This window comes from Coffea arabica, chromosome 8c (assembly GCF_036785885.1).
Source record: "Coffea arabica cultivar ET-39 chromosome 8c, Coffea Arabica ET-39 HiFi, whole genome shotgun sequence".
Classification (NCBI taxonomy): domain Eukaryota; kingdom Viridiplantae; phylum Streptophyta; class Magnoliopsida; order Gentianales; family Rubiaceae; genus Coffea; species Coffea arabica.
In genome coordinates, this window is record NC_092325.1 from 3,086,372 (window position 1) to 3,362,725 (window position 276,354).

The 276,354-nt window shown below is 34.3% G+C and overlaps 23 protein-coding genes across 58 annotated transcripts; 13 read left to right on the forward strand and 10 right to left on the reverse strand.

Annotated features, from left to right (window-relative positions):
• Positions 1 to 8,448: 8,448 nt before the first annotated feature.
• Positions 8,449 to 10,866, forward strand: LOC113706997 (protein RGF1 INDUCIBLE TRANSCRIPTION FACTOR 1-like). Its single transcript, XM_027229139.2, has 4 exons — positions 8,449 to 8,853; positions 8,971 to 9,168; positions 9,595 to 9,810; positions 10,088 to 10,866. Exons 1-4 carry the CDS (start codon positions 8,851 to 8,853, stop codon positions 10,355 to 10,357), a joined length of 687 nt encoding a protein of 228 aa, XP_027084940.1. The 5' UTR covers positions 8,449 to 8,850; the 3' UTR covers positions 10,358 to 10,866.
• Positions 10,867 to 38,023: 27,157 nt separating this feature from the next.
• LOC113706435 (protein TORNADO 2-like) lies at positions 38,024 to 40,534 on the reverse strand. The gene is made up of 2 exons (XM_027228340.2): positions 39,829 to 40,534; positions 38,024 to 38,514 (listed from the first exon to the last, which is right to left on the reverse strand). The coding sequence occupies exons 1-2, from the start codon at positions 40,324 to 40,326 to the stop codon at positions 38,203 to 38,205; spliced, it is 810 nt and encodes a 269-aa protein (XP_027084141.1). The 5' UTR covers positions 40,327 to 40,534; the 3' UTR covers positions 38,024 to 38,202.
• Positions 40,535 to 42,839: 2,305 nt separating this feature from the next.
• LOC113706317 (29 kDa ribonucleoprotein A, chloroplastic) lies at positions 42,840 to 48,216 on the forward strand. Of its 2 annotated transcripts, XM_072063858.1 has the most exons (5): positions 42,840 to 43,304; positions 43,616 to 43,714; positions 45,746 to 46,033; positions 46,165 to 46,257; positions 47,753 to 48,216. In XM_072063858.1, exons 1-4 carry the CDS (start codon positions 42,927 to 42,929, stop codon positions 46,249 to 46,251), a joined length of 852 nt encoding a protein of 283 aa, XP_071919959.1. In that variant the 5' UTR covers positions 42,840 to 42,926; the 3' UTR covers positions 46,252 to 46,257; positions 47,753 to 48,216. The 2 variants fall into 2 exon arrangements, with proteins under 2 accessions (XP_071919959.1, XP_027083995.1); XM_027228194.2 differs by lacking the exon at positions 46,165 to 46,257 and having other exon boundaries at positions 42,841 to 43,304.
• A 2,041-nt stretch (positions 48,217 to 50,257) lies between these two features.
• On the forward strand, positions 50,258 to 59,958 carry LOC113707097 (RING-H2 finger protein ATL52-like). 10 transcript variants are annotated; one of them, XM_072063520.1, is made up of 11 exons: positions 50,291 to 50,923; positions 51,146 to 51,164; positions 53,155 to 53,310; positions 53,626 to 53,893; positions 53,987 to 54,074; positions 54,158 to 54,282; positions 54,375 to 54,453; positions 54,600 to 54,678; positions 54,772 to 54,929; positions 55,016 to 55,136; positions 55,435 to 55,926. In XM_072063520.1, the coding sequence occupies exons 4-11, from the start codon at positions 53,824 to 53,826 to the stop codon at positions 55,504 to 55,506; spliced, it is 792 nt and encodes a 263-aa protein (XP_071919621.1). In that variant the 5' UTR covers positions 50,291 to 50,923; positions 51,146 to 51,164; positions 53,155 to 53,310; positions 53,626 to 53,823; the 3' UTR covers positions 55,507 to 55,926. The 10 variants fall into 10 exon arrangements, with proteins under 10 accessions (XP_071919620.1, XP_071919617.1, XP_071919619.1 ...); XM_027229258.2 differs by having other exon boundaries at positions 50,298 to 50,923; positions 55,232 to 55,926; XM_072063523.1 differs by lacking the exon at positions 53,626 to 53,893 and having other exon boundaries at positions 50,300 to 50,923; positions 55,232 to 55,926.
• A 5,001-nt stretch (positions 59,959 to 64,959) lies between these two features.
• On the forward strand, positions 64,960 to 66,675 carry LOC113706684 (protein TOO MANY MOUTHS-like). The gene has a single exon (XM_027228622.2). It carries the CDS (start codon positions 64,991 to 64,993, stop codon positions 66,476 to 66,478), a length of 1,488 nt encoding a protein of 495 aa, XP_027084423.1. The 5' UTR covers positions 64,960 to 64,990; the 3' UTR covers positions 66,479 to 66,675.
• A 5,874-nt stretch (positions 66,676 to 72,549) lies between these two features.
• LOC113706326 (transcription factor bHLH71) lies at positions 72,550 to 75,405 on the reverse strand. 4 transcript variants are annotated; one of them, XM_027228208.2, is made up of 4 exons: positions 74,638 to 75,405; positions 73,394 to 73,846; positions 73,283 to 73,316; positions 72,550 to 72,795 (listed from the first exon to the last, which is right to left on the reverse strand). In XM_027228208.2, the coding sequence occupies exons 1-4, from the start codon at positions 75,061 to 75,063 to the stop codon at positions 72,761 to 72,763; spliced, it is 948 nt and encodes a 315-aa protein (XP_027084009.1). In that variant the 5' UTR covers positions 75,064 to 75,405; the 3' UTR covers positions 72,550 to 72,760. The 4 variants fall into 4 exon arrangements, with proteins under 4 accessions (XP_027084009.1, XP_027084006.1, XP_027084010.1 ...); XM_027228209.2 differs by lacking the exon at positions 72,550 to 72,795 and adding an exon at positions 72,802 to 73,209; XM_027228205.2 differs by lacking the exon at positions 73,283 to 73,316 and having other exon boundaries at positions 74,638 to 75,403.
• Positions 75,406 to 79,499: 4,094 nt separating this feature from the next.
• LOC113707412 (uncharacterized protein At4g17910-like) lies at positions 79,500 to 88,340 on the reverse strand. Of its 2 annotated transcripts, none has more exons than XM_072063527.1 (16): positions 88,017 to 88,340; positions 87,848 to 87,911; positions 87,697 to 87,742; positions 87,016 to 87,098; positions 86,360 to 86,433; positions 86,112 to 86,187; positions 85,909 to 85,998; positions 85,733 to 85,806; positions 85,151 to 85,238; positions 84,609 to 84,735; positions 84,406 to 84,510; positions 83,308 to 83,437; positions 83,155 to 83,206; positions 82,962 to 83,006; positions 80,687 to 80,785; positions 79,500 to 80,580 (listed from the first exon to the last, which is right to left on the reverse strand). In XM_072063527.1, exons 1-16 carry the CDS (start codon positions 88,064 to 88,066, stop codon positions 80,428 to 80,430), a joined length of 1,356 nt encoding a protein of 451 aa, XP_071919628.1. In that variant the 5' UTR covers positions 88,067 to 88,340; the 3' UTR covers positions 79,500 to 80,427. The 2 variants fall into 2 exon arrangements, with proteins under 2 accessions (XP_071919628.1, XP_027085523.2); XM_027229722.2 differs by having other exon boundaries at positions 86,968 to 87,098.
• A 1,195-nt stretch (positions 88,341 to 89,535) lies between these two features.
• LOC113705675 (RING-H2 finger protein ATL29-like) lies at positions 89,536 to 90,757 on the reverse strand. The gene has a single exon (XM_027227594.2). The coding sequence runs from the start codon at positions 90,511 to 90,513 to the stop codon at positions 89,620 to 89,622; it is 894 nt and encodes a 297-aa protein (XP_027083395.2). The 5' UTR covers positions 90,514 to 90,757; the 3' UTR covers positions 89,536 to 89,619.
• A 2,362-nt stretch (positions 90,758 to 93,119) lies between these two features.
• On the reverse strand, positions 93,120 to 105,973 carry LOC113707411 (zinc finger CCCH domain-containing protein 12-like). Its single transcript, XM_072062970.1, has 3 exons — positions 105,411 to 105,973; positions 104,090 to 105,012; positions 93,120 to 93,677 (listed from the first exon to the last, which is right to left on the reverse strand). The coding sequence occupies exons 2-3, from the start codon at positions 104,871 to 104,873 to the stop codon at positions 93,406 to 93,408; spliced, it is 1,056 nt and encodes a 351-aa protein (XP_071919071.1). The 5' UTR covers positions 104,874 to 105,012; positions 105,411 to 105,973; the 3' UTR covers positions 93,120 to 93,405.
• Positions 105,974 to 113,563: 7,590 nt separating this feature from the next.
• On the forward strand, positions 113,564 to 114,088 carry LOC140013770 (secreted RxLR effector protein 161-like). Its single transcript, XM_072063867.1, has one exon. The coding sequence runs from the start codon at positions 113,564 to 113,566 to the stop codon at positions 114,086 to 114,088; it is 525 nt and encodes a 174-aa protein (XP_071919968.1).
• Positions 114,089 to 115,851: 1,763 nt separating this feature from the next.
• LOC140013771 (uncharacterized) lies at positions 115,852 to 120,016 on the reverse strand. The gene is made up of 5 exons (XM_072063873.1): positions 119,722 to 120,016; positions 118,384 to 118,953; positions 116,734 to 116,855; positions 116,591 to 116,686; positions 115,852 to 116,241 (listed from the first exon to the last, which is right to left on the reverse strand). Exons 1-5 carry the CDS (start codon positions 120,014 to 120,016, stop codon positions 115,852 to 115,854), a joined length of 1,473 nt encoding a protein of 490 aa, XP_071919974.1.
• Positions 120,017 to 121,187: 1,171 nt separating this feature from the next.
• Positions 121,188 to 124,973, reverse strand: LOC113706834 (cinnamoyl-CoA reductase-like SNL6). The gene is made up of 5 exons (XM_027228862.2): positions 124,712 to 124,973; positions 124,379 to 124,536; positions 122,542 to 122,736; positions 121,967 to 122,298; positions 121,188 to 121,715 (listed from the first exon to the last, which is right to left on the reverse strand). The coding sequence occupies exons 1-5, from the start codon at positions 124,821 to 124,823 to the stop codon at positions 121,607 to 121,609; spliced, it is 906 nt and encodes a 301-aa protein (XP_027084663.1). The 5' UTR covers positions 124,824 to 124,973; the 3' UTR covers positions 121,188 to 121,606.
• LOC113707098 (uncharacterized) lies at positions 124,837 to 126,948 on the reverse strand. The gene is made up of 3 exons (XM_072063874.1): positions 126,641 to 126,948; positions 126,050 to 126,382; positions 124,837 to 125,279 (listed from the first exon to the last, which is right to left on the reverse strand). The coding sequence occupies exons 1-2, from the start codon at positions 126,803 to 126,805 to the stop codon at positions 126,092 to 126,094; spliced, it is 456 nt and encodes a 151-aa protein (XP_071919975.1). The 5' UTR covers positions 126,806 to 126,948; the 3' UTR covers positions 124,837 to 125,279; positions 126,050 to 126,091.
• A 1,719-nt stretch (positions 126,949 to 128,667) lies between these two features.
• On the forward strand, positions 128,668 to 138,193 carry LOC113706759 (uncharacterized). Of its 9 annotated transcripts, none has more exons than XM_072063090.1 (9): positions 128,668 to 128,826; positions 129,036 to 129,202; positions 130,946 to 131,075; positions 131,884 to 131,995; positions 132,721 to 133,038; positions 133,148 to 133,286; positions 134,735 to 134,820; positions 134,971 to 135,114; positions 135,212 to 135,749. In XM_072063090.1, exons 5-8 carry the CDS (start codon positions 132,721 to 132,723, stop codon positions 135,097 to 135,099), a joined length of 672 nt encoding a protein of 223 aa, XP_071919191.1. In that variant the 5' UTR covers positions 128,668 to 128,826; positions 129,036 to 129,202; positions 130,946 to 131,075; positions 131,884 to 131,995; the 3' UTR covers positions 135,100 to 135,114; positions 135,212 to 135,749. The 9 variants fall into 9 exon arrangements, with proteins under 9 accessions (XP_071919191.1, XP_071919189.1, XP_071919188.1 ...); XM_072063088.1 differs by having other exon boundaries at positions 131,031 to 131,075; positions 131,879 to 131,995; XM_072063087.1 differs by having other exon boundaries at positions 131,031 to 131,075.
• Positions 138,194 to 140,703: 2,510 nt separating this feature from the next.
• Positions 140,704 to 142,196, forward strand: LOC113706808 (uncharacterized). The gene is made up of 2 exons (XM_027228820.2): positions 140,704 to 141,359; positions 141,465 to 142,196. Exons 1-2 carry the CDS (start codon positions 140,793 to 140,795, stop codon positions 141,756 to 141,758), a joined length of 861 nt encoding a protein of 286 aa, XP_027084621.1. The 5' UTR covers positions 140,704 to 140,792; the 3' UTR covers positions 141,759 to 142,196.
• A 6,571-nt stretch (positions 142,197 to 148,767) lies between these two features.
• On the forward strand, positions 148,768 to 150,046 carry LOC113707099 (putative F-box protein At1g67623). The gene is made up of 3 exons (XM_027229260.1): positions 148,768 to 148,892; positions 148,994 to 149,156; positions 149,639 to 150,046. Exons 1-3 carry the CDS (start codon positions 148,768 to 148,770, stop codon positions 150,044 to 150,046), a joined length of 696 nt encoding a protein of 231 aa, XP_027085061.1.
• Positions 150,047 to 160,158: 10,112 nt separating this feature from the next.
• On the forward strand, positions 160,159 to 170,439 carry LOC113707443 (ABC transporter B family member 10). The gene is made up of 12 exons (XM_027229778.2): positions 160,159 to 160,646; positions 161,070 to 161,124; positions 161,232 to 161,407; positions 163,614 to 163,814; positions 164,277 to 164,536; positions 165,359 to 165,899; positions 166,333 to 166,712; positions 167,303 to 167,742; positions 168,203 to 168,444; positions 168,527 to 168,774; positions 168,993 to 169,405; positions 169,713 to 170,439. The coding sequence occupies exons 1-12, from the start codon at positions 160,368 to 160,370 to the stop codon at positions 170,261 to 170,263; spliced, it is 3,786 nt and encodes a 1,261-aa protein (XP_027085579.1). The 5' UTR covers positions 160,159 to 160,367; the 3' UTR covers positions 170,264 to 170,439.
• A 7,329-nt stretch (positions 170,440 to 177,768) lies between these two features.
• LOC113707100 (transcription factor MYB41-like) lies at positions 177,769 to 178,816 on the forward strand. Its single transcript, XM_027229261.1, has 2 exons — positions 177,769 to 178,034; positions 178,141 to 178,816. Exons 1-2 carry the CDS (start codon positions 177,769 to 177,771, stop codon positions 178,814 to 178,816), a joined length of 942 nt encoding a protein of 313 aa, XP_027085062.1.
• A 703-nt stretch (positions 178,817 to 179,519) lies between these two features.
• Positions 179,520 to 181,565, reverse strand: LOC113705680 (pentatricopeptide repeat-containing protein At5g15300-like). The gene has a single exon (XM_027227596.2). The coding sequence runs from the start codon at positions 181,340 to 181,342 to the stop codon at positions 179,669 to 179,671; it is 1,674 nt and encodes a 557-aa protein (XP_027083397.1). The 5' UTR covers positions 181,343 to 181,565; the 3' UTR covers positions 179,520 to 179,668.
• A 7,998-nt stretch (positions 181,566 to 189,563) lies between these two features.
• Positions 189,564 to 190,692, forward strand: LOC113707101 (transcription factor MYB41-like). The gene is made up of 2 exons (XM_027229262.1): positions 189,564 to 189,817; positions 189,960 to 190,692. Exons 1-2 carry the CDS (start codon positions 189,564 to 189,566, stop codon positions 190,690 to 190,692), a joined length of 987 nt encoding a protein of 328 aa, XP_027085063.1.
• Positions 190,693 to 200,914: 10,222 nt separating this feature from the next.
• LOC113705337 (transcription factor MYB41-like) lies at positions 200,915 to 202,449 on the forward strand. Its single transcript, XM_027227151.2, has 2 exons — positions 200,915 to 201,203; positions 201,336 to 202,449. Exons 1-2 carry the CDS (start codon positions 200,950 to 200,952, stop codon positions 202,063 to 202,065), a joined length of 984 nt encoding a protein of 327 aa, XP_027082952.1. The 5' UTR covers positions 200,915 to 200,949; the 3' UTR covers positions 202,066 to 202,449.
• A 15,644-nt stretch (positions 202,450 to 218,093) lies between these two features.
• LOC113705336 (transcription factor MYB41-like) lies at positions 218,094 to 219,881 on the forward strand. The gene is made up of 2 exons (XM_027227150.2): positions 218,094 to 218,649; positions 218,744 to 219,881. The coding sequence occupies exons 1-2, from the start codon at positions 218,396 to 218,398 to the stop codon at positions 219,474 to 219,476; spliced, it is 987 nt and encodes a 328-aa protein (XP_027082951.1). The 5' UTR covers positions 218,094 to 218,395; the 3' UTR covers positions 219,477 to 219,881.
• Positions 219,882 to 220,141: 260 nt separating this feature from the next.
• LOC113705335 (inositol-tetrakisphosphate 1-kinase 1) lies at positions 220,142 to 229,239 on the reverse strand. Of its 14 annotated transcripts, none has more exons than XM_072063511.1 (7): positions 227,690 to 229,239; positions 225,793 to 225,869; positions 225,564 to 225,706; positions 224,899 to 225,018; positions 223,001 to 223,055; positions 222,098 to 222,219; positions 221,610 to 221,975 (listed from the first exon to the last, which is right to left on the reverse strand). In XM_072063511.1, exon 1 carries the CDS (start codon positions 228,909 to 228,911, stop codon positions 227,802 to 227,804), a length of 1,110 nt encoding a protein of 369 aa, XP_071919612.1. In that variant the 5' UTR covers positions 228,912 to 229,239; the 3' UTR covers positions 221,610 to 221,975; positions 222,098 to 222,219; positions 223,001 to 223,055; positions 224,899 to 225,018; positions 225,564 to 225,706; positions 225,793 to 225,869; positions 227,690 to 227,801. The 14 variants fall into 14 exon arrangements, with proteins under 14 accessions (XP_071919603.1, XP_071919612.1, XP_071919610.1 ...); XM_072063509.1 differs by having other exon boundaries at positions 221,610 to 221,948; positions 222,943 to 223,055; XM_072063502.1 differs by lacking the exon at positions 221,610 to 221,975 and adding an exon at positions 220,142 to 221,360 and having other exon boundaries at positions 222,098 to 223,055.
• Positions 229,240 to 276,354: the final 47,115 nt, after the last annotated feature.

The following is a 276,354-nucleotide window of genomic DNA, read 5'->3' on the forward strand; positions in this document are numbered from 1 at the left end:
AATAATGTCTTTCTTTCAACAGCTGTAAGAAACACACACACACACCCGAATCCAAGGTGATTCCACCAGTTTACCCAAAAGGCAATTGCTGACTTCTGGAAAAACTCAACAATGTCTTTCTTCTCGTTCCATTCTAAAGAAAACCAAAAAGATGTTCAGCAACTGTATGCATTGCTATTTTTTTGAAAATTTTGTAGAAAAATGAACTATAACGATTTGATGTGCGTGAGATAAAAAGATGATTGAAAAATGTGTTCCTGAAAAGCGTAAAATTTTTTCGTTAGAAAATTGCAATCCAAAGAACACTATAAGATTTATAAATTTGTTGATGGCTTGTTTGGATTGCCATTTTCCACCGAAAAATGGCCTTGTTTTCCGTGAACACATTTCCCTATCACCTTTTTACCTCACATACATCAAATCGCTACAGTAATTTTCCAACGAAAAATTCATGAAAAATGCAATCCAAACGCTTGATTTTAGATCTAATAAAAATCTACTCCACCATGTAGAATAACATCATGCGTCCAAACTGGGAACCCATGATTAAAAAAGTAGGAATCATTAAAGTTGATGCTTGGATAACCTTTGAATGTTGTACTTCCTTCCACTCAATTATGTTTGACACATCAAATAAGCCTCCTCAATAATTGAGGTCCGATATTCTTTCGGCAAGAGCCGTATACAACAAAAATCCGCACATCAAAAGATGCTAATAGGTGCATTATTCCTAGAGCTTTATTGATTGCCCTTTAATCACACAAAATTAAAATCTTTTCCTTGGCTACTTTATTTGGCTTAGTTGTTTCTATTATTCTGTTCTTCTTTCAGCCTACATTAATCACATTTTTTAAGCATACCAAAATCTACGTAAGGACGGTTAACAAGAGTACAATAAAGAAAGAAAATGACTCTTTCTTTCTTTCTTCTTTCTTTTTTTTTTTTTTGGCTCCCATTTTTGAACAATAGGAAAGAAAAGGACTTCTTGGTGTAAATATTAGTTTAATTAGAGCAATCTTATCTGTAATTTCCAAATAATTTGTTTTAGAGGGACCATCATCCCAAAACTAGGATCTGCAACCACGCTAACATATATCTTGTGGTTGTATTTTAATTCCTAGGTTTTATCATGATTTATAGCAAGACGCTTGAAGTCTATCGCTTTCTATTGTCTTTAAAGCACTAAAGACCAAAGTTGAATATTTCCATTGGTACTCGTTGGTTGATCTTCCGTTTCATTATTCAAGGTGGAATCTGGAAGCACACCCACTAATACTCTGCAGTTACATTTTTTTTTAATATACGATTTAACAAAAGATTAATATTGATAGAAACGTGTTTGGATTGCTATTTTTATACAAATTTTTTTTAAGTTTTTGAAGGATAATATTTAATACATTTTTTAATCATCTTTTAATCTCGCATGCATTATTTTTTTTTTTTGTATAATTTTTCCGGGCAGGGAGGGAGGTGGAATTCAAGAAGCAAGAAAGAAATAGGGATATTATTATTGTTTTTGCTTTCAAAAACCCTAACAAAAATGCAATCCAAGCGGCCTCACTCTTTGAAGTGACTCTGCGTGGATGCGTACGTATCAATTAACCAATATAGAGGAGTGCTTGAATTTTCTTTTCTCTTTTTTCTGCCCTTATTTCCTTCATGTTTTCTTATTTTTTATGTTTGTTCGAGTTCAATTTTTTTTTTTTTTTTTTTTTTTGCTACCCGGACTTGGGATAAGAAATGCCTCAATTCTTAGAACCTAACACCTTAACCATAACTTTACCTCATGCAATTCAATAATTGAAACACAGCAAACTCCACATTTCTTTGTAGAGTGCAAGGGTTTTAAATCGTAGTATGGTATGAATCAATCAATTATTAAGTGTACTAATCTGGCATGATCATGTGTTTTCATGATAATTAGGTTGAGAACTTATGACTTTCTATACCGGGCAAGGGCGATGTTCCCCATCCGTTTTTGTTTACCCCATATTATCAATTTTTTTTAAAAAAAATTTTTCTAATTATAAGCACTAAATCACCTAATTACCACAGAAGAATGATATTTTGCACTTCCAGCTATTTTAGAATTTAGACGGTCGAAAAACAAAGAAAATTAATGGGGTCAATAAAATAGTTAGAACCTAGCTTAATTAACTCAGACTTCGCATTTTGCTGACATGAATTATGAAAAATCATATTTATGAATTGGTTTATCATTTTGTAGTATCATATAATTAGTCCCCTCCATCAATAGATGCGTGCAGCATTACTCATATTTGTCGTGGCCAAAATTTGCCAATAATATCTAAACAAATTATGCTGGCAAATTTACATGAGTGGCTCTGAAAAATTGGAGCATAATCCAAATTCGAGACTGAATGGTAATTCTTTGAAAGGATGTTGACATCCCCGTCTAATTTGCTCGGCTTCAGAAGATGTTGTAATTTTGCTAATAATGATTGACGGGACATTGTTTTGCTGGAAATTTTTTTGGACCCTTCTAAGTTTGTACAAATATATTTTGCACGAAAACAATAAAATAAAAAGATTTTTTTTAATTTTTTCAGCAAGAAAAAAGTGGGATTTAAAAGGAGGGAATTTGAAAAGAAAAATAAAAGGAGACAGAAACTGAAAGGCTAGTCTTGCTAACAAAGTTAGTACCTCAGGAAAGATTCATATGTCATGACCTTACAATCAACTTACATTTTTCATTGCCTGGAGTCGGTACTCCATGTCTTATGGTCGTAAATTTATCTCTTGGAATACATAAATTAAGCTTTCACTTCAGTATAAAATAGAATCTAAACAAATCGCGTTCAACAATTTTTAATTAATGTATTAATAATATTGACTTCTGTTATATCAAAAACAAAAAATCTAAACATGTCATTGATGAGAATGAAGGTAATTAACATAAGGTTTTGTGGTTTTGGAGAAAATTACAATTAATGAGACTTAATCATGAATAGCTTTTTGGTACACTTTAAGACTTAATCATGAATAAATTAAGCTTTCGCTTCAGTATAAAATAGAATCTAAACAAATTGCATTGAATGATTTTTAATTAATGTATTAATACTATTGAGTTCTGTTTTATCAAAAAAAAAACCACTAAACATGTCATTGATAAGAATGAAAGGTAATTAGCATTTAGCATAACGTTTTGTGGTTTTGGAGAAAATTACAATTAATGAGACTTAATCATGAATAGCTTTTTGGTACACTTTAAGATATTGGACAAGCAAAAAGCTGTTATTGTCTAGCTTGTTAAATCCGCAATTTTCTCCAAATGTTCTATGAAACAACTCACATGTAGTCCAAGAGAGTCCACTCTTTTGGAGGATAATGCAAGAAAAGTGTTAAAAAGTAGTACCACAAATTATGGGGAAAAATACACAAACATTCACTGAATTGAGTACTATAACAGGTGACAACAGTCATAATTCATAATTATGGGTATCTTTGTAAAGAACATTAAATCACTATTTTAGGAAACATTTTGCAACGAAGAAAGACAGTATGTGGGTTTTTTTTTTTTTGGAGGGTTGAAGCTACCTGTGTTTGGCATATGTTGCTTCCACTGCGTGGTTTTTTATGCTAACAAGTTGTATCAGAATCCTATATTCAAGAGTTTGATTTTGGGATATTTGTGGAACCTGGAGGGTGTACAAAATTTTTGATAGAGGAGCTTGTACCATAGAAGGATACAGAGATTGTGATAGAGTACTCGTATATTGAAGAATTGGATCATGAGAATTGGTCTTGGAGTACTCATTCATTGATTGAAATTAGGGAAAAGTGACTCTAATTGAACAGAAGTCCATAAAAAGGAATTCTGTTGAGATTGTTGGTATTGTGCAGTGATCAGGGAAAAAGATCCTGCCAGATTATTGATTGTCACAATAGTGTTTGATCAAGTTTGGAGCCAGGGAAGTCAAGAAATTCAAGTAGGGAAGAAAATTTTTGTGAAAGTACGTAAATTGTTTTGAATTGCCATAGATAGAGAATTTGTCAATGGTAAAAAATATTATCGTAAAAAAGATAATGAAAGGCATGATTTATTAATTGAAAGTTACGTGGATTGTTATTCAAGAAAATATGGTGGTTCTAATTGCGAATAGATCAATATGGATGACTTTTTTGATCTAGAAGAATTAGCAACAAAATTGTATACAATATGCATAAGTATGTAGATGGGTATCAATTACAAGTTGCACTTGAGTCACACTGCTACAAAGACTGCAAAGGTGACTTAAAACTCGTAATGTCATTGGAGATGACAACTACTAGAGCTTGATTTGAGAGAGACATTATTGACATATTGTAAACCAAACAATATTTGCAAATTTAGTAGTTTTAGAATTATATTTTTTATTTGGTAACTATATTAGATTTGATGTCACAATTGATTTAGAAAATAAATTGAGTCATGGTGTTGTATTATAATTAGAATAACATTTGTGATTATGTTTCTCTATTTAAGAACTTGGAGTTCTAAGGTTGTGTTTGGATTGCATTTTCCGTCATTTTTCATGGAAAAATTACTGTAGCGATTTGATATATGTGAGGGAAAAAGGTGATAGGGAAATGTGATCACGGAAAACGACAATATTTTCCGACGGAAACAAGCAATCCAAGTTTGTAGTTGAGAGAAATTAGTGAATTGAAGTAGAATATTTTGTTTCCTCTTGTGCCTTTCTTACTTATAAAATTTTAATATTGCTTCCGCTGTATGATTTTTTGTGCAAACAACCTAGATTTTTTTCTTTAAAGGACCTCCCGTTTCACCGAAATTGGACCAAACGCTCAATGGCTCCTCTTGTTGGCTGCACAACTTGCACTTTATCCTTGGGTCGTGATCCAATTAATAGTCTTTAACTGTTAACAATATGATCAAAACATAGTGCGGAGGAATTATTGGAAACTGACTAAGCAATGAGGCGATACTCTTTTAGCATCACTAATTCTATGCTGCTAGGAGGAGAAAGTAAATATTAGACCAATTATTAGTGTTTATCATATATAAGGGTGCATTTGACAAAATTGAAATCTAAATTTTGGAATTTGAAATATGAATCCGTTAAGTGATTAAATTGTTAAGTATTAAATCTGATACATTTGAGTATATATCACATTAAGTGGTAATTGAATAGCTTATTACTTTTTTTTTTTTTTGGAGTAAATTTTCTCTAGAAAATTTAGTGTTGCTTAATTGATTCAAATGTTCTATTTTTTATTATCAAATATGTCTAAACATTTTAAGATCTGAATCCATTAAATTTAAGTACTGAATTGGGATATCAAACAGGATCTAAGTGAAAAAATAAATAAATAAAACAACTAGAGAAAAAGGAAAATAATTAGGTTCGGTTTAGATTGCAATTTTCTGAAATTTTTGTAGAAAATATATTGTAGCGATTTGATATATGTGAAATAAAAAGATGATTGAAAAATGTGTTTACTGAAAACGTAGAAATTGTTTGATAGAAAGTTGCTTTCCAAACAAGGCCTTAAATTCAAACCATTCATCCACGTGGTAAAAATGGCGAAATTGGATAGATTAATGTGAAGATTTGGCCATTTTGTGGAATATGCTTCTTAGATGTGTCTGGAATCTGGAATGACTTTTCAAAGCAAGTGGCCTAGGCAAGGCAAAAGTGGAATAACAATCATAAACAAACTATTTGGAATACTTGGCCATTTTTTCACAGAATGCTTATAGTGTGTTTGGATAGTGAATTATCTGAAATAATTACTACAGCACTTTTTATGACGTGATGTATGTGAGATAAAAAAATATATTGAGAAAATAAAAAGATGAGTTAAAAAAATGTATTTGTGATGCAAGTAATTTGTAAAAATTTCGTAGTATTACACAAGAAAGCAAGCAATTTGTCAAGCATCAAAAGAGAACACCAAATTGCAACTTATTTGGCTCAAAAGAAAGTGGAAAATGGGAATTAGTCTTGAGCGAAATGGCTATTGAGCTGATTAGCTCCAACATTTACAAAGGAGAATATGATCTGCATAATTTTGAAGTTATACCCTTGTGGTCCTTAACCGCATATTTGGTCATCGGTCGAACAGGAAAAGGAATCACCAGTTGGCGTCCTTGTTAATTCCAGGACAAAACTGGGAATCATAACTTTGCGAGGGAAAATCCATGGAATTTTGATTTTCTTTTTTGCTTAAATGACTAAAACGAGCATAGCTTATTTGCGAGGCCGAGAACTAAAAGTGTTCTAAAATATAATTTTGATTGCTATTATGGATTAGTGGATTTGAAATTGAGGGAATGAATTTCAAATGACCAGATTTGAGTTCCACAGAATTTAAATTACCTTGTTCACTTCATAATAACTTTAGACAATTAACAAAAAAAAAAAAAAAAGACTTGGAGTACAATCAAAATAACTGACAAGTTCTGGGCTTAAATATTAAAATTCCATTTTTTTCCCTCCTTTATCAACATTAGTGTCAAATTGAATTGCTAATTTTAGGAGTTTTGTAGAAAAATATATCATAACAATTTGATATATGTTAAGTAAAAAGTTGATTAAAATGTGTTCGCAAAAGGAGAGAACATGGACTAAATATTTATGAGGATTTATTGCAGGAAGGATTTGAAATTACTAGAGGTTGAGTGAGTAATTGAAATCCCAAGTTTTAAGTGGGTGAAATCCATTACTAATTACCTTGGATTTGAAATCCATTACTAATTACCTTGGACTATGAATTTGAAATCAAATCCACCCATCCAAACACAGTCTTATGGTATTTAAAAGACTACAAAGCTCTACTAAACTAGCAATGGAAGGAGTTCAACTCCCACCTAGGTTTTTTTTTTTTTTTTTTTTTTCCCCTAATGGAATTCTAGATCTTACAAACCAAAAAGGAAAAAAAAAAAAAAGAAACACAGAATAATTGTCAAATTAGAAACCTCACAGTAATACTTCTTACAATATGATGCCCGTGAGATGAAACGATGATTAAGAAATATATTTATAAAAGATGCCAAAAGAATTTATCAAATAATACCAAAAGGATGTGAATCCAAATGGACTTGGTTACTAGCTAAGCTACATTTTGGAGATCCTTCCATCATTTTTGTTTGTAAGAAGCCATTAGAAAATTGTAAGACTTGATTTTGTAAATTAAATCATGGGGACTGAATTGAGATTCTGAAATACAGAAAGGACTGAATTATAATTATTTTTTTTTTTTTTTTTTGGGGAAGGCGTTATTCGAGCTCATTTTGACTTTATCCAAGTTTGTCCTTTTGTCCCAAGCATTTTATTGAGGTGTTGATCCATTGCCGCTATTTCACCTGTCACTGGAAATCCTCACGCCCCATTTACTCCAAAATGGTGCAAATTTCAAGCACTACCAATATTCAGCCCCCACAAATTAAAGTAAAAACATGGACAAAAGAGAAACTGAGACTCTATTGAATCAAATTAAATGGGGAAAAGACTTTCAGACAAACCATAACAATTCAACAAATCAAGATTAGATGGCTCCTTTGTAACTTACTATAACCACCAATAGACACCCTTTCATTCTAGTTATAGACGAAGATGCCACATTTGTAAAAGGGAATAATGCGCCAACTCATTGCCCCAAAAAATCAAATCCTCGTGCCATTAAAATATTGTGATTCTCCAAATAACCCTAACTCCTACCACTAAGAAAAAGTAGCTGTTTGGATTGTTATTTTCTGGAGTTTCTGTAAAATATATATATATATATATATATATATATATATATTATAGCGATTTGATTTGTATAAGGTGAAAAGGTAATTAGAAAATGTATTTATGAAAAATATACAAATTTTTCGGGGGAAAATGTCTTTCCAAAATAAAACTCATTCACGTGTTAATTTGGCTTGTTATTTTTTAAAGAAAAGATTTTTACGTTTTCCGTCAATGCATTTGTCAATCACTTTTTTTTTATATATATATCTTACATGCATCAAATCGTTGTAACACATTCTTTCTTTCTGTGAAGATTTCAAAAAATAGCAATCCAAACGGGTTAAAATCAACGAAAAATAAAAAAAAATGTAAATACAAAATAGTGATAGAACCTAAGAAAGATTAATGAATGTGTGACAGATGAAATTAAGAAAGTAATTATTACTGCATCTAAATCCATTCATCGTATAAACACCAAAACACAAATTAACTAAAATCAATGAAAAATAGTAAAAGACAATAAAAATTATATGATAAGACCTAAGAGTGAATATGTAACACATGAAAATGAAAGGGGGAAAAAATAATCAATAAATAAGTGCAAATAAATACTAGAAAGGAAAGAAGGAGGTCGGTTCCTTGCACCCAACGTATCTCTTGGTTTTGCCTCGGACTTTGGTTCGGAATTTGCTTATGTATATGACTTTGAAAGGATAAGAACAACCCTACCCCCTCTACTACCACCTCCACCCCAGTCCCATACCAGACCCTCTTCCCTCCCTCTTTCTCTACAACTTTCTCTACAAGTACCCTGCCTCCCTCTCTCCGCCTCCACTTTCTTAGCCCCTCTCCTTAACCCAACAGTCTCTCTCTCTCTCTCTCTCTCTCCACGAAATCGCTGAAACACTTACACGCACAACACACACTAGAATAAAATCAGCACTCCTCACCCAAGAGAAGTCCATAAATGCATTCAGTAGAAGAAGAAAATTAGTCCACTCTTCTTTATACATATTGCAAATACTGGTAAGAAGAAGAAAAGAAACGCTTGCTTAGGCATTTGCTACAAATCATCGAGACTTTCAAGCTGGCGATCGAAAATCAAGAATCAACTGTTCCCCGCGAATTCAAGCCCAAAAACAGACGCATCATGGTATTGCCATTTTTCAATACTAACTGAATTTGTACAGCAATCTTGGAGTTTTTTTTGAGAAAATGGGAATTTTTGGTCTGTTTTTGGCTGACTTTTCTGAGTCTTGGTTTCTGGTAGGGAGCTGGAGGGCCTGATGAGGAGGATAACAGATGGCCACCGTGGTTGAAGCCTTTGTTGAGGGAACAGTTCTTTGTCCAATGCAAAATGCATGCTGATTCTCACAAGAGCGAATGCAATATGTATTGCTTGGACTGTATGAATGGGGCTCTCTGTTCTCTCTGTTTGGCCTCTCACAAGGACCATCGCGCCATTCAGGTTTGATTTCAACGATTTTTGGTGGAATTTCTTTGGTTCTTCCTCTTTTTTTACCCAATTTTGGCATCTGGGCTTCTGCCATTTTTGTCAAAGTTGCAGCTTTTTGTATCAGTCCTCCTCTTTTTGCTACTAATAGCATTAGAAAGAAAATTCCCAAATCCTTCAATTTCCACCTTTTTCTAGTATTGTCCAATTTCTTTACAATAATCTCTTAGCTTCATTTCGTCACCCCTTTTCAGTTTTTGAACCGTTGACTTCAGAAATGGCATTTTTGTATTCAATGTGTCGAGTCATTTTTGTTTCACTGCTGATGAGTGTATCGATTTGAATCAGCCTAAAAGGGTTGAATGTGTATTGACGTCCGGTTCTGTTTCTGTGTGTGTGTGTGTGTTTTTTTTTTTTTTTTTTTGGCCTGATGATGAACAGATAAGGAGGTCATCCTACCATGATGTGATCAGGGTGAATGAGATTCAAAAGTATTTGGACATCTCATCGGTTCAAACCTACATTATCAACAGTGCCAAAGTCGTGTTCTTAAATGAGAGGCCTCAGCCTAGGCCTGGCAAAGGCGTCACCAATACTTGTGAAGTCTGTGAGAGAAGCCTTCTTGATTCCTTCAGATTCTGCTCTCTTGGCTGCAAGGTAAATGTCCATCAATTTCCATTGGAACCCAGGATCCTTCCTTTTCCACTATTAATGTCATCCCAAAAGTTGAATTGTTCCAATCAAATTGGGGGTCTCTGAGATCAATGGGCTGTGTTTCTTGTAAATTGTGAAAATGATGAATGAGCATTGGAGGCTGTTTTGGCATTAACGCTAAAGTCAAGATTTTTGGTAATTTGTAAAGACCAAAAAGAATTGAATAGTAGTCATTTGTTTTGATTAATATAACTTGATGGTTGGTTTTGATTTTTTTCAGATTGTGGGGACATCCAAGAATTTCCAGAAGAAGAAGAAGCATTCCCCTGAGAAGAAAAGGGCACTGATGGCGGCAGCTTCTGATTCTGAGGACTCCTATAGCAGCAGCAGCCATGGAGGAAGGCACAAGAGCCCGAGCAGTAGCAATGGGAAGGTTCAGAGCTTTAGTCCATCAACCCCACCTCCAACTGCTGTTAATTACAGAACAGCCAAGAGAAGGAAGGGAATTCCCCACAGAGCCCCAACTGGAGGAATAGTTATTGAATATTAGCCCCTGCTTATATGTCTTAATTAGCTTAATACCCCAACAACTTATACTACACCTTAGATATCAGAATGGGTCTGGTCAGGAGGTCCATTCCAAACAGATATAGTGCTTTTTCACCTCAAAAAGGCCAATGTTTGGAAGGAGTTCAGCTTACTCTTATTGTACATAGAAGCAGCCGCTAATAGAAATATGGTGAAAGTAGATGTGGGGGCTCAAGTGGGGAATAAGAACAATGTGGAGGACCAAAGGGTGAAAACAGAAGTTAGAAGAACTTTTGGACTTAGAAAATAAGCTATTATAGACTATAGTTTGAATATGAAATACAGTGGCTTTAATTTAAGGGAGTGATTATACATAAGCCTTTTTTTTTTCTTTTTTTTTTTTAATATTTCTTAATAGTTATGGTAAAGATGTAAATATGGTTTTGTAGTAGGGTTAGCAATGGGATAACAATGTACCCCTTGAAAATACTTTTATGCTGTTTATATATGGAATGGAATAATATTTTATAATGTATTTTTTTTTTTTGAAGAAAAAAAAGAGTCTTCTTGGTGCCTTTAAATTTCTGAGCATTGCATTGTTGTTATTTTGGGAAAGTCTTTTTGGACGGTCGAGGTAACTCCAGATGAATGGGGCCCACGGCGGCCGCCTCGTGGGATTGGTAGAAAGAAAGGCGGTATCAAGCCCATTACGTGTCATCTTCTGGTTGGTTCGTGGAAAGCCATGTGTCTTGGTTCGCGGAATCATGAATTAGGTCAGCCGCCCTTTGATATAATGCGGTTTCTTGGTGGAGGGGTTTTTCTTATTGCTCCCAAGAGTTTAGTGGGGTGGGATTCGTTGTGGGCCGTCCGATTGGATTCAACGGTGGCGATCTTTCGGGGCTTTATCGTTGAGTGGGGTGGTTTCTTTGAGAGAGAGCTTTTCTTGTTTGTGATTTCGTGGCCTTTTGTTTTGATACTTGAAAGAAATGATTTTGACATATTATTGAAATGGTTGGTCTATTAAGTGGGTTTGGATTGTGGGCATTGGTGCCATTGATGACTAATTGGAATGGTTTTTGATGCCATCTAACATTGTTGTTGTTAAGTCGAATGTCCCTAAAAAATCCTATTTTCTCTTTTTTTGTTTTCTAATTTTTTGGTAGGTTTTAGTTAACCAAAAAAAATGTGGTTTCATCAATTAAGAACCTAAATGAAAATCCCATAAACAATTTGGCAATGCTAGGGTGGAGGATAAGTATGCATTGCCATTGTTTATTCGAGTAGTTGGGGCTTGGAGGCACGTGAAACATGCACCCAACATGAACATTGAGCTCATGGGAAATGCCTTGATGAGACTTAGAAATGTGTGAATTTGAGATGAGATGGGATGGGATTCTTAGGGTAGGATGACTTTTGCTCCTGTGTATGGATGAATCAATTGAGCAATTAGTGTAATGTTTTGTGTTTGGATTGCATTTTTGATGATTTTTCATGGAAAAATTACTGTAGCGATTTGATGCATGTAAGGGAAAAAAGTAATAGGAAAATGTGATCACGGAAAACAACGTAATTTTTCGACGAAAAACTGCAATCCAAACATGATGCCTGAGAAATATTAATCGCGCTCCAATTTTTGTGAATCGTAGTTGTGCTGTTTATTTTACCATATAATTTGATAAATGAAAATTATATAATAAAAATGATAGTGGAAGTACGATTAACAGAAAGAAAAATGAAATTAAACATTTCCCTTTGTTGAATACTGCTAATTGTCATAATGAATAGACAATGATAGAATGCCAATATAGTCATAATTAACTAAAGCGTAGTCAATAAGGAAGCGCACTCCATGCCATTAGTGCTGATCTTTTTAATATCAATGAAATGATTTTTGTTATTTGTAAAAAAAAAAAATGCACTAAAAGTAGTCAATAATGTTTTTCTTCTTCTAGCAAAGTAGCCAATAATGTAACTAATTGATATTGCTTGTCCTAATTGTTGTTAATTGTCCTTGTTGGAATCTTTAAGGGTGAGAAGATAAAGGAGGAAAACTATGATGGCATGTAGAATCTTTTTAAGTATTTGGTTGAATGCAATTTTTGAAAGGAAAATGACAAAAAAGAAGGAAAACTATGATGGCATGAGTAAAAGGACATATCTTGGATCAACTTATTTTCGTTACAAGTATTATCAGTATTGCATAGTTCAATGAACCTGCAGATATTTTAAATCCTACCAGATATTGAATTTAATAGAATACTTTTTTTTTTTTTTTTGACATCAGAAGAAGGTGTTCTTGCACAATGTGTTTGTATAGCAAATTATTTATATAAATTTATCCGTTTGTATCATAAATACATTTTCAAAAATATTTATATTTCATATATATCACATTGAAAAAACATTACATTATTTTTTTCAAAAAAAATATTTCAAATAATCTCCTATCCAGATAAACGTATATTACTAATTTTTTTTTTTTAGTTCACATCCATAATAAGTTGCTCTAATTAAATTGTTTGAGGCATACAAATGTCGTAATTGAGTAGAATCCATGAACTTATTATGTTGTGCAGTACTTTTATTCTTATACAAAACCTAAGAGGATTGGATTTATCCTCATTTGCCACAAAAATTTGTTGAGATTATTTGCCATAAAATCTTTGCCATCCAAATTCAGAGCATCAAATTCACGTTAAATGACACATTCAAGTTGATAAGCATGCGTAGCTCATCAATGCTCCATTATGTTGACTTTTTAATTTCTTTACTACCAAATTTTTGTTGATGCTCCTTCTTCCGTCCTTTCCTCCTTTTCACTTTCTTGAAAGCTAAATTGTCGTTGCAGATTAAAAAGACAAATTTGCCCATTCATTATTGGTGTGCCTAGGCGGTGCAAAGATTCCTTTTTCTTAATTGAAGACCTTTCTATAGCTATGGTCTAACATTCTAAGTGAATAGTACACCATGGTTCAATTAGTAAGAACGTCCACTTCTTCTGTTTAAGCATGTTTAAATCTCATTGTCGACACGAGAACTATAATGACAAGCACCCTTTATAAATGAGCTGTAGATTTGAAAGTATATCCTGATCCTGTAATGGTGCTCGAAGCCAAACCATCCAAACTTTTTTCTAGTGAAACAAGCATTACTAGTGGTTACATGCAACATCCCGTTAGGAAACGGTAAAGGGAAAAAGCACAAGGAAATTAGAACAGCAAATAAATGGGAAATTTGGCAATATTTAATTTACCTTTCTGATAGTCTTTTTTGGGCTTTAGAGAAATAAATGTGATTCTCCTTTTTGGGTATTTGATACAAAAAGTGATAAAGTTCACGTCTTTTCAAGAAAAAAGTTCTCCCCATGTTTAATTAATCTAGTGTTTGGAAACGTAAGATGTGATGAAATTTGGGATTGGGCTGACTATTATTTGTCAAGGGGAGACAATCACCTTTGTCATTGTTTGGATTGCATTTTTCATGGAAAAATTACTGTAGCGATTTGATGTATATGAGGGAAAAAAGTAATAGAAAAATGTGATTACGAAAAATGACGTAATTTTTCGACGGAAAACAGCAATCCAAACAAGGCTATTAATAGCGGTATAAATCAAATTGTGCTGATAATGTTCAACAATCTATTAATAAATTTTGCATTTATTAAAAAAAAAGTTCATCAATTAATCATTATGCAGGAACCCCTGTGCAAAATTCAAGGAGAAGGGAAAACGAAAAAGAAAAAAAAGAAAAGAAAAGAAAAGAAAGGCAAACTACAACGTTATCCTTTATTTATTGTTTCCGATATATGTAACCTATAAATTGCAAAAATATGCACCTCTCGTTTCTACGGATTTTTAAACATTATCCCAAAGGATCCTGTCTTCTGAGTGTTGGATAAAAAGCATCATCCAAAGACATTTTGTCAAATGCTTTTCAATTTTTTTTCCTTTTTTTTTTTCAATTTCTTTGATTTAAACACTGCACTATTTCTTTCTGAATTTAATAAGCACCTATCTCATCTAATAATAATTGCAAATTCACAGAATCGAGATTTATCTACAATCACTGTTGTAAATGTAATCACACTGAAAATTCCAACAAAGGACGAAGCAGATTTCATTAGAAAGCTCCTTTATACCAGTACTACTACTTTTTATCATAGACCCCTCCAACTTTGACTGTGATCTAAAAGTCCTTACAATCAAAAGCGAGGAAAACACATCGAACAAGTGTTGGAACTCACAAAAAGGAAAAGATCCGAAACTGACAAGTGGCTGATGATTCCTTCCTTAACCGTTTTTTCTGGTATTTTGCATTCCTTTCATGACTTCAATATATATATATATATTTATTTATTTATTATTATTATTATTTTTTCTTAGTCGAACTCAACTAGTAGTATTAATTTGTACGAAGGAGATTTGCAGCACGTAACCTGCCTTGTCTCTTTCAGCCCTTTAGTTTTATTTATTTTTTTTTCTTTTCTTGGTAATGAAAAATTACAAATGGTCAAAATTGCGTGAGCAATGAAGGGCCAGGTGGCTCAATGACTACGCGTCAAAGTGTGCCACCGCATCAAGAACGGTGGTGGGTGGTGGGGACTCTTTGAAGTATGTGGTATCGATTCCTTGGCGGAACCGTCCACCTGTGGGAGGAATCTTCCTTCCTTCCTTTTTTTTCTTTCATTATATATATTTTGCCTGTGAGGCCTCTGCCCCCTCTCGAGTCCTTAACTCAGAGTGGAAGATGGCGATAGATTAGCGGCAACACGTACCGCGTTATTATGTGACTCATCACACGTGCACTCATCAACTAGCTCAAATTAATTATCCTTTCTATTTGTACGAAAACAGATGCAGATATCTATAATTTATATCCCAAAAAAAAAAAACTATTATCCCTTTTATTCATTCCTAGGATCTTCAAGTTTCCAATCACTAAATTGTTAGGAAATTGGTTTAATTTCTTTTAAACAAGTTTTTTATTCGGTGTAAAAGTAACTAGTTTTCTAATTGATTTTAGTTGCTTGAAGTAGCAGTCAAGAAATTTTCTATTTGTATGAGTGTAGGAATAGGAGTTATTTCCTACTCTGAACTAGTACAGGAATTAGTATTGGTTTCTAATTGTTATTTGGCTTTTGACTAAATAATATTATTTATAAATAGGTGGGTTGACATACAACACAAGAGATACACAAGGGGCACACAAGAGACGACATGCAACCTTATACATGAGTGGCGAGAGGAGATTCTTGAGAGATGAGAGATGACATACAAGAGTTGGGTTTGAGTTCAAATTGTATTCTTGTATAGGATTTTTCTTTCATAATAAAGAACGGATTTCTCTCTGTGGGCGTAGGCTTAATGGTGGAGTCGAACCAAATTAAATATTGTGTGTCGTTTATATTTCGTGCTTGTGATTTGTTTGTTATTAAATTATTGTGTATTTGATATCTCAATAGTTGTTTATTCCGCGTTTAGATCATAACATAAATAACTATAAATTTACAATCAACGAGTACAATAGTACGCTTAATTTGGTCAGGAGACTGACTTTTCCCCTTTCTCTATCGGATGAAAGTAGCGTAACTTATTGCTGTTAGATGAAAAAGAAAAAAAGATTATGAATTTACTAACCATTAAAAAATGGTTTTTGAGTTTCGGTTTCCTAAGGGCATACAATTAACAAACAAAAGCACGGATGGATTCACTGATAAAAATCTAACATTATTCATTTATAAATATTGTGTATATTGTTGCAGAAAATATTTAATCACTTTGGGAGAGGTAAAAAAAAAAATTTAAATGAGATGCTTGTTATGAATTCTTATGAATTGCGATGGCTTTGAAGCCAATGAAAACGAATTGACAGACAAGCAAAGGCAAAAAGTTAGCATTAAAACAAAACTATAACCATGTGCTTCATGGACTTTTAGGGTATGTACTTATTAGCCCCTTCGTTTTAGTACAAAAATTTGAAAACAGCAAACAAGTACATAATAGTATGAAGACCAATAATTACAAACTTGTGATTTGACTTTGGTAGTTAGGGGAAAAAGTTATATAATATATATATATATATATATATATATATATATATAGCACTACTGCCTGCATTCCTTTTATGATAAATGTAAATATACATTATTATTTTTTTTGCTTTATCAAATTAGTATTCTCATTGGAATATTTCAAAGAATTTAGATTAACAAGTTTTTAAAGTTATTTCTTTTATCTAAGTATTCTATTTAATTTAGCATATATATATATATATATATATATTGGTTTCAACACTTTAGGTTGGGGGACCATAAAGAAGTGATGGTGGCCCTTCCGGGATCGTGTATACATGAATGTTGGTTACTGTGTTGATGAGGTGCTAAAAGTATCTGCACCGTACACCTTTCCTTTGTTCTCTCTCGACTTTTGACCGGAACCAAATGTGTGAAATATGACTATGACTCTTTACATGTAGAAAAAGTCATTGCCATGGTAGGTGCAACACTTAATTATATTTTGGGGAAATGTTTTATTTACACTCTTGTTCGGATTGTATTTTTTTGGATTTTTTTGTAGAAAAATTACTGCAATGATTTGATGTATGTGAGAAAAAAAAATAATAGAGAAATGTAATCAAGAAAAATAACGTAATTTTTTAGCGAAAAATGGCTATCCAAACAGGGCTAATTAAACTGTCACTATTATTTTAATTAGCCCCGTTTAAAATAATGTTGAAGGATAGCTAATGTCTTGCCTGCACTGAAATGTAGGCATCGGTGCTCAAAACATTCGTATTCTGCTTTTACACTCTTTTCTACCCAAAAAAGGAAAAATCAAAAGAATGACTTCGAAATTGTTTGGATTGCAATTTTTCTTCAAAAAACTTTTACGTTTTTTTGTAAATATATTTTTTAATTATCTTTTTATCTTGTATATAGTATCGTTATAGTTTATTTTTTTTATATAAAAATTCTAGAAAATAGCAATCTAAACAGACTTGTTTCAGTGATGATTAAATAGAAAAAGGGAAAAAAAAATCCAAAAGGGCCTGCTGGAGATGAAAAGTATTGAATACATACGTTTCAATCCTGCACTCGTGTTGGCTCTTCGATTCAAGTTTGAGTTCATTAAACCGTTGACTTTGATTAGTAATATTTTTTTTTTAAAATTTCGAAAGAGACTTTAATCTTACAATAATATGGTGTACTTTTCACATACAAGTGGTGTTGAAGTTGCCTGGTTTGTTTCCAGATCAAACTTTTCTTTTATTAGCGTCAAACGTCAACCATTGCGGACTGAAGCTGAATTTTCAATTGGAGACTAAATTCGATCATTCACAAGAATAATTGAGCCTTAAATTATATCTGTCCACAATAATGTCTTCTGGAAAATGTCAAATTGCAAGAATTTAATGTTGCACGGTTTCCAAATTTTTTTTTTTTCCTCTATTGGAATATTGGAATATGCACCCCAAATTAGTGCATGTTCCTTCAATTGCACTCCGATTTTTTATGATGGCAGTTGGAACTGTAAATTCCTTCTAGTAAGAGACCATGTGAAATGATAATAAGGTGTCACTATAAAAAAAGTGGAATCTCATTAACCAACTTGTATAGTATTACTCATATTTTCTTTTTCACCAAATTATCTGGATAGGCACTAAGCTTTTTGAATAGTCGAGTTCTGGCTACACAACTATAAATAATATATTTATATTTACTAAACTATCAAAAGTGTAAACTTTGGGTCATTCTGTCTAATTTTATCGTTAATTCTGTCATATCTAACTATTAATAGTATGTCTCATGAATTGTGTGAACTTTTATATCTGACAGAATGAATTAACGGTGGAATCAAACGGAATGATTCAAAGTTCATACTTTTAATTATTTAGTGAATAAAAATATACTATTAATAGTTGAATGACTAAATTTTAACTATTCAAAAAGTTCAGTGATTACTCAAATAATTTGCTCTTTATTTTTCCCCCCTTCTTTCTCTTTCTACTATCAACTAGAAGTGGAATACCATCATTTGTTGCTTTTTTTTTTTCCTTGTCATGTTTTAAGTGGAAAGGTCAAGAATCCACTAAACTCAACATGGAACATGAGGCAATGAAAAGTGATCTGATGGATTATTGTTATTTTTCTCTCCCCATGTTGTTTTAGACTTTGGCCCTTGAACCCATATATTCAAATTGGCCAAATTCTGGTTTGGACGTTTGTACTATAGGCGCAATTCCAATTTAGTTTTTAAATTTTATTTTTGAATAATTTAGTCCTTAAAGTGTAAAATCTGTCACACGCCCTGTTTGGATTGCCATTTTCTGCCAGAAAATTGTGTCGTTTTCCGCGATCACATTTCCCTATTACATTTTTTCCTAACATACATCAAATCGCTACAGTATTTTTTCCATGAAAAATGACAAAAAATGCAATCGGTTCCATATTTTAAGGGATGAATTGTCTGAAAATAAAATGTTTGCATTGCATTAAAGTGGGTCTATAATTTAAGAGTCTAAAATGAAATTTAGCTTAATTTATTAATTAGTAAAGATCTGGTGAACTGAATTGAAAAGTCATCATAATGATTCAACCTTAGACTTAAGTTCAAAAAACATCAAATTGTTTGTTGCTTGAGGCTATTTTTCACACATTTGCTTCCAAAGGAAGACAACTGATAAGAATTTACAAGCAAAATGACGTAATTGGTGAAATACAAGGAGGACCAAAATTATAATAATTCTTTCCTTAACAAAATGAAAGAAAAGTCAAGAACCCAAAATCAATACCACTCTGCACGTGTACACTGCACAACACCTACCTATGCCAATGTAAGATCAATCACAATTGTATGCATAAAAAGTATTTTTACTTTTTATAAACAATTGATGTCAAAAAAAAAATTTTTTTTTCCTTGAGTTGGTTAAAAATGTCAACAGATATGTGCAAGTTGCCTGACTAGTGACTAGTACCACTTTCCTAATTGCCATTCTGGTCGTACCCAACCCTCTGTTGCTCACCTTCAAGGTCTAAAACTTGCACTTGGAAACTCAAGCATTTTGGTGGAAATTGTAGGACAACTCATAGTCATTTCTGCGAAAGTATGATATCTATACTGTATACAAAGGGAAAGGGAAAGGGAAAGGGAAAGGGAAAGGGAGGGGTTGATGTAAATTTTTTTGTGTCACTCTGCGTTCTTTCTGAACTATTCTCGAGAATGATCTACATCTAACTTTCAATATATCCTTCTTTCAATTAATATATATATTTCTTATTATTTTATTTTTCAACTTATTTAGTAAATCTTAATTTTTATTAGTAACTATCAATTATGGTTATGAATTATTATTAAATAATTATTTGTTTATATATTTTTTATTTTAGTGAATTTTCTACATATTTACTATTACAACACAAAATTAATTTCTTAAAAAATGGCTTTAAATATGCTCAAAAAATTTTGCACTTATTTTTTTAATTAGTTATGCACATATTTGTGTGTGCCCTGAATACTAGGTCAAATAAACATGGTGGGTAGTTCTGGCAAGCAATTTAGCTGTACCAAGAGACAATTGGTGGACTATAATCAATTGAATTGCCAATTCTGATGTAATAGATAATTTATTGCAAAAATACAAGGAATTATGTGGTGAAATGTGGTGCATTTCAATAAGAGAAAAGCATTTAAAACATCCCTCACATCAAATGAATTTTTTTATCTTTTACTTCTAAAATATTCACTTTATGTTCCTTATGAATTCAAGTTCGCAAAATTTAATTCCAACCAGAGTTTTTGACCATTTTTTAGTCTAAAATCACAATGTGGCTCACAAGCAATACTTTTTATACACAAAACGTTAGATCTCACTTTTTTAGTGATAAAAATAAATATAGATTGGGTCAAATCTTACTTTTTTAAGAAAAAATAAATATAGTTCGAATCAAATTCTGTTTCTTTAGGTTCAAAAATGAATGTGGATTGAATCATTTGTTTAATTATAAATGGGAATCATTTGATTATATATTTGTCACATGATGAATTCAGGGTAAAAAGTGGCCAAAAATTTAGAACGGGACCAAATTTTATTAACTTGATTTTGTAATGGATGTAAAGTTACTATTTTTAAAAGTGAAGAGCAAAAAAAAAATTATTTGAAAAATATGAGAGACGTTTTAAACTATTTTCCTTTTCAAGGAACCAGTAAACAATTTAGACTTAAAAGTCAACTGCAAGGAATATATGCATGATCATTTTTTTAATAGAAAAATGTTTAGGTGAATTCCATTTTGGTAATCGTTATAGGTTAGAGCATGCATCCGGAATCATACGTTACTTACAGAAATTCTTGCAGATCATCTATCAACACGATTTTCAGATGGATAGCGCGATTCGAATACATGATCTTTTTGTAAGGAAGTGGCCGTCCTTACTAATTAAATCAACTTGCATTGGCAAATATATGCATGATCATGTATGGAAACCAACATATATTTTCCGATCCGCCATGTTATGTGGTCTACTAGCTTGATGAGCTGCCCTTTAAAAATAGCAAGATAAGAAGGGAATGGATGATAAGGTGATGACTTGTCTGTGTAAAATTAGACTCAGGACAGGTGTCAGATTAGCTTTGAGTTTCAATTAATGGCTTTAACATCAAAATACTTACAGGTGCATCTGTTTCTTTTTGTGTATGATCTGGATAGTATACTTGGAAAAGGCCCCTTTCAAAGGCATGCAAAAGCAAAAGAGGGGCAGCTGATGGATGACGATAGCTATGGTGCTTGGCTTTTTATAGTTGATCTTTTTTGGTGGCTACAAGATAGCTCAAGAAAACAAGATGATGTTTTTGTTGATGACACCTTCTAATATTTTAATTTTTATCAAGGGTTTTGATGTGTATCAGTTTGTGCTTTAGCCACCTTACAAATAGATATATATACACACATTAAATTAGGACTAAACTATTGACTTCAATGACTTGCGCTTATGAATGAGCAAGACGTTGATGGAAACAGACAAGGTGTAACGAGAAATTCCTATTGAATGAGGCCAAAATATCCTCAAATGAGGGTAAGCAACCACCACCAAACACAGCGTGGAAACTTGCGAGAAACCTGCGCACAGCAACAAGCACTATGAGTAGGATTGTATTTGTAGGTCACCACATAATAAGCTGAGATTTGTGTCAAATAAAAGTAGTAATCCTTGTTAAGACAAACGACTATGGTACCCAGATTATCCTTTCTTGAAATAGTTAAAGACCGGTTCGTAATAGGACAACTAATGGATCAAGATTATCCTCAAAATCTTCGTGGTTCTACTTTTATATTCAGTCTCACTTTTTTATTATCAGCTTATTAAGGGTCTAACAAATTGTAATAATAATTTTTTTTCCTAAGGGTTTTTAAATAATTATTTTTTGTCCTTATAGGTAATCTACCTGCCAATCTAGAAAGAACCTTGTGATTACAAAATTACCATTAAATATTCGAGGTTGTACGTGGATTCAATGTCATTTCCTCCGGCTTGAGTGAACAGACAAAAGAATAGAACAAAATGCTATTTCTTGTTTGCCTTTCAAAAAGCAGTATACAATACATTACTCAATGTTAAATGTATATTTGAGTGAGGTTTTCATGCGACTTAAATCTCACACCATGCGATGTTACTACGTGCAAACAAAATAATAAAAAAAAAAAAGAGGTGGATTTGAGGTTCCTTTTGTTCGTCTAGTGGCGGCCACATAGGAGCACAAAAGGCTCAAAAAGATAGAAGTGGAATCCGTGTGGATCTCACACTTCTCTTTCTAATGGGCTAGGTTGCGTCTGACTAGCTACTTTTTCTGTGCTATATTTGCCATCCCTTCTTTCTTTTGTTCTTTACACAAATATTATGTTTGGCTTGTCAATTATGAATCATGTTCCACATCAATCCACACCACCCTATTTCATGCAGTCTTGGCTAAGCTCTTTCACTTTAAAAAACCATAAGAATTAAATCAAGTTGCCTAAGCCCTGATGTCATTTAGTTTACTAAGCCTTGTGGGATGATATATAAAGTTGAGAAGCCTATTTCATTGCCCACAATATGCTGATGTCTCCATTTCTTTATCTCCCTAATGGGACCTTCATTGAATCCGTTGGTTAGGATTGATGCGTTAGTCCATTGTCAGTTCACCAATCTTACCTGCTTTGGCATGTCAAAAATGGTATTGCCCCATGACTCTTCTAAAGCTATGTCCTCATTCCCTGTTTTCCTTGACCAACTGTGTTGTATCTTTGGGCACGATTTTATGATGTTCATTCATTATGTTCGACCCACATTATAACACCTTTTTTTTTTTTTTTTTTTTGTGTTTGCATCACCCATTAATTTCATTATAGAAGCTTTTCAATCTTAACTTAAAAGTCATCTCTCGCTTGGATTGCTATTTTCTGAAGTTCTTGTAGAAAAATATACTGTGACAACATATATAAGAGCATTTTGGAATCAAAAGCCTTGCGTACAGATTAGAATTGTGTTCTAAATTTCCTTCACTTGCACGAGGGTTTTAAATTGTGGAGTTGATTTTGTGGGCACAAATTAAGTTAGAAATTTGGAAGTCAATAGCTTCCTCATCGGATTTAACATTTCAAGAAACAAGTGTCAAGTGACACAAGTTTTCTATTGTGTTAAATACATATTTAAGTATTATAATTTAGTATAGAATTTAGATAAATATTTGATTTGGTATAAAGCCATTTAGTGATCTGCTGAGATTTACATCTTGTTGAGTGGCAAACAATCTAAAATAACAACACATTAATCAACAAACCAGGAAATAGAGAGATGAAGGAGAAATCCTATGGTGGATATGTAGTACTTGTAAGGCTTGTGCATGATAGTTGTATGGAATGATAAAAAGGCTAAATCAACAACTAGTTAGTTAACATAGGTGGTGATATAAAATTGTGAGGAGATAAATGCAATTTTAGAAACTATAAGGGGGTCCTTGTAGAAGATGATTTAGATGGATGATTAATGTAAGCCTTTGCATTCATCTTATTTAGTTAGGTCTTGGTGTGGGTGGTTATCAAAATCATTCATGTTTAAACTCTAAAATTTATTATTTGCATAATTAACTTTCATCATTACTTACATATGTTATTTAAAGAAATGTAGATTCTCATAATATCATTGCACACTAAGTAATTGGAAAATCAAGTTGCAATGCTTTTAGGATCATAATCATGTCCTTGTTTGTGAATTGTGATAATACAATATGCCGTACATCACAATAATTTGGACATCAAAAAAGTCGCAAAAGAATTTTTTGGGCAGACAATAATGACGATAATCAGGCCAGCCCAATTTATTGGGCCTTGAGAGACCAACCCAAGACTAGTATCCAAGTCAAACTTTGATTGGCAAAAAATGGAATGATGATGAAGCAGCTTTCTTGGTGGGACCAAATGCCAAGACCAAGAGACAAACCCTTCGCAAGTGGTAAGAGATAAGAGTGAGGGGGTTATAATACATTTTTAGCAGAAATAATGTGAGACCGGTCACTTTACAAAATGCCAATCAATTAAATATAGTGATGCAACTGCATCTCTAATTTCATATCATACAATGCACATCCCAAACTCTTCCACCGCCCCTTGCTTCAAGTTGAAAGGTGGGGATCACATAGCTTTCAACAAATGGGGAGAAAGTACAAGTCATGAAACACAAGTTGCATTAGACACTCCTAGAAAGCAAACTTGTCTTTATTTCAACCAATAATTTCATAGATAGTAGATACATATGCTGTGAGAACTCCACCACTGACAGTTGCGTTGATAGGCGATCTGTAAATATCCCTGTAAGTGATCTATAATTCTAGAGATATGCCTTAATTTATGATGATGATGATTGAAACTGAATCCAATCAAACTTTTCGTACCAAAATAAAAATACATATATTCTCTTCCAACAAGAGTTCGTTATTATTGGACAATTTTTTTGATTGTTTTTTAATATCGATGTTGTTTTTTTTTGTCATTTTACCTTTCGATTGAGACCTACATTGGATAAGAACTAAGACTTTCGTCTAATTTGTTCACCCTTATTCTCCACAATTGAGGAATAATGGTGATTTGGATCTCCAACTCGTGAATTTTTAATTGAAGTTAAGAGCTGAGAAAAGTATCAGCACTTTCCATGCTACAATTCTTTGTTTTTTTTTTTTTAGGAGCAAACCCATTAATTTTTTCAATGTATCAGAAAAGTTTATACAAAGACATGGAGTCTAAAGTGGACTATAACAAGAGAAAACACATATAAATAGAGGCCTAAGACTAGCACCATAGACAGTTACTCTTATCTATCTTCCCTGAAATTTAATCTCTCAGTTTTGTCTGCTAAATTTTAGTGTCTTGTAGTATCAAGAATAAGATTATGAAATCTAAGGAATTATGTATGATTTACTCAAGTATAACATTCCTCCCATTATATGTCGATTATCATTCCCCCCAACTTGTGCAGGATAATAATGTGGAGGCCAATTGTGGACTTGTCCACCTCGGCACCGTTTTGGAGTTAAGGGTGAGCCCTTGAAACCCTGATAGCGCTTTTGGAGGGGCCTTCCCAAGATTCGAAATAGCTCAAGTACCTTTAAAGTCTTTGGGTTGGAATGCCTGGTATCACTTGAGCTACTTCGAATCCTGGGGAGGCCCCTCCAAAAGCGCTATTAGGATTTCCAGGGCTCACCCTTAATCTCAAGACGGTGCCGAGGTGGATAAATCCACAATTGGCCTCCACAAATAACAATGCTGATTATATGGTTCCTCAGATGTTATCACCCTGTTTGTATGAACCCTAATTAAATGTAATCTCGTAATTTTATTAACACAAAGTGTAAAGTACACGTGCATTTTATGGATGACACTAAGTGAAATTAGGTATCAATTACACTCAATGAGATAAGATGCTGAAATCCGAGTTGGTTCTAATCAATAATATGTAACATTGCCGGAATCAGTCTCATATCTTGGTTTGATCTTATGTCGGATACTTGTCTGAATCTTATGATTTCGACATATATCGAACTCGTTCATATGTCAATCCAACACCTAATGCTATTATGCCATTCCTCTTTCTGCAGAAAGTAGGTGTCTGTACCCGATTTTGGGCCTTAGAGTATCAGGTTTAATAAACGATCAAGTGATGAAAATAGGGTTAGATTGAATCGGGTACCTTACCAAATCTTGTTCTTGTCTCGTGTAAAGGATTTAGAACATGATATTATATGTATTACAGATAAATGATAAAACCTTGGAAAGGCAATGGGATTGAGATGTGTATCAGAATAAAAAAGCTAGAAAAAAGTTGTCCTAGTCGAACAAATTGGTGGGAACACATCTACACTTGTGGGTTCAATGAATCTCTCATAATGTTCTCGACCAAAATAGAGAAGCATGAACATGTGCCATGGGTATCTCATTCTCTTCCTCAACACAAGGGGAAAAAAAAGGCAACTGAAAGTATCTCTTGGCTCTATGTGATATATAGTATATGATAATCATAAGGGAAGATAAAGGGAAGAGATAAGTTGGATAGTTCGGAAGAAAAAGAGTATGAGTAAAAATCTCGAATTTAAGACGTTTCACTTATGCTAGTGTTAAAAAAATGATAATCAGGTGTCAATTTGAACTTGGTAGAACGGCCAAAGATTCAGTCCAATTTGAAGGCGACTGATTGCAATATAGGAAGTCACGGGCAGAGGAAAAACGCCATTCTAGACCCCCATTTTGTGGGAGCAAAACTTGGCTCACGAAAATCCCTTTTTTTTTTTTTTTTTAAAGTCTGTGCCCAGCAGTATTTCAATAAATCCTCATTTTAAATAGTAGCAAAGCAATATATGCGATTACAAAATGCTAATCAGTGTGTCATTTTTAGTGTAAAAGGTAGAATTTTGTTGGGAACGATTTGAACTAAATTGTAAAGTAGGAGGAATTGTAATTAGAAGGTTATAGACCCAAAATCTTCCATTTATCAAAAGAAAAAAAAGGCGGAATTTTGACTCTAACCATCAGATTTGGTAAGCCAACTGTAATAGTGAACATTTATAGGACCACAATAATCCAAATTAAGTTGTCGAATTTTCCACGAAAGGATTGTCAGAAGGCTCAAAACCAACGCAGGTCCACGTACGTCTTGACACTATATATATTTCTCATGCCTAGACTTTAATCATTAAAGCGGGATTGAAAACTGAAAAGTTACGTTACCTCGCAATTCCACCACAACCCCATAATTCATCAAAAGGGTAAATGACAAAACAATCAACAGACAGAAAATGAGCCATTGACGAGACTAATTAAAGTTGGAGAAAAATTGGGGTTGAAGCATATAGAAAAAGGAATTTGAATTCTTCAAGTCATCTTGTGTCGGCCCTGAGATTGTTCTAACATTTTGTTATGAGCTGGCAAGATGGAGTGAAGGTCAGAAAGATTTTACCAGTTCAACTGGCACCGGACCTTCGGTCCAGCAATCCCTATTGGACCATGTCCAAAAGTCAACTAGTTTCACTCACTCGAAGGAAGTGAGTGAATAATTGTTAACAAGCAACTCCAACCTAATCCACATTTGACTTAAAAGTTTCATAAATGCAAGTCCATTACTGCACAGTACATTCACGATTCTTATGTCCAATTGCTTATTGTTAGAGAGAGAGAGAGATCAAGATGGTGGAATCCTTATCCATTTGTATCTAACAAGTTCAAATTAATGCACCAGGACCTAAGAAATAGAATTGCTAACACAAGTCAGTTCAATTGATAAGAACAAATCATTTCTTTATAAAAAAGATTGTGTGTTCAAATTTCACTCTTGATGTGAAAATTGTGTTCGTAAACGATCTGTAAGAACCTCTTTAAATGACCTATAGTTTTAGAAACTTGCTCTGATCCGTGGTGGTGATTGGAGTCGAACCCAACCAAACTTTTTTCGTACAAAAAAAAAACTAAGAGATAGGATTGTACGTTTGGTGTCAGACCATTTTCTGCTCATTTTCCGGTGTTCAAAATGAAAAACATGTTGGCCGACATTGGCCTGAAATCCTATACCACATCGAAAGATCGTGGAGTCTTTACTCTGGGTTTAACGTCCACAGGAACCCTGTTCAGTTACCAATTGACTGAATAGTGATTCTTTGTGGGTCCCCTTTAGATTGCTTTCGGGCCGTTTTTCGATTAACTCCTGCGTTTGTTTAAATTAGGTGGGTGTGTGTGGGTTATTTATCGGTTTCGATAAAAAAAAAAAAAAGACATTGGCCTGAAAAGCATTTTGGTGCCCAACAATAGATCAAGATTGATTCCTCTAGAGATATTCCAATTAGCTTTACTACTTAGGGCTATAAAATAAGATGAGACGCTTATAAGATGGCTAGCGTTGGCCTGAAAGGCATCTTAAAGCTTTTGAAAAAGAATGCTAGCCATTTGTCTATAGAGTGGCCCGGCATTGGCCTGAAAGGCATCTTAAAGCAGTTGAAAAAGGATGCTAGCCATTTGTTTTTGGTAGACTCGTGGATTTGTGCCCACAAATTTTTCGATCCTTTGGCTGCAAATTTTGTATATTTTACTCTTTTTTTTTCAATAAACAAATTTTGAATATTTTACTACTTAAGAGCTATTGCAACACAATTGAAAATCTGAACAATGACGAATTGCAAGTGCAGCTGCAGTGAATGCACACCCCTGACTTGAGGCTGCTTACCTAGTTTCCAAGTCAAAATTGGGGAAGTCAGTTTTGACTGAATTACTAGAAGTCAACACAACCTTTTAACAAAAGTCAAAGTCCTAATTCCTAACTAGCCTTAAGAGAAGGGAAGTCTTGAGTCGAAGGTTGATCATCTCTTATCTTAGCACCAGTTTTCCTTTGCCATTAGCTGAAGGTTCATCTTATAAATTAGCTTTCTAGCAGCAAAAAGGGGGAAAAAAAATAAGGGTAATGGACAAAAAGATACAGAGAACAAATGAAAATGATGGCCTCGTTTCGCAAGTGAGTTTTTTAGATATTTGTCTAAAACTAAACTATAACTTACTGTAGAAGTTTTTTAAAAATTTTTTGAATATTTTGAAATGTATAGTTTAAAAATTTTGAGAAATTTTTTGAAGTTATTAAAAACTTGTAGCAGATAAACTTGGCCAAAAACTTGTCTGCCAATCAAGGCCGATAACTCACAGTTTATGATCATTCAAGTTTTTGATCTACTCTTGATCTTAAATTGAGGACAGAAAGTCAGCAATTTTTGGACAATCAAGCAAACCAATGACAAGTATCTTGATTCTGCCTTTGGGAAAACCCTAAATTATTTTGTTTAATTTAGAAATGTGCTTCTAAATATAGGCCACAAGAGGGTGTAACACTTTTTGGGACAGATAAGAAGGCTAAAAGGCTCACCTCATTTGGTCGGATACTATTGTTTTTGGACTTAAAAGTTAAAGATAGATTTTCAGCACTTTGCTGGTAATTGTACTTCAAAAACCAACTTGATCTTGTTTGTTTTGTGACTTAGGAATGTTAGGAAAGTTAAGTGACATATAATGCCAAACTGTGATTCAAATCAAATTGGTGCTCCAAAATTCAGCTCCTGTCTGAATTCAAGTTTTCTTGGGATTCCTTCTTGGCTGTTCTTTTCTTGGATTATCTTGACGATTTCTGTCTTAATTACCACATCCGTGTCTAGTATTTTTCAAACAAAGTACAAATGGTTTTAACATTAATCAAGTAAAATTTTCTCCTCAAAACAAAGCCAAAAAAAAAAAAAAAATTTCCTGTTGCTACTTTGCAATAAATTCCCTTGGATAAGAGAGATTCAAGAACTGCATTCTTTTCTAGTTGGCATATTTATGTGAACATTTTTGTACCGTCATTCTGTAATTCTATCAGCATCCAGATCAGGAGGCAATTAACTATTCAAAAAGTACTCACAAATTACTACAATCTTGCTCATTATACATCAGATTTGTCTTCCTAGCCAGCAGATATCAACTCTACAAGGCCATAAACTTTGATTGGGCCATTAACAGAAAAACTAGTCCAGTGCCTAAGCATTTATGAGATTCACTTCGTCCAGCCCACAACAAAATCAATCATGCGTGGGCTGTTCGGGCTGCTTTAGTCTTGGTCAACAACCTTACAAAACCTTTGGAAAATTCAATTCTTGCTTCCTACATTTTTTTTTTTTTGAGAAATATCCTTTAATGTCAAAGCATCAATCTGCTGCGTGTGTTTAGGGCGGTAAACGAATGAAATCGAACTTTGCATAGCTTAAGTTTGATTCAAAATTTTGGACTTGATTTTGAATTCAAACTTGAATTCTATATGAGCTTAAAATCTAAACTCGAACGCAATTTGATCTAATATTCGATGGGTTCGATCTTGATTCGAGAGCCCAAAATTTTATTAATTCTTCAATTTTACTATTAAACGAACACTAATTCATTTATAGTATATGTATAATAAAATAATAAACATATAATTTTATATAAAATATTAACAAGTAATTTAAACAAAAAAAATTAAAAGTTTTTCAAATCAAATTGAGCCTTAACAAGATGAATATTTACAAGTTCGAACTCGATTCAATACTATAAATGAATCATAATTCCTATTCGAATCTGAACTCGAGTTCGTTAAAAATCAAACTAATCTGAACTCGAGTTCGTTAAAAATCAAGTTTGATTTTTAACGAATCCAGTTCGAATTGTTCGTTAAAGTTTGGATTCGTTTACAGCTCTACTGCTGTATTCATTACGTTACCGTTTTAAGTGTCCTTATTTCCATCAGTAAATTCATAGGTAGGTACATATTCTATCCCAAAAGAGTTCATTGTTATTAGCCAAACCTCGTCGTTATTATCAATGTTGTTTTTTTGTCATTTTACCATTTAGGTATAATAATGATTTGGATTTCCAACTTGATTTCCTTCTGTTCCGAGTATTTCTAATTGAAAAATGAAAACCAGATCTTGGATTATTGGATATAAAAGCTAGACATAACATGTCTGCGTTGTTTCGGGAGATACTACGGTCCCTTTAGTATACTATGCTTCAGTTGAAATTCAGCGTTGATTGATAAAATAAGAGTTTTTGATCTCTGAATTAAAAAAAAAAAAGATTTCAATCATTTAGAACGTAAATCACCACCATTGCTGAATGATGTGGCAATCAGTCATTGGATATAAATTGAGAGAACTATTCCCTGAAAAAATTTTAGAAATTTTCCATTCTATCAAGTTCAAATACAATTATGAAGGGAGAATCTGAATTTACATCCTTCCCGTGACTATAATTTCAACGCCTTTCATGCATTAATTCCTTATATATACACACACATATATATATATATTGGAGCAAACTTATTCATTTTATCAACAACATCAAAAAAGTGTATACAAAGAGAGTATCTCAAGCAGGCCATAACAAGAGAAAGCACATGTAGGAAGTGGCCTAATCCTTACGCACCATAGAGAGTTACTCTTACCTACATTCCATGCAATTTTGATCTCTCATTTTTGTCTGCTTATTTTTAGTGTCTTGTGGTGACAAGAATAAGATCTTAGAACCTGTGGAATCATATTGGATCCCTCTCAATGAAATAATTAGATGTCGAAACCAGAAATGGTTCTCTTTAATCATCTAAAAAGTTCTACAACAACTAGTAAATACAACAATTTTATGATTTGGGCAGCTTGAAATTGTCTGTTCCGACTGTCCCGTTCCTATTTAACTGCCACATGCGTTGATTAATAACTCTTATGATTCTATTGTGGATAAATCCAGTAATAAATAACTCTTAGAATTCTATTGATAATAAATCCAATAGTACAATAGCATTTAACAAAGATGGGACAGAAACAAAATTCAAAACAGATGATTTGAAACGGATTTGGACCTATATTGAGCTCTTTCATCAGTCAAAGGAACACCTAATGCTATAATAGCATACTCCTCTTTTTGCAGAAAGAACTTTCTGTAATGGTGTGTGTCTCCGATTCTAGGCCTTAGGTATCCGGTTTAAAATAGACGATCTAGTGATCGAAATGGCTGTAGATTGAATAGGGTACCTTACCAAATCTTATCTCGTGTAAAGGATTTAGAATATGATGATATAGTACATAATATGTATCACTTGTAAAAGCTCGGAAAGGCAATGGGATTGAGATGTTTATCAGAATAAAATCTTGAAAGAAGTTGTCCTAGTGGAACAACTTGGTGGGAACATATCTACTTTTATGGGTAACGGGCTCAATGAATCTCCCATATTGTTCTAAACCAAAATAGAAGAACATGAGAATCTCATTCTCCCTCTCAATACAATACAAGGAAAAAGTAGTTAGAAATTAAATATCTATTGGCCCTGTGTGAAATAGTATATAAAACTGCCAAAGACTCAGTCCAATCTAAAGGCGACTGATACAATGCAATATAGGAAGCTATGGGCAGAGAAGAAAACATCCTAGAGAAGAACCCTTAATGTGGGAGCAGAACTTTGGTCATCACATCCTGTTTTTTGTATGTACCCTGAAGCATTTCAGGTCAGCAAAATTTTAAGAGGGTGACAAAGCAAAATATATGCTATTGCACTGCTAATTAATGCGACAGTTTTAGTGCAGGAGGTAGGAGGTGAGACGGAGGATCGGATTGAGTGGTAAGATAGAATGGATTATAGGTACTGAATTCTACATTTCCCACTTACCAAAGAAAAAAAAAAGTAAAAGTTTTAGTGACTCAAACATTAGTTTGTTAAAATTATTTTTACAATGGAGAGATTATGCATATGATACCTTAAAAAATTGATTTACACCTGGATATCTTTTTATTTTGGGGCCATTAATTAAAAGAGTAATTACCAACTAATCAGGTTTGGGAAGGCAAAACATTAGCATCCATAGGACCATGACAATCTATTAAGTGGTCGAATTTTCCACAAAAAGTATTGTCAATACCTACGCAGGTCCAGTCTTTTCTTGACTTTGACTGTTTCTCCTACGTAGACTTTGCTCGGTCAAGTGGGATTGAAAACTTAACATTCCCCAGCTCCCTTCCACCACAGCCCCATATATGCATTAATCAAAAAGCCAAGTGGCAAAACAACCAACAGACAAAAATGAGCCATTAAAGAGACTAAATTAAAGCTGGAGAAAAAATGGGGTTGAAGCACACAGAAATGGGAGTTGAATTCTTCAAGTCGTTGTTTGTTAGTTATCCTTATTGGACCACGTCCAGAAGTCAACTATTTCCACTTCCTTCACTTCAAGGGAGTGAATGAATAATTGTTAATAAGCAACTCCCAACCTAATCAACATTATTGCATACTTTTTTATATCTAATTATGTATTGTTCTCAAACAAAACAAAGATCAACCATGGAATCCATATCCATTTCTACCTGTCAAGTTCAAACAATGCACAAGAGATTGGATTGTAACTGTTAGAAGTCAACACAACTTTTTAACAAAAGATGTCATAGTCCTAAGCCCTAACCAGCCTTAAAAGCAGGGAAGTCTTGAGTCAAAAGTTGATCATCTTTCTCACTATCACTTTGTGTTTGCCATTAGCTGAATGAAGGAGGGGAGGGTTCATCTTATAAAGTAGCTTTCTAGCAGTTAAAAGAAAAAAATAGAGGTAATTAATGGGCAAGACATACAGAGAACAAACTGACTAAAAATGCTCAGATGGGAGGTAGTCTTGGAAACTACCTTAATTTTGGCCTTTCTGGAGAACCCTGAATTATTTCGATCAGTTTTAGCTTAATTCAGAAAGTACTTTAGAATGTAGGCCACAAATGGGTACAATACTTTTTGGGACAATTAAGGACACCGAAAGCTCATCTCTTTTGGTCGGATATTCTTTGTATTTATAGATGGGATATTGTCATACAGGCTTGTTCTCGATTGATTATTTTAATTGATTATGAATTTTGATTTTCGGATAATAGTTTTGTGATGCTCTCGATTACTTTTGTATTTTGATTATAGATTTCTTAATGATAAAAAAAGTTAAAATCTATAATCATTTGAAGAGTACCTTTTACTGATTCTAATTATTCTTTATAATCAGATCTTAGTAAAATCTAAAGCAACCGAGAATTAGGCCATAGTTTTCCAACAATTTACAGGCATTTCTACTTCAAAACCAACTTGATCTTGTCTGTTTTATATGTGACTTAGGTAACTAATTAGTAAACTTAGGTGGCTTTGACCGGCTATAGTAGTACTTGTCTTTGCATATAATGCCAAGCATTCTCATCCAAAAAATTATTCAATTCAATTGGTGCCCCAAAATTCAGCTCTTCTCTGAATTCTAGTGTTTTGTGGGTTTCTTCTTGGCTTGTTCTCTCTTGGATTATGTTGGCCATTTCTGTCTCAACTCTTAATTATCACATCCGTGTCTAATATTGTGAGCAAAATACAAATGGTTTAGTATTAACCAAGTCACATTTTCTCCTAAAAAAAGCCCAAAAAAAAAAAATCTCAGTTGCTATTTTGCAAAATTTCCATGGACAATAGGGATTTGAGATGTAACCACTTTTTTTTTTTTGGCACACAGAGGATATCCCAGCATTTTTGCCGAACTAATCTCTTTAGGCTATACAGAACCCGCCCAAGAACTGGTGACTTACGGGATACTACCGCATGTAGTCACCAACTGAGCTCGTGCTGGGGCAGAGGGGTAACCACTTGGATCCTTTTCTAGTTTTATGTGAACATTTTTATACTCTTGGCATTCTGAAATGCTATCAGAGTATCCAGACTACAAGGCGATTCACAATTGACAAATTGCTCACACCTATCTTGCTACTTGGACCTCGTATTTGTCTTCCTCGGCCTGCAGATCTTGACTCTCCAGGTTATTAATTTTGACTGGGCCTTACCCTGAAAACAGTCCCCCGTTGCTTAACCCTTTTGGGAGATTCATTTTCCCTGGATGGTGTGTGGGCTGCATCATTCTGGTCAATAACGCTACACTAGGGTCGCAATGGGCCAAGTGCCAAACCATTCAGTATTTTTTTTTTAAGAGAAATATGCTTTGGTCGAGGTAAAGGGAAAAAAAAAAATCAATTCCATGTACCCACTAAGGATTTGTTCTTGGTTAATTATTTTAATTGGCTATAAATTATAACTTTTAATAATAAAATTTTTTGTTCTCATTTGGTATTATTTATGGATTATAGATTTTTTAACAATAAAAAAAATAAAATTCACAATCTACTAAAAAGTAACTTTTATTAATATTAATTATTCTATTTGCTTACTTATCAGATTTTATAAAATCTAAAATAATCGACAACAAGGCCACAGTTAACTAGTGTGGGGAAGATGTATTCAGAATTCAGAGGAAGATACTTAACAATTCAGATGGTGTGTGGGCTGCATCATTCTGGTCAATAACGCTACACTAGGGTCGCAATGGGCCAAGTGCCAAACCATTCAGTATTTTTTTTTTAAGAGAAATATGCTTTGGTCGAGGTAAAGGGAAAAAAAAAAATCAATTCCATGTACCCACTAAGGATTTGTTCTTGGTTAATTATTTTAATTGGCTATAAATTATAACTTTTAATAATAAAATTTTTTGTTCTCATTTGGTATTATTTATGGATTATAGATTTTTTAACAATAAAAAAAATAAAATTCACAATCTACTAAAAAGTAACTTTTATTAATATTAATTATTCTATTTGCTTACTTATCAGATTTTATAAAATCTAAAATAATCGACAACAAGGCCACAGTTAACTAGTGTGGGGAAGATGTATTCAGAATTCAGAGGAAGATACTTAACAATTTTTTTTTTTTTTTGATAGAGTAGATGGCCAAAAAGGTCACTAAATATTAAGTATGACACAGATTAGCTACGAATTTTTTTTTTTGCGGCCACAAAGATCACAGCAAAAACGGGCAGCGAAATCATTTTGTCAAATTCTACCACTAAAACTATTGGTTGCCGAATATAATTTGACAAAAAAAATCGTTAAATTTCAATAATTTACCAACCGTCTTATCGACAGAATTTGACAAAATGATTTCGGTGGCCCCTTTTTGCCAATTTAATGACGTTTGTGGTAAAAAAATAGTTTAGTGACATTTTCCACCTTTCCCTCTTTTTGTTACAAAGCTAAGTGCAGATTTTGTTACTGTTGACATTTTCCCAGAGGTCCATGCATACTGAGTTACGAGATCCCAAGCAGTTTGAGGTACACAATTCGAGGTAGTTATGACTGCTTAGTAGCAAAACTTTGAATCATTACCTAGCAGGAGAAATAAACCATCAGCCCATCCTTTACGGTAATCAAGAAACTAATTCATCTCTTCATTGAACCCATCTCATCTTTTACACTAATCAAGAAACTTAATTCATCTCTGCATTACCCTCCCAACAATTTCAAGGGTTTACCAATTTATTTCTATATAAACAAACTGCCCTTGCAGCTCGAGAATATGAGACAGAAAGTTCAAGGGTAGCAAAACAAAAATGAGAGGATCAGAGATCATCAAGTCAGTTGCTTCTGCAGCAGGTTTAGGTCTAGTTGCATGGGGCATTTCTCAACTTTTGGAAATCTGGGGCGTTACAAAAATTTTTGGATTCGCATTACCATGGATAAGCAGGAAACTGATGAAAGCACCAGGAGGCAACAACTACATCTTCAGGGATGTCTTCGAGCGTGACCCTGCTGGCTATTTCAGCGGCCTTCGCAATTTGAAAAATTAGTTATATCTGTCTTCAGGAAAACTGATGAATATTACTGGTTTCTTAGCGGCTAATGATTGATATATCTGTCTTTGCGGGTAATTGGTTGAATCTCCTACTGAAGTTGTAATGCATTAGTAAAATTCCCTTATCCCTGATCTGATATACATAAAATATAGATGGATTAATTGGGATGCTAATGGCATGAATATGTCCAATGTTGAATAAAATTCTCCATGTAGTGGCATCGATCATATACTTGTAGCCAAGAGGAAAAACCAAAACAAGAAGCAGCTTGCATTCGAAGAATGTAGTGGCCTTTACAAGTGCCTAAAGGAAATAGGAATTGCTAATTCATACAAGCGACTGATTTTATTACATAACCATAAATTATTCAACAACAAATGATAAGGCTTGATGGGCATCACCACGCCTAGAATTATCTCACTGTAATGGCCTCTAAGCCCTCCAAGAAAGAGGTACCCACTAATAATAGTGTCTGGATTTTTACCTTTGGAGGGACCCTAAATCATTGCCGGCTTAGAAAAGTACTTTTGAATACACGAAATGGGGTACTTTTTTTTGGGGGGGATAAAGTGAATTTCATCAATTTGCAAGAAGTTATACTACAAAAGTAAAGAAACCAACTTGATCTTGTTTCTATTGTGATTTAGGAAAGTTAAATGGGCTATCAATTGATATAGTGGTACATGTAGGTTACAAGAGCTCGGGTATGGGAAACATTCTCATCCAAAATATGACTCAAATGTATTGCTGCTCCAAACTTTAGGTCTTGTCTCAATCCAAGAGTTTTGGTGCCTGCTCTTTCTTGGATTATCTTCATGATTTGAGTCTCAATTATCACATCCTTGGGTAAGGCACCAAAATGAAGTAATTATACTGTTTCAATTAGTGAATTTATGGGAATATCATCCAACATTTCCATTGGCAGTTGGTGAGTATTCGTATTAGGCGCTGTGCAATTGCAATTATTGCACCTGTCTCCAGGTTACAAGGCAATTATCAAAAATTACAAATAGTAAATTTTAACTCTCAAGGTGATAAAGGATGGACGAATTGGCTTCGCATTAATAATTTTTTTTTTTAAAAAAAAACTCTCAAAGTGACTAACTGATTCGGTCATAGACAAACCAAATTCCTCCAATACTTGACCCTTTGTTTGTGACGATTCAAGTTTTGTTTCCTAAACCAAGAACATGCAGAGTATTTATATTTTTTTATATTTAGTTTTTGTTTTTATCATGAGCCCGTTCGACCAGTTCAAAAACAGTTGCATTTTCTACCCCATTATTGAATGAGTTTGATCTTGTGTTCAAACTAGATTTATTTGTTATAGAATCGAGCATTTTCAAATTCGAATAAGCCAAATATGAACATATAAGCTAATTGCAGGGATCACCAAATGCACTAATAATACAAGTACTACAAAAAGGAATTTTTAAATTTTGCAAAATAAATTGTGTTATTCATCCAGACTCACAACAAGTGTAAAAAGATTATACAGTGACAACATGTGCTTTGAGCAATTCTAAACGCTTTATGTTGGAAAGCTAAAGATAGATTTTTTTCCCCCAATAGTTCGTTACATTTTCCAAGATAGAGTTTCATGCTCACTAGACCCTTATTATTCAGCAAATACACAATTCAAGGTATGTATTATGACTGTTCAGGATTCTCATCTCATCTGTTACGCTGATCAAGAAACTAATTCATCTGTTCATAACCCTCTGATCAGTTTTCCAGGGAATGTATTACCATCTATATAAACAAACCGCTTTTGCAGCTTCTGAATATGAGCTAGAAAGTTCAAGAGCAGCAAAACAAGAATGATGGTCAGGGCAATTGCATCTGCAGCAGTTCTGCAAAATCTATCACTGTTAAATGAGATAAAATATTTCGAAAATTGGAAGAAAAAAAAAAAAAAACTTTCGGCGCCCCTGCACAAATCACGTTAGTCTTCTTGGATTTGACCATACCATTCATTACTTTTTGACATTACCTCAATACATCAATCCCAAAGTTCTTCTCGAAGACACAAATCCATGATTCATCAGCAAAAGATAAAAGCCAAATAGTACTGCTAGAAATTAGGAACAAATACCCCACTAAACCCTATCGCAAATCTCACTTTTATGTATAACCTTGCTTGTATTTGCGAAACAGGTCCTCAGTCTTGGCATTCCTAAAAGCACAACATCCAATTAAATAAACCCAAATCAAGCCCACAAGTGTGATTAATAATATAATGTCTGCTCTTCTCCATTCTTTCTTCAGATTAGCCAATAATCCTGCTTTGCATGAATCGCATGAGTAGCAAAGTTGTGTTTGCTCATTGCTCCATTGAAGGCAATCCATGTCTGCTGCTGTGTCTATTGGACTAATCCAGTATGTTGGGTTCACAAATGTGTAGCCGCATTGTGTTGGAGGTTTACAGCAGCCTGACTGTAAATGGAATATCAAGAAAAAATTAAAGGTGAATCATTCCTAGCGGGTACATATATATATAAACCCATTTTCACACATGATTAATTGGGGGCTTCATGATTGACAGGAAAAAATATAAAAGATAAAAATTCAACTTAAAACCCTTGTGTATAAACACGTAGGAAATTTTTTTTTTTCAAGTTTTTTTTTTAGCCTCCCATCCTTCCCCATAGGTCCACTCTCTTCTCACTCCTAACTATTGAGATTTGAATCTTAAATTTGATGGTAGAAAAAACAATAAAAATCCTCCCTTGACCACTAAACGGATCCTAATGGTTAACATGTAAAATTTTTTCTCACTCATGTTTCTTATGTAAATGTAACATTTTGTAACTTAAGAATTTAGATTCATGCAATTGCAAAAATAAAATTTGCAGAAACAAAAACTCAAATTTTTACACAATGTGTCTTATTCTTTTGTTTTAAAAGTAGTGTAGTAACAAAACCTAATCTTGATTTAGGCTTTGTTTTTTATTAATCTTTCTATTCAACTGTTAGCAGCTATTTGTGGCTTTAACTATTGAGGTCCTAAATTGTTGTGTGGAAGAATCTTCACTATTCTAAGCTTTATGATGCTATTAATTCTTTTCTGTACCGACAAAGTAAAAACCTTGTTTGACATAGAAAGCACTCTAAGAATACTTTAGATGCTAAAGCATACGTGTGAAATCAAAAAGAAATGATCCCTACTAATCACTTTTCTTTCATGATAAGTTTTTATATTAGGTTTGAGTCATTGATCCTTTTAACATTTTTAGTGGAAGAAGGTATCAGCAGCTTTAATATTTGAAGAATGTAAAAAGAGCAAATCTGGAAGATGGTGTAACAGAAATCCACTACTATTCTAATCTTGACTACCTCACCTTTCAAACAAAAATGCTGAAGTAAGCAGGTAAATTCAAAATCCCAAAACAAAAAAGGGAAAATAAAAGCAAAAATAAAGATCAAATCCTTGTTAATCCTCTCTTTTTTTTTTTTTTTTTTTTTGGAAATAAGCAAGTATGCAATGCTTAAAAACCAAAAAGAAAAGGAAAATAAAGACCAAAAAAATTCAAAACTTTGTTGATCCTCCTCTTCTTCTTCTTCTTCTTCTTTTTTTTTTTTAATTGCAAAGAAAAATGGACCATATGTTACTTGAGTACACACATTTGGTAGTTAAACTTTTGAACAATATTATCAGTTTTAATGTCCAACCATGCAACATTTCGCCATAGAACGAAAAAATGATCAGAAGTAAATTTTTAAGCAAGAAAATGAAGTTTTTGAAATTACCTGTAAGGGACTAAGATGTGCATTGAAGAAATCTTGAGGCATACGATAACTTTGGTTCAACTCAGCACACATGCTAGAAGAGCTAAGGCAACTTCTTATTCTGTCCCATTTATAAGAGCTTTGAACTCTTCTTCGAAGCCATCCAGAGAAGTCATCAAGATGATATTCCAAATAAGCTCGGTTTGTTGCAGGCCGGCCAGAGCCTCTGATGGTAACCATATAGATAAAAACCACCAAACAAGCAAGCAAAACTATGAGAACAAGCATAGCAATGAGGTACAAAATAAGAAGCCATGGAATCCTCCAAAACCCTCCAATAAAACCCGCAAGAGCCACAATCAAAATCAGAACTCCCAAGATAATCACTGGCCATTGAAGAAGTTTTACACAGGAATTGTCTGGTTCTGTTGCTAGCCAGATTCCAGCACCGATGATGGGGATTGAAAGAAGCATTGCAACAAAGTTTATGCAACCAATAACATTATTGCTTAGTGCCATTTCTTTGAAGAAGGAAGAAATGCTAAGTCCTTTTTTTTTTTTTTTTTTTTTTTGGGGGGTTGGCTGAGAAGAGTAAGGATGGAGGAAGAACAGGAAACTAGGTAGACAAGATAGAGATTTTGATTTGCAAGTCACTAGTACTAGTTTTTGTTCTTTTCCTTGGAAGGATGAAAGCTACTAAAGCAAATGAATCATAGATGTAAATAGGGTTATGAGCTCTTGGACCAAACGTTCAATCACTTTAGTTTAACTTTTTAAAAGGGAATTGTTGTAAAGAAAACAAAAGTAAAAGAAAGAAGAAATTCCTCTCTCATGAGTAGAAATAGAAACTTGTGCTCTGTCATCATGTTGGGTACAACGAAGACTTTGTGCTTCAGATGCCTCGGGCTCCATACACACTATGGCATCTTTTCCCTGAATTAGATCTACAATTGCTTGGGGTAAAAAAGTTAATTATGCTAAAGAAAAGAATGAAGAACTAAAATCACCTGGCTCATATGTCTCTATCTTTGTATCCTACAAAAATATTTAAACGTAGTGCACTTCGATTGGTAAAATCCTTTACCTATAATTAAGAGGTGGAGGGAATAGGAGGAATAGGAAAAGCAAGGAAATGAAAAGATGTTTTGATTGAGTTTTTAGGACGAAAAGAAAAGAATAGGGAAAGAAAGGAAGGGATTAAGTCTAATTATTTGTTATGAGCCTGTATTTCATTTAAAAGTAGACAGACATTGAGGGAAAAGAAGACATTAAACCAAGATCAATGAAAATGTTAAATTTTTTTTGAAATATCCTTGTATTTTTTTTCATATTTATCATTAATGTAATTTATCTTTATTACAATCTCCACACTACCTTATAATCTAAACTTACTTTTTTAAATTATATCTGAAACCTTTAAATATTAGATATTTTATTAATATTTACTATCATTTAAAAGATTTGCTTTTTGTATTCTCGAGTTCTAATTTCTTCTCCTAAAAAACTTCAAAATAAAAAATATTCGATTCATTTTGAAATACTATTATCTTGGAGATTTTCGTGAACATAAAAGGATGAATACAAATAAATCAAACTAAAAAGGACAAAATAAACTAAAAGGAGGGTAAATTAGATTTTGTTAAATTATGGGCAAATTCAAAAGAGAAAACGTTAAAAACATTGCTCATATTTTGCTAAATGAATTTTTTTGTCTTTCACTTTTAAAATATTAACTTTACGTTCTTTACAAATTCAAATTAGCAATATTTGGTCCCAACCTAAGTTTCGAACCACTTTTAAATCTGAAATCACCACGTGACTTATATGCAGCCATTTTTTATGTACAAAAAGGTCATATTCCACTTGTTTAGTAGCAAAAACGAATATAGATTGGATCAGGTCCCATTTTTTGATGAAAATAAATATGATTCAGATTAAATCCTACTTTTTTACAAGTAAAAATAAATATGGATTGGATCATTTGTTTGACTACAAATTGGATCTAACCTTTTTGCTCCTACAAAAATGACCATATATGAGTTATGTGATGGATTCAGGGTAAAAGGTAATTGAAAACTTAGGTTAGAATTAAATTTTATCGATTTGATTTTATAAAGGATATAAAATTACTATTTTAGAAATGAAGGACAAAACAATTTATTAAAATGCGAGGAATGTTTTAAACAATATTCCAATTCGTAACAAACACAGTGATTCCTACCCTGATCCAATCAATATCTTTAGTGTTTTTTTTTGGATTAATTTTTTATACACTGACAGTGTATATACATTTACCATTATATGCATGACATGTAATTCGAATTTGAATTTGAAATTCAAATTTTACATATGTGTTTTATATCTAGCCATAATAGTGTATATACCGTCATCGTATATAAAATTTACTATTTCTTTTTTCCTTCCATATCCGATCTAAAAAAGACAGTTAGAATCCGCTTGCTCTTCTCATTCTTTTTCACTAGAGTCCCTTCCTTCCTTTTTCTGCCCTTTCTTTTCTTGCAAGGCCACTACTATTTGCTTTTCGTAAAAGAATTCTTCATAAATATGTAACTGTACCCTTAAAATAGAGGAATTTAACAAAAAACATATCATTTAACTAATTTGTTGCACAAATAAAAAAAATATTAAAATAGAAGAGGCATGCAATGAATGTCCTTAACTTGTAGGGTTTTCAAACTGTCCTTAATTTTTGTCCTATCCTTAATTTTTGAACTTCAAAAATTTTATACACGTGACATGCATTCTACATGTATATTTACCTTTAGTGTAAGAATGATTAATTCATATATATACATACATACATATATATATATATATATATATCTTTTTTTTTTGGCATGAACTACATCAACAAGAACATCAAACATGTACTTTCTTTTTTCTAAAAAGAATTAACAAAGGATATATTTGTAGAAGGATTGGGCCTGAGCTGAAATATAGTTACAAGCCCATCAGTTTGGCAGCCTGGTCTCTTGTCAGCCCAAGCCAAATTAATTTGCATGATCTGCTTTGGGAATTGAGAGGTAATCTTTCAACAGAAAAATCTCTGGAAACCATCTTCTCCGACGGTTCCTTCATTCAGTCAGCACTCAGCAGCAATGGCTGCAATTGAAGCAGCAGCATTCTCCATACTTTCTTCTTCCTCTTCCCTCCCGTCAACTTCCCCTAAATGCTCTTTGCACTTCCTTAAACTTCCCATTTCCACCTGTGCCCTTCCTTTTTCCTCGAAACGCCCACTATATCCCCTCCCTCCACTGCACTCCTCAAGAAAACCAAGGTTCCAAATATGCTCAACCTCCACAGTTGAAGAAGTTGTTACAGTAGAAGAAAAAACAGAGCCAACCGAAGAGAAAGCAGAGTCAGCCCCACAAACCAATCAGAAAAGAAAGCTTTTTGTGCTAAATTTGCCATGGTCCTTCACCGTTGCTGATATTAAGAACCTCTTTGCTGAATGTGGCACTGTTACTGATGTTGAGGTACTTCCATGAGTGGGATATTTCTGTTAAAGAACTTACTTTGGATGAATTTGTTGAAGTTGAAGAAGTGATTTTAGTTGGTGGTTCTTTTTTCTTTTGGGTCTGAATTTGTTATTGAAGTGAGATTAAATCGTGGGTTTTGTTTGTCCTGCATAATTTGTTAATGAAGTTATTTTTGAATGGTGGGTCCTGTTTATCTCGATGAATTTGTTAAAGGAGTCATTTTGAATCGTGTTTTCTGTTTTTTCTTGGATGCATTTGTTGAAGAAGTGATTTTGAGTAGTGGTTTTTGTTTTTCTTGGATGTGGCAGATTATAAAGCAGAAAGATGGTAAAAACAGGGGCTTTGCATTTGTGACAATGGCTTCTGGGGAAGAGGCTCAGGCTGCTATTAAGAAATTTGACTCTCATGTGAGTTGTTTTGGAAACTAAATTTTCTGATTATTGTCTATTATCAGTGTCCTTTAATGGTTTACTAGATGTATAGCACAATGTGTTTGTTATCAGAGCCGAAAGGATAAGGAAATAATTGTGATTGAGTGGTGGAATGAGTGTGTATTTGCGCAAAGTGATGGGTAAGAGTATTGGAGCAATTTTGTTGATATTTACATATCTGACTTCCAATAATGTGAGAAAATGGTAGTTTTGCTTCGTTAGTCAATGATATTTGAATCTTTAAGGTGTAATTCGAGCTGCATATAAGATACTCATCTATAGCTGGATTTGATGAGTTGTGCCTTCATCTTAAGTTCTAAAATTGTATTTGTGATGCATGTTATAATATAAGCAAAATGAAAAGTCTAATAAGAGGAAAAGAAAGATGAGAAAGGAAAACTTTTGTTGGATACTGTTGGGGCAGAAAATAGGACAGAACACAATAACAGATCATGGATACACATCTTTAACCTCGCACCCCCCCTCCCCCAAAAAAACACCAGAGAAAGTTATTTCCTTGTCACCCCCTTGCAAAATACTTGAAGAATGTTGATAAATATTTTCCCTTGATATCCCTTCTTTTCTCCACAAGTTTTCCATCCAAATGATATTAATATTCTCATCTCCGGAGACTTGTGAATACTGATATAATTTTCCTGGTTCAAGTGAGAGACTGGTAATGTTTGTCAAAAATTACGTAATGTAAGATATATCTTCAAATCTGCAGAGGCTGTAAACCATCAACATTTGCTTTTGTGCTGGCTATCTTAAGGAAACATGCTGATTATTTTTAATCGATAATGGTTTTCTTATTGACTGTCAACTATGAATTTAAATTGTTCTTTCACTTTTCACTGGAGCAATGACCTTCTAAGCTCTAAAGAAATGAATTCTTATTTACGTCTTTCTGGTTAAAGTCCAATATCATCTATATTTCAAATGGTTATGCAAAATTTTTTTAGGAAAAATCGCATTGAAAACATCCAACCTAATTCATAACAACTATTATTTTTGATAATTTTCCTTTAGTACTCGATGTCTTTAGTCATTTTGCCAGGGTATACCATGGGATACACCAATTACAACTTTTTACAAGTTTGAATTCTTTGCTTGTGACTTTATGTCAATGAAAAAAGGGTGTATAAAGGGCTATCTTTAAGTGATCTAGTAGCATAATGTACAGTGAGGAAATATAAATGTGGGGGAGTCCTTGGAAATCCTTTGCTGTCTTAATTTTCTTGAGGAAGATGTACCAGTTGGCACTGGCCTGGGGTTTTTCTGCCTGGCAAGTTCTGCAAGTACTCTGGTTGCTAAAGGTGATTCTTCCGTGCTTCAGCAATAAGTCCCCTTTTTCATCTGTCCTTCCATTTGAACATGGTAATAAGCATGACTAAACCTTCAGGAAGTAGATTGTAAGAAACTACAAAGGAGGGTATAGATTTGTAGCAAAAATAGAAGAAGTGATCAATACTATAAGGGTAGGGAATGACAAAGAATATGCGTGCATGCCCATGCATCTTCTGCTAACTGAATTGTGGCATTCTAAGAGGGTATGATAAAGGCTTTTATTGTGCCTTTGACAAAGTGTCAATCACTTCAAGGCTGCAGCTTATGATTGGTGGTAAGCCGCGTTGATGATTTCATCAAAGACCTTCTTCAGAATAGAAAGCAAATTCCTGAGGATTCAAGGTGGCCATCATTGTGCTTGGTTTCTTTTAGTTGTAATATTTTTTAGCAGCGGCTTTGAAGAAAGTAGTATTTTAGGGGTCAAAAGATTTCTGTGTAATTATTTTGTCTTCGTTAATGTTATAAATGACACCAAGTAAGCTTCAAAAGAAGATATATTTGCTCATTGACCTTGAGAAAGACTGAAGGCAAATATACGCCTTTCCCCATTTCCTTTGGTGTTTCTGTTTGAATATATATGTGTTCATGAGTTCAAACAGAAGAAAGATCTCTAACAACATCTGTCCCAGTATTTTATTTATGTTATGTTTTGTGGCACAGGAATTGTCTGGTAGGATTATCAGGGTAGAGCTTGCAAAGAGATTCAAGAAACCCTCACGTTCACCTCCTGAGGTTCCTTCCCGTGGTGAGACCTGCCATAAGTTGTATGCATCCAATCTTGCCTGGAAGGTGAGGTCTAGCCACCTGAAAGAATTCTTCTCTGCCTACAGTCCAGTTTCGGCTAGGGTTGTCTTCGATAGTCCTTCAGGACGATCTGCTGGGTATGGTTTTATCTCATTTGCCACAAAGGAGGAAGCAGAAGCTGCAATCTCTTCTTTGGAGGGCAAGGTATTAACAATAAACTATTTCTGCTTCTATTTGGTTGACTTTCTTTCAACTGACTTGACAACGGGGTTCACAGAATTGTTTGGTGTGGAAACAATTATTTTTTTGTGACATTATTTTATGCATGTCTACAGCCTTCAAAGAACTCCATCTTCTCCAAACTTCATATCAGTTTGTCTTGGTACAATCCTCTAGGAGAGAGTGGGCATGTATATCGGTAGCTCATGGTAAGTTAGAAAGATGTTAGAATCAATATCAGGAACACAAGTAATTTGATTATTTGAGACGTTGATTGGGATATCCAAATATTGGAAACTAAAGATCTAAACTAGAGTTTTAAGTATGCATGTGCCGGATTTGAAATGGAGAGTATGATGTACTTAACTAAAGGGATTACTGATGTAGTTAAGAGTTAGTAGTTTCATTGGTGGATGGTAGGAGTGTATAAGGTGATCATGTCTTCAAGGAAGGAATAACAAGTGATATTAGCTTTTAACATGACGAGTTGGATGATGTTCAAGATACCCAAACTTGGTTTTATCGTCAAGTATTATTGCACCCTTTTGTGCATCTCACTGTTACAGATTTTGTAGATACCCAACAATATACACTTGAATAACAAGTGGTACTTACTTTCAACATGACAAGTTGGATAATGATCAAGACATTCAAACTTGGTTTCATCTTCAAGTATTATTGCACTCTTTTGTACTCGCTGCTAGAGACTTTTTACATATCCAACAGTCTACAGAAATTCCATGAGCCAATGCCTATTGAGCCTACTAAGCCTAGCACCTTCTCTAAATTTTGTACAAGGCTGTCGAAGTAACCCTAGTATGTGTATTACATAATTTATATATTTCAATATAGAGTGTACCTGAAGGACGTTGGGTTCTTCAGTAAATAGCCAATTAACCATCACAAACAGATTGTCAGATTGAACAACTAAGTAATGGATATTAGGAGCATGGACACTCCTTTTGGGCCTGTGTATGTTGAGAAGCATCAAGTGGAATTAGCATTTTGAAAGATGATGTCAAAAGGAAGAAGAAACTGATTTTGGATGTATTTCTGGTCGTTTTAGTGCATTAAGTGGGGCCAGGAGTAAAAAGAGAAATAAACTAGTGTATATGCTTAGCATTTTATTAGAAGGTTTTGCTAAGTCCTGAAGTTGATGAGAATACACGTTTTCTATATTCTAATTGTGCACAATCTGCACATCTCATGGCAGAAATCTTTGGGTACATAAACTTTTATGCACTGCAAATTGTAGAAATATGGACTTTGGGGATATGCTTTTGGTCCCTGCTTGTCTGATAATAACCCTTACTGAGAGTTCTGCTTACTGGAGATTCTTCATAGAGAAACTCACTAGCTTTCAACATTCCCAATGATTTGTATTAAGGGTTACACCTGTAATTGTTTATGAAATGGTATCTTACTGGCAAATTAGTTTTATTCACCCCTATGCTTTCATTTCATTTCCTTGGTAATTTTATAGTGCTCAGATTACAGTTTTATTGCTGCTAATCTTCACTTCCCTCCAATGTATATACATCTGCAACACTGGCAGGGTGATCAACAATTGTCTCTCCGTGTGAAACATGAATTCTTTAATTCTATGTCATACATTAATTTATGGTGTTAATTCTCTATGCTCTTACATAATTTTTTGGCAAGAGTTCATTACATTATTTGTCATCTTCGATTTGCATTTTGTAGGAGCTGTTGGGCAGACCTATAAAATTGAAGTTCAGTCAAAAGAATGATGACAAATCTGAAAATGAAGTGGAAGAAACGACCAAGGAACAACCTGCGGATCAATAGCTTCACACTGATTCTGGCTTTGATGATGGTGCTTGCAGACAGAAGAGGAAAATTACAAGTTAAGTTGATGTTCTTCCTCTTATCCTGTATATGAGCAGCCAGGAGCACCATCATCTACGTTTTTGCATTTCCTTAGATTATACTCTGTAAGTACTCAAGCTAGCAGTCTGTAACGGCCTTCGTCTGTTGTATGATATTCTCCCTGCAGATTTTACACTATACGGTCTTAGCAACGTAGAAATTGTACAATCATGAATCTTGTGGCAGCTCAATACTAGGCACATAGTTTGTGTACACAAATATGATTGTGAAATCTCCATAGCAATTACTTACAAATAAATGAGACTTTTCTTACTTTAGCCTTGGTGAATCCTAGAAGTTCCATTGATATGCTATTGTGAGGCAATGAAAAGATTACCAGTGAGTTGACCTATTTTTCCCCAAAAAAAAAAAAAAACACAAATACAAGTTGTAAGGACTTCAAATCAATTGAAGAAACCAATAATTTCAAAATTCGACCTCCGAATGGGGTGGGAAGTTGAATGATGCCTACGATCTTTTTTTCCATTCGATATGCAAAAGACCGAGGCATCAAACATCGAGTCATGCTAAATTCAAAACCAATCAAATTTAATTCATTTTTTTCTTTCAAGGACTTAATAAAGCAAAGTGAAAAGTAGTGGAAATGGATATAGAGAAAATGAACGGTTTCATCCTTCACATTTCACAAAAATATTCTTTTCGTCCTTCACTTTTAAAATGAAGTAATTTCGTCCTTGACATTTAAAAACTAAAATTATTATATCCCTGAATCCAAATTTCAATCTGAATCAAATCACCAATCAACCTGATTACAAATTTTGGAGGTATAATTGGTAGATCACTTGGTTAACTCAACTTGATATTCATGTAAAATTTAATGAACCTAAAAAGAAAAAATTATAATATAAAAAAGAAAGATTAATCATTTCTACATTATCATTGTATATACTGACGGTTTTATGTACCACCATATCATTTTAATTTAAATTTAAACACCAAATTTTATATTTATGATACACATCTAGATTCGCAAGCGGATATACTAACGGTGCATGAAAAGATTTATCAAAAAAAAAAACTCTATTATTCCAAGACAAAGAATGGCCTTTTATGTTATAATTTTTATTTTTTTGGTTTAATAAATGCCATGTGAATATGATGAAGTTGACCGAATGATCTATCAATTCTATTTTCAAAATTTATTACTGAGTTATTGGATGGTTTGATTCATATTGAAAATTAAGTTCAGGGATGTAATAGCTTTAATTTTTAAATGTCAGAGACGAATTTGCTTCATTTTAAAAGTGAGGGACGAAAGGAATATTTTTGCGACATGTAAGGGATGAAACAGGTCATTTTCCAATGGATATAATACAAGATCTAAGTACAAAATTTTGGTTTGTTTAATAAAGATCTATAGAGTTATAAACACAAGAAATGTTCCCCTAGATATTTTTTGCAAATGTGACCCAAGTATAGGTGTGCGAACGAGTCGAGTCAAGTCAAGTTTTAACCTAATCAAACTGGGTCTCAACTTAACTTTAAGAAACTCAAATTCGACGAGGTCAAAATGTCAAGTTCGATCTTAAATTTAAAAAAACATAATTATTTTTATTTTTAAAAAATAAATAAAATAATAAATTTTCTTAACAAATAATAATATATTAGAGATATATATGTAAATTTACTATTAAAATAAATAAATATATATATATATATAATCGAGCTCGTGAACTAATGGGTTTAATATTTTTGAACTCGAGTTCGACTTAATCGACTCGATCTCGACTCAAGCTTGGACTCGAGCGGCTCCGGAGCGGTTCAATTCGTTTGCAACCTACCTGAGAGTAGGCGTGTATCCTTGTAGGGTAGTTGTGGAATCATATATATATATATATATCTACCAACTAGATAAGAGAACAACTCAAGTTCTCCATTGATGGCAAGTGTCAAGGTCTCATTTGAGGAAACAAATTTAATTTCTTTATTTTGGACATTAATGAGAGAGAAATGTCTATTTGAGCCTTGGTATTGAAGTTCAAAGGGCTAATAGTTCCTCACTATTTAGGGGCTAATTGGTAAAAATAGTTGAAATATTTTCATTTGATTCTTTTGTTTGGTTTTTAATTGGTGAGAAAGGTCAATTAAATCCTTTTATGAAAAATAGCTTTTTAAATAGTTGCTAACTATTTAGGGTTATTTTTGTCCATTTAAATTATTCCTTTTATATTTCTTTGGTCAAATATAAATAGTTGTAAACTATTTGGGTGTCCTTTTATCACATGGGGTCCTAATTAAATATTCCAAATATAAAAGCCGTTAGACAGCCAAAGTCTTCCAAAGAAAGATTACTTCTCCACGTCTTTGTTCCCTGCATTATAGAGCTATGACGAAGCACGTGACTTCAGTCTTTTCTCGTTCCAAACTGTGGGCCATTTTTGTACTCAAAAACAGTGAGGAAAGGAAAAGGTTTCGGCCCCTTTCTTTGGTTTGACAGGAACCAACGAAGTCAAATAAATGGTCTTATTAGTCACTGAAGTTTTTCTTCATTTAGGCAGAGTTTCCTTCCTCTTTCTTTGCGTCGCATAGCCTCTTCCTTTTCGCCGATTAGTAGCCAGCTATATGCGCCTGCATAATGTTCAATTTTCAGCCAATTCCTTCAACAACTTTGTCCTTCCTTTTGATTGCAACCCACAAATTCCTCCGCACGCACGTGAATTTTTGTTTTCCCCCAAAAATTAGGTCACTGAAATTTCTTTCCCCAAAATCTGCGAGCCTGCAAAATTTTCAGTTTTCTGCCAATTGTTCCAGCAACTAATTGTACTTCCTTTCGATTCACTTCCAAAAAATCCTCCTCATCCACGTGAATTCTTCTTTTCCCCAAAAAACAGCTCATTTTAGGTATGGCTACTGTACCGAGTTATCATCCATGGTACAGCTTTCAGAACTTTTTATTTCCAGCCTTATATATACATTTGTTTCCCACTTTTGCCGGTATTCAGAAGAGAAGCAAACAAAATCTAGGTATGTTTCTATTTTCTCTCTTCTTATTTTTGAGTTGCAATTTTTTTACTTTGAATGTTCTTCCCTCCTGTTTATCATTGGCTTCCGTTAATTAGACACTGTCATGTGTTTCATATTATGCATAAAAGAATGATTATGATGTAATTTATCGATTAACTTATGCTTATTTTTTTCTCTGTTTTTATTGATTTCAAATGTTGTTCGACTTTTGCCAACATTTAGCCGAGCAAAGAAAATATAGGTATGTTTCTATTTTCTCTCCTTCCATTTTGAACTGCAATTTTTTTGTTTCATTGTTGTTGCATCTGTCTATTGCCTTCCGTTAATTAACGACCTCTATGTGTTTCATGTTATGCTATGATGGTTATTTTTCGGATTAGCTTATGTTTATTTTTGCCTCTTTTTTAATTTCAAATGCTGCATGATGTTGTTACCTGTTTATGTATTGAAAAATTACATAATTTAGTGTTATTGTAGTTTGGGTTATTAAGGTAGTCATTCTATATATATTAGTTAGTTTTAGTTATTCTAGGATGCTTTGATTTTGTCATTGTTATGTGCTTTTCGCTTAGTATCTTACTTCCTTTATAGTATTTATAGTAAAATTAGATTTTGATCTTTTGTGTTTCATAATGAAGAAAAAAAGAAAATTTAGTTCGAGTTTTAGACTGATAGATGAGATATTTGATGATGCTTTTGATCTAAGCATGTTAGAAAGAAGCAAAAAGAAAAACTTAAATATGCTGACTGAGCATATGAAGTTTACTGTCGATTCTTCTATTTCTCAGCCATATTCTCCTTTTGTAATCAACAATGAGAATGACATTTGTGAAAATCACTTTGTTGAAACATGTGTTTCACAAAATCACATCGATAGGAATCTAATTCTGCCAACTGATTGCAGAGGTAAAAATGTTTGCTTCCCTCCATAAAATGCTGGAGGAATTCATCATACCTCTGATTCTACTGACAAACATTGTTTGTTTGCAATGAATTCATCTTTAATCAATCTGTCTGATGTTCAGCCTGTTGGTTCATCACAAGTCAACTGCAATGAGCAATCATTTGTTATAGGAAGTCAGTTTCAGAGTGAGCAAGTCACAAATGTTAAAGGGAGAAATGGTTATTCTGAAATACCAAATCTAGACATGCAACTAACTAATTATACTCCTCCCCTCTTTGTGAATAAGCATATACCTATAATAGGTAGTACTCCAATTATATCTTATAATAACAGGCCTCTTGAATATTTTGACATATATGCTGGAGAGGTGATAAATAAGAAAGAATATAGAAGACAGGCCTACTTTAGATGGAAAAAGAAAAGATTCAGAGCAAAGTCTAGATCAATTGCTTCTACAAATATAATTGAAAAGCAAACAAGCACCACAATTGTTAATCATCGTTCCTCAGTTGTTGATGTTCAGCATAGTTCTCAATGTCGTTCGAAGCATCGCAGATCATCTCTGAAAAAAACTCAGCCAGGTCTAGAGTTAATACTTTTTAAGTTTTCTAACATGTTTTTCTCCACTGCCATTAAAATCAATTGAATGGTTTGATTACTAAATGCTGTAAAATAATTGTATTTTAGGAAGAGGGTGCAAAACAGGAAGAGCTTTGTTGGATATAATTCCTAACAAAGCTGATATCCTACCAACCCAACTAGATTGTCCTCATTGTGGAGCGAAGAAGTTTTTTTCTGAGACAACATATTTTTGTTGTCAAGATGGTGAAGTTGTTTTAGCTCAAAACAAAATTCCAGATATCTTTAAAGAGCTATTGACTTCATCTTCACAAGAGGCACAATCTTTTAGAACTCTTATTAGAACGTATAATAATCATTTTGGATTTCCATGCAGCCACCAAGTGATGAACAATATCCAGTTCCATATAAGAGAACACAATTTCCAATTCGTTTGTGCTTTGCAATGACAATTAATAAAGCACAAGGCCAAACTTTAGATTTTGTTGGTATATATTTGAAAGAACCTGTGTTTTCACATGACCAATTATATGTTGCACTTTCAAGAGTCAAAACAGCTTCGGCTGTAAAAGTCCTTATCAGGCCAACTTATTTTGATGAATCATGCACTGATCATACTAAAAATATAGTATATAAAGAAATTCTTAAAGCTTCCCAGATTACATTATCTGGTTTTAACATTCATGGCCTTTTTTGTTTAGAAATTTATTATTTTGTTTAATTGACTCTGATTTCTCTACCAATATAGGTCATCATGCCTAGACATATATCTTCAGTGCTAGACATTCAGAAAGGAGCAGAAAAGTGGACTGTTCTCGCACAAGTTGTTCACAGAAGGCACAATCAACTAACTCGTGAAGTTCCACCGAGGCGAATTATGCGCTTTCTGCTCACAGATACTGAGGTATGCAAATGATTTTCTATTTCTCAGCTCATTAAATTCATCTATGAGAATATTTTAGATTTTGTATAAGTACATTTCATGATTTGTCTGTTCATTACATTTGCTTAAGGAAAAATCCATAGTATTCATGTAACTGTATACATACTACAATATTAGAACTATAGTTTCATTGCAACTGAATACTCACCTAACTATTAAAGTATTCATATCTATAATTTTAATTTCTGTGTGATAAATATGATATTAACCATTAACATGACAGTTATGTTTTAACTCATAATATATATAAAACTAACTTTTTCTAATCCTAATCAGGGAACAAAAGTTTCTGTTGTGACTTATGAACAACACATCAAGATCTTCAGCAAATTTCTGCAGCCTTATCAAAGATATTATGTTTCTAATGCAATTGTGGTTCCTGCTGACCCAACATACAGAGTTGGGAGTTATGAATGCTCCTGAATTTTGAACTACAAGACTTTGATTGAAAATTATGCTGAACCTGTGCCACCTATGTTGCTTTGCATATTTGAGCTGACAAACTTCTCTGATCTGCACAAATATGCTGATTCAGATAACCTTTGTAATAATTTTTCTTACATTATTTTTTAATTTACTTGACAGTCATTTGACATTTTATTGATTTCTTACATTCATATCAACACTTTTGTTTCAGATATTAGAGGCTTTGTCGTTCACGCATTCCCAGTAAAACAGGCAGATCCAGATTGTGCTTCTAGAGACATTATAATAGTGAATGAAGAGTAATCAAACCTGAATACTATCATTTTATTAAGTCGTTTTAGATTAATAGCAGTAGTTACAATTTGTTTGTTATACCTGACAGGAAGAAACTCATGCTTATGACTCTCTGGAATGAATTTGAACATGATGAAGGGAGCAAAATAGCAGACATGATTAGCACTGCCCCTCTAATCATAGTTCTCCGTGTTAAAGTGACCACATTCAATAGTAAAATTTTCACTATGCATTATGATTTCTCTATTGTTTGGCTTCTTAGTACTTTATGTTATAATTACTAAACCATTTCACCATTTTTACAGTTTTGTCATTCACTACAAGGTATTCATCTGGAATTCTGATTAGTCCTCCACTCCCAGATGACCTCTTTTTCAAGCAATAGTAAGTCTACTTTTTTTAAAAATTTTTACCTTAAATTATCAATTAAATTTACTGGTACATTTTTAATTTGTGTTCTAAACATAATCATTCAGGTTTACTTTGAACAAGGAAGAAATCTAAAATTTGCTTAATGCTAAAACATACAGTGATGCTAACTGTTTACTTTCTCCTCCAAATGAAGAGGATATCAAAGCAATCAGCACTTTTCAAGCATCATTTTCAATTGTAAGAGCTATTTGATATTTTCAAATTCTGCTTAAATATAACTTTTTTGTCTCTAATTGACATTCAAATACCATTCTTGGTTGCTTGACTCAGCAAAAGGCAGCTTGGGTGCAAGGAACTGTCAAACTTGCATATGGATTCACCAAATATTGGACTACTACTTGTGTGAATTGTCACAAAATTGTGAATGCTAACATTGACTGGATCATTCATTGTCCTTCATGCAAACAGCAAAGTGAAGTTGAACTGAGGTTAGACCATAAACTTATGCTTCTAAATTAAACATTCTTCGCATTTATTACCATATATTAATCTTAATTCCTTCACTTGACTAAAGGGCTCGCATTCAAATTATAATAACTGATCCTTCGAGGTCAATACATTGCATTATATCTGGAGAAGATGCTGAAAAAATGATTGAGTTCACTCCACTACAACTTAAGCAAGCACAGGAAGATGTAAGTACAAATTTCATGTCTTATATTCAGCCATAAATACAAATATACATAGACAAGAATTCACAGAACCTAACTTAAAAATTTTTTTGCTGTAGGGCTTTGGAATAGATATTGAACTTAATGATGCCTTGAAAAAATACACAGTTGTTTGTTTTCTGAAATCATATAAGACTCCCTTCCAAGGTCAACTGCAGAGAAAGAATACTGTCATCAAGGCTTACATTGCAACTGAACTATCGCACCATCCCCTTCCACTGGCACTTCCAGAAAACACTCAAGTTTCTTCTGCACTTGGCAGTTCATCAGCAAGGCATCCAGAAAAATCATAAAAGGATCAGATGTTCACCCCAACGACAAAGTTGGTACTTGAAGAAATTGCTGGAGCCAGTTCTTACAAAGAAGGGCAGACGTCTACAACCAGTGGAGCAAAAAAAAGTCTTGACTTTCCAGAATATTTACCAGCAGACACACTTCCTGAACATGCAACAAAGATTGCTGAACAGTTTGCCAAAGAACCTGCAAAATCATATAGCCCTCCTGGCAATATGAAGGATAGTCCAGCAAAGAAAGCTAAAGCAAAGGAAGACTGATATGGTCTAATTCTATACTTTTGTTATCTTTTGTTCATTGCCTTGATGACTGTCTTGATTGCTTAGACAATATCTTTTGAATTATATTATGATCCATTATTCTTTTGACTTAAAAAGTAATGTATCCTAATATATCTATGAATGGTTTAACCATCAATGTTGTAATTCAATAGGCAATGAAGCTTATTTAAACCCCCTAATATGTAACTGTGGCTTGAATTGAAGTGTGTGTTCTGCTAAGACATGAATGATTGAGTTTATGTAATCTATGGTTGTGATTTGCATATTCATTATTTACCTATTCATTTTTCAGTTGGTCATATAGATATATGGTCTCGATTGCCCAGCTGTGATTGAGTTGTTGTGATAAATATGATATTAGTTGATCATATTAGTGGGTATATATATATCTATACTCACACACACATGGAGGGAATTAACACTTGCAAGTTGATGGATGTAATTATTTGGCCTGTCGCAAGCGTGAAGGACAACAAATTCAGAAAACTGTACGAAGATAAGCGTTGCCCTTGTGGGTTCTGCTTATATTGTTTGTTTATGGATAAACATATGTTGTAGCAAATCTTGGTGGGATATACATTGTCTCAGAGAAACTGAAAAGAGAAAACTTTCTTGGAGTTTATATTATATATATACACATTTTGGAACACAAATAAGCATATGAGCTACCAAAAGAACAAGGGTTGGTCAAGATAAACAGTCACCCTTTCTCCCCACCCTTTCTTTTACTTTTTAAAGTTACTGGGATGTGTTTCTGCATAGGAGTGAATAAATTCTTGATTTTAACGCCAATCATATTCTTGACTGATTTTGATTCGAGTCTCGAGTTACCAAGAAAGATACCTGATTGACAGGAATACTCCAGCCCATCATATTCTTTATATATATATATATATAGTTGCTGATTAGTGCTTTAACGAAAAAGAAAAAAAAAATCAGTCACCATGATTCATCTCAACAAAAGCTAGTTAGCTATAGGAAGAGACAGAGTGCAGTTTGACATTCTTAATATTCCATTCAAATCAAAGCTTTATTCTTGATCACTCCTGTTTGGATATCAATTGATGAATTGAGTTTGTAAAGCTTGAGATGACTTGGTGTTATTTGCGCATAGCCTACTCCTTAATATTCATTATTAAAAAAAAAATGAGAGTTCCACATCTTAAAAGTGAAGGGACAAAATCATGAATTTTACAAAGAATGAATATATGCCATATTTTAACCAACTCGTCTTAGGTGCATTCGTCACCATTCAAAGCATGAGATGCAGGTCTGACTGCTGCAGGCTGCGCATAGAGTAAAATTTAAAGGGTGTGTAGTAATGCATTCTTTCATTTAGAAATGGAAATCATTCATTATAACCCTCGTTATCTAGTTAGGTCATTTTTTAGATAAGTAAGGAGTAAAAGTACTGTAGAAGTGATTGATTGGTCAAAAAAAAAAAAAAGAATATATGCCCTATGTTAAGTGGCGTTTACTCTTCTTCCCATTTATAGGATTCCCGGACCTATAGGACTATGATGCCCCTTGGAAAACGAAGGTGACGAATCATTTGACATATTTAGGCCTAGTTTGGATTGCGATTTTTCATCGGAAAATTACGTCATTTTTTGTGATCATATTTTCCTATTAATTTTTTCCCTCACATACATCAAATTGCTATAATAATTTTTCCATGCAAAATGCAATCCAAACACAACCTTAGATTTTTCTATCATGCTATATCCTACGTTACCTAGATCCTCATCTTTTCCAGATACACTGCACGGGTAGCATATAGCCATAGAGTACCAAAATTGTTGTTTTTTCTAGGGAAAATCAACTAGTTTGTCTCCAATTTTCAATCGTGCTGAATAGAACATTCCCCTTTAAATCATTCTCCCTCCTCTCTTTTCTTTCTTCTTTTTTCTTTTAAAAATTTGTTCTGTATTTTTGATCAGCTAGCTTCTATTTGTCTATTTATTCATTTATGGACACATTTGGTCATCTAGCTTTGAATGATACTCTTTTTTTTTTGGAAAGATAGCTTTGAATGACACCGATACCCTACTGATCTTTTATCTAGTTCTGCAAAGTTGGGCAGGTTCAAGTCTTGCAGCTGAATATGATTTCAATCACTGGTTCAGGTAGATCTAACTTGATGGATGGCTGCAATTCAAATCAGATTTCGATGTCTCACATCAATACAGTTTCTGTTGTTTCAACTTTCTATTTGTCGGTGAAGATATGGTAAATTGTGTCAATTTCACATCTTTATCTTTATGAAAAAGGGCAACTGTCTCGCTCTGAATACACATGCAATGTGATATTCATTCAGCTACTTCACTTTGGCTAGTGGCCTCTTGAACAATGATATAAAAGCATTGATTACTTTGATGAATTCCCAACCAACATGACCACCTTAGCTCTTTGTCAACAAACCATTATCTGAAAAAAAGTTAAACAAAGGAATTGATAAAGAAAAGAAAAGAAAAGAAAGAGGAAAAGAAAATGGACTATAACCAATCAAAGAACAGTCTTCCTCGGCTTTCTATCCAAGCTGCTTTTTTCTGCTTTTCCACCTTCAGCCTTCAGCTCATATTTTCAACAAATGTCCCATCAGAGCACTCTCTCTTATTCTTCATACTTGATACTCGCTCTTCAATCCTCTCAAACTTTCCTCAATTTTCATCTCAAATCATGTTATATAATTAAATGTGCTCCCTCCCTCCCTCCAAAAACAGTTCTTATCACTGCATAGATAAGCAAACGTTTACTTTCGTACTTTGCTTATGTTTTTGTGCTGTGATAAACCAGGCATTAGTTACTATTACTCTAATCTTTCTTTCTGTCTTCTGTTCAAGATGGGTTCTATGGCCAGCCCAGAACCTTGGGTTGCTTACACAAACACCAAAGATTGTTCTCAGGGTTTTTGTAGTGTTTACTGCCAACAATGGTGCTATAAGGAATTCCCTCCTCCACCTCCCTTTGAATTCCCTCATGCAAGTGCTGGAATTTGCTTTCCACCTTTTGTTATTGCCATTATAGGCATTTTGGGAAGTGCTTTGCTTCTTGTGAGTTACTATGCAATAGTTTCCAGGTATTGTAAGAAGAGAGATTCCTCCAGAAGGAGAGAAACTCACTTCCCAATTGTAGAATCAGTGGAGAATCAACATCCTTCAAACCATGAGCCCTGGATTGTTTCTTCTGGCAATGGCTTAGATGAGGCTCTGATCAAGTCAATTACACTGCTCAAGTACAAGAAAGGAGATGGCCTAATTGAAGGGACAGATTGCTCGGTTTGTCTAAGTGAATTTCAAGATGATGAAAGCTTGAGGCTTTTACCAAATTGCAGCCATGCTTTTCATGTAATGTGCATTGATACTTGGTTCAAATCTCACTCGAATTGTCCATTATGTCGTGCAAACATTGCTTTTGCCAATGCTTCTTCTCCTTCTCAATTGCCTCCTGTGATGGAATCTCCACCAGGCAATGAGTCCACATTGCATAGCAATCACGAGATTGAGAATGTAGCTTCTGAAGAAGACTTGGAGATGGGAATCAGAGAAGCAGAATCACAGAATGACATCGCGAGAATTCCCACCAGACAGGCTACCAATTTGGGCACTTCAGGTGATCACAGCAGACTAAGTAGCGCTACAATTGAAGAATGCGAAAAAATAACAAGATCAGTGTCTATGGATTGCACAAGTCAGAGGCGATTATCGTTAGCTGATGTTTTGCAGATTGATCGGGACGAAGAAGATCAATCAATGGAAAAGATCACGCTTAGAGATGATGTTGGGACATCAAAACAACCACATGTAGATATGATCAGGTCTAGCAATAGGAATATAGTGTTGCATTGTGTCTCAAGCCCAGCTATTCTGAAGAAACCATTTTCGAGTGCTAGATTTCTTTTCACAAACGCTGGAAGGGAAGGCATGAACTAATTCCCCTGTGAAATTTTGGAAAATACATTATCAAAACGAAAAGAAGAAATGTCATAGAGCAATCAAAGCTCCTATTTTATTATTTTTGTTTTGCTTGTCCTTAAATTTTTGTTTCCTTCACCGGAGAATAATGTTTTTGCCTTGAATTTTTGAGGTCCAAAAAGCAACTAAAGTGAAGAAGTTTGCATGGACAGCACTTGCATGTTTCTCCTTTCTTCTTTACAATTCCACTCTTAGTTTCAATCTATTACTTGGCCATTCTTGACATTTATTCATCCAGATGAAGAAACCAGCTCTCGTTCAGTGTTTTGTTTTTCGTTCTTATTGGCACATGCAACACCTTACCCTTTATTTATGTTCTTCATCACAAGTGCCATAAATTAATGGTAGGCAATCTGCATTTGCAACTGAAATTTGGACTCTTGAATGTTTCTATTGCTCGTGTTTATAAATCCACCAGTTCTTCTGATATTAGTGTTTGAAGATTAGATTTGGACTGCTTGAACAAAATGAAATACTCAATAGTTTTTAATAATTTCTGATTAGAAGACTAAACCAAAAGTTACTAGTAAATAAATGTTTAATTGCCTTGAGAAAGATTGCTTTGTCCAGCCAAGTAACTTTCTGTGTGTGGGATGTTTTGATGAATATTTGGTAATTATAACAATCTAAAAAGAATATTTAATATATTGGACAAGTAAGCATGGCCTCCTCAAAATCATTATAGCAAGCCAACAAATGGCCCAAAAAGACATTCTTGACGTTTGAGCTAAGTTACATAATCATATCCTCAAAAGAAGAAGAAAGAGAGAAGACCAGAAAAAAAAGAAAGAAAGAAACCGAGAATCATGCCCAACATAAATTCCAGGTTGGGACAAGTTTATGTACTATATTATTCAAACTTCTTCTTTTCGTGCAGTATCATGGATTATGACAAATGAAAAGGAAAGGATAATAGTGTCCTTCAGATTTGGCCTTGCTGCAAAATTGTGCTTAAAACTAGGGTTGCAAACGAATCGAGTCGCTCGCGAGCGGCTCGAGTCAAGCTCGATATTAATCGAGCTCGAGCCGACTCGAATCAAACTCGAGTTAAGAATATTAAGCTCGTTAGCTCGCGAGTCGGGTCGCGAACTTGAGTATATATATATAATTTTTATTTAATAATAAAATTACGTATATTATATATATTTTTTTATTTTTTATTTTTATAGTAAAATTACGTATATATCCTTAATATTTTATTATTTATTCAGAAAAAAAATATTATTTTATTTATTTTTTAAAAAATAAATTTTTTATTTTTTATTTTTTTTCGAGCTCGAGCTCGAGCTCGGCTCGACTTGATTCGAGTCGAGCTCGAACTCGAAAATTGCCGACTTGTCGAGCTCGAGCTTGATAAAATTTAGTTGAGACTCAACTCGATTAGCTCAAAACTCGACTCGGCTCGACTCGTTTGCAGCCCTACTTAAATCATTAACCCGTTAAACAAAATTCTGCCCTTCTGTTAGTGCCCTTTTGTTCATTACACATATACTACTACATATTCTGGCTGATGATCCCATGGCGAATGGTTGCCAAACCACGCCTTCATTTACGCACTTGCTGCTTAAAAAAGTTGTTGAGCTTGCTTGCATGAACTCTTGGCGGGGTGCAAGGAGGGTTTTCGGATTCCCCTTCTTACAAATGTTCAATCAAGTTGTTGGTTAAGCCAAAAAAAAAAAAAAAAATCCTAACGTGTACTTAAATTACATCTAACCTACTATGTGAATACGTAAAATCATAATTATTGCACTCGTGCATTTAGGCCTTGTTTCATAACCCAATTCAGCACTTAAATTTAATGGATTTATTTGATAACCAAAATTGAACATTTAAATTAATTAAGTGGCACTGAATTTTCTAGGCAAAACTTACTCCCAAAATTAAGTGATAAGCTATTCACTTGTTACTGAATGTGATGTGCACTCAAATGTATTAGATTTAATACTTAAAAATTTAATAATTTAATAGATTCAAAATTCAGATTTTAAATTTCAAATTTCAGTTTTCAAACTTTACTTTTATCAAACACACCTTTAAATATTTTTTCAGATTAACTGCTAACTAGCATCTAAAACCCCTTTTAACGAACACCCTTAAGCCCCCCCCCCCCCCCCCCTCCTCAAAAAAAAAAAAAAAGGTTACCTTGTCAGATTAGTGGATTTGTTGGCCTATGCCACCAGTATTCACACCTAGATTTTGTCATTTTGTCATCCAAATATTATGGTGTGTGAGAAATCCACATATAAAACAAAGGGTATAAATATTTTAAACAACTTTTGGGGAGTCAGAATTGTTCGGAAAATTGCGTTTCAAGTGGAGGAAAAAAAAAGTGGGGCCTAAACTCTGCTAACTGATTCCTGAACAAAGTGCCGGGAAGGGTGGGCACTGAAGAGTGAAGGCGAAAGGAAACATGACATCAAAGAGGTAAACTAGAGTTAGTACAAATTTTTACAAAAAACAGTAGTCCCAGATCGAAGTCTGTTTACCAAGAACACCTCTATAGATGCTACTGTCCAGCACCGGCAAAACTCGCCAACCAGGAGACTCTTCGAATGGGGTGCAAGGAGGGCTTCCCATGACCGCCTTCTTAGGCTTTTGGCCCGTGGAACTAGTAATTGTTTATATGGGCTAAAGAAGTGGGCTTTGACAAAGTTCCACTTGTAGTTGTCTTCGCAATGCTTTAAAACTCAATTCGAACCAGCTGGTTGAACCAATTGAACCATCAACTAGAATCCTTTTTGGTCTGAATTTGCTTAAAAAACCTATTAGTATCAATTTATATTTAAACCAGTTAAATCGTCTGATTCAACCACTGAATCATTGACTCAAAACGGTTTTGTGAGAACCGATCGGTTCAATATCAAGCCTTGATTAAGCCAACAATTTAAAATTTGGTTAACTAATCTTATTAATGATATTCCAAATTTAATATTTTACCAATTATTCATGCATAATTATCTCCAATTAATTAGACAATAATAAATATTTCCTTATTCGACTCATTTATCTCTCTCCTTCATAATTGCATATTAACTCTTGTTTAACATATATAACATTTAATTGACTATATTAGTTTTTTCTCGAGATAACTCCAATGCCTATGCTAGACCATAGGGAGTTCAGGAGTTGAAGGCAAGTATATAAGTTGACAAGTGGATGATTTTTTGGGGTGTTTGGAAGAGAGATATTTATACCCGCAAGCAAACCGTAGTATGAATCTCGAAAAATGAAAAATGATGTGATAGTAATAAGGGTATCATAGCTCAAACCCTAAATGTGTAATATCTGTAAGATATCAGATTAGGTGTCAGATGCGAGTGTCAGCCACGTGTCAGCGAGAGACAGCTAAGCAAATCCAAGATTGTGTGAGGCTTCGATAGCTGCTTCAAGAGGCGAAGAAGGTAACCAAGTGGTCCCACAATATTATTTCTAAACAATTCAACATTCTCCAAAAAAAAATTATATTTAAAAGAGAAGAAGGTATTGTTTCTAAGAGTTTTAACTGAACTTCTCAAGTTCACCACAGTAAATTAGAGGGAAGAGTTCCATTTAGTAACTTATGCATGGAGCCCAAAATTTGTTTGTTTTTTTTTTTTTTTATAAAGGCTACCTTGTTTGGATTATGATTTTTCACAAAAAAAATTTTACATTTTCTTTTAATACATCTCCTAATCACATTTTTATCTCCCATATATTCGTTTTTCTATAAAAAAAAAATTTCCAATAGTAGCAATCGTTAAATTCATGACAACCAATTTGAATTTCAAATTCTGCATATATGTTATGCACCTTATTGTGATACTATATACACTGTAAGTAAATGTAAGATCAATTCAAAAAATAAGTACTTTATTTTTAAGATTATTTTTTTTTTGCACATTGACGGTGCATAAAGTAACGGGTGTTGATGGCTTGAAGAATATCATATATGTAAAGAAATTAAAATTAAAATTTAATTTATAATTAAGTGATAGACATTCAAACCTGTCAGTGTATATCCTCACTATATACAAGATTTACCTTTGTCTTTATATCAAATAGTTTAGCTCATAACATAAAAGGCAATAATTTTGAAGATAATGCCAGCATCAAAATAATGCCAGTTTCAGTGGTTTTGGTTCTGACTTCTTGTTTCCAATGCAGATTGATCATCTGGTTTTTCTACTGTACCGGTTCCATGCTCTAACAACATAATAAGGCTTAATTTTAAATCTCTGTTTCCACAACTAAACTTATACAAACTGGTTGAGACATTCATCAACTGTGGTACATTTCGTATCAGCAAAAAACTCCCATCCTTGGACCGCAGAGCCAGTCATATTTGTCATTTTCCTTTTCCCTTTTTTTATCATCTGGTTAATATCTTTTGAGTAAAGTACAAAAAAGTCCCCTGTGTTAAACCTAATATATAGAAAAGCCCCTTATAGTTTCAAAATATACAACACGACACTCCATACTTTGAATTAAATTGTAAAGGTGACGGAATCCGTTAAACTTAACGGAAATGATTTATTGGAATCTAAAAAAAAAATTTTATACCTAGTTTTTAACAAATATACTTATTCTACCCCTTAACCCTCAATTCTCTCTATCTTGAAAATAAAATAAATGATTTTTTTAACCTGTCTTTTGCTTAATTATACCAAGGCATTCTAGTCATTTCATCCATTTCCGTAAGTTTAACGGATTCCGTCATATTTACAATTTAATTCAAAGTACGGGGTGTCGTGTTATATATTTTGAAACTACGGGGGACTTTTCTGTATACTAGGTTTATCACAGGAGTTTTTTTTTATTTTTTACCCATATCTTTTTCACCAACTGAGTTGGGTTTGGGAACACAAATTTCTTCCATTATAGGAGATTTTTGTTTGGCATGTAGAGGTGGTGGATTCATCTGGACACTAGCTTTCTGAAATGGCCTAATTTGGTGCTGAGCCAATGAGCTCAAACTAGACGTTATAGACTTAGAGTCTAGGTCCCCCCAAGATTCTTGTTGGATAAACTTTAAATTGTAGAAAGGAAAACCCCGTGAAGGCCATTAATGCCAAAAAATTTGCATTCATTCCACTATGTTTCATTCCCCGTGATCCCATAAATTAGCTTTCTTCAATAATCCACCAACCCATCTTTGATTCTGCCATCATATTCAGTATTCACCAACTTCATTTCGTGCATCATAAATATGATATCCCAGTGTTACAAAAAGCCCACATTTTCTCCCAAGCAAATGATCAAGTCCTCCGGAAAATCTGTCCATCTATGCAACATGGATAAACTTTCCTCGCTCATGGAAACTCATCTGCTGCTCATCTTAGTATGCATTCCTCTGGGCAGGTCCTTGACGGTGACCGTGCCCGATTCCAGCTCGCCATCAGCCCTAGTCGACGGCCCACAAACTGCATTCACCGTGAACAACAATGGTGCTCGAACAGATATCCGCGAACAAGAAGCAGTTTACGACATCATGCGAGCCACCGGGAATGATTGGGCCACCGATATACCGGACATTTGTCGCGGCCGGTGGCACGGGATCGAGTGCATGCCGGACAAAGACAATGTGTATCATGTAGTGTCCCTTTCCTTCGGTGCGTTGTCTGATGATACTGCATTTCCAACTTGTGACATAGCCAAATCCTCCATTTCACCTTCCATCACAAAACTCCCACGCCTGAGGACTTTGTTCTTCTATCGCTGTCTTACTAACAATCCTCAGCCCATCCCATCATTTTTGGGCCGGTTGGGAAAAAGCCTACAGACTCTGGTCCTAAGGGAGAATGGCCTTGTTGGGCCCATCCCAAATGAGTTGGGAAATCTCACCCGTTTGAAAGTGCTTGATCTTCACAAGAATGAGTTAAACGGTTCGATACCCGGTTCACTTGGCCGGATCACCAGTCTAAGGTCGTTGGATTTGAGTGGAAACCAACTCAGCGGTCTGATTCCTGACCTAAGCTTCCCTCAATTGAATGTGCTAGACCTCAACCAAAATCATCTTGTCGGTTCAATTCCCACCACTCTCATGAATTGTCCTTCGCTGATAAAATTGGACATGAGCCGTAATTGCCTATCCGGTCCAATCCCTGAGTCAATCAGCGGTCTAGAGAACCTAATTCTCTTAGACTTGGGCTACAATAGTCTCGCCGGTCCACTTCCAGCGTCTCTGAAAGAATTGAATTCCCTTCAAGCTTTGTTGCTCAACGGCAACCCGACCATGTCCACCACAATCCCAAGCTCCATATTTGATGGTCTGAAGGACTTAGTGGTTCTAATATTATCCGAAAACAATCTGCAGGGAATAATACCCGAGTCACTCGGCCGGTTGAGAAAGATTCGAGTTATCCATCTTGATGGGAATAAGTTGAATGGTTCAATTCCAGCCAGTTTTGGGGACCTGAATGACCTCAGTGAGCTAAGGCTAGACAATAATTTGTTAATGGGACCTGTCCCATTTAATAGAGACATGGTTTGGAGGATGAGAAGAAAATTGAGGCTCAACAATAACTCTGGTCTATGTTATGATACGAAAAGTGGGCTTGGAGATGATCTTGCTACATCATCTGATTCGGTCATTGGAATTTGTGAGACATCCAAATATGGAATGGCAACAAAAGCCGTCCGACATATTTCTACTATTGATGGAACAGAGTTGGGGCCGTTAGGTACCAAATCAGCTGGTAGAGTTCAGAAGCCTGCAGTCGCTTGTTTCATGCTGCTACAACTTGCGAATTTTCTTCTGTTTGCTGTTTATGTAATGTGACACTTCGGAGGGGAAAGCTAGGGAGGTGTATAAAGTTAATACCAGCGTTATGAATCTAAATGGTAAGTGTATATCTAAATGTTTCTAGAAAATAGGTTTCCACACATTGTAGATTCCAAATTTGATCCCATAAATATATTGTGATCTTGCATGTAAGCAATTTTCCTCGAGGACTTATATTTGAACAGTGCGAACTGGGAATTTGAAGCCAACAACGCCCTAACGTTTCATATCAGTTTAACAGGGAAAAGAATTATTCTGGACATAGACTAATATTGCTAACTTTACTCTCTACAATATTTGTTTTACCACCGGATTATGGTCTCTTTCCTGATACCTTAGGACTGTTGAAAGGTTTTGCAACGACCCAGAGCCAAATTTTGGCGAAAAGGCAGCAAAAAAGTATAATCCCACAAGTTCAATTAAGGGGGGAAGAGGTTAAGTAAGCTAGCAATTCACTTTCACTTTGATGAGGAGATTCTAGACCCTATGTATTTTAGTACACTTTTGTAAAGTCCAAATTGAGCCCTTGCTCATATATTGTACTATCCTTTTATTAGCAATGAAATCTCTATCGTTTTCGGAAAAAAAAAATTAAGGGGGGAAGAGAGCTATAATTGCGGTGTTTATTTTTTCAGCATCTGTATTAATCAAAGTACCGTATATTTGCACTTTCAAGATACTCTAAATAGTATATGTTTTCACTTTTATCCTACCCACACTCTTCGTACCTCTAACTATCAGGTTTAAGATTTGAATTCTGAACCTGAGTTTGGAGAGAACCTCAAAAGTTACAAATCACTAGACCGACTCTAATAATTCTCTTTGTATATTTCGTCATTTCAAAAGTTACATATAATGTAAAACACGAGCTTAGCTGTCTACTATAATAAACTATCTTCTTCAGACCGTGTCAGGCACTCATTCTAGAAGGCCTAAACGATGAACTGTTAATAATCGATTAGCACAAATCTGTGATTACCTTTTCCTTTCGCATGGAAGCTGCCATGAATTTTATGGTCATATCATTTACGCTTTACTCTTTTAGGGTGATTTCCTAAAAAGATGTAGCTCAAGAACAAAATCTTTCAAAGGGCTCCGGAGTTACATTGGGCCGGATTGGATCTCGTCACTCCCAGACCCGCTTGCCCACCATGGACTGGGTAAGCACTTTCAACCTAGGTTGGATGGCGTGTCGGGGCGAAAATGGTATGGACTCCGGATCTTGGATTGCTCCTGGATCTTGATGGGCTGACGGTTCTTAACCATCCAATGTTTCACAGGTGCTCCATCCATCAAAGTATCAAACAACTACTTTTTAGACTTTTCCCCCATTTGATTGAAGATTTTTTACTTTTATTACTGTACAGTAGAGGTGTGATTCGGACGGATTTGAACGGATTATAACTGGATATTGGATATAATCAAATCAACTCATTTATGCCTATTGGGTCAAAATGATTATACTCATTTAAGAAATGGGTATGGATATATCTAATGACGCATTTATGACTCACTTAAAATTTTACTTATTTTTTCAAATTTTTTTCACATGTTGTTTGAGAAAAAATGATGACATTTCATTGTTATTACATTGATAAGAAATTCAAATTTATGTGCTGAACACCCAATAAAAGTTGCTAATTTTTATATAACTTACTATTTCAGACGAAAAACTTAGCAACGAATTTTTAGTCATTATCCTATATAGGTGGATGAATCCAACAAATAATTAAAGTGGTCACTAAAAATGTGATGACCTATAATATCGGGTAAAAATCGTCTCGTTACTCTGACGATCCTTACCGAAGCATTTTCCCCTAGCTGTCGTCTAGTTAACATCAAAATAGATCATTTATCCAAATTTAGATTGAGATGAATTTGTTTATATACGTACATCAATTTGTATGAACTTTGTTGAAAATAACATCCAAATCATATTTCTTCATGTTATTAAATTAATTGTACTTTCCGTAAGGTTATTACATTTCAAGGGTTTCTGTTCTATTTTATCCCTCTCAAAATATTTGAACCACGAGGATCAGTAAATCTGGTGAGTTTTGTTCGGCAAGTCCTGTTAAGGTATGCACCACATTTGTACCAAGTGCAAGTAGTTATTTTAATTACCACACAAAGTTAAAAGACAAACCATTGCAACAACAAGAAGAAGAACCTCATCTTGAATCGTGTGAAGGAGAAATGTTCACCTAGTCATCCACTTCGACTGGTTGTGCCAATAGGAACTTACTAACTAGTTACACAATGGATCATGCAGAGTTGCACAAACATGCGATGTGTAGGCTGTAGCCAGCTACATCCAAATGATACTTCATTAACTAAGAAACTTGTAGTTGTACTGCATGGTATATAATTAATGTAGTAATTTAATTAGTGGGATTTGATCAGTTTCTTCGTCCCTCTCTCTCCCTTTCCTTCTGCAATCCTTTGCATGCAAAGGGGTCCATCAACGTCTCTTTCTGCTTCCACAAGATGACATGAACCTTAATGAGGTTACAGAATAATCCCACACTAACCAACAAAACTGAAAGCTAGAGAATCAACGCATTTGCCACTCTCATCGATCCCATAAATTTCTCCGTACCATTTTGCTCTTGCCCTCCATTTTCTCTTTTGTTTTATTTTGAATGAGAGCCGCACCCGGCGCCACCACCGGATGCCGTAACATAACATGCATGGCCGGTGATTGAAACATGTCACAATTTACTTGAACAGAGACAGCGAAATATCACCATTGACAGAAACATGGACAGATGCTGATCTATTATGGTCACGAAAAATTGAATAGATTTACACGAATTAACTTAAGGTGTACAAACAATAGAGAGCTATATATATATATGCTATTCTCTCTTCTTCTTCTTCTTCTTCTTCTTCTTTTTATAATAAAGAGGATTAACAGTAAAACTCTACCTACCTTCTGGTGATTTGAACCCAGAATTGGTTATCAACAAAGTTACACTATTGTAGTCACATATACTATATGCTATATGTTCATGTTACCTGTAGATCACTATGTAAATAGAATAGGTACATTTTTTGCGTAATTTATCAAAAGATTCTGAGAAAATGTGATGCACACGTAAAATGAAATAAGTGTACAATGGGCAGTATAGAGGTTTACTAGATTGTGCTTAGGCCGTCAAACAAGCTTCTGAGGCTGCATAAGCAAACGCATCCACAATGGCGGGCGCAGCTCACAAACAAAAAGCAGACTGAAGAGAGAGAGAGAGAGATGGTTACCGGCCGCAATGGCTAAATCTAGTTCCGATGACTAGAGAAATGGACCACACAAACTCATACTCACATATATAGTAGTATATATACCATCAGCGGCTGTAGATTTATCATCTTTTTGCTGTAATGATACAGGCTAGACACCTTTTAGGCTGGTGTCTCTTGGCCTTTGTTTGCAATAATTCACGAAAATAGTTGCTGAGAAATTTTTTTGGTTGAAACTGAATTTGACCTATCATATATGTATATATATGCATGTTAGCTACTCCCTAGGCACACTGGCTAGCTAGATGGAATCATGTGTTTTTTGGTGAAAATCTTGGGCAAAAGCTGTTAGTTAACATGGACTTCACAATCCCTATACTTGGTAATTTTGCAGTGGAAATTCTCTCTTTTCCATATATGTGTGTGTGTGTGTGTGTGTGTTTGTGTAGGGGCGCATTTTAGGCTAAAGCTTTGTGTTACGAGTAGGGATGTATTCGAGCCGAGTCAAGATTGAGTATTGCTATACTCAAGCTCGACTCAGCCTATAATATAATTATACTCGACCTCGATTGAATCGGAGAATCTCAACTCGAGCTTGACTCGAGTAAATCTTTAAAAACTTGAGACTCGACTTGATAAGGCTCGACTTTGAGTCAAGCTTATCGAGTTGAGTAAACTGATCAATCGAGCTTTTTGATCAATCTTGTAAATTCAGTATAAATTATATCCATTACGGTCATTTTACAATTATAATACATATATATTATTTAAATTATATCTATATTGTTTAAATTATACTACTCAACGAGTAGCTCGTCAAGTCATGAACTGTAAAAATCAAAGCACCCGAACTCGACTTGAATGTATACTCGAGTAAATCGAGACTCAGCTCGAACTCAGTTAAACCGAGTTCGAGCCAAGTCATTGACTGAATTGCAAGCGAGCCGAGCTAGTTACAAGATAACATGGCGCTTCAGAAGTTCTTTTACTTGGATTCATGCACAATATAAGTATTTTTTTTTTCTGATTTAGATGACAAGGGAAGGATGCATTGAGGATAAAATGTTACATTTAGACGCAATGATAAAAGGATGCAAATGATAGCTTAACCAATTATTCGAGTTCTAGAGATAAAATCTTGTTCAAATTACTTAAAAAGAAAAGAAAAGATTTTTCTAAAATTAGTTGTTAAATCAAGACACTATAAAATTTAGTACATGTTACCTTTTTAGTCTCACTCAATCTTACAGTGATAAGTACAAAATAAGCATCAACCTACTCAAATTTGGCTTAATAATGTTCATCTTAAAGCCTTTGCATCTAACTAAGCCACAAACTTAAACATTCATTTCGAAATTATTTAAAATTAGAACTAAACTTCAACATAAATAGGATTTTTTCCCTAATGGTAGCAATATTAGCGCATCACTTTTGTCACTGACGCCCCACAATTTTTTACATGTTAAAAAATGGTCAAGAATGACCCTTTAATCTTATATGTCATCATTTGAGAACTGACTCATACATATTTTCTTAAAATTAAAGGAATTTGAAAAATATAATAATGTATGTATCACTAGGATTATTCCATTTGGTGTTGCAGTACTTTTGCCGAAAAGATGGCGGTCATTATTTGTTAGATTTAGGAGTAGAATTTTTTATCTTTAAAGCACTTCTAACATAAATTCAAAATTAGTGCTTTTAGAATACATTTTATATTTTTGCAAATAAAAATAACTTTCAACCATTTTATCATAACTTTGAATTGAATAAAGAGATAAGAATATTTCAAACACTTAAAACTAAACATTGTGAAACACAAACTACACTTATGTAAGTATGTATCCAAAATATAATTAAGCTAATGATACCTAATTAATCAAATGCTACAAACAAGTGAATCTAACGTCCCCGAAATAACAATAGCTGAATCTTGTTCCATGAATTCTTTTGGGTTGAAAAGTAAAAGAAAAACAAATTGCCTACAAATTCTTATCTCTCAAAGATTTTGAGGGTTATTATAAACATATTGTATCGTCTGGCATATGCAAAAAAAAAAAAAAAAAATCAACAAATTAAGAAGCCATGAATTAAAAATTACAAGTCTTTTGATGTATGATCAGATACATACAAGAAATAAATATTTCGATGAAATTTTCTTTTTAAAGTGAATTAGCATTGTGTAGTTGCAAATTTTTTACTGCAGTGGCATGTCAACTTCTCATTACAAAAGATGAAAGGCCTACGGACAGCCCTTTTTGCCTATTGTGAACTGAGGCTACAACAAGGACACCAAAAGTTTTTAGAAAGAACGGAACCTTTTAAGTTTTGGTGATCGGTCAGGGAAAATTTTTAAATTTTTTTTTTTTTGCCAGAACACAGAATGTAAATATTAAGCCAAATTAATTTCTTCCTCACAAAAGTATATTTTGGCTTAATTTCGCTGTTAAATCAAGACAAAGCAAAACGCCCTTAGCCTAATTCACTAAATAACTATTCTATGCCGTGGTCTTTTTTTTTTTTTTTTTTTCATATCTATCTCATAGTCATAGTCTTGCCAAATCTGTATTTTGGTAAATCAGAACGAAAAAGAATACAACAAAATTATCTTGGTGGAGATAATAATCTGTATATCCTTTGGGATCTTGCTGAAATTTCTGCTTACTAGAACCCGGTTGAAAATCGAAAAGACCAAAATAAAAAAAAAAAAAAATTTTTTGGTCATGGAAACCTAGAATGACAAAGGACGAAAAAGAAATGAAAGAAGAAAAGAATTTAGTTCACTTATTGCAGTTGAGAAACCAAACCAAACCAAAAAAAGAAAAAGAAAAGAAAAGAAAACCCACTATTGAATTGTACTAACGGTAGCCATAGCAAAATTATAAGCTTTGATACATACAAAGGCCATAGAAAACTATGCACTAAAATATTCATGATTCAGCTACAACTAAAAGATGTACCGATTCCCCTAGCTAGGCTTGACAACACAGTGCAGCTTCCTCCTCAATAATTCTAAGTATGTGGTGAACTGCACCAGCTATGTCATCTGCTGAATTTAGTAAACAGCCTTCTTCCACCTGTAACATGACAAATCCCAAAATTTAGCCCCCCAAAAAAACCCTCTCATTATTTTGCCTAAATTGTAAAAATACAAAAGTAAGTCACTCAGAAGTGTAAAAATTTGAGGATACCATTTCTTATGATCATCAATGACCCCTAACATATCCCTTCTAAATAGGCTAGAGTAAGAGTAGGGGCAGGTGCAGATGCAGAGTAGACAAATGTCAATCGACCCATAAAAAAAAAAAAAAGAAAAAAGACCACAGCCTAACATATACCGTTGGATAAAAGACCACTGGAATGCCCAATATACCCATTGCACTAAGTTTAACCTGTCTATTCTATAGAACCCAATGGTCCATGATTTCTTCGAATAGTAACTGCAGCATGTGTAAACTTTAAAGTGGCAGCTAGCATTCTCTAGTCATTTTCTGCAAGAAATGTTTGTCAATATCCATCAATGTAACATATCTGAAATAGATGCAATTTTATTTCAGGACTCACTCTTCAGAATTAGGTAAGGGTCGATAACGGTGTCCTGGACAGCAACACTAGCACGTTACCAACCATTGCCTCAAATGCATAAGAATAGACAAGTACTAGATGTTAAGGTACCTTAGCACTGATGGAGTATAGGACCAAAGGGTCCAAAGTTGTGATATTTAGGTGAAGGATGGTGAGGTACAGCGTCTGTAGGCCGGTAACCATTTTGGAGAGCTGTCTAACTCTTCTTCTTGAAAGGATTCTAACGTTTGCATGAGTTTCAATCAAAGTGACTTCAATATCTGCAATTGCTGCCTTGCTCTTGGATGTGTACTTGTTTGGCAATTGGGCTGAGCATGTGTATTGAGGGTAAGCGAAAAATTGAGCAAATGGGGTTGGAGCTGGAGGAAAACACTTGTTCCCGGTGGCCGTGGCAATGGCTGCGGCCATGGTGGTGGTGGTCTTGTCATTTGCTCCTCCATGTTGCTGTAATAGCAAGAACCTTTGTGCTTCAAGGGATTGCAAGTGATGCTCAAGCTCCTTCACAAATTCTATAGCACCACCAACTATAGAGGCCTGGTCACCCTGCAAAAACCAATCTTTTCTTATATTTAATCTCGTGATTATTAAAGTGAATAAATTGAATCTTTTAAAGTAGCATGAACAGCCATAAAAAAAAAAAAAAAAAAAAAAAGGTGGCATGCACAAAACAGTGAAAATTCTTATTTCGAGATTTGAAAGAAGCTTACATCCATCATTTTTATTGTGTACCATCTTAACTTTTACCTGGACAAGAAAAGTACATACAAGAATGGACAAAATTTAAAAAAAAAAAAAAAATCTAATGACAACCAAACGACCATAGCTGCCAGGATTGCCATTTTCAAATCATTGAAAATCAGCCACAAAATTTGGCTTCTTCAAGTATCAGAGACACCTGCTTAAGAACCTGTCTTATTCTACATTGCAAATACATGAATGTTGAACCCCGTGCTGGAACGGGAATCTTCACAGACACAAAAACAAGAACGAGAAAGAATATTTTGTTTTGTAGCAATCATGCTGGTAATGAGAACGGGCTAGTACTCAGAAGGTCAACAGAAAAAAGCATAACCTGTCAAGAAACAATAAATGCATGCCTCAATTAGAAATTGCAAATTAAAATTAAACCTCACCAATTAATTGACTACTATTCAAATGGCAAAACAAAACCAAAAAAAAAAAAACGGACTAAGGGAATCTCATCTCATCTTAAATTTGATTAATAAAATCAATTGCCTCGTCAAAAGAGATTCCAATTCCCAATTTATAAACCTTACAAACCCTAAAAAAAAAATTTATTTAGAGAAGAACGAAGAAGAAAAAAAAATTTATACCCTTTGAACATAGGATTCTGGCATGAGAGCACGCAAGACAGCAAGATGTTCATTCATTTGTTTACGACGGTTTCTTTCAACAGCAATGTGAGTCATCCTTTGGGTCTCAGCTTCCTCTTTATTCTTGCAAACTCTTTGCCTTCTCCTCCTCTTCTTCCTGCCTTGCACCGCCAAACTATTCTGCTGCCTTTGCGACTGCACGGGAGGCGGCGGAGGCGGCATGCAAGAACAATTTTCTAAACCCCCACCAGCTTCGGCACCCCCACAATTATCAGTTTTCAGCCCTCCATTGTCCAGCAAGAAGTTGGTAGAATTCTCATGACAAGAATTATTGCTGTCATTGCTGCTGAAAGGGGTGGCGGAAATGGTGTCATAGATGATGAAATTCAGGAGTTCATTGGAGGAAAGAGCTTCTAGAGCCATCATCCCTCTTCTGCACTCGACCCAACTGTTGCTTTTGTGGGCAGATGATGAAAAGATTACTCGAACCCTCGAGTCTCCCAATACTTCTCCTACTGTTAATACTACTATTTTGACTACTGGAGTTGTTGTTATTATTAAAAAGACATCATATCATTCCATTTTATAGCAAAAGCAAAAACCCTCTATTATGTTACTATGACTTATGACTTGTACTGTTGAGAGTTGAGAGAGAGATTCAGAGGAGACTTCCTTTTTCCTTTACACTAACTTTTTCGGAGGCAGAGAAAAGCTCAAAAAGCACACACAAGACTTGAGCAGTAACCTCTCACGTGCATGTATGAGACTATTTGTAAAGGATGAATCCTTCTTTGCTTTATCATTCTACTCTTTTTTTTTTTTTTTTTTCCTTTGGTTACTGTTTATTTACTTGGTTTTTGTTTTATAACTCTAGAAGGATAGATAGAAAAGTTAGGAGTCAAACACAATTAGACACGTATATAATACGATCATATGTCACTTATAAATTTAATCGTATACATTCCTCACTGACACAGTTGTTACATCGATAGCAGAATTTAGAAATACACTTCAAACTTTTTTATTTGTCGAAAAAAACAAATTACACAATAGTCAAGGAAAATGGTTTTTTGTTTTGGTTTCCAATTTTTTCATGGATGCTGTCAAAACATACTGCCAAGGTGTCCGCAAGTGAGGAGTGTGAGTGTGGGGGACCCAAATCTCTGTAGAAATATGCATAAAACCAAGAGAACAAGCTGTGCAAAAGCTACCCTTCACCTTCAACATTTTTTATTTCGGTTTGGGTTGGGATTTGCAAGAAACGACTGGTGCACCGCTCGCGCCACATTCAGACACTCTAGAAAATTGAGTATTGTGTGATTCCGTCTGTGAAGAACTGGCTAATTGCAGTTCTAGTCCACTCTCCTTTTGTTTTGTGTTTCAGCCTAGTCCCATTTTTATTTGGTATTATTGGATTTAGTCCCCTATTTCTTTTTTGTTTGTTTTAATAAATGAATCCTAGCATGAGCAGTTGAAAAGTGGTTAACCAAAGAGTGTTGATATCTATTAGGTTGATATTAAATGAAACTCTGCTGGAAAGAAATTCAGATTAACAATGAGATACTAGCATTTTACCTACATTTTGTGTATGGGCATAGTAGCTTTAACACGTAAGGTAAAGACTCAATATCACTAGCAACTAGAGAGAAGGAAAAGTGGTAGGATATATTACATTATTAAAGCATTGATCAGTCAAGAACAACATTTGCCCAAAAAAAATGGATTGACTCTGATGTCCAATCATTAAGAGCTTTTTTGAGTTTAAAAAAAAAAAAGTTAAGTTGAAATCTTAACGGTTACAGCAGTAAAAACTATAATTTACATTTTTTTGATGTATAATAGAAATTCATAAGTACACGCTTTAAACAAAGAATAATTGTATCGAGCACTATCACGAGTCAAGTCAGTTATTCCAAGCAATTGCCACTTAATATACACTTGTTTGTTCCTCAAATATAAAGAGCTAGATTACCACTTGTGCCTCAACTTTAGCTAAAATTGTGGAGGATTAAATGTATAAGACCAAATACTCAGGGACTCAAGTGAGATTGAGTGCAAATATAATGATTAAAGATGTAATTTTCCGGATACTACAAAAAGTACTGCAAAGTATGTGTCTAAAAAAATGTTTGGGCAGCTTACATTCACCACCGATCGATAGTCAACAAAGTAATGCTTAAACAATTCAACCTTATCATGGAGAGCCATTTCTATGCTTCATATATATTATCAGATTCAGATGGTGAATGTTATCTACTTGAAGAAGAGGGGATTGCAACATAACGGATAACACACAAAGCCTATCACTCCATCAATATCCCTTTTGGAGGAAGGTGCCCCTCCACACCCATTTCCACCGTTTTGTTCTTTTGGGAGGTTCTTGGAAAGGGCTTTAGCTCTTGACTCGAAACGTGGACATCAACACAGGAAGGGCAATGTTACGTCCATTCTTTGACCTGTTACTAACAAACATGGGAAAGGAACAAGTGGAAGTACTGCAATATAGAAAACTTCAACGATTATAGGGAAGTTAGTTTTTTTTTTTTTTTTTCTTTTTATCTTTTTGGTTGCCTATAATTTGTTGATAGAGGATATGAAAACAAAATTTAACCCACTGGGTAATAAAGTGAAGAAGATCATTAATGACATTAAGAACTACACCGGGCACACATTCGATTTTACCATCATTTCTGCCAAGAATCTTCCAGTCTGCACCATACAACAAACTTCCAAACTATGCATGATTACTGATTTGAAGTTTCGTGCTTGATGATTGATGTACAAGGAGAGGCATTTATGGTCGATTCTGTGCGCCTTATCTTCAATAACATCGCCTCAAAAAGAAATTCCTGAAGGCTTGTTTCAATTACAAAGAAACAAAAGTCATAATTTAGGAGCATAAAATTAGCTACAAACAGATGATACGTGAAGTACTACAACTTCGAAGCGGATTCTAAAGGGTTAAATTCTTGCAAAAAGTTGAAGGGTCAAATTTTATAACTGAACGTGTTCTCTAGAGAGACGAGAAACACTGCCATTGTTTTGGTTCCCTCTAACAAGATGCTTTCGTCGACCTATGGAGATGTGCAGTCCTCAGTTTGGTCCCAAACATGCAAATTGACGAGCCTACATACGTATATATTTATTTTGTTGGAGAGAAATTTCAAACCCTACAAGAGCAAAAGGAAAAGATGGAATTTTGAAATCGAAACATAAACCTCACGGTCACCTGACTAATGTGTCAATCAACGGAACTGGAACTGGATCTTGAGATAACTGCGATTTATTTGCATGAATATCATGTGGGTTATGGTGCCAAGTACTTTGCTAGGGTAATACTAAAGCGACCAGCATACTTTGCACATAGCATTAAACGATTAACCATTAACCTGATGTCCAGATCCTAGAACGCAATCATAGGTTCTTAGCTATTGATACTTGCGGACTATTGTATCTACTCAATCATTTGAGAATGCTCAAGAAAATGTTGGGTTTTGGGTACCCAACCATCTTAACCAGCTTGGTTCAAGCTGCTGAGCTTTCTCTTTTACGTTTAATTTTCTTTTTCGGACCAATCACGAAGCATGACACACTGGAAGTCAGCTGTTTTGGTTGCCCAGTTTGGGTTGCATTTTCTGTAGAAAGAAGGACACTATAACTTCTTTTTTTTTTTTTTTTTTGGGAGATGTGATGTATATTAGGTAAAAAAATGATTGAGAATTATGTTGGAAAAAAATATTTCCAAAAAACTCCGTCAAAGATTATTTTTTTTCTTTCACAAAACATGCAGTCCAATCTTTTGTGGATGAAGAAGGTAATTGTCCATCCAAATGCAGCAGTATTTTTCCCGAGTCTGGTTAAACCGTCATGTGTTTTATTAAGGATGATATAATTTTAACCCATCAAAGCAACCCCAACAGGGTTCTCAAATCCAAATTCGAAAAGTAGGCCTTTGAATTTATCTATTTTAGTTAGTTGCCTTTTAACAGTCAGATCCCAATCTCAGTGGCGTTTACCTTTCACTTCTTATTTTAATCAATCCATATGTTTTCCTACAGACAATTTGTAGATCTCATTTTGCATAATTTGAGAGATAAAAGGTATTCCCGAAATTCTCATACAAGTTTCTTTAGGGATCATTTTGTTAAGCAAACTCAAAAAAACAGGTGGGAAATGTACATTTTAATTAAAAGAGATCTGCAATCAAAATCAGTTTATATGCATTTTGACAACGTGGCTTCTGCATCTTTCAAATTTGATAACTTTGTAACCAACTACTCCTAGACCCTTTGGCCACCAATGAAGTCTACTTGAATGTAGGTTAAGGGATGCATTCTAAATCCAAAATTTTCTGAAAAAATTTCGCCAACAAATGGATACACTTTGGACCGATAATGACTTAGTTCTCCCAAGTTCCTCCCTCGACCCCTTTGAATCCCCTCTCTCCCTAGTATAGAGTAGTGGTAGGTATAAATCCAAGATTTACTAGAAAATTTTCACTAGCAAATGTGCAAGCACCCGTCTGGATTGATGGTGATTCAATCCTTTTAGCTTTTCCCTTGATCTCTTTGGATCCCCACACCCCCCAGTATAGAGTAGAAGTAGATATAGATTAGAATTTATCGTATCCGGCAAAACAAAAAAAAACAAAGTTGATTACTTCATAGTTCCAAATAAAATGGATCTAATGTATGCCCATAAACGTTCACGCAAAGGATAAAAAAAGTAATTAGACAGCTCCAAGTCAGGACTAGATCTCCACATGCAAGAAAGATTTTTATAATTCCGGTGAAATCACATCATATTACCAAATTAAGTAGAATCCCAACCAGTGAATTGTACAAGAAACGAACACAAGAACATAAAGCAAATTTGCAGCAATCAACCCAAAAAGTTCTTAGTTACATCTCATCAGACCTGATCAAAAAGTTAATCAAAGCCGAAGTTGCCCAAATGGACTCAACCGGACAGAGCAAATAAACAATGTTGTCAGTATGGGAAGGGAAACAAAGCAGAAACACTGGGAACTATAGCCTTATCTGGAGATGAGGACTGATGAGTGATGAGAGAGAGAGAGAGGTTTGCGAGGACCACGGTCCAACCTGTCAGAGGCTCTGCAGGGGAATCCATGTGACGACCAGCCACCTCTTGGAGAGTACATATTTACCAATCATCCACAAATATATATTCACATTGAAGTTAAAACTCTCTTTAAAATTTGCTTTTGACCCAAGAATGGAAGGGAAGGAACACATATTGGCCAATGCCTTTTTAGGCTTCAGCTCGGCCTTTAGTGTCCTTTTACTTTTTACTCTACTACTGTCTAGTAGTAGTACGCTGTAGTACTGCTTAATGGCTTTGTGGGTACGGATAAAATGCAATCTAGCATCGTAGCCATGCACAAACAATAATGTTAGGAGAGAAAAGAACGTTCAACCCAAACTCTATGAGTTGTACGTGTACACAAACCCCTTTTAGGCAAATGATACTTGAGCTTATGCAATAGGCAATTCAACAAGCAGAGATGCATGTGAACTTCATTGTGTGGGCAACTTCGTTGATGGGCTGGACACAATTGTCTCAACCAGGTACTGAAACCCCCAATGATTTGAAGTCCATTCAAGTCAAAGGGAACTCCTTGAGAAGCAAATTTTTGTAGAACAATTGTGACTGCCTCATGGATATGAAAGTGACATGGTAGAGATAAAATAAGCAAACTACAAGTTTAAAAGTTCAATTGTGGCCTAAAAAGCAGTTAGGATTCGATTGGCAAAGCAGAAGCAAGGTCCGCTACCAAAATTTCAACTTGACGCCAAAGAAGTATGCACATCCAACGAAAGCACATAAAGTAAATTGATAAAGAAGCAGGATGGCAAGGGCAGTGGCTGGTGAAACAAAGAGCGTGTCAATGGATAGGTTCACTAACCCCGTCAGCACATTAGCCTGCACCATAAAGGCAAATTTCATTCCCTTGCGTCCAGTGGAACTATAGAAACGCACCAGATGTCTATTATCAAAAGAAAATTGAAATTAGGAAGCTTTTGCTCACCAGAAGAAAAGATGCCAATAGGTTCCGGTTAAATGCTTCTTCCAGAATGGAAATTCTATTTCCAGGTATATAATCAGAAAGTGTTAATATGGCTAGTACCTGAAAGTTTGTAACAAACATCATTAAAATATATCTTGTTCAAGGAGAGATGCAATAAGGAGCCTTTAAGATGCCAAACAAGATATAAAAATTTGAAAGCAGAAGTACAGCAACAGACATATCTGTACACGTGTACGGGCACGCACACACACACACACAAAACGTGGAAAATGTTTACAACAAACAAGTGATTCTAACCATTTCCAATTCCCTTCCACCACCCCCACACTTCTTCCGTCCTACACTTCTAAGAACAAAAAATGCTCATGCAGTCCTCAAAAATAACAAAAATTGCTATCTAAAGAACGTTATGGCCAAATAAAAACAACCTGCAGGAGCAAGCTCTACAGAAATCAATAGCATGTCATTCTAACGTGATTCATTATAAGGAAAAATCGATTGTCCGGATTATGTAAGTATAGTGAATTCAGAGTTGAGGTGGTCCAAATCAAAGGATTCCAACATGTATACAAGAAAAAGAAGCTACTCCACATCGAGCAATTGCCCATCAATTGGCTTAATTAATCTAATGAGATTATCAAATAATGATGAAACAAAACCTAATTTGACTTGAAGGTCAATAACACAGTTTCCAGTTTGACAACCTCGACTTGTCATGACTCAACAGAAATATATATTCCAGGCCCTCATTTGCTCACTACAAGTATCCCTCCAGCCCGCCATACTGTAACTTACTAAGCAAAATACTATTCAAATAGTCAACCAATATCTCCAAACCTAATTCAGTCACAGCATTGATTGTTCTTATATATCAAATAGCCATGAGAACACTACAATTAACTTATTTTAATATTTTATTACATGTTTAGCTGAAAGTACCTTGCCTATTATTTTTGCTGCAGTACATATCCAATCTGAACACAATTTAATGTTGTTTATTACTAAGGGCAAATGGATATACATCCAATGTCTAGGTGATCCAACTCAAGCATCACATAGTCAATGTTTGAGGTTGCAAGCATATCATCAGTGGCGGAGCTAGAAATTGCAATTAGAGGGGGCGAGTCTCTGTTATTTGGACCAAGTCCAAATAACTTTTATACATTATTGTTTGGGTCCTTGAGAGGGGGCAAAGTGAAATTTTTTATCAATATTTTGGGGGGGGCAAAACAATATAATAAAAATTTTTTTACTTAGAAAATTTTTTTATAACAATTGGAGGGGGGGCAAAGTGAAATTTTTTATCAATATTTGGGGGGGCAAAACAATATAATAAAAATTTTTTTACTTAGAAAATTTTTTTTTTTAGCAATTGGAGGGGGGGCGGTTGCCCCCCCTGGCCCCCCCCTTCCCTTCGGCCGCTGCATATCATGGTTTGACAGACCAAAATGGCAAGCGCAGAGCAGGAACATGGTATTGGAGGAAGTGGAGCCTCTTTAAAGGATCACAGGAAGCGATAGGTTTTTGAAAAGTTCAGGATGTCGGATTTGACTAATAGCACAGGCAAACTTGAGGAGCTCAAATAAAAGAAAATGAGTACCTTCAACAATTATCTCAAAGCACCTTCCACACTCTCATGATTTCGCATATAAAACTTCTATGTTCCATTTGCAACTCATATATGTACCCTATTATCTCCAGAACAATCTCACATTTGCAAAGCAAGGGCATCTCACTCCTGTATCCTCACACAACACAATCATGATTTCCTCTCTCCATACAGTCTTCACCCTTTCCTTACCCTTGCCAACTCTTTACAACACCCAGGAATGCAACAGATGAAAGCATTACTTACCACTGGTAGGAACATTCACTCCAGGTTTGCTGTGGTTCTTCTCATAAATTTTTCTTTTACAGTTTAGAGTTTTACAGCATAATCCACGTAGAATTTATAAGTAATTAACAATGGTAAAGTCCCTAAGCCTTTTCCAGAGCCACTAACATATTCTGAAACTTTACATTTTATAACCTTGAGGCTACCTGTATGATCTTTTGTATCAAAGATAAAAACTATGCTGTGAATTACCATAAACTTATATTGACCAAAAACTTTGGGCACATGACAAATATCAGCAATTCAACTGGCTGAAACAGCAGACCCTATGGTTGATCATGCATATGACAGGCCAATAAAAATTGGTCATCTAAGTATTTAAACAAACTGGCTACTCATGACTCATCTATCATCTGAAAAGATCATGAAAATGAAATTTACCTGTAGATTTAGAGCCAATACCAAAGTGACATATGCCAGGTTGCACTGCAGAAAATTCTCTCATCATTTTCTTAAAAATGAATGCACAAAGGAAGTTCCATTTTCAAAAATTACTGAATATAAATCAACTTAAATTGATATTAGTTAAAGAGCTCTTAAAATCTTAGATAATAACAGCAGCAAGATGTCTTACCATTCTGCGAGATACTCTCTCCACATTCCAATCTAGATATAAAGTCAACAACCTACAATTTCAAGAGGGATAGAAACTGCCTAGTTATCGAAACAACCATAGCATGGGTTGATGGATTCTATGAGACAACTAGGTTCAGAAATCGAAGTATACCAGAAGAAAATACAAAGCACCCAAACTCTAATGCTTCCCCCCTTATTGGCACTTCTCATAACCTCGCCATGATTCCCAAATAAAAGAAGGCTGCCCAATTGTACACCAACAAGATATATGCCCCAATATCCTGACAGGCAAACCAATCAATTCAGTAAAATATGAATATGCATGAGTGCATGTTGCGAGTACTAGTGCTCATTAAAAAGTAATGATAATAGACTTCATATAGCCATTGAACTTGCTCTATGCAATTGAATGATTACTTCAAATCATGTTATATAATTTATTGTCTTCTTGAATCAAACTATTCAGCAACAAAGCATTATTGGCTGCAGATAAAAAGATTGACATCAAAGTTTCCAGTCAATAATGTAGATAAATTCCCGTTGCTGCCTCAAGTGGCACAAAGTCATTGTTTAATTTATTTTAATCTGCATCAAATATTGCCACCTTCCTAATTTATCATCCACTCACTGTTTCAAAATTATCACATCAATTTACCTTTCATAGCTTGGTATCTTATCCATAAATGTTCTTCAAGAAGTGAATGTTACATGCAAACTATATTTATCAGTCCTCATTTAGTTGCAATAAATTCTGTAATTTGCCATTAGATGCAACGACATTCTTCACGATGCTGCTTAAGAACTTGCTGCCATGCATCAAATATTGATGATAACAGATTTGATTGTTATATTTAACATATCAGGATCAACTACAAAATATGCATAGGAATGGTACTATATTTGCCTGGAAGAATGCATTATCCATTCAGTTTAGAACTGGGGATATAGAACATGTATAAACATGTCATTTCTTCCTCCATCATACTTTTTGCCACATATTCGAAGAGAAAACTCTGCATAAAAGCAATTTGAGAATGATTCTCCTCACTCCCAGTTTGTATTCCGACGATTTACAAATGTCAGTACTTTAGGTATTCCTTCTTTATTTCTTACGGTGATTGTGCAATCAATGTAATAAACAGAAGTTAAGAAACATGGCAAGCCCAATGGTCAAAAACAGAGATAATAAGGAATAACACACATAAAGATGGTAGAAAATATATACAGCATAAGTTTCACAGTTTCTCACCAATCATGCTGAATATCCCTTCCTTGTTTTGACTAATAATGTCTGCCCCTCTTTTATCAGAGAGCAAGTAATCGTTTAGCCCATGTGACAGAAAGAATTGATATCCTACATAACATAATAATTCAGCTCAATGTCAACAAAAAAGCCAATAATCTTCTTGAGTAAAATGTAAAAGAACTGCAAGTGAGAAATATGAATCTTACCCACTAAAACAAAGAAACCCAGAAGCCCACAGTATCTTGAAGGAACATTTATCACCGATGTCAGGATTGACACACCAGCAAGCGTAAAAAAGAAATTCCAGTGCACACCATATTCCCCGACATGAACCTGCAAGGAGAAAGATAAAAATGTTCTTCTACATCATCTATATTAGATATCAATCATGGATAGAAAACCTCAGAATACAAGGATAAAGTAGAGCTAATAATATGACAATGAGCAACTATAACTATCCCACTCACAGTAAAAAGGGGATGTCAAATACAAGCTGACAATGAGCACTCTCTAACCCACTTCCAGACCCCCCTATCCCAGTTGCCACAGCAATTAGACATTCAAAAATAACTACACAACCAAAACCAGCTAAAGGCCACAAGGTTACATCAGAGCTCAGAAGCCACCAAAAATTTTCAGTTCTTTGATTACTAATTTGCTGCTTTTGTGGGTAACATACCCTGAAATACAGTTAGACAAGCATTTAAATGTACCATAGAGGATAGATTTAAAGAACAAAGCATTCAACCTGATAATCAACGCCAGAGGTAAAAAACAGTCGGGCAAATCCAAGAAGAATTAGAGGACTACATGAGCGGATTGTACTTCTGAGCGTCCTGAAATCAAATATCAGCTCTAATTAACAGCACAAAACAAAAGGGAAAACATGGATTTTTTTCTCTGAAACAAAAAAATAAAATAAAATGTCAACCGCATTTGAGCTGAAAGAAGCATGATTTTCAGTGTGTTGAAACAGTAATTACAAACATTTGACAGCAAGCTGTAAGTTGCACAAACACGACAGAACAACAACAGCAAATAGAGAACACAATTAATCATGGACTGAAATAAGCTTGCAGAATTCATGCATATGCATGATTCAATTCTGTTCCATACTAAGCATGCAAGGTATGACACTATCATACAGCCATTTCAAAAAAATAGCTAAAGTGAGCATATATTACTGGTCAATTTTGAAACCCTTGCCATGCAAAACCAAAGAACATAGTATTTCAAATGTATTGTAAGTAGATTGTCCAAAATCAATGGCTAGTCTCCGTCTAAAAGAAAATTAAGCATTTAGACAATGAAAGCACAAACAACCACTTACACTATTGAATTGCCTCGTGCCTGTTGTGAAACCAGGGAATTGACTAAAACAAATGAGCCCACCCCAAGATCCATCTAATAGACAGGAAAAAGAAAAGAAAAGAGGAATTTTAGTCAGGCACTTATCTTTAAAGATATCTATCAAAGAGAAGAGTGTAGGCAGCTCAAGAATCTTACCAAACCAGTGCCATAGGTCTCTGTTTTAGCATATTTTCTAGGAAATATTTTGAAGTCAACAGCCAAAATACACAAGCACGTGGCAAGCATCTGCAGCAATTACCCTTGTAGCCAAAATTGGAAATTTCAAGGAAAAATAATGCAACCTTAACAGACAAAAGGAAAAAACCACAATGTATTTAATCATAAGACAAGGTGCATACCATAGCAACTCGGTAAGATGAGATGTTTGTCCTAAAAGAAAAGACACCACTTTCCTGAAAAGAAGAAGATCTAAATCTGTATGGAGGATTAATACGTTTCTAATGTAATAATTTGCATAGACTAAATTATTCCAAATGAACTGTAAAGTACATGTATCCAGATATTTTGGTGTTATGCAGGTAAAAAATGCATAACCAAATTCACAAACGTAGATAAAACACAAAAAATTCTATGGATATGCATTCACCTTCTAGCTGAAAAAGAGATAAGCAGCAACAAGATCAGCGAAGTTGCAATCAAATATATCCATTCAGACAAAACCTATAACAAAAAGATGTCAGCAACAATTACAATAACTTTGTGTGCAAAAGCCATGGAAAGAAAGATAAAGGATCTACATATGCTGGAAAAGAAATTTGAAGTCCAGGCAATTAAGCTGCCTATTTAATACTAGTTGACAACCAACCATCCATCAGTCAACAACCTCATTGAGTAAACCATTTTCAAAAATATCTCAAGACAAAACCTTCACTCAAGTACCTGAGGACCTCAAACTTGTTGCAACTCTAAAAGAATTAACAAAGAATGAACCCATCTTTCCAAAGGATTGACATGTATAGTGTGGCATTTAAGGCCCCTACCCAAAATGCTGCCCCGCGAAAGCAGCACATAAGGACGTGTATTCCTTATGTGTATGTGGAGAAGAAAGTGAGGGTTTCAATACAGCTAGTTGTTCCTAATGAATCCCCTGGTTCCACATCCACCATTATTTGCAAATACATTACATTCAAACAAAATGGCTGAAAAATAAACTAGAGTTAACATATTTCCATATAGCCAGGACAAAGCACTTACAGTAAGAAATAAAGTAAATGGGGCAAGGATGAAGAAGAAATCTACAACCATCACAGCAACAAAAGCCCTCAGGCTCTTATATCCAACAACTTCTTCATTTTTCTTCATAGAGGCTTCTGTGGCATTATGACCTAAATAAACAAGAGATCCTGATCAATAAACAGATAGCATGCTAATAATAGCGCCTTGCATCCCTGAGATCATCAAGCAAAAATTCCATTCTATATGCATAAAATTAATATGCAACAAAACAAACACACAACACGAATGAGAAACTAAAATTATTAATTACTATTTGACATAATGCATCCCGATCCCATAGCCAAATAACCCATTAAACATGCTTCTTTTAAAATTCATAATCAATCAAAGCAAAAAATTTATAAACTAAGGCCTCAAGAATTGTTCTTCCCTCCAAATCATAAGATGCAATGCATGTAGACTTCTCAAAGGATTTGGAAGCTGTAATCCACTTTAATTTTAAACACCCAACCAAATGGAACCTGCCAACCCTAGTTTCTTCTCCAACTACACTTAAAACATCATCTAAAGCAGAATGACAAATAAACTCTGCGCACCAGCACGTAATCAATTTTTGTTCAGACATACAGACAATTGCTGCAATAATTTCACTTCATGAAATCAAGGCAATGGAACTAACCGAACAAACTGCTGCAAAAGTTCGGATTTTATTTTTTTTACAAATTCAACAATGCGTATAATACTTACCAACCATGATATCACAGCCAAAGGTTCGTCTTAGAAGTACCAAACACTGAAATCACAAACACAAAATTTTTTTTAAAACAAGGGAAAGAGCCGAAATTTACAGCTTTGAAAAAGAAAAATTCAAAATGAAGAGAAGAATAGGGTTTCTTACGGAGAATGTTGTAATAACAACGAAGAGCTCGAGCATAGACGAGCCGGTCAAATTGCTCACAAATCTGTCCACATTTTTTTTTTCAATTAGTCTCGAATAATTGGTAATCATTTACAAATTTTTAACCCCAATTCAAAGAGAAAATATAGTGAAGGAGGGAGAAAACTACTGTTCTTTGAGCTGCTTGTTGGGGTTGAAGGATCTGAGATTGGAATCCATTTTTCTGACAATCCACGAATCAAATGCCGTAAGCTTTTTAATTAGGATTATTTGCAAATTACCCAATGAAACGATCTGTTGTTTGGAGAGAAGGTAGGAACCAAGTCCTTGTCATTTGTCCCATTTCCAAGGCGTGGTTAGAGAATGACGCCTTTATATGCAATCTCATTTCGAAGCTGCCTCGCTGAGCCCGGTCGCGTGGGGTCCTAGTCCTAGCCAAGCGGGGCACTCTCAGGACGCGGTGCACGGGAGGGTTTCCCGGGTTCGCCCTCCTAACTCCTCTGCTCCTGCCCCACTGTGGGCTTTTTGCCCGTATTTATTGTTTGGATTGTGATTTTTCGCAGAAAAATTATTACTTTTTTGTAAATATATTTTTTAATTATTTTTTATGTTATATAGATTAAATTGTTATAGTATATCTTTTCTATAAAAATTTTGAACAATAACAATTCGAACCTAAGTTTTTTGGCAAGTTTGTCTGCTATAAGTTTTTTAAAAACTCTAACTACAGTAATCTTAAAAAACTTTTCAAAGTTTTTAAACTAATATACACTTTAAAATATTCAAAAATTTACACTTTGAATATTTGGTTCTTACTTTGAATAACAGATTTAGAGGTTGTTTGAGTTACACTTTTGGAAGAGTTTTTGAAGAAAAATTAAACTTTTTAACATGTCATCTATGTGCAGTAAAAAAAAGTAAATGAAAAATGAGTAAAAAATAATATTCATAAAAAAATGTAAAATTTTTCTCCGAATATTAGCTATCCTTCTTTAGTTACTTATTTTTTGGAATTCTTATTTCAAGCATTAATTATATGTTAACCTTATAATAGTTGGCACATACTTAAATTGAAGCACAAAGTGAAATGTTTGGTATAGCCAATTTTGTGCTATAGAAGTGTTCATGTGGATTGTTAAAGCGTTTAAGAAATACTAACCATGATACCTTTGGGGGCACATTCGAAGTTGTGGCAGAGTGTAACTATTCCCAAAACTCATGGGAGCAATGTGTGATTAACCCTTTAGTTTTTCTAAAATCAAGTAATTTGATAAAGAGTCCTTGTACTCTTTCTAAAATCAAGTAATGAAAAATTGTCAAGATTTTCTTCAGAGAAGAGATGAAGAATACCAATTTCTGTGGCTTGTCATACTTCTTTAAGATGTCATCCAAAAAACAAAATGCAGGTTCAAAGTTCAAACTCATTACCAGTTATCCATATGACCGAAGATCATATATCAAAATGTCTTCCGATGGAAAGAACATGAAGAATTATTGGACAACGCTGCCATATTTTGTTCTTCACTTATTCTCCCTATATAAATATTCAAGAAATTGCAATATTAGCTTTCAAGAATTTCTATAGAGCAGAATTTGCAATCAACGAAATATATATTTATATATATATATATATATATATATATATACTACTCTCTGTATGAATCTTTAAGCATCTCAATGATGGACGCGTATTCGATAAAACCAAAATTAAAAAATAGAAGGGAGGGAGGAAAAGAGATTAGCTCAAGAGAAGGAGGACAAAAACAATCCAGTCAATCTTTGTTGAAGTCTGCACCAGATAGCCCTGAAACTTCACCAAAACCACCATTTCCTGTGGTTTCTTGGCTTCTATATTCTCCAAAAACAGTGCAACTTCTGCTTGTATTATGTCCCTTAATAATTTTTTCTTGAACTTGCTCTGGCAATCTCAAAGTAAACCTATCCTGATCTTCTGATCCTTTAGTCCTAACTATTGAATGTCCTGTTGAATGTGATCTTGAAAATCTCTCCAGCTCAGTATTATTGTTCCGCCTTTCAACTAGAACGTGATCAGCAGCCGTAGCAGAAGTCCTCCTTTCGCCGCGATCGCTACCTCCTCTTTCATCTTCAGTTTCATCCTTTACTGTGATGGAAACACTTTCAGGCAATGACTCACTTCCGTTTATGAGACGCATGGTATTCGTGAATGATATCGGGGACTTCTCGGGCGATTCATCGAGCCTTCTTCGACATACGGGACAAGTTTTGTGTTTCTCAAGCCATAGATCAATGCATTCTTGATGAAAAACGTGACAACATGTTGTCAAAAGTCGAAGAAGATCATCATCTCCAAACTCAACTAAACAGATGGCACATTCTAGCCCATATTTTTCCTTCCTATAATCTTTAACAATGGAATAGGTGAATGCAGGGAAAGATTGTATGATTTTGGGATCAATCCCAGGGTTGTCTTGTGGATGTGTTGGAACGATAGGCGTGGCTGCAGGACTATGACGAAGGTGCCAAGAGAGGATTAGATTCTGCATGAAACATCTACAAAAGTATAATGCGAAAAATCCCACAAAGAAAAACACAAGAAGAATGATTGTTATGACTATGGTAATTGGTGGAGTGCTGTATGATTCTGGTGTTGGAACTGATTGCCGGAGAGAGCCATCATTCGACATTGCCTGAAAAAAAAAAAAGAAAGAAAAAAGAGGGCAAGGCAAGTTGTAGAAAAGCTTAATGCTTTTTTTGGGGGGGTGTTGGCCGGATATTGACTATTCCGGCCTTGGCGGCCTTTTTTCTTGCTCTGTACGGACGAAAGAAAACCCCAAGAAAATGAAGTGACTCAATCACCCGTGAGAGAGACAGATCCAAGGAGATTAGTTTGATTACACTGTGAATTTGGTGCGGTAGATTTTTCATGTTTGGTGAGTTGCATGATTTGCTTGAGAAGGAGAGAATGAAGGAGGGGCATGCATTTGTTTCATTTGCAAAGAACATCAGACATTTGAGTTTCAATATGGTTCAGCAACGTGGCAAGTTGGTTTTTCATCTTTGGTCAGAATCAGAGGAATTGAGCGAGTCGTCTGAGGATGGATGATGAGGAGTGTTGTCTTTGCTCTTAATATTGTTGTCTTGCAACCACCAATAGGGACATATCTTGAGTTTTTTGCCAAAATAACACACTCTTACTAAAAAATGGAGAAAATGACTTGTTTCATCTCTCACATTTTATAAAAATATTCTTTTCATCACTCACATTTAAAACAAAGCAAATTGGTCCTTCACATTTAAAAACCCAAGCTTTTACATCCTAGAAATAAATTCTCAGTTGTGAATCAAACCATCTAATAACTCAATTACACATTTTAGGGATAGAATTGATAGATCACTTGCAAAAACATATTTCCAATAAATAAATTAAAACAATTAAAAAATCTTAATTAAAACCCATTTGCTTTTTCAAAAGAACGAAATAGTGCTAAAGCTCTCAAGCACTAAACCCTTAGACATCTTCCTCAGTTTTGTTGCACTAAGGGTTTAGTCCTTGAGAGCCTTAGCACTGTTTCGTTCTTTTGAAGAAACAAATGGGTTTTAATTAAGATTTTTTAATTGTTTTAATTTATTTGTTGGAAATATGTTTTTGCAAGTGATCTATCAATTTTATCCCCAAAATTTGTAACCGGGCTGTTAGATGGTTTGATTCACTACTGTGAGTTTATTTCTAGGATGTAAAAACTTGGATTTTTAAATGTGAAGGACCAATTTGCTTCGTTTTAAATGTGATGGACGAAAAAAATATTTTTACGAAATGTGAAGGATGAAACATGTCATTTTCCCTAAAAAATATTCCCAATGTGATTCACTTTCAAATTTTATTACCATAATGATATTATTGTTCCCATCCAGTTATCCTAATTGCCATGTAGGATAACAAGAAAGGAAAGTTCTAATCCAGTTTATAGTTTACAACATTAACTAAAATTTTAATTTTTTTTATTATAGAGGCACAAGAAGATTGCATAACTTTTATAATTTCCTTATAATTATCTAAAATAAATTTTACCATTATTGACCTTACTATTATTGGTCTCCGAATTTTTTTAAATGTATCAAACCTATTGCATATATATTTTTTCAAAAAATAATTTTAAAAATACAAAAATTGCACCAAAAATTGTAACGAAAATTGTAATCAATTACAAAAATTTCAAGGTTATCATATTTGTTTATGTTATCTTTCCTACTCTTTGAAAAGACGAAAATAATTTTCATCTACCTTAAGATTATCGACTTGCGAAACATATTTGTTAGATGCTGTTAATATAAAGATTGGCTTTTTAGATTATGTTTGACAAGGGAAAGATAACAAAATAAAAAAATGTGAGAAGCTTTATAGAGAAAATTGAAAAAAAATATTAGATGAGAAAGAGAAATGGAGGGCGTCTTTATCTCTATCCTGACACATATGCAACCTAAGTGGCAAAAAATGATCACAAAGGTAATAAGTTTTAAAATTAAGTTACTTTGAGTATATATTCTAGAAGAAGAGTTATTTTGGTAATAAACTCGACATATCTTCACATTGCCAATTTACTTCTAGAAGAATTAAAGATATTTGCCATCAAGGGAGAGAGGATTTCATAGGAAAGACAGCAATGTTGCATCAAAACTTCTTTCAAGGATGCAACGGTAAAACTGAACTCAACTTCTCCCTTCTGGCAAGAGTTGTTTACGCGAAACTTGAGCGTTTAAAATCTAAGAATGGCAGCATAGAGTTGACTTCATTGATTGCTTTCACCAATGCGAGACAAGAATTGTAACATGCTAAATCAAAATTAACAGCTTCCCTTTACACGTTGTGAATCAACCTTTTTTTTCGAGCAACGATAATAATTGTATAACCTATTCTATTCTAGTCTACAGAGAAGGGGAACCTAAAGAGATTTGTGTTAGTCCTAAAGAGATTTGTGTTAGAGACTAACAGGTATACAAAACTGACTAGATCAAAAGGGTGATTTGGCACCACCCTTGAATTTTTTTTCACTGCAGGTGAAATTTGAACCTCCACCTATAGCTCAAGGAGGGATTTAGCCACTGAGCTTGCATGTTGTGAATCAACTAGGGATGGTATGTTGGAAGGCATGCTAAAGAGATGGTTTCCATACGTGATAAACTCAAAAATCACGGATTCTGATTGGTTCATGGTTCTAGCATTTTGCGCTTTCTTGGGCGGAGGGTGGGGAGAGGCAAGCAGTTTTTGATTTGTTATGGAGACAGCAAAGCAGAAAAGCAAAAGGAACACATTTGACAAACAAGCGTGCTTTCAACTAAAGTTACAGCTACTGCATGCTAGAATACATGCTCAACCAAAAAGCTTATAAGCTGACCAAAGGAACAAACCAAAACGCAGCTTATTCATAACTGAAGCCACAACACAAGAACTTTCAGGAAAAAGCTTGGCTTGCGGTACCCTACAACCATCACACAATGGCTCAAGTTCAAGCTTCCAGCACAAACCTAACGCTCAAGGTATATCCAGCCTCTCCAGGGCATTTGACAAAATCTACCAGCTACTCGAGATCATCAATCCAGTCGCCATATATTTTACTGATTTTGTCTGGACCCTTCCACTTTAGATGGGGTTTCTGCCCAGTCTTCTGTATCACATTAGACAACTTTTGAGCTGGAACTCCAACATGATAACTATCTGAATGAGGTACAGGAGTTACAGATCCAACAACAGCATCAGCCACAACTTTTGAAGGCACTGCTACTTGCTTTGTGTCCGAGGGTGTTGTAGGCACTTCTGATTCTACAGGCCCCCCACCAAACTGATGCAGCTCTGTCAAAGGATATTAAAATTCAAGTTACGGTGTACAAAACAAATGTCATTTCTTCCCAGGTAGAAATCACCAAGTCATTTTACAAGCAGAGGGAGATGTGCAACCTGCATACCTAAAGGGACCAACTACATGTGGAAACTAAATAAGACACACACATATATATATCTATATATATATATAAGACACATCTATATATATATAAATGTAGGGCAACCAGTCAATGCAAGAAGGACAAAAAATACCTTCTCTAACCACTATACATTCAACAGGAGATGTCATTTAACATATCACGTATTGATCAGGCTTGCGCCAGATACAAACTAAACAAGCTCAGTTCTTAAAACCAATAACAGCGGACGGGAAAACTATGAACAGGATGACATTTTGACCAAGTAATGACTATAGGAAATTTTAGTAATAGAAAGCAATCGCATGGTTTGCAATCATTTCAAGATCACAGCTGTCCGCATTCGCCCCTGACAATTTTCAATCAACAGCTTGAATGCTCAACCAACACTACCCCAGCACTTCATGAAAGGGTGGAGGGCCAAATTAGCATATAGAGCTCACAGAAATCCACGAAAAAGGTCATCTCTCTCAAGTTGCATTAATACCATCAAGACACTTCATATAATGTTTGAAGTTTCTCAAATCTTGATTCCATAACAAATTCTTGTCCTTGTTCCACTCCTCTCCAAATAATGTAAAGCCAGCACCATGAGATGCAATAATTGTTCATTTGCTATAATTTCTCAACTGGATCTTCCTTGCCTCCAATGCTAACTCAGTATCAGTTGCATATATAAATTAGCTCATTCGTACTCTTACATCTTTTTCTTTACCTTAGGCTGTCATAACCTTTAAATTCAAACACTGTAGTTCAAAATGAGTGCATTTAAGCACAACATGCAAGCGCTCTGGTTATTCACATGCAATGCACCATATATTACGTAAAGCGCACCAAAAGCAGCACTCAATCAAGAAGGATAAAAGCAAAAGTAAACAAAAACATACAAGGACATCTTGAAATTTTGAACACTTTGTGCTCTCTTAGTTTATCAAGCATTGAATACCACTTGCTTTCTTGATCCTCCTCCTTGCTCATAAAGTCATACCATTTGCCCAGTCACAGATGATTTTTTGTCATTTATACTCAAAAGAAATCTACCAGATTTCTTTTGATGGGAAAACAACCATTGACCATAAGATCTCAATGGCATGCTGACAATAGAAATCTAGAAGAAAACAAACAAAACTAAATTATATACAGGAGAGCTAGAGACCAAGCCTCAGAACTTGAGATTAAGACAATAGAATGCATAGATAATCTATAAGAAAAAGCACTGGTATCTATTGATGGGTAAACAACCATCGACCATAAGATCTCAATTTTATCAGATTCCTGCCCTTGAGGTTGCTTGTTTCTCTACCTAATCAAATGCGAGAACCAGGCAAGACCAAAATCTGTTCATTCTCCAAAACAGCTTCATCTGCAATTACATTCCCAAAATACATATTAATTTGTTTCTTGTCTAGTGTGTTTTATTTCTTGTGGTATTTAGTGAAGTTCTAATTCTAAAATACTTTTTTCCTTTGCTTAAAGAATCTGTAAGTGCTATTTAAACCAACATAAAACTAGGATGGGAAATATTTATTCTAAGCAGAAGTCATTTGGGGCCACTCTACCAGATCTTTGTAAAGCAAGCCTCTTCCATGAACCATGCCTTGGTACTGTAGTATAAGGGTCTGAAGGCAATGCCTAAGACGCGAGGTATCACACTTATACGGAAATACCAAGTCAGTTAACCTTAACATTACACCAGTGTAATGTTTAAATTCTTACAAGAATAGACAACAAAAACCAGTTCTACAATACCCTAAGCCAGCCAACAAGACAACCTGTTTGATGCTTTACACATCTCCAATGGAAAAGAAATGGATCATTTTTTACATATTAAGACTTTCCAAGCCTCCTTTTCTGTAGTCCAGGGAATAGCTGTTGGTTCCTTAGCGCCATCAATTCCAAATTCTTCATGGTGTTGAATTACAGAATCTTGCAATTCTCTTCCTGCTACGACTCCAGTATGCTAAATGCATGATGGCTCAGATGTCAGGATACATAAGATGCACGACTCTGAAGCACAAAATGCAGTCTTATGTTTTTCTCAGATGTGAAGTGCAATTGCATTTAATAAAGCAGACTTCCTACTTAAAGAAAGAAGCAAAAAAAGCAGAAAGCCCTTTGGTCAATAAAACATCACATTGGGTATCAGTAGTCATTTTCCACCTGCAACCACGTACCTCATGATTGCCAATTACATTTGTTAGTTCTCCAAAACAAGCCTTTATCAGCCTTCTTTTTCTCAAAATATTTTCAGTTCTAGCACAATATAATTAGCTTTTGATATTTTCTTATATCTTTTTCTTTCTCCTGGTGTTTAGGAAAGTTTCAAAATCAAAAACTCTACTTTTGTCATTCATTAAAGATTCTCTAGATGCAAATTCTTGAAAACAAAAATAAGACAAGAAATATCATAACTAAGCCGACTTTATCCATGGCTTCTGTACCAAATCTTCTTTATAAAGCAAGTGCCTCTTCCTTGAAACACGTACCTTGGTACTCATATAAGGTTCTGAAGGTAATGCCTAAGACACTAAGCATCATACTTACTCAGAAATGCCAAGTCAGTTAACTTTATGTAGCATAATGTTGGTATTACTTACAAAATAGACACCAAACACCTGTTCCACAATATCCAAAGGGACCCAAGCAGACAACATGTTATTGAAGCTTTCCACATCTGCAGTGAATCAGGACGCAATAATTTCTCAAATGTTATTAAGATTCCCCAAAGAATCCTATATGCTATTCCTCAGAACAGCAGCTTTCATTTCCTTGGTTCCATCAATTGCCAGTTGATAGAACTACAGGTTGTTCTATTGCAATTCCCTTCTTAATAAAGCTAAGCACAAATACACAGGATGGACTAAGCAGCGTACTTAAAACTGCACGACGTGCATGCAGAAGCACAAAATGCAAGTACTGTACTTTTCTCATGTGTGAAGTGCAATGCATGTGAGTAAAGTGCAGCAAATTCCTCACTTAGAAGGAAGAAGAGAAAGAGCAGAAAACTAGTTTTGTTCTTCTTATTGGACCTTTGATTGAATAGGATTTTTTGAACCAGTGAATTGGTATGAATGCAGGATACAGTAGCATGTCTAAAAGTCAGATCCATTAGTATTCCAAAATCATGACACAGGGACACAGCCAATGAGTTGGTTACGGGTAATGGCAGTATTATATGAATTCTCCTTTCAGCACTAGCGCACCTGTGTCGACGCTACATGACAAAACTGTGGTGTGAGTGCAGGATACGTGCCTGAGACAAATAAGAAAATTTGGGTGCATTGACTATGCTAGAGATGTGGCGGCATCTACAACTGAAATTCATTCACACTGTTGTTGACGGTGGAGGAGAAGAACTTAATCTACAAGTGGTTCTTTAGATTGGAAGAGGATAGGGGAAGGTTCAAACACAAATGCATTGCCAATAGGAAAATGGCAACAGTGGTGAATCTGGTTATGCAAATTGGTTGCATCAATGCACAAGCACCACTAGGGGATTTTGGAGGATTCAATTGATGAGAGGTGATGAAATGCTACAGTGAGAGATGGAGAATTTTGAGGGACAAGATGGAGAGGATTATTTTAAATTTAGGGAGATGAAGAGATGAGCCTCACAGTAACAGTTGGATGGAGCAAATGATGGAGAAAAGCAGAAGTTTGTGTAAAGTAACCTATTGGTGGTCCTTTAGTTGTTACAGATGCATTCATTAGATAAATTAATATACCCATAGTTTTGTTCCAGTTGCAATTGCATGGTTACCAGATACCAATCAGTTATGGGTGATTTTAACACTTTACAATACTCCAGCTCATCTAAAGAACTAATTACTGTATACCACTAACAACCAATCCCAATTTCAAAACTTTAATCATTCTAACCCAACCTGTAGATTTGATTGTCCTTAAGCATGCTTCCAAGCGTTGAAGACACATGACATGAAATAATCCGTAAAATAACTCTTTTTTTACTTAGCTATTTACTCTGCTAAATGACCATCGCTAACTAAATCTCAATGAGCCTTAAAAAGATTTTTAATAAAAACACAAGGTCTGTCGTTGATGAAAGCAAAACTTAATCCATGTTACACTTTATATCCTTTTTCTTTGATCTTGTTGACTACCAAATGCCACAATTGCTCAATACTCATAAATTGACTATATTGAGTGCTGCATCCGCATACTGGTGTCCAAGTCTTTAACAGAGTCATGTATCCTGGTTTTTAGAGTTAAACCAATTTAACACCAAGAGACGTACCCATACCTATACCCTACACCCGTAACCAAGTCTGTGTACCTTAGCGGGATGGGGATATGCTACTTAATATGATTAATTAGCCCTGTTTGCTATATTAAGAACATAGACTCTCGCAGATAAATCATCAAATGATTAACAAGCATGTAGTGTTCAAAAACAGAAAAGTTAACTACAATAATGCTTTGTCCGGAGGACTTTAGCTAGTATAAGACAAAATTAAGTTGACCAGGAGCTATCCATTTTGTATGACAGGCAACCAACTAACAGAACTAAAAGTTGTATAGTTTTTAAAACCACTAATGTTTGCGATGCTTAAAACATCAGCAACAGGTAATCTAACTGAATTTCATGAACTTCATGGACTCAAGTACGAGTATCAGGTATGGTTGAGCTTTTGATACTTCCATGAAATTTCATTCAGCTTCAATACCCACTTAGCAAGGTCCAGAACTGACATAACAAAAACCCACTTTCTCATCTTCTCTCTCCTTTCGTCTCACCATCAACACCCGTTGGGTTATACAAGTTTACTTGGAGCACTTACTCAAAGTGCCCATTTTAATTTGACCAGATCTGGAACATGGCCCACACCCGCACCTGTGTCCTATGGTGTCAACATGGGTGATCTTGGTCAAATGCGAGTCCATGTAACATAAGACCACCTTCCTAATTCCCCCCCATTTCCACCAAAATAGAATGTATTTCTTTATTCTCTGTATTTCATCACTCCCAACCCCAAACCAGAAAAAGTATTTCTCCACTTCTCTTTCCTATTTTTCTCTTTTTTATTAAGAAAAAACTGCTTCTTTGTGCATGTCGTGCACTTTTAAATATTCTAAAAATTATCTGGAATGTTTACCAAGAAAGGAGTTTCTATGAAGGGAAACCGGTAGTGCCGCAGACAGATTTAGTTGAGTCAGGTATCTCTTGTTTAGACTCGGCTTGTTCAAGTAGTCTAACCAGGCCTGAGTTTGTTCAACAAATCAGTCAGCTAATCCTTTTGTTTGAGATTGACTATCAAACTTGACCAGTTAACATCGACGACTTGATACTGAATTCAAGTGTAAGCTTGAACACAGTTTGTTGGACTATTACATATACAAAGAATTTCTTCTAGTGCAACTACTTCACAAGTATAGAAAAGTTGAACCATCCAAGAACAAGCCAAAAATAACAATAACAATGCAAGCAAAAAATAACAATAACAATGCAAGCAGCATGAATTGTGGACATGCTAACTACCTCCAGAAGATATTCACATACCTGAAAACATATTTCAATAGGAAGAGCATACATATTCTAAGCAAGGATCCAGAATTTTATCCTATTACATCTAGTTACACAAGAACAAATTAATCAAACTAGAAGGGAAGTCACTACTAATTTCACGGTGATTCATGTAAACCATAAAAGAAACCAAACACTCATCATTAAAGAAGTTCCGATCCAGATCCAAGTTAAAATCAGAAACCCAAGCATATACATGTGACCACTAAAATTATCACGCTAATAGCAACTAAAAACAACATGGAAAACGAAGCCTGTAGAAACTCATTCAGATAATTTTGTATCCATAACATGAAAATAATGACTGAAAACAACCGAGATCCAATCCATGTCAACTTTATTTCCAAATAATGGTGGAGGGAAGAAGAGAAAGTGAGCTTGACTTGCTTTCACTGATCCAACCCAAAACGAAGCTAATGGATGTTGACTGCTCATGTGCCAGGCAAAGGAGGTAAAAGGGCAGAAACCAGTGTTGAATGAAAGTGGCTCTTACAAGAGACGTGAGAACTGCATGGGAGTTGGAAGGACATCTCTCTGAGGTGAATGGAGACAATTTTGGGAATGCCATACTCAAATGGCAGGACTAGTAACTTTATGAGCATTTTCCTAGTAGTTTAGCTATGATGTGGATTTATTATCAAAAGCATCCAAAACAATCATTCACATCTCATCTAAAGGGAGAATCAGCACCAAAGCTTCATAAACTCTACATGTCATCTGAAAGTTTTTTCAAAGGTTGGCTTCCTAACAGACTCTTCTCATAATGTTCAGTCACCACCAACACAACTAAAGCCAAAAACTTGAAATACAAATTGTTTCATTCTCCAAACACATATGCATACCATTTTTCTCACTTACATAAACATATTATCAATATTTCTTGGATGGCCAAGTGTTTAAGTGCTCTTTTCTAGTTTATCTATAGTTTTCTTTTCTATATTGTGCAGTGAAGTTTTCCTTCCAAACACTCTAAGCAGACCAAGTGAGTTGTACATTTTCACACATGCCTCAAAAGGAAAAGGAAATTAGTTGGAAGTGCAAGGAAAGAATATTTGTTATTTTTTGAGCACGTGGCTCTGTCTTGCTTTTTAAACCTAAGGAAATCTATGGCTTTTTCCCCTTCAAACTCTTCATGCTCATCCCTAGAAGTGGCAAAATGGATTCATATCCACCAATCCATCCATATAAACCAACCTTAAATGGATTTGGATGATCCATATAAATTCAATGGTTTTAAATGGATAACCATTTAAATCCAATTATATTGGTGGATTTAAATGGATTATCCATCTTATCCATATACATCCATTTAACTTAAAAAATAGAAAACACATTTATAAAAATGTGAGATAAAATCTTGTGGGACCATCTATTCTTTTCTTCATAACTTTCTCATATGTCAAATTAATTTTGTGAGACCACCTATTCTTTCCTTCATAACTTCCTCACATGCCAAGTTGCCAATAACATTAATTGCATTTTATTTGCTTCTAGTTCCTAGACTTCTTCCATCCTTTTCAAAATTATATTTTAGTCTCTACTCTTGTTTTTTTAATTAAACTCTCATGTAGTAATGATTGCAAACATTTATATTCTTAAGTAAAGAAAAAACGAGAATGCATCATGCAGTGTCAAAATTTTTTTATTTTTAATTCTTTTATTTATAAAAAGAATTTTTCTAACGAATGTCCCCGCAACATTGGTTAAGATATGTAAATGACACCTTTTTTTTTTTTTTCCCAAATCCTCATACTTGCAATCCCTTTCCCCTTATCACCCAACCCAACTATTCAAAAAAAAAGACACCTAATTTACTAAGTAATATAAGGTAGCTTGTATATCAATGGTATAATAAGGAGTTTCATACATTTTTAGGTACTACGTGCACATGCGATGAAAATATTTTACTTGTCAAATAACATAAGATTTCTTATTAGAATTTCACTTTTATTCAAGACATCACTCTTGAACTGGAGTGCAAAAAATTAGAAACGTAAACTTCTTTTCACTGTAAAGCCGTATTCAATTTATTCAAAAGTTATAAAAATGTAGCCAAGTTCTTAATTGTTCATTACTTTACAAATGATACTTAAAGCAATGACGAATGGTTAAATTGACCACAGCAGTTAAATTTTCTTGGAACTAAACTAATTTTATGAAGAACTGAAATAGAGTAGTAGTACAAGCATTTGTTATTACCAAAAGATTTTAGGTGATTTAAGGATAGAACTTTGGGGATCTATATTTTTTGGAAAAAAACATTTGGATCTTAAATTTAGGATTTGGGAGAGTAAATGGATAAATGGATGGATCATGGTTTACACTATCCATTTAAATGTCATCCATTTAGATCCATTTATTAAATGGTTTTAATTGGATTTGATCAATTTAATCCACTATCCATTTAACTAAAACCATTTATCAACCATTTATCCATTTTGCCACTTCTACTCATCCCCATTCCCATATGAAATCAGAATTCCCTTTCCCACTTGATACCACCATGTTCACAAGAAAAAAGAAACTTTCTAACACTCTAGCTTGTGCATCATTAATGCACACTCTTGACTTACCATAAAAAATGGTATAACTAAACAAAAATGGCTGCCCCCACAAGGTCATTCCACCACTTTTTTTGAGGGTTTGATCGTATACAATAAGACAAATCATTTGTACTGTGCACAAAGGACACAGATGCCTGAGACATAAGATCACCCTTCCCCAGAAATATCAAGTCAGCAGCTAAACTATACTTTGTGCCAGGGCAATGCTTGAACTTATCCAAAACAGATGACAAACACCAGTTTGGCAATATCAAAGGCACCCAACCAGACAACACATTTAAAGATTTCAATTTTTGTAGTAAAATAGGGTTGGATAATTTATCATATATTATTAAGACTTTCAACTTCGCACTGCTCCTGGGAGTTCCGTTCTTTAGCACCATCAATTCCAAATAAATAGTACTTCAGGCTCTTGGATTTGGGAAACTTGCAATTCCCTTCTGGATACAGCTCAGTACATAAACACATAATGGACATAAGAGAGTACTTGATAGTGCACAATGTGTGCACGGAAACACAAAATGGAAGTACTACACTTTTCTCACATCTGTAAGCGCAATGCATTCTGTAAAGCACAGCAAAGTCTGCACTTTAAAGAACAAAAAGAAAAAAAAAAAAACTAGCTTTGTCATTTTTTGGACCTTTAGTTCAATATTATGTGTTGAACGAATGGAATGGATATTGATCTGCATTTTCTTCCAGACCCTACCTATGCCATGTACACTCTGGTACACGTGTTGGATATAGGCATGTCTCCCAGCATTAGATTCATTAATTTTCCAAATAGGAAGACGTCCAAAGAGTCAGATGAAATATGCAGCTCTGAGTTTCTTCATGATATATGGCTCACAAAAGCAGTCATCAAAGATAATAAAGATTTTATTGTTTGAAATTCATTTAAAATAAAAGTTTTGTGCAGGAGAACTATTTAGCTTTTATTACCAAACGTTTAAGTTGACCAAGTGCAATTCATTTTGTTCAACAAGCAAGATGATAGAACTAAAAATCTTGTATAGCATTTGAAATAACAATTGTCTTTAACGCTTTAAACATCACCAACAGGTGATCTAACCAGATTGCACACATCATTCTTATCTCTACCCAATCACATCCTTATCCAACAGTCAGTTCTTTCTAACATCTTTCTGCTTCCCAAAACTGTGTGTTTTTACTTTTCTTTCTCATTGTTTGCTAGGACACAACCTTTCTTGTCTCTTTTTTAGTTCTCCATTTTCTTCATCGGGAACACCATCCGGACAGTCAGTTGAGACCGCTGGATGAACTTAACTCTTCACCAGCTGGCTGATCCTTTGATCCTTCATGAAATCTCATCCACTTTTAAAACCCGAGTAGCAAGGACCACAACCCACCTAACAAAAACCCATGTTCCCATCATTCTCTCATTCTCGACACCAACATCGATTGGGTAAACAAAAACCCAGTTAGCATCCATTGGAACTCTTTCCAAAGACAAAGTACCCATCTTATTTTGACCACAATTGTTATGTATCCGGCACCGACACCTGCATCATGTCATATTGTGCAATATGGGTGCCCCGTGGTCAATTGACAGTCCATGTAACATAAGATCCACCATCATAATTCCTTTCCCAATTCAACCAAAATAAATTTATTACTCTCTCCTGCATACTTCACCACTCCCAGACCCGAAACATCTCTTTCCTCCATTTCATGGTCAAAGAAATGAATGCTACCGTGCACATATCTTGGACCACTAAATACTATCTGGAAAGTTTCCTATCAAAGGAACCTTGAAGTGCTGTAGAAAGATTAACTGAAGTCAAGCATCAAACTTGGCTTGTTAAGTTTTCTAACTGCCCTCAAATCTGTTACAAAATTAGTGAGCCAACACTTTTGCTTGAGTTTGACTACTTTAAAATAGTTAAAAGTTGGACCTTGAACTCCTAGTGGACAAATTGGTTTACTTAGTGCATCACACATGCACCATTTTAGTTGACCCCGAAAGTGACACATAGCTTACCAATTATTGCTTCAGCATTTTATAAAAGCATTATTTAACACAAATCCAAAACCTATAGGGAATATATGGACATAAGAGAAGGACAAAGAATAACTGCATCGCAACCATGAATAATTCATTACTGAGATTAACCCAAATTGGTAAACATAGATTACGGAAATGAATATAGACCATACCTTCGGCTCCATGAGCAAAATGACACTTGCTTCCAAAAGGACAATACCCAGTCAATTCCCACTTGTTGCAAATCCTTGTTTTCCAATTTGAAGGCTTCAAATTTGTCCCAGTTGGATTACCAGCATACCCACCTCCCATACCTGGACCCAAACTTATTGCCTCACTTTCTCGAGCTTTCGACTGCTCATCATGAAGAAATGTGCAATTATCACCATATGGACAGCCCTCTTCAGTATAAAACTTCTTGCAGTGTCGCCCTTTGTAAGACCTCTGAGACTCTGCACCACCTACAAGTGATGGTATCTGAAATTCTTCCCTCGGCTCCATTGATGCTGCCCTTTCTTCCTCATGAGCAGCCACAATTTCTTGCCAATTTGGAGGTGGTTTCCTAAGTTCTTCAATACTGTGTGCAAAGTTACAATTGGTCACGTACGGACAAGTCCCAGCTCGAAATTTGCAGCATAATTTAGTTTTATAGAACATCTTCCCTATAGCCTTTGATCGACTCGAAGCCGTCAAATCCTCCATTTGGGAACTTCTGGATTTTTTATTTGGGGGTTCACCTCCGGAAAATGATTGGGATTGCCGTCCATCATAATTTGAATTTGAGTTTATCTCAACTGATGTTTCCCGATTCCACACCCTATAATCATCTTCTGTGGCCCAAGCAGCCTGATCAACTGACCCTCGACCCCAGTTCCCAGCAACCCCATTTCCAGAACTTCCAGAGAGTACTTGCACAACATTTCCACTAGAAAATCCACTATCTCTATGGTAATCCATGAGAAATTAAATGCTACTAACAGCAATTTATTTCCCAAAACCAAGTTATTTAAACCCCAAAGTACAGCAACCTAACTTTAACAGCTCATCAAGGCAAAATCCTCAAAACCACCATCAACACTATACCTTTCACGGGGTACTTGAAACAAAACGATGGCAGATTATCAAAATACTATCAGCGCCCACGAAACTAATATGAAAAAGCTAGAGATTGAACAATATTTAGACCAGTAAAACTCCAAGAACTGATTTTATTTTGCTAATTACAAAAGGGTACAGGCTACTGATCAAAATGAGAGCTTTTTATTGCACTTTTTCTGAATTTCTGCCACATTTGTCACCCCCCCCCCTCCCCCAAAAAAAACCCACAACAGCCAAAAATACTAACTAATATCCCCAAACAATTAAAAAACCCAAATACTAATGATAGGATTAAATAAAGAAGGCAAAATCAAAGGGAAAACTATCACACTACTCAGTAATTGAAGAACAAAGAATTAGTTCTTATGAAACAATAACTAAACTGATTTCTTTTACCTAATAAGCCTTGATTTATATGATAGTAGAAATCCTGACTTTACTGGTGACGGACTCAGTGGTGATGGAGAATGAGGTGGCTGCGGGAAGAGGAATTTGGGGTCTGAGCCAAAAGAATCGAAGAGGCAAACATTCTGTATCTGAGCTAACTGCTAAGAAGCAAGAAGGCCTCTTCTTTTCGTATCTGTTTTCTCGTTGTTGGGGATAATTACTTTTCTCTCTTTTTACGTAGACAGTTGCAATATAGAACCGATAATTTACAAGCTAGCCCCTTTGAATTATTACATTTTAATATTTATATGATGATCATGATCACTTCAACATTTTCTTTTTCCGCTAGCAAGATAAGAATAGAATTTAAGAAGCAGAGAAAAGAAATGAGGATTGAAAGTTCACATCTAAATTTCGAATCCTCAAACTCAACTTATCCAATTTAATCAGCCAAATATTTGAATGAGAGCACAAAAATATCTTCTAAAAATGCTTTTTTACATTGATAGTATAAGAAGTGTTTTTGAGCGAGTATATCAATGTTTATTAGCGATAGACACGAAACGGACACCCAGCTACAAGGCATTTAACCAACTTACTAGGAAATCCACTTTCTTATCCTTACTTGCCTCACTTGGAGAAGGTCAGATCATCACTTATATAACCCCACTCCTCTTATAAAAATTTTTTTTTTAAAATCAAGGAATGATTTATACCAATTTCATCTTGTGTTTAATCTAAAAATGACACAAATTTTATCCAAAACAATCTCATCATCAGAAACAAGCATACATAATAATAATAATAATAAGGCATCCAAAACCAATAAAATTTGACACAGAGAAAATTCTCTTCCAAAATAAATAAGGTCATGACCTTTGCAACTTAATTTTGTAAACAAAGCCTTCCATAATTGGGTTGTAATTGCATTGAGCAAATTGCAAATTGCAATATTCATAAATTTAAAAAAAAATGTGGGAAGGTTAGGTACTCATGGGTTGTCAAACATCTTACTGTAATATGATGGTATCCAACCCTCTTTTCTTCGGTCGAAAAATATGAATTAGATATCCTAATTTTCAAAGTAAATCAGGATGATTTATCAATGAGTCAAAAAAAAATTTTTTTGCCCACCCCGATTATTCGTGACATGTAATTTTTACAACATCAAAATCTCTTTTATATGAACAAATTTTTCAATGTCAAAGTATGAAATATTTATTCTAGTCATTATATAATTTGTAAGGGCAACTACTACACTTTTTGTAAGTCAAGTGAATTGCATTAAAAAAAAAAGGTAATATATTTATTGCATTTCACAGTTTTCAATCCAGATAGGTCATGTACTTCATGTATTGTCGTTTAGGTCTAAATTAGCAAATTTACATGATGATGTAACTTGAACGTAACTATGTATTTAAAGAAGGCTTAATTACATTTATCTCCCACGAGGTTGGGCCAAATTATCAATCGAACCATGAGGTTTGACCAAATAACAGTCTAACCCTTTGAATGAGCAAAGGTTCAACAAAAGCCCCCCTCTAATGGCGTTAGTGATATTGTTGATGTCGGCACAAAACTTACGGGACAACTCAAAATTGCCCTCATACAACCAACATACGGTCATATGCATATTTTCGCTTAATGCACCAACTCGAAAAGAAAAACGTATATTCTTGCTTCCATAATTGATTTTCTCATAAAAATATGTATAAAATATTCAACTACCAATGGTATTTTCTTTTTAAAAAATTTTAAAATTGAAACTAGCACCATCAGATTAGTTAGAGTGAACGCAAATCAGCAAGAAATATTAGTAACAGCTAAAATCAGGAAAAGATATGAAAAAAAAAAACTGCTAATAACTGCAAATAATATGGAAAAGAAAACTGAGGAAAACATTTTGTTTCCAAGAAAAAAAGAAATGAAAAATAATAACCCGAAGATGATTCATTTAAACATTGACAAGGTACTGGGACAGAAAAAAAAAAGAGAACACGAAGATTGAAACGTACAAAGAAACATAGACTTAATACCAAGAACAAAGCTAAGGATTTAATAATAATCTAACTAACAATATTAAGGATTTACGAATCCAAGATTTATGAACGAGGTTTTGAAGTTTTGGATCTTTTGCCTTAATTTGTGATTTTTTGATAGTTTCTTGTTGATTTATTAGTTTCTTTTTATACCACGCATCATGAGGATAATTTTGTCGCAAGTTTTGTGGGTTTTTGGTTTCGATTTATGTGGCCACAGATTTATGCTCTATGGCCACTTTTTGCCAAACTTATGACTGGAATTGTAATCTGCATGAAAAATCGATTTCGGAATCTTCCATCTCTATAAATGCAGTGACTTCCAATTGGGAGTTCAGTTAGAAGAAAAACTCATTTCATCTTGGACACGTATATGATCCATCTCACACATGTATCATTGATCTTTCTGCTAAAAATGCACTTTCCTAAGCACAAACCCTCGGGGCCTCTATTGGATGTTTAATTTGAAGGCAGATGAAAGAAGACGCAGGGATTCATCTTCCAATTAAGCATTGATTTACTTGACTCTTTTTTAGTTTTTGGGGTAAATTTCGAGGTAATCACTTGTAAAATAAACGTGTGTCTTTTAACACATTGATTTATCAAGAACATCACTTTCATTGATATACTTAAAAAAGGAACTTTTTCATTTAATCACTCCTAAAAGAATTGATGTGCAATTTTTAAAATAATTTTCCAGCTTGACGAATTTAGGGTGCATTTGATAAAACTAAAGTTTAAAATCTAAAATCTGAACCTATTAAAGTATTGAATTGTTAAATATTGAAATTTTAACATTCGAGAGTATTTGTGATAAATGAACTACTTATCACTGCCACTTACTGTTTTAAGTAACTTTTGTCTAACTAATTCAGAGCTGTTTAGTTAACAAAGACGTTCTATCTTTTGTTATCAAATGCATTTGAAGACATCAAGATTTGAACTCATTAAATATAAGTGTTAAATTGAGCTATCAAATAGAACCTTAATATGTATCACATGTGACAACTGTCATACGTCTATCTAAGATCATGATGTTTAAAATAGAATTAATTCTTCCTACGCTGATAATTTATACAATATCAGCGTTGGATGAATGACAAATATGTAAAATTTGAATTTAAAATTTAATTTTTACACATATGCCATTCATTCAACACTGACAGTGTATATAATTTAAAGCATTTGTAGTTTTTAGTTTTAAAAAAGAAGACAAAGAATAAAGTATTAGGTTCGGAAATCAAATTACTTTGTTGCGACAAAAGTGCAAACGGAATTCCCAGGCTACGCCTGGCTTTCTCCTTACTCCCAAACCCGCGGCCCACGATGGACTGCTTTGCACGAACAAATCTTTGAAATACAGTTTAAGTCAGAGCTACACGGGAGGGCTCAAGATCATTCCGATGGCCCGTTAAGGAGGCTTCCACCAAACAAGGCTCCTTTTCGCTTTTGTTCTAGTGTTCAACGAGGTAATCTCTTTGCTTTTTAACATGGAGTTTTTTTCTTATTCCATGATAATACTTTTGATTTTCCTTGCATAGCATTGGAGTTAATCTATTTTTTGATCGGAATTGTCAATGGGTTGGATTAGTCTGAACTCGACTGTAGAAAAAGCTGGATGAATCTAATCTTTATTGAGCTAGGCTGAGTTTGGACTTAAATATAAGACTCAAATTAAATATGAGTCGAGTTTGGTTCTTAGTAGACTCAAATTCGATATACCTCCGATCCTTTAATTTGCACACACACGCACGCGTATAAAATATTCATTTTTGATATATATATATATATATATATGTATAAACACTAATACTTTATAATATATATATATATATAACACTAATACTTTATATTTATGAGTTATGTGTCAAAATATATTAATATATATATATATATATATATATATATATGAATCATTAAATATAAAAAATTATGTCAAAAGATTCAAAATAACAAATCTTTGCATGAGCAAAATGAGTTTTTTTTTTTAAATGTATTGACTGTTGATCATGTTTTATTTTCCATATACTTTGAACTAATAGGATATATTATTATTGAAAAATTCTTGGTTTATATACTTTTTAATGAACTATTATTGATTCATGTATACTTTTTAATGTTATGGCCTCGTGGATGTTAAATTAGTTTTAAAGCCTAATATTTTATAGTAATTATATTAAGGAAATTAATGAGTAATAAGTAAATTTGGGCTAAACCCCAATTAGCCTTACATTCCGAATATTTTGTGAATCAAATATAAGTTTCACATTTATCAATTTGAAACTCGCAACAAAAAGTCCGAAAATGATACTAACTATATGTGTCAACTCTGAATTTGTTAAAACCCGACTCAGATAGGATTAATGGGCCTATTTCTAACATATAGCTTGACTTGATTTTATCTTTTGCCTTTCATCTTTAGATTTTTAGTTATTGTAGAGCTCACAAATTACAATTTAGTTCATAATTGTTTCTTGTGTATTTAACACGTTAATTAGAAAGAAAAACTTTATTGACTCGAAAAAATTGAAAACTATTTAGTGCATGATTTGTATAGATTGAAACTTAAGAGAGCACTTTAGTATAGTGTTCGAACTTCGGGTCTAAAAGTGTAATTCTCTCTAAATCTTTTGCCTCAAGGAGTAAACTATATAAACCCTTTCGTAAGCCCATGCTTTCTACTGATTTGCTTCCTCCCCTCCGACCGCCAAGACTTCTCACACAGTTCACACAGTGCTGCAATCTCTCTTCCCCTCAGCCGGCGGCAGCTCTTTCATCTGATTCCTGCGGCAGTGAAGCGGCTATTCATACTCATAAATTTGGGATGCCCTTCATCAGATATATTCCAAGGTTAATGATGCAGCTCTTATCTATAACATCAAGACAAAGACAACTGGAGCAAAACAAGGGACAAAAACAGTGACGGAGTATGCCAATTTTCTGCAAAATCAGTGGCAAGAATTGGATTATTACATGACACTTGATTTAAATTGTAGCAAATGTGCAGTGTTTATCAAAATGTTCATAGAAAGGGACCGAGTTTATGATTTTTTGGCTAGCCTAAACTCTGAATTCGATCTTGTACGAATTCAAATTCTGGGCAGGCCAGAATTTCCCTTTCTAACCGAAGCAATATCCCAGGTACATACAGAAGAAAGTTGCAGGAGTATTATGTTAGAGTTACTTTCAATAGAAAATTCAGCTCTTTTAAGTTCCAAACCTCAGCGGTTGATACTGAACAAGGTTGCTGCGGACAAGGCCAATCAAACAAGTGGGCAAAAGAATCACGAGGAGTTGTGGTGCACATACCGCACGAAACCACAACGCACCATAGAACAATGCTGGAAACTACATGGGAAACCACCCACTCGTGAATGGGGGCAGAAAGGTGGCCAGCAAAAGCAGGATCATGTGTCGGTTTAAGATCCAACTCAAGCGTTTGGAGGATTTAGTATGGAGGAAATTGATAAGCTTAAAAGTATGTTAGAGATAGTTGACAAACCAGCAACTAACAATTCTCAACCAAGGAATTAGAGTATGTGTTCATTGCCACTTTCAGGTAAGGTTCTAGTCTCTTTTGCATTTAGTGTTTTAGGCAATGAGCTTAAGAATGTCTGGATTCTTGACTTGTGTGATATGGACCATATGACTCATATTTCAAATAAATTCAAAACCTATAACCCCTGTCTTAGGAATAGAAAGATTGTTATTGCAGATGGCACTACAACCACAGTGGCAGGAATTGGAAATGTCCAAGTTACTCCAGAATTGATTCTTAAAAATGTTCTTCATGTTCCTCAATTATCTACAAATCTGGTTTCTGTAAAAAAACTTACCAAAGATCTAGCTGGCTCTATTATATTTGATGAATCCTGTTGTGACATCCAGGACCAAGGCTCGGAGAAAAGGATTGGACTAGCTAAGGAACATGATGGACTCTATTACTTGGACTCATCAAGTCAACCAGAATTTAGTAAATCTGCCCTGTCCACATTGTCTTCACCATCCAATAAGGATGTCATCTGGTTACATCATAGACGTCTAGGTCATGTGTCTTTTTCTACACTAAATATAATGTTTCCCCCCTTGTTCAAGGGATTTGATGTTCAGTTTTTTCATTGTGATATTTATGAATATTATAAACACACTTGTGTACCATTTCCTATCAGTAATAAACAATCGTCTTCTCATTTCTTTTTAATCCATAGTGACATTTGAGGGCCATCAACTATTCCAACCATCTCAGGGTCTAAGTGGTTTGTCACATTTATCGATGATTGCACAAGAGTCTCTTGGATATATTTACTCAAAAATAAGTTTGATTTGAGTCATATTTTTCCTATTCTTCATGCAATGATTCAAAATCAATTTGACACCAAGATAAAACACTTTCGTTCAAATAATGCTCGTGATTATTTCAATCAAACCTTGAGTCCATTTTTTCAAAAAAAAAAAAGAATCATACATGAATCATCCTGTATCACCACTCCACAACAAAATGGAGTGGCAGAACGGAAAATCGATATCTTCTTGAGTACACTAGAGCCTTACTGTTTGAACAAAATATGCCAAAAGTATATTGGGGAGAAGCTGTACTCACATCAACTTATGTCATAAATAGGATTTTTTCCAGGGTCTTGGGGTTTCAAAGTCCACCAGAGAACCTATCCAAATTTTATCCCGATATTCGATCTTCCTTTAATCTCACTCTTCGGATTTTTGGATGTACTTCTTTTGTTTATGTCCATAGCTATAACTGTGGGAAGTTAGATCCTTGTGCTCTTAAGTATGTCTTCGTGGGGTACTCATCTACTCAAAAGGGTTACAAATGTTATCATCCACTTGCTAGAAAACTCTATGTCTTGGCAGATGTTACATTTGTTGAAAATAAGCCCTATTTCATCACTCCTTATCTTCAGGAGGAGTTAGATACACTTGAAGATAAGGAGTTAAAATTCCCCCTTTAGAGTTGTCCAAATCCGAATTCCGAGAGTCAATTTTTCAATCTGATGTGGTAGAAGGAAAAAAGGAAGAAAATCATAAAGTCTATGATGGTTTCGATTTGACTAAGTGTATACAAGGAAAGGAGATTCCATCGTAGTTGCAAGACAAGAACAATCTTCTGAACCAAGTTTCGGGAATAAGGTAACAATGAGTGAATCAAATCTGAATTCTACACCACCGACTGACCATTCTTCCAGTTCTAAATCACCTTGTCATGAGTCTCTTAGTCTTGACTAGGACCTACATCTATCTATTGCTGTAAGGAAAAAAATTCGAGAATGCACCAAAAGACCCCTATACCCATTGTTTCACTTTGTGTCATTTGAGAAGTTTTTTTCAAGCCATCAAAGCTTCCTTTCCACCTTAAACACAGTCTCTATTCCTAACTCATTGTCTAAAGCATTATCAAAGAAAGAATGGAGACTTACTATGAAAGTAGAAATGGATACATTAGAGAAGAATGGGACCTGAAAATTAGTTAAGTTACCAAAGTACAAGAAAGTAATGGGCTGTATGTAGTAAAATTTAAGGCAAATAGGTCCTTAGAACGCTACAAAGCGAGGTTAGTCGTGAAAGGATACACAGACATATGGAGTAGATTATCGGAAAACGTTTGCTCTGGTAGCAAAGATGAATACAGTAAGAATTCTACTGTCCTTGGCTATTAATTTTGATTAGGAATTGTAGCAGTACGATGTGAATAATGCTTTTCTTCATGAAAAATTAGAAGAGGAGATTTATATGAGCATTCCACCGGAATTCAGTGGGGTTGACAAGAACAAGGTTTGTCGGTTAAAAAAGGCACTATATAGGCTGAAACAATCCCCACGTGCTTGGTTTGGATGATTTGCCAAAGTAATGATAGCTAATGGTTACAAGCAAAATCAAAGAGATCATAGCCTATTCATCAAGCATTCAGCCTTTGGGGGAGTTACTGTTTTAATTGTATACGTGGATGACATTATAGTGACATGAAACGATGAAATAGAGAAGGAAACTTTGAAGTGGTACCTAACCAAGGAATTTGAAATAAAGGATTTAGGAAAATTGAAATATTTTCTGGAAATTGAAGTGGCTCAATCAAGGCAAGAAATTTTTATTATTCAACAAAAGTATGTTATGGACCTGCTCAAGGAAACAGGCATGACAGCGAGCAAACTAGTTAGAGCTCCTATTGAACAGAATCACAAATTAGGTGAGATTCATAGAGATAAAGCAGTAGACAGAGAGATGTACCAAAGACTTGTTGGGAAACTCATTTATCTCGCACATACTAGGTCAGATATAGTTTACTCAGTCAGTGTTATTAGTCAGTTTATGTATGATCCTAGAGGAGTTCATCTACAAGTAGTTTATCGAGTGCTTCATTACTTAAAGGCATATTCAGTGAAAGGAATTTTATTCAAAAAGGGTCCTGAGATTGATCTAGCAGTTTACACAGATGCAGACTTTGCAGGGTCTCCAGTCGATAGGCGATCAATTTCTAGATATTGTACATTTCTTAAAGGAAACTTAATATGTTGGAAAAGCAAGAAACAAAGTGTGGTAGCAAGATCAAGTGCTGAAGCAGAGTTTAAAGCTATGACAACAGGGGCATGTGAATTATTGTGGGTTAAAATTATCCTAGAAGACTTGAGAATTTAATGGAACAAATCGATGAGGCTATACTGTGATAACAAATATGCTATAAGTATAGCTCACAACCCAGTGCAACATGATCGGACGAAACACATAAAGATAGACAGGCACTTTATTAAAGAGAAGCTAGAAAGTGGATTGATTTGTACTCCGTATGTTCTGACAGGACTTCAACTTACAGATGTGATGACAAAAGGACTGTGTAGCAACATGTTTCATAAGAGTGTTGTCAAGCTGAGAATGAAAGATTTGTATTCACTAGCTTGAGGGGGAGTATAGGAATCTTGAATGAGTAATCTTAGGAGATATTTTAGGTAAATTAGTGGAGAAAATCATGGTGAATAAGCTGTTTCTAAAATTAAGGGAATTAGATGTAGACTTTCCTTGTTTAATGTACCAGAAAATTGTATATATAGATTAGAATGAATTGTCGAAAAATACAAAATTAATAAAATCTCTTTGATTCTTTTACAACAATATCTAGTTAACTCGTGCTTCTGCCACTAATCCAGTATCCGCCCTTCTACTGTTTTTCTACAGTTTATCCTTGTATAACAAACTGACTAATGAAAGCTCAACAAGAAGCTATTTGACACTAAATCTCTATAACATGAACATTAATTTGATCATTGAATGAGTAAGCTGTACTACTTGTGTGACCAAATATTCTACCTCAGAGATATTTCAAACAAGTCCCCAAGCATGCTGTTAGTTCAGATAAATCATTGACCAGTAGCAAGACAACAATACACAAACAGACATCAAGCAGAACTGTTTCTTGAAGCACAAAGTAAACTAACTTAAGGAGAAGAGCAAATATATACCTTTTTTGGTTTGAAAAACTTGTCTGGAACTCCTCAGTGAGGACATGATATAGGTACTTGTAGAATCTTGTCATAACTTTGCGAAACAAAGACAATACTTGCTGCCTTTCTATGTTCATTTTACCTTGTTACGAAAGAAAGATTCATAAAAAAGCTGGGTCTATGGCTAAAACATGTATGTAGTCAATTAAAAGAAATCTTACTGGACTCATTTTCTAGACCAATTAACTTGAACCAAAATGCTGTACCAAATCTATGTAAAGTACTTGAAGAAAATAATTCCAATTGAGCTTCAATTTCATATTTCTTGACCTCAATATAAGTTACATCATAGAGCTACAAGCTTATACAAAGTGTTGTAAAAGAATCAAAGAGATTTTATTAATTCTGTATATTTCCTACAATTCATTCTAATCTATATATACAATTTTTTGGTACACTAAATAAGAAAAGTCTACACCTAATTCCCTTAATTTTAGAGACAGTTTATTCACCCTAATTTCCTCCACTAATTTACCTAAAATATCTCCTAAGATTACTCATTCAAAATTCCTACACTCCCCCTCAAGCTGGTGAATATAGATCTTCCATTCCCAGCTTGACAACACTCTCATGAAACATGTTGCTACATAGTCCCTTTGTCATCACATCTGCAAGTTGAAATCCTGTCGGGACATACGGAGTACAAATTAATCCACTTTCTAGCTTCTCTTTAATAAAGTGTTTGTCTATCTCTATGTGTTTTGTCCGATCATGTTGCACTGGGTTGTGAGCTATACTTATAGCAGATTTGTTATCACAGTATAGCTTTATCGGTTTACTCCATTGAATCCTCAAGTCTTCTAGAATAATTGTAACCCACAATAATTCACATGCCCCTGCTGTCATAGCTTTGAACTCTGCTTCAGCATTTGACCTTGCTACCATACTTTGTTTCTTGCTTTTCTAACATATTAAGTTTCCTCCAAGAAATGTACAATATCTAGAAATTGATCGCCTGTCGACTGGAGACCCTGCAAAGTCTGCATCTATGTAAACTGTCAAATCAATCTCAGGACCCTTTTTGAATAAAATTCCCTTCACTTGATGTACCTTTAAGTAATGAAGCACTCGATAAACTGCTTGTAGATGAACTTCTTTAGGATCATGCATAAACTGACTAATAACATTGACTGAGTAAACTATATCTGGCTTAGAATGTGCGAGATAAATGAGTTTCCCAATAAGTCTTTGGTACATCTCTCTATCTACTACTTTATCTTCATGAGCCTTACCTAATTTGTGATTCTGTTCAATAGGAGTTCCAACTGGTTTGCTTGCTGTCATGCCTGTTTCCTTGAGCAGGTCCATAACATACTTCAATTGAGAAATAAAATTCCCTGTCTTGATCGAGCCACTTCAATTTTCAGAAAATACTTCAATTTTCCTAAATCATTTATTTCAAATTTCTTGGTTAGGCACCGCTTCAAAGTTTCCTTCTCTATTTCATCGTTTCTTGTCACTATAATGTCATCTACGTATATAATCAAACAGTAACTTTCCCAAAGGCTGAATGCTTGATGAACAGGGCGTGATGTCCTTGACTTTGCTTGTAACCATTACCTATCATTACCTTGGCAAATCGTCCAAACCAAGTACGTAGGGATTGTTTCAGCACATATAATGCCTTTTTTAACCGACAAACCTTGTTCTTGTCAACCCCACTAAATTCCGATGGAATGCTCATATAAATTTCCTCTTCTAATTTTTCATGAAAAAAAGCATTTTTTACATTGTACTGCTGCAATTCCCAATCAAATTAACAGCAAAGGACAGCAGAATTCTTACTGTATTCATCTTTGCTACTGGAGCAAATGTTTCCCGATAATCTACTCCATATGTCCATGTGTATCCTTTCGCGACTAACCTCGCCTTGTAGCGTTCTAGGGATCCATCTGCCTTAAACTTTACTGCATACACCCACTTACAGTCCACTACTTTCTTGTTCTTTGGTAACTCAACTAATTTTCAGGTCTCATTCTTCTCTAATGCATCCATTTCGACTTTCATAGCAAGTCTCCATTCTTTCTTTGATAATGCTTCAGACAATGAATTAGGAATAGAGACTGTGTTTAAGGTGGAAAGGAAGCTTTGATGGCTTGGGAAAAACTTCTCAAATGACACAAAGTGAGACAATGGGTATAGAGGTCTTTTGGTGCATTCTCGAAATTTTTTCATTACAGCAATAGGTAGATGTAGGTCCTGGTCAAGACTAAGAGGCTCATGACAAGGTGATTTAGAGCTAGAAGAATGGTCGGCGGTGGTGTAGAATTCATATTTGATTCACTCATTGTTACCTCATTCTCGAAACTTGGTTCAGAGGATTGTTCTTGTCTTGTAACTACGATAGGATCTCCTTTCCTTGTATACACTTGGTCAAACCAGGACCAGTAATAGATTTTACAATCTTCTTCCTTTTTTCCTTCTACCACATCAGATTGAGGAATTGACTCTCGAAATTCAGATTTGGATGACTCAGATTTGGATAATTCTGAAAGAAAAAATTTTAACTCCTTATCTTCAAATGTATCTAACTCCCCCTGAAGATAAGGAGCGATGAAATAGGGCTTATTTTCAATAAATATAGGCTCCGTTTGGATTAGCTGTTTTTTGATTTGTTTTTCAAAAACACCACTGTAGCATTTTGAATCTGAAAAACAAGTCCGTTTGGATTAGTTGTTTTTGGGGTTGTTTTAATATTTGCTGAGACATAGAGTTTTCTAGTAAGTGGATGATAACATTTGTAACCCTTTTGAATAGATGAGTACCCCATGAAGACACACTTAAGAGCACGAGGATCTAATTTTCCACGGTTATAACTATGGACATGAACAAAGAAAGTACATCCAAAAATCCGAGGAGTGAGATTAAAGGAAGATCAAATATCGGGATAGAATTTGGATAGGTTCTCTAGTGGATTTTGAAACCCCAAGACCCTAGAAGGAATCCTATTTATGACATAAGTTGATGTGAATACAGTTTCTCCCCAATATGCTTTTGGCATATTTTGTTCAAACAGTAAGACTCTAGTGCACTCAAGAAGATATCAATTTTTCCGTTCTGCCACTCCATTTTGTTATGGAGTGGTGACACAGGATGATTCATGTATGATTCCTTTTTTTTGAAAAAACGGACTCAAGGTTTGATTGAAATAATCACGATCATTATCTGAACGAAAGTGTTTTATCTTGGTGCCAAATTGATCTTCAATGATTGCATGAAAAACAGGAAAAATATGACTCAAATCAGACTTATTTTTGAGTAAATGGATCAAAGAGACTCTTGTGCAATCATCGATAAATGTGACAAATCACTTAGATCCTGAGATGGTTGGAATAGTTGATTGCCTCCAAATGTCACTATGAACTTAAAAGAAAGGAAAAGACGATAATTTATTACTGATAGGAAATGGTACACGAGTGTGTTTAGTATACTCACAAATATCACAATGAAGAGACTGAACATCAAATCCCTTGAACAAGGAGGGAAACATTATTTTTAGTGTAGAAAAAGACACATGACCTAGACGTCTATGATGTAACCAGATGACATCCTTATTGAAGAGGGAAGACAATGTGGACATGGCAGATTTACTAAATTCTGGTTGACTTGATGTATCCAAATAATAGAGTCCATCATGCTCCTTTGCTAGTCCAATCCTCTTCCCCGAGCCCCGGTCCTGGAAGTCACAACAGGATTCATCAAATATAATAGAGTCAGCTAGATCTTTGGCAAGTTTTTTTACAGAAATCAAATTTGTGGATGATTGAGGAACATGAAGAACATTTTTAAGAACTAATTTTGGGGTAACTTGGACATCTCCGATTCCTGTCACTATGGTTGTAGTGTCATCCGCAACAACAATCTTTCTATTGCTCGGACAGGGGCTATATGTTTTGAATTTATTTGAAATATGAGTCATATGGTCTGTAGCACCAGAGTCAAGAATCCAAACATTCCTAAGCTCATTGCCTAAAACACTAAACGCAAAAGAGACTAGAGCCTTACCTGAAAATGTCAATGAACACATACCCTAATTCCTTGGTTGAGAATTGTTAATTGCTGGTTTGTCAACTGTCTCTAACATACTTTTAAGCTTCTCAATTTCCTCCATACTAAACCCTCCAAACACTTGAGTTGGATCTTGAACCGAAACATTAGCCTGTTTTTGCTGGCCACCTTTTTGTCCCCATTCACGAGTGGGTGGTTTCCCATGTAGTTTTCAGCATTGTTCTATGGTGTGTCGTGGTTTCTTGCAGTATGTGCACCACAATTCCTCGCGATTTTTTTGCCCACTTGTTTGATTGGTCTTGTCCACAGCAACCTTGTTCAGTACCAACCACTGAGGTTTGGAACTTAAAAGAGCTGAATTTTTTATTGAAGGTAACTCTAACATAATACCCCTGCGACTTTCTTCTGCACGTACTTGGGATATTGCTTCAATTAGAGAGCGAAATTCTAGCCTGCCCAGAATTTGAATTCGTACAATATCGAATTTAGAGTTTAGGCCAGCCAAAAAATCATAAACTCAGTCCCTTTCTATAAACTTTTTGATAAACACTGCACATTTGCTACAGTTCAAATCAAGTGTCCTGTAATAATCCAATTCCTGCCACTGATTTTGCAGAAAATTGGCATACTCCATCATTGTTTTTGTCCCTTGTTTTGCTCCAGTTGTCTTTGTCTTGATGTCATAGATAAGAAATGCATCATTAACCTTGGAATATATCTGATGAAGGGCATCCTAAATTGTTTTTGCTATAGGACGAAACATACACGTATCACTGATTTCAGGAATCATGAAATTCCATAACCAAGACATGATCATTGAATTCTCTTTTTCCCATGCTTCAAACCCCGCCGTTTCACTATCCGGTGCTATTTCCAATAGATGACCCAACTTTCCTTTTCCTTTCAGGAATGTTCGAACCAATTGAGACCACTTCAAATAATTTTTTCCATTTAGTCTATATGCTGTCTGGATGTTTTGAAGCTCTATTGTGCTCCGTGTAATTTGTTCTTCTTTCACAGTTGAACACAATTGCCGCGTTGAGGATGTAGTATCCGCCATGATTGAATAGGATCAAGTAATTGGTGGAAAGGAAAAAATGTATAGTAAAAGGAACAGCAATGAAGGCTGGAGAGAATAATAAAGGAACCAGCAATTAAGGCTGGAATTGACAAGAAACAAATGTGGTATTTTTCCCAGAACCCTAGACGGGCTCTGATACCATGTTGTAAAAAAATCAAAGAGATTTTATTAATTTTGTATATTTCCTACAATTCATTCTAATCTATATATACAATTTTCTGGTACACTAAACAAGGAAAGTCTACACCTAATTCCCTTAATTTTAGAGACAGCTTATTCACCCTGATTTCCTCCACTAATTTACCTAAAATATCTCCTAAGATTACTCATTCAAAATTCCTACAGATATAGCAAAATAGAAGCGAAAGATTATAATGAACAATTAATTACACATGCTCTGACAATTTTCTTTATGCTACAGTAGATGTTGTACATGGCTACTTGGAGTAGAGCAAAGAAAAGGAGGACAGAAGACATGTAACTCTGATCCATTCCTAAATCTCCACACTTGCGACACCCATGGCCTTTCATTTTTTTTGTGTGTGTTAATATACAAAGAAAAATAGCTTTATACTTATATATGCACCATAGTATTCTTCGACTTAAGTTGAATGAATATCTTTGTACTTGAACAATGGGAAAGGAAAAGCACATGCACAAGCATGAGAAATAAAGGACCTTGAGTATTAGACTGTTTAGTCATTCTCTATTCACCACTAGCATATCTAATGGCTCTCACCCTCTTGTGACCGTCCACCACCCCATATCCCTACCAGCCCACGTTGTAGAACTACAGTTTCTTTGCAGCTAATATTCAAGATGCACTTGTGTATTATCTTCTCATTGTTTACGAACTTGCTTCATGTATGTGGTAGTAAATGTGTAATAACCATTGGAGCATGCAGTTGAGATACCATTAGCTGATTAAATGGCAATATAAAGGTCCACATCAAATTTTTTGTTTTTTTTGATCTATAAAGTAATATGGCCAAATGCTTAAACTTCAGTTTTTGGAGAGTCATAGTACTGATGGTATTCATGTGGAGATCCATTAATTTTGGAAGGTAGATTTTTCTGGGAATCTGGGTGAGCTCTGCTTTGGTTATTTTTATTTCATTTAATCATCAAATATATAACATTTTCATGAAGATGAGATGAAAAGGATGCCTTTTTCGGCCTACAATAACATTTTGGTACTATCATACTTGCTTCATCCACTAGTTTATCTACATACTATCTTTTGCTTTAATGTTTATGCAATCGCATAGATATGTATCTAAGCATGCACATGCTCAGACAAATATATGTAGATGCATACAACGTACTTCCATATGCACAGACATGTATGCATTCATGTATATGTGCATACATGTACCACATCTTTTAGGCTATCCTTTATGGTATAGTATAATTGTAAATGTTGCCTCTGTATGATTTCAGTTTGTCATCTCCTCATTTATATCTGTAGTTGCTTCAACTAACAGCTTATGCCCACATTCTGGACCCTGCCATATTTAAAGAACTCTCAACCAAATTTAAGGATTGCCAACTGCAGGATGTGTACACATATCAGTCAACCAGCTGGGATCCACGTTCAAAATCAACCATTACTTTGTTCAGTTTCTTGTTGCTTATTCTCTGTTGAATCATCCTTTCGTTGACTTTGGCCTCATCATGACTGTACAATAACAAGAAAATAATTAATATTTCAAACCAAGAACATTGGTGAGATAAAAAAAAGCTTTTATTTAAGAGCCGGTTTAGATTGCTATTTGAGGAGTTTTTTTTTGATAAAAAAATATATTATAACGATTTGACATATAGGAAGTAAAAATATGTTCACGATAGGCGTAAAACTGTAATCAAAACGAGGCCAATAAAGAAAGACAGACGGATGAGGAACAAAACTAAGAAAAAAATAAAACTGACCTTTGAGACTCTGAAGCTGAAGCTGTCGAGAATTTTGCTAGTTTAACAGCATCTTCTGTGTTTGTAATTACATGATTAAAGCATAAATATCGACCATATGTTGAGATGTCTTCAGAAACACAGATGTGAGCATCCACCAAGAAATCTAAATCCACAGTTGCTAACAGCCCATTTTCATACATCTCTGCCGCCCCTTTTAGATAAGGGTTTCTGATTGACAAATCAGGAGCCATCAATAATCCTGCATTGATAGACACCATACTGACTCCTCTGTCCATTGCCAAGGCCCAAGCAGTTTTCTCTGCCAGCGTTTTCGACAGCGCATGCCATAGCTGTCACCATAGACACAAGATTAATTTTGATAGAATATGTCTATCGTTGTCATAGCTTAACCATTATGTATGATAATCATCAGATTTCTTAGCTGCAATTTTTTCTTCTTCTTTTTTTTTTTTTGGCAGAAAATCTGATGTTACAAATATGCTGACATCTAATATATATTGCAATTGCATCTATATCACAAGAAGAGGAGGTTAGCCCAAAAGAAGTTGTAATCATTCCTTGCTATATCATACCTTGAATTTACGACAAAAGTTGATTTCACTCCAACTTTTCTCATCCAACTCTGCTGATGAATCTGATATCTGATGATCCCTCCAGATGACTGCTGTGGCTGAGGATGTAAAAACAACTTTTTCCATGGTGTCTGTCTGATCACATGCTTCCACTACATTGTGTGCTGCTCTAACCTCCACTTCAACCATATTTTCCTGTCATACATAGCAGTATTGTATTATTTTCAAAATCTTTTTTCTTTTGGGATTAGGATTTTAGCTAAAAATCTCATTCTAATTTCATAACTTGGTTAAAAAAAAAGAGATTATAGATTCTTTTTGTCCCCTAGAAGTATATCTGAATCACAAACTTCAAATCAAAACTTAGATTGGCAATTTGGATGACCTTTTGACTTTAAGCTTTTAGGCACTAAAACACGGTAGCAATTTGTCTTCCATGGTTTATTGTTCCGGGACAACATAAATAGCTTGACAGCATATCATTTTCTGGCAGGTTTTTATGGGACCATTTCCTTCAACACATAGCAACCAAGATGAATATCAAGGCACAGATTCACCATTTAGAGGAACTTAAACTCTCAATTTCTGCATAAACCCATTCTTACTTAGGGGAAGTGTTTTTTTAATTAAAAATACAAGCAGTACTTCTTAAATTTTGAACTAGTTGTTAGTATACATCATTCTTTTTTTTTAAGTCGTCATCAAGTTACATTGATTACAGGAATGCTTATGAAAAGGAAAACATTTAATTCAAGCCCTCAACTTTTTTGGGTTAAATTAATGAGTGGTATAATATAGTGTACAAAATCAGTTACTATTGCCTTGTTCCAATCCATTTCAGATATCATAAATCCAGATTTATTATTATTTTTGGTTCTAGGTCGAATATCACTATTCTTATGACTAATCAAATTTATATACCTCACATGGTTCATAGTTCAGGTCCGTGATTGATAAGGATGTGAAAACCAATGCAATTGGCCAATACTAATTAAAATTGACAAGTAACTGTATATTAGGGGATTAGCTAGCTTCATTAATTCTATTAACTTGCTTGAAGGATGTATACCAACTACCAAGGACTATTATTGAGGAGATTTTCATCTCCTTTCACACTTTTACATGGACTCTAACTTTACATCCTTAATTTTTATTTTAATCATTTTGAAGCCTAAAATTTATAAGGGTTTGAGCGCTCATTAATTAACATATCTAAATCATATTCAACCTACCATGTAAATATACATGCTAATAATTATTGCTTTTCCTAGCATTTACGTACTTTGCCTAATTAACTTTATTAATCTAAAAGCTTGACATTCGAATTACGTCCTAACGAGTGCCTATTAGACATTCGAAACGCAGTTTATAAAACATCTCAAACACATAACTACAAGGTTATACTTTAGAGCACAACGTGCTTATTAAGATTCTCAAACTCATAGTAATTGTGAAAAACTGCCCTACACACTAATGATTTTCCAGTTAAAGTACGGGTAGTCCTTTAGAATAATCATCATGTAACAAATTACACTAGGCCCCTAGGTTTGAGCTCTTAAACAATTGAAGCATTAATTTGTGCATGCAATATGTATGTACATGCCAATACATCAAATCGACATTGATATAAAGTTGTATATATCTGCACTTCAAATGGACATAAATAGTTTCCAAAACCCAACTTAACTGCACCCTTGGACCCCCCAAGAAAAAAACCAGCATAAATATTAATGTAACAGACTTTACAAGAAAAGGAAATAAAGTTTATCATTGGAGTTCTATTTCGGAATAGAAGAGAAGCCAGAAATCAGAAGGTGATGGAAAAGAATGCACATACATCATATATGGAATGATCCTGCGGAGGCTCGAACGTGTAAAACAAACAAGAACAACCCTTTAAAGCATCAACCACGCTATGATAGTCAAAAGGGTCCGAGTGAAACACCTTCAAATTCTTCTTGTCATTTGCTAATCCACTAAATGATGCCAAATCCCCTGATATATAAATCCAAAACAAACTTTTGTTATAATGAAGATACTGATGAAAATGACCATACATACTTCAATTTCATTACTTGAACATATCAATGTGAAAGTACACTTTTGACGAGTAATAAAATAAGATTCACGACACACGTGCAAAAATTGAGTTTTAAAAAAAAAAATGAACCTTCAGTTTGAACAGCAGCATGGACAGTGTATCCTCTTTTCAGCAGCCTGTCGACTAAGGTTGAACCTAAACGTCCAGAGGCATCCATGACACAAACAGTACGCGATGCCATTTCTGATTCCTCCTGCAATTTGTGCCCTCCTCCTGTGGCTTACTAGCTGGAGCGGCTTTCTATATATTAGAGGGATGGAGGAGTGTCGAGAGAACGAGAAAGCTATGGCATTTATTTGGAGGGTGGTGGGGCAACTGGGCAAGTGCACAGTTGGCAAGTATTAGTTGGGAAACAGCCAGCCTCCAGCCTCCAGCCTCCAGTCCAGTGTCTTTTGAATGAGTAAATGAATGAAAGTGTGGTAAGTTGATGGATGGGGACATCCCAAGAGGAAGAAGAGTTGGTGGGAACGTGTATATGTTTTTTCCTTTTCTTTTTGGTTTAGCTTTGTTTATTTATAGTATCTACTCAACCAACAAGAAACACCAACTTCATGATCACTTCCGGAAGAAGCCATAATTGTTGTAGGGTACTCTCCAACCATCACAAAAGGATAGCCCATTGGAATTCATCGACAGCCTTTCAGATTTAAAGTATGATCATCCGGTTACTTGATTGATATAAATTCAGCAAAAGTGACAACCAGATTAAGAAAGAAACTACTGGACAAGTTGGATGCTTCAGCTATCTTCTCTTGACGTATAAGTTTCCTTTGCCCTGGTCTGTCCCAGGTTAACGGGGCTGATTTGACCAAAAATTTGAATCGAATTGTTTATTTCAGTATAGTCCAGTTAAAGAGTTAAGCTAGTCTTGCAGAGAATTTGTCATGACGGCTAAAAAATTGTTCTTAAATTGTCTTGATTGCTTCTTTTCTTGAACAACTAATAATTAAGTGTAGGGGAGTCGACCGCGTGGTTGACTTGATTAGTTTCACTGATTAACATGCTGTTCATGAATTTATAAATCTTATATTAGTAATTGCAATGCTTAAAAATAAAAATACAGCAAATTAAATAATGGTAAATTTGCACAAAATAACTAAGGATGTGCTTGATAAGTGGTGTCAATTTTAATTATACCTATACATAATGTTTATTTCAATAACAAGAACATTGGTGAGATAAAAACTTTTAAGACCCGGTTCAGATTGCTATTTGAGGAGTTTTTTTTTTTTTTTGTTTTGTAAAAACATATACTGTAACGATTTAATATATGCTAAGTAAAAAAAATTAAAAAATATATTCGCAAAAAACCTAAAATTTGTATTTCATTAGAAAACTGCAATCAAAACAAGGCCAATAAAAAAAGATGATGGATGAGGAACAAAAATAAGAAAAAACAAAACTGACCTTCGAGACTTCGAAGCTGAAGGTGTCAAGAATTTTGCTAGTTTAACAGCATCTTCCGTTGCCGACAAAAAAAAAAAAAAAAAAAACAGCATCTTCCGTGCCTGCAATTACATGATTAAAAGCATAAATGTCGACCGGCCATCCGTTTGTTGAGATGTCTTCAGAAACACAAATGTGAGCATCCCATCCATTTTCATACATCTCCGCCGCTCCTTTTAGATAAGGATTTCTGATTGACAAATCAGGAACCATCCCAATAATTATTCTGCATTGCCAAGCCCGGCCCGAGCAGTTTTCTCCCTCTGCTAGTGTTTTCAACAGCTCAGGCCATAGCTGTCACCATAGACACAAGATTGATTTTGATCGAATGTATCTGTTGTCATACCCAGGCATTATGTATGATAATCATCGGATGTCTTAGCTTAGCTGCAATTTTTATTTTTTATTTTCTTTTTTAGGTTACAAACTGAAAATCTGATGCTACAAATATGCTATGCTGACATCTAATATAGGTTGCATCTATATATGGCTAGATAGATGAGGATAGCACAAAAGAATTTACGACAAAAGTTAATTTCACTCCAATCAATTTTTCTCATCCAACTCTTCTGATGAATCTATATGATACCTGATGATCCCTCCAGATGAGGGCGGTGGTGAGGATGTAAAAACAACTTTTTCCATGGCGTCTGTCTGAGCACATGCTTCCACTACATTGTGGGCTGCTCTAACCTCCGTACGTATCACTTCAACCATATTTTCCTATCATACATAGCAGTAGTGTTATTTTCAAAATCTTCTTCTTTTTTTTTTTTCCCCTTATTTGGGATTAGGATTTTAGCTAAAAATCTTGTTCTAATTTCATAACTCACTACAACAAAAAGGGGTTTTGGCAGCAGTTCTCATGCGGCACAAAGAAAAGGTGTTGTGAAAAAAAATGAAGACATACTTGAGAATTTGTAAAATGATTTTGGATAGGGAATTTCGTCATTTTAGTCCATAAACTTTTACACGAAAATCAGTTTCATCCTTCATGATTTTTTATAGTCCATTTAGTCTTCCGAATATTTTGAAGTCTCCAATGTAGGACTTTTGCATCGGCGACGCCACATTTTACGTATTTCGTACAATCGATGATGGGTATATTTGTCCTTTTAAATCAGATTCTTCAATTTAGACAGACCTTTGACTATAGTTCTTCTTTTCCGATGAATTTTACCGAAAATTTCATCTGGATTTATTGGAAACTTGCGCAAACTCTCTCTCTCACACTCAAATCAAGAAACAAAATCCATGATAAAAAAAATAGAAAACCAAGAACCAAAAGGAAAATTGAAACAAAATTTGAAGGAGAAATCTCTCTTATAGACAAGTTTAGGTCTACTCACCGGCAAACTCACTTTGTTTGGTTCTGATTCTTCGATCCTCTATTCATGGTTGTTAGCAAAGACACCACCAATTGTCACTACCGACCCACTTTCATCCATCAACAATTAAAACTCGTGACTAGTCATCATTCACATTTTTCACCTTGAGTTTCATATGAACTCATAAGAATCTCTCTAAAATCCTTGCGGAATCTTAGTTGTAGAGTTGTATACTCTATTTTCTTTCCAAGAAAAGCACTGTGAGGTTTCCATAATCCTTTTTTTGTTTTAATCTCTAAGTTGAGATGATTTTCTTATGGCCGTTGAAATTGCTAGCTTCTTCCCGTATGCTTTGTTTTGTAGATGAATGAAATTAGACAATGATACTTGCTGCAATTTCGTTGTTTCTTTTTCACCTTTTCTGCCTGAATGAGGCTTGACAAGATATTTTTCGACTCAGCCATAGTCAAATTTCATTCGAAATATTCAATTTTTGTGATGACCTTAATCTGTTTGACAAAATGCTCAAACGAAATGAGTTTGTCAGTAGACCTGAGAGTATGTTTGAGAGCCATTTCTCCTTTGAATTTTGCTTCACTTTCCTTATGGTTCTTGATTTTTTTTTTCCTTGTGAATTTTGTTTCATGATTTGAGTGTGTGTGTGTGTCAGAGAGTTTGTGCGAATTTCTGGTGAATAGGATGAATTTCTATTGGAGAAAAAGAACTATGGTCAGAGATCCGTCTAAATTGAAGAATCTAATTTAAAAGGACAAATATACCCATCACCGATTGTACGGAATACGTAAAATGTGGTGTCACCGCTGCAAAAGTCCCACATTGGAGACTTCAAAATAGTCGGAGGACTAAATTGGCTAAAAAAAAATCATAAAGGATGAAATTGGTTTTATTGTAAAAATTTAGGGACAAAAATGGCGAAATTCCTTTTTAGATATGAAAGTCATTAAATATTTGTTCAAGACTTTTTTAAGAATAAAATAGGTATTTTTCAAAAATTTCGCAAGCTCTCTCAAACTTTCTCTCCATTTCCGTCCAATTTGGGAAGAAAATTTTTGCCTACTATTTATCTTTCCGAATCCTCCCATCTTCTTTCTTTTCTTTCGTATTAAAAATTCACAAATAAAAGAAAACTAAACTTTCTCCTTCCCTTTCTTTTCTGTCCAAATCCTCGACTCCCAAACGAAGCCTTAAACAAGAAACGACGACGTAGCATTTTGCTACATTAAATGTCTAATAGCGAGGGGAAAAGGAAAAAAAAAACACTCACTAAAAAGAAAAAAGAAAAAAAAAATTCTAAAGCTTATCAGTTTTCGTTCTCTGCTCAGTTTCCTTCCCCCTGATCTCAAATCCTCGCTCTTTCTCCCGCTAAAATCTATTCCACTGTTCCGATCAGTTAATTTCTCGTCTGCTCTCTCCATTTCTTATTCTTATAGTTGTACTCAATTTCTCTCCCACTTTTCAAGTCTCCATTAGGCTTGAGAAAGAAAAATTGGTTAGGTTTATAGCTTTACACCAATCCAATCCTTCGTTGTTTGCTCTGTTACGATCAATTTTAGCAACATTTATGAGAAATTTACTGTTAATTTCTGTTCATTTTTTAGGTCGATGTTCATGAAGTGAAGGAATTGGAAATTCACCGAGCAAGATTTGTTGAGATCTCAAAGTAATTGTATTCGACAGCGAAGTAAAACCTAACTCTGGTATTGAGAGAAGTCGTTAGAGAATCTTCTTCGATTTTTGGTTAGACATCTTCCATTCGATGCAAGAGGTAATTAAGCTCAGATTTTCTCTCTTTTTTTGTCCATAATTTGATATTTATGCTTTTTTTTTTTGGGATTCGATGGAGAACGACTATATGATTTTTAAATGTGGATTTTAATGGTTTTTTTCCAATTATTTGAGACTTAATGTGATTTAAGGTGAAATTCTAGAGTTTCAGTTTGAAAATTTGGATTGCATTGCACTTTAATGCACATCTCTATGATTTTGGATACGGTTCTATAGCATGATGTGTGGGTAAAGTAAATTGTTACATTATGATATTTTCTTAACCATGTAGTAATAATTGGTTATGATATTTGCTTGACCATGTAATAATAACTGGCTATGTAATATGTGGGAAAAGATCATTGTTGGCATATATATTGACTTGGCCAAAGAGTGTGTCAATTTAAGCACGAATTTTGGTTTACACATATTTTTGGAGCATATTGGCTTGTCAGATCTGCTTGCCTATTGTCGTTTATCTTTGGTCAATGACTTTTCTTCTGTAATTCTGGCTGATAGTATTAGGAACCTTATTTTATACATCACATGTATGTAATATAAGGTTCCACCCAATTTTCAGACAATGCTGGAGATACATATTTCTAAGTGCCCTGCCATGTTTCATGTGTTCTGTTCTGTTAAAGTTTCCTTTTCTTTTCTTCTTTATGCATGTGAAGCAAGCTGGAGTTTATCTTCTAGAAAGCCTTTTGTTGATTGTCCATCATTAGTTGAAGAGGTTTAACTTTTCTCAAGGTAAAACTGAACTGATGATATTAACTCTGAAAACCATGTTGGATGGAGCTTAAAGGGATGGGAGATAAAATAGTCTAACCATCAAATCTATGCTAATATATGAAATTTAGAGCGTCTCAGTAGATGATTTGTCAACTGGTGCATCAGCATCTTTGAGAATCTCTTCATGATTGTGAGGAAGCTTCAGTTCTATGGCAGTCTTCCTAATTGCCCCAGACTTAGTGTTGTTGATCTGTGGAGTGCATGTAGGGGTTACCTTTCTGTGTTCTTCTGTAGGCTGTAATACCTCATATTGTGACCACCCTGACCCCATTTCGTTCTAAAGGAGGTCTTTGTGGAGCCTTGTTTATGCTGCAGGTAGCAACATTTATATTCTGCAAGCATGATTGCTTTGTTAAAGGTTGATATATTCCCTTTTAGTGGACCTAGAATCTGAAGCTAGTAAACACATTCTTGATGGCTACAAGTTGAATGCTGGGCTTCATAAATGTTGGCTTTTTATCAATATTTTAGTAGAAGATTATTCTGCTATCAGCTATCAATAATGTCATCTGATAACTATCAGCTATAATCAACGCCTATTTAAATTACCCACTTTTTGTAAAGTTATTCTTAGCCATTGAAAGTTTCATAAATGGTAGTAGTATTCTGCTTGCATTACTCAGCAGAGGATGAGTGCCTGCTGCCTATGCTGTTTTGCTATCTTTAAGATGGAAATTTGCAAAAAGAAAAGGCCAAATGACTTAAATAAAACAAAGAAAATGATCAACATCTCAGAAAAAAAAAAGTATAAAAAGAAAGGGTAAAGAAGGATAAGGAGAGAAGGATAAGGCATGTACTAGTTACAATGGAAATGAAATTGATCTTTAAAACTAGAAGCAGCAAGTCAGGATGTAGTATAATTTTTCCAAACTTTCTTAATGTAGTGTAATTTTTCAGCAAATGTCAAACTTGTTGAATTTTAACCAAATCTAAGTCTTGACCAATGTAGAAGCTGGCTTCAACTCATTGTTAACTACTACAAGAAGAATCAGAACAATTGCCACATTTATTAATTTCCTAGTTACATGATGTAGATTACGTTGCTGCTGTCTCAATTGAGTGCTACTGCTGTCTATCAGGTAACTTCTAATGTGATTTCTGAGCTGAGCATTAAAGTGCTCTGACATCAGTTAAAATAAAGCAGCTTCTAATGCTTGTAACTTGTTTCTGTCCACAGCTAATTTTGGATTTAAGCTATTCTGATTGCAGTATATATTTTGAATTGCCGTGAACCTTTTTTGCATGATAGATGTAATTTGAAGATGTCAGCGATCAAGTTCCTTGAACCTGTATAATTAGGAGCAAGAAAATTAGTTTGAGTTTAAAGTAAACTGCAAGATGGTGTTCTCTTTCTTTTATCTTTATTTTTCATTTCTATGGGTTGAAATTAACTTGAAAAGATTATTCTTAATGCACCCTAATTTTTCAGTGATCTTTTGGATTCGTATGAGCTAATTAAATCTTTTAATACTTTTGTTGTTCTTTGCTTTTAGTCTCATCAGACTTTAGACTAGTGAAGGTATTTTGATACATATGTGTAATCATGTTACATACCATTTACTACTTTTTATATGTTTCATACCAAAACTGTTGCCCTTTGCTATTGATATGGTTCTCCAAAATATCACCCTTTACTGTTATGTAATGCCTTGCATGTCAGTTTATTATTACGTTTATCTTGGTTTAGAATAATAAGATGATATATTTTCTTTGATACCTTGCTTTCCACTTGTACCTTAATCTGGTATTTCAAGGTTTTAAATTAAGCTCTCTTTTTTCTTGGTCTATCATTTTGTTTTTCTTAATTTTGCGTTTAAAAACCGTGTTCATGGCTATTTTCTGTTTAAATGCTTAACCACTAAGTTTCTTTGGTTTTTCATAGTGCAGAAATTGTAGAGGGCTTCTCTGAACTCTTTGAATTCAAATTCATGTGTTGAACAGAACTTGTTGGCATATTGTATTTGAGGATTTCTCTGAGCTATTCTGACTCTAGTTCAAGGTAATTTTCTCTGAAAATTTCATAGATGTCCAACTCCTCCATTCCAGAAATTGATTTGTCTCTTACATACTCATTTATAAATCTATGGGTCTGCATGTTTTAGTTGTGTCCACCCAATAAAAGCATCATTTTCTGTTAAAATGGATCTGAGGCACCTCACAGACTTTGATTTACATGTTAGAGCCTAATTTAGTTGCTAAGATTTACAAGTGAAGTAGCTGACTTCCTAAATAGAAAGGTATATTATCTTTGCTTAACCTTATGTATGGTCTAGGTAACTAGTGTGCAATAATTATCTTCAATAACGTATGGGATAAAGCTATGTAGTACAAAAAGTTGCTCCTAAACTGCATGATTAAAGACTCCTAAACTAGATTGTTTTAGAAAAAATTTTCATCAAAAGTAAATAAGTAAAAAATTTGGTAATTAAGAACTTGTAAATAATTTGGTCATTCCACGAAACTCTTTACGTTGCATATGCCAAATTTAGTCTGAAATTGGGCTGTCTGACCCAATTATACCTGATTGAAAAAAATTATAATAACACACGGGGGCGGATTATTCAATTACACATTAATGCACGGAAAGGTCTGTTGGAATTAAATTAACCCAAACAATTTTAACATAACTTTTTTTTATTTCAAGGCGTTGTACACGGTACCACACTTTGAGTAATTCTATGGTTAGAATGAAGAATTAACAGAACCAATTGTTTGAAAATTCAGATGGACTTGAACATGAACGGAAATGACAATTCCAATCCCACCGCCGCCGCTGCTGCGGCAACTGATGGAAGTGGCAACATCGGTTTGGTCATATCCACTACCGAGACAATCCGATCATTCTTAATGACAGCATCTACAGACCCTAATCTCCCTCAAGACTTGAGAGACCTGGCTTCCTCCCTTTCCCCTCACTCCTCCCTTTCCTACAAATCTCTCAAGTCCATTTGGATCGGATCCGACCCAAAAACTCGGCCCAGCCTCTTCCGTTTGTTCTCTGGTTCAAATTTCATTTTCACCAGCCCAAAGCCTAGAGAAAAGGTGCAATTACTTTGGGCATTGAATTAATTAATTACTTATTGTATTGAATTGAATTTTGCTTGTTTACTCTGAGTTGATGGATTATTTTATTTTTGAATTGTGGGTGAAGAGTGAGGAATTGAAAGCGAGGCTAAGGAAGCTGGCGGAGGTGGCGGAGAAGAAAGAATATGAGGAATTGGTGAAGGATATTACGCCGAAGAAGGGCGTGGAGGAGCCTTTTTCTTCTTACAAGGATCAATTAGGACTTGGTCAGTTCTTTTTCTCAATCCTTTTTTTTTTAAAAATATAGTTGATTTAATCTCGTTTGATTTTTTTTTTTGGTAAATTTGATGATGATTTTTTTGGGTATATTATTGAATTGTAGAGCTATTTGTTCAACTCGTCAAATTGTTAGCATGATAACTTTTATTTTTTTCAATTTAGGGCCTTCTGATCAATATGCTGAAATTACACAATGCAGCAAAAAAAAAAAAAAGATTGTGTGTGCTGGTGTATATTCTGAAATCTCGTCAATTTTAGAAAGAATTTAAAGAAAGAATGTAAAGCCATGGCTAGGTGGAGGGTCAAAGGTTTTCTACATAAGTAGAGAAGTTGACCTTAGAACAAATGTTGAATGCTACTAAAGTTCGAAAATGTATTCCCAAGTTATTATTGCGTTTTGCAGTACATATATTGTAAAAGACAATATATATGATGTCTACTAGTTCCAATGATGCTAAAGTGCAGTTGATATGCACCTGTAGTCAAAAGTCTGTGATGTAAATTAATAGAACTATGAACCGACAGAAATTTTACAGTGTTATGCTTGTGTGATCTACAAAAGTCTGCCTCAGTGTATTAAAATTTGGACTCAGTACCAATTTTCAGTTTTGATCCCTTCACATGAACTTTAAGGATCAACCTTGTAGGTAATATTAAGTTGTCTGCAGGTTGCCTTTTTGTATGACTGGTGCCAAGTTTTCCATTGGTATCTTTGGCGTCGATTGTTTGAGAATGAGATAAGGGCGAATGAGCATAATTTTGATTATGAAGTGAGCGCATTCATGCTTCATCTGGCAAGAAATCTTCTATTGTTGAAGTGAGCACCTTTGTGTTAAGTTGATGCTTCATCTAGCATGACAGCTTTAATTGTTATTTTAAAACAGCAGGAAGGTCAAACACTGGAAGCAACATAGAAAAAGGCACTTCAACCTTCTTTAAAGTTTCAGATTTACTTTTGCATAGTCTCATGAAAGTAACTGTAGACAACTTTTCCATATGGACCTCGAGGAGTTAATTGTCCTTGTATAATTGGTAAGATATTTGTTTTAGATTCTTGAGGATTCCTTGATGCTTCAACAAAAGTTACCAGCACAATTGAAGTTATTTTGGGCCTCCAATCCTACTGCTGCACTGATTGGCAAGTTTTTAGCCACGAGAGAGAGAGAGAGAGAGAGAGGAACAACTTGAGATTTTAATTCATGTATATTATTATAGCTCTGTTAAATTTTTTGTGAAATCTGCTGGCTGCCAGTTTCAATTGGTTTTTGGTGCTCTTCTGATTGATCTGTGTAGCATAGAATTTGCTTCAAGGCAATTTCCTCTTAATAATATCTGAGGTGTCTCAAATCTTTATTTTATCTTAACTGTACCTTGATATGCTTATTATTTTTAAAACCTCTTCATGTTAAAAATGAATATTTATTGTTTGTTGCAGGTTTGCATGTTGCAGTTACTATGTTTACTGGCTATTTGGTTGGATATGCTGCATTCAGAGCCCTGTTTAGCCGCAATGTTGGAATGGTAGCTCCCTGGATTCTTCTGCAAATATTCTGTAGAATCATGCTTAGGCTGCTTGGTTAATAAATTGCTGTGTCCAAAGATTCTCCTTCTGCTATCTCCCTTTGGTCTTTAATTGTCCTATAATGAACACTTCTTTTATTTCTATTGTAGAGCGCTGCAGGAGGCATCCTTGGATTGGTTGGTGGCATGCTTGTGGAAACACTACTTTTTATAATCCGATCTACCAATCAGGACCGACGACCCTCTGCTTTTGTGTCCAGGATAAAAAAGGATCAGTAACTTCTCCACAGCAAGGTTTTGCTCTTCCTATTCAATTTTCATTTTGTTGTTTCTTATATTTTTGGTGTTAATTGCATAAAATGAAAGTTTTTTCGCATGTAATACTGGTCAGGTGGTCGTGAAAATTATGTGACATTGACGAAGAGGTTTGTCTTTGTTCAATGATATTCTTACTGTGTTCAAGGTAGACGATCATCAGGGTTCTGGTTCTGTTCCTTTTCGGTCTAAATTCTCTAATTGTGTCCTCCCCAGTATGATGTTAAGTAGACCTAGGTGTATGGCTAGGACTAGGAAAGAGGACAACATCTCAAAGTCTAGTTGTTATGGTCATTGACAGCCATGCAAGAAACATTAAAAAGCAACAGGATTAAAGCAAACAATCCGGAAGCTAGAGTGAACCTTTGCCTTTAATAGGTTGTTATTCATTTGAGCCATTTAGTGTATAGAAGATTTTGATTATCTTTTGAGAGAAATAGGTGCAGTGTGCAAGTACTAGCTGTTAAAATCCCTTCTCAGCACGAACCTTGTGGTCTGCTCTATGTTGTTGTTACACTCTTTTGACAGTAGAGAAGATGATCCCTCTAATAAGGGTATCATTCTTATCATAAATGTTATGTGTAATCATGAGATTGCAGCTTGTTTCATCACCATACCAATTTTCATATACTCCTGCATGGTTAGTTGCTTGTCTGCTTTTCCAAGTACATATCAATTTCGGATCATTAACCTCCGAGGTTGCAGCTTTTTTATTCATCATACCAATTTTCATAAACCCCTGCATGGTTAGTTAGTTGTTCTGCTTTCTTAAGTACGTAACACCCTAAGGAGGTCCATGCCAGTCCTTACTGAGTTTGAGATTGAAGGCATCAAATGTTGCTGCAGATTGTCCTTGCTAAGTTTGAGATTGGATTCGAAAAAGGATTTAGCACCCTTTTTTTTTTTGGTTTTGGATAAGCATTCAAGACCTTTTACTTATAATCCTTCTTATCTGACCGTTCAGTACAATCCTCCGTTGAAAAAAGTGAAAACTATTATATGCTCGAGTTCTGTCAGTTCTATCTTCAATGTCTCAATTGAAGATGAAAAGGAAACAAAGCGCAACAATTGTGGGAATCAACTGGGAGTAAATGGAGATAGTAACATAACATTTATTACATTTAAGGTTATTAGGCTTGATTTCACCCCTTGGAAATAGGCATAGGAGTTTAGAAGAAACCCAAAAATTGAAAATCGAAAGTTTCCTTCCTAAATAAAAAATGTGCCGCTGCATGTAAAGGATATTGTACCATTAAATTTTCAGAAACTTCTTTAGAGAGTTAAATTAATTTTTGACGCAGATGTTGTCGTCGATAAGTTTTCAGCAGAATGCAAAGCGGTACAGTTAAAGATTTTATAGCTGTTGAGAAATGTTTGGTCTCCTTAATTGGAATCATTTGTCTTTTCTGAGTGAACAATTCTAGACTAATAAATGTGGTCTTATCTTGATTCCTCTGAGTGAGTGCATGCAAGTCTTGTCTACTCCGAGAGTGAAAAAAAAGACAGAAATGCAAATAGCGTAATCTGGTGGTAAATTCGCATATACGACTAAACTGGAAAAAGATGATTAATAATTCGCACTTGGCATGATAATTATGCTCCTGAAGACTAAGTTTAGTTAATGGAACTTTTTTTTAAGGATATTTTTCTTTGTAAGAGTATGGAAGGATGACTAAAGTTGAGACTCGAGAAACTGAATTTAAATTCTCTTTCCTCCTCCTAACTTCTTAAATCTCATTTTGTTTTCCTACTAGAATTCTTTTTTTAAAATAAATGATTTCCAGGGAAAAATAAATGGAGAAGAACAAAACAAAACATATTCTTTTCAATTTTAAAAAAAGGAAGGCTTGGAATTGATTTCACTAGAGCAGTTGTTTTACTTGTGTTGAATGGGGTACTCGTTAGGATGAATTTTATGTAGTATTAATTTTTGAGAAAAATAAAATTACATTGAAAAGGTGTCTAAATACAATAAGAGACAGCAAACATGAAACTATGCATTCACAAAATCACCTATTAAGTATAAAATAGGGCAACTGCATTGGAAACCCTTCGCGGGATAAGATGAAGAAACGGTTGCTCTCAACAACAGAAGAAACTAGAATAGAAAAATCATAGTCCGCCTACCTACAAATAGCGATTTTAAATCATGACATATCTAAATTATAGACACAAATATGAAAATCTTTAAAATAAAAAAAAAAAGATGAATTATCCATTAAGTTGTTTTTATCGTTTAAATTGTACATTGCTTTTTATTTTTTAATTTTTATTTTAACGTAACGGCATATCTAGTCTAAGCTAACTTGCTCTTACTCCTACTGGGGGAGCCTACTCTAGAAGGTGGCTTAACTGAGTCGGGGAAACCTAATGGGGACTGAACCACTATCAGACCAGACGGATGCACCACATGTATCACGCATTCGTATGAATTTAGAACAAATCTCATATAGAGGCATATTGATGGTAGGCAAGGTTTGAAAACCCTTGACCTTCCACTTTATAATTAATGTGGTGATTAGCTCCCTAGAGGAAGTTGGTTTAAATCGTACATCGCTTAGTATAGAAATTTTTTGTTGTTGCTTTTTGGTAATCAAGGAAACTTGATTCCACTTCAGATCACATGGTTGATAGTCAAACTAATAGGTAAATTCTTCTTGGCATTCACGTGGGAGGCCGGCCCCCAAAACCACCCCAATCAAAAGGAAGGAAGCTCCGAGACTCAAGTCAAGAAAGGAATGGGGCAAGCATGGGCAAAGGATATATGAATAGAGAACCCAAAAGAGAATATGGGGAAGAAAGGGATGGATCGCAATGTAAGGATCTTTGTTTATCTCTACTGTTTTTCGAAAGCGATTCTCCGTTTCATTTTCATCGTTCAATTACCGGAAAACAAGAGCACAATCTAAGTGCCTAATGAATGTGCTAAACCCTGCCTACCCAACTGGGACGGAATTGCTTACAAATTTCTGAATGTATTTGGATATGTATTTCTTTTAAATATTATTTTACTTGGATCATAAATGCTTTTTTAATAAACTTTTTATACTTCTATTTATTTCTATTTAGTACATATCATATCACAAAGAGTACTATAATAATTATTTGAAATAATTTTTTATTTTTTTTTGACAGACAATAATTTTCTATTTAAATGCACTCACGTTTAGGTAGTAACTAAGGTATCTTGGCTAAGAATCCAAATTAATTAATTTGCTACCGTGATTTTTGCTTCCTTTCAATGCAATGAAAGAAAAATAATAAAGAATGATGGGTTAGATGGTTAGATGATTCGAAGGAAGACGGGGAGAGTGAGAGGTCTTAGTTCGAATTCCCTCATTTATACTAATAATAATAATAATAATAATAATAATAATAATAATAAAGAAGTAGAACACAGATTCACAAATACCATATCCTACAACAGTAGAATCATACCACTTGCTACTAGAGTCTGCTGTGTGATTTAACCTGGCTTGGTTTTAGGGACATGGTTTTCCAGTCGCAGAATTCTCATTTGTGATGCCAAACACCACGACATGATCAGTGGGGACAACATTTTCATCATTGACATTCAAAATCGTGCAGTTCACATGATTGGGAATTAAAATTATTTGCTCTCTTTGCTCTACTGATTTTTGTTCCCCTAATTATGGTAGATAGAAAAGTGCAAATCAAGCTATCAAGATAGAATTCCACCATCAAAACTTTCCTCTTTTATTTTTTTTTTTTATTTTTCCATTATGTTTAGTGGGGTTAACAGGTTGAGAGTGGATGAGCTTTACCATTTTATCAACTGGACTGAACTTCAAACAACTCTTGAGTGAGTTTTACTAGTCTCAAAGAAATATATTAGCCAGCCGAAAACGTTCTCAAAGAAAAAACAAAATTCAATCAAAATAGACAAATTTGGCACTAAGCAAAAATGGGTCCAAAAGCTCCAAAAATGGCATCCTTTTTTATGTTATCTTGTTATCCAACTTCCCTTCCTCACCAGATAAAAGATAGATTACACTGGGCCAGTGTCCCTCATCAACGTGTCACTTTCTTCTTTCAATCTTTTGTCCACTTACCCGCTCTTGTCTTCTTTGTCCGTTGTCCTTTACCTGGGGCGTTTTCTCGGCCGCAATCTCAATTTTTGCAAAGCTCAAGCTCTCAATTTTTGCCCTTTTAGGCGAAAATTGGAAAGGTATTAGTGGTTTGGTTCCCAGCACTCGTTAAGATAGTTTTACCTGTATATTTGTTGATAAGAGTCAAACCAATTTGAGAAAGAAGTATCTCAATGCAGATGATAATAGATATGAATATGTGCATTTATGTGATAAGTTAAATGTAAATTAAGTATTTTATCGAGATGTCTCGAATATTTGTTAAAAAATCTGTGATTCAGTTAAGTTAGGTGCGTGCGAGAGAGCAAAGTATTTTCGGAAACTTCTCGTTGAGTGGAAGTAGGTTCGGTTGATATGATTTTGATCTTCAAGAAAACAAACAAGTCCTAGGTGCTAATTAAACTCAATTGGACTTTGGCTAAATTATAACAACATATTAATTTATTGATGTCATTTGAAAAGCATCTCTAGTAGTAGTGGTCAAAGACTACAAGAAAGAAGGGGAAAAAAAACCATGGAGTTCAAAATTTTGTATAGGGCGAAAAATAGTGAAGAAGTAAATGGAATGATCGGCTCATTTTGGTGAATTGCAGCATTTACATTTCGCTAATCCAATTCTAGTTGTGTTTTAGAAAACTCTTCGGAGCTTGAAACATGATATTCTAGTGCAAATAAACAACATCTCTTGAAATTAATAATTCCCCATCAAATACATGAAACAACATGACTTCATTTGGTTGCCTCTTCAATCACTCGTACCAACCAAAACAAAGGCCAATTTAATCACCCATACCAAATACCAGATTGAAGATCACATAATTTATCCCCAAAAAAAAGGGATTTTCTTAACATGTGTTTCAAGGGTATTCATTAACACATCTAATATTTACATAACCTATAATATATATATATATATATATATATATACACACATCTTAATAATTATTATCCTTTATTACATTTATATTATTTTCCTATTTAATCTTACTTATCATCTCTTGTATATATTTACTTTTTCTAATTAATCATATATTTTTAAAAATATAACACTTGAAATATAACTTAACAAATATCTTGTTGAACTGTTTAATATAATACATATCGCTTCTGCACATACTCTCACAATTTAATAATATCATCATTATTTAAAAATAAAAATAAAAAAAAAAGCTACTATTACAAGAAGGTGGTACGGTAAGTGGGGTCCGCATCGTTGGCAAAAAGTCACGTGACAGCGCAATTGTCGTGACACGTGGACTAAGCATCCAGTCCACTGGAAATGCTGAGTTGCTGACTCTCCACTCCAGTCTTCATCGCCGAACCCTCCGCCGGCTAAGCCCTTCACGTGAGAAGCTACACGTGTCATCAACTTACTGCGTGATCGAAAAGTCAACTCGGTAGTACAATCCAACGGTCCTCATTCATCACCAAAACCCCCCACTATATAAAGCAGTTCGATAGAAGATAAAAGGTCTCCAGTATGCATCTCCTGATCAGTTTCAGGGAAAATAAGTCAAACAAAAATTTCTACTTCTTGTTCTTCCAAATATGAAAGCTATGATAATCCGAACCGGGTCGGGTTCGTTCCCCGCCAGGAATTGGACCCCTCCGAGTCCAAGCTCGCCGAGAATTTCAGTTTCGATGCCGGCTCGGGAATCCGACAAGAAAAGCGGTGGTTCTTCGCCGAGCATTTCGCTGCACACGGACCTGAGTCGCCGGAACATTCGGCGGGCGTCATCGGAGCCGGACATGATGCGATCCGCAATGGAGGGAGTGAAGAGCACTAGCAGGAGCGAGCTCGGATCGCGAGCTCTCGTGGCGAGGATACCTGAGGAAGAAGACGAGAGCACTGGATCGTTGACTGTGGTGGAGAGTCCGAGAGCGAGAGGCAGCAACGCAGGAGGTTGGCCGCAGCGCGCGATGCCGTTGGAGGAGGTAGAGTTTCCAGGCGGCGGTATTGGGAAGAACTGGAATTCTGGCGGCGGAGGTAGAGATGAGTTCGGAACTGGCGGGAACGCTGATCTGAGCAAGATCGGTGCCTATTACGAAGAAATGATCAAGTCAAACCCTTCCAACCCTCTTCTTCTGAGAAATTACGGCAAATTTTTGCATGAGGTATACTACGCCATACCACTCTATTTACATCTAATTGAACTCTGGAATTTCTCAATTATTGTTCAATTAATCAAATATTTGATTAGTTTGTATTTTTGTGTACAGGTGGAGGGAGATTTGGGCAGAGCAGAAGAGTATTACGGGAGGGCAATATTGGCAAGTCCTGGAGATGGAGAAGTGCTGTCCTTGTATGGAAACTTGATTTGGGAAAACGAAAGAGATGAGAGCAGGGCAAAATGTTACTTTGATCAAGCGGTTCAAGCTGCGCCTGATGATTGTATGGTGTTGGGTTCATATGCACATTTCATGTGGGAAGCAGAGGATGAAGATGATGATGATGATAACGACGGCGATGTAGTGGCGGCTCCGGCAGCTGCCGCCGTGGTTGAATCGTTTTAAGTTCTTAACAGAGCCATCAGTAAGATACCGCTCTGGAAGAGCCAGAATTCTAACCTTGTGCCCGGACCTGAGACCATTGAGATACCGCTCTGGAAGAGTTAGAATTCTAACCTTTGTGTCCGGACCCCTGAGACCTGAGACCTGAGTCTGCTGCTGTGTTTATTATGATTAGTGTTTAATTATATGTCTAAGGTAACGGTGAAAGGAGGCTATGATGCACTAATAAACGAGCTTATGCTGACTTTAACGAGGGAAAATCTTCCTGTCTTGAGGGAATGTAAAATATTTGGATTCCTGAGAAACTGATGTAAAATATTTGGGTTCTTGAGGGAATGTAAAAGCTAAGCTCGTCCATGTGAATTATCTGAATTTGGGTTCGGAGTACCTTGTTTGGCCTGTAATGCAACGATCATTATATGTGAAAATATCATTACCCAATTTTGTTTTCTTTGATGGGACAATTGAGCAATTTTATTAAGCAATAATTGAAGCATCAACCAAGAGAATATGCTGAGCAGAGTCTGGTGCATCGAGTGTTCACTCTTGCTTCTTGATAGATCAGAGCAGCAGGAAGTCGAACCAGTGGAACTCTAGGTTTAAAATAGCATTCCCGTATATTGATTTAGGAATGGCTTGGGACGGTTGTCAGATACAAAAAGTTCCAAATGACTTGTAGCTCGGATTTAGCTGGTAGTGCAAAAATTGGAAACATACGGTTCATACCACTTATGTAACTCTTGACGTAGGTGACATGTGCAATTTTACGTGAACAGTATTTAAATATGATATAATATGATTGTTACAAAGTTGTACGTGTAATTAGCAATGAATTATAACATGTTAGAAAAAATGTTACCAAATGATTGTATTGACGATTGTTTGCGCCCATCTCTTTGATTTAGAAAACGACTAGTCATGACAATCGTATTATCACATTAGTTTATGTCAACTTGTTAGAAAAATGTTACCAAATGATTCTACTCACGATTGTTTGCACCCATTTTCCTAATTTAGAAAATGACTAGTTGTGACGATCGTATTATCACACCGGTTTATGTCAAGTATGACAAGACAATCATGTTATCATGGTAGTTTTTGCCCCCCTCTCCATTTTGATTACGACAATCATGTTGTCACGCTAGTTTATGAAACACTAGAAGCTGCTAATTTGGTGGTTTAGGAGTCAAGTTAATCAGCAACTAATGTTCTAAAATTGGGCATATTAGTTGATCATTAAGCAAGCAAAGAGATAAAACATTATGATTCTGTTCTTTCTACAGTAGGGAATTAGGGATGTTTTAGAGTGCTAATTTCACGTTAGTGGAGCAAAGAAAGAACTAGGAACTCTAGGGTAATTAACATCACCATCCACAGATATGCTTTTGGAGTTCAACTAATTAATTTAATATCTAAGAACTTCCCTAAGAATGTGCCTAGAATAAGGGTTAAGTGATCAATTTCCGTAACGGCAAGGTGTATTTGAGGTGTATCGTTCATGGCAAGGTATACATATTTGTATTTTTTTTTTCCTTAATTCAGTTCCTATTAGCCAAAATTGACCAAAATTACTTCAATAACCAAAATTAGCAAGAAGAACTTCGTTACCGAAGCTCCACCGAGTAATTGGGCTTCGTAGTTTAGACTCACCTGTGTAAATCTGCTTGAGCTTCGTAAACATCTCGGCTTGCATTTACTTGATCGATAGCGTTGATGCGATAAATGATGATCTTCTTAGCCTATTGAATATTCTGGGCCAGATTGGGCCGGCTAATAGATTAGGATGGGCCCAATAAACTTTGAAACAAATGGACAGAAGATTAATGTATTAAGTAGTGCTTTTGGCACACCCTACGTGTGTGCTTATTTCAAAATATATAATTAATTTTTTATTGTCAACTATTATATGAAGAATCATGTTAGAGCATTTATGTGCTTTTCCCAAAAATGTATAGATACTATTCCTTTTTTTTTTTTTTTAGGAAGTTATGTTATTTAAAATGATGGTAGAGAAAAAGAGGGGATGTGAGTAGATGTACTTAAGATCATGGTAGAGAAAAAGAGAAAACTTGAGTAGTTTGAAAACTAATTTAAAGGGCATTTTTGTTATAACATTAAGTAACATGAATTGTTTACACCAAAAGAAGGCTCTCCCATTATATATAATATATATAATATTATGGAGTACTTTTTGACACAGTGACAGTGTATATCCTTTTATTAGCAATTTTGAATGCATTATAGATAATCTTCTTTTAGATTAGAATATCAAAACTTTCACATATAACATGCATCTATTTTTAGTAATGTATACACCAAAAATCCTAATATTATTACTCTACTTATATGGACTGCATCCTTAAGGCTATGGAAAAGATTAAAAAGTAGAGAGTTTTACAACCCTAGGTATGTAATTAATGTTATACACAGAATTTTTAATAATTGCAAACCAGTGAATTTTATAGGCTCATATGCATGATGCTCTTAACAGGTTGGTCCTAAGTATGAAAATTAGACTCAAATAGGTTTATGTTAGATATTGAAAAGAAATTATTGGTCTTATGAGATGTTTTGGATTAGGAAGATAATTAATGTTTATTTCAATGGGACTTTAGCTGGTTATAAATTATGCCGAACAATGATAGATTAAGTAGTACGATGTTGGGAGAAGAGTTGGGTTGGGTGATAAGGTTTGAAAGATTGTAAGTAGGAGGTTCTAGATTAAAAACCTGTAATACAATGCTAAATTGAAAGTTTAAGAGGTATAAACAACTAGGTGAAAGTTCAGGGAGTAAATTGCAATAAACCCTAATCTAAACATCCCTTTTTTTTCTTTTTTTTTTCAAAAAGAAGGGCTTAAATTTAAAACCTCCTATTTACAATCCAAATGTGAGTTCCATGACGAGACTAGGAGTTAGATGTGAGTTCCATGGTTTTGATGTTATCATTGTATTAACATGGCTGCAGTTATTTAAAACGAGACTTCACAATGAATTATATGGGTGCAAGATGTGGTGAAGAAGCAATAGAATTGAATGGATTCTGATTAGCCTTTTCTATTATTCGAAAGTCATTTCCTGTTGTGATGAATTAATTTTACATTATATGTGAATTCCATTTTGAGTAGCATTATAGCTGGGTAATACAGTGAACATGAGAATGTTAGTAGCAATTAATGTTGTCACTAATTAGTTGAACTGGTTGTATGGCATAGATAGTTTACATTGAGATTTACCTATTTGTTGATTTTACTGTGAGATCAATGGAGTGAGGTGAATTGCATGTAATTTTTTTTAAATGATTGAAATTCTGCTTGGTTGATTCATCCATACGTTTGAAAAAAAAGACAAAGACGCAGGGGAGGTATCTGAGGTAGTGGGTTCTTCTTTAAGGCCTAGTAGAGGCTGCCTTACTAACTTTCCCGTAGTCCCATATCGTTTTTTCGGGGTTTGGTAGTTAAGTCCCCAAGGTTGCCTCAAGAGTTGCCGGCTTTTGGGGTTAACTTTGAAATTAGATTTAATTAACTAACTTCAAAAGTCTGGAAAAAAAAAATTCATCCATACATGCATTTGTCTTAGTATAAGCATAGACAAACGAAAGGTGACAACTTGTTAATTATGCAGGTGCATGATTTGGTGCAAGAAACTTTCAAATTGATGGATTCTCATTAGTTTTTGTTCTCATTTAAAGGTAATCTCCTATATATCATTACAAATGAATTGTTTATTGCACACGTACTAATTGTTAGTGCATTTTGTTTGATACGATGGATCCATAGTATTTGAAACTTTGTGTGGTCTGTTGCTCGAATCAGTTGTGTAAAATGAATGTTTGAAGTCCTAGTTTGTTAATTGCTCCATGCATATATTGCTGCATTGTACCTTATTTATAAACAAATTATTGAGCCAACAATTTGTTAAGGAACTAAGCGTCATGCAAAATTAATTCTCTCTCTATGAATGAACTTTTGTACGGTCTGCATTTTGTTAGATTGATAATGCCTGTCAATAAAAAATATGCATCATTTGAGGAGAGATATGTAGCCCCTTCTGGACAGCTCGTTTGGTCACGACAGTCCCTTGGAAGTCATTGTCTAACTCCCTCACCAGGGATCGAGTCCCAGTGGTTATCTTGTTCGGGGGAAGGAGCCTCTCCTCTCGGGGCGAAGTGAGATTAGTCAAACCCCGTAAGAATTGATTCGGACACCCACTCCGTCAGGAAAAAAAAAGAAAAAAGAAAAAGAGGAGAGATATGTAGAGAGGAATACGGTGCAGCAAAGGCTAAGAAAGAAACTGAAAAAAGTTTAGGCATTTGTGCTGTGGCTTTGACTGGATTGAATATGTGGGACTTTGCTCTGTCTATGCCTACCGTTTGGACAGGTTATGATGCATTCACTAATTATGCTCAGATACCCTCTATCTTATCAAGTTCTTCCCTTCGGCATTTTCCTGAGCAGGAAATTGTACATAATGCATGTCATAGATTGAAGTAGGTGAAAAAGCTAAGAGGGAAAGACAATCTTCATGAAAATTTTGTCAGTGAGACTGAAACAAATAGTCACCGTGAGGTTATGACTGCAAATGATTGACAGTTTCTCGTCTATTTATGTTCCTATACACTACACCCGCTCGATGAATCAACAGCCTCATCAAAGGGCAAAAAATTGTTATCAAGGTATTTGCTATTGCCAGTATACTCATTGCACACATGTAGATTGACACAGAGCTAAACACTTGGGAAAAAAAATGAAAAATCTCATGTCTGTGGTTTCTTTGTTGCCTTGAAACAACTAGTTTTCAACATTATTTAAAAAAAAAAAAAAACTAGTTTTCAACATTATGTATAATCCCACAAACTCTCTACTAGTCAGTTGGTAATCTCAATCATTTATGAACTAGATTCTCCTTTTGATAATAAACACGATTATCTTAATTATACTTGCGTAACCTTTCCTAAATGAGGTTCTTGCACTTCTTGTTGTTTCTTAATTCACTCATCTTATTTGCGCTGTGGGTAAAATTAAGTTACCAAAGTCCATACTTTTTGCTGTTTGCTCCTTGTTAATAATACAAAGAATCACTAAACTTCTAAAATTTGTGTAGCATTAATCAAAGAATTTACTTTTTAGATTATCTTTCCTTAGAAAAAATATTCACTATTATCGTGCAATGTCCGTGCTCCATAGTATATCTCAGAGGATAGAAGCCATTGTACTGCGCATGATTATGTTAAGAAAATTTGCGACGATAATTAGCAGCAGACCAAGAAAAACTATTATAAAAGTTTTCCCTATCAAATAAGGTGAGATTTTTTCTTTTTTCTTTTTGGCAGAATAAGGTGAGATTTCAATATCATGGATCTGAGATTACGACAAATACTACAAACTTTATAACTAGAACTATAAATTTCACAAAAAACTTTACATACAAAACCCGTTGGCAAGATTGAAGGTATATCAATTTTTTGTTTATATTGCACACTTAGATACAAGATATCAATGTTACAAATTTGGAATTTAAAATTATCAAATGTTCAATAATTCAACTGAAATATTTCCTAAATACTAGGGTTCCATTTGATAAAATTGAATCTGAATTCTGAAGTCTGAATTCTGAAATCTGAATACTGAAATAATTAATTTGCTAAATTTTAAGCACTGAAAACAAATATATGAATATCTGAATTTTAGTACTAAATCTATTTATACTGTTTGATAAATATTTATAACTGAATGCTTAATAAGTTTAATTTGACAATTTTGCCCTTTTATCTTTTCATTCAAAAAAGAAATAGAACCTATGATTTAATTAGTTTAAAATTGTTAGGTATGAAAATGACAATATTTATTTTTAAATCAAATTAATATAAAAGATGAAATATATTATATGAGGGGTATGGAGAAGAAGTGAAAGTCATTAAAAAGGAAGAAAAGAGAAACAGAAAACCGTTAGATAGAAAATATCAGGTTGTTTAATTAGATAAAAATTTTAAATATAATTAACAAACATGGGTAGATTTGGTAGATAAGATAAGATAGTTGAAGTGATTCTATTGATTCTTATCAGAATTAAGCATCAATTAGGCTTCTTGTGCTGAAAAAAAATATACACAAGTAGAATTCTTGTGCTAGTTTGTAATTGTGTGGGTCAACGTCTAATTTTTATACTCTTAAAATGTTATGTAGATGTTATCTGAATAGCATTAGTAGAATTAATGACAAAAATTTAGTATCTTCAATAATACAACATGATTATTTCTGCATGATTTCATGGATAAACAAATTTATCTACGTCAGTATTTTCCTATACATGAGAACAGGTTATGTATTTATACCAAATTGCTATACTTTTCAAAAAAATTTGCAACAAAAAATAAATTTCCAAAGTGAAAAAAACTAACATTAGCCAAGTACCACTAAGATACAGAGGTTTCTGTAGAAGGTCCTACAAGTATACAAATAAGGAATATCAACAAACAATGAGTAATGGAGATTAATCCCAGAACCAAAATCCATAAACTTCCCGGGTGTCAAAAATTGTCAATGCAACATATTATGTTCCAAAAGTACAACCCATGCAACATCTTTTGGTACTTCGGTGCAACAAACCCTTCTCCCATCACCGTTAATTTTTGTCCCACTCCACCGCCTCATCAAATTCTTTTTTTTTTTTTTATAGAAGATTCCTTAATTAATCCAGATAGGAAAAATAGAAAAATTTCATATCCTATTTGACAATGTTAATCCTAATCTGTTTTGGAAATTAATTGCAAAACTTATGAAGCATCCTTTCCTGATACGATATTATATAACTTGCACCATGTTTTGAAACTTGAAGCATGCAAGCCCCCCAGAAACCAGAGTGTTAATACCTGCAAACTTGCGAAATCTAGGATACTACACCTGATCAATCCCAAACATTATTTGACTAGAAAAAAAGTGGTTGCCAAAATTTGACTTCGTTCTTGGGGCTTACCGGGATTGTCTGCAGCCAAGAAAAGGAGGCAACCGGACATGGCCAACGCAGAAAATTTGCAGACAATGACCTCCATCTCCTCCCTTCCGAGAGAGCTCGTATCCGAGGTTCTTGCACTTGTCGCAGCTTCTTCATCCACTGATCTTTTTCGGGCAAAATTATGGTACATTCATTTATTAATGATACAAACATGAACAAATTTTTTTTTTTATTTTACATGTGATTTTCTTTTGAGATTCATTGATCGTGATTCTTATCTTTTAGTTGTAAGGTGCTTTCCGAGGTTTCGGAAGAAAACTATATTTACCAACGTGTGTCCCTCAACAAGTTTGCAATCGTTCCATGGCGCAAAAATCATAAAGTTTCCATGTTCTTGAAGAAGTGTAGACGAAGCAAAAATCCAGAAGCCTTGTATCGAAAAGGGGTGGTAAGCATCATGATTTTTGTTAATTTTGAATATTCTGCTCTTTCAATTCAACCTAGAATGAACAATTTAGTCTTTGACATTATAATTCCAGCTCAACATTAGGACAACTTGGGTTTCTTTGGAACGTAAGAAGCAAGAAACAAAATAGATCATGGATTGATTGCCTTCAAAGAAGTTAAATTGTTTTTGCGTAGCTGAAGTCTAGTAATGTCTTACCAAAGAAAAAAAAAATAAAAAATCTGGTTATGTCACATAAATTAGTTTTCTAACTATACACGAACACGATCAGTGCCCTTTTGTTCGTAAAAATCGATAATCCTATGTCTTGATTGTTAACTTTGGGAAATCAGCTTGTGTGCTATGATTTTTTTTTTAACCTTATGTGTTGATGATGTTCTGTATGAAATTATTCAATTTCATTGTCTTATAAATATTTGAATCAGTTTTAGGTAACATTGTACTTTCAACCTTGAACTTCTTAGGTTGATTATTTTAGAGGTAAGAATTTGGAATCAGCATTGGAATGCTTAAAAGAAGCTGCGAAATCAGGCCATGACGAAGCTGCCTATGCCTTGGGAATAATTTTTCTCTTTGGTGGGGACGAATTAAAGCGGAAAGGTATGACTTTGCTTAGCGCCATGAAGAAATCAAGAATTCAGAAACGGAGAATGAAAGATTGCCGTGACAATTTGCGCAGGATTTTGAAGATGATTTGGGTAAAAAATCCTTTGGTTCTGAGCCAAAGGCCCATTTGTTGTGCCATGCAACATAAGAGAAAAAGAGGTTGGCTTGTGGATGAAATTGATGAAGAGGAGAGTACATGTGAAGGCTGCACTTGTGATGAAGAAATTGCACCAATTTGTGATGCCTTACCTCAATTTCTTGTCTAAGTTTCAATGTTTGCAAATCGATTTTATGCACAAATTTGTAACTAACTACATTATACTATCTTTAGGAACTGAATTAACAGCTACTTTTTACTCTTTTGATATAAATGATTGAAAATCCAATTAGCTACTTTTGCCCCTTGATCAAGGTTGTTGTGGAGTTGATGGAATCATTCATGAAGTTAGTTTCACGATTTTCTAAAAATCCGGTGATTCACCAAAAGGTGAGGAGTCTGATATTGCATTGGTTTTTGATGCCTCTGGAGGACATTGGACGGTAGTCTGTCAGGCTTGTTAATGTCTATATTTAGCAATCTACATGTATACGTAAAACTACTTAACGCTGGTACTTCATCCATATTCAAAATCAACAAAAGATCAAAATTGTTAAAAGTGTATTAAATTGACGAATAAAAGATGATATTTACAAGCTAAAGAGGAAAATCGTAAGCAGTGATCAACATGAATGGTTACTCTAGTGAAGTTAGAAGTATATTAAATACATAAGTAATGGTGTTAGATAAATTTTTAAAAAAAATTTATCTATGGAAAGGAAAATCTGAGCAAGCTAGCTAACAACTCTAATTAGCATAGTAGTAGAGTCATTCAGTGACCATAATTAGCTACGATTGAAAGTGCATTCCCTTCTTCGTGTTAAGAGAAGGAAAAAGCTTCGTAGAGACTTTAATCTTATTTCATGAGTTTAATTATCTCATTCTATTACAGATGTATTTTTGGGTTTAAACCAGATTGTGAGAACTTAGTTACATCAATAATCCAAAGTGTAGAAGGATATCTATCATGTGCAGAGTGATTTCGTTTTAGCCTCTTTGATGATGCTGCAATACAGATTTGAGCACCATATAAAAAATTGCCCCTCTTCCCTCCCTAAGAATGAAATACATATTTCTCACCGTTGGATCTTTTCCACTTGTATCATTTGGATATTCAACAGAAACCAAAATTGACATGAATAGCACAGTGTTTGGATAGTCAATTATTCCAAATAATATTTCGCTTGCATCATAAATATATTTTCTAGCCTGTATTTTTATATTTTTAACGATCTCTTTATCTCACACACATCACATCACAAACAGTATTACAGTAATTATTCCAAATAATATTTCAAATAGTACTCTATCCAGAGTCTCTCTTGAAGATGAACAATGTTCATGTGCAATATTAAACTGCCGCACTATAGTAAAATATAGTGGGAAGTTTACATATAGCAAAGTATGTAAATACGAGAGGGACTAATCTACGTCTCATTATTTTCAATTCACACATTATACAACTTTTAGAAATAATTGTGTCAGTTATTAATACTGGTAGTATACTCATCATGGCTTTAATTTGATTCTATAAATGATCAGGACTCAGTTATTTTTCTTCAAATATCCATACCTTGATTTCCTTCTTTCTTGATGAAACATAATATATAGGAATTATATGTATGGCAAGACAAGGGGTCATGCTTAACGAAGTCTAGCGTTACACATGATTCTTAGACTAAAAAAATGAACACAAGGAGGAGAAGCGAATTACCCCCTTACTTGGGCTATATCTTGCATCTCAAATCCGTGATGCATTTGAATTTTCAATATAGAGAGTATGAAACCCATTGAAGAATTAAGACACAGAAAGAAAGTGATCACATTAATTTTTAACATCTTTGTGCTCATGCATACGTTGCTAAGTTGTACCATTACAAGAAAATTTCATTCACCGATAGAATATGTAGATTACAAATTTGTTCATGAGTTGAAAACACGTATTTTGGCATCAAAATTAAATTCTGGAAAGATCTAAACATTGACACCAAAAAGTATTTCCGGTGTTCTTGTTAAAACAAATAAATGTTCTTTGCAAATTAAATATAGACTAATAGTTAACAGTACAAACTAAAAACAATTTGAAAGCCAACAGGCGAAATAATTTTAAGGACCCTTCACTTTCCCTTTTTACCTTCCTCCTCTTTCATCAATTGAAAATAATGCTCCCATGATTAAGTACTATAGGATACATCCCATACCATACTCTTGAACAAATGATTTGCAGTAAAACTAGTGTGGTCCTGGTTTATATCCCAATTCATATTATGAGCGATCCAAATTATGGCATTAATCACCATGAAAGACTTAGATGGTCCAAAATCTACGCACTAAGAAAGGCTAAGACTAAGATGGTCCAAAATGAAGGTCCCGAAAGACGAGCTCGGCATCTGTCCTCCGCAAGATTTGATTGCAGATTAGACAACTAAGAAAGACGAAGTTAGATGATTATGCCTTTAATTTCTAATTTGCAGCTAGTCTTCTGGTCGAAGAAAGTGCTTGCAATTTTTCATCTCAACAGTTTTTCTTGAATTGCACTACTAGCCATATATATTTTTTGAAGTTCTCTGGTTTAATTAGAGAAATACCTTAGCTATTAGGTTTCGAGCCCTTATTTACTGAACCGCTCTTTTTTCATCTCTTAAACCAATGTGAGACATAATTCTTTATTCCTGAACCTAACAAATCTCTTCCTTCGTGAGTAACCCCTTACATTAAATCCAAGTTTACAAGTTCTTCTCCAATTTCACTTTAATACTCAACGCAAACTCACCTTAACATCTAAAGTCACCTCTTCTTTCAATTATGAACTCACTTTTTTTCAACATCCAAACTACATTTCGGATTCTCGCCAACACTTGGCTCCTTGACCTAATATCTATTGGACCCCGTGCCAAACCCATGGCACACTTGATTCAACAGGAGCCAAACTCTTTGGTACTTTAGTCCATCACTAAAAAGAGAATTTTCATTGATCCAACTCCGAAAAAAATCCACTTACCCATAAGTAGTCAGTTTTGCAACCAGAAGTTCTAATACCACTTGTTCCGAGAAGAATCCACTTACTCATAAGTAACTCAGTTTCATAACAATGGTAAAAATTACATGACATATATAGATACAATAGATTTGAAGAACAACAAATATTATAGATCTGAAAAATTAATAAAAATTTTCACAATGAATTTCCAAACATATTCAAATATTAAATAGAACACTATGAATATTTCCAACCATCAGCGCTACTAATTAATTGCTTCGTACTCAAATGCAATGATGAGAAATGAGCTATGAGGAAATAGATATAAAGAATCCCAAATATGACAACCAATTTTGGAAAAAAAAAAAAAGAAAGAAGGAACTCATATCTAACCAAAGAAATAGAAAAAAGGGAAAAAAAATCTCATTAGGAGAGAAGAAAACTCTCTCTTAAGTAATCTTAGGAGAGACACCTTTTATTATTATTATTATTATGTAAACGTGAGATCTAAAACTCAAGATTTTCTACTCATAATCTTTCCCATCTTTGATCTTATCACCCAATCAATCCTCCCTCAGAGAAACCTTACAACCTAGTTGTATAAACAAAATTGTCAAAAAGTATATCATCATACTCTAATTCTCATGAGTATTTTGATAAGTTTGACATTTGACAATTAAATGCTACAGTTTATGCCGAACAACCTCTTCTTAGAAGATAATGATCTTCAGAGCAAGTCCAACATAAATAAATGTGGTGATTTTCTGCAACTACTTTTGCATATTTAAAGTTAGGATAACACGTGTTACAAACCAAACACCAACTATAGAAATATTAAATTAACCAAGCTATATATGTTGCTGCATAATTTTCCTTAGAAAGAGAAAAAAAGAAAAGAAGAAAGTTTCTTTTTTTGCCATCTTTCTTCTTTTTTTTTTTCCATTACTAATATGTCCACCTAATTCTTCGAATTTCCTCAATTGAAGTGTGTAATTAAACATTATTTGGACATAAGATCATTTCTACTGTTTTCTAAGGTTTCTTACACTGATCTTTAACTCCTATTTTTAGTAAGCAAGTATAGATGCATCGAACATGATGTTTGCATTTGTCATTTCTTTTTTGCAACATTAATCCCAAAGTTTTTTAATGTCTGTATTTACCTGTAAAATTAATTGCAGGAACAAAAAAGAAAAAAATTAAAGAAGTACTGTTAGACAAATAATAGCTCACTCCAGAATTTTAGTGACTTTTGAAGAACGTGAATAATCACCATTTTGATAAATTTAGAACCCTTTGTCTAATTAAAATTTTTTTATGGGTGGATAAATGATAAATATACGTACAGAATCCTTCGTCAACATTATTGCTAAGCATTAATGGATCCGAAAACTAAAATGTGGTAAAATTAAACTTGCGTGACTGAGTCTGGCACCACCGTCACGGCTGCCTCATCTCAGCCGTGACCACAGCTGTGCTGATGTACATAACTTCCAACAAGTACTTTGAATTTAATGTGTCTATCTATTCATAATTTCTTATATCTATGCGTGTAACTCAAAGTTATATATTGATTTTCTTTAATATTCTAAAGCAACAAAATATGTACATCAAAATATTAAAAAATGGATTTACTATCAAAATTTTAAAATTACCTTCACAAAAAAAAAAAAATTCTTGAATTAAAAAGATTACCTCTTGGGGTGTACCGAAGTGCCTGTATTGTTTCGTTTAAAGAACCATTCCCTCAATTTTATCGCTCAATATGGTATTAATTCAAATTTAAAATAATTGAAATTATTATAATATAACGGTGCAAATTACTTATTTCACTATTTAACGATAGATTTAACTTGAGAGAATGATACTCTAAAAGGATTGTAAAATCTCTTATATTTTTATATTTTTAAATACATTAAAACACTTCCTTTAGATTGGACTGTTTTTCACAAATAAATTATTCAACTATAATATTACAGTAAAATACTCCAAAAACAATCCCAAAAGCACCTAATGTATACATACATTCTCAAATACAATTAGAAAATTAAAAATAAAATATTTGCTACCACTATCTCTTACCACACAATACCACCATCACCCACTACCATCAACCAACACTATCACCACCTCCCTCCTCTTCTCTCTTTCTCCTCCTTGATAAGTGACTAATTTATATAATAATTGAATGACATTTTATATTATTTTTAGTCACTTTGGTTATATTATTGGAAGAAAATGAATCATTTTGGCAATAATTGGTGAAAAATGTTCTTAAGTGATTGAATGAGGTTTTTAAAACTTTTTACTTGTATTTTGTGCATTTTGACAGTTTTGACACATTTTTGTATTTCGGCTATAACTTGAGGTATAGTGATCAGATTGAGATGATTCTTGAACCAATTTGAAGATAAGAGATAGACCTACAACTTTGGTGAAGACGTCAAAATCCAGTTCTAAGGTTTTTCAGGTCAAAAAGCTGAATTATAGTAGCTAATTTCTATTGGTCGAAGATAAAACAGGGCATTGAACAGTCAAAGGTATTTCAGTCATTTCTTAGCCTACACAAATCCAAATGAGGTGATTCTTGATGCATTGAAAAGCTAACTCAAAGGGCTACAAGTTTTATTTTTGGTCAAGAGTTAATTCAGCTCCTATCATCAAGAAAAGTTCAATTGAAGTTGAGACAAAATCGGAGAAGTAGTGAAGTTTGAACATAAATTGCACAAAAAGGTCACTGTAGCAATCCGGCCGGAACTTGGCCGGATTCATGGCTGGATTTCTGGTCGGATTGTGGTCAGGAAAGGCTGTTCTTTACGCGAACAACTTGATTTCACCTCCAATAAGTCACATGTAATGCTAGACATGTGACAAACACTTTGCAGCTGTAAAAGGGAGGTGTAAGCCTCATTCCTTGATCACCTTTTACCTTTATATAGCCAAAAACTTGCAAGATTCAAGGACAAACATACGAGAGAAAGCTTGGAGAGTGCAGAAATGTAGTTCTTCCATTGTCTTAGTGCAGGTTAGTTTAGTATAGAGTAGTATAGTTCATCCACTCTTGCATATTAGCTAGATTAGGATAAAGATTGGGATGAAAAAAGAGGAGTTAAAGCTCATGTGACAAGGGTTATCTCTTCTTCAACTCTTTATCTTTTGTACTTGATTCTAAGTTTAGTTAATATACAAGTTCTGGATTTTATGTTTATTATGTGTTTCTAAAGTTTATGCCTTGGATTTGGTTGAACTTTCTATGATTGTTAGTGTTTATTTGGCTATTTGATTGCTATTATTTGAGCAAGTTATTTAGCACTTTAGCTCTTTCAATCATAATTAATCTGGTACCATTGATTGTGATTATCTAAGGTGTTGTTTCTGCAATGAAAATTGAGATTTAACACTGGTTCAAGAAGTGCTAAACATAGGGAGTACACTCACGATAGTAGAGGTGCACTTATATGATTTTAGTGATTCATTTCATGTAATTTCATTGAAGAAATGAACTTGTAGCTAATTTCATAACCACGAGAATGGATATGGATTAATTATAAGTATAGTTGATTCACTACGAAAGTAGGTTTTATATGCATAAGGAAATTGCACCGTAACTAGCCTAGATAGTAGTACTCAATGATCCAAATATAGCACTTGCATGAGTAGTTAGGGATACCATAACTTAAGGAGCTTTCATTTGTTATTTTACATAAGTTCAGTAGGTTTCATTTCTTATAATTCATTGATAATTTAACTAATAGAGACGCTTTAGTAACACCGGTAATTGTTCAATCTTTCTCGTGGGATCGACCCGATATATGCCTTGAACTACTAATTTAACCTGTATACTTGCAGTCAAACGGGTATAAATCAGATTTTAACTTGTATGTATAGCAAAAGCCCGTCACTTCTGCTTTCTCTTTTCTCCTTCTTTCTCTTCCTCTTCTTCCCTCCTCTCCTTCCTCCTCCCTTCTCCCTCTTCCGGTTCCCTTCTATTTCCTTCCCCCTAGACGCTTCCCCTTCCGATGAAGAGAAGCTTCGACTGTGACCAGGAGGGAGGAGGGAAGAGGAGTAGGAGGATGGTGACGGTGGTTGGTCCCGACAATGGGTGATTATATTTTTTTAGATTTAAAAAAGATAGCAATTCACTAAATTACTACAATAACAATTTTTTTTCATACAAGGCACTGCAGTAAAATTTATGAAAAAGAGCCCCAAAAGCACTTCATCCATACGGAATGTGTGTATAAAATAAATGAAATAATTTTCTGACTTTTATGTTGGCCACAGGTGCTGACGAGACGAAGTCAAATTAAGGAGTGGAACCACGAATCGAATGTCTTCTTGTTTTCCGTATTTTAAGTGGAGTACGCCAAGAAGTACAGAGTACACACAATTTACTAGAAAAGAAAACATAGTAGCAACTGGTAACAACAAATTAAATTTTTTTTGCAATCAAAATTCTATAGAAATTATGACTTTTAAGAGTTGCACTGCATTTAAGTAACACTTTAGGCAGTACGATTAATTGTGGAAGACGGAATAATTTTAGAATTATAGTGTGAAGCACAGCACATATTTCAATAAGTGATAAAATTTATTGTAGTACTTTTACATGCTATTGCCTTATCATTTACATTGATCATTTTACTGTATACATGCAGCTATCGAAGGAGTGCGTATATTTTTTTCAAGTAACTGTAAGTAGCAAGTGCTAACGCCCCTGAACGGGGAAGGAGAATAAATGAGATCAAACAACTGACGCTTAAGCAGTAAGCATAGCACTTTGCTAAATGTCAACTGTTAGATATGATATTTTCTTTTCTGTGGTTCGAATGAGTTATATGGATTAAAATCCTTAAATATCAATATTTGCCATCCTAATCAAAGCTTCAATGTATAATTGATTATAGGTCCCCCACTGTACAACGTCACATTTGCATAATTTTGTCCCCAGTTTTTGAATTTTAGCTCCATTGATCAAATTTGCAAATACCAATGGCAGTTTTAACTTGCTGTGAAGTGTGGACCTAAAATATGATGCTTGACAATATCTTGAAAGATCATATTTATGATGCTTGACAATATCTTGAAACATCATACTTGTGGCCCTCTGCATTTCAGGGCAATGCACTGAGTCAGGAGGTACTTACTTGTACTTAGTTGCATGTGTACATGGAGGTCGATTTTGCAATTTTACCTAAAGAAGAAAGGCAAACTAATCCTCTCATTCGTATTGGCGTCGTCTTGGTTGGTTGTTTTAGATTTTGTAAAATTTAATTATAAAAATTGATTATAGAAAATAATCAGAATCAGCAAAAGTTATTTGAAAAATGATTATAGATTTTAAATTTTTTTGTCATTAAAAAAATCTATAATTAGAATACAAAACAATTGAGAACATCACAAAATTTAATTACCTAAAATCATAGTCTATAATCAGTTTAATTGAGAACGAGCTAATTGTCCTTAGAAGTGTCAAAATGGATGGTTTGGATGGGTCATAATTGAACAATTGGTATAATTGGGTCAACCCATTTAAATAAATGGGCATCCATTATCAGTCACTTAAAATTCTGCTTTTTTTTTTTGAATTTCTTCGCATATTGTTTGACAAGAAATAACGGTATATAATTATTATTAGACTGATAAAAAATTCAAATTTATTTGCTCAACACTCACTAAAAGTTGACTTTAAATATATAATTATTTTTAAATGGGTATAAATGGGTGAGTTGAATTAACTCACAATCTACTAATTAAATAGGTTAAATTGGATACCTATTTAGATCCATTCAAAAATAATGGGCAGGCTTGGACGGATTATTGGTGGGCGGATTTGAGTCAACATGATTGAATTGTGATTGACACCTCTAATCGTCTCATGAACTAAGACAAGCTAATCTTGTTTTTCATCCTAATTAAGACACATTAGTATGGGCAAATAAGTTGCCACATTCCTAAACATTGGCCAACATACCCGTATTGAAAAAAAGAAAAAAAAAAAAGAAGAAGATTTATATGGATAGATCCAAAGATGTCAAAGATTTGTTAGGATGGCCACAACTTTCTGCTGTCATTTGCAATGAGAAAACTAAGGGAAGTAAGACGTCCTATAATTATCCAAAAAACACTCTTGAATGACATCCAATGTAGAGATCGGATGGTGGATGGATAGAATTAGGAAGAAGAAGAAGAAACCACCGAGCATTAAATGATGTCGACCTCACCCGCCGGCATTTATGGCAACACAGCCAACTTCACGTCATTTTCATCAGCTCATGTCTGCATCCAACAAATGTATGTCCAACCCTCGACTTCTCAACTGCATTTTACAATATTCATCACTCCACAACCTCTAATTGTTGGCATTTTCAAATCTTTATCTCATGGTTTCCGATATCTCGGCTTCATTTCGTCTGCTTGCTGCATTATTATACATGTGAAAAAGACCAAGACGCGCGTTGTCTGGCTTGACTTGCTCGTTTTTAGTAGTATTTAGAAGCAAAATGGCAATCCCCAGCTTCTCCAAAAACAAACGCAATTACAATAATGACTGAGGGCATGTGTTTGTCTCTAAAAGAATATGCATTTTTGGATGCACAAGTGTTGTCACATAAAATAAATTAAGTACATGCTGTCTAGTTTAAGATTATGCTGCGAAAATGCTCGACCATATGAAGACCTGCTGAGAAAAATTCAACCGACCAGCTTATTGTTATTTTGTTTTTGATAATTCGTGAAAAATTATTTGAGTAGAATTAATAGCTGTGAGAAATTCGTTTACGGCTTTGTTTGGATGAAGAATTTGACAAAGGATTTGAAATGCACCCAATCACTATAGTTGTTTGAATTGTTTAAGAAGCATTTGAAATTATAATTCACTAATTATTTAAATACATTTTAAACATTAGAATAATCAATAGTAGTTTAATTATAAATCCAAATGCTTCTAAATAAATAAGCAACCAAAGAAATTTGAAAAGGTTTCAAATCGTTACTCAAATCCCTCAATTCAAATGCAGTCCTAAATACTAATTTGGATTTGGTCTCAAATTAAGAGGCGATCATCAGTTGCAAGCCAGCATTAATCACTATGAGGTAACCAAGAGTCAAATTCTCCCAACACTCGTCCCCAAAATCTCAAGAGAAGCGGCTGACAATTCTTTCCTGCTGCCAGTGTCTGGTTGTTGAATCACCATAATATCACTAGTAGTATTATATTTCTGTGTCATCAGCATCGCAGTATATTTACCTCCTCTCTCTCTTCCCTCCTTAAAAACCCATCAACTTTGTTGGTTCGTCTTCTCTAAAAGACTCTTATTCCTCAGCATTGAGGCCAGGCCATGAGCTTTACTCCTTAAAACCTCACTTTTAACTACGTACCCTTTTTAATTTCACACACTAAAAAAACCCTACTTTGGCTTCCCATGTCTTGCTTTTCACACGTATAAAGTCCAAAACTTGACAAAAGTCTACAGCCCTTTTCTTGAAATTTGTTTTTCTGAGCCAAAAAATGAGTAATGAGCAGCAAGGTTCATTTTCCGGCAATGAGGATTCCAAAGAAGAGATGAAGAACGAGGAAGAAGAAAGGAAGAAACCCCGGAAAATTCCGCTGATCAAACTGTTTAAGTTTGCCGATGCTTACGACTATTTTTTGATGTTCGTGGGAGCAATTGGTGCTTGTGTACATGGGGCTTCGGTGCCCGTTTTCTTTATTTTCTTTGGAAAAATGATAGATATCATTGGTTTGGCTTATCTTTTTCCTGCTGAAGCATCTCATAAAGTTGGCAAGGTATGAAAGGTTCACAAAATTTCTACTTGTACGTACACTTGGAATTAAAGTTAAAGTTGGCATTTTCCAAAAAAACAAAAAAAAAATCTTTTTTTTTTTTTTTGGACAAATTTTTTGATTTTCCTTTCCAAGAATAGTGGTTCCCGAAACCCCAGTTGCAGTTTTTACTATATTTTGGGAGTAAATTTATGTTAGACGGTTTTGAGCACCATTTTTTGCTTAATGTAATTCTGGTATACCTGCATCTCCTTATTAATTCAAAGCCAGAACTTTTTGGAACCCTCTTTTTTTTTTTTTTAATGGAAATAACAATTAAAAAACAAATTACAACCATGTGTAGAAGGGAATTGACATGATTTTTTTAATGTATATTTTCTCCTAAATTTATTAATTAAGAAAGATTGGTTTCATCTTGTCTTGCAGTATTCCTTGGATTTTGTATACCTTAGTGTGGTTATACTATTTTCATCATGGACAGGTACATTTTTATTTACCACTAGTACTTTTACTGCAGTAGACTTGCCAAATTTTGCCTTGGAAATTATACAGTTAAAAGCCTAAAATCATTTCTCTTTTGATATTCAGAGGTGGCTTGTTGGATGCATACTGGAGAAAGACAAGCAGCAAAAATGAGAATGGCATATTTAAGGGCTATGCTGAATCAAGACATTAGTCTTTTTGACACTGAAGCTTCAACTGGTGAAGTTATTTCAGCAATTACTAGTGACATTATTGTTGTTCAAGATGCTATTTCTGAGAAGGTGAGAATTATTAAATTTTTTTTTTCCTTCTCAATCAAATTAAATACCAATTCTATAGGCTCAATAAAGTTTGCCACTGCTCACCACATTTATTTTTAAAGGAAATGTCAATGCTGCCCTGCACTGTAATTGTATTTTCTGATATATATTCTGAAAAGGGACGTTTAATTTTATATATTATTTTTATGCTACCAGCTGGTCAACTAAAATGGTGGCATGAAAGAGAATTCATGAGACAAAATTTATTGCAACTGTTTTGACATTTATTTGGTTCTAAACACAAGTTTGATTAGCCTTTTTAATTTATGTTGATTCCCTTTTTGAGGTTTGGCATTGGTTTTGTTTTCTGTTTTTTTTTTAACACAATTGGAAGGGATTCAAGCCTAATGTCTTTGATATACAGATTCAATTTTTTTTTCCAAATCAAAATAGAAGGCTTTTTAAAAAAAAAAAAAAAACTTTCCTTTGTTGCCATTGGGCTCACCACCCTTCTATTTGGAGTTTGTACATTTTAATTTAGGCAGTTTGAAACCTTTCCATTAGGATCCTCCATGTTTCTCATTCTTGAATATGCTTCAAGTGTAACCTAAAATGATTAAGAGGTCTAATTACCAATTAGTAAGAGTTATGGCATTCAACTTTTCATTTCGGGTTAATTATGTTTACTCTCCCTAAAATTTGTGATAATTACAAATATCTCTCTCTGAGTTTTAGAAAAATTTTAATTACATCATTCTATTGTAAAAATTTTCAAGTACCATGACTTATCCTCTAAACAGTGATCCCACAAGTATTGATGATAAACAAAATATAAACTATGCATAATTTTTGTTTTGTTTCTTTAGTATAGATTTTAACCCCCTCTTCTAAGGCACAATGCCAAATTTGGTTTCAAAGGAAAAAGCATGAATTTTCTAAATTTATACCACATATCCAAACAGTTATTCGAAGAAATCGGATTGAGTAATTTTATTTTGTTTTTTTTAAAAAATTAAAGATCAAATAAGTTGACATTTCATATCAAATAAAGATTATAATCAATTTGAGGCCAGGGAAAAAGATCACCCTGGCCCATGGATCTTAAGTTGGGCTATCTGTGAGGGCCCACAATCATCCCTGAATAAATTAATGGTGTTCTTCCAATTTCATTATTCTATTGGGTTGGGCAGCTGAAGTGTAAGTACATGTCATGGAATGCACATGCTCGTCATCAATTCATCTCCCAAAAGAATTTATGAGAGAGAAAAAAAAAAAAAAAAAAAAAAAAAGGGTAGCCCAAAGAATGGGGTATTTTAGCCTTTAACATGAAACCCACAGTGGTCCAGCTCTGTACACTTCTTTAGGAAGTGTGTACAATTCATTGAATAAAATTTACTCCCATTATGCCATTATCCAAAAAAAGTTGTAGTATTTGTGTTTGTTTTCTACTTTTTGATATGGGCTTTTATTGTAGATGTAGTGGTTCAATTTTGAATATATCGTCTTTAATTTGTTTAAGAACTAAGTTTAAACGAGCTTTTTTTTAAGAGAAAAATAAGGTAAAATAAAGTTGAAGTGCAAAATTGGCCACATGGTTTTCAAGAAGATATTGAGCCAAGTATATTTTGGTGTTATATGATTTCCAATTTCAAACTATCAATAACTTGGAGTATTGTATTTGGGTGTACATCTTAATTAAGTCCTTAAGTTTTGCAGAGCTTGACTTGTATTTGCACTTAAACTTGATAATTTCATTATTAACTTTTTAATCATGTGAATTAGATAAAAGTATTAAATACCATTAGATAATTTTTTACCTTTATACAAAGGATTTTTATTACTATAAATCACACCCAATTTATTATATAATTATACAAATTAACAATTATATATCTCGCTTGCATCTATACATTTTTCTAATTAACAATGTAATTTTTTAAAAATTTAACACCTGAACTACTTTTCTTTTTAATGAGTGGCCACCCATTAGACCCTTATTACTAAAAACCATTATTTGTCATTTTTGTTTCCCTCTTGCCTTTAAAAAAAAAAACCCGCATGAATTAGATAAAAATAGGCTAAAAATACATTTTTTTTTTTAATCTTGCTCCTGCATTAATGATTAACCCATCATTAGCTTGCTTGAAATTGAAAGATTACTTGTACCTGAACTTTGAAACTCTAACGGCTACTTTTGGCGGGTTTGTTCAAATGGATGGTGTTGCAGGTAGGAAACTTCATGCATTATATAAGCCGTTTCTTCGCGGGATTTGCAATTGGGTTCGTCAGGGTATGGCAGATCAGTCTTGTGACACTCTCCATTGTTCCATTGATTGCTCTTGCTGGCGGTGTCTATGCCTATGTGGCAACTGGGCTTATTGCCAGAGTGCGCAAATCCTACGTTAAAGCTGGTGAAATCGCCGAGGAGGTCGTTTTTTTCCTCCTAACCCTTAGCTATTCCTGTGCATGAATTTACTTTTTGATACTAAAATTAGGACCCAAATGAGCTTTAAAGCAAATACTGAAAGTTTCTGGTGGAAATCGGAGAAGATGATAAGATCCCATTTCAGGAAGAAAAAAAGAAACTGTTCGTGGAGTTGAAAGAAAAGTCAGGATCAAACATTTCATATGATATTGAAATATATAAGACCGATCACGTACTGCAAGTGGTTACCAAAGTTTTAATGGCTTAGTGCTATTGGTATTGGGATACCACTCAGTCTACCTGATGGTTAGCCTAAATTGTCATCAGTACATGTTTAACAAAATTCCTGAATAATAATGGATTGATGACGTTTTTTAATTTGCTTTAATATAAAGGTTGGAAAATTGTACCTTACCTCCTATAAGGAAGTGGTGACTGATTGATCTGTTGTATCTATGGTTTCAGGTGATTGCAAATGTGAGGACTGTTCAAGCGTTTGCAGGAGAAGATAAAGCAGTGAAATCTTATAGAGGAGCACTGTTGAACACTTACACTTATGGACGGAAAGCTGGACTAGCCAAGGGCTTGGGACTGGGCACTTTGCACTGTGTGCTTTTCCTGTCATGGTCGTTGTTAGTTTGGTTCACTAGCATTGTAGTTCACAAGAATATTGCTAATGGAGGAGACTCTTTCACCACTATGCTCAATGTGGTTATTTCTGGCCTGTAAGTTCTCTCTCTCTCTCTCTCTGTGAATAAATAAATTGAAGCCACACAATTAAGTATAATATAATTCTTTAAATGACATGATGCTGTGGGTACTTTTGTCTTAGTCTCCAACGTAGACAGATAATAGGGCATTGGAGCGCATAAAATTGATCACATACCACATTGGGTGAAGTCTGGGATCTTTTCATTCTTTATTTGTTTTTCCTCTCTTACACTTCATGATAAGTCAAAAATATTTTTATCATAATCAAAAAAAAAACTTGTAGTGTAAACTAGGAGAAATTCCTTCTTTCTAATTTTCTCGCCAAATGTCTATATGAGACTTTAGCACAGTTTACTGTTGATTTAACTTGTAAAGTAAAGACACTGCTAACTTGCCAAAGAATTTGAATTCTTGTGGTGCTACCCTGTTCTGGTAACAGAAAGAATGCATATGAATTTCCTTTTTCTGGACCTCCATAAGTTTTCATTATTCAGTTGCATTATCAGTGTACTAAAATCAAGTTGCTCTGATGCTTGAAGAGTTATAGAATCCATTTCTGGTTCTCATATCAAGTGTTGCAGAGGCATGAAATCATAATCTGCTAAGAGAGATTTCTTTTAACTTCTTGGTGGCTTATGACAGTTTTTAATATTTTATTGCTACTCTAGACAACTATGCTGTAGAAAATTTAATGTAATGGTAATTGTCTTGTCTGGTATAGTTTATCTAACCTAAATGTCTTGCTGCAATTTGCTTAAATAGTTCTGGTAATCCTACATTACTGGATGGTAACCAGCATAAGAAAGTACCATTATTTAGCTTTTGGTTCAACTCAGGTCGCTGGGGCAAGCAGCACCAGATATTACAGCATTTATCCGGGCTAAGTCAGCTGCATATCCCATTTTTGAGATGATTGAAAGAAACACTATCACCAATACCAGCTCCAAGAATGGAAGGAAACTGGACAAAGTAGATGGACACATCCAATTCAAGGATGTGTCTTTTAGTTATCCATCTCGTCCAGATGTTCTGATCTTTGACAAGCTCTGTCTCGATATTCCTTCTGGAAAGATTGTAGCACTTGTTGGAGGCAGTGGATCAGGGAAGAGCACAGTTGTATCATTAATTGAACGCTTCTATGATCCCCTCTCTGGACAAATACTATTAGATGGATCCGATATCAAGGATCTAGATCTGAAGTGGCTTAGGAAGCAAATTGGGTTGGTAAATCAAGAGCCTGCCCTCTTTGCTACAACAATCAGGGAAAACATTCTCTATGGCAAAGGTGATGCTACCCTTGAGGAAATAACGCGTGCTGTAAAACTTTCAGAGGCAATGACCTTCATCAATAACCTTCCTGATAGACTTGAAACTCAGGTACTACAGTTGAATTGTTTTGGAAGCTAATGTTGCATACAAAAACACAAATTTCTGTAATACAAGACATGTTTAGATGCATCTTCTACTTGTCAAAGAGCTAATTTATGTAGTGGATGCCTTTTAACAGGCTTTCCATGAACAGAACTATTGACTATCTTTATGATAGCATGACATAACTGAGCCCAAAAGATGACTAGTGAAGTTTTTAGGCCCTTATGATTTGTCTTGCATTCTTTCCGTGGCAGAAGGCATAGTTTTTGTCTTCTAACAGGCACTTCAAATATGACAATCTCCTCAAAGAGAAATTGCATGTGTAAGTAAAGAAAGAAAGTGTGAAAGAAGATTCATAAATCATGAAAGCTCCACGTATGAAGCACAACCATATATTGGTTGCCGTTTTCAGAAGCAGTAACTTCATATTTGCTAGCAGGTAGGTGAGAGAGGAGTACAATTATCTGGTGGGCAGAAACAAAGGATTGCAATTTCACGTGCAATAGTGAAGAACCCTTCAGTACTATTATTGGATGAAGCCACTAGCGCACTTGATGCCGAATCAGAGAAGAGTGTGCAGGAGGCTCTTGACCGTGTGATGGTCGGACGAACAACTGTGGTAGTGGCTCATCGTCTTTCTACCATAAGAAATGCTGATATTATAGCTGTTGTTCAAAATGGCAGAATAGTAGAAACTGGAAGCCATGAAGAGCTTATTTCAAAACCAAATGGGGCGTATGCATCTCTTGTTCAACTCCAGGAAGCATCTTCCTTGCTTCGCCTACCTTCACATGGAGCTCACCTGGGGCGACCTCTGAGGTAACAGTATTTCATGCTATGCTTTTTCTGGTTCTTCAAGTAAATTTTTAACCATTAGCCTAGCTGTGGTGGGGATTTTCCTCTTATCGTTACATGCATTTCTATTTACCAAGTGTTAAGTAAATTAGTTGGATCATGCTATTATCTTGTCCTGGTAGTTAAGAATAGTTGCTTTTGTGTTACTTCTTCAGACAGTTTCAATGAAATGAGTCTCTGTTTTAATTAATTAACTCTTTATAAATCAAATGCCCCAAATAGGATATGAACCTTGAACTAGTCGCCCTACCACTCTGCTACTGAGCTTCTACAACACCATCACATGTTTTTGTTGCATGCAAATGCTTTGCTATCACTCTTCCTAGACCAAAAACTAAGATATATATATATATATATATATATATATATATATGTTTGAGTTCTTTTGCTTGGCAAATTGGCTTCCTGGAATTTCCTTTGGTTTAGAACTACTCAACTATAGATTGAGTTTCTTCATTTGATCAATGCCTTTGATATTCCTGATAGATAACATATCATGCTGATCTCTGTACTGACCTTGTCTCTGTAATCTTTTCTTTATTTTTTTATGACAGCATTAGGTACTCACGTGAAGGTAGCATTAGGTATTCACGCGAATTATCCCGCACAACAACAAGAAGTCTTGGGGCAAGTTTTCGTTCTGATAAATCTATAAGCCGCATCGGTGCTGATGTACCAGATATTGTTGAATCACGTCATATTTCTTCAGGAAGACTATATTCCATGGTTAAACCTGACTGGATTTATGGATTTGTTGGCACTGTTTGTGCATTTATTTGCGGGGCTCAGATGCCTCTTTTTGCCCTTGGAGTAACTCAGGCTCTTGTATCTTACTATATGGATTGGGACACAACACGCCATGAAGTTAAGAAGATTGCTTTCCTCTTCTGTGGCGGTGCTGTAATAACTGTCATTTTTCATTCCATTACACATCTTTGTTTTGGAATCATGGGAGAGCGTTTGACTCTAAGAGTGCGAGAAAAAATGTTCTCTGGTAAGCATGAGACTCTGTATATTATCAGATGCAATTTTTTCTTCTTCTATTTATATTATGCTTTATCAGACTTGGATAATTTCATTAATGTTTAACTTAAATGTTCCATTTGACAGTTTATTGTTCAAGAAACATTTTTCTTAAAAAAAAAAAAAAAAAAAAAAGGGAAAACCAACTAGCTTCTAATGAAAGGATGACAAAGATAATGGTGATGCCATGACTCTGAATTTTGTGTTATTGCAAATCTGATTTGGTCCATAATGGGATAGTGTTAACTAGAATTCTTTTCAAAATTTCATTTTGGATATTGAAAGTGGTTGCTTCTGTTGTAATGACCAATTTGAGAAATAATTCACCTTTGAGTGAATCAGTATAGGACATAGCAGCTATAACACGTTCACTCCTTGTGTTTTTCCTTTAGAGAGGAGAGAGATTGAGTCATTTGTCTGTCTGCTTACAGCTATTTTGAGAAATGAGGTTGGATGGTTTGATGACATGGACAATACAAGTTCTATGCTAGCTTCACGGTTGGAGAGTGATGCAACTTTGCTACGAACTGTGGTGGTTGATCGCTCCACAATTCTCTTACAGAATGTAGGTTTGGCTGTCACGGCATTCATCATTTCTTTCATCTTGAACTGGAGGCTTACTCTTGTCGTCATGGCAACATATCCATTGATTGTTAGCGGCCATATCAGCGAGGTTGATGCTCCTTCCTCATTTTAGTACTAGTTATAGAAAATCCTATTATATCATTTCACGGGTTACTTCTCCTTTATTCCAGAAACTATTTATGAAAGGCTATGGTGGTGATTTGAACAAAGCCTACCTCAAAGCCAACATGCTTGCAGGCGAGGCAGTTAGCAACATCCGAACTGTTGCAGCATTCTGCTCTGAGGAGAAGGTGATTGATCTTTATGGTCATGAGTTGGTTGAACCTTCAAGGCGTTCATTTAGGCGTGGTCAGATTGCTGGGATTCTTTATGGAGTCTCTCAGTTTTTCATCTTTTCCTCCTATGCCCTTGCTTTATGGTATGTTGCTTGGTTAAATTTGCTAAAAGCTTCTCGGAATTTGATAAAAACAATCCTTCAACCAATAATAGATGCTAATATAGGAGATATAGGTATCTTTAAATTTATACTTTTTGGGCACTAAATAAGAATGCTTTTGTTGTAAAATATACATTCTTACACTCACTATGCTTGCTGCAAGGACAATGGGGTGCTTAGTCTTTCCAAATAATGTGCAGGTATGGTTCTGAATTGATGGGCAAGGGACTTGCAAGCTTTAAATCAGTAATGAAGTCATTTATGGTTTTGATTGTCACCGCCTTGGCCATGGGTGAGATTCTTGCTATGGCACCAGACCTACTTAAGGGAAATCAAATGGTGGCATCCGTATTTGAAGTTCTAGATCGGAGGACTGAGATTTTAGGTGATGTTGGAGAAGATGTAACAAAGATAGAGGGTATGATTGAGCTAAAGAATGTCGATTTTAGTTATCCCTCAAGGCCAGATGTGTTAATTTTCAAGGATTTCAATCTGAGAGTATCCCCAGGCAGAAGTATGGCCTTAGTTGGGCAGAGTGGTTCTGGTAAAAGCTCTGTTCTTGCGCTCACACTGCGATTTTATGATCCTACATCTGGAAAAGTGATGATTGATGGTGAGTTCATTTTATGAAAATTTTTATAACAGTCATTCTGAAAATTTATATATGACTTCTAGTCCAACATGATATCCCAGTGGAAAAATATAAAGCTTAATGCTAAACTGAGAAACAAGCTGTGGTTTTGCATTTTGAAGCCTAGAAAAGAACAGATGTTTTGTTCCAAAAAGTTTCTTTTTATTTCTTTATTAATTGCACAAGATCATACCATCTTATCTGGGAGAACTCAAAAGTTTTTTGAATCAAAACAAGTCGAGAAGCAGCTATTCACATTTTGGGTTGCCATTCTCAATGAACTTTTCAGGCAAAGATGTCAAGAAAATAAGATTAAAGTCTCTCAGAAAGCACATTGGCCTGGTCCAACAAGAACCTGCTCTCTTTGCTACATCTATATATGAAAACATTGTCTATGGTAAAGAGGGAGCCCCAGAAAGTGAAGTAATTGAAGCAGCAAAATTTGCCAATGCACATAGCTTTATCAGCGCACTTCCTGAAGGCTACTCAACCAAGGTTGGAGAGAGAGGGGTTCAGCTATCTGGAGGCCAGAAGCAAAGAGTGGCAATTGCTCGAGCTGTTCTGAAAAACCCTTCAATCCTTCTGTTGGATGAAGCCACCAGTGCCCTCGATGTCGAGTCAGAGAGGGTGGTACAAGCAGCTTTAGACAGGTTGATGAAGAATAGGACCACAGTAATGGTTGCTCATCGACTATCGACAATCAAGAATGCAGATCAAATCTCTGTTATACAAGATGGGAAAATAATAGAGCAAGGGACTCATTCTTCCCTCCTAGAGAACAAGGATGGACCATATTACAAGTTAATTAACTTACAGCGACACCAGAAGCAACAGCAATAGCAACTGATCATTACATGGTTTAGTTTCAAAGTTTTATGGCCATTTTGATACTTTTCCTTTGCATCATATACTGTGATGGTATTGTATTTGATTATTTCTGTGAAAAAAAAAAAAAATGCAACCACCATTCACATAGTGGAAATGCATTCCCTCATAAAGTTGTGATCTGCATCCAATTCCTCTCCCTTTTTTAGTTGTTTCCTTGTGGCAAGTATTCTTTCCATTTTTTACAGGAATTTGGTAAGAAAAGCAGCAAAAAGAGAGAGAGAGAGAGAGAGAAAAAAAAGAGATGTATTTGGCTGCATTCTTCAATATAATGCTGTCTCTAGAACAAATCCAGAATATTTGTCGCATGCAAAGAGCAATTGAACATAAATTTCCATAATAAACAAAAAAATTCCTTGATCTCTTATTATTGACAATAACTCAAATTCAAATGCCAAGCGATTAGAAGATTACTCCAAAGGTTCCTTAAAACCGTGTGTGCGTCTGTCGATGCTGATGATAGACAGATTATCCATCTTGCTTTCGATGTCTTCCTATTAGCTGGTACTAGATATCAGTTTCAGTTGACAAGAGGAAATTAACGCAAAACCGCCAAGCCATTCAAAAAAAAATTTTGAAAAAAAAAAAAAACAAGTAGGAGACTGAACACGTAAGATTTTATAGGCTAGTATTACATGGATAACCTGCAGTACAGAATTTTTGCCTCGGTATAATGTTCCCTTTGCCAGATATTATAAGATCAGTTAAATTGCACAGAAATAACTGTGGCTTAAGAATTGATTTGTCTCCAAGAACTTTTGTTATAGTAGTAGATTGTAATCTTTATGTTATATCTATCCATCCATAGAACTTTAAAATCTGTCACTCTGATCCAATTTCATTGCTAAAATCTCGATCAATCTTTTTCGAAAAAATTCACACCACTTGCATTACTTCTGCAGAAATACAAGGTCACCCCAAATCAAATTAATTGTTAGAATATGTAATCATGTTTACTAAAAGGAGCTGGTACAAATCACCTCTGAACTAATAAGGAATTACATTAACTCTAATACTCCATGTGCAAAATTCGAAGATCTTTCTACTATTTGAAAGGGTAAAGAAATCAATAGCGGTTTAGACATGCCATTTCACAGTCTTTTAATTTAGGGTAAAAAACGAAAAAACCTTCTGTGGTTAGCCTAATACACAGAAAAGCCTCCTATGGTGTCAAAATATACAATACGACACCTCATGCATTTTGGTCGTTTCATCCATTTCCATTAAGTTTAACGGATTCCGTCACCTTTATAATTTAGTTCAAAACATGAGGGGTCGTGTTGTATATTTTGAAACCATGAGAGGTTTTTCTGTGTATTAGATTTACTACAAGGGGCTTTTTTGTTTTTTAGCCTTTAATTTAAGTACATAGCATATTCCATAAGGGATCGGGGTTCTAAAGAAAAAAAATTGTTTACATCAACATTTTGATGGGAAGATCATAATTAAAATATCATGAATTCGGCACTCCAAGAAAAGTTGTTTGACATCATGTAATAACTAGAAAATTTCTTCGTTATTCAAAATGTTTTTCCAATCTCAGATACTTTGAAACCCGACCCTGATTTCCTAATCAATTCGCACAACAAACAAATTAGAGAACACAAATCTTGAACTTGAATTGTAAAGGGCTCATATGCAAATTTTGAGAGGAAATTTATCAAATTGCAAATTTTGTAATGGCACGTTCCTTGGCACAAGCTTTAACTTCCACCTGATTCGGAAAATCCCATGTATTTTTCCTTTTTGTCAACATAGAAATCTTAAAAATTCTTTTGGTTGGATTCAAGCAAAATGACGAAGAATAGATGGACAAAACAGCCTTTTACTGTTCAGTCGCAGCCGCTACGGGCTAGACCAGCCCATCATCTCTCGGAGATTTCATCCAAGAGAAAGCAACGATAAACATATGTGGTCGTATGGTTTTCAGCTTTGAGAGGTCAACAGCCACTGCATTATTCTTCGCTTGTTCCACTAAGAATTTTACCACAAGTTAGTGTATTCATTTTCTTAGTATTATAAAAGATCAGTTATTTTAAGGCAATGACGTAAGAAATGGTAAATTTTTAGTTGCAACACTGAGCTATTATGCACTCTTTCAAGGGTGGCTGCTTCTAGGCAAATCTCTTGGCTGTTTCTGCACCCCTACCTCCTTTATCATTGAACGGTCATTGAGGGGTCTTAACTAGTGATCCGAGCTGTTTCCCTCTCGATGATGAAGCTTATCTCCCATCGTTTCACTGGCCGACCTTAACTCCTGTTATTTTGAGGTCATATCTAGTATTCAAAGTTTGTCTCGATTTTGGTACCGCTCTCGTGGCCCGCACCGAAACAGTGTTTTACCCCTAGATGTCCAGTCAACTCACGTTCCTTTTCTCAACTACCAAAATCTGAATATTAGGGAAAATAAATCTAACCAAGAAACAAGAATGATATCGGCTGGTTCTTGGTCGTTCCCTGAAATGTCACATTCATACCAATTTCTTGTTTTTTTAACAGTCATATCAATTGTCCAAAAATCTAAACTGGAGTCTCTAATATTTTATGGAACATATAAAACGAGTGCCCTAGCCATCTATTTAATCTTAACAAGTCCTTTTTCTCTCAACTCTCAAATTCTTGAGTCCACCTCTTTTTGCCTTCAAACAAACATGGAAATTATGCAGAAGATCATGGCATATGCCTAGTCTCCTCAAAATGAAATCAGGACATAGCTCTCACCATGCAAGAATAAGCCTCCTGCATGCATGGTCTTAATAATTAAATTTGATTGCTCAAATGTTGACATTCGCTTAAATGTAACATAGATAGACCAATTCGCTGGATCTTTGAACTTTCTTTTTCAAAGGGTTTCCCTTTTCAGTCTTACTTTCCTAAATAATCAGAGCAGATTAGAAGGAAATTGTTCTTCACATTCAATAGATGCATGTCCCTATGCACCTAACGGGTAAGTGTTAGCGACCAATATGTCACACATTTGATTTTTGTACTTTAACTTGCAGGCTTTCGGTACCAAATTTGGCTGCCAGTTCGTGTAAATGGAGTAATGGACAAGCTTGCCTTAGACCTTACCATCAGATCGACTATTCTCTTGTTGACCGTGAAACATTATTAAATATCTCACTATCAACGTTGTTTGAAAACAAATACGACATTATTTTGTTTTTATCTACATAAGCAGCCAGCCAATGTTTAAGTTTGAAACATTTTAGAACATTTTCAATGCATTGCGTGGGAGTAATACAGACAGACTGATGAATGAAGCTTAGCGATCTATTGTGGTAATAGCCGGGAACTAAGCCACTCTTTTAAGAAGAGACTAGTACGTAATACCTCGCGTGCTTTGCACGCGATCGTCTTAATTCAAAATATGACACTTTTACGATACTAAAAATCTTTGTTAAATTTTGATTATTTGCTTTAGAATAGAATACTTCTTATATTTTTCAATTCCTTTAATCAATTTTTGTAAAACATTTTTAAATTTTGAACTCTTATATGGAATTTTTTTTTTGGCTTTTTTAGACAAATCATGACCCAAACTCTGATACACAAGTATTGATTCTTTGCAAGAAATGTACATGCATATGTCGAGTGGGGAGTAACAAATAAAATTGATAAACACTAGTAAAGTAAAGATTTAACCTGTAAAAATAATTTTTAAAGAGTATATAACTAGAACCTGATAATTAATGATCCGCCACATCTAATTATTTCTAGTTTCTCTTTTTCTTTTTAACGAAGGAATTCTTTCTCTTTTTTTTTTAACTTATTTCATTTTATTATTGTCATTATCTGTTTTAGTTTGAATAACTATACATCTAATTTGTTCTTTTTTTTTTTTCTCAAAGGAAAAGGAACTATGGCAACGAAATAGGTTTGGTTTTTGGTTTGTTTACTTGGAGTCTTGGATATGGCTACGTTGAATAGTAATCTCAATTAAAGCTAAATCAGTTTTACATTTGCGATTTGTCATGTCAATTTAACTTTCCTTTTCTTCTGATGAATTTGAATCACATTAATCTAGATGCAATGTTCATTGAATTTGAGTTACATTTGATTTACCTCCAAGAACTTTGTTTTGTTCTCACCTTAGATGGTAATCTTTACATTTTATCTGTCAATCCATAGAACTCTTAAGATGTCACTCTTACATAACCTTTTAGCTGGAAGTCAAGCAAATGACGAAAGAAATGGACAAAACTGCCTTTTACTGTTCAAAAGCAGCCGCCCATTTCTTGGAGATTTCATCCCAAGCAGAGAAAACAACAGCCAACAAATGTTCCTATGGTTTTCGACTTTCGGACGTTAATGTCTGCTGCATCATATCTTGATTTGGTCCACTAAGAATTCTACAAGAACTTATTTTAGTCCATTTCTCAGTATTCTTAAAAACTAGCTATGTTATTTTAAGGCAAAGATGTTAGAAAAGGTGAACTTTGGTTGCAACAATTTATCTTCCTCAACTACCAAAATGTTAATACTAGGGAAAATGTAACTAATCAAGAAAGGTACTATCTGGTTCTTTGGCTTACTCAAGCTCGAGCTCGACTCAAATTTTAGTCGAGTCGAACTCAAGCTCAAACTTGAAAAAATAAATATTTTATTTTTTTTAAAAAGTGAACAAATAATAATTTTTCTAATAAATTAGGAATAGATATGTAATTTTACTATTAAAATAAAAATACATTTAAAATCGAGTCGCATCGCGAGTTAACGAGTTGAGTATTTTTAAACTCGAGTTCAAGTTCGAGTTACTCGAATTCGATGTTGACTGAATTCAAGTTGAGTTTTGACTTGAGATACTCGCAATCGATTCGCAAATAGCTCGATTCGTGTGCACCCTACAATGGCATCACCTGTAATATCACATTTGCACCAATTACTCGCCGTCATTATGCCGCGAATGATAGTTGAAATTAGTGCCATGCATGGACATGCATATCCAATGCTTTTCAATAGGACCACAGCTAGCCATAAATGATAACACAGCCTTAATTAAGCCTTAAAAGCTAAGGGTTTGGATTATGTATAGTAAATCAGGACATCTTATAAAAAAGGAAATCTTCTTCCAGAAAAAAAAATAGGAATACAACACATGTGGCTTTGACCATGAAAGAATAAGCCTCCCGCATGCGTGGTCTTAATAAATCTCATAACTAAAATGTTGACATTCGCTTAGAAGTAACGTAGATTGACCAATTGCTGGATCTCTGAACTTTCTTTTTGAGAGGAAACAAAGTTTCCCTCTTCAGTCTTACGTACTTACCTTAATAATCAGGGCAGATCATGAGGAAATTGTTTATCACATTCGACATATGCACTTAAACTTGTATGCCAGATTGATGAATGAAACTTAGCAATCCAGCTGAGGGGGAGTAGCCACCACCTAAGCCACTAGTTTAAATAGAGCTACAATAACAATGAAAGTTGTAGCCAAAAGTTTTAGAAGGACTTTGTATTAAGTACTTTTCAAAGCCGACTTGATCTTACTAGGATCAATATTGTCAGCAATTTCAGATAGCAGTTGGACAAGTTTTTAGGTAGAAGAAAGAAATAAATGCCTAGACAATGATGATCCAAGTCCATCAATGCATTACAATCTTTTTGTCCAAATGATTTGTGTTGCCTGAATTGATCATTAGAAGAGCTCAACCGAGTGAGTACATAATGACAATAATATGATTTTAGCACCTTAATTGTACTCAATTGGCTTCTTCAACTCTGCAATTGCTCCCATCAAAAAGGAATTGCACCAAATTGTCTTGCTCAAATTAAAGTGCATTGGTTAAAGTTGCACATTTTTTTTTTACAATTTTAGGTGCTCTATTTCCCCAAATTTGGAATTGAAGGAATGTGAAGTTTTAGGGTAGTAAAATGGATCCAAAAGCGTACAAAAGCATGAACTTGTTGGGATTGAAAATGAAGAGAAAGGGCTGGTTTGATCAAAGTGTCAAAGTAGGCAGTTGGGATTTGCAGATGAAGAGAAAGAAAGTTGTCTAGGTTGGTGTGGGCTATATATATAATTAAAGAGCTACCGTTGGTGAAGGCAAGATGAACCGTGCCATTCAAAGCAGCAGTTAGAGACTTCTTCTGTTGAAGAAGCCATATTAAAAAAATGGTGTTAGAGGATGCGAAAAATAGCTCCTAACTTTCCCAAAAAAAAAAAAAAAGGAAAGAGAAAATGACGAGAGCATTGCTGACGATTTCAGTGACATTTTATTATGACCAGAAAAAAATTATTTAAGAAGAGAAGCAGCCTGGATAATTATTAACTAATTGCACTTCACTTACCCTGGCTCCCAAAAAAAAAAAAAAATAGAGTATTGCAGCTAGTAGATCAGTTCAATTACTAATACGTACATAGCCCAAAGTTCATATACATTCACAAATTACAAAAACCAATTAGCTCCCAGCAAGCAGAGTCAGAGCTAGGACTCTATAATTAAGGGGGACAATAATCAACTCAATCAATAGTGTATGGCTTTTAAAATATTAATTTTACATCCCTTACAAACTCAAATTAATAAAATTTGTTCTTACCTAAGTTTTTTTACTACTTTTTTTACCTAAAATTACCATGTAACCCACATGCAGTTTTTTTTTTTATATACAAAAATATTTCTCGATTTTAGTGGCAAAAATGAATATAAATTAGGTCAGATCCCATTTTTTTAGAAGAAAGAGTAAATATGATTGAGGTTAGATCCTACATTTTTAGAGACAAAAATGAATATGGATCAGGTCATTTGTTTAATTACAATAAGATCTAACCTTTTTGCTCTTAAAAAAATGACAATGTGTCAGTCACGTAATGGATTCAAGGTAAAAAATAGTCGGGATCAAATTTTATTGACTTGATTTTGTAAAGGATGTAAATTTATTATTTTAAAAGTGAAGGATGAAAAAATTCATTTAACGAAATATATGAGGTACGTTTTGAATGATTTTTCCTTAAAAAATTGTGAAAATTTTTAAACTTAATGGCTAAGTTTTGAAAGTAGAAGAGGTTAAAGTAATCCTAATAGCTTTTTTTTCCTTTTTCCTTTTTGGTAATATTAGAATTCTGATATGTTACTACACGTCAAGACTGTAGAGTACCAAACAGTTCTAAGCAACTTCCAAGAACTCGACTCCGGTAAACTTCAAAGCTATTTATGAAACTTGAGTATCTGTGGAGTTTGCTTTAATATGTCAACCTTTTGCCTTTCAAATGTTGATGAGATCACATTCTCCTTTCGTGCAGAGAATTGGCTTACAGTCAACTTCTACTTTTGTTAAGTAGTTGGAGAAAATCTATTTGTAACAAATAAATATTGATTGGGAAGATATTGATTTGACCTGGACTTGTATGTGGTACCTTTGTCCCTTTGCACATATATACACCCCATTGGGTTCAACTTTCTAGAAAACAATTCAAGCTGTAAGTTATCGATCTCCTAAAATTTTAGCTGCAGAAAATGGTTAGATCTCCATGCTGCGAAACCAATAATGGCTTGAAAAGAGGGCCATGGACAGATGAAGAAGATGAGAAATTGATCAATTACGTGCAAAACTACGGCCATGTAACCTGGAAAAGTTTACCTAAGAAAGCTGGACTGAACAGGTGTGGAAAGAGCTGCAGATTGAGGTGGAATAATTACCTCAGGCCTGATATTAAGAGAGGAATGTTTTCGGACCAAGAAGATCGCCTCATTGTTGAACTCCATTCCATTCTTGGAAATAAGTATGTAAAATACGACAACATTTTCATCTTATGACATCTTAAATCGCATTGAAATTATGATGATGAATTATGATTTATTGCTAATCAAATGAACATTTTTCTGCAGGTGGTCGAAAATAGCTGCACATCTTCCGGGGAGGACTGATAATGAAATCAAGAATCATTGGAATACAAAGCTGAGGAGAAAGCTTCTCCAGCTTGGGATTGATCCTCAAACTCACAAGCCAGTAGTGCCTGATATTAACCAAATTGTTGATTTTTCTCGGTTCTTATCAGCATTTAATCCTGCCAGCAATTTGATGAATGTCTGGACAAATGTTCTACTGTCACAAGTTGATGCAACTCAACTGGCGAAATTCCAACTACTGCAAAAGCTACTGAAGACAGTTAATCCAGGTCCAGCACAAAATAATCTTGTTTCATCAACCAGATTCATCAATGCAGATGGTGCTCAAGTTAATACAGATTTTATCCTACCAACCCTGCAATCTTCGGATTTTGACCCCACTTTTCCAGATAATAATTCTGGACTTTCAAATGCAGTAACGTTCTCTGCTCAAAATGATAAAACAAATAGCTTGAGCAGTACGACTTCCACCAGCACTCAAACGAATAACTATCTTCCTTCAGTTGTTGAAGCAACAAGAGCTCAAGTATCTTCTTCTGTTGACCAAGTTAATCCACCTCAAGATCCATTAATGACTTCGTCCATCATTGATACATTTGATGCTTGGGAAGAACTCATGGATAATGAACCATTTTGGGAAGATATTCTGGCCTAACTTGCAAGTCCATACACCGTGCAGAACTCTTTTTTTTTTTTTTTTTTTTTTTTTGTAATTCTGATGTCTTTTACAGGACCTTTGCTATTCTTTCTAGTCTACGTTGGAAAAATTCAGTCATTGTTTTGGTTCTTTATCAATATTATCTTCTTTTATAATTGATATAGCTCCCTAGTTCATTTTCTCTTTCCCTTCTCTGGCTGCTTTGGAATGTATTTTGCAGAACAAGGTAACTGCCCTTTTATGGGCTAAAAACCCACAGCTGTTTTTATAGCACATCTCCGGTCTTTCTGCCATTCAATATCTCACAAACCAACCTAAACTGCTAACTTAGGAACACTCGTTAGAAGAAAAATAAACAAAGGGGCAATGTATGGCAAAAGGAAAAGGAATGAAGAAGAAAAAGAGCAACTGCCATATCCTTGTCCGAATTTGACAAAAAAAGAAAAAATATCCTTGTCTGAGAGCTTAATTATCCTTCAATTAGGAGCCAGCCGGTATCTTTCTTCACCAAACTGGGATCAATCTTAGTCACCCGCAAATTAGATAATCTTGCACCAAATTTGTTCAGATACTCTACCACAAGTGCTATACCTACTCCTATAAAATTTAGAAATCAAACTATGCTGTCTCGTGAAACACAATTTTTTCACTTGCCTGGAACTGAAAATATTATTGTACCTTTTGTTGTGTCTACCATCTGTTGGGCCACATCACAACTTTGGATATTCTCTGTCAATCTTCTTTTTCCCTCATGGGAGTACAACTAGAAATACATGAATTGTGCACAATCAGATATCAATAGTTGAATGTCAGAAACTCTGATGACGGAAAGAAGAGAAAAACCAGATTTTAAGTAACAGATTCGACATTCTTGGCTTTGACATCTACTATTGTTCTATTTCTGGATTCTATTTGACGTTTCGAATCAAGTACAAATTGGAGGAAAGCTCGGTTCTCTGACTCAATTAGGCTAAAACCGACCTCTTTCTTCACTCCACTGTCATCCATCAACTTCCTCACCTTTTCCGCACCATCCCACTCACCTTTCAATGCATATATGTGTGACAGCAGCACATAGTCACCGCTCTCATCATGATCCAATTTGAGCAGTGCCTCGTTTGCCCGCCTCCCCAGCTGAACATTACCATGAATTTTACAAGCTCCAAGCAGAGTCCTCCAAATGATACCATTTGGCTTAATCTCCATGGTGTCTATGAACTCAAAAGCTTCCTCCAATAGACCAGCACGCCCAAACATGTCCACCATACAACCAAGATGCCGTATGTTTGGCAAAATCTTATACTGATTTTTCATTAGATTGAAGTATCTGCGCCCTGCATGAACTTTTCCAGCATGACTACAAGCTACCAGTACCCCGGTAAATGTAATCTCATTGGGTGCAAACTTTGTTCTTCTCATTTTTTCAAAAAGATTAATGCATTCCTCTGGATCACCATGGAAAGCTAAGCCACCTAGAATGGAATTCCATGACGTGACATCTTTCTCTTTCATGCCATGGAATACTTGAAAAGACTTCTCGATGCTTCCACACTTAGCGTACATATCGATAAGCGCATTGCCAAGCATAATGCTCATCTCCCCCTCATCCATATCCAAAATAGACGAATGCAGCTTCTCTCCCACATCCAAAGCTCCCGATTCAGCACAAGCAGACAGGAGGCTCAACATGGTAACCTCATCTGGGTACTCTCCAGCACTCCTCATCTCGCGCTGAAGCTCAAAGGCCTGCTGATACTCAGCGCGAAGAACATATCCAGAAATCATTGCATTCCAAGTAACAACATCCCTCTTTGGCACCATATCAAACAACTCCCTCGCACTCTCCATCTCTCCTTGCTTAACGTACCCCGTGATCATCACATTCCAAGAAACCAAATCTTTTTCTGGCATCTCATCAAAAAGCCTCCTTGCCATGCTCAACTCCCCTCTCCTTGCATATCCAGCAGTCATAGCAGACGAGGCAACAACATCCCTCTTCGCCATATCGTCAAAAAGTGCCCTGGCAATCCTTATCTCCCCACAATTCGCATGAAAATATATAAGGGTATTCCTTGTAAACTTATTCCATTCAAAACCATGTTTCACAATTTTCCCATGCACAACCTTCCCAGAATTTACCCAAGAAAGCCTAGTACATGCCTTGAGCACAAATTGAAACGTATAACAATCAGGCCTTACGTAATGTCTTTCCATCTGGGCATAGAGCGGCATAGTAACGGATGGCTTGGAACTCTGAGCAGAGCCTCGAAGCAAGGTGTTCCACATGAAGATATCTGGTTCGGAGATTTCAGCGAAAAGTTGGTGGGCATAATGGATGGCGGATGGCAACGCAATTGCAGAGGCGTAGATGAGTTCTCTGAGAGCATGGGAGTTCGAGTTAAAGCCATTGACTACCATCAAGGCGTGGATCTGCTTCAGGGTTCGGAAGTTCGTGCAATTTCGCCATAGATTTGAGCGTTGGTGGCGTTTACAGCTCTTGTTTGCTGTGGCTTTTCTGATCATCTAATTTGCATCTTTACTAGAACACACGCTATCCAAGTATACTACATGAAATGAAAAAAATGCGCACTTTTCACTACTAAACTACATGAAATAATGAGAATATGAATTCGAAAAAACACTTCTGTATTAAGAGCTGAAAAAGTTTGTTCTAAAAAACAAAAAAGAGCTGGAAAAGGAAGAAAGAATGAAATATGAAGTAGCCGATGTTGATATCCGTACTGGGCTTCCTATTGTTACGCGGTTGTGATTGATTCGGATTCATTGAGAAGAGAAGTGGAAAATGGGCCTCATTTGCCCGGAAGACTATTGCGAGCAATGGCCCTGCAGTTGACCCAAAAATTAGCAATCCAATCTGCCATTCTTAGTTCGTTCTTCTTAGACCATCATGTCTTGTCCTCTGAATCGTAAATACTCTATAGAGTGCAATTGGGTCGAGTCGACCTCGAGTGTCATTATGCTCGAATTTGGACTCAATGACTTAAGGGGTGCTCGAGCTAAACATGTGCTTGAACAAGCATGAGAGTCGAAGTTTGAACTCGACTCAAAGGTTCTTATTTGAACTTGAACTTGATACGAAAAGGATTGAAATAGTTGTGAAACCTAATCAAGTTCGAGCTCGAGTTTAGTTAGCGGTTATAAGTTTTTTAGTAAATTTCACAAACAACTTACCTAAAAGGTTAATTTTGTAATATTTAATAATTTTATATATAAAAAAAGCTACTACTTGAATTAGCTCATCGAGCCTTTTCGAGTACTGGAATTCGGAGCTCAAACTCGACCCAACATTGATCAAGGTCGAGCTCGAGTCGAACTATTGACCGATTTACTTGCGAGTTCAAAACGAATAGCTCGAATCTTCTACACCCCTACTCCAAACTCCTCCTACTTAAATAATTTACACACTATGAATCTTAGGGATGTTCATGGACTCGATAATTAGTTTATTTGCAATTTTTCTAATCATAATTACATATACTGGTTGGGTAGAATTGTATTTCATCCTCTAATTCTATGAATAGGTTAACCTACGAAATATGGTCAAGCATAGAGAATAACGTAACCTTCTTGTAGTAGATGAGAAAAAACTACATTAATAGAGAAAATAATAAAATACTTATCTAAAGTAAATAAGGGCACTTAATCTTGCAACTCTGGAAAGTCTACTAACTGTTAACCAAAAAATAATACATAAATTAAAACACTGAATATTCTGAGCATTAGTTCTGATATTCTCTATTTCTTGAAAACTATCAAATCATTTTTGAATAGGAATAACAGATTGCTCCACAACCAAACATGAAAGCATTAAAATTCAAAAAACAAAAATAGTTGAAGTGCATAGATTTTATGAGTAAAGAAAAGAAATTTTGGAAGAGACAAAGAAACGGACTAGTTCAGTGAATTGAGTTAGGGGCGGCGAATATAGGAATAAGGGAGGCTAATAAACCGGAGTTAATGTTAACTAATTAAGTTTATAAGTCGTGAAAACATAACTAGTATGCATTGAGCCTCCTAACATTTTTTTTCCCGATCAAATGCAAGTTTCATTAACGAATTATCAGATTTGTCTAGTTTCTCTCAATGAGAGAGCCGGAGGAGGTTTTGATAGGAGGACTTTGTTAGCATGGAATTATGTATTCCTTATATTTCAATTAACTATTACCATAAATGCAGATGTTTCTCACTAGCATTTTTCGATTGTATAAGCAACTTCTTTAAAATTGAAACATTCCTATGTAACTATTTATTTAATCACTCTACACGTATATAACTATCAAACAATGTCGGAAATTAGTATATACACAAGGCCCTCCAAAATTCACCTCTTGTATCCTACCATGATGATCTCTAATTTTAAGCATGATCAGTGGATAAATTTGATTGCTACATTATGCAGAAACATGAAACTTTGTTCTTTTTTGTAAGTGGGGAGATATTGAATTCAAAACTTTCTACTTTTAATTCATTCTATCTTACTGTCCAATTTAATTCTCTTCCAAACATAAAACATTGTTTTTTCTTTATATTTGCATTTTGTCATACATTGGATTTGTGCCATGCGTTTGAAAGATTAGGTCATAACAATGTTTTAGACTTGGGACCAATGACTTCAAAATTCTCAGCTAATCGACCTCGTGCATTCATTGTCCATCCTTAGCAAGTTGCTTGAACAAGTACAACAATATCAAATGCCAAATGGATTACAAAACCTGGATATATATATTATAATTTCAACTTGTTTTTTCCATCAATTTTCGCTGGTTGGAGATGGTTCTTAATCTTGATTTTTAACCAAACTATCAATTCAAGATTGTTGAACTAGATTTATTTAATCTAGTCCATTCTTGTAAATAATTAATTTCACTTCTAGATTATTAATGATGCTTATGAACTTGCAGTTCAAGCAAATTACGTATTGGAGTGGGATGAATACTCAGCATATTTTACCGTCTTCTTAGCTATTCCAACCCCAACACACCCGCCCCCCCCCCCCCCCCCCCCCCAAAAAAAACCTTCCTCATATTGGACAAATGGTGTCTCGTAAGGTTATTGGCTGCATGGGAGCGGGTATTGAAGCTGAATAGGGGCGTAGAATAGTAAGAAGATCGCGTTCAACTGCACGAAACTGAGAAACCGCGGGGGGGAAGATTTTAGTATTTTACTTTTTACGGCTTTGATTTTTGAAAATTGAACTCGACATCTAATTTGACTTCAACTGCTCAGAGAACTAATTCCATGCAGTTTATTGGCTCGTTTGCTACGACGAGGTCCCTTATGAATATGATCTTGATTATGAATGTATTGTATTAAGAACATCAACAACTACTTTAAATAATGTTTTTCTAAACTACATTATACTTTGCTAGTTGGCTTGTATGTAAATAATGTAGGAAACGAGATGACTATTTAGGGCCAATATTTTTTTCTCAACTTCTGCACAAATTGGGAGAGTGATGAGGAATTCAGTTCCACTTTATAATAAATAACATTTAAGAAAATCATACACAAAAAGACAGAATTGAAGAGAATATAAAGGAGTACTTTATGGTGTTCATTAGCCACATCAACTAGAGGCAATTCTAGAGAGGGGCGGAGCCAACACTCTATGGTAAATGGGGTCAAATTTTAATACAGTAAAACTTGTTTTTTTGGTTGTACATTAAAACTTTGACAAAGCAAAAATTAGAATATAAAAATAGAAAAAGCATAAATTACTAACATTACATACAAATTATAATTGTACCATGCGAGCACTCATCTTCTGAAAAAGTTGCAAAATCAATTCATGAAGCTCGTGATTAAACACATCTTTTTCAATGTAAGTAACTGAAACTCTTGATTTTTTTAAAAAAATATTTTGCAAATACTGTCAACTTGATCTTCTTGATAGGGTGCATTTTAGTTGGATATTTTGGGCATTATTACACAATTGTTTGACTAAATATTTCATTAATTGGATGGATTCTACTCAGATATGATTTTGGTGCTAATTGCGGGAACTGATGCTCGAAAGTGCTTAAAAGTCAAAATTTAGAAAATTTGTCATACGTCGGCCACTTCAAGCAGTGGGGTCCGCTTGGGAAGCTGGAGAGATTAAATTGTAATAGACTTTATTTTATTTTATTGAGGGAGTCTCGTTTATTTTGAATAGTAATTTCAAATAAGAGAAAATCCCTTCCTCCATTTTGGTTGGGGGGGGGACTACTTGTTTTAGGGGATTTTCGTTTGGCTTAGGTTTTTTTTGGGGACTTTCGTTTTTTTTGCTTTTGAATTTGGGGAGGCCGTGGCTTTTGGTAGGCAATCAGGAGAGAAAGAAAGGCCACTATTGTTGACCTGGGTTTTCTTCTTCATTGTTGTTGACCGAATGAAAGGAACAAGAAACAGACATTCTCGTATGTTATTGTGAACGACTGAGAGAAAAAGCGACTGGGTTGACTTTTCTTTCCTTAGGTAAAGAATTGAAGTCCAGCCGCAATTGTGGACTTGTGGATCTTTGTTTTTCCTGCAGCTTGGACCAAATTGGTAGAAAGCATCAGGCTTCCATCGTATGTTTTGATTAGAAGCAACAGAGAGTGGCGATTCTCTTCGTTCTGTTCTTCACTCTGTCGGCCGGAATCGAGCGAGCAAATCTAACAATTTTTTCCAACTCTCCACGCATGGCTTGTTATCTAATTATGGGGAACTAAATCCCTAATTTTAGTTAAGGAGACAACTAACGAATTAGTTTAGTAATTACGGTGAGATTTAAACTATTTTTAATTATTTTTTTCATTTATTGATATTTATATGTTCTCTGCTTTTAATTACTATAACCTTGTGTATGATTGGTTAGTGCGCAATAATTAATTGTTCATATAGACTATTTTATTAAATAGGGGTAATTGAATCCGTAATTGTTCGTTATTTCTGTCTTAGTAGCAACTGGCGTAATTGGATTTATGTTAGGGGAACATACGATTTAGTTTAAACAAACCTTCGTAGCGTGTTTGTTAGTTAGGATTGGGCCTTTCTAATTATTAATGCAAGCTAGAAATTAAATCCTACGGTCGTACCTAGGGTTGTTTCCGGGTTAAAGAAATAGTTAACGATCGTACCTTAACTATCGAAAAATTAAGGAAAGGTTGGTTGTTTATCGCGTGCATGACAACTATAAATAATCTATTAATAAATATTGGAATTATCTGTGAATCGATGATCAGTGTATGAACCATTTATGAAGTATACCATTGGTTAGAGTTTCTCTAATTATTTCTTTTAATTATTTTCTGCATTTCATTTATTTAGTTGGCATTTAATCCCAAAATCCCCCATTAATCTTGACTTGAAAAGAAACAAATTTCTCCCCAATCCCTGAGGAGACGACCCTGCTTGCCACTGTCTACTAGTTAGTGAATTCAGTTAAATAATTAATTCTGATATATCGGATTAAGCAAACTCTTCAGAAATAGGATGAATCAAGTAACCCATTGCACACCTAGGGTCCCTGCTCCAGTACTAGCATTGATTATTGACTGCTTCAAGTGGTAGTTAGGTTTTATTTATTATTATTGCACAGGTTCGGCACCTGTCACTTCTGCAAGTTTATTTTAAGAAATTTGTCTATAACTTGTCATAAATAAAAATCATAATAACTTAATTTTGTATTATAAATAAAAAATTTAGCATCCACTTGAAAAATTCTTGTTTTTGGAAACTTTGAATTTGAAAGAATTTATTCATGAAATAACTTGAAATAAATTCAAAATTTTTGTGATGGTAACAATTATGAATTTTCAATTGTTTGGGGATCAATGTATATGGAAAAGAGAATTTGTTAAAATTTAGTGAGGTCAAATAAAATGCAACATTAAAATTTTCTGAATTTTCTAAGTCTAAAAACGAAATATTCGGAAGTTAAGTGGGATCAATTCACCCCACTTGCTTATTATGGCTTCGCCACTGATTCTAGACCTTCTTTAAGCCAAATATGTTGGACTTATACATTTTGTACTTAGAGAAAAGCATTCTGAAAATTTTCAATTTAAGCAATTTCTTATGGATTAATTCCACTCTTATCTTTAATGTTCTTAAGATTCATCTATCATTTTTTAAAATTGTCAGAATGTCTCAACTAACCATGCTGACAGTGAATGAAACTATACATGCTATATATATATAGACACACACATTGGAAAGTAATAGAGGCGAGGTGCTAGGTGTATATACAGATTTTGGTTGTAAGTTTTCATTAATCTTGTTCTAAATTACAGTGATTTGCCAAGCATTGATCATTTTGTAATGCGAAGCATTCGAAATAAAAACATTAAGATGCTATGTGAACCTAAGTGTGGAAAGTGTCCATAAATTAATAAAGTGAAAATCACCGAAAGCAGTAAGGTTCAAAGTGGAACTATAGCCTATTGGTAAACTTTTAGATGTAATCTTTGCATCATTCATTCCGAAGACTCCAACCCCCACCCTCCATATGAACTTGAAATATTGACCTCATATCTCTTAATCTCCTTTACCCTTAAAATTCTTCTCACTTAAGTACAATTTTTCATCAATTCTCCACATGAACTTGAGCTTGATTTAAGGAAGCTGTTCTTTCTTCTTTTTTTCTTTTTAAAGTTTTTGCAAACCTTGATTTCAAGGAAGTTGCTTTGAGGTGAAATGGCGAGGATATATGTACAGCTCAGTACTTCCCACACCAAACCACACTCAGGCATAATTTAATTTAGATCAGTAAAACACCAACCGCACACATGCATCTTTCCTTCACTAGAATTAATTGGACCGTCATCTTGATTGATTCAACATTATCATCCTTGGCGAATTTTAATTTTTAATCCTACAATGAAGATTTGTAAGCGTAGCAATAGAGGTCAGCAAGAAGAAATAATTTGCTCTTGTAAGCCATTTTCTCAACAACTATTGACTACCAGGTAAGTGACGTCCTGTGTGTGTGTGTGTGTGTGTGTTTTTTTTTTTTTTTTTAAATTTTTGGGTCACCCTTTTTTAGTTGGAAGACGCCACTAAGTAAGACTCATTTCCAAGTTTTCCAAAGTTGGAAATCAAGATTGTGATGTCTTATGATTTCTATTTATGTCTTAAATAAATTGAAATAGAAGTTAATTTGTTAATTAGCATAAAAATAAATAAAAGATCTGCTTGGCTGATTCTTATTATCTTATTAAGGAGAGACTTTCAGATGAAGAACGTGTATAATGATAATAAAAAACTTAATCCCATGGCTGCTAATTTCCACTAAAACGTTGGTCTCAGATACAAACCATGCATGCATTTTTCTTTCCCCTTGCACTTTCTTTATCCAGGGAATTGGAGACAAAATACCCTATAGAGTACTAACTGGTCAGATAACGGGAGACAGGATAACTATTGGACTTGTTCAAAATAAGCAAGCTGTAAAATCAAAGGGCACGTGAATCTATCAGCATTCATTATATAATTACAAAGAAGAACGATCTAAAGCAGCCAAATCTGCATCTCTTTTTTTTTTTTTTTTTTTAACATTGATTTTTCCAATTGTGTACAGTACAACAAATTGGCTAACATAATTCAGGCATCCCAGCACTTTTTTTTTTTTTTTTTTTAGTGTAAGGGAAGGATTCGAATCCATGACCTCTCACTTACACTCTCTCTGAATCATCTGACTCATTCCTTTCCCAGTAATTATTATTTGAGAACCAACATCTTTGTACGGTTATTATGTTGGTTTAATGTCTATGTAGAGTTGTTATTATTGGTTTTTTTTTTAAGTTGATACTTTCTCTATGATGGGAATGTATTGCGCAATGCAGATCTTAAACTTGGGAAGAAGATGGAAGCTGCAAAAAAAGTTGGTTATCCAAAAAAAATGCATTATTGTTTTGATGCATGTAATGATTTTCTATCACACATGCACAAAGCTAGCTTTTCACTCCGCGGCGTACTTCGATATAGAAAAGGACCAAAAATAACATTGTTCGCAAAATGTGACATATAAATATTTAAAGTACTCACCGTGTATTAAAACTAAAAGTGGACTCACGGTTTATATATTGTATGTTGTATATCGCATAAATGCGTATTGCACAAATGACAAATTTTATCTTTCAAAATGGGTGAAAAAAGGGTTAAAAAGAAGCAGAGAAGCAAAAGTCATGGTAGAGGCCTGGCATTAAGAAGGTTCTCCATTGCATTTTAATATTTCACATTTTTTACCGTCGTTGCTTTTATGAATTCTACATGATGTCTTGAATTCTACAAATGACGAAGTATTAATGATAATTATCAGTAAAAACAGACAGACTAGTACCTTATGGCGTCGCGTAAGCAGGTGGAAAATCTTCTTATTAAGCAGTAGTGGCAGTATAATTTTTCACTCCAGTTGAAGGGCATAGGAACGTGGTGGTGTAGAGAAATTCTGGTCTTACTTAGGCTGGAATCTTTTCCTTGGGATCCAAAGCACCGCGAATTCTAGAAAGCAGGCATAAAAGAAGGAGGTTCCTAGATAACTTTCTTGTGTTTTTAACTTCATGCTGGATGCAAGACTAAAAATAATTGAGAAAAGACTTTGACCTTCTAATAAGAAAAATGTCTTCCCTGATAGTATAAAAAAATAATGACATGTGTCGCTATATCCACAATATAAATGCCTGTGATTTGTTTCAATTTAAAGATACAGACAAGCAAAATCTCACATTTGTTTTTCTTTTGTCCATCTATCCTTCTGGATTGCATGGCGGCTTCTCCAGAGAACGGTGTAAAGAAAGGGGCATGGTCTAAAGAAGAGGACCAGATTTTGATTCATTATATGGGAAATCATGGCCTGGAAACTTGGAAGACAGTCTCAGAGCAAGCAGGCTTAAACAGGTGTGGAAAGAGTTGCAGGCTAAGATGGACCAATTATCTGAGGCCTGGCATTAAGAGAGGAGAATTCTCAGCTGATGAAGCAGCAACTATAATTTCTCTCCACAGAGAACATGGAAATAAGTATGTATCTTTCTGATTTTCAAGGTTTAATTATGACTAATTATGTGGATTAGATTGTACTGCATTTGTGTTAAGATGTTAATGTACTGAAAAACCTGGGATAATAATTGAGCTTAACTCCCGTTTTTTTTTTTGGTTTAAGGTGGTCAAGAATTGCAGCTCATCTTCCTGGACGAACTGACAATGATATCAAGAATTTTTGGAACACACGCTTGAAGAAGAAACTTCTCAGGAGGGTCATCAACCCGACAATTCACAAGCCAATTCCTGATTTTAATCTCCTCAACTTTGCTGATCAGGCTCAGCTCTTATCGGTCTCAGACAACCCTAATCTGGAAGCTGCACTGGCTAATAATGCTAATGAACTCATCAAAAACCAAATCCAAGTCCTTCAAAACATGTTGCAGATTATAAATCCAAATCCACTTCAATATTTTCAGGGAAATCTTGACTTGTATGAGCTTATTCAACTTAACGGGGTTTTTGACAGGACAACCACTGACTTGGCTCTTAATCCCTTACAAGCTCAGTCCATGATTGCAGGTTTCCGCAATGAATCTCCGGTACTACTAAACCAACAGCAGCCTTACACTTCAAATTCTTTGCCATGCTTTGATGGTGAAACTATCCCATGTCCGGTTCTTGATGACAACATTATTCACTCGGATAACATCTGCAATTCAGAATATTCTCTTCCGTCGGTAGTTTCAGCAGCCCCTGAAAGTTCGACTGTCAAACAAATGGAAAGTTTTTATGTATCTACAGAAGCACCTGAGCAGTACAGTGTCTTTGATGGTTGGGAAAATCTTGTGGATATTGATGAAGCCAGCGGTTCTTTTTGGAAAGACAATTTCGGTTTCCCAGCAGACGGTTGAGTATATAAGCAAACCATGCTATATTTATGTACGTTAATCAAACCTTTGTCCTGATTGGGAGCAAATATTATCAGCCAAGTTCAATAACAAGTCGGTAGGTGCAGCAAAAAGCCCTCCAGAACTAACCTTCGGCTCAGGGAGCCAAATCCTGTGTCCGATGTTCCACTATTTATGGGATAGTCTCTCCAAACAGTTGCAGTATCATTTGATTCATTTCATGTACATTCATGTGGGATAGTTATTGTTTTTAAGGCACCTTGGGGTAAGGGCACCATTTGTACAAATATGTCTTATAACTTCATCATGTAAGTTCAGTGTTGGCTATATATACATGCTGGTTTATCGAGGAACCCTCGGTCTTGTTACTTATAGTACTTGTATGGTTAATAAACTGTCGATGAACATTCATGAATCAGGATGCTCATTTGTGGATGGTTAGGCCATTCAAGTACCTAAATCACCTTTGAACAAATAGAGGAAAAAAATCTATTAGCCCCATCATATACCTTTATGGTTAAATAGATCAAACTATTTATTACCAAAATGATCTGAACTAAGTCTTGTTGAAAATGCCACTCGCTATCCTCAAGACCGAATTTTGTTTAGCGGCACTCAGATTGCATAATCCACTAAACAGCTGCATGGATGACTCGAATTATACATCAAGAAAACATCGAGCAATCTAAGCTCAAACCGTTACTTGAAGATTAAATTGATCCATATTAAGTAAAGAATTAATTTTATATACACTGTCACTGTCAGTGCAGAGATTTTTTTACACTAACAGATATATATATATGACACATAGATAAAAAATGAATTTAAAATTTAAACAGTAATAATTTGTCATTCATCTAAACCTCCTGCTTGTATAATCTTTACACTGAAAGTTATAAAAATTAATCCCTTCAGTAAAACTAATTTAATTCTATTTGGGGTGGTGCGAATGTTTACTGGTATTGGACTCCATCATGGGTAGTTGATTAGGCCGCATTGATGGGCCTAACGTGTTAGTAATACCAAAACGTCCTGCTGTTAGCCAATCTTGGGCTTCTGACCCTACCTACAATTGACCCAAAAGATTACACCCAAATCCAATTTTACTTTCAGCACAAATATTTTACGTTATGGAGGCTTGGTTTTTTGTTTTTTTGGGTCCCGTGGAGGGAAACTCTTTGGGCCGCCCACTCCATGGCTAAGATAGACTAGCTGAAAAGCCCCACAAGTGATCCGTTACGAAATATCAATAAACGAATAAACAAAATATAAACAACTTCAACTTCGAATGGTAGGATAGAAAGAACTAAAAAAATTCAAGCATGATGTCATTTTCTTGGATATAAACCATTCAAGCATAATGTTATCTTCTTGAATACAAACCATTGTTTTTCATGTTCATTCGAGCAATTGGTTTTGTTTACGAATCAGAAACTGTTAGTGCATATAAAATTTACTTTTATTCAATTGTTTAAACAACTTATTCAAAAACCAAAACTGTTCTTATCCTCAAATAACTATTCTAATTAGCAGTCTACATCATTACGAGTATCTAATGAAGGTAGACATTTAATGGCGTGCACCTAATCCTTACGAAATTCGTCCCTCCAAAGTAGTCGACCTGGTGGTGTAATCCCTAGTTAGGACATTCACCAGAGTTCGACCCTTGTAACAAAAATGAGGAATAACCCAACAAGCCAAATAAGGGTTGGGGCCTGAAATGGGTCGTTAGTAGAGCAACTGCGGACTAATTCCTAATTATATATATATATATATGTCTTCTTTTCCGAATTTCTTTCTTTTAACAAGTCCGATACAAATTCGCTACCAACCAATGAACCACCCTTAGCAACGTGAATTTCATAATATTTCGTTCTTAATTATCTTTTGTTTGGGCGCTGGCGTGATCGGTTGTTCCTCAAATTAATCTAGATCCTTTTACCAAACTTTTAACCCAAAAGTGTCGAACCAGATTTAATTAATCTGGTTCATTCTCATATACTAATTAATTTCACTTCTAGATTAATGATGATTATGGATTTACCATGATTCAAGCAAATGAGGTAAGGAACTCGGATGATTTCCTGCGTATCTCACCCATTTCCTAACCACCCCCGCTCGTACTATTGACAAAATAGGATTAGTGATGTCAAAATTGTTGATTAGGGGGCATAAATAACCTTAAAATAACTTTAATGGAGAGGTCAAGCAAGATGGAAATTCAGCAAAAATCCTACTTCTTCTTCTTTAATTAATTAATAATTAGGTAATAAAATTATTTTTGTGCCGTAAAATTATTGGCTGCATGGAAGCTGGTTGGATAATACGTAAATTGCTTTCAAGTACAAGAAACTGACGAGGCAGTGAGACATTACCAGCTCAGGTGAAAAGCCTCGCGATTTTACTTGTTGCTGAATTAATGTTTGAATTCCATAATTAAATTTAACTTTTGCTGTTAAATTGGTATACTCCATCTGCTGTGACGTTATTTCTTGAAAATTTTAGTCTGATTTGGGAGTGTGTATATGTGTGTGTGTGTGTGTATATATAGATACACACAAGTATATATGGTCTTTTTAATTAGCTATCCTTTTCTTTGTTCCCCAGAAATAAAACTACCCTATTCTCACGATGGAAATAAACCGGCAAAACTACCACAATTTCCTCGGATGACGGGTCCCAAGCTTTTGAGAAGCTGAATTTGGGAGACGATAATCATCAAAAGGTCGACACCACTGACCCCGACATTCTTTATGTTGCCTTGAGTGGGGGTGAGGATGTACCACCCCTGGTGGTTCCAAGTACAAGTACAAGAACAGAAACGAAAACCACGATGCCTCAAAATCCAGTGTCACCTTTCAAAGATGTGTTCGAAGAGGTTAAATGGGAAAAATTACATGGTACACTTCCCCGACCACATCAAATTAGTTTTATTCGTTCAAGTATAACATGCAATAACGACAAAAATGAAGAAGAAGAAGAAGAAGACGATTCACAACGCGACAAACACAAAGATCAAGACCAGAATTTAGTACAACAGCAATTTACCCAAGTGATTTCAAAGAAAGCGAGAAAACAACTTTCAAAAAAAGGTAAAACAATGCAAACACGTCAAGATCTCAAATCAAATTCCAATGCTCACTCGCAGTCACACAAATGTGGAGCACTCTCGTGTGGATGATTTCTTTGGATTGATATGTTATGTCTTTACAATTCCTTTATATGTGTGTTTTATTTTCCATCATTACATGTTTCTTTTTCTTTAACAGAGGTCAGGTTTGGCCCCCCTCTAATTTGATGTATTTTTTATCGGTTTTTAATATATTAAGGGATGGTAAAAAAAAAAAAATTTTGTTCAAAGTAGGTGGGTTAACTTTCTAAAAAAAAAAAAAAAAAAAAAATTTCCTCGGATGACGACAGATTTAATATTTTACTGGTCATAGGGGCGTTTATTTTATGATTATATGATTGTCTGCTAACTGAAAGCTGTTTCTATTTCTCTTTGGGTGGTTAGAAAATCAGTTGATACCATTTGACCAATCGTTTCTTAACTTGAAATTATTGGACACAGTTATTTATATATTGCTGATGAGGAAGAATATTGAACATTCTTAGGTAATTTTGTTAATCTCTTTTTTTCCTCTATTGACAATTTCTCAATTTAAATACAAGTTTCTTTCTCGTGTTTTCAATTCTCTTTTTTTCAAATGAGAGTTCACAAGAGTTAAATTCACCAATATTATTAATTCTCAATTCCCATCTTAAATTTACTAAAAACTTATATATTAGTAAGCAAAACTACTCGTAAACAATTACCTCCGCGGTTTAATTTCTTTTAATTAATGAGCTAAATTGTGTTACTAATTACTTTTTTTTTCTTTCCGGTTAGCAACACCTGATAATTAATAAACTTTGTTTTGTTTTCTAGGATCGATAATGCTAATTTTTAATGTACTTAATGGATGAAAAGGTTGAAATCCTACCAGTTTTAATTCTAATCAATTTGTTTCACTTACACAGGTGACTTGGAAAGATAGAAGAGCGGGGTAATTTATTTTCTCACATTCATTTAACCTAGAATTTCAACATGTTAGCAAGATTTTTATTTACTTTTTGACCTTTGCCAGGCAGGATCTAAGTGCTGTTAGATTTTGTTTCCTAACCCCAGAAGTAATTATAGACAACAAAGTCTTTAATGCCGACAGGCTAAACAAATCAATGTTCAAAAGGGCAGTTGGCCATAAGCAACATGACGAAGGCATTGATATATACCAAATAATTCAAAGTACTTGGAAGTTGACACATTTACAGAACGGAAAATGTTATTTGCTCTCTCATTTTTGTTAATTAATCACATTTTTACTATCATTTTAATTATATAATTTTCATTTATTAGACTATATGATAAAACAAATGATCGATAGAGCGTAAACAACAAAAAATAGAATGCAAATAACATTTCTGTATAAAGAATTCTGCACAGGTTGAAGTAAATGAACCATGAAACAAAGCTAGACGTTCCAATACTTTACCAATAAAACTATAGTCGAAATGAACATTTCTTCTGGGAATAATGCAATCACAATACAGTCCAATATGAGTTGAAGAGTATTGAGAAAGAACTTTTTTAATGAATGTTTGGTGGGGACTCATTAATTCACTTTATTCGTACATAATTTACTATTTGAATGCACAGATTAGACAATGTTTTGTTTCAGTAAAGATTCGGTTAATAACATAAATTTAATTTAATTTTTGTTCGGAAGATAAATTTGAGAGAGCAGTTGGATAATTAACGTTAGATTTGAAGTAAGACTTTCAGTTCAAGCAATTTCCCCTCCGTAGACTTTTACAAAGGTACTTCACATCATCCCCAACTCCCTCAAGCCATGCACCCCTCCCTCCAGCCAGGGATTAAAAGATAAAAATAAAAAATAAAAAATCATTTTCATTTTCATTTTTAACCACAGCACATACATGAATTTGCACTTTCAACTTCAAAATCAATTCACCAATAACTGGTTTTTTTTTTTTGAATTATAAAAATATTAGAAACTTAGGCACTTTTGTAGCAAACAGTCAATCTACTAGTGCCACAATATTGTTGAATAAAACAACATTATTCATCTGCTAGTTTGCATAATCCATACTTGATTTAAGGAATCTTTTTCCATAAAATGTAATTTATTTGAAGGTAATGCTTTCAGGATTAGTATCTCCAATGCTTAATCAAATTTGGAAATCTATTTGACTACTCAAACTCAACAAATGCATCTCCCTTCTCTAGTTGTTTGGATGACATCTCCATCTCTTAATCCTTTCATCACCATCGTGGTTCACAATTTTTAGTTTTTAATTCTGCAGTGAAGACTTGTGAATGCAGCCAAAGTGGTCAGATGGCAAAAGATTATTTTTGTCTTGCAAGCCATTTTCTCAACGCTGATTGATCACTAGGTTAAGTGACGTCCTATTTCTCTCATTATTATTCTTGATTCTAATTTTTAGTTTGAAAATGTCTGCTGTTGTTAAGGAGCACAAGTAACCCCTATTAAGTCTTAAACACTTCCAAACCACGACATTATATGCCTTAAACAGCGATTATGTCTTCAAAGTTGGGCGAGGAGAATAATAAACAGCCACTAGTATATGAGATGATTTCTTTAGAGAAAAGATAAATAAAACAAATATCTACTTGGCTGATTCCCATTATTCTAATAATGACAATCTTTCCACTGAAATCGGCAAACTTAACATCTAAGGTAATCCTACAGGAGAACCCCAAAAGGCGTAATTTTTGGAGCCTCTTATGGAACTTAAATCCTAAACGCACAGACCCCAACAGATCGATATGGGACGCTGGACGGGGAAACAGGGAGGTTGCTACTAAGCCCACTAATAGAACCCACCCCACTCTGATTCTAATAATGACAATCAACTTAGCATATCTAATATTAGCCTCTTGTCACAACTAAATGATAGTACATTGGCCAATGCATGTTTTTAACCGAACTTTCTAATATTTTGTGAGGTGAATAAAAACTCGAGATTGAAACTTTGACCTCAACATACGAGGAAAAGTCGAACGAAATACAAAGAAGATGCAAGAATTTGGTGGATTTGTTCAAAGTGCTTGCAATTTTGTAAAGTTCCAAGATTAGTGGGCAAGGTTTTTCTCTAAATGGGATTCACTAACAATCACAAGTTTATCTGCAAATGCAAGCCAACGTTGAAATGCAGATTCGGATATGAAATATAAAAGACATCCCCTGACCATCACGTTGCATGGTAATGCTTTTGCTTTGCTCTTTTACTATTTAAAAAATTGGAGACATTTTTTTTATGGGAAAATTAGAGACAAATTGGTCAAACTACGCAACTCTTTAATCAAATATAAAGAAATCGTCAAATGGGAAGATCTATATTCGACATATAGATGATTTGTCTATTTAATTATTTTACCATAAAACGGTGTAATTCAGGTAGCACAGCATTTTTTATTTGAAGTATCATTGTCCCGCGGCCACAGTTTTCTAATTCTTTGCATATGCTAATTGGTTGTCTCCCTTTCATGAGAATCCATTACGTATTGCAGATCTTATGAAGGGGAAAAAGATACGGGAATTATAAATAAAGTTGGTTATCCACCAATTACAAAGACATCCAACGCGCATTTCATACAAGGCGAATTTGGCACATTTGTAGTCACATAAATGATTTGAGAGTACATATCTGTCTAGGTGTGTCTGTCACTATATATATATATATATATATATATATATATATATATATATATATATATATATATATATATATATAAAACTTAAGTAGCCTAAAATAATTTATACATCACACTAGAGCAATTAGTGAGGTAATATTTCATATGATATGCATTAACGCTGTGACCTGCTTGTGTACGAGTAATTAGCACGAATGTGATTTCTTTTTTTCTTCCTAGCAAAAAAAAAAAAGAAAAGGAAAGAGAAAATGGATTAAAAGGAATAAAAGAAGAAAAACATATAGTTGTGCATAGCTGGAGAAATATAGAGAGGGAGAAAAGAAATTGGAATCTGAGCTTGAGTTGGCGATTTGTTGAATCTATTTCTGTTTAGCTCTATGCTGTTTTGCTTTTGCTTGTATTTAGGGTCTGTTTGTTTCGACTGAAAAGATTTTCCAGAAAAATATTTTTTATGATTTCCGCTGTTTGGCTTAATTTAGAGCTAAGAAAATGATTTCTCTTGTAAAATCTTGTCCATAAGTAGGTGTGAAATAATTTCACTTATAAACTTGCTGAAGTTATTTTCCACCCTCTAATCCTGTCCCTTTTGTCCATAGTTACATTCATCAACATAAGAAGTAAAAGGCCATAGGAAACAGTTCCTATGGGATTGTTTGACATCTTTTGGCAAAACACCGATCCTGTCATCCCCCTCTATTCATTCCATGTTATTTCTCCTCTCACGCAAATGCAATCCAACCTATCGCACATCCCATTGCATCTGAAACAATTAAGATCTATGGAAATAGGGAGGATCTAGAGAGACAAAACAAGGAGATTGGCAGCATAAAAAAAGAAGAGATCTTAGAGAAACTTTTACAGGAGGAAGGAAGTCTTTTAAGATTGGCCACGGAAGAGAGAGATATGAACTAATTCTATATATTATCACTAACAAGGTCCAACTTTTGCTTTGGAAATTTCAATATGAGATCTTCTAGATCTTTGAAAGAATTTTAGCGGTAAAAATATTCTTGTGAAAATTGGTTTTATTTCATTGTCATCTTCAATGTCTTATGACTGATTATGGTTGACTTGGAAAACTGATATTGATCATTCATGTGTCTATTGCTTTAATCTCTTCTCAGTCAGGGAATGATGGCAGGAATTGATGAGGAATTGAATTGAATTCCTTTAATCTCTTGATACGGTGAGGAATTGAATTAATTACTCATGAGGACAAATGTTTTTCAAAATTAACCAAACAGATGAAAATTAGAAAGAAAACAAAACTTTTTCAAGAAAAAGACTTCCCATGAAATTATTTTTCCAAAGAAAATATTTTACAACCTACCAAACAGACCCTTAGTGTAGCTTTTGTTCCTTCAGAGCTGTGCTATGTTTGAGGGTTTATCCTTTTTCTTGAGTTTGGCAATAAAATTGAGCTTAAAAAAACATTTTTTAAGTGCAAATAGGAAGTTTTGAACTCCCGATCTCTCACTCACATTTCTTTCTTTCATACCATTCAAACCAAAAGAACTTATAATTTGAGTGTTCCTTGTATAGTAGCTTAGTTGGTGGAGGGAAGATAAACTATGCACAACAGTCACATTCAAAATAAGCAGTTAGAACTAGAGACATTTGATTTGTACATAAATGAATCAAGACTGAATGGAATAATATGTGAATGTAGTCGTAAAATGACAAAATTGATGACATTTTGGTAGATGTGAATGCAAAGTCTTCTTTCTTTCTAGATGCTTGAAAAACTGAAGAAAAAAATAAAACACAATTATGGCCACTTCTCTAAAATTTAATCAATACCAACATGGTGAGCTACAAACTATACCAACTCTTTGAGCTATGATACATGTGCTTAGCTTAGACAAAACCTAGAATTGATTTGGCAAAAGGGCAGTCGAAAATAATCTCAAAAACCAAAAGCCCGTTTAGATCGTAAGTTTTCTAAAATTTTTTTTTTAAAAAAATATACTATAATATCGTGATGTATATAAAGTAAAAAGATAATTGAAAAATATGTTGAAAATTTTTTATTTTATTTTATGAAAACTCGCAACAATCCAAGAAGGGCCCAAGATTTTTAAGGTAGCACTAAGGTAAAAGCAACAATACATGTTCGCTAAAACGTATTAAGCAAGTAACTTAGGTGTAATAACGAGATACTTGTAATTCTAGTGTTGCCTTGGAAGTCAGCACTGGGCGAGTACAATTGAAAAGCACACATGACAAATGGCCCTCTAGGCAAAAGGCAAAGTCTTATTTCTTCTCTTGTGGTCTAGACAAATTTCCAATCTTCTTTTCTTTGGTCGTCTAAATCGATAGAACCGATGTAAAAGTAGTACGCAACTTCCGTGCACCGAAGACTTGTTACAAGAATGTGTTTTTGGATTGCAAGTTTTCAAAGAGAAATTGTTACATTTTTTGTGGACATATTTTTTAATCATATTTTTATTTCACATCTATCAAATTATTACAGTAATTTTTCTACAAAAGTCCAGAAACATGCAATCCAAACAACGCCTCACTGGAGCATGTATAAGCTGGAAAATTATCTGAAGGGTAATTTTATGGATTTTTTTTTTCGGTGAGGTAATAAAACTTGCATACACGGATTCTTCAGAAAACTATCTAGAATCGAAATGAATATATACATGCATAAACTCTCTACTATCTGAAATGAAAAAATGAGATTATTTTCAGTATGACAAATTTGTGGAGGATACATTAATAAAGCAATCAATGAAAAGGTTAATTGAACCACGGTCATCAAACTATTTCAAATATTTTGGTAATTTCATTCATTGAACTTCTAAATGTCTATTGATTTTTATTTTTGAAAAATAAACCAAGATGCCCTTGGAATGGTAAGATTGGACGTGGCATTAACTGAAGCAAATTAACAAAAGTGGCCCAAGTAAAAAATAAAAAGAAGAAATTTTGCAGTAGTTCACAATTACTGGATCACTTTGCTTGACCGAACAGATAACAACAAACAAGAAGCAATTAGAAGGAAAGTACTATTTACACAAATAATTTCACTATTGACTTGCTATTTCTTGGTCGTACTAACAAGAATTGTCCATCATCAAACTTGGTGGAAAAGGTAGAAAAAGGTAGAAGTAAAAGTCCTGATGGACAGCTTTCAACATACGTGTTCGAATGAACTGTTGAGAAAGTTCTGTCCACACAATGAAAGCGATACTGTCATTACCTAAACCTTATTTTAATTTCTATATGCAATTGGTTACGAGAAGCCTAGCTCTTCCTTCTGTAGAGGACTTCAAAAACAAACAAGAAACAAGAGGGTTGCTAGACGACTTTTTCTGGTTTTTCCTTCAGTTTGGAAGCAACACTTAAAATAACTGAGAAAAAGATTTTGACCTTCTCAATGAGAATTCCATCATAAAAGATTATGTTATCTCTCTTTACATCATATATATATAACTGTGATCTGTCCCAGTTTACCAATACATTGGATCAATATATCTCCTGTCTTTTGTATTGTTCGTGTCCTTCATCCTTGCAGGATGGCGAGGTCCCCAGAAAATGGTGTAAAGAAGGGGCCATGGTCGATTGAGGAAGACAAAAAATTGATTGAATATATTGAAAAGCATGGCCAGGGAAACTGGCAGACTCTTCCCAAGCAAGCAGGCTTAAATAGGTGCGGCAAGAGTTGCAGGCTAAGATGGACCAATTACCTGAGGCCTGGTATCAAGAGAGGAGGCTTCTCAGCTGAAGACGAAGCGACCATCACAGCCCTCCATAAACAACTGGGAAACAAGTAAATATCTTCTTTTACCTTTTGTCATTTTATTTTTATCAACGACGAAAACCTTTGACAGTCAAATTTCGTGTTCCTTGTGGAACAATTAGGAATATTGGGCTTAACCTTGATATTTAACATGTGGTTTAGGTGGTCAAGAATTGCAGCTCACCTTCCTAGACGAACTGACAATGAAATCAAGAATTTTTGGAACACGCATTTGAAGAAGAAGCTGCTAAGGAAGGGCATTGACCCGACAACTCACAAGCCAATTCCTGATTTTAATCTCCTCAATCTTTCTCAGACTCAGCTCTCATCAGTTTCGAATCTGTACAATGTCATCAGTCCTTTGGATACTGCTCTTAACTTTCAAGCAAGTGCTAATGACTTGATCAAGTTCCAACTCCTCCAAAACATGATGCAAGCTATAAATCCAAATCCTCTTCCATATGTTCAGGGAAACACCAACTTGGCAGATCTTATCCAACTTAACCGGATTTTCAATGGGGCAAACACCGACTTCACTGTTGATCCCTTACAAGCACAGTCCATGACTGCAAATTTCTGCAATATTTCTCCACTACTGAATCAACAACAGACTTCCACTTCACATTCTTTGCAATGCTCAGATGGTGAAATGATTCCAGGTCCCATTCGTGATGACAACGTTAAAGTCCCCAGCAACGTGTATAACTCAGAATATTCTCTTCCATCATTATTTTCAGCAACCCCTGAAAGCTCCGTTGTGAACCCACTTGAAAACTTCATGCACACTTCCATACTCGCAGAAGCACCTGAACAGTCCAATGTCTTCGATGCTTTGGAAAGTCTCGTGGATGATGAAGCCAGCAGTTCGTTCTGGAAAGACATTTTGGGATGAGTTTTCTTCCCAGTCTTGCAACTGAAGGTTTCAGAGTAAATAAACATACCACCAAGTGGTAATACAAATTATGCATGTTAGATAAAGTCTTCTCGTGCTTCCGTTTGCCTGTTGGGAACTTGGTCGGGAGCAGAACCACCAGGCAGGGTGGTCGAGAATTATTCCCCTATTAACTTTGGCTCAGAGGAGCCAAAATCTCGTGAAAATCCTACTTATTTATGGAGTCATCTCCAAATTTGTTGCAGCATCATGCCACCATGGATGATAATGTTCTTCTATGGCACCATGAGGTGTGTCTGCCTATGTAAAAATACACCTGACTACTACGTGTATATCATTGTTCGTGAATATAGATTCGGTTCCTTATAGAAAGTGATTACTGCAGAGTTGTTCTTCATTCAGGACAGTCTTAAACTTCGTGAATATTTAAGCCTGAATGCATCTATAGTTGGTAATAAGATAAATTTTCCTTTATGTATTGGTTGAGGATAGAAAAATCTTCGCTTCATTGACTTCGTTAATAACAAAATCTTCGTTATAGATAAGATTTGTTAAAACGATATCTATGTGAGAAAGACCGTAACTCAAGTTTAAGCACTAACTATCTGTGTTTTTCTTGCGTTGCAGTTGTGCTGCCTGTAAAATTCCCTCTTGCTCATCATATTCTGGGCCATGTAACTTGAGTGTCGGATTGCCTTTTCCATTATGCACTTAACAATATTTGTCCATTTCACCTCTACAACCACACAAGTGGTAGAATTTCTTATAATTACGTACTGATAGAATTTCTTAATTCACACATTAGGATTATTGTATTTGGTCATTTAGGCTGCACAAAAATATTATAACATTCTCTTATTTGGACAAATAACCACATAAATCGTGATAATATAGAACATATAACAGAGTAGAATGGCCACAATAATTATCATGAGGCAGCTGTCCATCTTAGCAAGAAGCTTCTATTCCATATACTTTATTCGGTCGGCCTTTTTCTGTTTTTCATCAAGTATTGTAATTATCCTATATAGTTGGTCATATATCAATTTTGATATCCATATTTCATTTCATGTATCAGAATCTCAACAGGTTAATGTAAACAATCCTAATAAGGAAGAAATAGACAGTAACTATTATATCTATTTGATCGTCCGAATATTAGTCCTGTACGACATCTTGCGATACCATACAAGAGCAAACATGATGCACTATTTTACACTTGCTCAGTCAATTATTTAATCAATGATAGTAAAACTCCATGGAACAAACTAATATGTTTCCAAAATTTTTTTGGTGCTAATGCATTCATCAATAGATATGCTTAAATGTACACCTTAAAATTTATGTATTATTCATAGAGTAATGTAGCAGTTAATTCACCTTGATGTGCTTAAATCCATTAAAACTCTTTTCGTTCTATAATAGAAAACAATAGTGAAAAACCTCGATAAAACATAAACAACTCAATTAATCACAAATAGTTAGAAGCATTATGGCAAATATGAAATTAGCTAATGAGTTCCTTATTAGTGATATGAACATGAAGATAACTCTGCCGACATCCTTAAATTATAAGATCAAGAATCATATATAACGTAAAGGTGATATATCCTCAATAACTATATCAATTTACTTAATTGAACGCTCACTTTTTTTTTTTTGCATTGTTTAGTACTAAGACCAAGAAAAATGCATAGGCATTTTTTGGTTTTTTCCTCTCCATGTATCTATTATATTTGTGTGAGTGATGGGTAAATATTGGGCTACAAATGAATCCAATGACTAGCAAGTGTTCACGAGCCGACCCGGTCAAAAGTCAACTCGAATTCAATTAACATTGAGATCGAGTCAAGTTCAAATCAACTAAGTTGAGCTATCAAACTCAAGCTGAGCATAGAGAAACTCGATTCATTAGCTTGCAGGTATATATACATGTGTGTTTGTGTATATATAAATATAAATATAAATATATATGTATGCATGCATATATATTATTTTAATAGTGAAATTACACATATATTCCTAATATTTTTATTATTTATTAAGAAAAATAAATATTTTATTCATTTTTAAAAATAAAATAATTATTTTTAAGCTCAATTTCAAGTACGACTAGGCTCGAATTTGAGATCGAACTTGAGCTCAAATTTTATATTAAAAGCTCTTGAGCTTGATTTCAAGTTCTAAGTTCTAACTTGATAAAATTGAGTCAAGACTCAACTCAATTTGATCAAAACTCGACTCGCCTCATTTAAAACCCTAGATAGACATACAAACGTAGATTAGATGAAAGAGCGGAGAAGCAAGAGTCCGTGCATATTAGAGTTCAAACCCCTTCTGGAGTTTAGAGTTATAGATAAATTCAAACTGTATAAGACTATTATTACAAATAGAACTGAAATAGGTGTCATAATTTCCTCTAATTATTTATCTATTTTTGAAGTCTGTAGTTGCTTTTTCTTTTCTTTCATTTTTAATTGCTTATTCATAGGTATCTACATAACTATTTATACTTTTAATAACTGAAAAAATATATTCACTTATACACTAAGAATGCTGTACCGTGGTAATGTAGGCCACACAAAAATATTCTAACATTACTTACAAATCAGAAACTATTTAGGTCTTCAATTGTTTAAACAACTGATTCAAAATTCAAATATGTACTTACCCTCAATTAATTATTCTAAGTATTAGTCTAGATCACTATAACTATTGAATAAAATCGACATTGTATTGTACACTTGATCTTTAAAAATTCACTTCATATTACCCTACCCTTTAAACCTCTAATTTAAAGCATGGATAAACATGATCATCATTTAAAACCCTGGAACTAAATTATGTTTGAGTAAAAATATATGTTTTCTTACATAGTATTTTCTACTGTATAGAATATCTTTCTTTATTTATTCCCTTAACAAATTTGAAGAGCCACCATTAGCTAGATAAATTTCTTCATCTTTCATTCTTAATTTACTTTGGTTAGGGGATGGCTATTGGGTGTTCCCAACCTAGATCTTTTCATCAAACTTTTAACCAAGAAGTGTTAGACCAGGTTTGATTAATCTAATCCATTCTCTTAAGCTAATTACTTTCACTTATAGGTTAATGATGGTTGTGGACCTACCATTTTCAAGCAAATCAGGTAAGGAACTCGGATGAACTTCAGCAAATCTCACCAATCTTCCTAACCACTGCCTTCGATCTATTGACAAAATGGGAGCGCTGATGTCAAAAGTGTTGATTAGAGGGGCATAAAGAACCTTGAGATAACTTTAGCGGAGGTCAAGCACTACGGAATTCGGTGAAATTCTGCTTCTACTGTAAATTATTACTAATCAGGTAAATAGAATATTTTTGTGCCATAAAGCTATTGGTTGCATGGGAGTTGGTGGGATAATACGTAAATTGCATCCAAATACAAGGAACTGACGAGGCTGGAAGATAGTACCAGCTCGGGAGAAAAGGGTCAAGAAAAATTTGGGACTGGCATTCCTATCCGTATTTGAAATTTGTCATTAAAGAAAAAGTGTCATGATTTCTCGAATTTGGGACAGGACTGCAATCATACCTGAACATTTCACTGTCTTGATTGGTCAAGAAAAAATTGTACGATTCAGATTACGAGCTGTACATCAATTTTAACATTGTGCGTAAGACTCATAAAAGATGAATTAAATTTACATTATTTTCAAATTAATTTACATCCTAAACATATGCATTTACATTTTATCCAAATACATGAAACTGTCTGGACGGTTTTCACAGGTGACAGTTCCAACCTTTGATCTTGATCTTGATTTCTCTCGTCACTGAGTTAGTGTTCGAATTCCATACGTAAATTTAACTTTGCCCACTCAACAACATGGCCAAGATTTTGACTCATATTGCCATTCAATTGGCATATGTGCTATCCAGGAGGCGACATTATTTGCACATCATTTTCCACCCCTTTCTTTGACAATCAATCTTGTGATTTGAATTCTTCTCGACTTGTTCCTGATTGGCAAATAGGAGCATTTTGCTCACCCAATTACTAAGTTCTTTCACCTAATTATTATTTTGTTCCAAAACCGAGTATATTGATAAGAATTCAATTGTTTTCTGAAAATCAAAGCACTCTGTGTTTCCTGTCGACCAGGATCCTATATATGTTTATGGTCGCTTTAACTATAATTTTTAGCGTAGGGCAAAATAAAATTACCCTTTTTTGTTTGCACAAAAAAAATTCACATACAGTGAAAAGAATTTCTAGCTTATAAAAAATATGCAGAAAGATGAGAAGAATAATCACACAAAAAATATTTAACAATTTTGTTAACTGGAATTTCAACAATAAAACTCATGAATAATAATTTTAGAGACTTTCCTCTGTTCTCACAATTCAACTCTTCAAGTAATGTTCCAACACAACTAGTATGTATAGATTAATCAACCAAAACCAAGACTAAGTTGGACAACTAACTCAAACATCACCGCCGACTTTGTTTAAGCCTACGAGTCTTGGAAACCTTCCTCTGGGCTTAAGTTAATGAACTTGAAACTCGAGATCAACTAGAACTATTGACTACGATGCAAACATAAAAACTAGCAAAATCTAAGAAAGACTCAAATAGTGCTATATTCCTATGTGGCACCAATTTATAAATAATGTAAAACTTTCCCAAAAAAATAGTTAAGACTACAAAGTAACTTGTATAATTTATTAAAATTGGTTTGAAAAATGCTTCTAACATTTTCTCATTGTGGATTAAGCTGGCAAAGGTACACACAATTTCCTTGGATGATGACAGTTTTAAGATTTTAAGTGTCACAGGGGGCCATCAATTCTATGATTATATGAATGTCTGCTAAATGAAAGCTGCTTCTATTTCTATTTGGGTGGTTAGGAAATCAGTTGATACCATTTGACCAACCATTTCCAACTTTGATTTTCAAACTATTATTTATTGCTGATGGGGCAGAATCTTGACCATCCATAGGGAATGTGATGGTTTTCCCCTATGCACATTTTGTCAAATTAAACTGAAATATCTTGTGCTTTTTCATTTTTATTTCATGGTACAATAATATCCGTTCATATTTCGAATGGCTAAAGCTAACGTAATTTTACCACAAATCTATGTTATTCAACTTTTTGTTCCTCAATCCTCATTTATATTTGCAAGCAGTGATGAGAAAATACACAATCTTAACAGAAATTAGGGTTAGTAGGATTCCTCACCTTAATTTTACATAACAAAAAATACTTATACACAAATTGACAATTTCACAAGAGAAATTTCATTCATTTATTTGACACACTCTAGAAAAGAAACCCATTCTCGTGTGTGTAAATCTCAAATCTGTACGGCAAATTAGAGAGAATATTTGGCTTATTTTATTAAACACTGAGTTTATCGTAAACATGACTTCGGCTCTGGTTATGAGTTTCCCATCTCATATATGTTAATTGGATTAAGCTTCTTGAATTTTCATAACATGATAAACACTAGACTAGAGTCTTTATATTAATGAGCAAAATGCCTACTACCCACTTATCTTATTTTCTTTCTAATAATTATTTCTTATTTTTTTAAACAAAACGCAGTATTGCCCATCTTAAACTAATGACAAAATGACAACTACCCACTCTGATAATAATTACTTCCTTTAATTTTTTGTTAATTTTTTGGGTCAGTTTTCTCCAAAGCATGCTTCACAGCTACTCATTCGTCTTAACCAAATAGCAGAATCTCTCTCTTTTATTGGCTAAACTTGACAATAAACGTTTTCTTATTAAGGAGGACGCCAATCCCCAATTGCTCAGTGCTAAGAATTTGTTCAAAACCTACCCCGAGTTTATAATAATAAATTTGTTTCATTTACACAGGTGATTAACTTGAAAAGAAAGAAGAACGATCTATTTTGTATTTTAGCTTCATTTAACTTAGAAGCTCAAGTGCTAAAAAAAAATTTTTTTTTAAGCTAAAAAAAAAAAAAAGAACTTAGTAGTTCAATGTGTTAGTAAGATTTTTTTTTCTTTACTTTTTGACCTTTGTGAGAGAGGATCTAAGTGCTGTTAGATTTGTTTCCCTAAAGAAAACCCAATAGTGAGATTATATACGTTTAAGTCTTAATCCCGACAGACAATACAAATCAATATTCAAAGAGCAGTTGGTGATATGTTTAAAGAATTCTGCTGAGAAATAATAAAGGTGCAATGCATCATCCGGAGTAATTAATGAAGCAATTAAACTAACCAAGGCATTCGAACATGTCACCAAATAAAGCCATAGTAGTAGAAATGAAACATTTCTTTTTGGTATAATGCAATCACCGGATTAATATGAACTGAAAATGTTTAACTGCGAAAGAATTTTTTTAAACTGCCAAACCAAATGAAGATTAAATTGATATAGCGATTGTCTACTTCATTCTCTCTTGGTTTTATGGAGGCAAAAGGTTTTCGCTTCATTGGAGAAGGAACCGCATGGATTTTGTAGCTGATGGCACATGTTATAGCGTAGGATGAAACATTGAACCCATGCAAATTAGCAGATAAGTAATGCACCTTTATCAAATTTCAAAAATAATAAGAAGAGAAATTACGACTAAATGTGGGGCTAATAGGCAGGGAGTTGAATTCCTGCATGGCAGAACAGGAATCGACCCTGACTGCCAGGTTTGGGGTAGGGAAGGACTAGGGGAAGGGTTAAAAAGAAAAAGAAAAAAAAAAGAGTCATACTTAAAAATAGTGAAAAAAGTTATGCTTTTAAGTGTTTGAAGTAACAGTAATTAAGCTTAAACTATGACTATCATTATATAACCTGCTGTTCTATCTTCTTTCAGATAATTAAATAGTTGGGTTAAGAAATCTTCTTGCTACTTGAGAGAGTAGTTGGATATTTGACCTTAAGTTGGAAGTAAGATTTCCAATTCAAGCTATTCCTCCTTTGTAAACTTTTACAGAAGTACTATCATCCTCAACTCCCTCAAACCACCCCACTTTCTCCAAAATAAAATAAATAAATAAACCTTAGGTATTTTCAGCCTCATACTAAACCTGTTTCATGGCTAATTTTTTCCATTCTACACCAACATTGTATCAGTAACTTTTTCTGAATTTCATAGAAACTTAGGCACTCTCGCACCAAACTATTAATGTACTATTTGGCATATTGTTGAACAAAACAACGTTATTAATCTCCTGGCTAGCTTGCCATATCCATACGTGACTAAAAGGAAGAATTATTTTTAAAGTGTGATTTACTTGAAGTTGCTTCAAGGTAAAATGGTAAATTCTAGATATTAGTAGTTTCAATACCTAATCCAATTTGGAAAATCGATCGATTCAATTACTGAAACCCAATATAGGCACCTTTTGCTTCTTTAGCTTTGTGGACATAATTTTGAATTCCGGATCCTTCCTTTTTTTTTTTTTTTTTTTTGTCGTGGACTGAATCTTTTATTTTTAAAATCTTTAGAAGCAGAATCATAAATGTAGCAAAAAGCTCAGCAAGCAAAAAATTATTTTCTTAGAACTCTCTTTGTTATCAGGCTCTGGAGGATTCGAATCTTAGATCTGACGGTCGGTGGTGGAAAGGGAATGGGAAAGGATAAGGATGGGAAGTAAAAAAAAAAAAAAAACCAAGAAATTATTTTGCTCTTGCAAGCCATTTTCTTAACGCTCATTGACCACCAGGATAAGTGACGTCCTATTTCTCTCGTCATTTTGCTTAACTTTAATTTTTAGTTAGAAGATGTCCGATGAAATTGAGGAGCACAAGTAACCCCACCTTATAATCTTTATAAACTTCTAGACCAAGACACTGTGCCTTAAATGTGGATTATGTCTTCAAGTTTGGAACAGAAGCATAATAAATATCAACTAAGTAGTATTTAAGATGATTTGTTGGCTGATTCTAACTTAACTTAATAAACATGTACTGGGCTGATTCTCACTACTTTAATAATGACACAAAATGTACCCGGATTCACACTAGATCTATCCATAGTTTAATTACTAACGACAATCAACTTAATTAATCTATTATTAGCCTCTTGTCACAACTAAATGATACTACACTGCCCAATAAATTTTGTGAATGAACTTTTTAAAGTTTGACGTGCGCAAGGTATACATATAACATTTAGCTCATCCACAATCAAATTTTACATTTATAATTTCTAAACACTTCACACGCGATTTATCGCAAGTATATGAATCGTGAACGAGTATATGGTATTAAGGGTCGATCCCATAGGGAAGATTGCAATTACCGGTGTTTTTCGAACTCCTTTATTATTTAGACTATAAGCATGAAGTAAAAGTAATAAAATTAACACTAGAAAGCTCCTAGAGGTATGGAATTCCTTACTACTCTTGCAAATGAGATTACCGATTAAGTAAGTGTTATTATCTTGGCTAGTTATGGCGTAATTTCCTAATGTATGTGAAACCTACTCTCGTAGTGAATCAACTATACTTGTAGCTAAATCATACTTACTCTCGTGGTTATGATATTAATTACAAGCTCATTTCTTCTATGAAATTACATGAAATAAGTCACTAAAGCCACATAAGTGCACCTTTACTCTCATAAGTGTACTCCCTAGGCTTATCATTTCTTTGAACTAATGTTAAATTCCAATTTTTATTGCAAACTTAACACCTTAAGATTATCATAATTAATGGCCAGTTAATCATGATTCGATAACCAAAAGGGATAAATAACTTGCTCAAAATAATATCACTAAGTAGCCAAGTAAACATCACAAACAAAATATAGCAAGTTCAACCATAACTTTAGGCATAAACTTTAACTAAACATAATAAAAACACAAAGCCAACTTGTATTATAATTAAACATTAAATCCAATACAAGAGAGAAAGTAGTAGAAGAGATATCACCCTTGTCACATGAGATCAACCTCTTCATCTTTGCTCCTCAATCTTCATCCAAATCTAACTATAAATACAAGATGAATAAACTACACTAACTGCTCTATGCTAATGAACTAAGAAAAACTAGTGAAGACTACATTTTTGTAAAGTTTCTCTAGCCTTCCAAAGTTATCAAAATGGTTCTCCAAGGCAGCTATTTATAGAGAAATTTTTTGCAAGAAACAAGGTGTTAAATCATGTCTTGAGCCCATAAACAAGCTAGAATGAGTTGTCAAGCTTCTTTTGCAGCTGTCTTGGGCTATTTCCATCGAGATTCTTGCAGGAAAAATGGACCAAAAAGTTTGTGTGAATAAAATACAATTTTCTGAGCAAGTTGCAGCTGCAATTGAGGAATATGCGACTTGAGAAAACGTGGCTTCATGCCACGTTTTCGCTTCTGTGCATTTGACATTATTTCAACTGCTATTTACTCGATGATGGAGGCCGAACTAGCTCTTGTGTAAAACATAGAGGTTGTAGCCCTTTGAGTTAGCTTTCCAATGCCTTAAAAATAATCCCATTTGGAGCTCTCTAGACCGAGATATGATCAAAATACTAAAGACTGGTCAGAGCTCTGTTTTCAACTTTGGACAGCTGAATTGAATTTCGGTATTTCAACTTTTGGACTATGAAAACGGCTGAATTGGACTTTGATGTCTTCATACCAAATGTAGATATGTCTCTTAGCTTCAAAATGGTATAAAGATCATCTCAATCCAATGTATGTAGCCCAAGATATAGCCAAAATACCAACAGATGCCAAAGCTGATTTTTGTTTGATTCTTTTGTCCTCAAATTGCATTTCTCCTTTTACACTTCATATTTTATTTTCATCACTCTAAATCATCATCAATCATCCAAACATCTTCTCAATGGTCTCCATTTGATGATTGAATCATTAAACCTGTAAATATGAAATTTTTACCATAAAAATCCATAGAAATGCAATTTTCACACTTTAACCACAAAATGCATATTTTCACTAGAATCTTATTTAATTATTTATAAAACTAAATAAAACACACCAAAACTAACCAACAAAGCACACTAAAAATATGTAAAATATACTGTTATCAAAGTTGACATACAGCTAATATGTGGCATACATAAAAACTCGAGATAAAAACTTTCCCTCAGATGATGGGGCGAAAACGAACGAAATACAAAAAAAAAAAAAAAAAAAAAAAAAGGGCTGCAAGAATTTGGTGGATTTGTTCAAAATACTGCTTGCAATTTTGTAAAATATTTTTTGCCATAATGGGAGTTATTTAGATATTCAAAAGTTTAATTATAAGGAGAAGCAAACCAACGTTGATATCCGAAAACCATCACGTTGCATGGTAATACCTGAGCTTTGCCCCTGCAGCATTAAAAAATTAGAGCCAAAACTAGATTACAGACAAATTGGTCAAACTACGTAACTCTTAATCATATAAACAGTAGTCATTGTTAAAATTAATTTTTAATTTCAAGAGCTTCTGTTACAGTAGTCAAATCTGCAGATATATTGTTTCAAGTATCATTGTCGGGCCACAAGTTTTTCTAATTGTTTGAATATGCTAATTGGTCCTCCCCCTTTCATGAGAATCCATTACGTATTCAGATCTTATATTGGGGAATCCATTACGTATTGCAGATCGTTTCTCCTTATTTAACCTAAAATTACTGCATACATCGGTAACATCACACCTTAGAGCAATTAGTGAGGTATTGTTTTCATACGGTATGGATCAACTGTGGGATATATACTTCGGTTCTAATGGTATAAATGTGTGTGAAAGCAAAATGATTGCTTTTCTCTTTTCTTGAAGAAAAAAAGAGGAAAAAATTCTGAAATTAGAAAAGAAGGAAAACATTTATTTTAGTGCTCATTGTAAACTGAAAGCTTGGTTGGTGAGGGAGTATAAACAATACACAGCAGCCAATTCATGTAAGCAGTTAGAAACTTTTGATTTCCAAATGAATTAATCAAGACAAAATGCAAGAAGACGTGAATCTATTAGGAGATGACGAAACTGATGACATTTTCAATGATGTGATTTTAAGGATTAAAGATGATTGTGGAATAAAATAAACGGCTTGTCTAATGGGTACCCTCTCTTTAAAATATATTTCAGGTATTATATTTTAAAAAATATAAGATTAATTAGATAAAATAAATAAATACAAGAGAGGGTAGACAAGATTAAATAAAAAAAAGTATATAAATATAAGAAAAGATAATAATTGTTAGTTTGGGTATATATATGATAGGTTAGATGAATATTAAGTGTGTTAACGAATGCCCTATAAGCGTTAGAAAAACTCCAAAACAAAATGTGAGCAGTCAAGCTAGTCATTTGATTATTGACCTGAATGTAGTGTATTAGCCATAGTTATTAAATCCAGCTCGGTGAGAAGCCTAGCAAAAGGTTCGGATGGATGGGTCACTAGTTTTGTCAATGATTTAATGATTGAATCAGTCGACTTATATCCAAAGCACAGCAACAATAGATTAGCTAATTTGCAAGGAAAAGATATCCATCTGTAACTCTTCTGTTTGTTGCTTCCTATAAATACTAGCAACGATTTCATACAGTATTACAGTATATTGCACTAGACATGTAAAAATTGCACAGAGAAAAACCAAAAAATGAACAAAAAATATCCATACCTAAATCACTCCATTTACTTTTCTTTCTCTGGTTGGCACTGGAATGAGTTGGAGATTGAGATCATGACACCAATTGAGTTCGAAGAGATAGATATCATTTGGAATAGGTTGGAGATTTATTTATAATTTTCGCAGATCTGGCATATATGTAAATCTTTCAAATCTGTTGTTTGTATGATACATTCGACGATTATTTTTCTATCATTAGTGCAGATTTATGAATGAAATGATATTTTTTATTCAAAGAAAAAAAAAAGAAAAAGATTAATGATGATTATAGGACTTACCATTATTCAAGCGACTGAGGTAAGGAACCCAGATGACCTCCCAGCAAATCTGACCCAACTTCCTAACCACCCATTTCGATCTATTGACAAAATCGTAGTAGTGATGTCAACTGTGTTGATTAAGGGGCATAAAAAAACCTTTTATGGAAGTCAAGGATAAGGACTACGGAAATTCAGTGAAATTCTACTTCAACTGTAAAAAAATATATATATATATATTTTTTGTGGTAAAAGTTATCGGCTGCATGGAAACTGGTAGAGTAATACGTAAATTGCATTCAACCACAAGAAACTGACGAGGCAGTGAGAAACATTACCAACAACTCAAGTGAAAAGGGTCATGATTTTGACTCGTGTTGCCTTTGAATTGGCATATGTGCTTAGCTAGGAGGTAACATATTATTTGCACATCATTTTTATCCTTGTTTTTTTTTTTTTTGACAAATTTTTTTTTTTTAAGGTTTGAGTTCTTCACGACTTTAATTATATTAACAAGAATCCAAATTTTTTTGTTAACTATTTTTTTTATTGTACCCCCCAAAAATAAAAACTACCCTTTTCTCATAGTGGAAATATAACAAATAAGCGGGCAAAAGTTGGCACGATTTCTCTGAATGGCGGCTGATTTAATGTTACAAGGGTCATAGGGGAAATTGATTCTTTGATTATATGACTGCCTGCTTAACTTGTAGCTGTTTCTTTTCTCTTTGGGTGGTTAGGAAATCAGTTGATACTATTTGACCAATCATTTGATACTTTTGAATTCAAACTGCTTTCTGTAGCTGATGTGGCAGAATATATATTTACCATTTTATAGGGAATGTGATGATTTCCAATTTAATAGTTTAATTTCTCGATTTAAGTGGATACAATAATTAATAATTTACCTTAACTTTGTTGGGTCACCCGTGGAAAATAGTTCTTGGACATGGTAACTTAATTTAGCATGTACGTACCAAAAGCCGAACCATATAAGATGATTTCCAGGCTGATTCTCATTACTTTAATAATGACATACACACGAATTCACGCTAGATCTCTACTTAATTCAAGTACAAACGACAATCAACTTAATATATCTCTATTATTAGCCTCTTGTCACAGCTAAATGGTACTACGTACATTGCCCAATAGAGTTTATAATAATGAACTTTTAAAGTTATGGCAAATAACACTTTACCCTCCTGTGGTTTATTATTTTATTACATAATTCCTCTATGATTTTAAAAACTATACATAACCCCCTCATGATTTGGATTAAAGCGTTAAAGTGACGGAATTTGCAATCTATAATGGAGTCAACTAAAATGTCAAAAATACCCTTATGTAAAGCTAAAAATTATTTATTAACCATAGGGCGGTTATGTTTATATATATTGAAAATCTTAAGGAGGTTATATGATAAAACACTAAATCATAAGGGCGTTATATGGTAAAATATAAAACCATACAAAATTAGAGTGTCATGAATATTACGTTTATATATTTTGGTCACTTAAGCCATTTTACACTTTAAACAAGGGTAGTTTTGACATTTTTAAAGGTTCCATTACGGATGATCATTTCCATCACTTTAACACTTTAATCCAAACTATGAGAGAGCTATATATAGCTTTTAAAACTAGATGGAGGTTATGTAAAAATTAGCTATATCACAGGGGAATAAAGTGTATTTTGCCCTTAAAGTTAATATATAGTTACTTTATATCACTGGTGGGATCAAAACTTGAGATTTTAATTTTAACATTATTTGAACATGGTATAATAGAGTTTCTTAAATCTTTGCGGGCAAAGTCCATTTGTTAGAAGGCTATCAAAAAATTTTCTAATTTTTCAAAGAGGTATTTAAGAATTTTTAGAGTCTAGGGTGGGTGGCTACCCCATTTGGGACCCCTACCACCTGCATCCACCAGTGTTATAAGTGTCATGCATAAAATCTTGGCGGGTGCGCTTTGCATCTTTGGATGGCTCCGTTGTAGAGGGACCAAATCTGTAAAAAAAAAAAAAAATTTAAAGGATATTTGTTCGCAATTTTGTAAAGTTCCAAGATAAGAGGGCAAAATATTTCACATAATCGATGTCATTTCTAACAGTTAAATGGACATTCACCAATTTAATTACAAAAACAAGCGAACCTGGCCATGCAGATACCTGCATATGAAAGTTGCTAGATATCCCAGAACCATCACGTTGCATGGTAATGCTTTTGCTTCGTCCTTACACTATTGAAAAAAAATCAGAGACAATACTAGATCCCAGACGAATTGCTCATATTACGCAAATCTTCAAAAGAAGTCTTGGTAAAAATAACTTTTTTAAAAAAAAATTTTGCATGAGGTTCTGATCTGTTATAGCAGTCAAAGCAGCAGATCTATACTGTACATATAATGAATGGTTTGTTTACTTAAATAGTTTACCAGAGAATGGTTAAATTAAAATTCTTTATTTCAAGCATCACTGTCAAGACACAGTTTTCTAAATGGTCTTTGAATATGCTAATTGGTGGTTTCCCGTTCATGAGAACCCAATACGAGCAGCAGCCAAGCTAATCATTTGATTATTGATGTTGGATGAAGTATATTAGGTGTCATAACTCAAAACAAGAAGAGAGAAGCTAATAAATGGAAATAATCAATTTGTATAAGAGGACTGACATTTATTTCTATCTTATTTACACACACTGATTTGTTTGTATCATCAACACCTATTTTAATCAGCTTTTATCTCACATACATCACATCCAAAAAGTGCTACAGTATTTTTTTACAAAATTATCTCAAATAATTTACTATCCAAACACGCTCATTATTAATGTTAACGTTTTCGGAAAAAAAAAAAAAAACAAAGACTAGTTGCATTATTGTTGGAATCTCAGAAAAGAATTACTATTCATGACCGAAGATATAAAACCTTGTAGATTTGAGGTCAATAAAAATGTATGAACTCATTAAAATGAAGTCTTTGCTATGTTAGCTAAACCGTATGGAGCAAGTAATTGGCAAAGTCCTTTTCCTTTGGACTGAGAAATTTAATGAAGAATCCGAAAAATCCATCAACATCACTCTTTAGTTGTTTGGATTGAATAAGAAATATTTGGATTTGTAATTTATTTAATTATATATCTAAATGTATTTTAAAACCTAAATCAATTAGTGAGTTACACATTCAAATATTTTCTAAATAATCCACACAATTAGAGAGATTTAAAAGAATTTCAAATTTTTCGTCAAATTCTTCAGTTCAAACACAGCCTAAATTGGCAAAGTCGTTTAGATAATTGGTAAAGTCGTCATGCTATTTCTTATTTTCTATTTCTTCTCTTTGGTCGTCGAAATCCATAAAAACCCATGTAAAAGTAGTATGCAACTTCCACGCACCGCAGACTCATTTATTATCTCTAGTCATTGTAACATTTTCCACCCCGCGTAAAAGCTGGAAAATTATATCAATGGTGATTACTATGAAATTTCAAGTAGTAGTAAAACTTGTACTAAAAAAATAGGGATTTTTCAGGAAACTATCTAGCATAGAAGTAGATATATATGCTTGAACTCTCGATTTTTTAACACGAGATTAGCTTCTATGTGACAAATTTGCAGAGTAAACAATGAGCAATTAATGAAAGAGTGTGCTGATTAATAAAATTAGGGGCTGGCATCCCCGCCCTGTGCACAGGGTTGCCGTTAAAAAATAATAATAATTAATGAAAGAGTGAAGTGCACCAATGGTCAACAAACTAATTCACAATTTTTATTTTTCTCAAAAATTTGGTTAAATGAAGCAGATTAAACGAACTAGAAACAATGCAAGGGTAGATTGACCCAAAAAAAAAAAAAAAAGGGTTGAGAAAAGTGATATTTTGCAATAGTTTAGTAATTTTGCACTTTTGCCTTGATGAAAATATTATACTATCAGATATCAATCCTACTATAATGCAAATACTACTTTGTACTCAAATAATCTCAGTAGTGGCTCATTATTTCTTTTGGTCATCCATGCTAAGAAGTTTCATCCTTCAAACTTTGTGGAAAAAGTTAAAAAAGCTAGTCATGATGGATACCTTTCAACATACGTGTTCTGAGGAACAGTTACAGTGCAAGTTCTACCCCTACCCCCCACAATGCAAGCAACAGTCACCACCTAAACCTTATTTTAATTTCTGCATCCAATTGGTGGTGAGGAGCCTGGCTCTTCCTTTACAAAGAAAAAAGGGTTGCTAGAAGACTTGTTTCTGTTTTTAACTTCAGTTTGGAAGCAACGTTTAAAATAATCGAGAAAAGATGTTGGCCTTCTCATGAGAAAAATGTCTTCCACTTAATCATTAAAAAAAAAAAAAAAACCACGTTCTCTCTCTTTAAATCTTCATATGTACAACTATGAGCTGTCCCGGTTTACCTATACATTCAGTCAATATATCTCCTATTCTTCTTTGCTTTTGTCTCTGTCTTTCTTCCTCGCAGCATGGTGAGGCCTCCAGAAAAAGGTGTAAAGAAAGGGCCATGGTCGATTGAGGAAGACCAAAGGTTGGTTGAATATATTGAAAAGCATGGCCAGGGAAACTGGCAGACTCTTCCCAAGCAAGCAGGCTTGAACAGGTGCGGCAAGAGTTGCAGGCTAAGATGGACGAATTATCTGAGGCCTGGTATTAAGAGAGGAGGCTTCTCGGCTGAAGAAGAAGCAGCTATCATAGCCCTCCATAAGCAACTGGGAAACAAGTAATTATCTTCCTTCACTTCCTGTCATTTTATTTTTATCAATGATGAAAAACTTCTGCACTCAACCTTCGTGTTATTTAACATGTGGTTTTAGGTGGTCAAGAATTGCAGCTCACCTTCCTAGACGAACTGACAACGAAATCAAGAATTTTTGGAACACGCATTTGAAGAAGAAGCTGCTAAGGAGGGGCATTGACCCGACAACTCACAAGCCAGTTCCTGATTTTAGTCTTCTTAATCTTTCTCAGGCTCAGCTCTTATCAGTTTCTGATCTGTACAATTTCATCAATCCTTTGGATGCTGCTCTTAACTTACAGGCAAATGCTAATGACTTGATCAAGTTCCAACTCCTCAAAAACATGATGCAAGCTATAAATCCCAATCCTCTTCCATATATTCAGGGAAACACCAACTTGGCAGATCTTATCCAACTTAACCGGCTTTTTGACGGCACAAACACCGACTTCACCGTTGACCCCTTGCAAGCACAGTCCATGAATACAAGTTTCTGCAATATTTCTCCACTGCTCAATCAACAACAGACTTCCACTTCACATTCTTTGCCATGCTTAGATGGTCAAATCACTCCAGGTCCCATTCTTGATGACGGATTTAATGTCTCCAGCAGCAACATGTATAACTCGGAATATTCTCTCCCGTCATTAGTTTCAGTGACACCTGAGAGTTCCATCATCAACCCGTTTGAAAGCTTCAAACACGGTTCTATACCCGCAGAAGCACCTGAGCAGTCCAATGTCTTCGATGATTGGAATAGTCTCGTGAACGATGAAGCCAGCAGTTTATTCTGGAAAGACGTTTTAGGATGAGGTTTCTACCCAGTTTTCAAACTGAAGGTTTCAGTATATAAACATTCCACTAGGTAGTAGTAGAAATTATGCATGTCAGATAAAGTTTTCTCCACTTTCCATATTGCTGTTGGAAACTCTGTCGGGAGCAGAACCATCGGGCAGGGTGGTCGAGAATCATTCCACTTTTTACTTTAGCTCAGAGGAACCAAAATCTTGTCAAAATCCTACATATTTATGGAGTCCTCTCCAAATTGAAGCAGTATCATGCCACCATGCATCGTCTTTGGCACCTTTTGGTGGGTCTGCCATGTACAAATATAGCTGACTACTTCGTGTATATCATTGTTCATTAATAATATAAATTGGTCTATCAAAATCTTGTTCCTTATAGAAAGTGTTTAATACAGTGTTCATCTTCTTTCAGGACAGTCTTGAAACTTCATGAATATTTAATCATGAAGGCATCTGTAGTCACTAATTACAAGATAAATTTTCCTTATGTATTGATTTTGAGGGTAGGAAAAATCTTCATCACTTCATTGACTTCCTTGAGAAGCAAAATCTTAGTCATAGATAAGATTTGTTAAAACGTTATCTACGTGAGACAAGACAGGCATCCAAGTTTAAGCATTAATCTTCTTCTTTTTTTTTCCCCTCAAGTTGTAGTGGGGCTGTTTGTAGAATTTCTTCTTGTTAATTACATACTGGGCCATGCCTCTTTTTGAGTGTCCAAGTGCCATTTCTGTTTTGGTGCAGTTCTACTTAGCATTGTTTGCCCAATTTTCTTGGAAAAAACACACAAGTGGAGTAGTGCAGGTCTGGTGCAGCATCATATAATAATAATCAACCAAACTAGATGGAGGAAAGCCAAACAACTCTGCCAGAAAAAGAGACTTAAAATTATCAAAGAGATGCAGAGTCGTCTCAAAGAGACATCGACTACTTCATATCAGTCTTCTTAACTCATCTTCTGGCGCCTAGTAAATTCACTAGCTGTGATGTTGTTGTATACCTCTATAGATAGCAATAAGATGAAACCCAGGTTGGAAAAAAAAAATGAGGATGACAATTAGGTGTTATTACCATGTAATATATCCAGGCATTTATGACCATTCTCTAGAATTCTAGGGCCTAAGATGTCCTCATTCCTACTCATTTGTGAGCTGCTCTGGCATAATTCACTTTGTCCTGGCAACTAAGAAGAATTCGTAAAGGAGAAAAAGAAAATTAATTAAAAGAAGAAACTTTCCCGTGGACATATTTTCTTATATTCAAATAAAATACTCAATTACAAAATTTCATAATGTATTTACGAATCATTAAATCGTGATGAATATTAATCAATAGAATTAAAAAAAAAAAAAAAAGAAACAAATCTAGAATATGATATTCCGAAAACGTTATTTACTTTTTCTCAATAGATTTCAAGTTACACGCAAGGGCCTTTGGATATCAGAAAATTAAAGGAACTGTAATGATCGTAAGGGAGTTTAAATGCACTATGATTCAAGTCAGATGTTTTTTACCTATTAGGTAAGATTCCTTTCGTGCAATTTAAGCCACTAACTACACAAGGCCACATATTTTAACAGCCAAGGCTCGAATCATTATGTGGTTTGTATATGACTTACCTAACTAACGCTAAATTTAGGCCTCTGAGTAACTCATATGACTAGTACTGCTAACTGTTAAGCCTTAATTAAATCCCTAGGGCCCAAGCCTCCAGCAGTCTCTGTTTTAGTATACACTATAAACCTATTCTAACCCCTAAGGCTACATACTGACCAAATTGCAGCCTGGTCCTATCATACATTATTGAATATTGATCTCTATCTATTAAGCAAAGGTTGGCAAGTATACTTACCTAGTGATCGACTTAGCAACAGGGCACTTGGCATATCCCTAGAAGAAAAAATCAGTGCAGCAGCTTAAAAGGTCAAATAAATTGTACAATTGCAACTGTGCCATGCAATGCGAATATGGTAATTGGATACTGCAATTTGCTTGTGTTACAGGGTCCTAGTTGACAATACCAATAACATCCATTTACTCAGAGTTCTATCTAAGGTTAGGCATAGATTTAGTGATACTTCAAATCATGGAACGGCAAGGAAGTCAACAAAGGCAATTAATTAACTCACACTGTTACTATTCAATAATCATAGGAAGCAGATGACAAGGTAGGATAAGACATGCTTGCTTTACTAACTTTCGTTGTGGTCCTGCTAAATTTGTCTTTGAAATATCGAAACGTTCTTGTAGGTGAAACTCTTAGTCACACATTTATGGAACCTTTCTAATAAAGCTGTCTACTTTACAGTCATGGCAAACTTCCAAGCATGGAAATGCATGGAAGAAAATAAAGTAAAACTTGAACTTTCAAAACTATGATGTATTTCTTGCTCTGACCTTCAGGACCAATTTCGACTGTTCAAAAACCAGTTGGATGATTTGAAAACTCACACTAGACTGTTGCACGCGCCTTGAATGCTGAACAAAAAACTCAACATCGATATTCTGCTACAGTAAGTTCATTAACATTCTGCTCAGACATACTTGTATATTTACATACTCTGCAATGCTTGTCATACAAAAATAATCAAAACTTTATCTGAAGATTTACAACATTTAGCAGTCACCTGAATTTCTGAGAAAGTTTCTGAACTACAATTCCAGAAAGCGTATCATTGACAACCAACAGAATCCTCCACCCAGGAAGAAGCAACAGTCAGTTGCTCAACAGTTAAAGATGCTGCAATTCCTGCCATTACAAATAGAGACACCTGATATGAGTAATCCTGGAAAAAAAAATCATACACTAGTATATCTTGAACAGAATCAAAACAAAACCAAAGAAAGTTAAGCTTGCATTGTACTATCAACCAAATATACACTCCACCAGGATTTGTTTCCAGAGAGTGAATGAATCTATTTATCATTAAATAATTATGTACATGAAACTGTTCACTGCAGATACATACCTGAAAATTTTGTTTGTTGGAGCAGTAGTAGAAAAATCTTCTTTGTAGGTTAACCCTTCGACTACTGTATTTTTTCAACTGTTGTTCAAGAGCCCCACTAACAAGCTCTTAGTTTGATATTTAAACATAATCAATCCATGTAAACTTTATTAACTTTCGAAACGTCAATAGTCATAGCTGTGATTACAAAAAATACATCTCATGTACTTCATTTCAGAGTCTTTGATTACCAAATTAATATATATCTAACTATCAAACCTTTAAAAACTTCTGAATATCCATCATGTGCAAGTTATTTGCTAGCATCACACACACAAGCGTGAGAGAGAGAGAGAGAGTGAGGAAGAGAGAGAGGGAGAAAGTGAGAGGACTGAGGAGGAAGTATGACAAAAGTTTTTCTGCCTTGTACTATTTCTGCTAAATAGGTAAATAATAGAAACCAATATACAATGCACTCGACCTAAATAGGTAAATAATAGAAACCAATATACATTGCACTCGACCTAGAACAATGGAAGGAGAGGTTGGGTAGAATCACTTGAGAGAGAGAGAGAGAGAGACCAAAGATCTTTCTGTAACATACTGCAATCAACCAATGTAGCATCTGCAAAACCACCTATAAACAGAAAATCGACAAACTATAAACAACAGTTAGAAGGATTACAGAGAAAAGGAAGGTGGTGCTAATTGTGTTTGACTCAATAGCAGAAGTTTTCAGAGAATGTCATCTCATAAACCAACATTGATACATGCATTTTCCAGATTACACTATAAACTGCATAAAGCAAAAGTTTGAAGGAAACAAAAGAAAAGGATTATTTGAGATAATTTTGTAAAAAAGTACTGTAGCACTATTAATGACAAAAGTGAATTGACACAAATGCACAAAAAAGAACTGGCAAGCGTGTACATTCTTAAATGGTGAACTCAACTTCTTTAACCACCCTTAGAAAATGAGCACCTCTCACTTAAACCATGAAACAGGTTCATCGAACCCACTAATTTGAAAGAACAATCCTTTGTGATTCTATAACAGTATCTATTTTCTTTAATGGGCAGGTTCGCATTATGCTTAAACAATTAATCCCTTCTGGAATGCAAAAAGAGCAAGTGAGGTTGCAAAACTAGGCGGAAAAGCCAAGTCAAGAACTTTGCTCCAGAGACTCTCAACATGAATTCTCTTCCTAACAAACCAAAAATGATTTCTGGCATCTACTTTGAAAGCATTTTGCGTCTCTATAGACAACAATGTTCCCAAAAACAGAGTTCTCTTCTGTTTACATATTTCCTTATCAAGATGTCCTTTCTAAATCCATCCCACCTTCAGCATATTCACCCATTCCATTCTCACTCTCTGGTCTTACCGTCATCGCAAATATGCCACGCTAAAGATGAGTACCAATTTATCCAAAACAGACAAAAATATGTCCAAAAGTCCTCTACCACTGGCTTTTGCTGAAGAGTAAGTACGGAGATTAAATTTCATGGACTCCTTCCAATTATACTGCTTTAACTTGTTCCTATCTCACACACAAATCCAGAGTACTACCTGTTGTATCCAAAATTAGGTCCTCTTAACTTTCTAGAAACTTCATCTATCATTACTATTATCATTTAAAAACTTGCACAATTAATACCAGTTTATTTAACACCACCATAGTTTACAGCAATCCAAGTTTCTTCTTAATTTTTTCTTAAGAAACAGTAAACTATACCTCAATGTTTCATGCATTTGCCAGGCTAAAATAGTTCCTTTCCAAACAAATAATTTTCACCTAGTAACATCTAATTCTTGCTAAATTATCTCCCAGATTTCAAGCTCTAGTATGTCTTTGTCATCTGGATGCATTTAACTTTGCAGAAAACAAAAGAGTAAATAAACTGATTAGAACTTTCTTCATCCGAACTTAAACCTCAATTTGCATTTAAGAACTTGTAAAGAAACTACTGCTAAAAAAGTATCTTGTATGCTCTTCTTGTTTAGCAAGTCCATACACGTATGTTCTTCATCTTTTCTAGTCATTGCTCATCATCCAGAATGATGCAGGAATACTTCTGTGCTTTATATTTAGCACTTACTAGCATGCGTTATTCTGAGGGCATAGTTAAAACATTCATCATGCATAATTATTATTGTTACTTTACCAAATCTCATGACATTTCTCTTTTGTTTCAACAGAAAAAAGAAATATGTAAAACAGAGAAGAAGCATGACAAAAATTGCATTGACATTACAGTAACATTCAATCCACTAGGGAGAACTACTGAGTACTTGAAAGAGATACAAAACCATATACTTTAAATATTTAGAGTAATAATTTAAATATTTAGAGTAATAATGGTTCCCTCTCATTTTGGGAAACAAAGTAAACAAAAAACCTGAAATTCTATGGGAAACTTAAAGATGCTGAAATAGTTGAGAGGAGAGTATATAGGTGTTGTTCAAAAAGTTCACTCACCAGAAAATGTAAATAGAGGTAGCAAATTCCCATCCCGAACTCTTCTCCTTCACAATTCCTGATAACCCATTAGCATCCTGAGATTTTCATTGTAATTCCCAGTAATAATTGCTGCACCACCTAGCAATCAAATTTCAAACTGATATCATTAAATGAATCCATGCTTGTATTTGATTGTGAATAATATGACAGATTCAAGAAACTTACAATGGCAATTATGAATTAAAATGTCAGAAAATTTTTGTCATTTCATAAACTATGGCCTAGAGCACATGCTCCACGACAAGCTGCTCTATTAGGAGTTACTAGTAAATCCAGCAAAAGGAATAATCTTAAGTCACTTTACTTTGATCACGTTGGGAAACATTCTTATCAACAGCCAAGACAAGTAAATGGAGCCACTTGTCTTAAGGTACATCAATACTCAATAGCAGCTTCTTCAGTAATCATGTCTACCATATGGAACAACTGATACAAATGCATGAATTCTCTACAATCTTATTAAAAATGCATTGGATGATAATGCAAGTTTAAAGAAGACTATGCTTTGCATAGCATGCTGAAACCTTCCATCCATATAGTGACAGCCCAGATAAGAAAAGAAAGAAAGCAAACATGGATAATACATGTTTAAGATTGCAGAGGAAGGGGGAACTGAATCACACCTTATTCTTTCCTCGCAATCAACCATCCTAGCCAGCGTCAATACAGGTGTTTTGTAGCTATTTCTAAATATCTCACAATGAGAAACCATAAATCTGGAGCTGATTCTTCTCATTGATGCTCCCAAAAGTTTGGGTCATAAAATCTGTATTCGGTCACCAAAGATGCAAATCAGTGCAAACAATTGCAGATGAATGCATTGGAAATGAGCCTTTAATGAAATAAGGATACCTGAGAGACATGCTAGCTTGAAAAGCCAGTAGTTGACAGCCAAATCTCCAAAAATACCAAATGACGAGACTGTTAAACTGCACGGTCAAACCAATGACACTATGTAACTATTTGAATTTGACAAAAAACCACCTCTACATCACATATGCGATACAGATAACAATGAAATGTATATACACCTTTAACCAGACAAAAGTGCTGGCATCGAGATGATACAAAAAGCTCTTCAAGACTGAGTCACAGAAAAACCATGACCAATAAAACGTAATTCACATAGCATCTAAAAAATCAAAGATATGAGCAGTGACTGACTATGGAAGCTTATAGAGAGACTGTGTTAAAGAAAATTTGATCAAGAAAAGTATGCATCAAAAGAAAATTTGATAAATTTGGTAACATGTGGAAAAGTAAGAAACAAACATCCAAGATAAATTTTTCTCTGTGATGGGTTACTAATTAAAAGGATTTTCCTCTACATATTTCTATACATTTTTGGCATTGGTTAAGCCTTTGAATAGAATACTCACTTTCAGTACGATCACAGATGGGAGGAAGCACAGAAGTCAAATTCAAAACTACCTCAACCTTCCACAACCCAGACTAGCTTCATAATGCTTATATTTGGAAATGCAGCTTCTTTGTTGAGATAAAAATTTATAAAGCACTCCCATCTGAAGAGCCTTGCTACTACACTTGGAACCTTCAATAACTTAACAAAGTCACCTTGTCTCATACCTTTGGGACATCTCATTTGAACCTTGCTGCACCTGAGAACTAGTTTTATAAGGCATTCACCTTTGGCAACTATTGCATCAAGGAAAACCCTTAGTTGATGATCAAGTTCTGGGTATGTAATATTGAATAACTGGACTTTGCTAATCTTAATGAACCCTCCTGATTCATCTTGGGATGCTTGTTACAAGGATCCCATTTCACTACCTTTGACAAATGCTAGTGATAGATGCAACAAGAGAAAACAGACAAAAATGCAGGTTTTAAGTATAACAGATATGCATACTAGAAATGGAGACAACAAATTCATTAACATCCAACATACAGATTCCAAAACCGCCCCCCGGAAAAAAACAAGTCAATATTACATATATTATCCAACAATGTAACCACAAACAACAAGAGAATAAGCCCTCTAACCAACATCCTGCTTCCGGAAAGCAGCCTGGTCAAGCTGGGTATCCAAATGAATCCTTTGAACCACTGCAGATGCTTTCAGAAGCAACTAAATTCACAGTAATGTCAAGTTTGTGGGTCTCCATCGAGCCCAAAAAGGTAAATCAAATAAAACCCAAGAAATTTGCTATCCTTCAAGAACAGTTTCCTGAAAGAAGCATGCTACATCTGACATAGCAATTTAGCATAGATTAGAACTGCATGCAACAACAAAATAAGCCCTGCACCTAAGATCAGGCATCTGGAGAGCAGCCTATTCAAATTGGAATCTCTAAGTCATTTAGTTACATCTACATACTTCGGACACGAATCAAACCGGAATCTTCTCATCTACAAACACCATTATCAGATACAACATAAGCCACCCATAATCAAACTGAAGTTTATGATTGTCATTACTGTCACTTGTGGAAAGAAATACAGTGCAAAATTAGATACTATAATCATAGTTGTAAACAAAAGACTCTAACAAGAACTTTTTTGACATAGCAAAATGATTTTCATGACCAAATGGCTAAACTCATTAAATCATGTTACCAAAGGAGTTTGCTTACATTTGCGATTTTTTGATAACTATAACCTCCCTAAACATTTCAGCCTATTCAACAGCACCTATCTATGCAATGTACATGATCAACAAGGTACACCATTAAATGTCTGTTAGCAATCTAAAACAAAGCAAGAACCTAGTTATTCATCGCTGCACTACCTATCTGCCTTCTGAAGCTCTCTATGTCAAATCTGGAGAAATTTCCACCATCATTCTGCAATTACCCACCTCCTCTTTCTTCCCTCCAGATAAATCACAAAATTGCTGCAACTCAGACTTGAAGGGAATGTTCCTTTCCTTCCCGTTTAAGAGGAGAAGCCGGAATCATGCCCTCATCCTCCCCAAAATGATGATGACCTACCATGGCATTCCTCGTGCCAATTTCACAGGTAGCCAACTTTGTAACATCAAAATCCTTATCATCATTGGTCAAAAGTTTCCAGAAAAAATCCACTAAGACAGTCTCATAATTGGGCATCTTAGCATAACCAGGAAAGTAATTAATGTCAACAACAAGATACCTATTTCCGACTTTGGCGTCCCTAATAACATCAAAATTGAATAAATGCAGCTTAGTTGCCCTCCTCAAACCCTTGGCTATCTCATTTATCAAGCTCATTGGGGGCAACTCTGCACTCTCCAAATGCATCAGTTTATAATATTTGTCAGGATTTATCTCATGAGCACCTACGTTAGATACCTGACAGAATGATAAGGACCCCTCCAAGCTCCTCAAATTCTCCTCACTGATGTCAGGCAGAGACTTCCTCTTCACACACTTCACATACTCGCCAACCACGTAGACCTTGAAAATCACCCCACCATGATTTATAAACTCCTGCAACACAATCGGTGGCTTGAGCTTATTCAGCCCGTCATGGTTATAAACCAAAAGCATCTTATGCGATTTCGCGCTGCCATCGGCAACTAACGGCTTGGCAATGACAGGAAATTTCAGACCTTCCTTTTCCACATTCACCTCCGAGACCGAACCAAAATCATAAATCACAGTCTGCTTTGGAATCCCGAACGAAGCCGTCTCCGCCCCTGCTATTTTAGACGGGTCCATTTCGAGCTCCGCCACCACCTGGAGCATCGAAATCCGGTTATGGAGCCGCTCAATTGCTTCCGGCTGGTCAATAATCAAAGCGCTAGGGCTTTTCTCCTCAAACTCCTTCAATTGCCGCTTCCAATCATCACTATACAACTTATGGAGCACGCAATCAAACGGTCCTTGATCTACCAGATGCCGTTGGAGGTCGATTTGTACCAAATCGATGCCTCTTTCGCACGCGAGTTGCACAAGCGAGCCTTGTATGAAGCTCGCTTGCTTCTTCGGCGCCAACGCATAGCCGACAGCGAACCTTTTCGGCTCCTCCATTGTCCAAATTTCGCGAGAATCAAAAAATGCAGAGGAATTTAATCTTCGATTGGGGAATTCGATGGCTTCAACAGAATTGCCGCATTGCAAAAAATGCAAAACCCCAAATAGCTCAGCACCAATTTCAACCGAAGAAAATGCTAGGGTTTTTGAAATGAAGGAATCTTTCGGGGAAATTGAGGTTAAAGAAAAAAAAATTGAAATGTATATGTAGATATAAGCATGTGTGTATATAGATATATATATATATATAAATATATATATATATATATATATATAGGTTCTGTGGAAAGAATAGGAAAGCAGCAAAAAATAAGACCGAGAAAGGTTAGATAGAAAAAAAGTGAGTGAAGTAGGGTATTTATAGGATAAGGGTAGGGAGGGGTCGGCAGGGATTTGATATCTTCACTCGACTGTGCTGTTCAAGTTGACGTGGACGCGCTCCATAAACGCGATTAAACGGGGCGTGACTGTGAGGTATCAGGTAAGCCGAGGGTGATGGATATGGACGGTGAGGATAGGGAGGTCTATTAAGAATGATGGAGGTGAGAATTGTTTGGGATTTGGTGAGATAGTGGTAGGAGTAGCTATTTTGACTATGGTCTGGTGTTGTATTGATTTGGGGGAATATTTTGGGTGGTTAGGGGAGAGTTGAAAAGTGGTCCTAATAATAGCCGTTGACTTCAATTGGGAAATGGGAATAAGGGATAATTTATTTTATTTTATTTTATTTTTTTTGCTTCTTGTGGATTAGATTCTATTGGTGTATTCTTTTATTCTTTTCTTAATTAAATAGTACTGGATATGGGATTGGTGTTTGTGAGAAATTAAAAAATAGTAATGATATACGTCCATATTGGTTGAGGAGGGGAATTGGATTTGTTTTATGACTTTTTGGTAAGGGGGCTTTTTCATGATTGTGACTAGTAAGAGAGAAAATAGTACAAAATTGTGGTGAATCAAAAAGACAAAAAGGTCTTTGTTGGATAAAGGGGTGTGTCTGAAATTGTCGTGCAATTCAGCTCCATTGAAAAGCTCTAAAAAGCAATTTTCGTGGGTTGGATGTGTTCTTTGTTGCCTACGAAAATGAAAAGAGAGAGAGATGAAGGCCTACGAAATTGAAAAGAAAAAGAGATAAAAGAAGAGGACAAGTGGTTTGTTTTTGCTGCCTAGCTTGAAATAATGGAGTAGGAGGTGACTCAAGCCACTACTACTTGTGGTACATTTCTTGTTTTCATGTTTCTGTGCAACTTTAGCTTTTGGTGTTTTGTTGATTGCCTGTGAAAAACATGGCCAAATTGTGAGAAAAGAAGCTTCTCATTTCCGACCGTAATAGGGTACTGCATCGCGTACAAAGAAAGGTAATAAAGGAAAAAGTAGAGGGGAGAGGGTCCGTCGTAAAATTATCGGTGATCACATGCTGTAATATCTCGTAGATTACCAGTTCGAACCTTACTGCGAGAAATTGCTGTATATCCTTAGACGGGACTCTATACAGTGGGGGCGTGTGTGTGTACACGTGTGTATGATAATTCATTTTTTTATTATCAATTTGTTGTGATAAAAAGGGTGTATTCTATTAAGTTAGTTCGCTTGAATTTTTTTTCTTTTATGTATTGCATTCTTTTTATACAAAAGCGAGTCGCTGTTGATTTAGATTTTTAAATCGTATCAAACATGAAGAAACAAGTTAGAAGACCAAAGTAATAATTAAATTTAATTTACGTTGCACTTCCTGCTAACAAATCTAACGAATGGTTAGCAAAATTGTTATTGGTTTATACATGTAGAAAAAATTATAGAAGTAGTAAAATGGACCAGGGCAATCAAGTGGGAGAGAAGGGGAGGGGAGCTTTTGTAACACTATATGATAATAGGAGAGGTCTTCCTTGCCTCAACTCCATATGTTGTCGTCCCTACTACCAATGTTTAAAAATTCGGACCATTAATTGAACCGATGCAGTGATCGAGTCAAGATTCAATCAATCGAACCAGTTCAATTCTGGTTCAATATATATATATACTTATATATAGACACATCTGCACACCTGTGCACAGAATGAAATATCTCATACATATCATCAGATAAAAAATTAAATATTTCTAAACACAAATTTTTAAAATTGTAAATTCAAACAAATAAATTCATATCAATTGTACTTACTAGAAAAAAAAATCTTAAATCCTACATAAACCACCACCATATTCTGAAATTAAACAAAATCCAATAAAACTATAAATGCTAAAACGCCAACTAACATAAGAGCAATGTTATAGTTATTCAACTTACATGTCCAATTGTCTAAATAGTATTAGAATTTACAAAGAATAATATAAAAACTCATATAAGTCTATAAAACAGTCAAATTTCATTTTAGTGTGTACAAACCAAGAATTAGGTTTAGATAGAGCTGTAAACAAGTCGAATCGAACCGAGTATCTCATGTTTGAGCTCTGTTCGTTAAGTGATTCGAACAACGTTCGTGTTCGTTCATTAAATTTTGAACTCCAAACCTGTATTCGTGTTCGGTTCGTTAAGCAAAATTCATGTTCGAGTTCGAGTTCGTGTTCGGCTCGTTTAACATAAACGAGCCATTCGCGAACATGCTCGAAATGCTCGAATCCAAATTATTTTAAGACTTAAATATGCCATACAAATCATTAATCATTCTAAAAAATAATTAAAGCACTAAGTGACTAAATTCTATTATTCATTAACTATATAACTAACATTTACATAAAAATAACAAATAAAACCCTCCAAATATAAAAGTCTAGCCATAAAATTAACCCTAAAATTTGTCAAATGATAATTATGTCTATGTTCACTAACGTTCGTTAAAACTCGTGAATATGCTCGTGTTCGCTAGATTATTAATCGAAAAAAAAAAGTTCGTTCGAATTCGATTCATTTAAGGTTTCGAATGAGTCTTTCATGAACACGAACGTGTCGAAACAAACCGAGCTACCAAACAGTTTTGTTCATTTTAACAGCTCTAGGTTTAGATAATTTTCGGTCAAATTTGCAAAAACAAAAAAATCGCAGTTCACAGTTTGATCCAATTTGAACCGGTTGAATGGTTTTTTATGGTTTTGACTGATTGTTGTGTCAAGTCAACGTAACCTATGAACCGGGCCGTACATATGATCGATTCATAATTCAACTGTCAAACCGACGGGTCTAGTCCACGTTGGAAAACATTTGTGATAGAGTATTATTTGAAATAATTACTGTAGTACTTTTTGTGATGTGATGCATGTGAAATAAAAAATTGATTGGGAATATAAAAAAGTGGATTGGGAAATGTGTTTATGATGCAAGCGAAATATTATTTGGAATAATATGTGTATCCAAACAAACAAATTGCCTACTACTTAGTACTCAATGCTTGAAGAGGCTTAATGTATTAGCATGTTAGAAAAATGAAGTTACATCGAGAAAGTGCCAAAATATGAAAAAACAATAAATGTGAAAGTGTCTATATACATGATGATCTAGGTGTAAAATATACTAAATCATATCCTATCTAAATCATAAACCAAATGTATCACCAATCATTAACATTTTTAAAATGACTACTATTTTGGTTTGATGACTTTTTGTATAGGTTTCGCTTTTATTTCTTTATTTGGTGATGAAAGTGGCTAGTTGGAATTGGGCACTTTATTATACGCCAGTTGCACAATATTGTAGCATCTTTGTAGCGAGTGACAAAGAGGTGATGTCTTATTCGATTGAGGAATGTGTGGATATATTGCCCTAAGGGTGGAATTCCATAAAAGTCCTAAAGCATTTTTCGTGCGTTTGTCGTGAAGGAGATAAATGAACTTCTTTGAAAATGAAAACATAAAAAGGAGAATAAAAAGAGAAGGATTGCTTCGGAAGTTGTATAAATTGACTTATATAGTTCAAAGTCATATCCAGTATCGTTGAAAGTATTGCATTAACAAATTTTACACATAATTGTAGTAGAAGGGAGAGAGAAGAGGTCTAAAACTTTGATACCAAAAACAAAAACAAGAAAAAAAGATTGAATAAAAAAAAAAGAAGAAGAAAGGAAGAGAAGGAACGCTGTTTAGCATGAAAATATGATATGGCTTTTTTTCAGAGTAAATCTTATATACATTGATAGTTTATACACTATCACGGCTAGATATACGACATATATGCAAAATTTGAATTTCAAATTTAAATTCGAATTATGTATTATGCATTTAATGTTGAAAATATATACTGTACGTCAGCGCATAAAAAATTAATCATTTCTTTAATATACCTAAATTTCACCTAACCTACCATGTATGTATACACATTAAGAATTATTACCCTACCTTCCATTTATATATTTTTTCTAATTAATCTTATTTTTTCAAAATTCTAACACCTAAAATACCTTTTAACGGGTGTCCGATGGGCAGCCATTACACAAATCCAATATGATAATTTACTTGTTGGAGATGAAAGTACATACACGTGACAAGTAATTAGATTCTATCTAAGTTGATCAATTGCATGAAAATACTTGTGTACATTTGGCCTGTGTTGACTTGTGGATTACATTGAGCGTTTAAAAGGCATTCTCATGTCGTCATACATTATTCGCCATCACTTTATCTTTATCATTATATTTTATAATAATTCATGACTATGTAGTCGTTGAATATGTCACATTATTGTCTACAAGTGATTCTGTAGGCCAAACCTATTCAAATAAATTGAAACTATTTCTTTTTTTTTTTTTCCAAACCAATCATTATAGGCTTAAATTTTTTTGTTTTCATTTTTCAAGTTTAATTAGTAGGTGTCACTTTTTCTTTTCTTTTTTTTCCCTCGACCAAAATTTAATTTTCTTTTTTTGTCGTAAAGATAACATTTTTATAATCTAATCTATCATATTCTATAGGAAGGGAGAGCCTAAAAAAATTGTATAAATGACTAACGAATATACAAATTCGACTAGCCCAAAATCTAATTGCGCCGTCCATTTACATTTCAATATTTCATCTATATCTTAAACACGCAAATTTTCTTTACACGATTGCAGTTGCCACTTTTAGATTACCTTTTGCACTTGTTCAAATGCCACATAGTGGGTCCGATAACTTCTTTTTATCGGTCCCATTTTCCTGGTCTATTGCTTTTTATCAGGTCATTTTCTTTTTTTTTTTTCTCTTCTTATTGAGCCTTATTTGATTAAGCTCTATGTCTGGGTATATATATAGTGGTGCTGGTAGATGTCCAAGAACAGTGCATCTCTCGGTTTCTCTCTTTAACCACCAGCCTTAAGTGGTTTGTTTCAAAAAATTCAAACGGGTGTGTTATGCATCCGTTTGATTCGGTGGTGGTTTAATTCCTTCCGGATTATCTCTGGACCTCCTTAGGTCCGTTCCTTCCCTCTTAGTGTAGAATAGATTAGGTTATACAACTATTGTCGTCTCTGAAAAAACAAAAAAAAAACTATCAAAATAAAAGTGCATTATCCAGAATTTAAAATATAAAGATGTAAGTTATAAAAGCAATTACTTATAAGAATATTAAAACATTAATTAATTTCACATGATTTATCCTGTTATAAATAGAATTTCACGTATAAAATTTCTTCTTTTAATCTTTTGTTTAGCCTCTAAAAACAATGAAGAATAATTAATTGTTTGACACGGATTTTTAATTATACTTCTCCTTCATGTAATGACTTACACATCAAAAAAAAAAAAAAAAAAAGCTTAGGAGCTGAAAATGTTCTTTACAATGATAATTTGCAAAAACAAATCCTCTTTAACATCATAAATTATGGCGTCAAAACTCCATGCACTTACATAGCTTTGATCATACTTTGAAGTAAAAATGACAGAAATATTTCCTAATCGTGAATGATCACAGTGATCGTTTGTTTTAAAAAAAAAAAAAAAAAGAATCATCACAGTGATAAGTACTTTTGTCAAGAAATCATTGAATTTTTCTTTGTCTATTGATTTCTTCGATAGAACACTGGTGCATTCTGTCCTTCGCTGGAAGGTCGGATAGGATATGAGAAAGAACACTTTCGGGAAGATCACTGATTCTATCTTTACAAGTCCCGCAGTCAAAATTGTTCAAAGCTTGACGAATTGCATCCATTGCTTAAACATGACTTTAAAGAAAAAAAAAAGAAAATCAAATTTTGTCTTCTCTATCTTGTTAATACTAGTACATGGTAGTCGCAAAGAAGGTTCTTTTTTGTAAAGATTTGACTGAGTTGAAATCATGAAATAAACTAAAAATATATAATAAAAGTAATGTGTCAAAAAAAAATGTTGTATTCTTGCTGTAATCGTGGTTTGATATTACAAAGTATTTTTTAAAAAATATATATTCAAGCGTGACAAGGAAATCTGAAATTTCTAATTTAAGTGTAAATTAATTGTCAAAGTATTAGATTAATTGGTTTCACATAATTTATAGCTTTTGATAGAGAAATAGCAGATATTGCATCTCTTCTAACCTACTTAAATTTAAATCTTTTTAGTTGTAGCCTCTTTAAACAATGAACAATAGCTAATAAAAATTTCATTATAGTTCTCACTTCATGTAAAAATTTACAAATCCAAAAACAGCACGGGAGCTTAATGCGTTCCCTATGATGATAATATGTACATAAATCTGTTAGGTTCATGAGTAAAAGGTTGCGTCTCACATTAGTCCGAGAGATGGAGAAAGAATAGTTAATATATAAGTAAGGATCCAAGACCTAATAGTTTAAACTTTTGGGTCAGAATTGGGTTCCTGACTTACATATTAGACTCTTTGGTGAACTCTCTCAAAGTGTTTCTCCCTATCAAAAACCTGTTAACATCATAACTTAGTGTAGCAGAAATCCGTGCATTTACATGAGTTTAATTATTCTTTTGACTACAATGAGAGTAATCTTCTGGAAATTGGCTTACATTTATTACGATATTACTGAATTTCTCCTAATCTATCACCTGATAGGAATAAAGCAATAGTAATTCTGATTGAATTACAAAAACAAAAAGAAAGCTAGGAACGGAACCAAGATTTCAATTTTGGAGGAAGAGGCACATAATCAAATACATAATCATACAAAACATAGTAAATAAACTATATCAAATTTAATCTCAATATTACAAGACAATAAGTAGAATTTAAATAGTACTTTTAATAATAAGAGACGAAATCTCTAATTTAAAATGCTAAAAATTTATATTGTTTGGAAGAAATACCGACAAACAACTCAATAGCAGCTATGAATGATACCAAAATAATAATAATAAAAAAGAATCTAACAAAAGCATTCGATTAAAAAGCTAAACTTTGAAAAGAAAAGCAATGTTAAAATGCAATTTAAACGTCAAACAAACATTGATAGTACCTCTGACTTCCGAACAAGAATAATTGTTTGTATAATTAATAACTAAGATGTAAAGTACACTAGAACAACTTCTGATAAAAAAAAAAAAAAATTTCCATGGAACATGAAGCTTTGGAAGTTTCCATGTCGTCTTGTCTAGTTACATGGACAAATACTCCTAATTTTCCAAAATTGCTGTAGTTAACTGGAATTACATTAAAGTTATATTTCCTTTTTATCTTTGCATTCCTTTTTTATTGCATTTTCTTTTATCATTAGTTTCTATTGTTGCATTATGCTAATTATAATGAGGAGATTTATATACAGCGGAAAAGGGGGCTATATATGATAATTAAATATTCTTGAGGGGGCAAGAGTACAAAGTAAATTAGGTAAAGATCACAAAACTTGTATTTCACAGGAAGTTGGATAAAATCTTTAGGTGGGGGTTTTTTTTGGTGGGGTTTTGGGGTTGGGGGGGGGGGGGAAGAGGGATGAGGGGGTGCCCCCTGATTTCGTTCTTGAAGAGAGTTATAAAGTCTTTATTATTGACAACCATAAAAAAGAAAATAACTTACCTTAACAAGAAATGAACTAACAAACATTGAAAAGAGAATGAAGAAGAAGAGGAGGAGAATGAATCATGAATTAATGAATTCAAAATTAATGGTGTCAAGCGTAAATGGATCATAAAAATGTTAAAGCATCAATTTAGCATAATTTGTCGCTTAATACACGGAATCACGGATGTGGCATTTTTTTCAACCCTTTTTAAAAGATTTAAAGCAGAAAATATCTAAATTGACAATTCATGGTGCAAAATTAGTAGCGTAAATATATCAAAAAGCAAAAGAAAAAAAACGTAAAGAGGTAAGAGACCCCTTTTCCCCCTCCTTTGAGCTCTTCTTTTGTTTTCCTGCTAATTAAAGTCGGTTACTTTACATGCAAGACAATCAAAAGAGATAGTGATGCTATTAATGACCATTTGATGTGGTTTTCTGGCATATAAAAGGCAAAACTACAAACTTCAATAATTAATCAGAGACCATTTTGTATCAACTTGAGAATGAGATGTCCTTATCAATTTGGCAAGCTTTCAATAATCCATGCTTGGAATATGATGTACTAGTACATTACGGACAAAAGAAATGTTCTTATATCATTCCAGTGAGAAGTATCTATACTGAATTAAAAATCAAGTCTTGGTCTAGAATTCTGCTTACTTCTTCAACCCATTTCGCCATTCTAGTGATTGAAAGCTTTTAGAGCTAAAACTGAGGAGTATACCTAACAATTGGACGCGTTGGATAAATTTTGTACTAGTTAAGATTGGATTTTCATTTAAATAAGTTATATTCAACCCGTCCAATTTTAGATTAGATTGATTTTGAATTGGTCATATTGGTTCATCTTAAACCCATGATACAAATATGACCCAACATATTAACTAATACATTTTGATACATAAACTCATTCACATACTTTTTCACACACAAAAAAGGTTTTTTTCACATACATAAATATATTTTCACAAACTTTCACACACACACAAACACACACTCATTTCCTAAGCTTCTTAAAAACACATCATAAATAGAATAATAGTTTATATTACTTGTATTGTGATTTTAGCTAATAAATTATACATTTAAATAGATTAGCTAAAAAAAATTGTTACTTTATAATTTTTAATACTATTGATTGATTGAAACTTATGGATGAAACTTATGAAACTTATGGCGAGCGGCCGGATGAGTTGATATGGATGCCGTCGGTTTCTGGGCAGTTCTCTTTATCTTCCGCGTTTCAAGAGGTCAAGCAATTGCGAAATGCTTCCTGGATATTCTCCCATATCTGGCATCGCCAGATCCCCTTGAAGGTATCATTTTTTATGCTCCGATTATTGTTGCAGAGACTTCCACTCGATGACATCTTGGGTAGGTTTGGGGTCCACCTAGCGTCAAAGTGCTTCTGTTGCCGATCGGCGGCAGGGGAGTCTATTGAGCATATTTTTGCATCGGGCCACCTAGCGATGAAGGTACGGGGTTTCTTTGGTGCCGTTTGTGGAATAGGTTTGCCTCGGGGTCAAGTGCAAGACAGAGTGGTGATGTGGTGGTTGGCCAGGCAGCCGGAGAGTCAAAGACGGGTGGTGGTCTTGATTCTCCCGTGTTTCATCTGTTGGCATATTTGGAAGACAAGAAATAAAGCGGTCTAGAAGGGGATTAGATTGTCATCGGGAGATATTTGTCAGGGCATTATCCATGATGTTGTTTTGGCGGTCACCGGCAAGGTTAACAGGGGGAATCTCCTCCCAATTTTTGGTTAGTTTTTTGATAGGCTCTCCAAACCCCCAGTTTCGCGTCAGTGCAAGATTGTTCAGTGGCAAGCAGCAGTTACGGGGATAGTGACACTTAATACAGACGGGTGCTCTAAGGGTAACCCAGGAGCAAGTGGCAGGAGTGGTGTTCTTCGGGATTCAGAGGGTCGATTTTTGATAGGATATTCAGTTTGCCTGGGGGTTGGTACGAGTTTACGTGCGGAGGTATTGGCTCTGCTCGCGGGTCTCCGTCTTTGCGATCAGAAAGGTTTCACACGGGTTCGAGTACAATCCGACTCGTTGGTGTTGGAAGGTATATTGCAACATCGCTTTCAGTGTCCGTGGCAGATTCGGAGAGAGGTATTCCACATATGGCAGCTAGCGGAGGATCCAGGGCATTTCTCTCATTGCTTTCGTGAAGCAAACACGGTGGCAGACATCCTCGCCAATGAGGGACTCTTGCACCCTCTTGTCCAGATGAAGGTTTATGACCAACCCCATATGCTCCCTCAGCTCGCGAGAGGGGAACTTAGGTTGGATAGATTAGGTCTACCTTCTCTCCGGTTATTTAAAAGGCTGGCTGCATGACGATTCGTTATTCTGCGCCATGGAATGCGCTAGGAAAATTGATCAAAATGCTGTACTTTCAACTTATTATTATCAATTGAAATAAAAAAAATAAAATTATACAAAAAAAAAGAAACTTATTTTTGTCACAATTTATTAAACATTTTTAATATTCATATCCATTTTATTGTAATTTGTAATATTTCATGTATTTTGATTGTTGAATGCTAGATTATATTATGTTTGAAAATGTAATTAAGGGACATATAATTTGTTGTATTATAATATTGATGAGGAATTATTAACAATAAAATAAAACAAGTTAGAGAAAAGTAAAAGAATGCAATTAGAATAAATTTAAAACTCTATTCTAGATACACGAAATATTAACAAACAGAAGCAAGTAGCAACCGGAGAACAACAACCGAAAAAAACAAAAAAAAGGGGAGGAAAACAACATACTCTTAAAAGGCATAATAAATTATGGGATAATTTTAGAAACCTCAAGGAGGTTTCTGACTATTTCACTCGACTCCTCTCAGGTTTAAGAAATTATACTTATCTCCCTTGATATAGTAAAATACATATAATGCCTTCCACTTAGTAGAAAATTTTAAATTTAAGGCAATAAATTTACAAACCCTAAAAAAATCTATTTTTTATCTCTTGTCTATTTTCTAGTTAGTATATCCTCTTTTTATTATCTTCAATTTTGTGGATATTAGCAAATTGAAATTACAAAATCTACAAAAGGAGTAGATTATGTGTCAAACTAGAAAAAAATGTAGAGACTCGTAGTAATAGAGAAATAAATAATGAAATAGGAAGAAGAACTAAAGATGTATAATTTGTCATATTTTGTTTGTTGTTAAGAAAAACTTTTATAAAATGTCTATAATTACATAATGATTTCTTTCATTGTATTAGAAATTTTTTAGCATGATTTTATTGTGGAGGTAGAATATTCTCTACTTTTGAGATATCAATATTTTTAAGGCCATAGGAGAGTTGTAATGGTGGTTCTAGGTCAAATTAGCTTATATTGAAAAGGTATTTGAGTATTAATATTTAATTTGGGGGTATAAAATTTGTTGTTAATGGGCTTTTGTGCTTTTTTTAATTGTGGCAAGTGTTAATACTGTATATGCAATTTGGGATCTTTTGAACGACTACTTGATTTTAGAACTTATGCTTTGGATGATTGTTAGGGATTTGGCTCATTGATTTATGCAAAGTGTGGAAGAAAATGATTGAATATACTATATTTTTCTTTCTTAGTTTTGTACAAAAGGGCAATTTAGGATTTTTGAAAAAAAAAATCTAAGTTCTTGGACCTGCATTATTAATGTGAGTACCCGAATTTTTCTCACTTATAATTCTATTTTTATGGCTTATTTAAATATTTATTCACCCGTTTTCCCTGAATAATTTATTTCAATTATTTCAAACTTATTTACATGGAATAATGTCTTAATTATATTTTAAAACGTCTCATTAGTAAAATTAATTTTTCTAGGGCTCGTTAAGCGAGAAATAAAGAGTACACGTTTTTCAAGGCTATGGTTGATCCGAGAGTACATTAGTCTTGGAGAACTAAGGATGATTAATAGTAGACTAAGAAGAATTAATTGAGAGATTGGATGTGATTAAGTTAAATGAAGCTTTTATTACTCGCGTGTCGATAGTTTCTCGAAAGTCGTACCGCGTGACAAATTGGAGACTTGAGGAATTAATATTTGTGAGGACTCATGTTTTATTTCTAAAATAGTTATTTTATAATTAATTACATTGGTAGTAGTTAATTATATAATCGTTATATGAATTTCTCGCAAATTTCGCTTTATCGCGCGCGAATTGAAAGTTCGCGTATATTGAGTCGGATCAGTTAAGTAGAGATTTAAGAAACTTATTCTAGACTACTAAGAGCGAATAATTATAATGTTTAAGGAAGTGCATTAGAGGTTTAGTGCATAAGTGAAACAAACTTGAGAGAAACGGACACGAAACACGCGCGGGTGATCACTATTGATAGTTGACTTTCACCAAACTTTGGTCTCCAGATTTATCAAGTTTCCAAGGGAAGCTTCACTATCAGCCATTACACTCTCTCTCTTTCCTCCCAAGCTGGCCGAGACACTCCCAAGGAAGAAGAAGGAGCACTTCTCTTCATCTCGCCTCATTTGAGCTTCCAATTTCACTCAAATTTCTCACACAAACTCACAAACACTTGGAGATTCACCTTGGTTTGGAAGAGGAGGTCTTCTAGCCGAGTTTCTTGGAGCTTTGGTGACCCAAAATTTCTGGTTTTTTTCATCATCTAAGGGGTAGTAATCATCCAACCCTTTTAACTTGGCTTTAGTGGGTTTGATTTGGCCTTGGAGCTTGTAGCTTCATTGTGGGTGTTGTGGTTTGAGTTTAAATGTTGGAGTGGCTCTATGAAATCCCACAATGGATATATTGGACTGATTTGATGATTATGAGTGTTGTTGGTGTTAATTATGTGTTAAACAAGTGGATATAAGTTAGAAGAATGAAAAGAAAACCGAAGGAAAGTTGCGTAAGAAGTGACCGAATTCTGCCCCGTTATATTCATGCACTTGGTTCGATTTTTTTATAATCAAATGACCTTTTATCTAATGTAGACATATTGTATAGGATATGTGGAAAGTTTCCACCAAAAATCTTGTGATTTGGTTGAGTAAAATGTGAGTTTTGGACAAGAACCAAACCGGAAATTGCGTAACAGGGGTCTCCTGGCAGTAATTTTTGATCAAGCATATCTTTCTGCTCAGATGTCAAAATCAAGCGCCATTTGTGGTATTTGAAACTAGACACTTCCAGTTTTCTAATGGTATAAAATGCATTTCCTGATTTGACTTGATTGAGCTGTAGTTGTTCACCAAAATTACCTGTCCTGTTTTACGGCTTTGCTCGAGGGTCAGTGATGAGCTGAGGCTTGTTGCTTGAATTCGAGCTAGCTATGAACTGAATTTCAAAACAATTTCTTCTGATGAAATGTACCCTGTTGAATGTAGTTTCCAACGCCACCAACCACTCTCAATTTTAAGTTGTATTGAGTGAGTTATAGCCTAATTCCCAAACTGCGTCAAATCTGGAAAACCCTAATTTTGCTGGCCTAATAGCCTAAGTTGACTTGGGACTTGTTGTTTTGAAAGTTTTGATGTCAAACATCTATCAAAATGTATATTAGATGTTTCTTAAACTTTTGTTTCACAAATGAACCAGATTTGAGTTGATTTTATTGGGTAAGATGTTGGAAAAGGAAAAAGGAAACAAGAAGGCAGATTTGCCTTGGAAATTCTTTGAAATTTGGTAGTTTAGTTAACTACCTTCCCGTGTGAATTTTCAAATGAAATTTGATAGAAGAGTAGTCCTCATATGGAAGCTGAATTGTACCAATTTTGGTGTCATTCTAAGACTGTTTTGACATGCAAACAAGACACCAAAATCTGTTCTTCAAATCTAGAAAATGGACTAAGCAGTCCTTATTTTTCACTGACTTTGACCTGCTATATATTGATGCTCAAAACTCCAATTCCAATTCCATTTATTGTGTTTAAAACTTTGATTATAGCTCTAATTGAGTTTCAAATTTCAGAGGCTAGTTCACTTTCTGTGAATTTTTCCGAATTTCCAAAGTTTACCGAAAACCAACCCCGAATCTGTTTTGAAGAGACAAGTCAGCCATTTTAAGCCGAAATTTGAGTGTCTTCCATTTAGAATCTTGGAAAAGTGTCTTCTAGAAACTTTTAATGCTTTGAATCTAGTTTCGAACGGTATAAGATTTTTCATTTTTGGACCTACTGAGTGCAAGATATGATTTTTCTAAGTTTTGATGCACAAAGCTGAAATTTGCCGATTTCTTAAAAAATGAAATTTTGGAAGCTTGACTTTTTATCTTGGTATTAACCTATCATTTTGAACCCGATTACGTGGAAGATATGAGTTTCCTCAATAACTTTAAAATCCACAATTTGAATCTTAACTTTCGATAAATGAAGCTCTTATAAAGACATTGACTTGAATTCTAAAGCAAGTGTGCATGCTTTCTTGTTTGATAAGGAATTTGTGAAATTGTGAGGGTGATTATTGGTCACTATTCTTCAGGAATTAAGAAGGTCTCGAAGAGAATCCCGAAGTGGATCATTAACGACTTTCTTTACTCACTTATTTTGAATTGGTGAGTATTCCATTTAGGGGTACGTGACTTGAATAGTTTTACGACATATTTACTCCATGGTCATTATGTGTTTAACTGTTAAGTGCTACCGATAATTACTCCTAAGAACTTTTTCACCGTTTTAAGGCGAGTGTGTACTTTATCTCACTCGACCTACTAAAATGATAGATTTTTGCCGTTAACCGTAATTACTTACCGTTTACCGATTTACTTGATTACCTGCTTACTTGATTACTTAACTACTTGACTACTTGATTACTATAAATTCCATGTTCATATGAAACTACGGCATATTTCTTACGTGTTTAAGTGTTAAATGTTGCCTATAATTGCTCTTATGAAATTGCCACCTTTTTAAGACGAGTGTGTACTTTATCTCACTCGACCTACTAAAATGACAGATTTTACCGTTAACCGAGAACTATTACCGTTTATCGTTTATCGTTTATTGTTTACCGATTTACTTGATTACTTATGTATGTTGTAAGCTTTAACCTGAACTGGGCCCTGTCCTTGGTTACTAACCTGTTCAAGCCAGGACTGGGCTCGGTCGGGTAGGTTGGAATCTTGGACTACCAATTCGGTATACTCGAGTATTACCACTGGAGGAATAAAGTGATGGCCAGACAAATCGAGGGGATCTAAAGTTATAAGGTGAAGTTGATCGAAATGGTTCCACTGGAACACCGTATCCTTCAATATGTGTTTATTTCTGTATAATGATAACTGTTTCATGTTAATGTGCCAATGTACAACCTTGAACCATACATGTGTTATACTCAAATTATTTGATTTATTAAAACTGCTAGAGTGTCTTGGAACCTCACTGGGCTATGTAGTTCATTCCACGTTTTTGTTTTCCTTAACAGGGTTCAAGACCGAGAGTGCTCGTGAATAGCATTAAGTTGTTTTCTTTTGGAAACTTTAAGTTGTATTATAGCAGATGGCTGTAATACATATTCTTTTGGGTTGTATTAAGCTTGAAAGCTAACTAATTATAGGTATGAAGTGTTTTGGAGTACTTTAAATATATATATTGAAGTTATTTGAAGTATTCCTAGTTTTGAATTATGAATTGTAGTGAGTCCCGACGAGAGTTGGGCAGGCGTCCCGCCGATACCCTTAGGTTCGCCCTTGGGAGAAGTGGGGGCGTCACAGTTACTAAATAGTAAAAGTAGGGGAGGTATATGTAATTTTCAAAACATGAGAGAAGCTTTTTGTAATTGTGAAAAATCTCAAGGGAGGTTTGTGAAATCATCCCATAAATTATTATAGAAGTGAAGCAAGTTTAACTACTGTTGTAAAAGTAAAATAAGCAAGTTTTTATTTCAACTTTCTTTTTTCTTTTAAATAAAAATTTAAAAAATTGATTGAAAACATATATGTGATAATTTTGAATACAAATTGATCAATAAATTATTAACACATGCCCAAATGTAAGTGGTTGGGCATATGTGTAGTGAATATTGTATTTATTATTTTTAAATAGGCTGGATATTGGGTACCCAAACAAAAAATCCAACCTGCCCAATAAATAAGTTAGGTTGTTCTTACTCAACCCAACAAAACCCATCTTTTAAAATTAATGGGCACGTTGGGTGAGTTATTGGGATTTGGGTTTCTTTTCCAACTCTACTGAGGAGGCATTAAACTAAACTTTTGATTGCTAAAGTCTTAATTTGCTGAATTTATAAAGTCAAATTTGTTTGACAATGAACAAAACGTGAGCACTGAATTGAAATATTTTACTTCACATATATATAAATATATAATGTTGATACTAATATTAGGTCTTATTTTGCCAGTATATTAGTATACTTCTTAATATTAGTAAAGTCTACACTAATATGAAAAACATGATTATGTGTGTGTGAGAGAGAGTATGTAATTACGTCTAGAAATATGTGTTTTAAAACATGTTTTGTTTTTATGTGTGTAGCATAGAGAGATTATATTCACAATGTGTGGGAGAAAAGAAAATATGAGAGAGAGAGAGAGAGAGAGAGAGAGAGAGAGAGAGAGAGAATGTGTGTGTGTGTGTATTTTTATATATGTGAAATTGTGTGGATGTGTAAAATAATATGTTAAGAAAGAGAAGAATATATCAATTTTAATTTTACAGTAGTATGAATCTAAGTACTACTAGTCATAGTTATAACTAAATTATACTTGCATTTAACACAGCCATTGGATGTGTGATCCAAGAAATAAACGTTAGTATATTGCATCAACATTTTCGAAACCAATTGATGCGAAATAAATGGCTCTGTTTCATGTATATGTAAGTACGACCAAGATGTATAATTTGAGAAATTTCTCATGGGTCTACGTCAGGAATAGTTTCTCATAGGTAGATAATTAAGTCATGTACACATGCAATTTCTCACTCTGAGCGGAGAAGAAAGCGTTATTGCTCTCTAAAAATTGAAGCAGAAAAAAAGCATCGTTGTCTTGTTAATAAGAATGAGTAGCCATGTAATAATATTATAAATTAATTTTTTATACACTAACAGTGTGATGTATGATACATAATCTAAATTTAAATTTCAAATTTTTCATATGTGTCATGCATTCAATTGCGATATTATACACACGGTCAATATATATAAGATTAACTCTAATATTATTTTTTTTTAAAGGAAACCATATCCTCTTACAGGACGAAAAGAAATCCGAAATCGAAGGGTGAAAAACAAATTTTATCCAAAAGGAAAACCTAGCTAAGCCTAAAACAAGAAAAAAGAAACAAGAACGAAAGGGAGCATTACTCTGATGAAATATGAAGAAAACAGGGAAATGGAATTGCTTTGTGATGAAATAGTATTTCACTTTTGTTACACTATCTGAATAATACGTATTTCATGCAATAATAAATAACAATCTAAGTTTTAAAATCTTTCTTTTCGAAGAGAATTAAAGTGTATTATTTCTCCAAAAAAAAATGGTTGTGTAAATAGATTGCATTGAGTAAAAGTGAAATTTCGTGCGTCCATTGTGCCATGGTCAGAATAGACGAAAATTTTTTTTTGGTTCCAAACAACAAAAGTAGAGGAAGAAAAATGGAATTCCTCTTTTAGATTATTATAAAAGCAGGCGATTTTTGGTGCTTCATATCATTTCATGTTAAGAAAAGTTTATATTCATTATGCAAATTTGTTTTGTTTGATAACTTCATGTGTAAATAAATTTTATATTGAGCATCTATAGAATTTTGGCTTGTCAAATATTAATCAATTACATCATTATATGGATTGTATGATCTGATGTAGCCACTTCAATCTATTATGGACAACAACCGACTTTCTAAGAGCAAGCCAAGCGGGTTGGTCGGTATGCCAAGTGACGTCCTCTTGCAGATCTTTGCCTTTCTTAGTGTAATGGATAGAATGCTGAATGCCTTGGAGGTTTGGTTAGCTCCTGGCCGACAGCATGCTCATTTCTGAATTCAGAAAATTGGTGGTGATGGATCCAAATTGATAATAAATCATAAATCCACAGGAACAATCACAACAATTTAACATATGAGGTAAAGGAAAATCTTCACTAACGATCAAGCGAGGCTGCGGCCCTTTTAGCTATGTTTTTAGATTCGGACCGGGCTTCAATTCGGTCGAGCTCAGGGGTCAATAGATTCGACCGAGTTCGATCGGGGTTGAATCAGATAACGTCATAAATAAAAATTATTTAAAAATTAAAATATTGTATGTAAAATACTTAAGAACATGTTAATGTTAATACATGTATATTTATATATATTTGATGTTTCAAATATATTTAACAAGAAAATACAAAAAAAAATAGAATGATCAAGTAGCAATTTATATTATTCAATGAACGTTAACAAGTTTAAAATTAAAATTATGGATTTGATTGAAAAATAACACCAAACTTTAGGACAATATTTATAAAGTATGAAATATTTAAGATATATTAATAATTTTTAACAAATTAAGGGCTAAAACATAATATTGAAAATGCTTTGACCTTTCAAAAAAAAAAAAAATTGGACGGCAAGACTGAGGTTGAGGTCTCCAACTCTACCGCGCATGCCATGTCAGGGATCCGCTTCAATTAAGAAGGCCCCATTATATCTTTCCATCGGGCCCACTAGGATCCTACCACTGGTTTGTAAGTAGGCCTGTCAACGGGTCGGGTCCGGATCGGAATTCATTATTCCGGACCCGGCACACCATACTGGATCCGGATCCGACCTATTTACCCGACGGGTATTCTACTATGGATCCGGGTCGGGTCTACCTGAAAAAAATTTATTAAAACTTATAATTTCTAATAAAAATGAGAAAAATATATATTTGTAAACTAATTTCTAACCAATACAAAAAAAAAATCAAATAAGAAAAGAAATCAAATTGACTTTACTCAAATACATCACCCTAATCAAATTATATTGATAAATATATATTTTTTAAATTATTAATCCATTTATATTCGGATCCGGGTCTAATACGGGTCAGAATACTATATTCCGTATTCGACCCTTTTTTTGTTTGATAAAACGGATCCGGATCCGGGTTCGACTAACGGAATTAAATCTCTACCCGTACTCGTAATAATTTCACGGATCTAGATCCGGACCGTTGACAAGCCTATTTGTAAGAAAGAAGAGCCAAAAAGAGAAGGCTATATAGGGAGGTTTGGAGATGGAGATAGGCCCGCGGAAATAGGGTAGGGGTTCATTACATAGATGATGTGGCAGAGGTTTGGGCGTTTGGCATGCACGCAACTTTGATATCAAACCAGTTCATCCGGTTTGCCAGTCAAATCTGATTTTTGATCTGATTTGACCGAGTTTTATACATCCGATTTTTTAAAATAACTCAGACTGGACACTTGACCGATTTCCAACTCGATCGGTTGGCTCGGTCCGATTTGAATTTAAAAACACAGCCTTTTAGTTACAAAAAGCAAGACAACAAGACCCTATACCTTTTTTAACGAAACTAGAAGCGACTTCTACATCTTACAATAACAAGACACAAGACTTTTAATTATACTATTACTAACATTATGGAATTTGATCCCATGTGGCCAACTTTAGACGTGCCAACAAAACTAACCAATAAACAAATGACATGTGGTTTATACTTCTATAGGTGGACTCCCAACAATTGAGCTCATTTTTTTTTTGGATGACATACATTTAGGCCACGATAAATTGACCAAATTGGTTTTTGATAACGAATTTGAGGTCAAGGATAGACACCTGATTTATGCAGCCTAAAGTTACCCAACGATATAACCTTGCCTGTACGTGCATTTAAATATTCTTAAGCTAGACAAAGATGAATCCAACAGTGCACTTTCACATTTGATCAAAACTACATATGCTTATATGGGAATGGGATGACAGACCAAGGCGTAACAACTGCCTTCAGATCTTGGACAAAGCTTGAATGTATGTAGATCTCCTTCTTCTTTTTTCAACAGCCTGAATCAGACTTTTGTTGTTTTATAAACCTAATCCCAGAATTAACCTCAAAAGCCGGCAACTCTTGAAGCAATCCCAGGGACTTATATCCCAACTCTTGAGGCAAGTTATTTTGATAAACCAACTTTTATGTCGTACAAAGATACATACCAGGATTAAAGAAATTAAGTGAAGCACATAATTAATTAGTAGACATATTAGAAATTCTCGATGAACTCTACATTTGCATGCATAAGCTAGAACGGCTAGTGCCTGTTAGACGGTAACGCATGAAGATTGCTGGAAAAGGCTTTCAGGCCTCCAGTTTATCATGTTTGCTACAACGGAGAATGCGGACCTTCACCATCAGTTAACATTTGAGCCTCCTTGTATAGTTCTTCTAGTTTTAGTGTACAATGTTGTCCTTTGATTTAAATTGACTCTTTTTTGTTAATTTTTTCGATGCTAGGTAGTTGGTTTATGCAAACCCTAGCCTTTATTTGGCTAAAAATTGTGTTGGTATACTATTATCAAAATTCTAATGTCAATAGTTTACTTAGAGATTGGTGTTTAGTTCTTCGCTAAATTGGAGTCTCTATACATGAATGATAATGACTAGTATGATACAAACCCAAAAAGAATGAGAAAAAAAAGTAAGAAAAAAAAATACTCCTATATATAAGACAGTGCCAACTTCACTATAAGCCAAATTGTTAAAGTTTTTACCATAAACAATTAATTTGTTGCTTTTCCTCTTGTTATCAAGTCTTACAATTTCATTGAGAGTCGTGCGGAGAGGTCTGTTATAGTGCATTCTTCGGGCATCATTCGTGCATTTGCATGAAGAAGCGAAAGGAATTTTCTTTTTTTTTTTTTATCAAAATGAACCAACAAAAATATATGAAAGCATTTTGTAATGATAGTTGAGGGCTCATTATAAACAAAGTTTTGAAGTTCATTTTCTTTCTCTCAAAATTATGAAGTTCTGTCAATAGTTGCTCAACAAATGCTTGAAGACGCTATTTGTATGCGATATACGTATGTATAGAGGCAATATGGAAGACAAAGAAAACAAAAATTTTAATTAAATTTTAAATTAGTTTCTGTAATATAAACTATGCATCCAAAAATTACAAAGAAAAACCATGAAACTAAATTCCATTAAGCAGAAGAAGAGCTGTATAATATAGAAATTACTGAATTAAGGAATTGTAGGTTCCTGGAACACTTGGAGGGACCATAGTCCTTCCATGGTTCCACGTCTTTGTTCACTGTTCTTGTTCTGTTTGGCAGATCACTCAGTTGTTCACTGTTTCACTCAATTCTTCACGTATTTGCTTCACGACTATGTGAATGTACACATTCACATGATAGAGTAGATGCATTTTAAGTGTTCTAAAGCGTGTTTTTATAGATGTAATATTAGATAATCCTTTATTTGATGATAGTGGGAGTTCATGATTTTACTTACTAGTGAGGTTAAGAGTTCAAATCTTGCCTCTCATCAAAAAGTTCTTAATGTAGGTTCGCTTAAAATTCATGTGGATGCTGTGCACTCGTATAGTTCGATGGTGGTTTAGTCCCCATTGGTTCGCCATGACCCAACACCCCTTAGTATAGACTAGATTAGGACTAGAAATAGGTGTAGATGTAAAAAAAAAAAAAAAAAAAGGGAATGGAATCCACACAAACGTTAGCTTTGAGCTTCCCCTGAAGACCTGCACATTAATTGTTGCCTGCTGAAGGCACTTGGCAACCTCTTCAGTGATCGGTGGATTTGTGGTTCCCGCCCGAATGCTGGCAACATCATAAAATTTCACCCAAAAAAAAAAGGGTTAATTTCACTTTGTCCTCCCAAACTTTGGACGATAACTCACTTTAGTTCCTAAACTTCAAAATGGGACACTTAAGTCCCTAAACTTATAAATACCTCCAACTTAAGGAAAATTGTTAACAGAATCCTGAATGCCGTTGGTGGTCGAAGTGTCCCATTTTATAAGGGTTTAGGGATTTAAGTGTCCCATTTTATAAGTTTAGGTCCTTAAATGGGAGGTATTGATAAGTTTAGGGACTTAAGTGTCTCATTTTGAAGTTTAGGGACTGAAGTGGGTAACCGTCCAAAATTTGGGGGCACAAAGTGGAATTAATCCAAAAAAAAAACAATAGTGTTATAACTGAATTGCAAATAATAATAATAAAAGGAAAGTGTAGTATGAGGTAAGTTGCTTTTGAAAACCGAAAAAAGAAATTAGTGAAGCCTGAAATAGGTCACACCAACGAAATTAGGAAGAGAGGATGGACCAAAAAATGAAATACAAGAAAAATCAAACATGAGCAAAGTTTTTTAACAAGAACATTATTATGACATACTATGTAAATCGATATAGATTTATTCTATAACAACTTATTTAACATTATCCAGGTGACTTAGAGGTGGCAATTTGTCTCAAGTCCCAATGGGTTACCCATGCCCATAGGGATTTTGGGCGGTATGGGTACTGGAATTTGATATTGGGTTTAAAATGGGACAAATCCCAGTTGTACCCATTAATTGATGAAAAATTTTGGAAAATACTTGGGTACCCATTGGACTCAAATAGCAAGGGCTTCGTTTGGATTAGTTATTTTTTGGAGTATTTTTGAAATATTTTATTGTAGCAGTGTATATGAAAAATTTTTACTATAAATTTTTTTTTTGAAATATTTGATATACTAATATGGATGTGATGTTTTTTGAGTTATTATATATTACAGTAACATTGTATTTGAAAAAATTATTTTTTTAAAAACTAGCCAATCCAAACGGAGTCTTAGATTCAAAAATTATTTTTAACAATTTTTATAGTCATACCAGCGAATATAATCTAGCAGTCTTCCTAGTCATTATCCACAAGAATTTCTAGCATTTCAGTCAGTTTAAATCTGTCATCCTTGGACAATGATGAGCATAAATATTCAACACTCTAAGTGCCTTGGCCATCTTGATATATGTTGGAATATGATTATGTATCTATCTTTCCTTTATTTGTTAATCCAATTTTTGGTGAGAATCCTGAGTATAAAGCACTTACATGTTTATTTAATAAAACTAAAAGAAATTTAATAAATAAAAAATATTAAAGTTATATAAAAAAATTAAAAATGAATTAAAGGAAAAAAAATATGTAGAAAATAGATTTGGGTTTGGGCGGGATCAATCTAAACCCATCCCAAAGTAATTCCACCCAAGTTAGTCTCAAAACACATATGAGTAAGGTTGGGTCCAAACCCATATGACTCGATTCCATTTCAAACCCAAACAAATCCCGCCTATCCCGCCCATTTTGCCACCTCTGGTGACTTCATACATGTACTTTTCGAAATGTCATTTTGAATATAAAATTCCAAAATATTAGTTTATAGTACTGCGTATTGTTATTTGTCTACTTAGCAAGGCTTTCCCTGACTAAGAATGATAATATTCCTTGACAATTTAAAGCAAGCCCTCAAGAAGAATCAAACGTTACATATGAATCAACTACTTTCTTAATATATTTTACAAAGAATAGAGTCTCCTTTCTTTCTTCCATGCCAATTTCATTTGTTCATAGAAATGTCCCCCCCCCCCAAAAAAAAGCAACCAATAGGAGAAATAGACATTTGTCATAAAGAAATACATACTTGTCAACAAATATGCGATCATTTTCAATGTTGGGATTTTTTTTTTAAGTCTTTAGTAAACGTTTTTCTTATACTTTTGTCAAAAACAAGGAACACTGGATTATTTTGGAGAGAGAAGTGGATCAATGATTATTTTCTTTGAAAATAAGGTGATGCTATGCCAGCTCCAAAGAACTAAAAGAAGAAAAAAGAAAATATCATAGATATGATATGATATTGGGTAGTGGACCACGTGAGTCTTTTTTCTACTTAAAACAATGTAACATGAAATTTAGACTAGAAGAAATATATCAATAATAACAAACTTTTGTCATTAGTCATGGAAAACAACTTTAATATAGGCATAACGTGCGACATTCGTGAAAGAACACTAATAGAATATATACTCCGAATAAACTTCCTCAACTCTTATCAAATTGATCTCTTTTTCAAAGCCAAGGTCGATCCTACCACGAATTTTTTCTTCAATTGCTCCGCCATCATCAAATTATCTCAAAAAAAAAAAAAGGAATGATGTAGACCCTTAATGAATTACAGAGCTAAAAAGAAAAGTTTATGGAGAAATTTCTTTTTTAAAAAGTAATAAAATAAAATAAAAAGGAGGTGACATTTTAGGGGTTAAAGTTGAAATTTTCAAGTATAGCTAGTTTCTACAAATGTAAAACCTGTTGATAACTAAATAAAATCGTATAAACAAGGATACCGAACTGAACATGTACTATGTGCAGATTGCAGAGTACTATGCTCTAAATATCATAATTTTACCTGAAAATCAAGTTAGTAAGCAATTTAAAAGAGTTTCATAAAATTTAGCATCACATAGGTAACCAACTCTTTAAGCTCCACATGAAAATTATGGTAATATATGTTAGGTCTCGTCTTAGGAAATTGACAAAATGAGAATAACAAGCTTTTTGGCAACTCAATAATGATAATAATAAAACAAATAAATCGATCAAACAGAGAGAAACAGAATTTTACGTGGTTCGATCCAATTGACCTACGTCAACGGGCAGGGGTAATACATTTACTATAACAAAAAGAGAAAGTATAAAATTCTAGAAAATAATTTCTAAACCCAAAAGGCATGTAAAATTGATAACATAAAAGAATCTAAATAGCACAAAATGCTTAATGATCTAAAGGCCCATAACTCGCTCTTTTGGTTTGATGCCTAATCCAAACTCTTATTTAACTGGGGCGTAATCCCCTCAAAACTCTCTTGAATTAGTACATACGGCACTTGGACTGGTGCTGTTAGCACACTTAAATTCACTTAAATCCACTATATTTATAATAACCAAAAGGAGAAACTTTTACATTTGTTATTCGTTGCTTCTGTTCTTATACAACTGAGGGGCTGGCACCCCCCTCCCCGTGAACGGGGTTTTTGCTAAAAAAAAAGGAGAAATTTCTTTGTAAACTTTCGATGTGGGATACAAAGACAAACTCAACAAATCTCCATTTTGGAGTGTCTCTAATATCGATAAATAGTAGACAAATAGTAAATAAGCTCTACTTTCTTCATAAAAGTCCCAACGGATCACAACGAACTACAAAAATTCCAACGGACCTCAACGAGCCACCAACGAACCAAGATGCAAAAAAGGCTCAACAAGTCCCAACGGGCCAAAACTCACAAAAACGTTTAACAGATTCCAGCGGGGTAAAAAATCACGAGCATAGTAATCTTGCTCTATCTTCTTCACAAAACAATCAACGTATTCCAACGTGTCAAACATCACTTCTTCAAACTTCAACTGAATTCCAATGGGAAATTTTTTTCTTTACTCTGTAGCACCCAAAATTGATATTGATAGTTTGTTATTGTCATCAACAACCCAAAACTTGAAACCCAGAAACCTGATTCTGATACCAATTTGTTAGGTTTGGTTCTAGGAAATTGACAAATGAGAATAATGGAATTCTTCGCAACTAAATAATGACAATAACAGAATAAATAAATCAAACAGAGAGAAATAGAATTTTACGTGGTTCGGTCCAATAAACCTATCCATGAGCGAAGAGGTAGTACATTTACAATAAAAGAAAGAGAGAGTATAAAAGAGAAAATATAAAATCCTAGGAAATAATTCCTAGACCCAAAAGGCATGTAAAACTAAAAATATAAAAGTGTCTAAATAGCACAAAATGTTTAATGGCCCAATGGCCGATAACTTACTCTTTTGGTTTGATGCCTTACCAAAACTCCTCTCATACTGGGGCATGAGCTCTCTAAAACTCTCTTAAGTTGGTGCATACGACACTTGGATTGGTACTTTTAGTATACTTAAACTCATTTAAATCCACTTTATTTATAACAGCAACAAGGAGAAATTTCTTTGTAATCTTCCGATGTTGGATACAAAAACAAACTCAACAATATCCTAACGGATAGGAACACTTGCCATCCGACGGATAGGTGTATACCCTCTTTACAAACAATCACTTTTTCCCTACCCAAAAAAAAAAAATCACTTTTTCTTTCTTTATAATTTTGTTGGGAAGAGTAGTAGTGCGGTTTTTGTGTTCTTGATTTTGGAATTCTACAAAGTACTCCATTTACTTTTGGATTTTGCAAATAACATTAAAAATTTAAGTCTCAAATTGAAAATTATCTGTAAATCAGGAGAAAAGGAAGCACCACACGAATGGGATCATAGTTACATTTTGTTAACTTTTTGCCTGGTAGGATATGTGTTCGAACAAGGGCTTTTTAAGTTGGAAAAAATGGCTAAACTAATTAGTTGAAACAAGTTTTAAAAGATGAACCTCAAAAAAAAAAAAAGGTTTTAAAAGATGAAAGGAGTTGAATCCTTTACTGGTTGTTGGGGGTAGGAAGGATGCATGAAAGGTGGAAGGTTTCAAAAAAAGAGTTAAATTTAAAAAGTATACTTTTTTTTTAACTAATTTTTTTATTTTATTCATATAATGATAAACAACATACAGAAATTTCCTTCTACATAAGTTTAATTTTCCGAATTGAAGGCATTCCTATTCTGTCTAGACGTATTGCCCCACGGGCCAGTCTTGGGAATGTAGAAAAGGTGTCATACAACCTGACTTGTTGCTGTGGATGAGATACCCCCTCATTGGACAACGCATCAGCCACTGTGTTAGCCTCCCGATAACAATGTGATAAACAAGTCGGATTCTCCAAAAAATGCCGAATCTGCCTGACCTCCCTTGTAATCTGCCATGGGCACTGAATTTGACGATGAATAATTCGAATTAAGGCCAATGAGTCCGATTGTATACATATATTCCCAAATCCCCTTTGTATACACGTTTGAAGACCAATGAGAAGAGCCCGAACCTCTGCATGGAGACTTGTAGTTTGTCCAAAATAGGCCGAAAAACCAAAGAGTGGTAATCCCGTTGAATCCCTTAGAACACCACCACCTCCACCCAGACCTGGATTACCCTTAGAACAACCATCTGTATTTAGTATGAACCGCCCTGGCTCCTTTGACTCCCAGCGAATGGCTTTGAAGGCAATTCTTCCAACATTAAAATTCGGCGAATCATACAATTGTCGGAAGGACTGTGATCGGAATGCTTGTTTGAAATGAATCCCTACCATGGACTTAATTTCCAAGAAAATTGCTTGGCATATTGCAGATGGTCGCATTTGAGCACCTTCGAACATTGCTTTGTTTCTTGCCTTCCAAATTTGCCAACAAATAATAGTAGGAATAATTTGGCCTATAATCCGCCGTGACTCAGAATCATACGACCTCAACCACCATCCTACTATTCGAGACCGCAGAGAAGTTCCTGGGCTTAACCCACATAATCCTCCAAAATAACTCCAAACTACCGACGCCGTGTGGCCGTTGGAGAATAAATGCTCAATAGACTCCTCGGATGCTGAAGGACAACAGAAACACTTGGACGGTAAATGAAAACCAAGTTCACATAGCCTATCTGGTATCGGTATCCTCCCTCGCAACAATCTGAACATGAAAAATGAAACTTTGAAAGGGATACGAGGATGCCAAATCGATGCAAAAACCATCGACTTATTTCGGGTCTGCCTAATATCTTGAAAAGCCGAATGTAAGGAAAATTTTCCAGATGTTGTAGGCATCCAAAAGACTTCCACTTCACTCCCATCTTCCGGAATGGGTTGTTGTAAAATGTAGGACACATACGCCTTTGGTATTATGCGACATAAGAGGTTCACATCCCAATGACCATTGTTTATGAAATTATGGAATGACAACTCTAGGTTAATCGGTACTTGTAAGAACAAAGCACCACATCCTAGCCAATTATCATACCAAAAGTGACACGCCCCCTCTTTTGCAACCCATAACATAGAAAGCTCTACTTGTCGGCTCACATTTACCATCCTCCGCCATACTGAGGAATCCTTATTTTTGAGTTCTACCTGACAAGGATGAAGACCTCTGCAGTATTTTGCTTTCATGTATGTCTCCCACAGCGACGATCTTGTTCGGAAATTCCACCATAGCTTGGAAGAAAATGCTGTGTATACATCTTGTAGTCTCTGGAAACCAACTCCGCCCTCATCAACCGGATAACATAGTTGAGACCATCTTATCCAGTGAAACTTTGATTCGTTGGGTGATGATCCCCACAGGAAGGATGAGCAGGTTTTTTCAATAATTTTAAAAACCTTACCAGGGATCACAGATGCTGACATTAGATGCACTGGCATTGATTCCAAGACATGCTTGATTAGAACTATCTTGCCTCCGAAGGAAAGTAATCTTGATTTCCATGACTGAATCCTCCCTATAATAGACTGGCACACACCTCCAAAATATGATGATTTACATCTTCCAAAGTAGAGCGGAAACCCTAAATAACATATCGGAAAAGGCTTGCAGGCAAATTTTGTAATACGATGAATCACTCTTCGTCTTGCCATTGACATCATTGGATGGACCAAGTAACAGCTTTTTTGCACATTAATAAGCTGTCCCGAACATCTTTGATACGCCTCTAACACCTGCATGATCGCCCTTAGAGACAAGGCGGATCCGTTTGCAAATATGAGAATATCATCCGCAAACGCCAAGTGAGTTATATCTGGACAACCATAAGGAACTTTGAAGCCCAGAAAGCCCGATTGCAGTGCAAGGTTGTTCAATCCTCTAGACAATACTTCAGCGCCGATAATGAATAGCGCAGGGGATAATGGGTCACCCTGACGAAGCCCTCTCAAGGACTTAAAGAAACCATGTGAAGACCCATTAATAATAATTGAAAACCAGACATTAGAAAGCAAGCGCCATACCATATCAATAAATATTTCCCCAAAACCAAAACTTCTCAGGACATTGATGATATGACCCCAAGCGACCCGGTCATATGCCTTAGCCATATCTAGATTCATAGCCACATTACCACCTCTATTCCTTTTTCCAATACCCGAAACCACTTCCTGAGCCAGTAGAAAATTTTCCGTTATATTCCGACCCTTCACAAAGCCTGTTTGCTGGGGGGAAATTATTTTTGGCAATATACCAGCCAGTCTATCCGCCAAGATCCGGGAAAGCAACTTATTGAAAAAGTTACATAGACTGATTGGTCTGAAATGAGAAAATTCCTGAGGATTTGTCATTTTTGGAATTAGTACGATCGAGGTAGAAGTGATAAACCGAGGTAACTCCGTCCCACAGAAAAAACTGAGTATTGCATTATAAATATCTTGTTTGATCACTTCCCACGCAAATATAAAAAATTTTTCCTGTGAAACCATCCGGGCCAGCAGCACTTTCCTCATCCATTGATTTTACTACTTGATATACCTCCTCGATCGTAGGCAGTGACTCTAGCTTTCCATTGTCCTCTGGAGAAATCATACGCGGAATTAGGTGCAACATATCCGAAAATGAATCCAAAGGACCCGTGAAAAGATCATTAAAGTATGATATTGCTTCACTTGCTATGTCCTCATCCTTGTCCATCCAAACTCCATTGGAATTTTTGATGCAATGTATCATTCCTTGAACACGTCTTTGCTTTACTACCGCATGAAAATACCGTGAATTTCTATCTCCCTCTTTAAGCCATTTGACTCTAGCCTTTTGCCTCCAAAACTGCTCTTCAATTGACAGTGCATGACGGAGATCCGCTTGAGCCTTATTTAACTCAATCTGGCATTCGTCTGAGTCATCTTGATCTACCATCTCCTCTGCTCGTTGTACCGCAATTTCCGCAAAGTGCACATTGTCCATGATGTTACCAAAGTATTGCTTGTTCCATGATTGAATAGCCCTTCTCGTTGTCAATAATTTAGAGCATAAGATTCGCAATGGAGATCCATCAACACTTTGATTCCAAGCTTGGCGAATCACCTCTAAGAGTTCAGGTTTGGATGTCCAAACATTCAAAAAACGGAAAGGACGTGGCTTATTATCCAACCTAGTTGCAAATGAAATCTTCAACGGAGCATGATCCGAAGGGTGTCTTGTCAAATGGAGCACAGAAATGGCGTCAGAGAAATCCAAACAAGCCCCGTTGACTAAAAATCTATCCAACCTTTTTGAAATCCGAGCTCTACTCCTCCGATTATTAGACCACGTGAAACTAGAACCTGAAAATCCTACATCAAAGACCCCAGCCTCCTCCATAAAAGACATGAAATCAGCTCCTTCCGCTATAGCAAAAGGACTTCCTCCACGTTTCTCGTGAGGTGCCAAAATGATGTTAAAGTCCCCCCCAATACACCAAGGATGTAATGTAGGTTTATCATTTAACAATGAACACCATAATTCTCGACGCTCCTCCACCGAACACTTTGCATGAACAAAGGACATGATGATTGGACTAGGAAGCAACGGGTTTTGAACATGTAGAGATATATGCTGGTCTGAACTACCAACAATGGAACAAACAAAAGGACTACTATAGAAAACCCAAATATCACTCGAGCAATTAACAAAGACATAATCAAATGATAATCGAAGACGAATGGACTCAATTTTTGACACATCTACTTTTGGTTCACATATCACAACAAAATGAACTTGATGAAACCGTACTAGTTTAATTAATCTTCTTAAATTAGGAACCTTTGCAATCCCTCTAATATTCCAAAATATTTCATTAATCATGAGAAAGAGCATGGAATGAGTTTTTGGATGATGTCTCTAACCTTAATTGTCTGTCGGATGTGAATCGAGCACGAACACCCTTTCCTCGCATTTGTCGGAACTCACGGTCATCCCTTTGTGATTGATCAATATTTAAAGCGTCGGTTGATGATTCCAGCAGCTGCTGAGGTGGGACAACCAATCTTGGAGATAGATTGCCCGCAACTGCATTGTCTGTGGAAACAAAATCTTCCTCAGCCCCACGTAAGTCAACATAGATATTGTTCAACTCATTACTTTCGGCCATATGATGATTTTCAAATATGAATGAGTTGTCTGCTGGAAGATGGGTCCCTTGTTTCTCATTTGCTCGTTGCTTATCCAGCTGGTCACCCATTATTGTTTGTTCCCCATGATGTGCATGCGATGAACCCTCCATGTGCGAAAGTGCTTGAATAGCAATGTTGTCGGTTTCATCTCCCATAGCTGCAACTTGTCCTTCAGCAAAAATTGAACTTGGTTTGCTTATGAATGAATGTTTATGAATTGATGCGTCATCTTCCTCTTCAATCATAATAGGACCAGAGTCCTCCTTCATTGGATTTTTTTCCTTCCTTCCTTCATCTTCTTCAGCTAGCAGTGGATTGAGCTGGCCATCATCTTGAACTATTTTATCTCCTTCCTCGGCCATAATATCAGAACCATCAACTTCCTCTACTGCAATCTGTTGTGTTCCTCCTTCCTCGGCTATAATATCAGAACCAACAACTTCCTCTACTGCAATCTGTTGTGTTCCTCCTTTATGAATCATATCTGTGGTTCGCAGATCCTGAGATTCATTCACAACAGTTTTTTGTCACCACTAGCATTTTGAGCAAAGGCTAACTTGGATTGCAATTATTTATAATATTTGAGACATTATTTTCTTAAAGTCTTTGCTAAATGTTATTCTCACTAATTTACCATAAACAAAGAATACCTGATTATTTTGGAGAGAAAAGTAGATCAATGTTTCTTTTATTTTAAAATGTGGTGACATTATGTCAAACACCAAAGGATTACGAAAAAATATAAAATATTAGAAATATGATACTGAAAAGTGGACCACATGAATCTTTTTTCTCCTTAAAACTTGAAATTTTGACAAGAGCACACCGTGCAAAATCCGCGAAGTAACACTAATAGGGATACATGCTCAGAATAAACTTCCCTTCTCTTCAATGGCTCTGCCATCATCAAATTATCTCAAGAAAGAACAATAGGTACAAATTACAAAAATAAAAGGAAAGGGTTATGGAGTTGTATCTTTTTTAAAAGGGAAAATCGTTCAAAACATCCCTCACATTTTACAAGATGACTTTTTTTATCCCTCACTTTTAAAAGTGTAATTTTACATTCCTTACAAATTCACATTGACCAAATTTGGTCCCTACCTAGGTTTCCGACTAGGTTTTTTCGGAATTCACCACGCGACTTGCATGTGATCATTTTTTAAGGGCAAAATTGTCAAATCAAATTTTTACATAATCTGATTCATAATCCCTCACATTTCACAAAATAAATTTTTTCGTTCCTAACATTTTACAAAATGAATTGTTTCGTTCCTCACATTTCAAAAAATGAATTTTTCCATCCCTCACATTTTTCAAAATGAATTTTTTCATCCCTCATTAATCATGTGTATGAATAGCTTTTTTTCAATAAACCCACGTATATGTCTATTTGATTTTACCTGAACAATACGGATAACATGTAATTTATCTCTATTGGCTTTCATCTAAACATGCTAATTGTAGTTATACACATGCTATTCAATAGATATATATAGGGGTTTTAAGCTAATAATTTTATTTGAAGCCCATATATATATTTATATGATTTCACCATTTGAATCTATTCAATATTTGTGACCTTTCTTTTTTGATAATAATTTATTTATTGAGTTGTATAGTAAGGTCATCTAATTAATGGGTCCTAACTTGAATTCTATAATTATGCTAACACATTTCAGTTTAAATCTGAATTTCTGCTCGACACTTCTAAGACCAACAGTTGAATTACTTACCTTGTGATTGTCTTAAAATTTGAAAGTGCCAATCACTTATTTCTTTTTGTCATACTTTTCTTTTGTTTATTTTTTGTCCAAATTTAATTCGATATAAACACTCGATAATATTTAGGATTAAATGTCTTCTTTATTTTCAAATTTTGAGTAAAAGAAAATGAATATAAGTGAAAAACTAATAATTTTTTAAACTCATGTATATATCTATTTGATTTCACTTGAACAGTACGAATAGTATGTAATATATCTCTATTTGATTTCACATGCTATTCATACTGTTTAGGTGAAATAAAATAGATATATACATGGATTTAAAAAAAATTATTCACACACATGATCAATAAAAGATGAAAAAATTCATTTTGAAAAATGTGAAGGATGAAAAAATTCATTTTGTGAAATGTAAGGGACGAAAAAATTTATTTTATGAAATGTGAGGGATTATGAATCGAATTATATCAAATTTGATTTGACAATTTTGCCATTAAAATATGATCACGTGCAAGGCACGTGGTAAATTTCGATAAAAAACTAGTCGAAACCTAAGTAGGGACCAAATTTGACTAATGCGAATTTGTAAAAGACGTAAAATTATATTTTTAAAAGTGAGGGACGAAAAAAATTATTTTGCAAAATGTGAGGGACTTTTTGAACGGTTTTCCCTTTTTAAAAACAGTAAAAAAAATGAAACTTTAAAAGAGGTGACACCAAATTAAGAAATGTAGGATCAGACAATGTAGAAAAAAAAATGAAAAAAAAGGAGAGAAAGCAATATGAAACCTCAATATAAATTCGTATCAAGAAGATTTTACAACATAGCAAAATAAAATTTAAACAAAGAGGTTTTTTTTAGCATGCAATTGCCTTTAAAAAAAAAACTCTGACCATCCCTAAAATTCATCCAAATAGCTTTAGTTGTTTGAATTACTTAAGAAGCATCTCAATTTGTGATTCATCAATTATCAAAGTGCATTTTAAAAACTATAATAATTAATTATTCATAAATTTGAATACCTCTAATTAAATAATTAGACAATTAGAAGAATTAAAGAGAATTTCAAATCTTTCACCAAATCTCTTGATCCAAATGTACCCTTAGACTATTCAGCAGCAGCTCAATCTCCTCTTCCTCCCCAGACAACGGGTTCCTGCCAAGAGATTCCTTGTGCCAATTTCTTAGCTAGACAGCTTCCAAACGTCATCATTCTTCATCAAAACTCCTCAATATCGACAACAAATATCTATATCTATCCATCTTACGAAAAGAAAATACCAAATTCTGACCCTGTGTCGTCCTTGATAACATTCACAATTAAGCAACTTTACCTAGTTGCCATTCTCTACTCCTCGGCTATCTCAGTTATCAAGCTCATTGGAGGCAACTCTGCATTCTCTAAACGGTTCGAATTGTGGTAAAAGCAAGCCGAAGCCTACAGAACCAAAACCAAGAGTAACGGTCCAAGCAAACTGGACCTTAGCAGGGGGACCGAGTAACACAAGTTTCGGTCCACTTAAGCTTCAAAGACCAGCCAATTAAAAGTCTTTTCAAGAAATTCATGTTTTCGTTGCTGGATTGTGGTGAGCTCTGATACAAAATTAATGAATTAATTTTACTAATAATGGAGGCAAACAATGAATTTTGTTATACTCAAAAGTGTATAGAATAACAACTCTCACAAAATAAACTTATACCAGAACTACTAAATTGAGTCTTACTCTTGAGAATATCTGCTTTAATTTTATCAGAGTCTCATTCTTGAGATACCTGCTCAAACATTGATCACTTGTCACGAGTGTCAAAAATTAAATACTAGAAATCCAAAACCCGTAGTAGTGGGAGTTGAGGTCGAACCCATAGGAAATAGTTAAAAATTTCGATTTCCTTTTTAAAATAGTAAATAGTAAATTGAGATAACTAAAACTATCGCCAAAACTAAAACAATAATAATAAAAATAGAAGATAAAATTAATAAACAATGAATCAAACCAAGCACATGAAAATCTTTATTCTGATTAATCATCAGCTTCTAAAGATTCAATCTTTAATCAACTATTTGACTTAAGTTACCTAGGACGCCAGTAATAACTCACGGATTCTCTGAATTCAACAATCAAAATGACGCACTCAAATTGTATTCTTGTTATCAGACAATTTAGGTATTGACGCAATCCCAATTACTCTAATAACAGCATAAGAACTAAGAATCAGCTAAAAATGACAATAACCCATGACACACGCAGTTATTTAATCAACACCATGATTCCTCCTAAGGGTTCACAAAAGGAGACAATCAATTGTTAGCCTTATTTGCCACATCGAAATACCAATATAAGACAATTACAGATTAAGATTAGTATTTTGGCACAAAAAATACATGTAGAGAGAATAATTGGCCACTTACTCTATCATAGATGTATGAATATAGAATAAAATCAAGAAATCACAGATAGCAAATTAAAGATTGAAAAAAATCAAATCCGGTTTCATAACCATTGGAATAAATAGTTCAATCCTTGGCTTGAATAAAAAACTAGCTAGATACTGCCTTTAAGAGAGAAACAGAGTTGTTCATGGCCTAACTCTAGGTCTACTTATTCTAATATACTTCTAAGAATATAGGATATGAGAAAATAGCGGCCACAGGCCGTTCTCCCTCCCCGACTCCCCTAGAATCGACCAAAATCTCCTATTTATAGTGTTAGGAGGTAGGGTTTTTAAGTTGTAATTGGATAGGTGCGTTAAAACTAAGAAAACGTGTGTCAAGATAATGCCGGGTCTTGACGGAAATTAAACCAAGCTATTTTAGTATTTAGTTTCCTAATTCCTTTTGGTATCTTATTTGTTTAGTTTCCATATTAGATTAGGAAATCTCAAGTCAATTTCCAAATAAGTTTTGGTTTACAATTATATTTATTTTAGGAAGTTTTAGAACCTATAAATACTACTAGTCTAGTAGGTTATTAGGTGAAGAGAAGTGAAGTGGAGAGTTGAGTTGAGTCTAGAGATTAGACTTGAGAGAAAATCTCATAGTTAAGATTTGTGAGTTGTCGTGAGCGAAAGGCTACGAATTAATATTTGTTTTGAGTTAAATAAATTATTAAGTGTTTGTTCTGCTTCTCTTTCCACATATTTTTTATATGTGTTAGAATTGCTTCCGCTGTGTGCACAGGAATTCTTCGTGCCAACAAAGTTGTATCAAAGCTCTAGACTTTGATCTTGGGGCTTGTTCGCAAAATTGGGGCTTGAAGCTTGTTTGTGAAATTAACATATGGATCCGCATTATTTATCACGTTGTGGTGTATTTATCTTTGATGGTAAAAACGATTTTGAGATTTGGAGGTCGATGATGAAGAATTTTTTCAAAAATATTAGAGTTTTGAATATTATCCAAAAAGGGTTCATGGAACCTATAGAAGGCACAAAATTATCAAGGGATGCAGTTGAAAATTTTGAAAGGAATAGACAGTTGAACTATAAGGCATTATACTATCTCCATACCCAAGTCCAGTTACTTGTAGCCAAAAAATTCGTACATGTAAAGACAGCGAAGGAGGCTGGAAAATTTTAACAAATTCTTATGGTCATGGTGAAGAAGAAATTTGTGACGAGGAAGAAGAAAAAGAAGTTTTTGATGAGACAAAGAAAGAAGAAATTGTAACAATTGTGGATACACATGAAAATGAAGAAATTGTGATTGAAGAAGAAATTTCACAAGTGGTTAAGAAAGAAAGTGAAATCATTGATCAAATTAAAGATGTGATTGAAGATCATGATGATAGAGAAATTGTTGACTTTATTGAGGTTGATGAATCTTTTGAAGAGAAAAATCAAGTGATGAGATTGGTTGAAATCAATTGTGAGGTGGACAAATTAATTGAAGGTTATGATACTGCAAAAGTTGATGTAGTTGTTAGTGCTGAAAAACTAAAGGAAAAATATGGTGATGTTGAAAACCTTGTTGATAAAAATTATGATTTTTTGATCATTGGAGACTTTATTGGTGATATGGATGAATTGAATTGTGGAGTATCTAATAAAGAATTGGTGGATATATTTGAATTTTTTTACAAGAGCGATCAAGAGAAGAAATTGTTTAAGAAGTACAAGTTTCGTCCATCATCGTGCATAAAGATGAAATTAGAGATCAATTACAAGTTGGAATTCCATATCATCTATACATCAACTGAATTTTTCATGGAGATTCAAGCTAGGGATGGCATTGGAGATAACAACATCAAGAGCTTGGTTTAAGGGAGGCAATGAAGGAAACTAAACCAAGTTATTTTAGTATTTAGTTTCCTAATTCCTTTTTGTATCTTATTTGTTTAGTTTCCATATTAGATTAGGAAATCTCAAGTCAATTTTCAAATAAGTTTTGGTTTACAATTATATTTATTTTAGGAAGTTTTAGAACCTATAAATACTACTAGTCTAGTAGGTTATTAGGTGAAGAGAAGTGAAGTGGAGAGTTGAATTGAGTCTAGAGATTAGACTTGAGAGAAAATCTCATAGTTGAGATTTGTGAGTTGTCGTGAGGGAAAGACTACGACTTAATTTTTGTTTTGAATTAAATAAATTATTGAGTGTTTGTTCTCCTCCTCTTCCTTCCCACATATTTTTTTATATGTGTTAGAATTGCTTCCATTGTGTGCACGGGGATTCTTCGTGCCAACAGGTCTTATATCGGGTTATAAGATGGGCGCCCATCATCATTTAACTTGTCAATTTGAATGAAATCAGATTCAAACTCAAACAGGCCTTATGTTTGCCCCAATGTTTTAAAAATCGGACCGTTAATTGAACCGGTGAAGTGAAAGGGTCGAGATTCAACCGATCGGACCGGTTCAACCTCGGTTCAATGAATTTTTTTAAAAATTATTTATATAAATATATATATGTACAAAATAAGACATGTAATGGATTAATTTAATACTTTATATGATGAAAGGTTCACTATTTTTTAATAACTTGGATTTTTTAAAAATAAAATTTTTAAATTATAAGTTAAAACAAATAAATTTCATCTCGATTTCAATTATGTCTAAATCCAATCCAAAAATATCACAATATTTTGAAATTATACAAATTCACGTCTATGAGAATTTAGATATTGTGAACTTAAATTTTAATTTACGTTTTAGAGATTGCAATTTAAAAAAGGAAGTTTGGAGTTCGAAGGAAGTCAAGAAAATCGAAAATAGAAATGTAAACTTGATAAGAAACAAAAAATGAGATAAAAGTGAATGGTTGTAGCATTAAATAATTTGGGTTAAAAAATAATTCTTTTTTAACTTTTTTCAATTTAATAGACAAAAAACCAAATTAAAAGATGGAAGAAAACATCAATAAATTAAAAATAAAGAGGTTTGATTAAAAAAAGAGTGACAAAAAAAAGAGGATAGAGAGAGAGAGAGAGAGAGAGTTGAAAATTAAAAAGAAAGAGCTATGAGAGAATGAGATTTTGTAAGAAAAATGGAAAAAAGAAATATAAGTGTTTGTTTTATATAAATAAGTTATAAAAAAAACTAATAAGATGTGATGGTGCAACGGTTAATACATTGGTCTTTTATTACAAAGGTTTTGAGTTTGAATCTTGATAGATGCATTTTGCAAAAAAAAAAAAAAAGAAGGTTGAAAACCGGTTCAATAGCGGTTCAATCGCGATTTTTACGGTTCGACCGGTTCTTGATCGATTTTCTGACAAAATCAACTATGGCATTGAATCGGACCGGTGCCATGGCCGGTTCGCGATTCAACCGGTCAAACCCGGCCGATCCGGTCCAATTTTCAAAACATTGGTTTGCCCCCATTATAGCGCTCATTAGCTGCTGCCTTAGTGAATTTAGTATTTTCCTTCCAAATTGAACTCCTTTTGTATCATATTCATTCCGAATGTTTTTTAATCTATCTAACCATAAAACATATCTTAAATAACACTTTAAAAGATAAAATATGTATAAAATCATATTGATAGAGGGATATAAAAACATAACAGTTATGGTTTATCAAACACACACTTAACAACTGAGATGGTTTGTTTGCTATCGTTTTCTCTCGAACTCTGGTGCACTTCAACTGAAGAAATGGGCCGCTATTTATACTGGCAAGGTGCTCAACATGCAACACCAATTTTTTTCGTCACATTAAGTGCTAGCTTCCTGAAAATCTAGTAAAATCTCACGCAAGACGGGTTCAAATCTTCAACAGTCAAAATCTCCCACGTTCATGCAGTGAAAATGGACTTTGGCAATTTGTCCATTTTCTCTCGCAACGGATCTTCTGTCTCACATCCTGTGCCACTCTCTGTCCCACTTTTTATTATATTGCTATTTCTCATTCATAAACATCATGTTTTAATTCTTTTTTTGCTTGGTTAAGATCCAATAACTATTATTGAGTAATACACAAAATTTAACATACTGAAAAAATCAAAATGCATAAAAAATGAGATTTTTTATGAATTTTCTGCTGTATTTTTTTAATTTTCTATTATATATTGCTTTTTTGAAGCTGTTATATTTATTTTTTACTGAATTAATAGTTACTGGATCTTAAGGAAGCAAAAAAGAATTAAAACATGATATTTATGAATGAGAAATAGTAATATAATAAAAAATGGGAGAGAGAGTGGCACAGGATATGGGACAGAAGATCCGTTGCGATTTTCTCTTGTCAGATATCCTACTGTGCTTAGTAATGTCTATTGTCTTGATAAGCCAACTACGTCACCATTCCATGCATGTAAACAATCTTAAAACAATAAAGTGAATTCAACAATCATGTCTCACCATAAATGATCAAGATAAAGTCAACGTTGCACTTATTTTAACATTCTGCTCTTAAAATTTTGAGAATTGTTTAAACTCTTTTATATATTTAGCAATTTGCCGCTCCTTCCCGTCCCCCTTTCCTAAGTTCTCAAAATTACTTTACATTGACTTTGAGGTTTACGGCAAAATTTTCTACAAAACTCGTAAAAGTTGCAACCCAAACTTTATGACTATTCTTCAATGGCCCTACATTAGCTCGCCAAGTTCATTAATACATGAAGAGAATTGATGGCTAAAGTTAAGATTCAAATAATTAGATATATATCCTGGATTTTAATTCTCCTAGTACCCCTACCACTTCTTAAATCTCATCGCTCCGATAAAAAAAAAAAAGAAAGCATGAAGAGAATTGACTTTGACAAGTTGGCAGCTTTAGAGTTGATCTCTTGATATTTTTCGGCACTTAAAAGTAATTTCTACAGAAAAACTCGATGCTATATAATGCACACATGGAATTAGAGGACGTCCACATATACAGGTGTCCGGTAAAGCAACGCAGATTTAGAGATGGACGGAGTATCCAACCCCAAGATATGAGATTGAAATTTCATTTGTACCTTTGTAAAAGCCAAAATTCATCCACCTCAAATTAATCAAACACATGAGGTATGCAAAATAAGAAAAGTAAAGGATAAAAAGAAATTGCCTTTCAAAATTTGCATCTTGAATTTGCCACTAGGCTCAAGATTTTGACATCCTTCTTTCGCTTCTCGTTCAAGTAATTTCAAACATTGTCAAACAGGACTTACGTGAGTTAAAATAAGCAGTTGTGTTTCTCTATACTATTATCTGATGCTAAATTCAGTGTCAATCTCATTTATCATGTGAGGATAGAAAAAAGTTAAATAAATAGTACATAACAAATTAAATAAATAGGATACTTAACATAAATACAGAAGTGGCACTGAATTGATACCAGAAAGTAGTGCTAAAGATCCCATGTGTTAAATAAGTGGATGCATGGAAACCACCATCAAATGTGACGAGAAATAACTCAAAGTACAGCACTAAAATTCACTGTTTGTTATGAAACAACTAAAAGTGTGGATATTCCTTTATATTCCCAAGAGAATTAATTCATGATTTATGGCTACATTATGTATAGAAGTTACAATCTATAAATCTATTCATGTAGTGGAGAAACCGTTTCATAAATTTCTTCATATTCTTGTAATAGTGGGTGTTTAATAGAATTGATAGTCCTTTAATCTTGTAGTACCTATATGTAGAGGTACATTGAGATCCTTTGTAAGGACTTTTGGATTGGTTGGAATATCATAATATCATTCTCTATTTCTCTACTTCTTTCTCTAATATCTCCATTTATACTATAGTAGTTTATTTTGTTTTATAATATTATAATAGTTTATTAGTTTTACAATACGTTATCAGCACGAATCTCTACTTTGAGCAAAAGGTGAAAACGAAGGCTCTACCTTGAACAAAAGTGAAACACAAGATTTTGGCGAAATTCTGCTCGTATTTCTTCAAGTAAATTCTGAGATAAATTTCTAACTCACAAACTTATTTCAATTTTTTATGACTAATATTTGAATGATCACAAAATATAAATGCCTATTGCTGAACAACCACTAAACACAAACATATACTGTTTGACACCTTTGAGGTAATATTTCTCTTTTTAATTCTACTTATTTACCTTTAGAATTATTCATTATAGATACTTATATTCTGATGCAACGAGTTTTGGAGATGTTATTATAGAAAATCAATTATGTTTGAAGATCTACTTGTCCTTTGAAATACTTAAAGAAAAAGATTCGACCACCTGAAGATGGTCGTTCTTTAATGAAAAGATTTGGCCACCAGAAGATGGTTATTATTTCAAAGCCTGGTATGATAAATTTACTTATGATTGCAAGTACATAATTCTGATATGTTTAGAATTATTTCTTAATTGAAAATAATATTCTCTACATATTTCTTAAATATGCTCTTGTAGTAGCAATATTGAGAGAAAATTTGAAAAGTATTTTGTACTTATTGCATACTAGTTCTAGTCCATTTCCAAAAGTAAATGCGACTAAATTTCAATTTATTAGTTATGGTTGCTGTCATGACTATGATTTTGATAAATATATATTTTACCATGACAAGAGAAAAAATTACCACTTGAAGTGGAATAATAATGATGAGGACAAGAAAGTAAGAATCTTGAAGATAAATGTTTCGAAGTACATATGAAGAATCAAAATTATAATAACATCTTCACATGGCCAATTTCTTTAAACACCCTGAAGGTGTATGATGATTGATTTAATTTATGACAGTAATTGACTTTTCTTCCTGAAGAAGAAATGGATGTTAAATATTTGGGATCAAAGGATTATGGTGATAATATTTGTCCCATAAGAATTATGGTGACAATGATATGTGTCTCATTAATAAATGCTACTATATACACTATTTTTCAACAAAAGAGACAAACACAATCAGTGGTAATGCTTAAGTGATTGAAAACTCCAGAAGAGCCATTGATATATTTCCCCCTGTAGGAGAAAAGTTTATGATAAATGAATCACTACTTTTTACCATATCTCGAAAAATTTATTGAATTTGAATATCCGTTGAAATGGATATCAAATTGAGACACTAAATGAGACAATAATAGAGATCATGTTTAGAAATCAAATAAGATAAAGGTTAATTATATCATAATAACCATTTGAGAGAGAAATGGTTATCGATATAGTTGTCTTCATTCTCATTTGATTTATAATTATCACCTGCAGTAAACCAGAAGTTTACCGATCCCAATGGATATATGATTTGATAAAAGTGAGAATATTTGAGAACCGACAAGTATTTATACATACCCTTTTATATTATATATGGTTCTAAAAGCAATTTAAAATTTATGTTGGGTATGAATCATCTTTTATGATTAAATATTATAAAATATTGATGGGTGATCTATTGAACGATTTATTTATTCTGATGAGCTACGATTCCCGACATTAGGGGGGGAAAAAATCAACCGAAAAGAAATCACCTGAAAAATTGGATTTCCTCAATCCTCATACAAAATAATATGAACTAAAAGTTCAAGAAATTCTTCATTTGTAGATAGTTATATTTATCGACTCCAGAAGAGTCATTAAATCAACTATTCCTGCAGCAAATACTCTGGTTAAAATTGATGTCCCTGAAGGACATGCACAAGTATTACAAATAAATTTAAGGTTAGCCTACCTAAATAAGGTATAAATTGATTTCGAATAACTCCGGAGATTAAATAAATATCATGATAAAATTCAATCTCTTGAAGAAGTCGCTTCCGAAGAGCCAACTCCTGAAGAGAATGAAATCGTAGAAAATTTAATTGCAGCCTAATAAAATGTAGCACTTGATATTATAGAAGTTGATAAGGATCACGAATCTGGATCGGTTGATGAATATCGGTATAAAAATGATTGGCCAAAGTGGAAAGATGCGATCCAATTTGAATTGGACTCACTGGCTACAAGAAAAGTTTTTGGACCTGTAGTCCAAACACCTGAAGATGTAAAGCCAATAGAATATAAATGGGTATTTGTGAGAAAAAGAAATGAGAAAAATGAAATTATGAGGTATAAAGCAAGACTTATAACCCAAGAATTATCACAAAGGCCTGGATTTAATTATGATGAAACGTATTCACCCTTAGTGGATGCTATCACATTTAGATATCTTATGAGTTTTGCAGTACATGAAAAATTAAATATGCGTCTAATGGACGTTGTTACTGCATATTTATATGGAAATCTTGAAAATGATATTTATATGAGAATCCCCGAAAGTTCAACATGCCTAAAGCATGCAAATCAAATCCAAAAGATATTTATTCTATAAATTACAAAGGTCTTTGTATGGATTCAAACAATCTAGACGTATGTGGTATAACCGCCTCAATGAATGTCTAACTAAAGAAGGTTATACCAATGATCCAATATGTCCATGTGTTTTTATCAAGAAAAATGGATCAAATTTTGTGATAATTACGGTATATATTGATGATCTAAATTTAATTGGAACTCCTGAAGAGATTCAAAATATTATTGAATATTTGAAGATAGAATTTGAGATCAAAAATTTTGAAAAGACAAAATTCTGTCTTGGTTTACAAATTGAGCATTTGAAAGGTGGAATTTTTGTCCATCAAAATACTTATACCCGAAAGGTATTAAAGTGATTTTATATGGATAAAACACATACATTGAGTACCCCAATGGTTGTTAGATCATTAGATCCTAATAAGGATCCTTTTAGACCGCGAGACGAAGATGAAGAGATACTTAGTCCTGAAGTATTATATCTCAGTGCAATTGGTGAAGAATATTGGAATGCAATGATTAAAAGATTTCAAATGATATTTGCATCAGGGGGAAAAATTAATACACAGGAATAGTGTACTCTTTTTCCTTCACTAGGATTTTTATTCCGATGGATTTTTTTCTAGTAAGGTTATAATGAGGCATATTCTTTGTGTAATGGACATCGATGAGGGAGTGTTATGAAACAATTAAAAATGTGGATGTCTCTTTATATTCCAAAGAGGATTAATTCATGATTTATGACTACATTATGTATAGAAGTTACAATCCATAAATCTATTCATGTAGTGGAGAAACCGTTTCATAAGTTTCTTCATATTCTTGTAATAGTGGGTGTTTAATAGAATTGATAGTCCTTTAATCTTGTAGTACCTATATGTAGAAGTACATTGACATCCTTTGTAAGGACTTTTGGATTGGTTGGAATATCAGAATATCATTTTCTATTTCTCTACTTCTTTCTCTAATATCTCCATTTATACTATAGTAGTTTATTTTGTTTTACAATATTATAATAGTTTATTAGTTTTACAACACTGTTTTCTTATTTTATTATTTTTATTTGGTTACAAAAGCGGGTAATATTCCGAAGCAAGAAGGTTAACCTACATTTTCCTTCAAGAAATTTTACACTATCGTCAGATCTCTCTTTATTTGAAGCAAAAGGACTTGTACTAAGTCGAGGTCAAAGCTTAGAACTTATTGAAAAGTTGCTTGTTATCAAATATGCTATAAATCCCCACTTATGCTGAAAATACAAATAGGGGTGGTTATAGGTCGGGTACCTGCTCCATGCACCATTTGACTGATCAGACTTGTCTTATGGGTCAGTTATTTTCTGACCCTTATCCGTCCTATATATTTACACGTATTTGGTTATCTAGTACCCGATGATTTATATTAATTTAATTTTGTTTATTATATATTCATCTAAGATTTAATAAAGATTTTTTCTAAAAAAAAAAAAATCTCTCATCACGAAACAAACATGCGAAAAGAATATAAGAAAAAGGAAAAAATTAAAAGAATTCAAAATTAATAAAATTTGAAATAAGTAGTACTTTTTTAAATATATATTTCATATTAATTAACTTTTTTTTTTAAATGATCATGAACTTCTGAATCTTGTAAACAAACTAAGGGCCTGTTTGGCAAATAAATTTTTGATCAAATTTATTTATTATAAGTTTTTTAATAACTTTAATTATAATAATTTTAAAAAAAATTTTAAAATTTTAAAATTATACATTTAAAAATATCTAAAAATTTACATACTTTAAAAATTTTTTTTACAACAGTAAAACTTTAAATAAACATAAAAAATGACATATGCTGTACGACTTATTATCAAAAAATGACATTTTATATCATAAATGACATATATGCGAAAGAAATCTTCGTACGACTCATCAGGAATCTTCGGGACCATGTGTCAGTTCTCTCAGAATGGATAGTTGACATGACACGAATGACAACGTCCAGAGAGGATCGTTTGCGGTGGCTAGAAGAAGTCACGTGCAGTGCTAGCTCAAAGTCAAAGATCGTGGCAGAAGGAAATTCCTAAAACTAAACAAACGGTGGGTTGGCCGCTTTTAGGTTTCCTCTCGAATCTAGATTTATAAAAGTCAAATTTTTAACTTTTATTAGAAATGGTCAAGAGTGGGTTGTCGGTGGAACACATATTATGTGTGTCCATATTTTAGAAAAAAAAAATAGTAAAAAGGATGTAAAATCAAAAATTACTAAGAGAGATTTTTAGAAAGTGGTGCAATGTTCATTGATGAATTAGTTAAGTGTAGTGATAGTTATATGGGAGTGGAAGATTTTCCAGATAAGATTTGGATGAATAATGATAAATGTTAAAGAGATTTTTTTGAAATAATAAATAATGACAATTTTTGTTAACACCAAATCCCTACTCATGCTTTATTATATACAAAGATTAGTGTCGAGGGCACAGTTAATATGTGTGCAAGTTAAAAATAATTAAAATGAATTAATTTTATATGAACTTTTGTTTTTAAATAAATCAAATTTATACAAATTTTTTATTAAAGAACTTTGTTTTATAATGTTATAATAATTTGGTAGATAGATTAGGGTGGTTATGTGTAGTTATGAAGGCAAAATATGATTAGTGATAATTTTAAAAATTAATTATTTATAAAGGTGAAGTTGGAAGTTCAAAAGATGACCAAAATTATTTACATCAATTGTCACCCTTCTAGCTTTATATACTGTGTAGATTTTTTTGATCAATTCTTCACTTCATTATTTATACTTTGTTACACGCACTTCCAACCTTATTAAACACCTACAAGTATATATAGCATACATTCTTAACTTCATTTCTTCATCACTACTTCAATTGTTATTGAAAAGTTACTCCTTCTTGAAAATTACATAGAAATCCCCAACAAATTGTAATTCAACACCTTCTTATATTGTATTACTAATAGGTCATGTAATTTGTATGTGATTATAATATCATAAATATAATATTTCTAACATTAATTCTTTTTTGTAAAATTTTATTATTAACATCATAAATAAAAATTTGCTTAATTTTCACCTTTTTATTTTTATTTTTATTTTCTTTAGCCAATTGTCCTTAAAATTATTATTTTAAATTCAAAGAAATCAGTGGTATCCCTGATTTGTAAGATATCTTTGGGGATTTTATTTAAATTTTATATCTAACATTTTGTGGACTTCTTTTATGGCTTTTCAAATGTTTTACCGATGTTGTATTGGTAACATTGTTATGTTTAAATCATAATATTAAAGTATTTCTACACAAAATAAAGCTCTTAGGCAAGAAAAATGAATATACATCTGAAGTGTAAGAGAAGCAAATACAATTTATAAATACTTATAAAGTAAAGGTATAAACTATAATATCAAAATATAGATGGGAATTAGGTTGAATGTGCTTGTTTATTTTATTTTTAATATTTTAGGGCACTTGTCATACTATTTTTTGACCCTTAATATCCCTTCCCCCTAAATTTGATTTAATTCATTTCTCAAATAGCCATGTCAAAATTATTAATCATTTAGAGCACAAATATGTCATTTTCTTAAGCAAAGTAAAACTCATGATGGACTTTCAATGAAATCAATAAATTTCAACAATAAAAAAACTGATTTGACCAAACGTGAAAGGATTTGACAAAAATATCAATATTTTGAATGGTATGTACAATATTGATACTTCTAATTATATATTTTTTGCCATAACAAACAAGATGTGAAATATGATTTTAATTAGATGTATGAACCATTTTTTTTTGGAGTTGGATTACATGAAGTTACATGCTAAGCAAAAGTTAATTGCTTGTATAAAGATCGTTTGCATGCATTACATATTTATTTATCATGATACATCAGTTGAATTTGTTAGTATTTTGATCAAATTCCTCAATATTAAGTTAAATGCACCCTTTTTGAAAAATGAAGAGACGTATAGTATTTGGAGTTTAACTCTTTATATTATTTTGTGCGTTATTGCTATTAATAATAGAGTATAAATGATCCATCATAAATACTTTTTTTTCTGTCTAATTGTTCATTTTTTATAAATGAAATTTCATTGATAGAGATAAACTAATCTTTTTTTTTTTC

What these genes read in the sequence shown, in the direction of transcription:
- LOC113707411 (XM_072062970.1), bottom strand. Translation starts at nt 104,873, where the DNA reads ATGGATTACCATAGAGATAGTGGATTTTCTAGTGGAAATGTTGTGCAA. An exon ending in TTTTGCTCATGGAGCCGAAG is followed by an intron (nt 93,678 to 104,089) that starts GTATGGTCTATA and finishes ATCCTTTGACAG; the next exon opens with AGCTGCATCAGTTTGGTGGG.
- LOC113706317 (XM_027228194.2), top strand. Translation starts at nt 42,927, where the DNA reads ATGGCTGCAATTGAAGCAGCAGCATTCTCCATACTTTCTTCTTCCTCT. An exon ending in GCACTGTTACTGATGTTGAG is followed by an intron (nt 43,305 to 43,615) that starts GTACTTCCATGA and finishes TGGATGTGGCAG; the next exon opens with ATTATAAAGCAGAAAGATGG. An exon ending in TTAAGAAATTTGACTCTCAT is followed by an intron (nt 43,715 to 45,745) that starts GTGAGTTGTTTT and finishes TTTGTGGCACAG; the next exon opens with GAATTGTCTGGTAGGATTAT.
- LOC113706326 (XM_027228205.2), bottom strand. Translation starts at nt 75,063, where the DNA reads ATGATGGCTCTAGAAGCTCTTTCCTCCAATGAACTCCTGAATTTCATC. An exon ending in CAGAATCCTATGTTCAAAGG is followed by an intron (nt 73,847 to 74,637) that starts GTATAAATTTTT and finishes TGGTTTTTGCAG; the next exon opens with GGTGACCAGGCCTCTATAGT. An exon ending in TATACTCCATCAGTGCTAAG is followed by an intron (nt 72,796 to 73,393) that starts GTACCTTAACAT and finishes GTCATGTTACAG; the next exon opens with GTGGAAGAAGGCTGTTTACT.
- LOC113706997 (XM_027229139.2), top strand. An exon ending in AGGACCATCGCGCCATTCAG is followed by an intron (nt 9,169 to 9,594) that starts GTTTGATTTCAA and finishes GATGATGAACAG; the next exon opens with ATAAGGAGGTCATCCTACCA. An exon ending in TCTGCTCTCTTGGCTGCAAG is followed by an intron (nt 9,811 to 10,087) that starts GTAAATGTCCAT and finishes GATTTTTTTCAG; the next exon opens with ATTGTGGGGACATCCAAGAA.
- LOC113706684 (XM_027228622.2), top strand. Translation starts at nt 64,991, where the DNA reads ATGGATAAACTTTCCTCGCTCATGGAAACTCATCTGCTGCTCATCTTA.
- LOC113706808 (XM_027228820.2), top strand. Translation starts at nt 140,793, where the DNA reads ATGAAAGCTATGATAATCCGAACCGGGTCGGGTTCGTTCCCCGCCAGG. An exon ending in ACGGCAAATTTTTGCATGAG is followed by an intron (nt 141,360 to 141,464) that starts GTATACTACGCC and finishes TTTTGTGTACAG; the next exon opens with GTGGAGGGAGATTTGGGCAG.
- LOC113707098 (XM_072063874.1), bottom strand. Translation starts at nt 126,805, where the DNA reads ATGGTTGAAGTGATACGTACGGAGGTTAGAGCAGCCCACAATGTAGTG. An exon ending in CAGAAGAGTTGGATGAGAAA is followed by an intron (nt 126,383 to 126,640) that starts AATTGATTGGAG and finishes CTATGGTGACAG; the next exon opens with CTATGGCCTGAGCTGTTGAA.
- LOC113705335 (XM_072063502.1), bottom strand. Translation starts at nt 228,911, where the DNA reads ATGGAGGAGCCGAAAAGGTTCGCTGTCGGCTATGCGTTGGCGCCGAAG.
- LOC113705675 (XM_027227594.2), bottom strand. Translation starts at nt 90,513, where the DNA reads ATGTCGAATGATGGCTCTCTCCGGCAATCAGTTCCAACACCAGAATCA.
- LOC113705680 (XM_027227596.2), bottom strand. Translation starts at nt 181,342, where the DNA reads ATGATCAGAAAAGCCACAGCAAACAAGAGCTGTAAACGCCACCAACGC.
- LOC113706435 (XM_027228340.2), bottom strand. Translation starts at nt 40,326, where the DNA reads ATGGCACTAAGCAATAATGTTATTGGTTGCATAAACTTTGTTGCAATG. An exon ending in CACATCTTAGTCCCTTACAG is followed by an intron (nt 38,515 to 39,828) that starts GTAATTTCAAAA and finishes TTCCATTTACAG; the next exon opens with TCAGGCTGCTGTAAACCTCC.
- LOC113705337 (XM_027227151.2), top strand. Translation starts at nt 200,950, where the DNA reads ATGGCGAGGTCCCCAGAAAATGGTGTAAAGAAGGGGCCATGGTCGATT. An exon ending in CATAAACAACTGGGAAACAA is followed by an intron (nt 201,204 to 201,335) that starts GTAAATATCTTC and finishes CATGTGGTTTAG; the next exon opens with GTGGTCAAGAATTGCAGCTC.
- LOC113707100 (XM_027229261.1), top strand. Translation starts at nt 177,769, where the DNA reads ATGGTTAGATCTCCATGCTGCGAAACCAATAATGGCTTGAAAAGAGGG. An exon ending in CATTCCATTCTTGGAAATAA is followed by an intron (nt 178,035 to 178,140) that starts GTATGTAAAATA and finishes ATTTTTCTGCAG; the next exon opens with GTGGTCGAAAATAGCTGCAC.
- LOC113707443 (XM_027229778.2), top strand. Translation starts at nt 160,368, where the DNA reads ATGAGTAATGAGCAGCAAGGTTCATTTTCCGGCAATGAGGATTCCAAA. An exon ending in GCGAGAAAAAATGTTCTCTG is followed by an intron (nt 167,743 to 168,202) that starts GTAAGCATGAGA and finishes GTCTGCTTACAG; the next exon opens with CTATTTTGAGAAATGAGGTT. An exon ending in TTAGCGGCCATATCAGCGAG is followed by an intron (nt 168,445 to 168,526) that starts GTTGATGCTCCT and finishes CCTTTATTCCAG; the next exon opens with AAACTATTTATGAAAGGCTA.
- LOC113706759 (XM_072063086.1), top strand. Translation starts at nt 132,721, where the DNA reads ATGGACTTGAACATGAACGGAAATGACAATTCCAATCCCACCGCCGCC. An exon ending in CAAGGATCAATTAGGACTTG is followed by an intron (nt 133,287 to 134,734) that starts GTCAGTTCTTTT and finishes TGTTTGTTGCAG; the next exon opens with GTTTGCATGTTGCAGTTACT. An exon ending in TTAGCCGCAATGTTGGAATG is followed by an intron (nt 134,821 to 134,970) that starts GTAGCTCCCTGG and finishes TTTCTATTGTAG; the next exon opens with AGCGCTGCAGGAGGCATCCT.
- LOC113707099 (XM_027229260.1), top strand. Translation starts at nt 148,768, where the DNA reads ATGGCCAACGCAGAAAATTTGCAGACAATGACCTCCATCTCCTCCCTT. An exon ending in CTTTTTCGGGCAAAATTATG is followed by an intron (nt 148,893 to 148,993) that starts GTACATTCATTT and finishes CTTATCTTTTAG; the next exon opens with TTGTAAGGTGCTTTCCGAGG. An exon ending in CCTTGTATCGAAAAGGGGTG is followed by an intron (nt 149,157 to 149,638) that starts GTAAGCATCATG and finishes TGAACTTCTTAG; the next exon opens with GTTGATTATTTTAGAGGTAA.
- LOC113706834 (XM_027228862.2), bottom strand. Translation starts at nt 124,823, where the DNA reads ATGGCATCGCGTACTGTTTGTGTCATGGATGCCTCTGGACGTTTAGGT. An exon ending in TGCTGCTGTTCAAACTGAAG is followed by an intron (nt 124,537 to 124,711) that starts GTTCATTTTTTT and finishes TTTATATATCAG; the next exon opens with GGGATTTGGCATCATTTAGT. An exon ending in TCAGCTTCAGAGTCTCAAAG is followed by an intron (nt 121,716 to 121,966) that starts GTCAGTTTTATT and finishes GTTATTGTACAG; the next exon opens with TCATGATGAGGCCAAAGTCA.
- LOC113707101 (XM_027229262.1), top strand. Translation starts at nt 189,564, where the DNA reads ATGGCGGCTTCTCCAGAGAACGGTGTAAAGAAAGGGGCATGGTCTAAA. An exon ending in CACAGAGAACATGGAAATAA is followed by an intron (nt 189,818 to 189,959) that starts GTATGTATCTTT and finishes TTTTGGTTTAAG; the next exon opens with GTGGTCAAGAATTGCAGCTC.
- LOC113707097 (XM_072063519.1), top strand. Translation starts at nt 58,519, where the DNA reads ATGTTTTTGTGCTGTGATAAACCAGGCATTAGTTACTATTACTCTAAT.
- LOC140013770 (XM_072063867.1), top strand. Translation starts at nt 113,564, where the DNA reads ATGGACCTGCTCAAGGAAACAGGCATGACAGCGAGCAAACTAGTTAGA.
- LOC140013771 (XM_072063873.1), bottom strand. Translation starts at nt 120,016, where the DNA reads ATGGCGGATACTACATCCTCAACGCGGCAATTGTGTTCAACTGTGAAA. An exon ending in TCCTGAAATCAGTGATACGT is followed by an intron (nt 118,954 to 119,721) that starts GTATGTTTCGTC and finishes TGACATTTTCAG; the next exon opens with GTAAGGCTCTAGTCTCTTTT. An exon ending in GTCTCTTCATTGTGATATTT is followed by an intron (nt 116,856 to 118,383) that starts GTGAGTATACTA and finishes GGGTGTATGCAG; the next exon opens with TAAAGTTTAAGGCAGATGGA.
- LOC113707412 (XM_027229722.2), bottom strand. Translation starts at nt 88,066, where the DNA reads ATGGATTCCAATCTCAGATCCTTCAACCCCAACAAGCAGCTCAAAGAA. An exon ending in TTGTTATTACAACATTCTCC is followed by an intron (nt 87,743 to 87,847) that starts GTAAGAAACCCT and finishes TTGTGATTTCAG; the next exon opens with TGTTTGGTACTTCTAAGACG. An exon ending in GTGCTTTGTATTTTCTTCTG is followed by an intron (nt 83,207 to 83,307) that starts GTATACTTCGAT and finishes TTGAAATTGTAG; the next exon opens with GTTGTTGACTTTATATCTAG.
- LOC113705336 (XM_027227150.2), top strand. Translation starts at nt 218,396, where the DNA reads ATGGTGAGGCCTCCAGAAAAAGGTGTAAAGAAAGGGCCATGGTCGATT. An exon ending in CATAAGCAACTGGGAAACAA is followed by an intron (nt 218,650 to 218,743) that starts GTAATTATCTTC and finishes ATGTGGTTTTAG; the next exon opens with GTGGTCAAGAATTGCAGCTC.